The 288,358-nt window shown below is 42.6% G+C and overlaps 1 protein-coding gene across 1 annotated transcript; it reads right to left on the minus strand.

Annotated features, from left to right (window-relative positions):
- Positions 1-203: 203 nt before the first annotated feature.
- On the minus strand, positions 204-181,961 carry dlgap2a (discs, large (Drosophila) homolog-associated protein 2a). Its single transcript, XM_060933327.1, has 12 exons — positions 181,628-181,961; positions 180,858-181,576; positions 137,966-138,171; positions 117,356-117,506; positions 111,141-111,360; positions 52,565-52,717; positions 48,476-48,714; positions 14,400-14,485; positions 12,797-13,242; positions 12,591-12,682; positions 5,111-5,263; positions 204-404 (listed from the first exon to the last, which is right to left on the minus strand). Exons 1-12 carry the CDS (start codon positions 181,944-181,946, stop codon positions 204-206), a joined length of 2,985 nt encoding a protein of 994 aa, XP_060789310.1. The 5' UTR covers positions 181,947-181,961.
- Positions 181,962-288,358: the final 106,397 nt, after the last annotated feature.

Genomic DNA, 288,358 nt, shown 5'->3' on the forward strand with positions numbered 1-288,358 from the left:
TCTCTTCGCATACGGATCGAACACGACCTCAGCCTCAGACACCTTCTTAATATTCGTAAAAAGAAAAAAAAAATTATTCAGGAATCGTGTTTGGTTATGTCATGTCTGGATATCTGGTTGGGATATTCTGTATTGATAGTGGCTCGCTGGTTGATGATGATGATGATGATGATGATGATGATGATGAAGCTGTGGAGAGTCCCTCAGAGTCTCGTCTGGGCCTCGGGGATGTAAATCTCGATGCTGTCGGCTCGCTCAGTCGCTGAGTTCTGCCGGAATGACGCCGCTCTTTTGGCGGCCATGAGGCGCCTTCGCGCTTCCTGTCTCTGACGGTCGGGAAGATCCAGAGACTTCTCCCGGGTCACGCTCTTCTTCAGCATCTTCTTTGGTACAGGGGGCGGGAGCTGAGATTAAAAAAAACAAATATCAGACAATCGATATCAGAGCCAAAAGATATGATATTAAAGCCGAAAGTTATTAAAAGGGTTTTTTTTATCTTAAAAAAAAATCATATTATGAAGAAATCGTTAAAGTCAGACGGATTTGAGAGACACTTCACAACACCAGTGAAACTACTTGAAAAAACAATCTCAGAAAATCATCCAACACGTTAATTCAGGAATAAACACTGTGGTGTGTCGCGCTGTTGTAGGAAAACAATCAACAACTGGGCGTTTTGATGAAGTGGGGTTACTGATACCATAAACAGCTGATCATTTTCCTCTAACAGGACATCCTGAAGTGTTTTATTCCTCTTATACAGTGGTGCTTGAAAGTTTGAGAACCCTTTAGAATTTTCTATATTTCTGCATAAATATGACCTAAAACATCATCAGATTTTCACACAAGTCCTAAAAGTAGATAAAGAGAACCCAGTTAAACAAATGAGACAAAAATATTATACTTGCTCATTTATATATTCAGGAAAATGATCCAATATTACATATCTGTGAGTGGCAAAAGTATGTGAACCTCTAGGATTAGCAGTTAATTTGAAGGTGAAATTAGAGTCAGGTGTTTTCAATCACTGGGATGACAATCAGGTGTGAGTGGGCACCCTGTTTTATTTAAAGAACAGGGATCTATCAAAGCCTGATCTTCACAACACATGTTTGTGGAAGTGTATCATGGCACGAACAAAGGAGATTTCTGAGGACCTCAGAAAAAGTGTTGTTGATGCTCATCAGGCTGGAAAAGGTTACAAAACCATCTCTAAAGAGTTTGGACTCCACCAATCCACAGTCAGACAGACTGTGTACAAATGGAGGAAATTCAAGACCATTGTTACCCTCCTCCCCAGGAGTGGTCGACCAACAAAGATCACTCCAACAGCAAGGCGTGTAATAGTCGGCGAGGTCACAAAGGACCCCAGGGTAACTTCTAAGCAACTGAAGGCCTCTCTCACATTGGATAATGTTAATGAGTCCACCATCAGGAGAACACTGAACAACAATGGTGTGCATGGCAGGGTTGTAAGGAGAAAGCCACTGCTCTCCAAAAAGAACATTGCTGCTTGTCTGCAGTTTGCTAACGATCATGTGGACAAGCCAGAAGGCTATTGGAAAAATGTTTTGTGGACAGATGAGAGCAAAATAGAACTTTTTGGTTTAAATGAGAAGCGTTATGTTTGGAGAAAGGAAAACACTGCATTCCAGCATAAGAACCTTATCCCATCTGTGAAACATGGTGGTGGTAGTATCATGGTTTGGGCCTGTTTTGCTGCATCTGGGCCAGGACGGCTTGCCATCATTGATGGAACAATGAATTCTGAATTATACCAGCGAATTCTAAAGGAAAATGTCAGGACATCTGTCCATGAACTGAATCTCAAGAGAAGGTGGGTCATGCAGCAAGACAACGACCCTAAGCACACAAGTCGTTCTACCAAAGAATGGTTAAAGAAGAATAAAGTGAATGTTTTGGAATGGCCAAGTCAAAGTCCTGACCTTAATCCAATCGAAATGTTGTGGAAGGACCTGAAGCGAGCAGTTCATGTGAGGAAACCCACCAACATCCCAGAGTTGAAGCTGTTCTGTACGGAGGAACGGGCTAAAATTCCTCCAAGCCGGTGTGCAGGACTGATCAACAGTTACCGGAAACATTTAGTTGCAGTTATTGCTGCACAAGGGGGTCACACCAGATACTGAAAGCAAAGGTTCACATACTTTTGCCACTCACAGATATTTAATATTGGATCATTTTCCTCAATAAATAAATGAGCAAGTATAATATTTTTGTTTCATTTGTTTAACTGGGTTCTCTTTATCTACTTTTAGGACTTGTGTGAAAATCTGATGATGTTTTAGGTCATATTTATGCAGAAATATAGACAATTCTAAAGGGCTCACAAACTTTCAAGCACCACTGTACCTCAGAATTCTACCATGATCTATCATGAACTTTCATTTCTTAAAGAATGCTATCATACCGTGGCATGCAAAAGTTTGGGCACCCTTGCTGAAAATGTGTTACTGTGAATCGTTACGTGAGCAGATCACCAAAAGACATAAAGTTAAAGATGACGCGGTTCTTTTCAGCATTTTATGCAAGATGTGTGTATTATTTTTGCTTTGTACAACTGTAGAGTGAAAAAAAAGGAAAGGAAACCCATGCAAAAGTTTGGGCACCCCAATACATGAGAGTTCTTGGGTGACTTTTATCAAGGTTCCAGACCTTAATTAGCTTATTGAGCCATGGCTTGTTCACATTCATTGTTACAAAAGGTCAGGTGATGGATGCTACAAGAGGTGAAGGCTACAAGAAGATAGCAAAGGTGTTTTCAGGTAGCGGTTTCCTCACTTTGTAATGTTATTGCAGTGAAGAGGAACAGTGGAGGTTGAGGTGAGATCTGGAAAATCAAGAAAGCTTTCTGAAAGAATTGCTAGAAAGGCGAATAAAAGCCCCTGTTTGACTGCAAAAGACCTTCAGGAAGATTGAGCAGACTCTGGAGTGGTGGTGCACTGGTCTACTGTGCAGCGACACCTAAACAAATATGACCAGAAGAAAACCTTTCCTGCATCCTAGCCACAAAATTCAGCATCTGAAGTTTGCAAATGAACATCTAAACAAGCCAGAAACCAGTTCTTTGGACTGATGAAGTCAAACTAGAATGTTTGGAGATAAAAGGGTGCTGAATTCCAGGAAAAGAACCCCTCTCCACCTGTTAAAGCTAGACTGGCTTTCAGAGTTTTCAAGTGTAGGTCATAAAAAGAATTTTCCCGACATCCCAATTATTTTTGTTTCGTGGACCGAAAGCTACTGAATTCGAATCACAGACTTCCAATTTTATTCATTTTTTTAAATAGAAAAATTAATGAATTTATCTCCACGTGGCCCGAAATTCTCTGCTATTTTTTCCTGCTTCACCATGACCCAATACAAGATACTACATCATGCATCACATCCCGTGGTGGGCTTTCCCCGTTCACGCAAAGCATTGTGGGATACAAATTTGAAACAGGAGAGAAAAATGGAGGATGTGAGTGTACGAATGAAACGTGAAAGACTGACTACAGTAATGGAAAGAAAGCGAGAAGAAAAGATGTAATGTTATATTTGAAGGAAAGGAAACGCAGGACCAAACTAATAAATATCGGCGGTGAGCGAGCACCTCGGTGTGATCAGCTGTTCGTTTAGCGACAGAATGATGCAACTGTCAGTGCATGCTCAAAGGGAAATCTGCACATGCGCACACACACACACACACACACACACACACACGGACTTCCTTTGACTGCCTGACTGAGCAAAGCAAGCGATTTCATGCACATTATTTGCTTTAATCCCCTCAAATTAAATAACTTCCCAGCCATAGAGTGGCCTGATATTTTGTGAGATATTACAGAAATAAACATATATCACAATCACCACATTTCAGAGGGAACTTCCCTCGCTTTAAGCATGGGGGTGGATCCGTCATGCTTTGGGCTTGTGTTGCAGCCAGTAGCATAGGGAATATTTCACTGGTTGAGAAAAGAATGGATTTGAATAAATACTAGCAAATTCTGGAAGTAAACGTCACACCACGTGTAAAAAAGCTGACTTTAAAAAGAGGACGGGTTCGATAACAAGATAATGATCCGAAACGCACCTCAAAATCAACAATGGAATGTGTCGAGAGGCGTAAGCTGAAGGTTTTGCCGTGGCCCTCACAGTCCCCCGACTGAAACACCAGTCTGCGGATGGATCTCAAAAGAGCGGTGCATGCAAGACGGCCCAAGCCGTAATCTTGCATAATTAGAAGCCTTCTGCAAGGACGAATGGGAGAAAATCCCCCAAATAAGAACTGAAAGACTCTTAGCTGGCTATAAAAAGTGTTTACAAGCTGTGATGCTTACCAAAAGTGGTGTTACTAAGTATTGACCAAACTTGGTGGGTGCCAAAACTTTTGTTTCAGGCCATTTAAATTTTTTTGGGGTATTTTGAACCTGTAAATGATGGAAATAAAAACTGAATCTTGCCAAAAATATGAAAGAAATGTGTCATCTTTACCTTTTGGTGATCAGTTAATCTTCTGCTCACTTAACTCTTCACAGTAACAGACATTTTAAGCAAGGGTGCCCAAACTTTTGCATGCCACTGTACTATTTATTCATTTATAGTTACATTTAATGTTGTGGAACGCCCATGGAACAACGCAGTCACTCTGAGTTCATCAGAAAAAAAAGATGATGCCGAAAAACGTAAAGTTATAGCTTCTTCTTCATTTTTTAATCGTTTTTTGTAAAGTATCTTCTGTACAAGTCCCTGTTACTATAGAAACGACAACGTATTAGAATTAATACAAACCTGCGATTTGTAGCTGTGCTACTCTCAGAGCTGCTGTTCTAGAAAATTAATCAACACCTTCTGACCAATCAGAATGAAGAACTCAATAGCGGCATTAAATTATTACTTGCTACAGTTCTTGCGAATTCTCAGTAACTGCTTTCTTAACAATTCTTCAGGTATTTGATGGAAATTATGGAATTACAACACTTTTTTTGGGATAAATGTCGACCCCTAGCGGCCTGGAGCAGTTTATACATTAGCAACTGTAAATATAAACATTTCATTTTTTCCTCCTAATGCACAAATATTTGAAGCAGCCTACCGTCCAATCAGAGCTCACCTTCTTAACAGGACTTTCTATAATCCTCCAGTCGTTGCTCTTGATCTTCTGCAGCTCGTCGAACTTGGAGGTGACGTCGTCGATGGAGAGCTGCAGCAGGTCCCAGAATCCAGCCAGGTCCTGAGAGGTGGGCCGCGGCATGGCACTTGGGTCCTGCACCAATCACAAGTTTAAACATTTACGCTTTTTTCCCACGGACACACAGAACAGTACGTGGATAAAGTTATTCACGTGTGTGTTTTACATTAATCCTGTAGCATTGCTGGTGGTTAGCTGGACTTCTCCTGGAGTACTTTGTGGCTATGAACAGCATGACGCTGATATAACACTAAAAATCTCAGCTCTGTGCACGCAAAATAACTGACATTACTGTTGCTCCAATCAATGAAAGGTAAATACGGACATTCTGTACAGTAATGAGGCGAAATCCCGCAGCACTGGACCTGTTAGACTCCCGACCTCAGACCTCAGGAGATATTTCAGATCCTGTGTTGGTTTCAGAGCTCAGTGTTGATCACATGATTATTATTATTAAATTCATCTATTTATTCCATTCCATCTGTTATTTTAAAATCAGTACAATGTTTTTGTTGTAGAATGCATTACTTTAAAGCGAAACGTACATTAATCCAATAATGTGAGAAATTAATACAAAGTGACAACTGAAGTTATCTATCTATCTATCTATCTATCTATCTATCTATCTATCTATCTATCTATCTATCTATCTATCTGTCTGTCTGTCTGTCTGTCTGTCTGTCTGTCTCTATCTATCTATCTATTGGCTGGTCTGTCTGTCACTATCTATCTATCTATCTATCTATCTATCTATCTATCTATCTATCTATCTATCTATCTATCTATCTATCTATCTATCTATCTACGGTATCTATCGGTTGGTCTGTCTGTCACACTATCTATCTATCTGTCTGTCTGTCTGTCTGTCTGTCTGTCTCTATCTATCTATCTATCTATCTATCTATCTATCTATCTATCTATCTATCTATCTATCTATCTATCTATCTGTTGGTTGGTCTGTCTGTCTGTCACTATCTATCTATCTATCTATCTATCTATCTATCTATCTATTGGTTGGTTGGTCTGTCTGTCACACTATCTATCTATCTATCTATCTATCTATCTATCTATCTATCTATCTATCTATCTATCTATCTATCTATCTATCTACGGTATCTATCGGTTGGTCTGTCTGTCACACTCTATCTATCTATCTATCTATCTATCTATCTATCTATCTATCTATCTATCTATCTGTTGGTCTGTCTGTCTGTCTGTCTGTCTCTATCTATCTATCTATTGGCTGGTCTGTCTGTCACTATCTATCTATCTATCTATCTATCTATCTATCTATCTATCTATCTATCTATCTATCTATCTATCTATCTACGGTATCTATCGGTTGGTCTGTCTGTCACACTCTATCTATCTATCTATCTATCTATCTATCTATCTATCTATCTATCTATCTATCTATCTATCTATCTATCTATTGGTTGTCTGTCTGTCACTATCTATCTATCTATCTATCTATCTATCTATCTATCTATCTATCTATCTATCTATCTATCTGTTGGTCTGTCTGTCTGTCTGTCTGTCTCTATCTATCTATCTATCTATCTATCTATCTATCTATCTATCTATCTATCTATCTATCTATCTATCTATCTATCTGTTGGTTGGTCTGTCTGTCTGTCACTATCTATCTATCTATCTATCTATCTATCTATCTATTGGTTGGTTGGTCTGTCTGTCACACTATCTATCTATCTATCTATCTATCTATCTATCTATCTATCTATCTATCTATCTATCTATCTATCTGTTGGTCTGTCTGTCTGTCTGTCTGTCTCTATCTATCTATCTATTGGCTGGTCTGTCTGTCACTATCTATCTATCTATCTATCTATCTATCTATCTATCTATCTATCTATCTATCTATCTACGGTATCTATCGGTTGGTCTGTCTGTCACACTCTATCTATCTATCTATCTATCTATCTATCTATCTATCTATCTATCTATCTATCTATCTATCTATCTATTGGTTGTCTGTCTGTCACTATCTATCTATCTATCTATCTATCTATCTATCTATCTATCTATCTATCTGTCTGTCTGTCTGTCTGTCTGTCTGTCTGTCTGTCTCTATCTATCTATCTATCTATCTATCTATCTATCTATCTATCTATCTATCTATCTATCTATCTATCTATCTATCTGTTGGTTGGTCTGTCTGTCTGTCACTATCTATCTATCTATCTATCTATTGGTTGGTTGGTCTGTCTGTCACACTATCTATCTATCTATCTATCTATCTATCTATCTATCTATCTATCTATCTATCTATCTATCTATCTATCTATCGGTTGGTCTGTCTGTCACACTCTATCTATCTATCTATCTATCTATCTATCTATCTATCTATCTATCTATCTATCTATTGGTCTGTCTGTCTAATAAACCCTTGTTAATAAATATAATTTCCTAAAAGGCTGAAAATCTGAAAAACGTGAAACCTGTTTTGTTTCATTGGTTCATGTTGTAGGTGTTTATAATTGTTTATTGTTGTTTATTATTGTTGGTATACAGTAACAGAGAATAAACATTTTGTTTGTTAAACAGTTGCTGTTTGAGTATTAAAATGTGAACTCACTGTTTAATATTCAATCTTCTGACCTTAAGCAGCTCTGATGCTTTACACAATGAAGCGATTGCTGTTCTCCTGCAGTCGGAACACACTCCTCTGCTCTGCGATGAATCAGAGGATTAAAGATCTATCTGATATAATATCTCCTGCCGGCTCCCATCATCACTGAGGAGGACGTTCAGAGACATGCAGTCCAGCGCACCTCCACTAGATGTCCTCGTGTGCCATCAGCATCGTGAGTGGAAGTGAATACAAACTGATCCTTCATCAAGCTCACAGAGAAGCCAAGGTCATTTTCTCTGACCAGAGCTCGGCTTCCTCTCTCAATTCCTGCTCACCACATCGACACGTTTCGCCATGGAACCTTAATAAGTGTTGCGCTTCATCAAACCCCAATCAGGAGCTAATTTGGAGACTGGAGGACAGCTACTTAATCAACAACGAGATTACCATGCAACAACTCAATTAGTTAAGGATTAATGTGATTATGCAAAATAATTGCCTTTCACAGATCAAATAGATTCTTGTCGATACGGAGGAGTTACACAACCAGCACTGAAATCTGTGTAACCTTCTAAACGCCTCACATGTAGCTGATCGGAATAGAATTGGTTGGTGTACGAAGTGGATATATTTGGTGTAAGTTTGCTTCTTAAAATCTGCACCAGAGCTAAACTGCTAACACGCTAATTAGCATAAAGCATTAAGATTATCTGAATTAACATTATTTACTGCAATATGGTTAGATTCCGAATTCCTGAATCAAGCCCAAAAGCTAAAAGGGGAAACAGAAACTGTTCCCAAAGACAAACCACTGACAACAAGAGTTCCCAACGACTAATCACCAATAACAACGATAAGAAATGACTAACCACAGTTAACAAATGTCAGGCGACTCCAAATGACTAACCACAGATATACACTGCTCACAGTGACTAATCACTGATATCCACTGTTCCTAATGATTAATCAGCGATAATGATGGTTCCCAATGACTAATTATCAATAAACACAACCCCAATGATGAATAATCAATCACCAATGTTCCCAAAGACCAATCACGGACAACCACTGTTCCCAATGACACATCACCAATAACAACGGTTCTCCATGACTAATCACTGGTAATCAATATTCCCAACCACTCCAAATGACTAATCATCTATATCAGCAGGCTCCAACGACTAATCACATACAACGATAGCTCCCAATGACTAAATCATGGCTGAACACTGCTCCCAATGACCAATCACCGATCATCACTGTTCCCAGTGACTAATCGTTGACAACCACTGTTCCCAAATGACCAATCACCGATAATGGCAGTTCCCAATGACCAATCACTGATCACGAGTGTTTTCAATGACTAGTCATCGATAACCACTATTCACAATGGCTTATCACTGATCATCAATGTTCTCAATGACTAATCACCAATCACAAATGTTCCCAAAGACCTATTGACTATTACCAATTATTACCACTATTACCAATCCTCAGTCACTGGTCACCACTCTTCCCGCTAACCAATCACTGATTTACCAGTACTCCCAATGACCAATCACGAATCACCAGGGCTCCCAATGACTCATCACCAGTTTCCCAATGGACAAATCACTGATCACCATTATTCCCAGTGACTAACTACTGATCACACATGTTCCCAGATACTAATAACCGATCACGTGTTTTCAATAACTAACCACTTATCATCAGTGTCTAAAATGACTAATCACTGATCATAATGGTTCCCAATGACTAACCACTGACCACAAGTTTCTTCATGACTATTCACTGATCACAGCAATAATTTCTACACCATATTCATTTCAGCTAGACTACGTTTCAGATTTCTCCAATTTAGGTCATAAAAAGAATTTTCCTAACACCCAATTATTTTGTTTAGTGGACCGAAAGCTACTGAATTCGAATCATAGACTTCCGATTTTATTATTTTTTTTCCTAAAAGAACAATTGATTAATTTAAAGCCCCCTTGGCCCTAAATTCTCTGCCATTTTTTTCTTGCCTCACGTCAAGATACTACGTCATGCATCACATCCCGTGGTGGGCTTTCCCCGTTCACGCAAGGCATTGTGGGATACAAATTTGAAACAGGAGAGAAAAATGGAGGACGCGAGTGTGCGAATGAAACGTGAAAGACCGACTACAGTAATGGAAAGAAAGCGAGAAGAAAAGACGTTATGTTATATACGAAGGAAAGGAAACGCAGGACCAAACTAATAAATATGGGCGCTCAGCGAGCACCTCGGTGTGATCAGCTGTTCGTTTAGCGACAGAATGATGGAACTGTCAGTGCACGCTCAAAGCTAAACCTGTAGATGGCAGTAATGCAACACTGTGGATACCAGCTGCTGTAAAACCCAAAAGAAGAAGAAGAAGGTAAACCTGCGCATGCGCACACGGACTTCCTCTGTCTGCTCGACTGCACGAAGCGAGCGATTTCATGCACATTATTTGCTTTAATCCCCTCAAATTAAATAACTTCCCAGCCACAGAATGGCCTGATATTTTGTGAGATATTACAGAAATAAACAGATATCACAATGACCGTATTTCAGAGCAAACTAAATTTCACTGATTTTATGAAATTAAAAAGCCGTATTGCTTTAAAGAAGCCCAATATTTAAAAATTAGATTTAGCTTTCATAAAAACATAACAATATTTGAACTCACGAATCAAATTCGTATCTGTTCCTGGAATATTTGAGTTATCTAAACGGTAATCTACTTGAATTATAAATTAAGATTACTTCAACGAACATTATTTACACACCAAATGCCGCCACTTCTATTATTAACGAATGTTTATTTCATCCATAACTGAAACTTTACCACTTAAATTAGAACACATGCGTTATACATTTACAAACATCATGCTGTTAATGATCTCAGGTCAGTGGGTGGAGTAAATGTAGCCCTTAATTATACATTATACCAATTAATTCCTGCACATGTATTAATTAAAGTCATGTGTGGAGTAAATGTTGGTTAATGCAGGAGTTTGTTATTTGTTTCACATTTAAACATCAGTTGATGGCAGTGAATGTGAACTTAAAGAAGCAGTTCAGTAATGTTCAGGTTCGAAAGCGCTGAATGATGTTAATGTAGGAAATCTGAATATAAAGTGGGATTTAATCAGAGCATCGCAAACTCCAGTGAACAGCTAATGTTTATTCCCAGCACACAGCACACACTCCTGTCTCTCTCACAGTCAAACTCTTATCCGTCTCCTCTCATCCATCTCCTCTCTCCCCTCCCCTCTCTCCCCTTCACTCCTCTCACCTCCTCTCCTCCCCTCTCTTTCCTTGGCTCCTCTCATCTCCTCCCCTCTCTCTCCTTCATGCCTCTCCTCCCCTCTCTCTCCTTCACTCCTCTCATCTCCTCCCCTCTCTCTCCTTCATGCCTCTCCTCCCCTCTCTTTCCTTGGCTCCTCTCATCTCCTCCCCTCTCTCTCCTTCATGCCTCTCCTCCCCTCTCTCTCCTTCACTCCTCTCATCTCCTCCCCTCTCTCTCCTTCATGCCTCTCCTCCCCTCTCTCTCCTTCACTCCTCTCATCTCCTCCCCTCTCTCTCCTTCATGCCTCTCCTCCCCTCTCTCCTTCACTCCTCTCATCTCCTCCTCTCTCTCTCCTTCATGCCTCTCCTCCCCTCTCTCTCCTTCATGCCTCTCCTCTCCTCTCTCTCCTTCATGCCTCTCCTCCCCTCTCTCTCCATCACTCCTCTCATCTCCTCCCCTCTTCTCCTCCCCTCTCTCTCCTCCTCTCATCTCTCTTCTCCTCCCCTCCCCTCTCTTTCCTTGGCTCCTCTCATCTCCTCCCCTCTCTCTCCTTCATGCCTCTCCTCCCCTCTCTCTCCTTCACTCCTCTCATCTCCTCCCCTCTCTCTCCTTCATGCCTCTCCTCCCCTCTCTCTCCTTCATGCCTCTCCTCCCCTCTCTCTCCATCACTCCTCTCATCTCCTCCCCTCTCTCTCCTCCTCTCATCTCTCTTCTCCTCCCCTCCCCTCTCTTTCCTTGGCTCCTCTCATCTCCTCCCCTCTCTCTCCTTCATGCCTCTCCTCCCCTCTCTCTCCTTCACTCCTCTCATCTCCTCCCCTCTCTCTCCTTCATGCCTCTCCTCCCCTCTCTCTCCTTCATGCCTCTCATCTCCTCCCCTCTCCCTCCTCCTCTCATCCATCTCCTCTCTTCTCCTCCCCTCCCTCTCCTTCGCTTCTCTCATGTCCTCTCATCCATTTCCTCTCCTCCTCTCCCTTCTCTTCTCCTCCCCTCCTCTCTCTCTCCCCTTCCGTCTCCTCTCGTCTCTTCCACAGATTCTGGATCAGTACCAAGCTCTTATCGGATCATTTTGCAGATAAGGTCCTGCTCAATCTCACTGCGAGGGCTTTAAGCAAACACCCTCCATTTCTCCCACCTCACACCTTCTCAGGTTTGATCAGTGAGCAACAACGCACTCCATATTGTGCTGTTTTAGGAAAATAATCAGCGATGGGGTGGTGTGATGAAGTGGACTTCCTGTTTCCACCCTGAAGTTGATTATTTTCCTCTAACAGCACATTCTGAAGTGTTTTATTTCTCTTGTCCCACAGTGCATGTGTCAGTGATTACAAAGTGTCTTAATTAAACAAACAACATGTCAGACTTTTTGTCCATTTATAGTTACATTCAAAATTGTGCAACGTCCAAGAGTTTCAGTTACAGTCTAGCAGCCACTCTTATCCCAACACACACACACACACACACACACACACACACACACACACACACACACACACACACAATGATGTGTAACCTACCAGATTTTGCTGACACAGCCAATAAAACTGCTGGAATTTCTGGGACATGAGGAGCTGAGCGCTGCCCACTGCACTCCGGATCTTGCCTAGAACTGAACACACACACACACACACACACACACACACACACACACACACACGTTGACCTGAAGTGATCCCAGTGTCTGATCGTGTAAAAGTGATCAGGGCCAGTATTTCGGACTCACTCTCCTCAGACAGGTCGTTCTCCTCTGCCTCTCCCTCCATCTCTTTACACCATCCCTCCATCCTCTTGGTCTCAGCGTGCAGCAGCTGCATGAACCAGGTGCCGTCCCTCCTGGCTGAGGGCGACGCCCGGCCCGAGTCGGAGGCCTGGGGCGGGGTCACCGTGACAGCCACGGTGGGCACGGAGGTCTCGCGCCAGGGCTCGGCGCTGCGCTGCGGGCTGGACGGCTCATTGGCTGAGCGGTAGTCGTCACGGTAACTGAACAGGCCCTGCGTGCGCACGGTTCTGACGGCGCCGTACTGCGTGGGCGTGCTTGGCTCACTGTGCCTCTGCAGACCACCGCCCCCAAACTGCAGACTCTTATCCTCCATTGCAGGGAAACCCTCCAGCTCCAAGTCAGCCTGCACTGCCGCCGTCACGCTGTTAGAGCGCTTAAACCGGCCCACGCTGGGACGCAGACAGAGAGAGAGAGAGAGAGAGAGAGAGAGTTAGAGAGGAACAGATTGACAGATAGATAGAGACAAAAAGAGTTAGAGAGAGAGAGACAGACAAAAAGACAAACAGAGTTAGTGAGAGAGAGAGAGAGAGAGAGAGAGAGAGAGAAAGAGACAGAGCAAGAGAGAGAGAGAAAGACAAAGTTAGAGCAAAAGAGACACAGGAAAAGAGTGACAGAGAGAGAGAAAGACAGAGAGAGAGCACGAGAGAGAGAAAGTTAGAGAGAGACAGAGACAAAAAGAGTTAGAGAGAGAGTGAGAGAGAGACAGACAGACAGAGGCAAAAAGAGTTAGACAGACAGACAGAGGCAAAAAGAGAGGGACAGACAGATGGACAGAAAGACAGACAGAGGCAAAAACAGAGAGAGACACAGACAGAGAGAGAGAATGAGACAGAGAAAGACAGACAAAAAGAGTTTGAGAAAGAGCGAGAGAGGGAACGAGAGAGGGAAAGACAGACACAGACAGACAGACAGACAGAGTTGGGGGGGCAGAGGGAGATACAATTAGAGATCAGTGATTCACTTCCTGGTGTCTTGTCTGTCTGGCTGTCTGAACATTTTAATTTAAGATTCAGTAATAAATTATTTATTAAAACAGTGCTTTAGTTAATAAAATAGTTATTACACCCCTATAATTGGTTTATTACAAATTTAACTAAAATTTTTACCCACTTTTTCTTCATTTTCTCTTCTGTACCCACCCCTGACCACGCCCCCTGGTCACGCCCCTTGGTCAGCATTGTTGTGTAGCTTCTCACATGTACATCTTGTTATTTAAAGCACCAGATTTTCTTCATTGTACGTACTTTGTCTTTGGAAAGTCTAGAAACGTGACGTAGACGTTTACGTCTCACTCTGATGATGATGTTTGCTTATAATAAGTACGTCTGAACAAAATGCTTGAAAACCGATAAACTAAAAAGACAAATCCAGACATGTGATAGATGTCGAAGTAACAGAGGTTTTAATGGACAAACCCATTTACACAGACTCCGAGAGATGGAATAAAGCAACAGTAATATCAGAAGCTCTGTATCTCAGCCTGAGTCACATAAATCTCCTTCTCACCCGAGACAATAAACTCAATAATGGAAAACTGCACACTTACCGTTTGTCATCTTCCACCTGGATCCCTACAGAATGATATTCCCGTAATCCTCTGCTCTCTGACTCGGAATCCGTAGCCGCCTCCACCTGGGGTGAACAAAACACACCACCGCTGTTCTCATTAAAGCTGATCTGAGCTCAAAGTTTAAACACACAGACAAAGCTGATCTCAGATCAGAGAGAGAGAGAGAGAGAGAGAGAGAGAGAGAGAGAAAGCAGAAAACCACATGGAATGGAAACACCACTGTTCTTATTATAGCTGATCCCGGATCAGTGCGTGTCCACTTCAACACCACCGTTCTTATTAGAGCTGATCCCGGATCAGTGCGTGTCCACTTCAACACCACCGTTCTTATTACAACTGATCCCGGATCAGTGCGTGTCCACTTCAACACCACTGTTCTTATTATAGCTGATCCCGGATCAGTGCGTGTCCACTTCAACACCACCGTTCTTATTACAGCTGATCCCGGATCAGTGCGTCTCCACTTCAACACCACCGTTCTTATTACAGCTGATCCCGGATCAGTGCGTGTCCACTTCAACACCACCGTTCTTATTAGAGCTGATCCCAGATCAGTGCGTGTCCACTTCAACACCACCGTTCTTATTAGAGCTGATCCCAGATCAGTGCGTGTCCACTTCAACACCACCGTTCTTATTACAGCTGATCCCGGATCAGTGCGTGTCCACTTCAACACCACCGTTCTTATTATAGCTGATCCTGGATCAGTGTGTGTCCACTTCAACACCACTGTTCTTATTACAGCTGTTACAACATTAGCATCTTGGTCCAATGAATAGACTTCTTATGACTGATCCAAGATCATTAAATGCTTCACATTAGCAAAAACAGAAGTACAATGATCCAGATTATAACTGATCCAAGATCAGTGGTCCAAAGCTGATCCAAGACCAGGCACTGCAGTCACAGTGAGCAGAAAATAGCATCACAATATTAATTAAAACTGATCCAAGAACAGTGGCTGCTTCTCAGAAAGTAACCAGAAATCAACCATCACAATCACTATAACTGACCCAAGGTCAGTGATTTCTTTAATATTAACACAACAACATGATCACATACGTTCTCAGAACAAGCACGACTTCATTTGGACAAAAATCGCTTTCAGTCGCCCAAATTTATACTAATCTTGTACAAAATCAGATTAGAAAAGAGCTGATCTAAGATCAGTGACTCTCCTTGCAGAATATCCTTCCTCAATTCTCCAAAATTCTTGAAAAACTATTCAATAACAGATTCGATAAATTCATTGAAAAATACAAACTGCTCAGTGATAGTCAATATGGATTTAGAGCAAATAGATCAACAGAGATGGCACTAATAGAATCAATTAAAGAAATCAGTAACTCTATAGATGATAAATATGTCGCTGGGATATTTATTGATCTTCAAAAAGCTTTTGATACTCTTAATCATGATATATTAATTAATAAGATGGAACAATATGGGATAAGGGGAGTTGTATTAAATTGGATAAAAAGTTATTTGAGCAACAGGACACAATTTGTGAAGTTGGGTGACTCTGTCTCAACTCGTTTGAATATTGATTGTGGTGTCCCTCAGGGGTCAGTATTGGGTCCTAAACTGTTTATTCTTTATATAAATGATATGTGCAATGTATCAAAGATATTTAAGATGGTATTATTTGCAGATGACACAAATATGTTTTGTTCTGGAACAAATTTACATGAGTTAGAAAACAATCTCTTCAGAATTGTGCAGGTTAAAAAGTTGGCTTGATCAAAATAAATTATCATTAAATCTGTCTAAAACAAAAATCATGTTATTTAATAATTATAAAATAAATAGGGCAATAAATGTACAGGTAGATGGTGTTGATATTGAAAGAGTTTCTAATAAATTTCTTGGGATAATAATAGATGATAGAATTAATTGGAAATCACATATAAAATACATACTAATGAAACTATCAAGAAGCATATCTGTGCTGAGTAAAGCTAAGCACGTCCTGGACTATAATTCACTCCGCATTCTTTACTGTTCCCTGGTTTAACCGTATTTAAATTACTGCTCAGTGGTGTGGGGAAATACGTATAAATGTTCACTTCATGCAATAACTATACTTCAAAAAAGAGCTATAAGAATAATTCATAGTGCTGGTTACCGAGATCATACTAATTCACTATTCTTAAATTCTAAATGTTTAAAATTCAGGGACATTATAGAGTATAAAACTGCCTTAATAATGTACAAAGTAAGGAACTATAAAGTACCAAGGAATATCCAAACAATGTTCTCGGATAGAGAGGGGGGCTATAATTTTAGGGGGAAATTGAAATTTAAAATTCGCAGTGCTAGGACGACATTAAAAATGTTCAGTATCTCTGTTTGTGGAGTAAAGCTGTGGAACAGTTTGAATGTGGAGCTCATGAAATGTACAACTATAAACCAGTTCAAAAAAGGTATAAGGAACAGATCTTTATGAGGTATAGGGAGGAGGAATTACAATAACATGCTATTGATAATATAAGTGTATATATGTGGGTATGGGTACATACGGATATATTATATAAAAAGTGAGTATTTTTGTGTGTGTATATATATATATATATATATATATATATATATATATATATATATATATATATATGCATAATTGTATATAATATATAAGCATAATATGCATAATTATGATATGGGTGTCTGTGTATGTATGGATGTGTATAGTTATGTGCATATGTATGTACTGTATATATGTATTGTATGTGTGTATATATGCATAGCATAAGTATCTGTACATATGATTTGATTTGGTCGATATTATACCATGTTGGTATGTCTTGGTATGTTGGTATGTTTTTTTTTTTGTTGCTTTTGTTTTCTTTTGTATATATAGTTTATTATGGTGGAAAGTGACGTTTGATTAGCGGTGGTATAGAGGGTTAGGATTTGATAAGTTATTTACTTCTTCCTAATCCTTTCTGAACATTATTATGTTATTGCCTTGTGGCTACGCTATTCTGTTTGTTTATGATGTTTTGATGATTGCATTTTTTATTTTTATTTTTTGTTGTTTTTTTTGTTTGTTTTTATATCTTCTTTACTATTCGGAATAAAGCAATCAATCAATCAATATAGGGGAAACAACAACAACAACTCCACCACATTAATTACGACTGATCCGCGATCAGTGACTACATTCACAGGAAGTCTCGCTGTAAATATTAGCATGCACAATACCCCAAATATAAAAACAGATTTCTAAACGCTGATCTGAGATCAGTAACTGGTTGTAGGAAATCCACAAAAACACGGTGTTAAGTAATAGTAGTGGCTCATGTTTTATAAAATACTGCACTGTTTTAATTAAATTATCTTTGATGTTATCTCTTTAAACGCCTGTGGGTCTAAATCCACTTTCTTTTTTAATGAAATCAGTTTCTAATTTAGACTATTTTTATTTCCAGTGACAAACGAACTGATCCGATGTCAGTGCCTGTGTCTAAACTGCATGAGCAGTCGATCTGCCATCCTTGTAATAACTGATCTGAGATCAGTAACAGTGTTAACTAATATTGTATGAACATGTGTTCGCACTAACACTGCCATCCTTCAGTGATCATGTCGAACTGACCTGAGATCAGTGACGGTGTTCAGCCAGCATGAGTAAATGAGTAATAAATAGCATTTCCGTCTTTATAACTGATCCGAGATCAGTGAGTGTCTAACATGAACAATAAATAGCACGGTCGTCCTTGCAAAAACTGACCTGAGATCAGTGACTGTGTGTAACTAGCATGAGCATTAGTACCGCGGCCCTGCTAGAACTGATCAGAAATCAGGAATTGTGTCTAAATAAATACTGTGACTAATAAATACCATAGGTGTCCTTGTAATAACTGATCTGAGATCAGCGGCAGTGTTAACTAATACAGTAAGAGCATTAGCATTAGCACTGCCGTCCTTCAGTGATGGTATCTCAATAGCATGAGCAAAAAGATTTCTTTCTTTCTTTTTTTTTTTATAACTGACCCGAAATCAGTGACAATGTTCAGCTAGCATGAGTAATAAATAGCATTTCCATCTTTATAACTGACCCGAGATCTGTGAGTGTCTAACTAGCATAATAATTGTAATAGCTGATCCGAGCTCAGTGAGGGTCGAACAGGATCCAAGATCAGTGATTGTATCTAACTAGCAACAGCATTGCTATCTTTATAATAACTGATCTGTGATCAGTGATTCCTGTCACAACACTAGACAGCGGTCTTAGAGCAGCTGATCTCAGATCAGTAACCGCATCTAACCAGCATGCTCCCAAACCTCCTTTTACCTTACCGAACATCAGTAACTAATCACGACAGCAATCATCTTCATCGTTGTTAATCGAGGATTAAATGATCCTCATCCTCATTATAGCTGATCCAGGATCAGTCAGTACTCTCAGGGATCAGTGACTCTCTTCTCTCAGATTAGTGAAAAAAAGGCTGCAGGCTTTTATCGAGTCTGGACGGAGGAAGTTATTGGCTTAGGGACCACACACCTGAACACACACACCTTTTACAAATCGTAGTGGAATGATTAATGGGAGCAATTGAAGCAACAGAGCTCCTGAAAGCACACTTTGATTTACTATGAAAACAGAGGAGATGAGCGATACAGAGAAAGAAAGTGATGAAACAGACACACAGAAAACAAAGCAAACACACACACACACACACACACCCGACTGTGCACTCCATTCCATCCTGGAGATGTTTTCTCATGAGAAAAGATACAAATGTACAGCAGAGGCACCAACGGTGTGTATGATTTTTAATCATTCCACGATTCCGATTGGTCAGAAGGTCTTGATTACAGTCACCGGCCACTTTATTAGGAACACCCCTACATCCACCTAGTCTGGTGAATCCGCCTATTGAATTTCTCGTAGGGGAGGTGTGGTTTACGATTGTCAACGGCCGTTTATTGGACGTTGCGAATGTCTATCATTTGGCGTATACGTAGCCCATGGCCAATCATGGCAGTTGTACCCGGTGACGTAGTTAGAGCGACAAAGAGGCAACTCTTGATAGCATTTTCCTGCTCTGGACCAAGCTGTGCCGCAGAAATCCCGAGATCGCCTGCCTCCTTTACCTGGTCTTCCACCAAGGCAGTCAGTGGCGAGACTACCGCAACGACCGGGGTTTGGCTAAACCCCATCTGCTGAGCCACTAAGGGGGCTAGTTGGTAAATGAGACTTTTACCAAACCCTGTCGGGAGCAAGGCAAAGGCATCTGTCTTCGTGTCAACGAAAGACTGTAACGCCAAACGCTGTTCTTTTTTTTAAAACAAACTTTCGCTCTAAACTATTCAGAACAGTGTCTAAAGCTTGATCGAAAGTTTGGTTCGTATCGCTCGCCGCCATGTTAAATGTGATCCGTAAACAGTCCCAAATAAACTACAAGCTTCCGTTTGTCGAGTAGTACGCGTCACCGTCTTTCCACCCCTCCCCACTCTCTGATTGGCTCCCTAACTCAGGCGAGCCTTTAGACCATAGTTTCCGTGCTGTCTTTTCAGATCGGAACGATTGTGCAAAGCAGCATGGGATTTCCCAGGCTACCATCCACCTGCTGTTTGATGCGGTTCTCTAATCAGCCGATCCCTCGACAGCAGCACGACGCATCAAATCACGCAGATACAAATCAGGAGCTTCAGTTAATGTTCACACATCAGAATGGGAAAAAGTGTAATCTCAATTTTTCCATGACTTTCTTTCACTGTGGCATGGGTGCTGGTTTGAGCCAGATGGACTGCTGGTTTGAGTATTTCAGAAACTTCTGATCTTCTGAGGTTTTCACACACAACAGTCTCTAGGGTTTACACAGAATGGTGCGGAAAACAAAAAACATCATCGAGTGAGTGAGTGAGTGAGCGACAGTTCTGTGGGTGGAAACAATGCCTTGTTGATAAGAGAGGTCAGAGGAAAATGGACAGATTTGTGGTTCGAGCTTTTTTGCAAGGAAGGAAATAGTAACTCATATAATCACTCTTTACAACCGTGGTGAGCAGAAAAGCATCTCAGCATGCAACAGGAGCAGGGGCGTCAGAAGCATTTTTAATGTTGGGGGGACACACTGGTGGGGTGGTCTGGGGGTCGTCCCCCAGAAAATTTTTAATTAATTAGATGCCATTTCCTGCATTCTGGTGTATTTTTAACAGGTTGTTAAACACCTAATTTTACCGACAAAAGTCACTTCATTCAGTGACTATTTTAGAGACAGAACAATAAGTCCTCATTCAGCTCGTCCATATATTCATCAGCCTGTTTTTAAACCCACCGCTCTGCCTAAGATAATGAGATCAATGTGACACAATTTATCACCAACAATGACTTTATGGGTGCATTTTACTTTTTATTTTGTGTTTCCTTTTTTATTTAGTTTTACAACATGGTGCTCCGGTTTCTCCCACGGTCCAAAAATATGCAGATTATTTTTTTTCGTTACGTTTCTGGTTGAGATTACGTCGTGCGCATTCTCACCAGAGCTTTTTTTTCTTTCTTTCTTTTTCAATTTATTTTATTTATTTATTTTTTTTGTGTGTATGTGTAGTTTGATGGTTGTGGTGTAGCTCCGGACCCAGTTTTGGGCGTTGGTTCTCTCCAGGCCTTGGTACGCCGTGGGTGATGCCTGCGCTCCCAGCTATGGACTGCAGTGAGCTCATTGCTCATTTTACATCATGGTTGTCCAGCTTTAACGCTTGGCGTGATGTTCCGTGCGATGTTGCTCGGTGGCGTCGCGGCGGCTGTGCAGGCGGTTTAGGACACACTGCTCGCTTTGTGGATCCACAGCGTGGTGTTCGAGCGATGTGGCTGACGGCGTCACGGCGGCTGTGCTGGAGATGTGGGACTCGTTTTCATGCGCCTTTTGGTGGGACTGTGGCTGCTACACCACTCAGTCTCAGTTGGTCGGGTTCAATGCCCGAACTGATGAGCACATCATCAGTTTTTCTTTGGCTAATCAGACACAAGGTACGCCACCACTCTTGCCGGAGCGGTTGGGGGTTAGGTGCCTTGCTCAAGGGTACTTAAGTCAATCCTGCTGGGAAATCGAACCAGCAACCTTTTGATCCCAAAGTTGTTTCTCTAACCATTAGGCCATGACTTCCCCTACACCACTGGAATTACATCTTGACCCCTACGTGGTGGACTTTTTACTTTTATTTTTTTATTATTTATTTATTTATTTATTTATTTATTTATTTATTTTTTATTGTTATTTTTTTTCCTTGTCTATAATTGTAAAGCGTCCTTGGGTTTCTTGAAAGGCGCTATATAAATTTAACTTATTATTATTATTATTATTATTATTATTATTTAGATGTAACACACCATGCCACTGTGCCAAGCAATAGTGACACTCAACTGTATGTTTAAAAATAAGAATATTCATAATTTCACACAATGAACAGGCATGACATGGCATCATGCAAACTTCATAACACACAATCACACTGTGTCAAGCAACGGTGAGACATAAAAAATAACTTCGGGGGCGTCGTGGCTCAGGTGGATAAGGTGCCATACCATAAATCCGGGGACCCGGGTTCGATTCTGACCTGAGGTCATTTCCCGATCCCTCCCCGTCTCTCTCTCCCGCTCATTTCCTGTCTCTACACTGTCCTATCCAATAAAGGTGGAAAAAGCCCCCCCAAAAATCTTTAAAAAATAACTTCACGCAATGAACAGGTGCAGTTTTGTTCACCACCAACAGTGACTTTAGTGGGTGCGTTTTACTTTTTTCCGATTTAGTGATACTCGTAACAAAAATAATGTCTCTCACTCTCATCTCTTTCGGAATTCCTCTCTTGAAGATCTTCATCAGAAATGCTCTCTTTCTCTCAAAACCTCTCCCTCCCTCTTCTCCGTCTAATGTCTCTTGCTCCTAGAAATTAAAGTTAACATTAAATAGGCCTATCATTTTTATACTGACAAAGGTAAACTAAAGCTCAGTTTAAGCAGCTCTAGATCAGCCTAAATTAGGCTACAGAAGGATTATATTCTGGTGGCTGGTCACTCACTGTATGCAATTTCAAATCACAACAGGGAATCAATAAATATCATCAGAGCAGACTTGACCTCATTCTTGGCATTACAGTAAGGCAGGCCTACTGGGTTTGAATTAAATGATAGCTAACATTAAGCTAGCTGATAAATTTGTTTCTTCTTCTCCGTGCTCTCACGGAAGGCGGTCGCATTTCTCTGCTCTCCTCTCCTTTTTTTCCTGCTTGTGCTCTTTGTTTCATCTCGTCTGCCTATACTTTTTTTTTTTGAGAGACTCTCTCCGCATTTAATTTCTAAACTAAAAAAGCATGGATTTGATAAACTGGTCTCCTAACGAAATTGACACAGTTTCTGGGTTCGGGGGAACCCACCTGTCCTGCCAGAACGTCTGTGGAAGACATTGAAGATATCTACCTATTCGGAACCATGATTACCAGACTTTTGCTGATTGGATTAGGCATTGCCCTGGTATATCGAGGAAATCAGACAACGGTGACAGCTGTTCAAAGCCCCACAAAGCTGCCCGATATGATTAAAGCGGTGGGCAAAGCTGTCGGCACTCAGACTGTGGCTATAGAACTTGAACCACAATATGATTGTCATCTTGGAGACGCTTTCGGCTTTGCAAGGAATAAGTATTTCGGAGACCAAATGGAATTGAATTGAACAGAAATGGACAGATATGGACGAAATGGACAGATATGGATGAGTGGCATGGACGTGTAAAGACTGCATCTGTTCGAAAGACCAAACAATCTCTATCTTATTGACATTCGGCTCCCTGAACAGCACCGGCCTCGATCAAGGCCGTTGCTGGGGCAACATTTCCCCCAGAAGGTCACTGCTGGGAGACACTCTCGCATTCTTCGCATTCCTTCCCCAATTTTCCACGGTTGCCGTTTTTCACCCCCAGTGTGACAAGCGGGTGCGTGACCAGCGCTGTTTGCATGGCTGCAGGAGCGGACGGCTGCTTGCTTGCGCTGGGTTACCTCTACCTCCTCCCCTCCTTACCCCTTCCCCCCACCCCTGATTGCCCCCTCCTTCCCCCCTTTCCCCCCCTCAAGTCCCATGTTTTAAAGTGTACTTGTGTTATTGTGTGCTTGTGCGGAGGTTTTTAAATGCTCCCACACTGTACTCCTGACAGGAGCATAGTGGGGGGATGTTCTTTTTTTCCTCATCTTTCCTCATGTTACTACTGTGTTTCTTTTTCTTTTATCCCTGTCTTGCTGTCCTGTTCCCCCTCTGTAAGGACAGGTTGATGGTCAATTTCACTGGTAACAGTGACAATAAAGGGTTCATTCATTCATTCATTCATTCATTCATTCATTCATTCATTCATTCATTCACATCTCCTAACATTGACTAGCCAGCTAACTGCACTAGCATTTTCATTGGGACAAAAAAAAACCCCTGTCCTGTGGGGAAATTCTGACTGACTTTCCGCTTCTTTGTAAAGAATTTCCTTATGTCCATTGTGTCTGGGGAGGGAGCAAATACTGCAAACAATTCATCATCAACCAAGAATACCCCATAAGGCGAAGCTTATTTCATTGTTTAGTTGAACATTAATTTAACGTGGCCGAGGGTTAATTTTGAGGGCAGATAACAAAAGAATACGGTTTTAGCAAAAGCCAGACATTGTGAGGTGGCAATGGGACTGACGTCACCTCCTCCACTTTCAATCAGCTGCACCAACATTTCTCTGCTTGCGCTGAGATTCACTTCACTTGCACGCGGTGAGCTGTTGTAGGGAACGCCCAGAAAACCCGGAGTGGATTTTCAGTGGTACGTGTATTCTCTTATCGATCAAGTGGAATGGATTCTTTCACAAAGCAATAGAAACGGTGCTGGGTGAACTCATATTTTGTGTTAAATGCGTGTGGGGGGTCCAAATGAAGAATTATGAAATGTGAAGGGGACACGCCCCTTTCACATTCAATGGTGGCGACGCCCATGAACAGGAGAAAGAAGAGCACATTGGGTTCCACTCCTGCAGCCAAGAACAGGAATCTTAGACTACTTTCACACTGCAAGGCTTAATGCTCAATTCCGATTTTTTTGTGAAATCCGATTTTTTTGTGAGGTCGTTCACATTAACAAATATATGCGACTTGTATGTGATCCTCAGTATGAACGAAAAGCGACCTAAAAGTGTTCCGCATGCGCATTGCAGGATACGACGACGTCACACGCAGTGAGCATGGCCAGTGTTTACGGAAGTAACCTAAAGTTTCCTGTGTATGACAGTAGCCAGCATGGAGTACCTGGCGATGATGCAGTTGTTGTTGCGACGGAGCCAGAACATGCACAATAGCCTGATGTTAAGGAGGAGGTTGAGAAGGAAGAGGGCAAGGGTTTTGGCTCAGGCGTTCTGCGGGGTAGTGACTGCAACCTCCGTTCAAAGGAACATCAAAGCCATGTTGTAACTTTTTTTGAGAGACCCGCCGCCTACTTCAGCGCAGAATAGTGATGTTTGTGGCTTGTTGATGACGTGTAAGTCGGATGAATGCGACCTGGCGGTTCAGACTGAAGTCGCATATGAAAAGATCGGATAGGAATCGGAATTAGGACCACATATCCAAACGGCCTGGGTCGGATTTGAAAAAATCGGATCTGTGTCATTCATATTGTCAATAAAAGATCGGATACAGGTCACATATGGGCGAAAAGATCGGATTTGAGTCACTTCAGCCTGCAGTGTGAACGTAGTGTTAGAATCAAGAACAAGTTCCTATCAAAGTGGCCGGTGAGTGTTTTCGATAATGGCAGCTCTGACAGTCGTGCGGCTGCAAATCACAGCTTTATATTTAATGCGCTTGTTTTTCTTCTAAGTCCAGTGTTGAGTTTAAGTTTTCCGACGTCTTCAGGACAGAGGAGTTTTCAGTACGCTGCTTAGCGGTTTCTCGGGAACATGACAAGCTGTGTATTTTTGTCTCAAGAGAGACTGGTGAGGAAGCGACTGTTCATAGTGGACGTTCCACAACGTTAAATGCAGCTATAAACAGATAAAAAGTATGTTGTCATTTTTTTCATGAATAAAAATCAGAATCATTGGCAAATTATTGTAATATAAGAGGAATAAAGCACTTCGAGACGTGATGTTATCGGAAAATAAAATGTTCGAGTGGTGACAGTAACTTCGCTCCATCACGCCATCCTGATGCCGATTAGTTTCCGATAACTGCACAGCACTGCGTGAGTGTTTTATTCCTTTACTACTTTTGAATCTTCGCGGTGTATTGCAGAAGCTCACAGTGACATGTAAATGAAAATGATGTAGTACCTTTCTGTGTGTAGAATTTGCTAAAAGAAAAACGTTAATAAACTGAAAAATAATTTGATTAAAAGATGGTATAAAACATGAATCAGATTCGCTTAGTGGTAATTATTTATCGCTCTTTCGATAAAATTATTGTGAACAAGAAGTGTGGTTGTGCCTTACGAGACTTAAATTTAATTTAAAAGTCATTCGGTGGTTAGAAAGATGGATTAATAATTGTAGCAGCGGGGGCGTGGCCTGGCAGCAGACTGTGAATGGAGGGCGGGGTCAGGGAAGGTAAGTGGCTAAAGGCCTCTGCATGCTCTTGCGACAAGGCTTTCGCAGATAGCTTTTCGCAGACAGTTGTAATTTATCGTTGAGCAGGGAGTAATAGGCGTGCGCGATGTTATTCACCGCAAAAACGCGAAGTCGCAAAATCGCTAGGAGTAGTTGGTGGGTGTGGTTAGTGGAGTGTTTATCCTCCGGTTACTTATAATGACTAGAACTGGAGTCGTATAGATGTACGTACTTCCTCACTTCCTCGATCAACCGCTCTTCGTGCTGCTCCATCTTCACTCGTGTTTTTAAAAATGGCGGTTGTGAAAATAAACCAAACCGGGAAAGTAGGGAAGCGGAAGTGTGTGTACAGCGGATGTAGAGTGGACCAATCAGAGCCCTCTTGTCTGCGACGCTGTCTGCGAGGCTTCTGCGGTGGTCACAATTTTTGGGAGGTGCGCGCAGAGCGTCTGCGAAGGTGGGGGTGCTACGCAGACGCTATCTGCGACGCCATCTGCGAGGACTGGGTTGTCAGCATAAATTGGCCTTGAGTCATTCCACCTGCTGTCAATTAGTGTGTGTGTGTTTTAGTTACAGGGACGGAGCATAAAAGGAGAGAGAGAGCAGAGAAAGGGAGCTCTCTCCCCAACCACAATGCATGAGTGAGTGAGTGAGTGATGGATGATAGAAAGCAAGCTGAAAAGCCTGAATAAAAGTATTTGTATAAACATCAACTCTCGCCTGCCGTGCTTCTGTGCTCCACCCACATCAGGAAGCGTTACAGTGGCCTGATGTGGGTGGAGCGCAGAAGCACGGCAGGCAAGAGTTGATGTTTATACAAATACTTTTATTCGGGCTTTTCAGCTTGCTTTCTATCATCCATCACTCACTCACTCATGCATTGTGGTTGGGGAGAGAGCTCCCTTTCTCTGCTCTCTCCTTTCATGCTCCGTCCCTGTAACTAACACACACACAATAATTGACAGCAGGTGGAATGACTTAAGGCAGTGGTCACCAACCTTTTTATGCGCGAGATCCCTAACCTCTGCCTAGATGGCAAGCAAGATCTACCCCTTGAAGCATTGACAGAAAAAGAAATCCAGACTAGACTGTTTCAAGTTGAGGCTTTTTATTTAGCCTAATTTTAACTGAATAAGATTTAAGATCCTGGTCCAACTTTTTAATTTCTTGTGAGAGCTGACGAAATGACTTAATTTCAGTACAACATACAATGGAAATTAACTACACACAAGAAATATATAGGCCTATATCTGTAGTGAGCAGAATGAATGAACCACCAATGACTCAGATTGTTATTAATATCAACTAATAATATTGTAATGAGAAAGCTGAACTGTTAACATCAGTTGCACTGTCTTGTTTGTATTGTAACACTAAATTAATTAATTTCACAGCAACATAAAATGGAAATTGTCAACTGAAATTACAACAGTGATGATATATCAAATTGTAACTTAAAGTGCCATTCCACCATTGGATGTATTCTCATCTCATCTCATTATCTCTAGCCGCTTTATCCTGTTCTACAGGGTCGCAGGCAAGCTGGAGCCTATCCCAGCTGACTACGGGCGAAAGGCAGGGTACACCCTGGACAAGTCGCCAGGTCATCACAGGGCTGACACATAGACACAGACAACCATTCACACTCACACCTACGCTCAATTTAGAGTCACCAGTTAACCTAACCTGCATGTCTTTGGACTGTGGGGGAAACCGGAGCACCCGGAGGAAACCCACGCAGACAACATGCAAACTCCACACAGAAAGGCCCTCGCCGGCCCCGGGGCTCGAACCCAGGACCTTCTTGCTGTGAGGCGACAGCGCTAACCACTACACCACCGTGCCGCCCTGGATGTATTCTTTGGCATAAAATACAATATATTTTGACAACATATATAAATGGTATCACTAGATAGAGAAATCTTTTAGCTTCAAAATGATATATCAAACATAATTTTTTGACCACGACAAGTATATTAATTTTGCGACCAAAGTCACCTACCCTTTTAATTTCCGCGCGTGATGTCATCGGTAGGTTCCCCTTCTTGTGTACCGCGTGACGTGTGACGTGGCACATATTATCAGCAATGGCGGATAGAACGCGATAAAAATAATACCAATAAATCTAGCTAATACCAATAAATCTAGCTAACTGAAAGATTAACTCAAAATTTTTCGCAATTTTTTTGGCCCCCATATACGAGGAGAAATGACTCTCTCACTTTGGGGGTTTCCTGGTCTAAAAATAGACCGACACGTGGTACACAAGAAGGGGAACCTGCCGATGACATCACATTTCACTATAATTAAAAGGGTAGGTGACTTTGGTCGCAAAATTAATATACTTATTGTTGTCAAAAAATTATGTTTGATATATCATTTTGAAGCTAAAAGATTTCTCTGTCTAGTCATGTTGTCATAAAATATATTGTATTTTATGCCAAAGAATACATCCAATGGTGGAATGGCACTTTAAGTGACAAAATGACAACTTCAATTCAACATGAACTGATTTTCTTTAACCATACATATACAATAAAGACAAATATGAACTTGCAGTGATGCTACTACCAATGACTGCTGTCATGCTACAGAGGTTACAGTTCATCACGCAACTCAAGTCAATGTGATGGCTGTGACTGAACACGGTCAGTCAGTGCCTTATAGTTAGGTTCATATCACGTATCATATTACAGCAGGAACAAGCAGTAGTATCCATGACCTTACGCTTAAAGCTCGACAAAGGAAAAACTTGGCAGCAAGCTAATTAGCATGTTACCGGCTACAGTCGGTACTCGGCACGTTAAAAGTGGGTCAACGTTGTAACAACATAATGTTACTGTACAAGCAATGCTTATTTAACGGTAACAAACTTGAGCCCTATATGTTGAAATTCCTATCTTATTCGCTCGTTAATTTATCACACAGTCTTACCTCAGTCAACTTCTTCCCGCCTTCTGAGAAAATTCAACGTCTCAGACGCGGACACAAGTGGGCGGGGGATGCGTTTGATTATGTCTCCTGATTGGCTGGTGATAGATTGGTGGGCGGGGGATGCGTTTGATTAAGTCTCCTGATTGGCTGGTGATAGATTGGTGTCATTATAGCGCGTCGGAGCGGTTCATGCCAGGCTCGAGTCCGATCCACCACTCCGCAGAAACACTTCAAGAGCTACAGTAACACTGACAGCCAGGTTATATCCTCACGGTTTTATAGGCAATATCATGCTTCCTTTTGTAAAGGGGCGGCAGAAATTAAACGGGGGCGGGAATCACAGAAAGGGGGGCGGCCCGCACCTCTAAAACCCTTCGTGGAGAACCCTGAACTGTATTGCGAGGCTATCACCATGGTGACGACGCTCAGAGACGTAAGACGTAAGCAGCAGGAGTTAAAAAAAAGAACCCTGCGACACAGAGGGGGAAAGCTGTAGTGGGCCTTTCGGAAGACATGTAATATGAACGCCAATCAGATATACTGCAGTGTATTTCTGTATAATCTTCCAATTTCTTTCCTCATCCCCCAAGATCGACTGGGAAAGCCTCCGAGATCGACCAGTCGATCGCGATCGACGGGTTGGTGACCTCTGACTTCACACGGCACATATTTGCATCGATGCTGCACCGATGTATTTTGTTGCGATATATCTTACACCGGTGTAAATTTTGTGGAGCGTTCACACGTCACAAACCTGCTTACTAGAGAGAAGCGTGTTAGCACCGGTGCAGCCCCACTTGTGTTCACACGGCAGTTTTTGCGACCGTGCTATACAATAGTAATAATGCGGAAATGAAATATGCGCATGCGTGAAAATGTACTTCCTTTTCCCGGTTGTCATGGCATCGCCAAGCGCCGGGAAAACAACGTGGATGAAGACACCAGTGTTGCCAGATACTGCTGACGTTTTCCAGCCCAAAATATGTTCAAATCCGCCAAAATGCACTTAAAACCGCCCAATCTGGCAACACTGGAAGACACGCAGTTCTGTTGTTGTTGATATTCGCCATTTTGGAAGCGCAAAATACCAGGATGCAAATTATGCAATGCCCGTATGTAATCAACTCTCCTCACGCGTAGCGAGTCTACCCCTGTAGCGTTCAGACGCCCCATTTTATATCGGTGCTGCCCCGCAAACTAGCATTTACTCCGGAGTAAATTTCTTAAACCACCTCCCGAGCAGGGTTAGATTTGCACCGGTTTAAGCAGCTTTCAGGGGCTACACCGGTATAACTTTGCACCGTGTGAACGCTCTACCGGGGCAGCCTCGGTGCTACACCGGAGTAAAAGTTGCCGTGTGAACACCTCTTTAGCCACTTACCTTCCCTGAACCCGCCCTCCATTCACAGACTGCTGCTTAGCCACGCCCCCGGTGCCACAATAATCATTTATCGTGTTAATCCGGAGTTGTCCTGTTACCTTAAGATTATTTTAATCATTGAAGCGAGTGTGTTTATTACTTCTCTCTTGAGCATTTAGAGCGCTCTATTTCATTTTTTAATTTGTTTATTTCAGCTCATGTATTTACTTTGACAGCGTGAGCCATTCTGCAATTACTATTTCCACGTCATTCTCTCTTCGTGTGAGTAATTTTTCTGCTTATCATCTGGTGATGGCTATTTCTGTTCTTCATACAACCAGGTGGTTTATAAACCAGGAACTAACATTACGTCAATGTGGAGATGATTATTTTATACTTTGGCACCATATTAAATACAAATGAGGAGGGAATTAGAAAAAAAAAGACCCCAACAATCTTTCAGCACTGATCTTCTACTAAAACTCACACAGCCATCAGCACTTGGATGAACTTCGACATGATTTTAACCTTCCACGTTCTCCCAATCCCATCGATAATCCTGGGTATTTCTCCAGGTTCTTGTATTCCTTCCTGTGAATATTATTCACTTGAGATCATGACAACTACAGTAAATACAGCTGCTGTTTGTAACGTTTTTTCCCTTCTTATCTGCTAGAGCTGTATATGGTTGGTTTGCTGCTTGTTTATCTGTACAGATCTGGAGTCTGGGAGTCCCACAGGATCACAGCTTTGTTCTCTTCCATGTTATTGTACATCTAAGACGGGCCACCGAAGTGTTATCTCACCGCCAGATAATTTTTTTTCCCTTAGAAATCTGCCTTAAAAAATGTTAGACTCACTACCATGAGCTGCTGACACCACTGCAGTATCAAAAAAAAAAAAAAAGGCTGCATCCACATGAACAGAACCATAAAAAGGTGGCGGTGTGCAGTTATGGGGAAATAATCAACAGCAGGGTGGTGTGAGAAAGCAAAGTTACTGGAATTGATTATTTTACATTTATATTTATAGCATTTGGCAGACAACTTTTATCCAGATTAATATATACTTTTACTATTTATACTTATACTATTAAGGGACTATATATTAATAGTATAAGTATATATAGTAATTTATATAAATAGGGACTCCTGGGTATGACTTTAAACTGCAACTGGTGGTGAGTCTCAGGTCCAGGACTCAGACTTGAGTATTGGGAAAAGTGGAGTTATCCCTTAATCCCCATTGCTCCCAGGTCCACTCTGACCCGGAGTGGTAGCACCTGCCTGGGTTCTAGCTATGGGTTAAATAGTACATCACCAATAAGGTGCTGGCAGCAGGGCGCTTTTCGGTGTAGTGTGGCAGATGAACCCAACAGGGTCAATGGCGCACCGCCAGATGGCATGCAGAAGAGCCACTCAAATGGCCAACGGATGGCATCACTCAGCAAGTCAGTTGTCACTGCAACTGTATGCAACTTCCATACCTGTCAGGTCTGTGGCACTTTTGTGCACCACTTGGCATCAGGTCTGGAGGTCCAGAGAGACAACACAATGGGGGCATGACATCGTTTGTCTTACCTTACTGTGCAAGGCACTTCATTAGGAAAGGAGAATAAGTCTGGTGCGGGCCTCGCGGCCCATCTGTGTTTCTGCGCATCCTAATGAGGCAGTCATCATCGTTAGCGATGGATGGCCGCCGCCGATTAATATATACATCCTGATGCTGGTTCACTGCCAGGAGTTAGCCTAGTGGTTAGCATGTCCGCCTCTCGATCGGGAGACAGCGAGTTCTCCTCATTGCGAGTTCTCCTCAAGACCATTATAAAAACGGTATCTATTGCAGTCTGGCAAGGCATGCTGCAATACAGATGTAAGCAGGGAGTCAAAATCTCATGGTTACCAAAGCACTAGCCCCCCACTGTAACCCTAGCTGTATAGGCAAGAGGCAGAGGTCTATAGAAGTGAAGATTGGTGCTGCCCAATGCGCCTTGGGCCTGGTTAGTACTGGGACGGGAGACTGCCTGGGAAGACCAGGTCCTGGCATGGGAAGGACACTGACTTTTTTTTTGACTGGTTCACTAGGTCACAGACAAAGGATACTATCAGTTTAAACAACTCTGTTGCAGAGGTAATGTAGTAAGAAAAGCACAAAAGCAGCGCAAGATTTTTTTTAACCCTCACCATTTTTAATGAAAGTGCTTGTTTAAGTACTTCAGGAAGAGGTAGGTCTGTAGTCATCATTTGAAGACTACCAGTGAGTCAGGTATAAGAGAAGAGTCTTGATGCATGCCTTCTTTGTACCATGAAAAATGGTGGGGGCAGTCAAGGAGTGCTCAAGGATCGGAGGCAGCGTGGTGCAGTGTGTGGTGTAATAAGTGCTTTGAAGTAAGTGGGTGCTGGTCCATTTTTGGATTTGTAGACAAGAATCAGTGTTTCTTTCGCCCGTAGTCAGCTGGGATAGGCTCCAGCTTGCCTGCGACCCTGTAGAAGGATAAAGCGGCTAGAGATAATGAGATGAGATGAGAATCAGTGTTTCGAATCAGATACAGCAGCCACAAGAAGCCAGTGGAGGGAGCGTAGCAATGGGGGAGTGTGGGAGAACTTAGGAAGGTTGAAAACGAGTTGTGCTACAGCATTCTGGATCAATCGCAGAGGTCAAATGACTCTCAGAGGCAGACCTGCCAGGATTGAGTTGCAGTAGTCCAGTCTCGAATTGACAAGATACTGACCAAGCACATGAGTAGCCTGTGTGGAGAGAAATGGACAAGTCCTTCTGATGTTTTTAAAGTAGAAATTGATGTGAACATGTCAGATTAGCAATGTGAGAGGAAAAGGACTGTTGATTAGCCATGGTTAGCCCAATGTGACCGAAGGTGAGATCAGAGAGTTGTCCAGGGAGATCACAAGATCTTGACGTGGGGATGAATCACCTGGTACAGACAGCAGTTCAGTTTTGCTGGAATTAAGGTTTAGCTGATGAGTTACCGTCCATGATGAGACTGTCTGTTAGACATGCTGAGATATGCTGAGAGGAAACATGAGTGTCTGAGAGAGGGAAGGAGAAAATGAGTTGAGTTTCATCCGCATAGCAGTAGTATGAGAACCCATATGACCTCAAAAAGAGATTGAGCATAGAGTGAGAACAGAACAGGACCAAGTACAGAGCCTTGTGGGACACCAGTGGAGAGTCTGCACAGAGCAGACGTGGATCCCTTGCACGTCACCTGATATGACCGACCTTCCAGATATGAAGCAAACCAAGACTCATAAGGATGGACGAGAGTCTTGTGGTCACGATCTTGGAGGTTGTTCTATGAGAGCTGAAGAGACAGTTTATTGTAGACAGTGCATTCAACAATTTTAGAAAGAAAAGAGAGACGCAATACCGGTTGGTAGTTGTTGATGTCTGAGGGATCCAGAGTGGGTTTCTTCAGGATGGGAATAACCCTTGCTCTCTTGCTTTCCTGAATGCAGCTGGTACATGACCAGATATTAAGCTATTGATGATAGCAGTGATGAAGAGAAAGAGGTCTTGTGAGATGCTCTGGAGCATTATGGAAGGGATTGGAGCTAATGGGTCAGTGGTAGTATTGCAGGACAACATGACTTACAGGATGTCTTCTATTGCTCGATTAGAAAAATGTGCCTGGGAATGTGGTGTGAGTGTGTAGCATAGGAGCTGGGGTAGGAGTGAAAGTCTGGCAGATTTCTTTCCATATTCCCATCATAAAAAGTGGCAAAGTCATCAGCAGTCAGGGAGAATGGAGCAGGAGGAGCTGGTGGGTTAAGCAGTGAAGAAAAGATGTTGTGGAACTTGCGAGGACAATGTGCAGACGTTTCCAGCTTTTCCTTGTAGAAAGCAGCCTTAGCAGAAGTCTGTTCAGATGAGAATTTGGACAAGAGAGCATGTTAAGAGACCAGATCTGTGTCAAGTTGTGATTTCTTCCACTTTCTCTCTGCTGTTCTTCATTTTCTCCAATTGCTGTACAACACATCTAATAGCCAAGGAACAAGGCCAGAAGTCTTCCTGGGTTTAAACGACAGAGGGCAGACAAGATTCATCTTATCTCATCTCATTATCTCTAGACACTTTATCCTGTTCTGCAGGGTTGCAGGCAAGCTGGAGCCTATCCCAGCTGACTATGGGTGAAAGGCGGGGTACACCCTGGACAAGTCGCCAGGTCATCACAGGGCTGACACATAGACACAGACAACCATTCACACTCACATTCACACCTACAGTCAATTTAGAGTCACCAGTTAACCTAACCTGCATGTCTTTGGACTGTGGGGGAAACCGGAGCACCCGGAGGAAACCCACGCGGACACGGGGAGAACATGCAAACTCCGCACAGAAAGGCCCTCGCCGGCCACGGGGCTCGAACCCAGACCTTCTTGCTGTGAGGCGACAGCGCTAACCACTACACCACTATGCCGCCCGACAAGATTCATGGATGAGGAAACTGAGGAGAGAAGACTGCCTGTGGCTAACTCCAATGGTAGGGAGGAAAAGGAGTTAGGGTCTGGATGATTGGAGATGTGGTGTGGGGTAGCATTGATGTCTGTAGCTGGGGAGGGGCCGCTGTAGACCAGCTCCAGGGCATTTCCTCCCTTGTGTATGGGAGGGCAGCTGTTGAGTGTCAGGGAGAAGAAATGCAAAAATTGGAGAAAGAAAGAGGACTGGAGCTTGAAGTCTCTGAGGACAGTGAGAGGGGTGCTGTCAGTAGGGAAAAGACTGAGGAATGTGTTCATTTCTTCAAGAAAGTCTCCTAAGGGACAAGAAGGATTGTAGATGACAGCTATTCAGATGAGATGGGGCAGAGGTGTGAAACACCATCATCGAGGCAATAGCAGACCTGTCACCAGACCACCACCCCTGCCAGTTTCTCATCGAGTGTGAGAAAAAGGATAGAGCAGCCAATGTAGCCAAGTTCTATGGAGATATTCAGGTCTCAGTTAATGCCAGAAAGTCAAGAGAGTAATGGGAAGATAAAGCTAATATGAAATCAGCTTTATTGCAGCAGACTGGCAGTTCCAGAGCCCAATTACCACCGCTGTTTGAGACAGACAGCTGGAGGGCAGATGAGGTTACTGGTAGTCCGGCCTCTGGTTTCTGAATGAGAGCTTCTGGGTCTGTGAGATGTGATGACAAAGATAGTTTTGAGGCCGCAGCTTAGTCAGGAGTTGGACTGAGAGGGAACTGGTAACCTTAACATAACATAATCCTAGAGGGAACTGGCAACAACTAAACATAACACTTTCTACATAAATGTATGCTTCTACCTGTTGCAACCACTATAACTTTCAATCTGTCTATCTTAATAAGCCCTGCCCACAATTCACAATCCAGAGTTATGGGGGGAAGACATGGCCTAATGGTTAGAGTACCTTATTAGAGTACCTAAGCGGTTAGAGAAGCAGTTTTGGGACCAAAAGGTCAGAACAGCAGAACTGGCTGAAGTGCCCTTGAGCAAGGCACCGAACCCCCAACTGCTCCAGCAAGAGTGGTAGCGTACCTTGTGTCAGATAAGCCAAAGAAAGACTGATGATGTCGTTATCAGTTTGTGCGGTGCCCAGCCATAACTAACACAATTCACACCTTAAGGGAGACTGAAGCTACTCTTGATTAGCCACATCGGAGAACGATTTAGACCAAACAACACTACAGAATCAACAGTACTAATCTATCTAGATCCAACTGAGTCAAGTAGATAGCAGACAAAAGTCAGAATTCTAGTTTAGTAGTAGAGAATAAATTCAAGATAGACAACCTTAGAACACCGTAAAGCACGTTTTCCTACAACAACATGTCCTGAAGTGTTTTACTCCTCTAACACCACAGCAATTTGTCAGCAATTACAAAATTTAATTTATTGCAAAAGAAAAAAAAATCATTTATCCGTTTAATGTTGTGGAACGTCTCCAAAAACATGTTCCTTTTCTCACTTAGCTCTCACTTAGCTATAAACACTTGTCCCTTCACCAGCCTCTCTTTATTCTCTCTCTTGAAGTTAAGCAAGAACATGACTGAGAACCCATAAACTCCTGGCAGAAAACTTGCTGTCACAGCACTGACACTGGAGACTCCTCCATTCTAAATGCTAAATCTCCTTACAGAAAACTTGACACCATGACAACGATTACACATGTTTGTTAACCTAATGTTAGCTAATGTTTGACCATCTCACCAACATCAAACAAATACTGCTGGAGATAGAACATTAGCAAAGCTAAGGCCCTGTCCACACGGCAACGGATTCAGGTGAATCTGATAAAATTGTTTATTGTTTCGGCCTGGCGTCCACACGGCACCGGCGTTTTGGGTGCCCCAAAACGAAATCTTTTGAGAACGGGTTCCAGAGTGGAAAAATCTGGCAACGGCGCCGTTGCTAAGTCGTCTGGATGAGTAGAACGGATTAGTTTACGATGACGTCACAACCACGTGCTTCACGCCGGGTAGAAGTGTAACGAACTTGATGCGAGTTGTCAACAAATCCTATAACTTGGTTCATGAAACGCGCTTACAAAATATTTTCACTGTGAATATTTATTGTGTAATGGTGCAAAGTGAGAGAGAGAGAGAGAGAGAGTCAATATCGCCAGCAAAAATAGGGAAAAAAAAAGGAGCGATCTCACCTCTTCAGATGTTGGTTTAAGTCCTACAATACATTCCTCAAAAAGGGCGTAGAAGAACAAATTAATCCATCAACGTGTAGCATTCAATTTATTCCGGACCATTAAAGACGCCGCCTTCCGCATAGAATCATACGTCATCCTCGCCGCCATATTGGATGGGTCAAAGCAGAGAATAAAGATGCCTCATTCATGTGCTGCGTTTAACTGTACCAACAGGTTTGCCGTCCAAACGAGATCACATGGGATTACCTTTCACAGGTGAGACTGGAAAAATACTTTTCATTGTATTTGGTCATTATAACGTAATTTTACGAACAGATTTTTCTGACTTTGTGGCTAATATGAAGTCTCGTGCATAATAGTTTATGCGCATGCGTCCTTACTTCTTCTATTGTTGTGGTGTCTCCGATGGGACCGTCTTACAGCGCACCTAGAGGTGTGGCATGTGTATTGCATCGTTTTCAGCAAGCGTTGCGTTGCCATATGTACCTGATATTTTACTGATCCATTGCCCATGTGGACGCAATATATATATTTTTTAAATCTCGTTTCCGTTGTCGTGTGGATGTAGCCTAAGTCTACACAGCTGGCAAAATTAGCATAATGCTAGGTTTATGTAGCTGGGTAACTTAACTCATCTCATCTCATTATCTCTAGCCGCTTTATCCTTCTACAGGGTCGCAGGCAAGCTGGAGCCTATCCCAGCTGACTACGGGCGAAAGGCGGGGTACACCCTGGACAAGTCGCCAGGTCATCACAGGGCTGACACATAGACACAGACAACCATTCACACCTACGGTCAATTTAGAGTCACCAGTTAACCTAACCTGCATGTCTTTGGACTGTGGGGGAAACCGGAGCACCCGGAGGAAACCCACGCAGACACGGGGAGAACATGCAAACTCCGCACAGAAAGGCCCTCGCCGGCCCCGGGGCTCGAACCCAGGACCTTCTTGCTGTGAGGCGACAGTGCTAACCACTACACCACCGTGCCGCCCTGGTAACTTAACTAATATTGCTAAATAGGTCATTGTTTTGGTCTTGAAGGTGCAAATAGTTGTGGACAGACAGTGCTGCTCACCTTGGTGGAAACCGGGGGTAAAACAAACAGACAAACAAACAAACAAACCCAGATACAAATTATGCTCATGTAAGGAACCAAATTTACTATCACTGTTACTATAGCAACAAGAAGCACATAAGAAGTAGCTTAATGTTAGCTTAGCATGTTCCCCAAGTTGTAATGCATTGCTTGATGAATTATGACACAAATTCCAATAATAATTAAGTATACTTTATCATTTGTGCTTCTAAATATTTCTCAAACTTTGTTTTCTAAGCAGACTTTATTTTTATTTTATTTCACCGGCTATGTTCATCAGCAATCCCTAGAATGTAGAGAAAGATTCACATCAGCTTTCAGTCTGACTAATAATCTTCAGAATATTTTTATTATCAACTGATTAAAACATCTCATCTCATCTCATTATCTGTAGCCGCTTTATCCTGTTCTACAGGGTCGCAGGCAAGCTGGAGCCTATCCCAGCTGACTACGGGCGAAAGGCGGGGTACACCCTGGACAAGTCGCCAGGTCATCACAGGGCTGACACATAGACACAGACAACCATTCACACTCACATTCACACCTACGCTCAATTTAGAGTCACCAGTTAACCTAACCTGCATGTCTTTGGACTGTGGGGGAAACCGGAGCACCCGGAGGAAACCCACACGGACACGGGGAGAACATGCAAACTCCGCACAGAAAGGCCCTCGCCGGCCACGGGGCTCGAACCCGGACCTTCTTGCTGTGAGGCGATAGTGCTAACCACTACACCACCGTGCCGCCCCGATTAAAACATATTATTATTATTATTATTATTATTGGCTAGCCTTAAATGCACTCGCTTCATGCTAACACATTGTAAGGTAACCTCAGTTAGACGTGATGATGTGGTTTCTGCTTCTTCATGATACAGTGCTATCTATAAAAATGGACAGAAATACATCAGATAGCAAATTCAGATTTAGCGAAGGTCATTTCTCAAACCAGGTGCACTAGATTTGACCTTGTGATTTTACACACATGACAAAGTTGGACAGGACTAGAAACAAGAACATTAGAGGGACGGGACATGTAGGACGGCTTGGAGACGAAGTGAGAGAGGTGAGATTGAGATGGTTTGGACACGTACTGTACAGAGGAGAGATCCAGGGTATATTGGGAAAAGAACGCTGGAGATGGAGATGCCAGGTGGAAGGAAAAGAAGAACAGCAAAGATGAGATTTATGGATGTGGTGGAGGAGGACATGAGGACGGTTGGTGCGATGGAAAAAGATATGGAGGGCAGGAGAAGATGGAGGGACTTTATCAGCTGTGGTGACCCCTAACGGGAACAGCCAAAAGAAGAAGAAGAAGAAGGAGGAGGAGGAGGAGGAGGAGAAGTGAAAGCATGCTAGTTTGTAAAAGTGAAGCTGAAGGGAAAGCAAATGTGTGAGTAAAAGCAAATTAGCACATGGAAACAAAACTAGCAAACACTACAAACTAGCAGGTGAAAGCAAATGCGCACTCAAACGCAAAGCTAGCAATAACAAACTAGCTAATAAAACAAACTACTGGGAACGTTTGAGTAAACGAGTGAGTGGAAGCAAACTAACAGGTAGAAAATAAACTAGTGAGTGGGGAAAAAAAAAACCCTGCAACTAGGGCTGCGTACCTAAACGTAATATCAGGTACAGGTACCGGTACAGAGGTTTAGGTACAGGTCCAGACCTGGACCTGTACCTGAGCAATTTGACAAATTCTTCTGAACTTCTTCAATAATGACAGAAACATTAATAAACTGTTGACGACTTGTCAGTATCTTTATTCAAAGAAAACCGAACATAACTAGGTTTCCTACCTCACTTCTCAGTCACCCTCTCAGTCTCACACTTGGTTAACTTGGGACAAAAAGTCATAAGTTGTCTCACAGCGAGAAGTGACTACACTAGAGTATTACAGACTACGCGCAGTCCACGGCCTTTAACTTACGTGGCAAAATCAGGGCTTTGAACCGGTTCAAGGAACGAAAACGAAAACCGGGAACTTTTTCTATTTCACATGGAACAGAAACGAAACCAGAAACTTTATTATTTTTTATGTTCCGGAACAGAAACGCTTATTAAAAATAATGGTAACCGGTTAATACCGGTTTTTATTTCGTTCCTCAAAGTTTCCGTAGCCTACAAATAAAAAAGCCATTCTTCTCCTGCGCAAGTTTCTATGACCCGCTGGGGTTCACTTCCTGTGTGACGTTCGCTGACTGAATGGAGAGAGCGGGAGGGTGGACTACTATCACGTCTCCACATCTTAAATAAGAGGTAAATATTGCAGTCTGTCGTTATTCAAAAACGTCAATTTCAAACATGATATCAATATATTTGCCCACGTTAATGAGAGGCTCGCGAACATTAAATGACGTTAACCTCCGTTAGCCTATCAATGCATAGGGCCTGACTAGCCTTTGGTAACACACTAAACGAATTCTCTTTCATTTTTGGCACTTTTTCTGTTTGTGTAGATGGGAAGACATACTGAGAATCCAAATCGCCAACATTTGAAATAATAATTGTTTTGAATTATTTCTTGTCTTATTTAATGAAGGTTGTAATAGAATTAGCCTACATTTGGCTTAAGCTGGATGAGACAGAGACATAATTTTATAGCCATTTGTTAAACAGCTGACAGGGAACGTAATTAACCGTTCTGGGAATTAAATTTTTTTTGTTCTAACCGGTTCGGGAACGTCTATTTAATGGTGGAACCCAAAACCAGAAACGTTAAAATTCCGTTTCTGTTCGGAACGAACAAATAGGAAAAAAATTCTGGTTCAAAGCCCTGGGCAAAATTACACAAAGCAACAAAGGTCGCCAATGCCAGCAAAGGAAAAATGGCTGACCTGCTTTCGAGTCTTTTTGACCAATCAGAACGCTGGATCAGCCAAGCTCTCGCAATGTCTCGTGAGACTGTGGCGAGAGGATCTCAAATCAAAGATGGCTCTGATTTCAAGTTTCAGCACGGCATTTTATGTCTTTTCCAGTGCTAAATTTTCATCTTTGTGGTAGGATTTACGCATCTTCAGTCACAAAATAAGCATGGTGTAAATTTATATCGGTACAGTACCGGTACTTCATGATCCGGTATTTTGGACCAGTACCGAATCGATTTTCACGGTACAGTACCGGTACACAGTACCGGTACGCAGCCCTACCTGCAACTGAAATCAATCTCGCGAGTAAAAGCAAACTAACAACTAAAAGCAAGCTAGCAAGTAAAGACAAAACTAGCAAACAGAGGGCTGTCAATCAAGCACGCTCATTAGAATAGTAGGCCCCGCCCACTAGAGCAGTTCTTGGGAGTGATCAGTGAGGAGGATACAGTTAGAGTCAGTAAAATAAAAGAATGCATTAGATCTGATCGTGGTGTTATTTACAGGGTTGTGACATCACGCGAATGCCTTTCGTCCTCTGCGCTGTGTTTATTCTCGTTTATTTCCGTCTGAATTTGGATTTTGTTCCAGTGTTCGAGTGTCTGAGACGAACTGGATAATCAGATTAGTTATTGATTCCATGCTCTTTATTAATTCCTCTCTGTGAGGCGCGCACACACACACACACACACACACACACACAGATAATGGCCAATGACTGAAAGAGTGTGTGTGTGTGTGTGTGTATACACACATTTGTATGCAGACATGTCTGTTTCTTTAAAGCATCTGCCTTTAAGACAGCACAAGGTTATTCTCTAATCTTTTAGTCACGACCATCTCTCTCTCTCTCTCTCTCTCTCTCTCTCTCTGTGTGTGTCTCTCTCTGTTTATCTGTGTCTCTCTGTCTGTCTCTTTCTGTCTATCTGTCTTTATCTATCTATCTGTCTCTCTCTCTCTGTCTATTTCTCTGTCTATTTCTGTATCTCTCTCTCTCCGTCTCTGTCTCTCTCTCTGTATCTCTCTCTCCGTCTCTGTCTGTCTCTCTCTGTCGGTCGGTCGGTCTGTCTCTCACCCACACACACCTCGAGGTGGTTTGATATAAAGTAAGTGATTCTCAGCGCCTCATCCCCTCTGAAGGTTAAACACCAGAAGCATGGCGTAGACTTTAAGGAAGGAATGAAACCCTCCATGTCGTGCTGTTCTCGGAAAATAATCAGTGACAGGGTGGTGTGAGGTGAAGCAGAGTTACTGTTACAGTCCTGATGCTGATTTATGAATCGGAGAAGTCCCATGGATGTGTCTGTACCTCACCGAAGAGCAATAATGAATGGATTGTTATTTAAACATGATATTGAGTAAAGCCACAGCACTGGTAGCTAGTCAGTGAGTTAGCACTCGGGTAACTCTGGTTAATGAGCTACCTGCGTAAACCAGAAACACACGGAACTAGTATGCAAGCTAACATTAGGTTAAACATTAGGACAGGAAAACTGTAAGCTATGTTAACTGTTCATCTCATCTCATCTCATTATCTGTAGCCGCTTTATCCTGTTCTACAGGGTCGCAGGCAAGCTGGAGCCTATCCCAGCTGACTACGGGCGAAAGGCGGGGTACACCCTGGACAAGTCGCCAGGTCATCACAGGGCTGACACATAGACACAGACAACCATTCACACTCACATTCACACCTACGCTCAATTTAGAGTCACCAGTTAACCTAACCTGCATGTCTTTGGACTGTGGGGGAAACCGGAGCACCCGGAGGAAACCCACGCGGACACGGGGAGAACATGCAAACTCCGCACAGAAAGGCCCTCGCTGGCCACGGGGCTCGAACCCGGACCTTCTTGCTGTGAGGCGACAGCACTAACCACTACACCACCGTGCCGCCCCATGGCAAAAAACATCTTAACAATAATGAATAATATCGGATGATGACACTATGTTTCTTATCAAGTCATTTATTTTACTTTATTACCTCCGCCAAGGCACGGTGGTGTAGTGGTTAGCGCTGTCGCCTCACAGCAAGAAGGTCCGGGTTCGAGCCCCGTGGCCGGCGAGGGCCTTTCTGTGTGGAGTTTGCATGTTCTCCCCGTGTCCGCGTGGGTTTCCTCCGGGTGCTCCGGTTTCCCCCACAGTCCAAAGACATGCAGGTTAGGTTAACTGGTGACTCTAAATTGAGCGTAGGTGTGAATGTGAGTGTGAATGGTTGTCTGTGTCTATGTGTCAGCCCTGTGATGACCTGGCGACTTGTCCAGGGTGTACCCCGCCTTTCGCCCGTAGTCAGCTGGGATAGGCTCCAGCTTGCCTGCGACCCTGTAGAACAGGATAAAGCAGCTACAGATAATGAGATGAGACCTCCGCCAAGGAGGTTATGTTTTCGGTAGCGTTGGTTTGTTTGTTTGTTTGTCTGTTACCAACATTACGGAAAAAGTAATGAACAGATTGCTCTGAAATTTTTTCCAGAGGTGTGACTGGGCACAAGTAACAATCCATTAAATTTTGGCGGTGATCCGGATCACCTTCTGGATCCCGGATTTTTTTAAAGGATTTTTGGCGGAGGTCTGCGCTCTCCGAGTGCTTTTCTAGTCTTATTTATTTATTTTTTACATACTGCTCATGTTTTTTTTCTTCTGTAACTGTCCAAAGCAACAGGAAACTCCATCTGAGATGAATAAAATCATCTAAAAAATGAAAATGTATCTGATATTTCTCATTATGAAGCCATGTGAAAATCAATATAAGATGATTAAAGGCTAGTTCTAGACTTTTTTTTTTTGCTCTTTCAAGCTTGAACCTGTTTGATCTTTTTTTTAACAGATAAAAAATTCATTAAGATTTATTTCTACAAATTAGCTTCATTAATTGCTGATTTAAAAAAAAATGCTAAATGGCTCAATAATATGCAACTTATCTAAGCATAATCTAAAATAAGTGACTTTAAATGAAATGTGTATAAAACGTTTAGTTTAAGTCCCCTGAGGTCCGGCGCTGGGAAAAGCCTCCGGGTCACGAATCGGCTCGCCGCCGCCGTGAGATCAGTGTAACAGCAGGACGTTTAATAAGAGGAGAATAAAACTGGATGTGTTTCAGTGTTAATAACAAGAACACTTTATTCAATGTCTAGAAAGTATTTTTAATATTTAAAAAAATACATTTTTCATAAAACATAAATAGAAATAATTTATATTTATTATATTTAGCTAATCAAAATTATTTAATTAAATATCTGAAAAGGAGAAATATTTTTCAAAATGTTCTTACAGTTTTAAAGATGTAGCAAAAAAGTGTTTAATTATTAAATTAAAAATGTAAGTTTTGCAGATTTTTAAAAAAATCTTTCCTTTTCCAAGTTACATAACCTGTACTTATTTTTACAACTAAAAATGTTTTTCTTTAAAGGTCCCATGGCATGGTGGTTTGTTGGTGCTTTAAACGGGCTCGTGGAGGCTTCCGGATGTTTTATCCGCAGCCTTTCTCGAAATGAACCCTCGGCACGTAGATATAGCCTCCTGGGAGAAAGCCCCATTTCAGCGCTTTTCCCAGTGCGTCGTTTTGCTAATGAGAAGCAGGAGGCGGGGAAGGGTAGACGGTGGGGGCGTGCCATGGGGGGAGGGGCTGCTGTCTGCCTCCCAAGCCGGCCGAGAGCGCTCCTCGTCAGGCACGGCCAGGCGGGCGAATGCCCTGGTCCGTCCGCCCTGTCTAAAAAAATGGTACAACTCAAGCCCATGGTAAAACTGGGACTTTGTCGTTTTTTTTTCAGCCTGAGGTCCATGGTAAAACTGAGCAGTTTTACCATGGAGGAGTGGGGACTTTGCCGTTTCCCCCCAACTCGCCCCTGGGAGAACCGCTGCCTCCACGGGCGGCCGGTGCTGCTGGAGGGCCACCCGCGCGACCTCGCCAGACCAACCGAAGATCCGCGGCGCTGCAGTATCGTCACGTCTAGGCGGGATTCTGACTTAGAGGCGTTCAATCATAATCCCACAGATGGTAGCTTGAACACGCACTCCATAACCAAAGAGGATAGAAGCAGCTACTACAGCAACATATCGCTTATCCAACAGAAGACATGCGTTGCGGAGCAATAGTCAAACATAAGCTCATAAGTTACAGTCAATTGCCAGACTAAACTCAGTTTAACAGAGCATGCTGCATGCGCTTTAGTTTTGTAGCGCAGAGTACCTGGCTAACTGCAGGAAGCGGTTAGCTGCACAGCTAATGTAGCCATTGCTAGGCTAACGCACCGATTTTAAAACACGGCAAAACGACTTAACAGTTATACACTTACTTGTTCGCTGTTTGTGGCTGATGTGGCAGGGATGCTTGGTACGGACCCAGGCTTCAGTGACAGTTGATGTGCAAAACCTGCCCTGTACTGTCCCAAGTTGTGGAAACATTCCTCAGGAAAATGCTTCCGACAAACATACACCGTCTTAGGTAGACTCGACGGCGTATTATTGGAGTAAATAAAATTAAGCCACTGCGTTTTCAGGGGCTCTCCCGTCAGCAGTAAAAACAGACTCTTTTCTGTGTTGTCACATCCATGTACAGCGCATTTTCCATGTTGTGTCTTCTATGGGCTCCTCACTACAAAATGTAGTCATGTGTTCTGCGCATGCGCAGTAGGCTTTGCGCATGCGCAGTAGGCTTGGTAGGACAAACAGCAACTTTTGAGTTGGGAGGCAATCCATACAGTGGGTGGGAATCCAGAGGGGGGGGCGTGGGGATCATCTCCCTTGCTGACGTAGTAAAGGGAAGAGCTTATCAACGCGCCGTTTTGATGCGCCATTCTCAAATGTTGGGCATAGTTTGGTTTACACATTATGAAATTTCTAGCCACTGGGGTGACTTAAGAAGGTCAGAGGAACTCATTTTAACGTTAAAAAACCTCACAAAGTGAAAATTTCATGCCATGGGACCTTTAAATACAAAAATTAAAACCAAAACATTTATGTTATTAAATTCTCATAAAAGTAACATGATGTAATTTTGATGGAATTATAATGTTTGTGAGTTATAAACTGTACTAAAGCAGAAGTTTAGCAGAAATGTGTTCCTGCTGTTATCAGGTTCTTTCACTGTTGTATTTTTTTTTTTAAGATTTAAAAAATATTCTTTAAAAAAGTTATAAAAATATTTAACTCTGGAAAGGTCATTTAAAAAAAAGTTTAAAAAAAATATTTTTTTCTCCTTTTCAGGGTTAAATATATATATATATATATATATATATATATATATATATACACACACCAGCTGGGAGGTCCGTATGGTGAAATACCGTGACCGAGGTCTTGAAAGTACTGAGCGAGGCCCTCTGGGCCGAGGTCACGGTATTTCACCATACAGACCGACCTTAAGCTGGTAAATAATATATTTATTTTTGTCTTTACAAAATTGTATTTATTTTTATGAATTTTAAAAAATTACAAAAAATATAACAAATTATGATATTTGTGTTGATTGTCACATTTTTAGGTCGAGCGCATAAAAGCAAAAAAAAAGTAGCAGAATTTGTTTCCCATCCTTATCATCAGGGGTTTTTGTTGTTGTTTTTTTTTTAAATGTTGCCTTGGAAACACTGCTGTTGATCCAAGTTTTGATCAGACAGTAAATGGAGGCTGCTCGGGCTTTCTCCAGAACTCTGAACTTTCTCTGAAAGGAAATAAACACGTTTTATTCCTCTCTCAGTCTCCTGAAGCAGAGTGGGAGTGGGAGAAAAGTTACATCTGAAGTGAAGCACGCTGGTGTCATGGTGATGAGATGGTGAGGACACACACACACACACACACACACACACACACGGTGCTATTATTGTATGAGTCCTGCTTTCTTCCAGTACGGCTCTGACATTTCAGATGGCACTGAGAAATGACACGGCTCATGCCAGACTCGCTCGGGCCAAAACACAGAGAGAGAGAGAGAGAGAGAGAGAGAATCAGCAGGAAGCAGGACGACAGGCAGAGAGGAGTGAGGGAGCGAGGGATGTGAGGACGAGTGCACTGCACACTAAATCAAACAGAGGAGCGAGCCAAAGAGTGGGTCGGAGCTAAGAATATAAAACTGAGGAACAAAATATCAGGAGGGGAGAGATGGAGAGAAAGAAAGAAAGAAAGAAAGAAAGAAAGAAAGAAAGAAAGAAAGAAAGAAAGAAAGAAAGAAAGAAAGAAAGAGACAGAGAGCAAGAGAGAGGGGAAGGAGAGAAAGAGAGAGAGAGATGGAGATAAAGAGAGATGGAGAGATGGGGACAGAAAGACAGTGAGAGAGACAGATGGAGAGAAAAAAGACAGACAGAGAGCAAGAGAGAGGGGAGGGAGAAAAAGAGAGATGGAGAGAGAGATGGAGAGAAAGCGAGAGAGGGGGAGAGAAAGAGAGAGATGGAGAGAGAGAGACAGAGAGCAAAAAAGAGAGAGGGGAGAGAGAGAGAGAAATTAAGAGAGTGTCTGAATTGAATCTTAATTAAAACACACACACACACACACAGGCTGAGTGACATCATCCCCATTATCCTGTATGCAGTGAGCAGATACAGTGGACAGGAAGTGATCTGTATTCAGCCTCAGTGTGACGCCGCGGTAAAGATGAAATCTGACTGCATTTTATCTTCTCATAAAGAGGATGAATTCATGGAAAACTCCATCCTGAAACACATTAAAGGGCCGGATCACACCCTTCCCACAACCCAGTTCACTGTTTGTTTTACGTACAGCAAAACCTCCACAAACCCACTGCTCGCGATCGCTGTGGAACGGGTCGTACCCGGACGCTTTCAGTCCAAGTTTTTCCTTCGCAGTCGTCCTCGATACAGCCGAGGCCCGTTCTGGTCCATTACAACAAAATAACTGTACAATCAAATATACGGCTCACGATGATCCGATGTAGCGACCCCTAACAAAGATAGCATCAAAAATGGTGATGCGCTACTTAGCGCAGAGGCTTGTGGGAAGGATAACCCGGCCACGTTACGTAAATATGTTTATACTGAGATATTTGTGACATGTTTAGTGATTCTGATGCTAATTTGTTGCTTGGTGTTGGATTTTCATTGTTCTTGTAAGGTATTAGCGGCTGTGTGTCCACTGGACACAAGGGGGCGGAGACAGGACAAAAATAAATAAATAAACAAACAGCCCCAAGCACATCTTTCTTGCCGTTATGGGAACCACGAGACAAAAAGGGGAATCCATGACAGTTTATACAGCTTGCATAATATTATAGTCTTCTGTATAATGACTTCAATTCTTTTAAAAACAAACCCATATCCGGTTCAGCTATTTTATACTTTATTAGATTTTTATTCAGGAGTGTGTGTGTGTGTGTGTGTGTTTATGGATTTTTTGATGGATTTTCACACCCTGTTGGTCAATTTCAGCAGCCATTTTATGCTTTGGAATTCTTATGCTTTCTAATTTTAAGCACCAATGCCTCGTTTTGTGTCGGCAGAAACGTTTTCGATAATGTTTTGACTCTGACAGTGCATTATGGGTACTATGTACGGTGCATAAGAATGAAATATATGATCACTGGCCTTGATCATATACAGTATTGTGTGTGTGTGTGTGCGCGCGTGCATGTGTAAGAGTCCAACCTGTATGCCTATAGATGACCGGGGCGTCTTTAGATACTCCTCGGCTTTGGACACGAGTATGGCTTTATCGCAGGTCAACACCGAGCTGTGCGAGTCCGTGGACGGGTGTCTTTTTCCTGACATGGCCATGGCTGCCGCTTCCATGGCGATAGTGACGGCCTTGGCGCTGTCCAGGCTGTCCGTGGAGTTGTAGATGGTGCGACCCAAACCGAGCCCGAGTCCCTCTGAACCCCACAGACCTGAGTAAAGAAGAAGAAAGATGATGTATAGGACCGATTTACAACTTTGTTCCAACTGACCCAATGATATCTTCGTGAAATCAAGCTATCTTGGATGATGGTTGCAGGAAAATGATCCAACATCCCATAATACAACCCCGATTCCCAAAAAGTTGGGACAAAGTACAAATTGTAAATAAAAACGGAATGCAATGATGTGGAAGTTTCAAAATTCCATATTTTATTCAGAATAGAACATAGATGACATATCAAATGTTTAAACTGAGAACATGTATCATTTAAAGAGAAAAATTAGGTGATTTTAAATTTCATGACAACAACACATCTCAAAAAAGTTGGGACAAGGCCATGTTTCCCACTGTGAGACATCCCCTTTTCTCTTTACAACAGTCTGTAAACGTCTGGGGACTGAGGAGACAAGTTGCTCAAGTTTAGGGATAGGAATGTTAACCCATTCTTGTTTAATGTAGGATTCTAGTTGCTCAACTGTCTTAGGTCTTTTTTGTCGTATCTTCCGTTTTATGATGTGCCAAATGTTTTCTATGGGTGAAAGATCTGGACTGCAGGCTGGCCAGTTCAGTACCCGGACCCTTCTTCTACGCAGCCATGATGCTGTAATTGATGCAGTATGTGGTTTGGCATTGTCATGTTGGAAAATGCAAGGTCTTCCCTGAAAGAGACGTCGTCTGGATGGGAGCATATGTTGCTCTAGAACCTGGATATACCTTTCAGCATTGATGGTCTTTCCAGATGTGTAAGCTGCCCATGCCACACGCACTAATGCAACCCCATACCATCAGAGATGCAGGCTTCTGAACTGAGCGCTGATAACAACTTGGGTCGTCCTTCTCCTCTTTAGTCCGAATGACACGGCGTCCCTGATTTCCATAAAGAACTTCAAATTTTGATTCGTCTGACCACAGAACAGTTTTCCACTTTGCCACAGTCCATTTTAAACGAGCCTTGGCCCAGAGAAGACATCTGCGCTTCTGGATCATGTTTAGATACGGCTTCTTCTTTGAACTATAGAGTTTTAGCTGGCAACGGCGGATGGCACGGTGAATTGTGTTCACAGATAATGTTCTCTGGAAATATTCCTGAGCCCATTTTGTGATTTCCAATACAGAAGCATGCCTGTATGTGATGCAGTGCCATCTAAGGGCCCGAAGATCACGGGCACCCAGTATGGTTTTCCGGCCTTGACCCTTACGCACAGAGATTCTTCCAGATTCTCTGAATCTTTTGATGATATTATGCACTGTAGATGATGATATGTTCAAACTCTTTGCAATTTTACACTGTCGAACTCCTTTCTGATATTGCTCCACTATTTGTGGGCGCAGAATTAGGGGGATTGGTGATCCTCTTCCCATCTTTACTTCTGAGAGCCGCTGCCACTCCAAGATGCTCTTTTTATACCCAGTCATGTTAATGACCTATTGCCAATTGACCTAATGAGTTGCAATTTGGTCCTCCAGCTGTTCCTTTTTTGTACCTTTAACTTTTCCAGCCTCTTTTTGCCCCTGTCCCAACTTTTTTGAGATGTGTTGCTGTCATGAAATTTCAAATGAGCCAATATTTGGCATGACATTTCAAAATGTCTCACTTTCGACATTTGATATGTTGTCTATGTTCTATTGTGAATACAATATCAGTTTTTGAGATTTGTAAATTATTGCATTCCGTTTTTATTTACAATTTGTACTTTGTCCCAACTTTTTTGGAATCGGGGTTGTATCTCATTAAGACATGATTATATAACAAATATCATGAATTTCAAGCTTAAAATGTTCCAACTATTAAAAAGGCAGATAGTTTTGATAGTTTTTTTTTTTTAGAAATAAATGCCTGAATCAAGCAAATTTAGAGCCAATTTAAAGTTTGAAATGAACATAAATACAAAAAAATGGTTTAAGGAAAAATCTTTGACAGTATTTGTTTAAAAAGAATCTAATAAACAGAAATAAACTGCAATCCCGCTGTAATGATCTCCTTGGGCGACATCCAAATAGTTTGTTATCCTAAGAAGTTTGTAATACTGAACTCTCATTATATACGACATTTTAGTCACATTCTCCTTATCATGAATTTCTCCTTCCGAGTCACTACTGCAGTTCACTGACGGAGTTAAATGATCACGGTAACACAGGCAATGATTTCTTCGTCCGTTATGGAAATGATGGAGGTTCCCGGTATATCGTATTGTATCGTGTCACTGTCCACCCACTGACTCGCTCTGTTTTCTAAATCTTCACCATTCAGATCATTCATGTGTCGAAAATCACCGATGATGTCATTTATGTCGCGCCACAGGGCTGGGCGGGGCAGGCGGTATGAAATAAAACCAAGACCGGTGCTCTTTAACTAGGTAAGTTTAGCAGTATCGGCACTCATTTCGTCCTTTTATCAATCCTTTGATCAGTGTTCTCGATAATTGTTAGTGATTGTAGGAAGTTGTGAAATGGGCAATAGTCAGGCGAGGCATAAAGAGAATGGCGGAAGCAAAGACGAAAAGCAGAGTCCACATACACAAAACAAAGTCAAAACCAGAAAGGCGATACACAGTTACAAGGCTTGGTAATGTCAGACACTCAGTACAGCGTGTATACTTCAGCAAGTCTGTGTGTTTAGATAGTGTTGATGAGTGCACGCTGTGATTGCGCTCTAATCCGGAACAGATGCATGGTAATTAGTCCGAATGATGCTCCAAGCAGCAATATGTGTGGATGTGATACAGTGCTGTTTTTTTTTGAAGACTCCGGCTCATTGTCATTAAAGGTGGGGGACACGAACTTGGTTCATTATATGTGAACGTCTATAGTAAAAGAGATCATTATAGCAGGGTTGCAGTGTAATAGTTATTAGAATTTGCCTATAATCAAGCTACTCTTACTCGTTAAGATCAGCGATGATTAATTAAGACTTGCAGATCAGACACAGCTCTTTAAGTCTGTTCTTCTGCCCAAATAAGATCACTTACTGGACATAAACTAAATCTGTGATACGATTCTAAAGAATTTTGCTTGTTTTTTTTTTTTTTTGGCCTCCACTGCTATTCATCTCTAATAGTCTTGATATGTCCTATGTGTAGGATGTGTGGTTTTTTTTAAAAACCATACTCGCATGGGGCATGAAGGCTAGCCCATATGGTCCGATCCAGTAGAACAGAAGAGCTACTGTAGTACAAACTGCTGAAAACGTTAATGCTGGCTAGAACAGAAAGGTGTCAGTATTAACTTTTTCAGCAGTTTGTGCTACAGGAGCTCTTCTGTTCTTCTGGATCGGACCATATGGGCTAGCCTTCGTGCCCCATGCGAATCAATGAGCCTTGGCCGCCCATGACCCTGTCGCCGGTTCACCGGTTGTCCTTTGGATCCTTGGACCACTTTTGTTCGGTACTAACCACTGCATACCGAGAACACCCCACACACAAGATGTGCCATTTTGGAGATGCTCAGTCAGACCCAGTCATCTAACCATCACAATTTGTCAAACTTGCTCAAATCCCTTTTCCTGCTTCCAACACATCAACTTCAAAAACTGACTGTTCTCTTACTGTTGAATATATCCCACCCCTTGACAGGCACCGATGTAATGGTGAGGGGGGAAAAAAAAAAGTGATATTGTTGCATCTCTAGTTTCAGCGACATTGGTTGGAGAAACCATGACTTCGTTCCTCATATTGAATAATACTATTGAGAGGAGGAAGGCGAAGACAGAGACGAATACTAAACAGGGAAACGAACACCAACATAATAAACAAACATGAGTGTTTTAATTATTCAGACCAGCGCTAATCTTAATTAATCTCAGCTCGAATGTCAGTAATAGTGGTTGGGTAATGGTGTACCTCCCCTGGCTAGGCGTCCCTCGTGGTAGGCGTCCTGCGTGGACTCGGTGCTGCTTTGTGCTGTGATGGAGATGAGGGGTTTGGAGGCACTGCGAGGGGGCACTGGAGGGGGCGTCCGCTTGTAGGTGGGAGTACTGGGGGTGTAGGTGACCGCTGGGGGGAAAGAGAGACACAGGAAGAGAGTGAGAGACAGTGAGAGAGATGCACATTCATTATTCAATTATCCAATCAGCCAATCATGTGGCATCAGATCATGGACACACAGCTCAAGATCTTCATCTGGTCATTTTCCAGTGTCCCACTGTAGCCTCTGGTTGCTGTTCTCGGCTGACAGGAGCAGAACCCAATGTGCGGTTGTAGCTCATCCATCTCAGAAGTTGATGTGTTGCGTGTTCTGAGATGCTTTTCTGATCACCACGGTTGTAAAGAGTGGTTGCTCTGTCCTCCCAGTCAGCTTGAACTCCAATCTCTCTCTCTCTCTCTCTCTCTCTCTCTCATGAATAAGGCTTGTAGAACTGGATGTTTTTTGTTTTTCACACCATTCTGTAGAAACTCTGGAGTGTATGAATCTCCCAGGAGATCAGCAGCTTCTGAAATCCTCAACTATGCAACAGCTGAAGATACAGTGGTCAGGCTCAGGCCACAAACACTTCGCTTCATTCTTATGTTGGAACCAGGGCTTTGAACCGGTTCAAGGAACGAAAACGAAAACCGGGAACTTTTTCTATTTCACATGGAACAGAAATGAAACCAGAAACTTTATTATTTTTTATGTTCTGGAACAGAAACGCTTATTAAAAATAATGGTAACCGGTTAATACCGGTTTTTATTTCGTTCCTCAAAGTTTCCATAGCCTACAAATAGTCATTCTTCTCCTGCGCAAGTTTCTATGACCCGCTGGGGTTCACTTCCTGTGTGACGTTCGCTGATTTAATGGAGAGAGCGGGAAGGTGGACTACTAGTGAGTAAGTGCATTAGAGTGTCTCTGAGCAAAGAAGAGCCTGAACGATGCAACCTCCCTATTGGCTGTTTGTAAAAATGTATCAGTTGTTGCCCTTCCCACGGGAATCATCGCGGGCTCGAGAGCCGAGACCTGACGAGTTAGTTCGTTGGTAGCAGAACAAAATGTCTGGACACAAATCGGGTTTTCAGAAAAGGAAAGAAAATAAACGGAGGGTCGAAAATACAAAAAAGGAGGCAGAAAATGCAAAACGAGTTTTAAGGTAGGACAAATGGTTACTTTTCTGAGGCAGCCCGCCGTGGCTGCCTGCAGGCTTATTTATTATAGCCCATTTAGTTAAAATAGTTGATATAAAATGTTTATAGTTATAGTTATGTGATGGTTGTCCTGATTTAGACTGTTTTTTTTTGGGGGGGTTGCGCGATGTTGCACCCGGGTCCAGATTAGGGCAGAACCGGCCCTGGCTACATTTCAGCTGTAGTTTATGTATGTATGTACTTGCATAGACGTGTACTTCCAATATGGCGCCTAACAAAATCTCGCGGCGCGGTGACGTCATGCGGTAGCCCTCTATAGGGCCTGACTAGCCTTTGGTAACACACTAAACGAATTATCTTTCATTTTTGGCACTTTTTCTGTTTGTGTAGATGGGAAGACATACTGAGAATCCAAATCGCCAACATTTGAAATAATAATTGTTTTGAATTATTTCTTGTCTTATTTAATGAAGGTTGTAATAGAATTAGCCTACATTTGGCTTAAGCTGGATGAGACAGAGACATAATTTTATAGCCATTTGTTAAACAGCTGACAGGGAACGTAATTAACCGTTCCGGGAACGAACTTTTTTTGTTCTAACCGGTTCGGGAACGTCTATTTAATGGTGGAACCCAAAACCGGAAACGTTAAAATTCCGTTTCTGTTCGGAACGAACCAATAGGAAAAAAATTCCGGTTCAAAGCCCTGGTTTGAACTCAACTAAACACCATGACCTGCGTGATCTGAAGCACTGCACTGCTAGTCCATGATTGGCTAATTAGCTAACAGTATTAATAAGTACTCTTTGTGTCCAGGTGGATCTATTGAACACTACTTGCTTCTCTTACTCTGCTTTAAAGATTAACCAGAACGTCAAGGATGTAGGAGCTCATCTAGCCTGCCATCAAAACACCCATGACGACCAAAACATCAAACATAACTGAAATGTGACAACGCGAGAAAGGACCGACCTCCACGACAAACTGTTCACAGCAGGAACATCAACAAAGGGCTAAATTTGGTTCCCCGAGGCAAGATCGACCCAAAACATCGATCAGAACCGAATTCGGATGATAAATGAGAGACGAGATACAATTCTAGTCAGAAGAAAATGTGTTAAGTTGACCTGATTACTAATTTGTGAGCAAAAAATTGACAATACAATGAGCAAGTGTTGTCCAGAGGGTCGAGTTCTTTCAAATAAAACAATCAGAACTGAAATCCATTGAGAACTGAGGGAGGGAGGAGATATGATTTAACTGAAAATAAACAAAGTTGTAAACAAATTGTTTACAACAAGAAAACGACCAAGATTTGTTCCTCATGGGAAGCCTGACCCAAAACATCAATCAGTACTGAAATCAGGTGAGAACTGAAAGAGGAGATACAATTTTAGTGAGCGGCCTGGAAAGTTCATTAATTTGGCCTAATTACTAACTGATTAGCAAAAAAAAAAAAAAAAATTGACAAAACAATGACCAAGTTTTGTGCGGAGTGATGAGTTCTTTCAAACAAAACACTCGGAACAGAAGTCCGTGGAGAACTGACGGAGGAGATACGATTTAGCTGAATTGTGGACCACGGACTCGACGCCACGGCAACAGCTCATCGGCTTTACGGACAGATGACCTAAAGATATAACCCTGTGTGTGTGTGAGAAAGAGTGTGATGAAGATGATTGACAGTTGTATCCTCTTGTCTTGCTCTGATGCTGATTGAAGGATTAGACGCGAAACTGTTTCATGTTCAAACCAAAGAGCTCCTCTAATCCACCTGAGATGGCGGCCCAATAAATGGCTTTTCCAGATCATCTCGGTTTCAAAACAGCTTTGGAAGCCCAAGGAGGACTGAAACACGCTCGCAATCAAAATCTCTTCTGCTTCTGCTGCACGTTAAATGCTGTGGTTGTGATATTGGAGTGAATTGATAAAAATTTGAGATATACGTGTCAACAGACTGTTAATATTTGTGGCGTACATTTGATTTTTGGCTGTTTCTTCTGAATTATTTGGACGAGCTTGTGAGTGTACTGTATCTGTGTTTGCGTTTGTGCAGATTTAGTTAAAGACGTAAATATGAATCAGACGTGTTAAAGGAAAAAAAAAAGCTCCAAACTCTTGACGTAAATCTCTGCCTAATTATTCTCTGTATAAAATAATATCTAATGCTAGACCTTTAAGAGAACAACAACCATTTATCACTCCCACTAGGCCAGAAACCACAACAGTGACATTTTGAGAAGCATTTGTTTCACAGCGTGATTAGCTCGCTCGGCAATTGTCACAAGCGCCTCATCAAATCCCTGAAATTAACTACGCACGAAACTGGCACGAAAGCAAAACATGCCAAACGTTTCAACGGGATGCCGTGTAAGGATGGTACAAACTGAGCTTGTATGATTTGTTTAAAAAATAAAAAAAAACACACACATTAGATAAGAATTAAAATGGCCTCAGACACAATTCCTGCTCAGGAACTCAACGGTCTCCTCGACCCCGAGTTCAGCAAGTGACTCACGTCAAATTGACGTCGCGCCTCACAGCTTCACACAGCAGCACTTCTTTGTTTTAAATCAGTTAAACGAGTATCTGCTTCAGATCGATTAAACAAATTTATAGCAGGACTAACTTTAGATCAGTTAATATACGGGTCCGTCTCAGAAACTGCTCTGTCATTTGGGACATTATGGTCAAAAAATTAATTTTCTAATTTTACTTTTTTTTTTTTTTTGCATTTACCCAACACTCAATGTTTCTTTTGTCATGTTTAATAAGAATAAAGATAGTATCTTGCTTTATCTGGCCTCCACTGTGGAACATTTTTTTGATTACAATTCAAATGCTTTTGTAAAATTGATTTCCATATAAAATAACGACATCATGAAGAATTAAAGCCCCTCCTTCACAGATGAGTGAAAATATTGAATAAATTTCCTCTTTTTGATTGCTTGGGTTAAAAATGCCAAGTTATGATGACTGAATTGATTTTTCACTTAAATATGAATAATATGATACAGTTTGGGTGTTTGATACGGCGAAATAGGACACGATGGAAAAATCAAGAACGCACCGGAAAGATGAGAATAACGGCGGTGGTAAAAGAACAGCGACTGTACCGGCTGAAGGTCGCGCGGGTCTCTGCTGCGGCGCGCGAGCAACGGGACATCACTACCGCACCGGACGGCGCGTGAGGCAGGGGCGGGGCAAAATGACTGGCCGTAGATTCTATCAAAAGTTCGATCTAAATTGACGATGGTTGCAAAATATTGGCCAAAAATACGCAAGCACTACGAAATATGAAAGTAAGATGAAAAAGAAACATTCTGTTGCCTTATACTGCAAGACTAAAACAAAATAAAACTGTCAAAACTCACCTTTTCAGTGATAACGTCCGAACAGATCACCCGCGTAACAGAAAGACCGCAAATGGAAGCGCGATCAACTTCTAACTGCTGGAGTGGAAAATTCCATTCTACACATGCAAATTGTTAATGTGTGTCCTTCCCCGCACACAAATGTGACCCCTCACCGAATCCAGGGACACATGTCGGCCGAAACGAATCCGAGATAATCGCAAAAGAAGCATTTTTTTTTTTAATTTGTGATTTTCGTTTTTTTCCATCATGTGCAAGTTGAGATCTTGAAGAATGCAATCAGTATTTCAGATAATAGATTGTTTTGCTGGAAAAACATACATTTTTTGTTGCAAATTGTCTCGTTTTTGTCAGGACTGTAGCCTGCTGGGGGGTGTGGGTAAATTACCATATGGGCCATTCACATGACGATTTAAAGTCATTTTTTTTTTCCGCGAATCAGCTGTATGATACGAGCTGAGCGCATGGCTACTTAACCTGCATACAGGCATGTGATTTCACTATGGAATGAGTTACTAAACAGAGCGCAGAGGAGCTGAAACACCGCGAAGCAAACAGACACACGGTATTTACATCGGAGATCACCATTTCTAGCAAAAAAAAAAAACACAACCTCGTTTTCCAGATTGAATGGAATACTTGAATGATCGGATGATACACGGACCGTTCTAGGATTACATTCCATCGGAGGCATTGGTGTGTGCAAGGCGCCGTTTCTCTTTCTGATGGGGTGAGTTTATTAATCTAAGGCTGTGTGGTTATTTTTGCATGTAACGGAGAGTGTTGTGGTTTGGTTAAGCCTAGGTCACAACCGGACGTACGATTTTTTGGCCGTGTGATTTTTGGCGTTTCCCAAATCGCTGCGGGTTTTTTTTGTTCACGGAGAAAGACGCGCGTTGGCCGCAAGTTTTGGCCCTTTTCCACTACCCTTTTTCAGCTCACTTCAGCCCGACACGGCTCGCGTTTGGACTATCCAAAAACAGCACGACTCAGCTCGCTTCAGCCCTGCTTAGGCCCCAAAACTCGCACGGTTTTGGACTGGGGCTGAAGCGAGCCAAACTGAGCTGAGTGAGGCTAGGGGCGTGAGCAGACACTCCCCTGTGCACTGATTGGTGAGGAGGAGTGTCCTCACACACCCACACACGCCCCGCGAGCACGCTGGGATCTGTAAACACCGTAAACCCGGAAGAAGGAGAATTACGAATTACGAGAATTATGAAGCCTTATGCGCCTCGCCTCATCTATACGCTCTTGCCAGTATCTGTTGGCGTTGTCGGTGACAACAAGCCACAGCACCAAGACCAGCAACACTAACGACTCCATGTCCTCCATGTTTATTGTTTACTATCCGGGTTGTGAGACTACCGCTTAAAAGATCACTGATGTCACTGTTTGCACCGCCAAACGACATCACGTGACGTCCACCCACTTTCGCTAACTCCACCCAATGTGTCCACCCACTTCCAGTCAGCACGGTTCAGCGCGGTTGTAGTCGAAATGCAACTCCAACAGCCCCGCTCAGCTCGACTCAGCCCGACTCAGCACGGCACGGCTCAGCCCGACTCAGCCGCGTTGGTAGTGGAAAAGCGGCATTTGTCTTGCAACCTGAAAAAAACGTAAGCGCCCGTAGAGTTTGTTTGACATGACAAAGAACCTCTGCGGCCGGTCTGCGGCTCGAAAATCAGCACATCACACGCGCGCTGTCGTGCTTTTCACACGCGTGCTCTCATGCGTTTCATGCGTGCTCTCCGTGTGTTTCTTGCGTTTTTTGCGTGTAGACCGGCCGTAGGAGCACGTACCGTACGGCCGGTTGTGACCGAGGCTTTACATGAAACTAGCGTTGTGTTAGTTGTGTCATCATCGTGCTATCTTTCTTTCTTACGGTGTGAGTAATTTTTCAACCACAAAACGCTAAAGTATACTTTAGGACTTATTTTTGTACTTCATAATTGTGTTGGGCATACTTTGCATGGAAGGAAAATTGACGTGGTGATCTTTGTTTACATGAAAGTAGTATCGTGCTAGCTCGTAGGGGGTAGGGCTTTCCTTAATGTCATGCAAATGAGCACCATTATGTGCCCGCCCTGCACCCAGAGTAGCTGAGATGGAAAACTTTGAGGGCGATTTTCTCCCTTTCCTGTTTTAAGAAGTATACACTTTCAAAAGGCCACACATTCTTCAAATATTGTCAGATCTCCACATGGAAGGCATCATTGGAAAGCTTAGAAACTGTACTTTCTGAATCTGTCAATAACTCAAAATGCCCCCGGGCAGACATGTGTCCCTGGATTCTGTGATCTGCCACAAATAACACGCTACGGTAAAAAATAGACCACGACTCATTTTATAGCTCAGAAATTCATACAAGACCAGCTACCATCGTAACATATTCTGTAAGAAACATATTCTATACCTAACTTTCAGCTTTCGTTTTAAAAAACAAAATCGCAGATTTATAACTAAATTTTTATACGGCGTATTGATTTTAAGTTACTACTTTTGGTGAGGTCGTGACCTTGACCCTGAGGCTTTCCGTTTAGATCAAAACACACGACTGTATTGGTTTTGGGTTTGCGGAAAATGGAGTTACAACGGTGATCAAATATTTTGCATGATGTTTTATTACGGTTATGATTATTCTGTGAGCGCACCGATCCTTAGGTGTATAAAGTTACAACTTAAAATACAATTAGTGATAACTGTAGACTTTTCAGTGGACTACAACCTTTTTAAGGGAATGCGATGTAGTCGACCGTTTATCATGTCCCAGATCAAGCCGCCATTTTTCCACAAATTTGCAGAATTTTTGCCAAATTCTGAATATTCACATCAAAGATTTAGTTTTATCTGTATTATTTCTTTCATCATCTCATCTCATCTCATTATCTCTAGCCGCTTTATCCTGTTCTACAGGGTCGCAGGCAAGCTGGAGCCTATCCCAGCTGACTACGGGCGAAAGGCGGGGTACACCCTGGACAAGTCGCCAGGTCATCGCAGGGGTTTCTTTCATCATTTTATTTAAAATTAAAACCAACGTCACCATTCAAAACCATATAGTTTATTGACTGTGAGTATATTTAGTGGGGGACCCCCACAGTACACAGTTTCTGAGACAGACCCAGACAGAAACAGACACAGAACTTGGTTAAATCTGTAACAAACTAATCACTGTTTTGAGAAGGTAATATCAACATCTCTGACATTAGCCGCTTAGCTTGCTGCTAACGCTACTCTCTATTGTGTTGTATGCTAGCAAGCTTGTTTCTAAGCTACTCACTATAGTACAACAACAACCGCTAGTTGGATGTTGGATTAATGAACTTGAACTCAGAAGGTCATGAGTTCAAGCCCCAGCACTGCCAAGGTGCCACTGTTGAGCCCTTGAGCCCCACCCACTCAGCCATGCAAGAACAGACCCGAGGATCTCAACTTTGGCAAAATCCTGCGAGAGGGCTCCTTCTGTATGGTTGTCCTGGTGAAAGAACACTCAACAGGGAAGGAATATGCAATTAAGATCCTGGAGAACCACCATATCACGAAGGAGAACAAGACGCAGTACGTGAAGAAAGAGAGGGACGTGATGTCCAACCTGGATTACCCGTTCTTCGTCAAACTCTACTTCTCCTTCCAGGACGAGAAGAAGTTTTTTAATGAGCTGGACACAATCTACAATAGCAAGCAAAAGGCACTTTTCTTGAGACATCCATGTTTTTTTTTTTTTTGCTTCACACGTCCAACGTGCCAAGGTGGGAAATGGCATCATTACAGCTTCCAAATTACCATTTACAAGGCACCAGGAATGCAGCATTTGTGTATTTCCTGCAGCCCTCACACACACACACAAAAATCAACAAAAAATGCTGCGACACCAAACACGTTACGTTTTGATCCACTTCCTGCAGCTGAGTCGATTCAGAATCAAATCATTTTCTCAGAGCAATTGAGTTTTTATCCATGCTCGAATGTGACGGCGGCACCGAGGGGGAGAACACACCAGGGTTCTGTTAAAACACTTCATATGTGAAAGCAGCTGTAGAGAACTAATAACGAAGGAGAGAAATCGAGAGGAAAATCTGTGTTAATGCCAACGTGTCGACCTTAAACGAATTGCACGGCGTCTAGGACATGAGGATGGTCTCCATCGATTGTCTCTTTATTGTTCATCCTAGCATACAGAAAAGGCAGAAGGAAAGGTGAAATGAGGACACCGGTGCTGATGCAAAGTACTGATAGAGGTGTTCAGGGGAAATGCCAGGATCTAACAGACATCTGGAAAACCAGCCAAGAGGACTCATTCAACTAACGGCTCCAACAAGGCATCTTCCCCGAGACAGTCAGGCTCCTCGACATCCTGCTGCCACATAACACAACACACATCTAAATGAATTTACAAAATCCATCCATTATCTCTAGCCACTTATCCTGTGCAGGGTTGCAGGCGAGCTGGAGCCTATCCCAGCTGACTATGGGTGAAAGGCGGGGTACACCCTGGACAAGTCGCCAGATCATCACAGGGCTGACACAGAGACAAACAACCATTCACACTCACATTCACACCTATGCTCAATTTAGAGTCACCAGTTAACCTAACCTGCATGTCTTTGGACTGTGGGGGAAACCGGAGCACCCGGAGGAAACCCACGCGGACACGGGGAGAACATGCAAACTCCACACAGAAAGGCCCTTGTCGGCCACGGGGCTCGAACCCAGAACCTTTTTGCTGTGAGGCGACAGTGCTAACCACTACACCACCGTGCCGCCCCTTACAAGACCCACAACATAATAATAATAATAATACCTTACCATCACCATTGCACAGTTACCTCTCCTGAAGATAGCTTTACACCACTTTTTCAAACTTGGGTAGAATCTTTCGGGCACTGATAGCGCCAGCAATCAGAGCTCATGGATAGCCTCCAAACATGGCCGCCACGGACAACAATTCCCAAGCACAACAGCACCCTCCCTCTCCTGAGTTCTAACCATCGTTGCAGCTGTTTCCCATTTCACCTCATCAACCAACGCTACGTAAGGACCGCTCTTACAAACTACCAGTGTGAAGTATTGTTCGATGTACGTGTACCTGATCCTACCAAGCCGTTGTTCTTCGTTCCTTACTCTAGTGACTTTGACCCATGCTTCCTGTTATAACTTCAGACTCTAAACATTAGCTATTCCTCTGACATGCTGTTTGCTGTTCGACCAACCCTTTGCCTGTCCCGTATACTGCCTTTAGTTCTACAATTTGGATTTGTCTACCAGTTTGCGACACACCCGCTCTCCCCTGCAACTGCATCCATAAGTGCCTGCACCCTGACACGATCTCCATCTCATACAACATGAAATTCAATTATTGCAAAGTAAAATCTCGACCTGTTTTGAGGGAGTTTGAATCTCAGCCCCTGGTCAAACGACAGCTTGCAATGGGTTTAATTTGTGAACACTTGGCGATGAAAAATCGGTAGCATCGCCACCAATTGTGTAATGCATGGCGAATGTTCTCTAAGCTTTGTGAGTTGTTTTTTGTTGTGTCTCCACATCACAAATGGCCAAAAACGTTGCGAAATATTCCAACGCACGCACTGAAATTTGGTGGCGATGTTTTCGTCGGCAAACTAAGCAGTGGATACTCGCAGATGGGTTTGGGAATGCTTCCCGAAGCTCGGGGAACCTTTGTCAAGCCTCTTGAGATGTACAGTATTTATCTCAACTCTATATCCCACATGCTTGGGGGAGCCACATCAACATAGTGGCTCAGCATCGCCTAACCTTCGCTGAGACTTGAAATATGTATTTACATTCAGGGATCCTTCGGAATGGCGGCACGGTGGTGCAGTGGTGAGCACTGTCGCCTCACAGCAAGAAGGTCCTGGGTTCAAGCTCAGTGGCCGGCAAGGGCCTTTCTGTGTGGAGTTTGCATGTCCTCCCCGTGTCTGCGTGGGTTTCTTCCGGGTGCTCCGGTTTCCCCCACAGTCCAAAGACATGCAGGTTACGTTAATCGGTGGCTCTGTGAATGTGAGTGTGAATGGTTGTTTGTCTCTGTGTCAGCCCTGCAATAACCTGGCAACTTGTCCAGGGTGTACCCCGCCTCTTGCCCATAGTCAGCTGGGATAGGCTCCAGCTTGCCTGCGACCCTGTAGGACAGGATAAGCGGCTACAGATAATGGATGGATGGATCCTTTGGAGCATGTTGTGTGCCCGCTTGGGGCCCGGTCATTATGGGAAACACCTGATGCTGATTTGAACGCAATCAGCACATGCATATAAGGACGCTCTTTTCATAGAGAATTTGCAAAGTATCCTGTCAGGTATGCAGCGGGAGACAGATGTAAGTACAGGAAGAGTGTTTATTAGCAGGCATGGTATTTACAAATACAAAACATGAGGCAAGGTCAGAGTAACAAAACACAAATGAAACCAAAAGCAGAGTCATAAACATGGCTAGAAACAAACGTGACCATGATAATGAGAATACGTACTGTACTTCGCAAAGTCTCTAACAGTGTCCTTATATGTGTGTGCTGATTGCACTCAAATCAGCATCAGGTGTTTCCCATAATGACCGGGTCCTGTGAGCAAGTGTGGGTGTGACAGTCAAGTGTTCGCCTGCTGTGCGACCACAACTATTAGCTCAGCTGCATATCACCACCAAAACACCTCATTTTCACCGATAACCATCGTGAGCCATAGTGTGGGCGTGACAGTCAAGTGTTCACCTGCTGTGAGACCACAACTATTAGCTCAGCTGCATATCACCACCAAAATGCCTCATTTTCATCGATAACCATCGCAAGCCGTAGTGTGACCGTAACTTCAGGAATGCTACATCCACTGGAGTCTGAGAGCACGTCATCGTCCTGTTCTCTGGGTGGAAATGATGGTTTACTTCACTCCTTGTAAATCACTAATGCTAACCACTTGTGAGAAAGCTCATATTTACCGAACAGTTAGCAGTTAGGGTTTCCTCCAAGTGTGTTGAGCCATCGTATTAGATATCATATATCCCAATTACAGGCATTTACATACCCAGAGCAGCCTGGGGAGCAGTTAGGGGTTCGGTGCCTTGGTCAAGGGCACTGCAGCCATTCCTGCTGGTCCAGGGAATCGAGCCGGAGACCTTTTAGTCCAAAACTGCTTCTCTAACATTTAGGCCATGGCTTCCCCAGTGATGAACAGGTGATTGGTGGGTGGAGATTGGCTGAGGAGGAACTGAAGGTTCAAGAAGGGGATCTGACCACTTGGAATATACATTTTGTCATCCATGTCAGTGTTTCTCAGACACGGAGTACTGTAAAGAGTAATACAGAACTGGAATAACAAAAGAAGAAGAAGAGAATTCATTCCCCCCCTCCCCGAGTCTAACTGAATGTAATTAGAAATACTAATACAATTAACATGGTACAAATTATTAAACATCAGAAACGGCTTTATACTGTAATTAGCACACTTGTGCTGGAGACTAGAGCATGAAATAGCTGGGCTGTGACCAAGCAAAGTGGCTTAGTAAATAAAATATATTAAATACAGCCAGTTTTGAGACAAATATATCTCAAAAGGACTGCAATTTACTTCAACTATGTATGAAATAAATAAAACAACAGCATGGCGTGATGAAGCAGAGCTACAGTCCACGCCAAAAACTGATTGTTTTCCTATAACTGCACATCCTGATGTGTTTTATTTCTCTTTTCCCACAGCATTTTGTCGACAATTACAATTTATTTAAATTTCGTTTCACAAATGTTGTGGAAAGTCTACGAAACTGTTTACTTCCTGTTATCGCTCGTGTTATAGCAGCTATAAACAGTCGCTCCCTCACTTTCTCTGAAAAAAAAAATCATAAGAAACCGCAAAACTGTTCTTTCTCAAAGAAAAAAAGCTGTACTTCTGACACTGGAGACTCCTTCAATAAATGTTAAATAAACTTCACCATGTCAACAATTATTCGCTGTACGAGTCCCTCTGAATGAGTGGTTACTATAGAAACAATAACATATGATTAGCAAAAGTGCATTAATATGAACCTGTGATTTGCAGCTGTACTACTGTTAGACCAATCAGATTTGAGAATTCAGCAGCACTGTGGTATAATATTTAAATAATATTGGCTGGCGTTGAGTGGTATATCAGATATATTCCATTCAGTGAGCATGATACTGAACGAGTCGAAGACGAGTAGCTGAATGGAATATATCTGATAGACCATGAAAAAAAGCCATTATTATTATTATTATTATTATGCATACACCAGAGAGGAACTGTCAGGGCCTTCTAGGACTTCAAAGAAGGCCTAAACATACAACCCCGATTCCAAAAAAGTTGGGACAAAGTACAAATTGTAAATAAAAATGGAATGCAATGATGTAAATTCCATATTTTATTCAGAATTGAACATAGATGACATATCAAATGTTTAAACTGAGAAAATGTATCATTTAAAGAGAAAAATTAGGTGATTTTAAATTTCATGACAACAACACATCTCAAAAAAGTTGGGACAAGGCCATGTTTCCCACTGTGAGACATCCCCTTTTCTCTTTACAACAGTCTGTAAACGTCTGGGGACTGAGGAGACAAGTTGCTCAAGTTTAGGGATAGGAATGTTAACCCATTCTTGTCTAATGTAGGATTCTAGTTGCTCAACTGTCTTAGGTCTTTTTTGTCGTATCTTCCGTTTTATGATGCGCCAAATGTTTTCTATGGGTGAAAGATCTGGACTGCAGGCTGGCCAGTTCAGTACCCGGACCCTTCTTCTACACAGCCATGATGCTGTAATTGATGCAGTATGTGGTTTGGCATTGTCATGTTGGAAAATGCAAGGTCTTCCCTGAAAGAGACGTCGTCTGGATGGGAGTATATGTTGCTCTAGAACCTGGATATACCTTTCAGCATTGATGGTGTCTTTCCAGATGTGTAAGCTGCCCATGCCACACGCACTAATGCAACCCCATACCATCAAAGGATAACAACTTGGGTCATCCTTCTCCTCTTTAGTCCGAATGACACGGCGTCCCTGATTTCCATAAAGAACTTCAAACTTTGATTCGTCTGACCACAGAACAGTTTTCCACTTTGCCACAGTCCACTTTAAACGAGCCTTGGCCCAGAGAAGACGTCTGCGCTTCTGGATCATGTTTAGATACGGCTTCTTCTTTGAACTATAGAGTTTTAGCTGGCAACGGCGGATGGCACGGTGAATTGTGTTCACAGATAATGTTCTCTGGAAATATTCCTGAGCCCATTTTGTGATTTCCAATACAGAAGCATGCCTGTATGTGATGCAGTGCCGTCTAAGGGCCCGAAGATCACGGGCACCCAGTATGGTTTTCCGGCCTTGACCCTTACGCACAGAGATTCTTCCAGATTCTCTGAATCTTTTGATGATATTATGCACTGTAGATGATGATATGTTCAAACTCTTTGCAATTTTACACTGTCGAACTCCTTTCTGATATTGCTCCACTATTTGTCGGCGCAGAATTAGGGGGATTGGTGATCCTCTTCCCATCTTTACTTCTGAGAGCCGCTGACACTCCAAGATGCTCTTTTTATACCCAGTCATGTTAATGACCTATTGCCAATTGACCTAATGAGTTGCAATTTGGTCCTCCAGCTGTTCCTTTTTTGTACCTTTAACTTTTCCAGCCTCTTATTGCCCCTGTCCCAACTTTTTTGAGATGTGTTGCTGTCATGAAATTTCAAATGAGCCAATATTTGGCATGAAATTTCAAAATGTCTCACTTTTGACATTTGATATGTTGTCTATGTTCTACTGTGAATACAATATCAGTTTTTGAGATTTGTAAATTATTGCATTCCGTTTTTATTTACAATTTGTACTTTGTCCCAACTTTTTTGGAATCGGGGTTGTATCAGCATTTCAAATGTTATATTTATTATAATTATTCTCTTCTAATTCGGCCTCATTTTCTATCAAATGTGTTTCAGAAATGAAAGGGTTACTGTCCTGAAAACATTAAAATCGAGTTATCCAATGAGGTTGTTTTGTTTGTTGTCTCTTGGCTGAGAAGAGTTTCGAGCTGCTCACTCACTGGTTAGGACTTCATTGCCGAGACAGAAGGCCATGGCAGTGTATGTTTATGTAGGAAGTGACAGATGAATTAACCAATCAGATAGTGGGAGGGACCAAAAATTTATCACCCTATGAGCTTAACTGCGAGTCAGCGCCGTCAGTGCAGCAGTGAAGTCACCTTCCAGCCAGTGTAGCGTTCATCAGTAGTGTTAGCGAATGCTAATAAAGCGGTCAAGCCAGTGCTGTCTATCAAGAGCAAGTAGCACAGGCTAATGACTGAGAAACTAAGATTTCTGTCTCCAGACTCTTCTTCCAGTATTCATTTCCCTGTGTAATTTACTGAGTTACTTTTAAAATCAACATCGACAGCTACACACAACGGAGCGACCTGGCAGCCCGCCGCTAATCCCTTACAAAATCCTTTGCCCTGTTGCTTTTTTGGTGTCTGGCTAAGTTTTAGCTGAGCTCAAGCTATAATGGTAACGGTTCGCCGCTGCTTGTAAATATGCATGAAGAATATCTAATGAAGTTTTGGTAGCCTTTCAGGTCTTCAATGCATCTTTCTCTTTCCTGGTGAACAAAGAAATGCTTCTGCACATGCACAGCAGAAAAAAGTTCTCTCGTTGGATATTCGCATCAGCTCCGATGTGTGACGTCATGTTGTCTTCACAACCATGCAATATCATAAACCATATTCAATGCTCATTCTGCATTGAGTAGAGTGATGTAATACATTAGGATAAGCGATATGCTAGCAATATTGCATGCTATCAAACCAAATGAATGAAACCCGCTAGAAGGGAATAGAACACGTTTTTATTCCATCGAAAAAGTGTCCTGTATGGATAATAATAATAATAATAATATATTTTACAGCATTGAATATGTTGTTAAAGGCGTACTTGGTGTAAAAGTTCACTAAAAGGTTGGAGCTGGAGTCAGAATTCCAGTGTTCTTCCCAGTCTCTTCTTTTCCATTTGCTTTTGGTTAATATTTAATATTATCAATATTGATTAATAATTCAATCTTTATTTGAGAGCCACACACCGAGTTGCTTGCTTGAGTTGTTTCTGTTGTCTTTTTTCCACTTCAATATTAAACCAACAAATTACAATTTTGTATCAACGCAGCATTTCTCAAATTTTTTTTTTTTCATTTTGATTTACCGTGGGTTTTTTTTTCCCTGTGTTTGTCCTTGACATCCTTCACTGAATTATTTGCACTTCCTACAGTATAACCCTGTCCACATTAGCAGTGTATTGTCTTGTAAACTCCGCCTTGTTCTTGCTTATTTGATTTAGCGGTTAAGCCCCTGTGGGCCGATTAAACAGACAATTAAATCATTATAGGGTCAACATGGAAGGTTTTACAGCTAAATCCAATAACGTGTCTCGTGTGTACCTGATCCAATTGATCTACTCCAGTAAAATGGGACTCCTTTAAAAGACTTGTCACTCAAAGGTCAGTCCTCGGTGAAGGGCATTCCTGTTCAATCCGTGGTCTTTAGTGTAGTCATAAAGTTGTAAATGAGATTGCTTCATAAATTTGTTGCATTCAGGGATTGTGGTTCCACCTCAGAAGCCTCATATACCGTACAAGCTACATACTGTGGATAGACAGTTAGCCAATTAGCTGGTCAGTCCAGAACAGTCTAGATAGCGTCTGATGCCCCTTTTCCACCAAAGCAGTTCCAGGGCTGGTTCGGGGCCAGTGCTTAGTTTGGAACCGGGTTTTCTGTTTCCACTGACAAAGAACTGGCTCTGGGGCCAGAAAAACCGGTTCCAGGCTAGCACCAACTCTTTGCTGGGCCAGAGGAAAGAACCGCTTACGTCAGCGGGGGGGGGGGGGGGGGGGGGGGGGGGAGTTGTTAAGACCAACAACAATAACAAGACCGCAAAAGATCGCCATTTTTAAGCGACGAGAAGCAGCAGCTGTACAAACGCGAAGTCATCCATTATTATTGTTGTTGTTGTTGCTGCTTCTTCCGTGTTGTTTTTGCTTCGATATTCGCGCCAAGGTTTATGCAAATGTAGTGACGTAACTGACATATACAGCGACGTAATAACGTGGCTTCCCTTAGCACCGTGAGCTATGGAAAAGCAAACTGGTTCTCAGCTGGCTCGCAAGTTGAACGAGTTGCGAACCAGCACCAGCACTGGCCCCGAACCAGCCCTGGAACTGATTTGGTGGAAAAGGGGTACGAGTCATTGTACGTTTAATACGGCAACACAATCAGGCTGTAAGAAGCTATTATGACTAATTAGACGATATTTACCTGATTCAAAGGTACGAGGGTACTTCAAAAACTTTTCGGCCTCATCCGGAAACAAGCGGTGTAACTTACATTTTGGGGCGTGACTGTATACTATAAAGCCTTATATCACTGTTCACAAAAACTCAAATGAAAGAAGCAATCACAGAAAAAAGGAAAGGAAAGAAAGCTTCGAGTTAGCGTGCTGTTGCTCCAGGGCAATGCCAATGCACCCGTCCACACAGCACAGGTGGCGGGGGCAGAAGCAATCAAATGTTGCTTTGAACTGTTGCCCCATGCACCTTACTCATCCAACCTGGCACCATCTGACTTCTGTCTGTTTCCCAAACTGAAATCCCACTCATGCGGTTGCCATTTTCAGAGTGATGATGAAGTCGTCCATGCTGTTGAGGAGAATCTGGAGGCTCAAGATGTTAGCACTGTCGCCTCACAGCGAGAAGGTTCTGGGTCCGAGCCCAGTGGCCGACGGGGGCCTTTCCGTGTGGAGTTTGCATGTTCTCCCCATGTCTGTGTGGGGGTGCTCCAGTTTCCCCCACAATCCAAAGACATGCAGGTTAGGTTAATTGGTGGCTCTAAACTGACCGTGAATGTGAGTGTGAATGGTTGTTTGTCTCTGTGTGTCAGCCCTGTGATGACCTGGCGACTTGTCCAGGGTGTACCCCGCCTCTCGCCCGTAGCCAGCTGGGATAGGCTCCAGCTTGCCCGCGACCCTGTACAGGATAAGCGGCTACAGATAATGGATGGATGTTGAAAAATAACGCAAGAACAACCTTTCTCCTCTGATGTTTTCTGGGTGATGCTGAGAACTTTTTAAAGTACCCTCGTAGATTTTATTATTATTATTATTATTACTATTATTAACATTCTTGCTAAAATAGGATGCAGGTAACTAATACACACAGGTGATGACTAAATCTTCAGCAAATTGTTCAGTATTAGGGAGAGGTAATAACTGAAAAACAAAGCCGTGAACATTTTTACAGATAAAAATTACAAATAAGCTATTGTGAGGTGGCAAGATTATAATGCACCCAACGTACACAGTGGTTTCGAAAATGTGCCTCTAAAAGCACCGTGTTTGGGAGCTGAAAGCTACATTTTAGTCATTTGAGGGTTTTTTTTTTCAGAAGAGAGTGTGAAAGGACAGTAAAAAAAAAAAGTGCCCATATTTATGCCAGCATGGATTACTGCACGATGGCGTACTGAGTGTGAAAAGAGAAGATTTCTTTCATCGTGTGTTCTTCCAGGTGAAGTTCTTATATTACTGTACGACTATGCTTCTATAATATATTATAAAATGTGGGGTTTCATGTTTCTGGTGTCTACATACCCAGGAGCCTTTATTTCCAGGCCTTTATATTCCCGAAGCTTTATTTTCCCAGCGTGCTAAATTTCCATCCTTAATGTTCTCAGCATCTAGGATTTATGTCTCTGGGACTCTAAGCACACAAGGCCTTTATTTTCAGGGCCTTAACTGATAATAAGACTTTGTTTTCTCATCTCTCTATATTCCCAAGCTTCTAATTTTCCAGATTAAAATTATTCCCAAGCCCGAGCTTTCCAGTGAGCTGAGGTCCTCAATATTCTCAGTGCCGTAGGTTCCCAGGGATTTGTGTTTCTGGTATGCTAAGCACTCGGACCCCATATTCTTTGTCATAAGACTCCATATTCCGAGATGTTTTTCCAGTGATCCATGTTTCCAGTCCTCAGTATTCCCAGGGTTTTATGTTTCTGTTTAAGGTCCTGTATTTCCAAGACTCCATTTTCCCAGAACGTCCTCAACGTTCTCAGTGCCTTAGATTTCCATGGATTTATATGTTTCTGAGACACTAAGCCCCCAGACCCTTTATTTCCAGAGCCTTTTATCCCAAGACTGCACATTTCCAGATTTTTATATTCCCGTGGCCTGATATTAACAGATATCGATATTTCCAGTCTTCAATGTTCTCAGTGTCTTAGTTTCCCAGGGACTTATTGTATATCTCCAGGGTTCTGAGTACACATGGTCTTTATTTTCAAGACCTTAAGGCCCATACTGTAATTGCGGGTACATTTCAAGCGTCGACTCCGTTAGTCATCGTCAACTCTGTTGTCGTTAAACTGGGCAATCCAATCACAGACTTGAAGATAACAGAGTTGACATTTGCCACCATTTTGTGTCTTAACTCCACATACTAACCTCAAACTAGCTACCACATGGCATGTATAAAAACAGAACTTTATGGATTTTAATCATATTGTTTTTTTTTTAAACGAGTGAGAAATTCACTCCAGTATCACAGTAACAGAGATGACGAATAATTAATCTACTGTTGGTGTAAAATCCTCAACATTTTGTTCCAAATAATGACAGAAGAAACAGAACACACCTCACTGCCTTTCTGAAGTTTCCCACCAGAGGAAGTGACATCACTCGGTGCAAGTGTCATGCGTATTATTAAAAGTCTTTGTGGGTTTTATAACAGAGTTAACAGAGTTGACAAGACCGTTGGGACGGATATGACTGAAATTTCACGTAATACAGAAGACAGATTTTTCTATGCAGTTGATTTTATAACAGTTAATAGATAGTTTTCACTGACGTCACAGCATTCCGGGGAATGCCCCCCAGCCGCCATCTTGCGGGGCAAACAAAACGGACCATCGCCACTACCGGCTACGTTATCTCGGACGAATTTATGAAGTTATATAGTCAGTTTTCTAAAATAAAGATCAATGTCGGCAAAATCAAGCAAACAGAAGTATATAGATACATTAGACGACATCTCACGACAACGGTATGCAGCCAAACTGGCCTTGATTGGGGGAATTGACCCCTACGAAGTGGACAAAGATGCATTTTCAAGTGACTATGCAGGGCTGCCAAAGCCTGAAACTGCCAAAGCCTGAAACTGACTTCATCAAACTTTAAAGGCTGTCTGATATATACAACTTTATATATTCTACAGCGCGCCTTTTGGCGGATACTGCCTGAATCGCGCAGATCCGATTTTTTTTTAGGGGGGGCGTTGGAGTGTCTGATTATAATTTCAAAGTAAATTCTGTATTAAAATTACTAAATAAGCAAATCCGTTACAGTCCATGAAACAGGAAGTATAAGGATGAGAAAAAAACAGTTTAAATCGGGAAGCTGCGCACATATACGCAGTCCTGCACACCGCTCGGGCTGCGCAAATGTGCGCAGCTTTCCGATTTAAACTGTTTTTTTCTCATCCTTATACTTCCTGTTTCATGGACTGTAACGGATTTGCTTATTTAGTAATTTTAATACAGAATTTACTTTGAAATTATAATCAGACACTCCAACACCCCCCCTAAAAAAAAACCCCGGATCTGTGCGATTCAGGCGGCATCCGCCAAAAGGCGTGCTGTTTGCATCCCAAACACAAGTCAAATCATACAGAATAGACCTAAAATGTTTTTCAAAAATGACCCTTGCGTGACTGAAGTGACAAGTTTCAAATAGAAACGTGACAAACGAGCGATATTAAGTGTACATTACAATGTAAACGTACACTCAGCGGTTCCAGTTAGGCATTCTCCAGAGATTGTTCACATGATGTTTTGGTTTCCAAAAACAAACTTAAACACAATTGATTGTTTATTTAAACAACTTACCACTTATAAAATGATCGGAGCAGACTTTGCTGTGTTTGGAAGGCTGATAATCCTTGCGGTTGATTCGCGCAAGCCATAGATTTCTCCTTTGTATGCTGAGTTTCTTTGTTTGCTCGCCTTCGTGCTCCCGTACAGTGGAAATTCCATAAAAGCTCCGCTTGACGTCATCATCTGACCTATTACGACAGCCGTGAATACAACAGGCGTGCACCATTGCTAGCTTTAAATAGCCTGCTTGGGTTCTTTTGAAGACTTTGTACTCGCGCATTACAATGTGTGCTCAGTGACCTGTACGGTAAGCTTGACCCACAAGTTGGCCGCCACTAGGGAATCCCCGACTCTGTGATGTCATGTGAAAACTATCTATAGAATAAGCCCCAAAAACCAGATCGTCAGACTGAATCACTTCCTGTTTATTCGAGTTGAACGGATGAACCATGAATCGAAGACAGCCAACAATGTGGGGGGAGGGGCGGGAGTCATTTAGTTAATGTTTTATGGATAAATTGGGTCTAAAATGTACATCAAGCATCGCTATTGGTGAAAGTTTGTAATAATTTCCATTATTGTTCAAAACTGATTCAGTAAAGATTTCTTTTGTAGAAAATAACAAAAGGTTTATCTCGGAGACGCGAAATGTACCCCGAATTCTAGAATGACCCAAGGCTCCACATTCCCTGATCTCTATATTCACAGTGCTGTATATTTCCAGTGTTCAATATTTCCAGGTCTCAATGCTCCAAGAGGTTTATGGTTCCATGACTCTAAGTACCAAGCACTCTTTCCTCCAGGGCCGAGACTCCATAGTCCCAGATCTGGATATTCCCAAGACTCCGTTTATCTCGATCTCTATGTTCCCAGGGTCATTATTTCCAGTGATCTATGGTTCCACTGTTTAGTGTTCACAGAACTCTAAGTACCCAGGGCACTTTATTTCCAGGGCGTCCATGTTTCCAGTCTTCAGTGCTCTCAGGGCCTTAGAGTCCCAGGGATTTATGTTTCCTAGACTCTAAGCACCCAGAACGGTTATTTCCAAGGCCTTTTATCCCAAGACTCCATGTTCACAGATCTCTACATTTCCAGTGACCTACATTTATATGGGGTGCCAAGTGTCACTGGGCCCATTTCGTGGACGAAACGCATTTCGTGATGGACGAAACGCATTTCGTGATGGACGAAACGCATTTTGTGATGGACGAAACGCATTTTGTGATGGACGAAACGCATTTCGTGATGACGAAATGCATTCTGTGATGACCTGTATAAACCTTGTACAACACTGCCACCTTGTGTAGCCTACTGGTCACGCAAAATGTGCAAACAGGTCATAAAAGATAATTTTGAAAAATTATCGTGGGACAAAATGCATTTCGTGATGGATGAAATGCATTTCGTTAGCCTGGCAAGCCAGACTAAATGTGAATATTTAGTCTGGTCTCAGTCGTAGACATTTCCGAAGGGTGTGGGTAGGAACAACCCGTTGTCTTTCAAACTGTCTCTGTGCGTATAGGCCAACGCTCTGACCAATCAGCACAACAGTGACTGTGACGTAGTCAGAGCGACAGAAAGCAGTGGGGGAGCCAGCTGGTAGATCAGACTTTTGTCATAGCCGGTCGGCAAAACAGCGAAAACGTCCTTCTTGAAAAGGAATGAGCGGAGAGCCTCTTCCTGCTCATGTTTCAATGAAAACTCCAAGTCTAATTCTTCTAAAACTGATTCCAAAGCGGAGTCAAACGCGCGCTGTTCACTAGCCCAAAGCCATCTTTCCTGTTGTGCTTTCTCCAGCGTCGCGCAGCCTTGTCGTCACTCCTGCAAAAGCCCGCCCAAAGAATCCAAACAAAAACCTTGCATTGTGATTGGCGGGCACGATTTGATGCCCGGGGTGTGTTGTTGATATGGTCCGAGGCTAGACCCACTCGTAGGCAAAAATATTTTTGGCCGCTAGGCGGGTGGGTCTAGTTTACTAGGCTAGCATTTCGTCCGACGGAATGCATTTTGTGATGACGAAATGCATTCTGTGATGACATGTATAAACCTTGTACAACACTGCCACCTTGTGTAGCCTACTGGTCACGCAAAATGTGCAAACAGGTCATAAAAGATCATTTGGAAAAATTATCGTGGGACAAAATGCCTTTCGTGATGGACGAAATGCATTTTGTGATGACGAAATGCATTTCGTCCACGAAATGGGCCCGGTGACACTTGGCACCCCATACATTTACAGTCCTCAATATTCCCAAGGCGTTTTATTTCCAGGGCTTTATATTCCAACAATTCAATTTTCCTGGAACACATTCCTGAACCCTTTTATTCCTAAGCTCTTGCAGTCGCAAGTCATGAGGTGTAGTATAATCAGGGCCTAAGCTCTCAGACCTCGATATTGTTACACGGCGCTAATGTATATTTGATTCGGCAACATTTTCTGTGAGGAGGTTTTTCTGTAGCACTAATGGAAGGAGTCTCCAGTGTCAGCGCTTTACAAGATTCAAAGGTAAAGCTGTAGCTTTAGATTGCATTATCGTGCAATAACAGAACAACATGAAGGCAATGTTTCACTTGATTGATCCTTTGAATATTTCTATGAGGGAACACAGAGTCATGGGAAGAACTCTGACTGTTGTCAGGAAGCTCTGGTCTCCTCGGTAGTGCGTGGGCTCCTCACACTAACAACTGCGAGGACTTGATTGTCATGTTTTCTGACACTTTCTATTTCTGTTAGCAACATTCCATCCATACAAAGAGTGGCACTAATGAGAACACACTCGCACATGAGCCTAGATCGATCGCATATGTGCTGTTGGATGATAACGGGATGTGATTTCCTGTGGTTTCAGTCAACCGATTTTTTTTTTTCTCACATCACATAACTCCTGACTCCAGATCTGCTTCCTCATCTCCTCCATTTACGAGAGACTAGACTCTAGATCAGTCCTTAAAGCAAAATACTTTACAAGCTGCCAGTGTGAAGAGGTCCTCCGAGAGTTAGGGCTTATGGGAAATCACATACGAGCTTCAGAATGAACGAGTAGGTTTCTTCATAAACTACTTCATACATAATGAAAGGAGATTTGCACATGTTACCCTGACACGGCAATCTCTATTCATCAACAAGCACAATCTGGCGCCCAAGTTCCTGCGTTTGTGTGTATGCATTTCTTAACGAGGCGGCGTGTGTGTAGGTACGTGCATGTTGTGATGTTATGCGTAATGACGGCGCTCTGTGCAGATTGAATTGATGGTCCTCACAAAACAGCAGGCTTTTAAAGTCATGCAAATGCAGCACGGCCGGAATTAATGGAGACGCTCCATTATCATCGCTGTCACTCCTCAGTGTGAGCTTGGATCATCAGTCTTTTACCGGCGCGCACACACTCCCGTGGAACAAAACACCTCTCCGTTATGATCACACCAATATGATCAGATCAACGTGAAACACTGCAGAGGAAATAATTTTGTATGCTGTAGGGATGGAGTGGTTTGGAAAACTCACAATGAATATCATAGATTTAAATAATATTGACTGGCGTTGAGTAGAATATCAGATATATTCCATTCAGCTAGCATGATACTGAACGAGCCAAAGACGAGTAGCTGAACGGAATATACACATCTGATATACCATGAAAAAAAGCCGGCCGATATTATTACTATTATTATAATACATACAAACTCTCTTCAGATCAGCATTCTCGAAGGCCAACGCTAGCTTACCCGTGACTCGGTGCTGTTAGCGCGGCAGTGCAGTTACTTTCCAGCCAGTCTAGTATTCATCAGTAGTGTTAGTGAATGCTAATAAAGCAGTCAAAGCAGTGCTATTGAGAGCAAGTAGCACAGGCTCACGACCGAGAATCTAATGGCCCTTTTCCACTACCCTTTTTCAGCTCACTTCAGCTCGCTTCAGCCCGACACGGCTCGCGTTTCGACTACCTCAGAGCAGCACGACTCAGCTCGCTTCAGCCCTACTCAGCACCCAAAACTCGCACGGTTTTGGAGTGGGGCTGAAGCGAGCCAAACCGAGCCGAGTGGGGCTAGGGGCGTGAGGAGACACTCCCCTGTGCACTGATTGGTGAGGAGGAGTGTCCTCACACGCCCACACACGCCCCGCAAGCACGCTGGGATCTGTAAACACCGTAAACCCGGAAGAAGAAGAATTACGAATTACGAGAATTTCTGAAGCCTTATGCGGCTCGCCTCATCTATACGCTCTTGCCAGTATCTGTTGGCGTTGTCAGTGACAACAAGCCACAGCACCAAGACCAGCAACACTAACGACTCCATGTCCTCCATGTTTATTGTTTACTATCTGGGTCGTGAGACTACCGCTTAAAAGATCACTGATGTCACTGTTTGCGCCGCCTAACGACATCACGTGACGTCCACCCACTTTCGCTAACTCCACCCAATGTGTCCACCCACTTCCAGCCAGCACGGTTCAGCGCGGTTGTAGTCGAAATGCAACTCCAACAGCCCCGCTCGGCTCGACTCAGCCCAACTCAGCCGCGTTGGTAGTGGAAAAGCGGCATAAGATTTCTATCTCTAGACCCTTCTTCCACGCTGCACGCTCACTACAGTATTTTTCACTCAGACTTAAAGCTAGACTGCCTTTCAGATTTTAAGTGTAGGCCATAAAAAGAATTTTCCCCAACTCCCAATTTTTTTTTGTTTGGTGGACCGAAAGCTACTGAATTCGAATCACAGACTTCCAATTTTATTCGTTGTTTTTTTTTTAAAAATAGAACAATTAACGACTTTAGAACCACGTGGCCCTAAATTCTCCGCTATTTTTTCCTGCTTCACCATGACCCAATTCAAGATACTACGTCATGCATCACATCACGTGGTGGGCTTTCCCCGTTCACGCAAGGCATTGTGGGATACACATTTGAAACAGGAGAGAAAAATGGAGGACGCGAGTGTGCGAATGAAACGTGAAAGAGCGACTACAGTAACGGAAAGAAAGCGAGAAGAAAAGACATTATGTTATATACGAAGGAAAGGAAACGCAGGACCAAACTAATAAATATCGGCACTCAGCGAGCACCTCGGTGTGATCAGCTGTTCGTTTAGCGACAGAATGATGGAACTGTCAGTGCACGCTCAAAGGGAAACCTGTAGATGGCAGCAATGCGACACTGTGGATGTCAGCTGCTGTAAAACCCAAAAGAAGAAGAAGGTAAACCTGCGCATGCGCACACAGACTTCCTCTGTCTGCTCAACTGCGCAAAGCGAGAGATTTCATGCACATTATTTGCTTTAATCCCCTCAAATTAAATAACTTCCCAGCCACGGAATGGCCTGGTATTTGGTGAAATATTACAGAAATAAACATCACAATGACCACATTTCAGAGCGAACTAAATTTCACCGATTTTATGAAATCAAGAGGCCGTCTAGCTTTAAGTATTCATTTGTGTAATTTACTTAGTTACTTTTAAAATCAACATCAACAGCTACACACAACGGAGCGACCTGGCAGCCAAAATGTTCAGTTTTTAACGACACAAACCTGGCAGCCATGTTTGTTTACAAATTGTCAGTCACTCGCTAGTGCAGAAGTTTTACATCTCTGACATGTCGCTTTTCCAGTTTTTTGATGTCCGTTGGTATGTTTTTCTCTTGTAAATATGCTTGAAGAATATCTAATGAAACTTTGGTAGCCTTTCGGGTGTGCAGTTTATTTATTTAGTGCTGAATTATAGCATAGCTCATCCTAGCAGGAGAACTGGATTAGCTTCGTCTTTTCCCTTTCCCGGCGGACAAAGAAATAGTTTTGCGTATGCGCAGCAGAAAGGTTTTTTCACTGGATGTTCGCATGAGCTCCGACGTGTGACGTCATGTTGTCTTGACAACGATGCAATATTGTAAACCATATTCAACGCTCATTCTCCATTGGGTAGAGTGACGTAATACACGTAGGATAAGCGATATGCTAACAATATTGCATGCTATCAAACCAAATGAATGAAACCTGCTAGAAGGGAATAGAACACATGTTTTATTCCACTGAAAGAGTCCTATATGTATAATAATATTTATACCACAGAGCTGTTGGGTTCTCAAATCAGAAGGTGCTGTGCTCGGATAAAAATATCCATCAGATATCACTAAATGCAAACTCTTGTATTGATCCAATTAAAGGTCAGTCTAAAGTGCTTATATAAACCTTCTGTATATGTTCAGCACCATGAAGAGAGAGAAAGAGAGAGAGAGAGAGAGAGAGAGAGAGAGAGAAGAAAAAAAACAAGGAAGAAAAAGCACAGGAGAGGCAGACAGAAAAAGCATCCGGAAAAAGCGTCACCTCTGGCGTGACCGCGGTGCCGACAGCCCTAAAGCACGCAGTGCTGCTTTTTATGGCACCGTAACTCATGTAATAAAGGCAGGCAGTGGCAGCGTTGGCACGGTGTTGACCGTGGACGGAGCTGCCGTGAGTGACAGGGGACTGGAGAGCCAAAATACCAGGGACAAAGACAAAACAGCCGAACAGGATGGATGGCATGACCCGAGAGATAAAAATAGAGCTGCGTCAGGGTAAAGCGTGAGCCAGAGGGAAGAGCGAGAGGTGATGGAAGGGTGTGTGTGTGTGTGTGTGTATATGTGTGTGTGTGTGTGTGTGTGTGTGTGTGTGTGTGTGTGTGTGTGTGAGAGAGAGGCTGATGTTCATGAATCTGAAACTAAAGGGTGATTTATTATTTTTTTATCAGTCCCATTCCATCCATTTTTTGAGTCTTCAAATCATAAAAAAAATGTTAATAGCCTTCCGATGAGCATGTATTCTTGTTAACCAGTGTTGTAGTCGAGTCACTAAACCTCAAGTCCGAGTTCAGTCTCAAGTCCAAGTCAAAAAAAATTTCGAGTCAAGTCCACTATTGATCCAAGTCGAGTCGAGTTGAGTCCAAGACTCCAACTGCACCATTTGACGGTGTCTGTTTCAGCGCCATTAACATTAGTTTGTTCCTGAACATGACATATGAACAGGTGAATGTGCTTCTCTTTATCAGGGAGTGTGAAGTACCATATTTTGTCAGAGATGGTTGGGGGATGGATGTACAGTGGGGCAAAAAAGTATTTAGTCAGCCACCAATTGTGCAAGTTCTCCCACTTAAAAAGATAAGAGAGGCCTGTAATTTTCATCATAGGTACACTTCAACTATGAGAGACAGAATGGGGGGAAAGAATCCAGGAAATCACATTGTAGGATTTTTAATGAATTAATTGGTAAATTCCTCGGTAAAATAAGTATTTGGTCACCTACAAACAAGCAAGATTTCTGGCTCTCACAGACCTGTAACTTCTTCTTTAAGAGGCTCCTCTGTCCTCCACTCGTTACCTGTATTAATGGCACCTGTTTGAACTTGTTATCAGTATAAAAGACACCTGTCCACAACCTCAAACAGTCACACTCCAAACTCCACTATGGCCAAGACCAAAGAGCTGTCAAAGGACACCAGAAACAAAATTGTAGACCTGCACCAGGCTGGGAAGACTGAATCTGCAATAGGTAAGCAGCTTGGTGTGAAGAAATCAACTGTGGGAGCAATTATTAGAAAACGGAAGACATACAAGACCACTGATAATCTCCTTCGATCTGGGGCTCCATGCAAGATCTCACCCCGTGGGGTCAAAATGATCACAAGAACGGTGAGCAAAAATCCCAGAACCACACGGGGGGACCTAGTGAATGACCTGCAGAGAGCTGGGACCAAAGTAACAAAGGCTACCATCAGTAACACACTACGCCGCCAGGGACTCAAATCCTGCAGTGCCAGACGTGTCCCCCTGCTTAAGCCAGTACATGTCCAGGCCCGTCTGAAGTTTGCTAGAGAGCATTTGGATGATCCAGAAGAGGATTGGGAGAATGTCATATGGTCAGATGAAACCAAAATAGAACTTTTTGGTAAAAACTCAACTTGTCGTGTTTGGAGGAGAAAGAATGCCGAGTTGCCTCCAAAGAACACCATACCTACTGTGAAGCATGGGGGTGGAAACATCATGCTTTGGGGCTGTTTTTCTGCAAAGGGACCAGGACGACTGATCCGTGTAAAGGAAAGAATGAATGGCGCCATGTATCGTGAGATTTTGAGTGAAAACCTCCTTCCATCAGCAAGGGCAATGAAGATGAAACATGGCTGGGTCTTTCAGCATGACAATGATCCCAAACACACCGCCCAGGCAACAAAGGAGTGGCTTCGTAAGAAGCATTTCAAGGTCCTGGAGTGGCCTAGCCAGTCTCCAGATCTCAACCCCATAGAAAATCTTTGGAGGGAGTTGAAAGTCCGTGTTGCCCAGCGACAGCCCCAAAACATCACTGCTCTAGAGGAGATCTGCATGGAGGAATGGGCCAAAATACCAGCAACAGTGTGTGAAAACCTTGTGAAGACTTACAGAAAACGTTTGACCTCTGTCATTGCCAACAAAGGGTATATAACAAAGTATTGAGATGAACTTTTGTTATTGACCAAATACTTATTTTCCACCATAATTTACAAATAAATTCTTTAAAAATTAGACAATGTGATTTTCTGGATTTTTTTTCTCATTCTGTCTCTCATAGTTGAGGTATACCTACGATGAAAATTACAGGCCTCTCTCATCTTTTTAAGTGGGAGAACTTGCACAATTGGTGACTGACTAAATACTTTTTTGCCCCACCGTAAGTGCAGAAGATGTGTTTATTAATACAAGTGAAGACACGTAAACAATCCAGAACGGCAGGCAAAATTGTAAAACACTGAAACAGGCGAAAGGTCGAGCGAGGCACAAACAGGCTATCGTAGACTCGGCAGAATCAAAGACGAGAAACAGGAAATCAAACTAGGAAATAAGGCGAGATAATGTGTCAGCAACGTAACTCAATACTTCGCAAAGTAAGTGCGTTTTCACAGTTTTTATAAAGGTGTGCTGATTGCACCTTAATCCTGTGCAGGTGCGAGTTGTTTCCGGCACGCACACGAGAGTCCGCTTGGCGTGCGCGCTGTCCAGATTGTGCCCGAGAGTCTATCTGATGCACACGCTAAGGTGCGCAGGTGTGACACTCTTGCACGAAATTAGTATAAAAATTAATGCAGATATAAATATCTTGTGCCAAATACCTTGTCTCCAATTTACGAGTCCGAATGCAGTTAATGCATGAGTCCGAGTCATCAGTGCTCAAGTCCAAGTCAAGTCATGAGTCCTTAAAATTAGGGCATGAGTCGGACTTGAGTACTACAAGCCTGTTGCTAACACAAGCAAACATGACAAGATTTCAACAAGGATCTTTAAATCTTACTTATGAATTTTTGTAGCTCGAACTGGCAAGCTAAGATAAGCTAAGTTAACAGAACTTTTTTTTTTATATGAAGGTTTCTTGAAAAAACAAACAAACATAAATCTCATTTCCTTATACCAGTTGCCTGGCTAACACAAGCTAACGTGACAGGATTTTTCACAAATATTCATAACATACACTAGCCATCTACACTGCCCGGCCAGTCGCCCTTTGGATTTAAATAAGCAAATACTTTAGAGCAGGGGTTTTCAAAGTGTGGGAGAGTCAGCCCCCCCTCGGAGAGCAAATAAACAACAGCGCCCCCCCTTACAATTTTTGTTGTTGCTATACTTAATGTTCCATTCGTATTTAAAAAAAAATGGTTGTTGTACACATTATTTTTTTCTTTTTCACATTTTAAACATCTGTGCTTTTTAAAACATCTTTTTAAACATCTCACAGCATCGTTAGCTAGCACCTCTTGGCAGACAACACACTGTGGCAGTGGAGCATCTTCAGATCCAGTCCATGAAAATCCAAACTTTAAATAATCGTGGTCATACTTCCTTCTTTTTCCAGTCCCCCAGGATTCCGCGGGCCTTTTTTGTGATTGTTGCAGGCTAAAATGTCTGATATTGCGGGGGTTTTCAAAAAAATTGCGATGAAAGTTGCGGTGTTTAGGTTTTTGTTGCGATTACATTGTGGGAAGAAGTGAAAGTTGCGAGAAATTGTTGCGATTTTCTCTTTTTGTGATCCAAATTGAGTGATATGTTAAATATTAAGTTATTACTGAAAAACTATTGATTAAAAAAACAAAGACACTGAGAAATGGTCCTATAAACAACTTTACCAATATAAAAGATTACCAGGACTACAAAAATGCAGAAAAATAGGCGTTTACTTATCCAAATGCACCTGTTGGTTCAAAAGTTAAAGTGCAGAGAACCTCACAGCACAACATGAAGTTACCTTAAAATATAATATAAATGCCTCAGCTTTCATGTAAGAAAAAAAAACTATTAATACTAGTACTGTGTGCAGGCAGTCTCTCCTGAAGACTAAATTAAGCAATAATTATAAACTAATAAAATAAATGGCTCAGGCTTCATAGAAGAAAGAAAACAATTTGAACAGAATCTCACAGTATGATGCTGAAGCTGCCTAAACAATGGAAAATAAAATACCATTTTGGCAAAAATGTTGGCATCCATTAATTTCTTGTATTAAGTTAAAAAAAAATAAAGTGCACACAGTCCTTCACTGTAAACATAACACACTTTCAGTAACAGAATTTAAGCCTACAGAAACACTGACTCGCACATCATGCAATGTTGCCAGATACTGCTGACGTTTTCCAGTCCAAAATATATTCAAAACCCGCCAAAATGCACTTGAAACCGCCAATCTGGCAACACTGCGCACATGCTGCTTCTCTTGAACATAGACATCCAGAAGTAAGGCGGAAGGTAGTTTGTCGACGTCACCTCAAGACGACGCCAACGATTGGTCAAATTTGCGGGAAAGTTGCGGTGATTGGATATAACTGCAACACCGCCCTGAATTCGCGGGGATTGGTTGAATTTGCGCTGAAGTTGCAAATCGCAACATCCTGGAGGCTCTGGTTTTTTGCTTGGCCGTCTCCTCACTCCCTGTAGCTTTAGGTACTAAAAATCGATCCATTTTGTCTTTCACGTTGCGCCCCCTCTGAAGAACTCTGGCGCCCCCCAGGGGGGGGCGTGCCCCACACTTTGAAAAGCCCTGCTTTAGAGCCTTTGACTAGATAATTACTGCCGTGATTAATATGTTTCAGCTGGCAGCAATTCTTTTAATTCGAACTGATGCAGTGAGTAGCTTCTCATTTCTTTTAAATATATTTTTTGGGCTTTTTTCACCTTTATTGGATAGGACAGTGTAGAGATGGGAAATGAGCAGGAGAGAGAGGGATCGGGAAATGACCTCAGGTCAAAATTGAACCCAGGTCCCTGGATTTATGGTATAGCACCTTATCCACCTGAGCCACGACGCCCCAGCTTCTCATCTCTTAAACAAACATGTCAGAAGTTGTATCTCATGATCATGGAAAAGATGTTACCGTGTTTCAGAAGGTCAAATTATTGGCCTGGATCAAGCAAAGAAAACAGCGAAGAAGATCTGAGCTGAAATGACTGGAATTGGGTTACGAACTGACCAATGCATTATTAAAACCTGGAAGGACAGTGATGAACCGTCAACTTCATGGGAGAAACGTGGCTGGAAAAAGATCCTGACTGACCATGATCAGAGATCACTACACTTGATGAAGTTGAATTGTAAAAAAAAGAAATAATAATAATAATAATTCGACAGTAGAACTCACGGCTATGCTTAACAGTGAATGTAAGCTCATATCCACACTTACAGTGTGACAAGAACTTACAGGATTGGAACTAAACCGCTGTGTGTCCATAAGAAAACCACTTGTTCGTGAAGATAATCAGGAGAAAAAACTTCAGTTTGCGAGGAAGCATAAAGATTGGACTCTGGAGCAATGGAAAACAGTCAAGTGGTCTGATGAGTCCAGATTGACCCTATTCCTGAGTGTCAGGGTAAGAAGGAAAGCTGATGAAGCGATGAACCCATCATGCATAGTGTCCACTGTACAAGCCTCTGGAGGCAGGGTTATGATCTGCGGTTGATTCAGATGGTCAGGTCGAGGCTCGGCAACGTTATGGGGCAATAAACTGAAGTCAGCTGACGACCTGAATGTACTGAATGACCGGATTATCACCACATCAATGGATTTTTTTCTTCCCTAATGGCACCGTAATAAAATTAGGGCTCAGATTATGAAAGTGTGTTTCAGGAAGCATAAGGAATCATTTTCACACGTGAATTAACCACCACCGAGTCCCGGCCTTAACCCCACTGAGAATCTTTGGGATGATGGAGAAGATTTTATGCAGTGGTTCGACTCTCTAGGCATCAAGACAAGATCTCGGTGAAATAAATGTTGCGACATTGCCTAAGTTTATCGAAACAATGCCACGGTGAATGTGTGCTGTAATCAAAGCTAAAGGCGGAGCAATGAAATATTAAAGTGCACGACTTTTTTTTGGCAGGGCAGCGTAGCTAAGATGATCTAAACTGATTTCATTACCGAGAGGACTTTTAAGTTATTATCATCATGGATGTTCATAATTAATTTGAGTCCAATAGCTAATATAGGCTAACCTGACAGGATTATTCCTATTCATAAATGTTTATGATCTTCACTGACATCACTAGCCCACTAGCTAATATAAGCTAATCCAACAGGATTTTCTGAGTGGATTTTCCAAGTCACATGTCTTCGCTGCTAGTCTGCTGGCTAACCTGAGCTAACATGACAGAATTTCTGAGAGGATGTTTAATATCATAATAAATGATTACTGCTAATCAGCTGGCTAATCTACACTGCTAATGCTGGCTAGCTACACTGACAAAACTGACCAGAAAAAGACAGCTTTAGGCTCAATGCTAAGTATTTAAAATGCCCCCAACTTGGTATTTACAAAAATGTTGCCCATCACTAAAAAGATTTTTAACCTGAAAGAATTTTTAGAGTTATATTCATTAATGTCCTCAATTTTTTTTTTTTTTTTGCTAATCCCAGCTATCCAGCTAGCTAGCATTAACTTCACTGCTAATGCTAGCCAGTTGTCTATATTGAGATAACAATATAATAATAGCCAAGGTAACCTATGCTAACCTGACAGAAATTTTGAGATTTTATTTATTTATTTATTTATTTATTTATTTATACTGCTAATGACAGGTAACCAGGGTAGCTACCAAGCTTCGGATAATTACCTAGCTAAGCTAACCTGACAGGAATTCTGAGGATTTTTAATCAAATTCTGAAATATTTACAATCCTAGCAACATGAGATAGGATTTCTAACAGGAATCTCTGCATTTTATATATATATATACACACACACACACTACCATTCAAAAGTTTGGGGTCACTTTGAAATGTCCTTATTTTTGAAAGAAAAGCACTGTTCTTTTCAATGAAGATCACTTTAAACTAATCAGAAATCCACTCTATGCATTGCTAATGTGGTAAATGACTATTCTAGCTGCAAATGTCTGGTTTTTGGTGCAATATCTCCATAGGTGTATAGAGGCCCATTTCCAGCAACTCTCACTCCAGTGTTCTAATGGTACAATGTGTTTGCTCATTGCCTCAGAAGGCTAATGGATGATTAGAAAACCCTTGTACAATCATGTTAGCACAGCTGAAAACAGTTTAGCTCTTTAGAGAAGCTATAAAACTGACCTTCCTTTGAGCAGATTGAGTTTCTGGAGCATCACATTTGTGGGGTCGATTAAATGCTCAAAATGGCCAGAAAAATGTCTTGACTATATTTTCTATTCATTTTACAACTTATGGTGGGAAATAAAAGTGTGACTTTTCATGGAAAACACAAAATTGTCTGGGTGACCCCAAACTTTTGAACGGTAGTGTATATATATCTATCTCATCTCATTATCTGTAGCCGCTTTATCCTGTTCTACAGGGTCGCAGGCGAGCTGGATCCTATCCCAGCTGACTACGGGTGAAAGGCGGGGTACACCCTGGACAAGTCGCCAGGTCATCACAGGGCTGACACATAGACACAGACAACCATTCACACTCACGGTCAATTTAGAGTCACCAGTTAACCTAACCTGCATGTCTTTGGACTGTGGGGGAAACCGGAGCACCCGGAGGAAACCCACGCGGACACGGGGAGAACATGCAAACTCCGCACAGAAAGGCCCTCGCCGGCCACGGGGCTCGAACCCGAACCCTCTTGCTGTGAGGCGACAGCGCTAACCACTACACCACCGTGCCGCCCCATATATATATTTATATATTTATATTAATTAACACTACTTAGCTGGCCAAGACAACGTAACCTGAAAAGATTTCCAAGATGATCTTTGTTATTTATAAAAAGTCATAATTCTTCTCCTGTTAACCCTAACTAGCTGGCTAAGCTAAGCTAAATTGAAGGGATTTCAGAAAGGATTTTATTCACATTCACAAACGTTTACAATCCTCACTAATGACACCAACCATCTAGCTAACCTGACAGGATTTTTAATCATATTCATGAATATTCGCAATCCTAACATTAGCTAACGTGAGCTAATCAGTCAGGATTTCTGAGACCTTTGTAATTTCTAATTTCTGTCTTTAGTGCTAACACTAATTAACTGGCTAAGATAAGCTAACCTGTCAGGATTTCTGAGGAAGATCTTTGGTATTTCTAAATGTCTATATATACACATTTGTACTGCTAACACTAGCTAGCTGGCTAAGGCAAGCAAGCCTGATAGGATTTCCGAGCCATATCCATAAATGTTTAAAAATCTCTGATGCTAACATTAGCCAGGCAGGTCCCTTGTGGACAGATAGGGGGATGTTAAGACAAAAGTAGTGTGTGTATACCACTCTGAAAATGATCCTGAACTCCAGTTATGATGATCAGAGAACACACAAAAGCACAATGTTCAGAATGCTGAGGAGGACGAGGAGGAAGAGGTGGTGGTGGTGGTGCTTGGTGGTGTTGGTGTTGTGAAATCTCCCCTTCTCCACAAGTTAATAATGCTAACCCGTCAGGTCTCCATTGTCTGGAATATTCATTAAAATGGAAGCAACGCTGTTTTTATCACAACGAACTCGGTTTATAGAGGGCGGCGCTAGTAATACCATTAATCACAAATTACTTCTGAGATGGCTCGGTGATGCGGCTGGCTTTTGTCAGCGTGACAGAGGTGACAGTGAGTAAATTGGCTGAAGCGTTTGTCCTTCTCAGAAATAATGAAGTCGTCCTGCATAGTTGCAAAATGAGAACCTGCTGAAGGCTTCAGGTTTTTTTTATTTATTTATTTTTTTTACGGTGCTTAAAAATGCTGGGGGTAAAAGTTCTGATGTGCAAAGTTTTTTTCCTCAGGAAGGAAAAAAACAAAACAAAACAAATGCTTCAGCAGTCAGCATTATAAGCTCTTGGGAAATTTGCCGTACTGTGGTAGGATTCTTCTCTCTTTGCTGCACAGGACGTAATTGCAGTGTACTTTAAATAGTAAGTGAAGATAGAGTAGTGATGAAGGAGCGTAGGACGTTTATTATCTATGCAAGCAAAATGCTCCTGTTCCTACAGGAGAGAGCAATGATACAGCGGATTTATTTATTTATTTATTTTTGTACTGGCAGCCATTGATAACCCATAACTTTGTGCTTTAACCTTCATAACACTGCTAAACTCACATCTCGTCTTCTATATTCTCATGTTCTGAATTCTGTCCATATCTATGCCTTGGTGTGTAAAATGAGACCGTCAATGACGGCGTAGCTCACTCCGGCCCCGTCTAGTCCAGAAGGAACGATCTAAAGTGGGCCACCTTGCGCAATAAATGTTGCAAGCTATAGAGATCTTGCAGTCACGTGACCGGAAAGTACACAACCGCCATCTTGTCGGTCAAAAACACCGCTGAATACTGCTGCACTCCTGTACAGAATGAATCAATTTCAACCGACGGACTACACGGCTCATTTTTCTAATGAACAGATAACTAGATATATGTCTAAAATAAACGATCTACAGATTTGTGACCCTTATGACTTACCGGACGGAGTTTTCACGACCGGATTTTGAACTGCCAGCGGAATACCCGGACGTGTATAATTACCTCATCAACTTTCCCTCGCTGTTCCGTGGTGAAGCACTGCGTGCTTATAAATCTCTGGACAGTTTTCTTTACAGAAATTCAGGATTTGTCAGCGACTCAGATGTGGCATCTTGTAAACAAGAAAATGATCCTCATTGGACGGGTAAGTCACTTAAGTATTGAGTATAGCACTGACCAGCCGATTATAGAATAGAATAAGGTAATTCCAAATCGTCCGTCTTGTTTACATGGATCTGGCGTTGGAGAGGTAGAGGCTTGGCAGTGGAGGTTTGAGTGGCTGTTTTCTGAGCTTAGTCAACAGGCCGGCTCTGCCTGCAGCCTCGCTTTTGCTCCCGGCGCCGCCTCCTTCACTTTGCTTCCGATAACAATCCACGGAGACCCCGCTGGTCTCACTATCTTGTCCGGAATGTATTTTTTTTTCCTCTCGTCCGGAATGTTGTGCATGCGATGGAAATCGCTACAAACCGTCATTTTCTGCTGGAAACCAATGTCCAGTAAATCCATACGGTTGTAGTGGATATTGAAGTCCGGTACAGACGAACAACACGCAAAAATACACACAAAAACCATAAAAAACGTGCACAGGTAGGGAGAGCTTGTAGCCGCAGCCGTTGTAGTAGAATTGTATATAGTAGGGTTTTCCAGAAGAAAAGGTAGAAGTAAAAGCAGAAGTAGAAGTAGAAGGTGGAATATGGCGTTTGACCGACAAGATGGCGTCTGTCACAATCTGGATCGGCTGTGACGTCACATGCAAGTGCTCCATATACACAATATACAAGCTATATATAGAAGCAATATCCACCCTAGCAATACCGACCTATTGGCCAGAAAGAATCCAAAACGGTGAGGAATTGACCGAGAAGAAGCGATTTTTGTTGAACTGCTCATTAAGGCTTAATTAGTCCATAACTTCATTAATAATTGTAATGAAGCAAATCTGGGTAGAAGTTCTATGCATCCTAGGTACCCCTACCTTCACGGCAGAAAGAATCAAAATCGGTGAAGAATTGAGGGAGAAGAAGCGATTTGTGTAGAAACTGCTCATTAGGGACTGATTAACTACTCCATATTTTCATTATTAATTGCAATTATGCAAATTTGGGTAGAAGCTATATGCACCCCAGACAGACCTACCTTCCTGCCAAAAAGAATAAAAGTCGGTGAAGAACTGAGAGAGAAAAAGCAATTTTCGTGACATGTGGATGATGCCAGACGAATGCCGAACGGACAACATATGATGGCATGAGCTCATCGCCTGTTGGCCAGATGAGCAAATAAACTCTTCTCAAGTTTGAAATCAGTAGATTAAATTGCACGCCATGCATATGTACAGGCGGCACGGTGGTAGCGCTGTCGCCTCACAGCAAGAAGGTCCTGGGTTCGAGCCCCGGGGCCGGCGAGGGCCTTTCTGTGAGGAGTTTGCATGTTCTCCCCGTGTCCGTGTGGGTTTCCTCTGGGTGCTCCGGTTTCCCCCACAGTCCAAAGACATGCAGGTTAGGTTAACTGGTGACTCTAAATTGACCGTAGGTGTGAGTGTGAATGGTTGTCTGTGTCTATGTGTCAGCCCTGTGATGACCTGGCGACTTGTCCAGGGTGTACCCCGCCTTTCGCCCGTAGTCAGCTGGGATAGGCTCCAGCTTGCCTGCGACCCTGTAGAAGGATAAAGCGGCTAGAGATAATGAGATGAGATGATGTATATGTACCACAGTTGAAATGATACTAGTTGAACGTACTATTTTATTACTGGGGGAATCCATGGCCTCAAGAAGCAGCTTTGAGACCAAAAGGTCACCAGGTCGAGTCCCTGGACCAGCAGGAATGGCCGAAGTGCTCTTGAGCAAGGCAACTAACCCCTAACTGCTCCCAGGATGCTCTGGGTATGTTCTACATTGCTCTGGATAAGAGCATCTGCTAAATTACTGTAATGTAATATTTTGAGCTCAGCTATGATGATGATAATGATTATGGGGTGTGGCTTTACCTGGCGGTTGCTGGGAGGGTCTGTCCACACTGCCCGATGATGGAAGGCGGAACTGGATTCCTGCAAGCAAAGGACACACCTCATGCTTACACAGTGTTTCCAGATTCTACAGAGCAATTCTAGCATCAAATCTATTCACAAGTGGAAACAAATCTAAACAGGAAACTGCTGAAAAGTCACCATCCAACCAATACTGGCTTCAATTACCATCATTAAACACTTAAACTCATACCCATACCTCTACACATAATAACCATGGATGTAATAAACAACAACAACAACAGAAAAAAAAAAAGATTTTTTCATAAAATGAACAGCTTTTGATAATAATTGCTTGGAGACGTTACAATTTCAGGACCTCAGTTTCATATTTTGTGGCTTGTTTACATGCAGAATAACAGGATGTGCTGGATCAAGTGCTCTTTTATAAGTCGCTGTAAAAAGCCATGTGTGAAAGCCATTTTGGGAAAATAAGCCAAATTTGCAGTGATTAATGTGAATCATTTCAGGTACAATTATTCATACAGCAGCATAATGGCAATATACAAGACTCTTTCAGATTTACTTCAAGGCAAGCAATTTTCGTATTAGTCTTGCCTTTATGATATATTGTATTACATCTGACAGTGAAAATCACATGGAATGTTCTCGCCCTGTTTATTTTTCAGGTTTAAAAGCAAGTGGTGATCTCAATACTATTGAAAAGCCCCATCTCAGGCTACATCCACACGACAACGGCAATGAGATTTTTTTTTTTAAATATCGCGTCCACATGGGCAACGGATCAGTAAAATATCAGGTACATATTGCAACGCAACGCTTGCTGAAAACGATGCAATACACATGCCACACCACTACGTGCGCTGTAAGACGGTCCCATCGGAGACACCAGAACAATAGAGAAGTAGACGCATGCGCATAAACCCCTTCTTCTGTAGCATCAGCCACATAAAGTTTTGATTATTAATCAGTAGCGTAAAACGAAAGACGCGGAAAGAGGAATGAATGGGGTAGATGGAAGCCGGTACGCCAACATTCTGATAACCTCCAGAATTCTTTAATGGTCCGGAATAAATTGAATGCTACACGTTGATGGATTACTTTGTTCTTCTACGCCCTTTTTGAGGAATGTATTGTCGGGCTTAAACCAACATCTGAAGAGGTGAGATCGCTCCTTTTTTTTTCCTATTTTTGCTGGCAGGATTGTTTTTGTTTTTGGAAAGCGCACGGGCGGTGCACGGTTTGGTTATACTCAGTACTTCCGCAGTGTTTGGACTAAAGACTCTGCCCTAAGGGCTATTCTCTCTCTCTCTCTCTCTCTCTCTCACTTTGCACCATTACACAAATATTCACAGTGAAAATATTTTGTAAGCGCGTTTCATGAACCAAGTTATAGGATTTGTTGACAACTCGCATCGAGTTCGTTACACTTCTACCCGGCGTGAAGCACTGACAGTCATGTGGTTGTGACATCATCGTAAACAAATCTGTTCTACTCATCCAGACGACTTCGCAACGGCGCCGTTGCCAGATTTTTCCACTCTGGAACCCGTTCTCAAAAGATTTCGTTTTGGGGCACCCAAAACGCCGGTGCCGTGTGGACGCCAGGCCAAAACGATAAACAATTTTATCAGATTCACCTGAATCCGCTGCCGTGTGGACAGGGCCTCAGAAGCCTGAACATGTGCATAATGTGGATGGGGAGGTCATTGGGAGGTCATAAAATCAACTTGAAGAGATGCTTAAGTAAATGTAAGTTTCCCCATATAAATATTGACTTAAGTCTCAGATTTTGAATTAAGATTTGGCCCATAATGCACCTCCTGGTCTTTGGGGAACTGAAGGTTGAGCTGAACTCAACAGGAAAGTCATCTTGGCTGTAAAATTTCAACAATTCGTTGAAAAGAAAGCACAGAAAGGAACCTGAAGCTAGTAACTGAAGGATAGATAAGGCCCTTTTGGGTTTGGGGCTTTGAATAATGTTTTAATTCCACTATGGGGGGGGGGGGGAAACCATGGCCAAGAGATTAAAGAAGCAGCTTTGGGACCTAAAGGTTGCTGGTTCGATTCTGTGGTCCAGCAGGAATGGCTGAAGTTTGAAATCAGTACATTAAATTGCATGCCATGTTTATGTACTACAGTTGAAATGATACTGGTTGAACATAATGTTTTATTACTGGGGGAATCCATGGCCTAAAGAAGCAGCTTTGAGACCAAAATGTCACCAGTTCGATTCCCTGGACCAGTAGGAATGGCTGAAGTGCCCTTGAACAAGGCACCTAACCCCTAACTGCTCCCCAGGCTGCTCTGGGTATGTTGTCTGTCGCTCTGGATAAGAGTGTTTGCTAAATGCCTGTAATGTAATTCCTTCAATAACTTCTTTAGAAAGCAAAATTGATTCTTGGGTTTGCTTTTTAAACTTGCTTTCTTGGTAGCCATCAAGTTCAGCCATGTTCTCTCCAACAATAAGTTGAACTGTTTACCTTTGATGTCAGTCCAAGCCTTCAAATCACATTGCAGTTTGCTAGACCATGGGGGAAACCATGGTCTAATGGTTAGAGAAGCAGCTTTGGGACCAAAAGGTTGCTGGTTTGACTCACTGGACCAGTAAGAATGGCTGAAGTGCCCTTGAGCAAAGCACCTCACCCCAGGCTGCTCTAGGCATGCTGTATGTCACTCTGGATAAGAATGTCTGCTAAATGCCTGTAACGTAATGGATGTATGCCTAAATCTTTGACATCATCAACTTGGGGAAGCCATGGCCTAATGGTTAGAGAAGCAGCTTTGGGACCAAAAGATCACCAGTTTGAGTCCCTGGACCAATGGGTATGGCTAATGTTAGTAAGTCTATGAGTTTTAAGGTCAAAACATTTTGCCTCTTTGTGGTATAAAAGTTGAGGACTCCCAGCTTTGCTTTCGAAAGTAGCAGGAACTTTAAGACACCCTGAGGGTTCATCAAGTTGGAAAGTCAAATAATAATCCATCCATCCTTCCATTATCCGTAACCGCTTATTCTGTGCCGGGTCGCAGGCAAGCTGGAGCCTATCCCAGCTGACTATGGGCGAGAGGCGGGGTACACCCTGGACAAGTCGCCAGGTCATCACAGGGCTGACACATAGAGACAAACAACCATTCACACTCACATTCACACCTACGCTCAATTTAGAGTCACCAGTTAACCTAACCTGCATGTCTTTGGACTGTGGGGGAAACCGGAGCACCCGGAGGAAACCCACGCGGACACGGGGAGAACATGCAAACTCCGCACAGAAAGACCCCCGTCAGCTACTGGGCTCGAACCCAGAACCTTCTTGCTGTGAGGTGACAGTGCGAACCACTACACCACTGTGCCGCCCCTCAAATAATAATGAGTACATTACAAATCAAAAGTAATAATCTTGTCTCGTTATCTCTAGCCGCTTTATCCTGTTCTCCAGGGTCGCAGGGAAGCTGGAGCCTATCCCAGCTGACTACGGGAGAAAGGCGGGGTACACCCTGGACAAGTCGCCAGGTCATCACAGGGCTGACACATAGACACAGACAACCATTCACACTCACAGTCACACCTACGGTCAATTTAGAGTCACCAGTTAACCTAACCTGCATGTCTTTGGACTGTGGGGGAAACCGGAGCACCCGGAGGAAACCCACGCGGACACGGGGAGAACATGCAAACTCCGCACAGAAAGGCCCTCGCCAGCCACGGGGCTCGAACCCGGACCTTCTTGCTGTGAGGCGACAGCGCTAACCACTACACCACCGTGCCGCAAAAGTAATAATACTGTATCATTTTTTTTAAGTCTTAGATTTTCTTGGAAGTCGACCAACAGCCCATGAGAGAACGCTGATCCATGGGGTGCCATAACAAATCAATTACAGAAAATGCGACTGCTCACTGCAAGACTTCACTTACCACTTCAGCTCACTGTACAGATCTCAGCTTTATGTATAAATTTATGTAGAAACAGGGCATTCCCATATCACACAAAACCACAAGTACTCTCCAGCACAGCGGAAGTGCTTTTTATTATGCATTAGATTCGTAGCATTCAGATAATTTAGAATACATTTAGAATGGTCTCTAAGAATCTAAGAAAGGAATGGGAAGTGCGAGCAATGACTGATGATACAAATAAATATATGAAATTAATCAGAGCGCTCGACCTGTTAGCCATTGTGCTTCGGTCAAGCGTATACAGAAAAGAATTTAAGAGAGTTAAATTTTTGTGAAAACACACACACAGAAATGTTAAGATAATTTGTTATTTGTTAAGACAAAACTCAACTCTGGTGCTGATGCTGAAATCATTCCAAAGCTCACAGTGATTGGAAAGCATTGACGATGATTTAAAAAAAAAAAGTCAATAAATATAATAAAAAGACACCATTCACGAGTATTAGCATCAGAGAAATGTCTAATGGCAAGCCTAGCGTAGACCTTACTTTCCAGACGATAAGACACTTTTTTTGGGAGCTCTAGCAGGTTTTTCAAAATAGCGTGTATCTGTAATTTTCATAATAACCCAGTAGTATTCCTTTTTTTTTTTTTTTTTAGTTTTTACGGTCAGCATGCTACTCCAGAAGGAATGGTTTTTACGGTAGGCTGCTACATTCATACGGGATCGTGTGTTCACTGAGAAGGTTCCACAAACGCACTAGTCTTGTAGTATAAACAACTTTTCCAAAGGTAAAATTTTCTGAAATTGACACGTTGCGATGCAATATTAACAGTTATTCGTTGATGCTAAGCAGAATTCCATTGTTATTTTCATTGCAGATTTTTATTTTCACAATTGAATCACACAAATCGAATGAAAATGATACTTCTGGCAATTTTGCATCAACGTCGTCCTCATAAAGCAATTAACGGCTACATACGAGCTGGCTAAATCGTTTGGCTTATTTCAAGTAAAATAATCGCAAGGAGTCTGTCAGTGTTCACGTTTCCCAGTTACCTAGCAACAGTGTCCTCATGCCTTTGACTACTTACGTTCTCAGGTCAAAAGCACAAATTCACACTTGATATATAAATACTTCACTCGTCGTCATTTAACATGGCGACCAAACCGTAGAATCGGCCTCGGTTGTTGACCTGAAAAAAGAAACAAAGCCAAATTCTTTTCACAACTGAGAAATCTGCAGCTTTGAAAAAAATCTTGCCGATGTACGGTACGGTACGAGACCTCGGATTTTGCATTTAATGCAATGCAATGCAGGAAGTTATCTGTTTCATGGCGTACTTTATTAATTCATGTTCAGTAAGCGCTTTAGTCGGTCTGGGTAGCAGTAGATCTGGAGAACATCTGGATGATAATGAACGTTTCGTTGTGAATCTGTAACATTCTGGGCTCCCAAGTGCTGCAACAAATTTGTGTTTGCCCTCTCATTAGGAGATCACAAGCAATCAATGGCTGGGAAACGATACGATTGGCTGGCAGGCTTCAGCCATTTGGCAGGCGGAAGCACGTTAGCCTTCACCCTCCTCTGGTGGCTGCTGTATGATAGGGAAGAGCTGGCAGCTGGGTGGAAACTGGCAGATGACCAAATTGGAGAGAGAATATGATATATTGAGCCTTGTGTATGTCTGTAGTATCTTAAGCTGGAACTACTGTAGATACTAAACCAGTGTGGGAAGCTAGGATGGCTATAACATTGAAAATTCCATGAATGGTTTCCAAGTGGCGCAACTGTTAAAGTATTTACTCTGTCTTTGGGATATTGCAACTTTGAACTATCTGTGGTCAGAAATCGTGTAGCGTCCAGGCGAATGTTGTGCCTACTAAGGGGTAGGTGTAGGTTTTAAGCTCAAACCAAAGGCTACATTGAAACTATGTCACCTGGTGCAACCCTTTTTTTTTTTAGTTTGTAAACTTGAATGTAGTGGCCAATTTTTTCAAACTAGGCTACAATGGAGCTTATGTCCTGCTGGTGCAACTGGCTACAGGAGTCCAGAAGAATTGACCTTGCACTCTGGTACCGTTTTTTGAAAACCAGGGAACGGGTTCCTTTCTTGTTCTCGCACGAAATTTTGAACCGTTCAGAGCATTTCAACTAAAAATAAACTGGTTCGGAAGCTGAAAGTTGGTTCCCTCCCAGCTGGAACCAAAATATAACTGTTTTTTCCATCATGAACCGTGACATCAGTGAGTGTGTCATGAGTTTGGAGAGGAAGCGGAGCACAGTGATGGAGAACGCAACAGAAAAGGAGACGTCTTCAGAAAAAAGTGGACCGAAAACAAATATCTGCAATAACAACAAAAACTCGGAGGTAATCAATGTACACCGCCCAGGCTTGTAGTACTCGAGTCCGACTCGTGCCCTAATTTTAAGGACTCGCGACTTGACTTGGACTCGAGCACTGATGACTCGGACTCGTGCATTAACTGCATTCGAACTTGTAAACTGGAGATGCGGACTCAGATTTTTTCTGTATTTTTTGTAACATGCCGTAATAATTTGGCATAAGATATTTATATCTACATTACATTTTTATACTAATTTCGTGCAAGAGAGAGAATGCACATTCACCTGCTCATACATCATGTTCAGGAACAAACTAAGGTTAACGGCGCTAAAATGCCTGGAGAGAACGCCGCTAGGATTGTCCGCTTTGCTTCTACAGACTTCTCGTGCAGTGGGGAAAAAAATGCACTGTTGTGTGTTCCGTATGTAGAAGAACTATTGAGGAGACGACGGGGACAACCTCGAACTTCAATCGTCGTTTGGTAGACTCCACCCAGAGAAGGAAGTGACACGCTATGTTCATTGCTCTGTTGATAGTGGGCGGGGCTTGCTGAGCGACGAACAAGCTTTTTATCTGTAGCCTGTTAACTAAAATGGGGCAGGCGAGCAATAGTGGACTCGACTTGAAATTTTCTTTGACTTGGACTTGAACACTGGGGACTCGAGACTGGACTCGGACTCAAGGTTTAGTGACTCAACTACAACACTGGCGCCGCCACCTTGCTCCTACTGTTTACTCCTGTTGTAAATTGTGCCATACCCTCTGTCCATGACACATTCTTGATGACAATGGTTTCGTTAAAAACTGGTGAAAACGTGGGCCGGTTCACTAGCTGGCAACAAGGTTCTAAAGAATCCTGAACGGAACCGGTTCAAGAACCCGTTCCCTGTTGGTCGAAAACGGGTATTGGTGGGAAGGATGTCCTTCCTCTTTTCTTTGTGGATCAGCTCAGTTATCAGTCAGTGCGTTTACATGCACATAGAGAAAATCGAATTTCTGCCGTAGCTCGACTGAAATCGAAGTTCTAAATGCCATGGAAACACCTTAGCTCGGCTGAAATTGAACCGAACTGGATTTCTCGTAATCGAGCGACACGACCTAGATTATGCGATTGTAGCCGAGCTACTTAGTGCATGTAAACCCTATCGAGCTACGTAGTCGAGCTACTTACTTCAGCACTGCCCCTTCCGGAAGTGACGAGTGACGAGACCACAAGCGGGAAGCACAACAGCCTCGGTCGGCATGACAACAGTAGTAGTAGCGAGCAGCAGAAGAGGTCAGGAGGAACAAGGAGAACTTTGTTTATACTCTTGAATAGCTCTTCTTCATGACGACAACCGGAAGTGTACCAACACGATGGGGCGTGTAGCGCCACCTGTGGCTCGGGTGCACAATGTACCTCACACAATAGCTCGATTTCCTTGTGTGCATGTAGGATTGGATTTCTCTGGCACCCCTGCTGGGACCCTTAGCTCAATTACCGACAGTAGCTCGATTTGGATGTGCATGTAAACGCACTGATTCAGTGCTAAGTGCTGATTGGCGTTTTAGTCATTAAGACTCCAAGTGACTGATTGGTAAGGTACTTTGAAGCTGCTGCTTGAGTAAGACCCAGTCTTCAACCAAACCCTCAAACACTGAATTCAACTGTACATCCGGTACTGCATATTTCTGTCATGTGATGTAATGTAATGTAATGTAAACTGGTGAATCAGCTAACACCCAAAACAATTAGTGCTACTTAATTCATATGAAAAATTAGGAAACTTTGGATTAAGAACTTCTTCCAGCTTTAACTGCATGAAACCGAATGAAACCCAACCACGACAATGTATCGTAATATCAGGTTCTTATACTTTGAAGTGTCTTATGGTCTGGAAAATATGGCATGACATCTACTATGCATGGATATGCAACTACAACAAAATAGTCTCTCAGTTTTTTTTAAAAATATACACTTTCTAAATTCCCATGCGATAAATTACCCGTACGGCTCAGTCCGATACCTCCTGCCTTATGAAACATGTTAAGATTCATTATGGTGTTATGGCGCAATGAGCAAGCAAGAATATATTTTTCTCTTTTTGTTCTTTTTTTTTCTTTTTTAACGCTACTGTACAGTGTTTTACTGTACTTCACAGCACCGGTGGGTTCAGTCTAAATGTGTGCGTTTAACCCACTTTTTATTACTTGCCAGAAAACCCAAGAGTTGCAGCAAAGGGGAAATATTAAGTGGCGTCAAATGAGGGCATGAACTACCAGGACTGGGCTTGAGTCCACATCCAATTCTGGATATTTTTGGCCATTTACTTTGTTCCAATTTGGGCAAATTAACTCATTTATGAATACACTTTAACCACATATTAATCTGTACCATTCTTGGAATTTTAACAGAATTAATTATTTATTTTAATAGTCCATAAACCGATTAAACCAGACACATTTGAAGACACCAATGGACTGTAGATCTGTTGGACAAAAACTTTTTTCCTCAAATCTTTATGAATTAATTTGAGTTATTTTAATGTCGGGAAAAAAAGAAACTTAAATATGTTCCTTTTTTTTTTACCACCTTCTCTAGGTACTTCACATTCAGCGCAGGAGCAGGCAGAAGTGAGTGACGCGTTGTGCCATATGCATCGTGTGCAGCGAGCACGCACCAAGAATTTTGTTAGGGTTAACCTCCGAAACTAAACTGCTCATAAAACTACAACCTTTTCTGGTTCTAATAGTACCAATTAGGACCATGTAGATCCTTTCTGTTTTGTGCTACAACGTTAGGTAGAGGTGGGGGTGGTGGGGGTCACTCGCGATTTATTTTGAGAAAAATCACTGTGGGGCGGCACGGTGGTGTAGTGGTTAGCGCTGTCGCCTCACAGCAAGAAGGTCCTGGGTTCGAGCCCCGGGGCCGGCGAGGGCCTTTCTGTGTGGAGTTTGCATGTTCTCCCCGTGTCCGTGTGGGTTTCCTCCGGGTGCTCCGGTTTCCCCCACAGTCCAAAGACATGCAGGTTAGGTTAACTGGTGACTCTAAATTGAGCGTAGGTGTGAATGTGAGTGTGAATGGTTGTCTGTGTCTATGTGTCAGCCCTGTGATGACCTGGCGACTTGTCCAGGGTGTACCCCGCCTTTCGCCCGTAGTCAGCTGGGATAGGCTCCAGCTTGCCTGCGACCCTGTAGAAGGATAAAGCGGCTACAGATAATGAGATGAGATGAGAAAAATCACTGTATCTCTGCAACCGTAAAATATCTCATCTCATTATCTGTAGCCACTTTATCCTGTTCTACAGGGTCGCAGGCAAGCTGGAGCCTATCCCAGCTGACTACGGGCGAAAGGCGGGGTACACCCTGGACAAGTCGCCAGGTCATCACAGGGCTTAGACACAGACAACCATTCACACCTACGGTCAATTTAGAGTCACCAGTTAACCTAACCTGCATGTCTTTGGACTGTGGGGGAAACCGGAGCACCCGGAGGAAACCCACGCGGACACGGGGAGAACATGCAAACTCCGCACAGAAAGGCCCTCGCCGGCCACAGGGCTCGAACCTGGACCTTCTTGCTGTGAGGTGACAGCGCTAACCACTACACCACCGTGCCGCCCACCGTAAAATATATATTTTTTAAATTCCAAAAGCTATATTCTACTTATTTTATAAATTTTGACTGACTACTTATTATTGTATATATCTTGTACATTATATAGATTATTGCATTGTATATTTCCCACTATTTCTAGAATAATATATTCCATATATTCCAAATAATTATTTATTTGTACATATATCTGTTTATTTACTTATTTAGTTTCATCTCTTTGTATAGTTTTGATACTGTTTTAAGAGTAATTCATTAAAGATAAAGGGTGTCCTTTAACAGAGAGCAGATTTAAGGTGAACTGAACCTGTTTGAAATTTTACGCTAAAGTACCGACTTTCTCACTGCAAGACATGTTTTCATTGTTAATTAGGTGGCTGGCTAACTTACAATAAGTGTAAACACATCCTTTCTGTCCGACAAATAACTCAAACCAAAGAATTTATCCAAGGTCATTTCAGAATTATCAAAGTACCGAACAAGTAGGGATGTAGGAAACCTCAGCTTTCCACAAAATACGATGCAATTTAGATTCTTCAGGCAAGGATTCGATACGATACGATACGATATTGTTTCGTATCCTCCAGCTGGAATCTGGGGTAGATCTACTGTTAATTCACAAATGATTATGATGTAGAGAAAGACTATTTGAAATATCAGCGCTATGAGCAAATTACGGTAGCTTGCTAGTCTGTTCATTTGGACATCAGTTAAAAAAAAAAAGATTTTTGTTGTCTATTGTCTGTCCTTTTTAAAAAGCGCTTTAAAATAGCTTCATAAACAATGCTAATCAGTAATAATAAATTTCTGACTGTTGCCGAGGTTTATTTTAATCTTTGCCTTTTAGATCAACCAAATCATTTGATTGTTACACCAATACTTACTAGTTTGGAGTTTGAACAGAAAACCAGAACGTCAAGGGCGTAGTAGATCGTCTGGTCTGCCATCAAAACAACCAAAACGTCAAACAGAACTGAAATGTGACAATGTCAGAGAGGACTAACCTCCACGACAAATTGTTTACAACAGGAAAATCGACAAACAAACGACCAAGTTTTGTTCCTCAAGGGAAGATCGAAGCAAAACATCAATCAGAACTGGAATCGGATGATAACCGAGCGAGGAAATACGGTACAATTCTAGCGAGAGGCCTGGAAAATGTGTTAATTTACTTACAAATTCATTAGCAAAAAAAAAAAAAATGACAAGACAACAACCAAGTTTTGTGCGGAGTGATGAGTTCTTTCAAACAAAACAATCGGAACGGAAATCCTGACGGAGGAGATACGATTTGACTGAATTGTGGACGACGGATACCACGCCATGGCAACACCTCATCGGCCTTACCGACAGATGAGCTAAATGCATATTGATTAAATTCTACCACAAGCAACATTACCAACTTCTCATATTACTTATAGTTATCAACTTTTTATCCTTCGACGGTTAGTAGAGTTTAAACACTTTGCCCATTGTTTGTTTGTTTTTGTGCCCTATTTTACATTCCAGCATGAATAAGACAAATTGGTGGCCCTTATTTTGATGTAAAACTTAATATTTCCTCTTTGCATACATACTGACAGTCATATATTACTTCGGTCATTACAGGAAAAGAAAAAAACCCCACAGTATACATTCAACTATACCGTATATTCACAATAAATCAAGGAATATCTATATTTATATAAAAATGATAATCTATGGAGCAGGATTCAACCACCATTTCAGTATTATTCATCCCATGTATGTACAGTATATACGTCTGATTGTATATATGTATATATGTGTGTGTATATATATATATATATATATATATATATATATATATATATATATATATATATATATATATGTATGTGTGTATGGAACAATAAAATACAGAATGCATTCAGAAGGTTACATTTAACTGTGCAAACTGCAGCTGTTCAACCCAACACGTCTTCAAAAGTTTCACAGTACTAAACCCGCTTGCTCGTTTCACAGCAAGGCTTTGGCTTTGAAGACTTGTATTTGAATTACCTGGAACATCATTTCATACATTTCTTAATACTTTTTTTAATCACTCTGACTTCTGTTGAATCTGAACGTAACCAGCATTAGTCCACATTCAGAGAAGAGGATGATCAAAACCCACAAAATATATCAAAGAGATCCCTTGAGCAGTCTTTGGTCAATGTTCAGTTCTCATCCTTTTTTAAAACCCATTTGGATGAGAGGCATTATTATTATTATTCTTTTTTCTTTTTTTTACTTTTACATTCCATTTCTGCAGCATGAGTCAATGTTTCAACACCAAAAAAACAGCTCTAAAAGTCTTAGATTATCAAAGAAAGAAGCTCTCAAAGAAACTCTTGAGAATTTCTCACCAAGAAATTGTCCTGTCCACAGCCAATGCAATCACAGCATCTACCGAAATGTATTTTCCAGAAGGAATGGCCAAACCAAGCAGACTGTAAAGTAATGTCGAGAAGCAGTTTTTCGTGGAATTGAGACTTTGGTTCATGGATGAGTCATTGCTGCTCAGTGTTAAATAAGCGCTGAGTATCCCAGGGACGCTAATGCGATATGGGTGCGAGCATCAAGCTGCTTTTAGCTACGACCTCTCATTGGGGCTCATCAGCTCTGAATAAAGGATCACTTATAGCCTAAAACCTCCCTAATGGCTTCTTGGCCAACTCTCTCTCTCTCTCTCTCTCTCTCTCTCTCTCTCCTCTTTCATTCTGTTTTCCATTCACCCATTTGCGCTCTTACAAAGAACAGACAAACCTTGTAAACATTTTGATTTGTTACTACACACTTTTTCTTTGTCCTTTGATTTTTAGAAATCCTGTGATGGATGCACCACGTGTGGCTTCAAGTTACTCAAATAGACAGAGACATATAAGACATCTCTGAGTTATTGGAGTATGTCTTATGGTAGATCTCCATACTGGCACTCCTGGATATGGGCATCCGTCCCCGTAACCTTCGTTGCCATCTAATCCAAAGGAAATCTCTGCAAGACGGAGACGGGCTGCTGGCCATGGTTCCTCTTGGTGACCCGTTATCGGTTGTTTCTCTCTTCGATACATCTAAGGCAGCCTGAAGTTCTAAAAGGGACAAGTTAAATGGGTGCACAGTCGCTGGGTCTATAGTTGCAGGAGAACTGTTACCTTGATCCACTATTTCCAGTGTCTCTTCCATAGTAAGAGTCTCAAATTCAGGATCATCTGGCTCCACTGAACACAGGATGGCTGAAAATATTGCCTCTGACTCTAGGAGGTCAATTGTAGCAGAGTCAAGGGCATCTGGTTTGAGTGGGTACTCTGTAACTTGGTCGTCTGATTCTTCAGGGTACTGGTCATCTAGTTGTTGAGAAAAAGGTCCAGGAAGTGTCACTGAAGCACTCTCAAGAGGGGGCAGTTGAGTCAAGTAGGCAACACTTGATTCCATGTAGGTTGGTTCTGACGGGCTAATAATTTCAGGATCCATTTCTGACCAGCTCGGAGTTCTTATATTTAGAGGTTCTTTTCGTGGGGAGTCTGATTGATGAAGATCCATAGTTTCTCTCTTTGACCACAAAACAACAGGATGAGCCTCTGGCTCAAATGTTGCTGAACTCTGAAGTGCTGGAGACATAGGTTCTGGACTCTGAGGATTTGACACATCTACATATGCTGGTTCTGGAGTTGCTGGCTGTAAGAAAATGGTGTCCAGTAGTTCTGGGAAAGGTGGATCTTCAGTTGTGTGGTCAGCAGGTTCATCAAAATCAGCTGCTTCTGGGGTTGGAGGGTCTGGGAGATCTGCAAACCCTGGACTAGGCAACTCGGGGTCCAAGGATTCTAAACTTGGCCATTTCAAATCATTAAGATCCATTGATTCTGGTGTCAATGGACTCAGCACAAGACAGTCACCTGGTTCCAGAACAGTATAGTCTTCTATGTTGTGATCTGAGTTTTCTTCAGTTGGCTCTAGCAGCACAATTGGGCTGACAGAAGTTTGAGTTGAATGCTGCTGCTGCTCTGTTGCTACATGAAGAACTGAAGATAGTAGATATGGTTCAGCTTCTTCTAAAGGGTCTTGAATGAAAGGATGTTGTATGGATGTATCAAAAGACTCTTGAGGTGATGATGAATCTGGTGGACTAATATTGTCTGGATCCAATTTTGGCCAGTGCAAGTTTGCCAGGTTTACAGATTCTAGCTTTGTAAAATCTAGCACAATCGAGTCTACCCTTTCAGAAGTCAAAACTTTTGAAAAATACCTAGTGTCTAAAGGTAGTTCTAGTTCTGGAGGATCAGGAGGAGTCATTGGATCGGGATCCAGTTCAGGCCAGCTTAGCAATGACAGGTCCACAGGTTCTGGAGGAGTCAAGTTGGCATAAGTTGGATCATCAAGTTCTGCCAACTGTGAATTTGGATCTGTCTGGAATAAAGGTCTGGATGTTGAGACATGCAGGACATTTTTATCTAAAGCCTTTGGATCTGGGGGATGCATGGATAAAACATTTGGATCAATGGGTGAAGGGCAGTTCACTGCTGCATCTGCTGTGTTCTGTCGCACCAAAGTCTTGCTCCCAGCCTGGGTACTGACAGATACATGACCAGAAGGAGTTTGGGTTTTCTTTGCCCAGTTTGGAGACCAGGTGTTGTAGCGTTGTGCAAAAGTAGAAAAGTTGCTGTTAAAGGCTCGAAGCTCTGTGCACAGGTCCCGTCTGAGCTCGGCTAGTTCCTTTCGCATGGCTGACACATCCTCCCTCCACTGCTGGCTGATTGCAAGGGCAAGGTCTGCTGTCTCCTGTACGCTTGATGGAACAGGTCGTGGCCTAACAGGGACACTGGTCTTGTGTGGGGACAGTGAGGGAAATGTTGTAGAAGAACGATTACTGTACAGGCTTCGTGATTCACTTTCTCTGCTTGGATGGCTCAGATCCCTCTGGGTCATGGAAGTCATGTCTGTCTCCTTGTTGAAAAAATTATCCTCATTAAGTAAACCAGTGCCCTCGAGCACTTCATTCCCCTCTGGAAGACAAACATAAACAAGCGGGAGAGTATATAACGTTCCTACAGGTCGGGACAGCTAGAGACACTGTGATGCTCACTATTGGCTTTACTCCAAAGCCTGAAACAAACACATGTGAGCCAAATTACATGAGATTAACTATTCCCTCTTGCTACCTTTGTGTGAAAACAAAGGTTTCTTACCATTGTTTGTCTGTATACAAATTGTTCAAAATTATAGCATTGCATTTATCCAAAACATCCACCGTTGGAATAATAGTACATTTGATACCTTAGTCAGTTCTAGGAACTGCCAAATAATGCAAATTGAGTCTACTTCTTTTGATGTGCAACAAAATGGCATTATGGTTGCTATTGCTTCCGCATGTGATGGTTGATGCTAATGTTGAGTTATTACAGGCTTATTTTGACTCACATTATTGTGGGTTTGTTTCATGCTGTTACTCTGCCTTCTCACTCAAACATTTATTTGCATGTACTTTTCCCATGTCTCAAAGCACAAAACAGAGAGTTCTACCTCAGGGGAAACCTGGCGAGAATAATAACAACCACATCTCTGTGAGCATAATCAAATCAGTCCCTCATCCCTCATCCGACTAGCAGAAGCCCTATGTTTTGTGCATTGAAAAGAGGCAAATGCGAGCAAAGCTTTCAACCTAATCTCTCTGTGTGTCTCAGAAGAGCAGGTATGAACCCTATTGAATATGAAAGGCCCACACAGACCCTTTAAAAAAAAAATCTGACCAGGAATAACCAAGTAAGTGGAACCATGGAGGGTTCTCTTGACACACAGACACCCCTTTTCCACCAAATCAGTTCCAGGGCTGGTTCGTGGCCAGTGCTGGTGCTGGTTCACAACTCGTTCAACTTGCGAGCCAGCTGAGAACCAGTTTGCTTTTCCATAGCTCGCGGTGCTAAGGGAAGCCACGTCATTACGTCGCTGTATACGTCAGTTACGTCGTTGTATACGTCATTACGTCGCTGTATACGTCAGTTACGTCGCTACGTTTGCATAAACCTTTGCGCGAATATCGAAGCAAAAACAAGAAGAAGCAGCAACAACAATAATAATAATAATGGATGACTTCGCGTTTGTACAGCTGCTGCTTCTCGTCGCTTAAAAATGGCGATCTTTCGCGGTCTTGTTATTGTTGTTGGTCTTAACAACTCCGCCCCCCCGCTGACGTAAGCGGTTCTTTCCTCTGGCCCAGCAGAGAGTTGGTGCTAGCCTGGAACCGGTTTTTCTGGCCCCAGAGCCAGTTCTTTGTCAGTGGAAACAGAAAACCCGGTTCCAAACTAAGCACTGGCCCCGAACCAGCCCTGGAACTGCTTTGGTGGAAAAGGGGCATCAAAGTCAAGTTTTGGTGGGAGAGCTGCTATAGTTCATTTACCAAAAGTATTAAGCAAATATATTTCAGTGAGAAGGCAGTGTAAACATACTGAAAGTCTCTCCAGCTGTCCCTAGCCCTGTTTCCTAAACGGCCAAAAAACTGGAAGCCACCTGTATCTGAGTGTCTCGTAACGATGCTCATATTTTTTTCCTCCAAGATTGTTTGCCACTCGATTGTTTTTTTTTTTTTTACACCATTCATTATTAACAGTCTCTGAAAACTCAAGACATTCAAGATCTGTACCAGTCACAGGCCCTGTGGGAGAGAGAACTCAACACTGACATGGTTTTGAAAACAGCTGCACATCACAGGAAGAAAAATAGTGAGAGAAAAGTAGATAAAGTAGATAAAGGGAATGGAAACAAACTACAGAATCCGGGGGAATGAGAGAATACGAAGCCCACTGAGTGAGAAGCATTGAACCAGCCAGCATTTCCAGATCGCATCGTATTCCAGCTCATCGCTTTTCAACCCCTCCGTGAGTTCGCCAGAAAATAGGGCAAAGTGGAGATCTAAAATTTGATATCTTTAGAACAATGTACACAGTGTAATAATGCAAGGACACTGATTGGGAAAGGAAATTATCATTGGATTGGATGTTTCACTTTTCAGCTTTACTTGTTTTCCCCTGAGAGTCTGAATTCAATAGGGTTCATTGCCTAACTCTCTAAGGCACACCAGAACTTACCTGGTTTGTGGGATTTCTTTTTCTGCTTGGTTTTATTTATTTATTATTTATTTTTTGGTAGACAGAACAGTCACTTTGCTCATAAGCAGATTACATGCATCCATGCCATGCCAAACACAGTACATAATACACACATGCACCCCTACGTCAATAAGATACCAATACCAATAGGAGACAAATAAGCACACTTGTGTCGTATCCACTATAATAACTCTAAACATGATGGCTAACTGAAGAATGTGCCCTAAACGGGGTGGACAAATCATAAATCCACGAGCAAGTGAAATTTCCCAGGCCAATGCATTGGTTGCCTTGAAACTGACGAGGCTAAGAAGTCGTAGCTAACAGCGTCCATAAAGTTTCGAGAAGAATGCCCTCAACAAGACCTCAGCAAGTCATTGTCCAACCTTTTTCGCATTGTTTTCTCCTTACATCGCAAGTTTCTGGCTATACGATGGATTTCTTTTGGCTTGGTTTCTACACGCATGGCTGTTCCTTATTCTGAAATCATCACTGCCATTCGTACATGCTAATTGACCCACCGAGAAGAAAACGTTCAACCAGATCGTCTTGCTTGATGTGTGTAGTGCGGCGGGTGGTGAAACTGGGAAGCACTTGCTAAAGTTACAGCATTGTGGAAGACTTTTATGTTTAAACATTTGTACTTTTTTTGTTGTTGTCGAGAAAGTCAATTAGGAGTCGGGAACTTGTTTGGAGACATACTTGTCCACCAGGCAACTACAAAACAAATGAAATCTGTTTGTCCTGGGTTCCCTGGATACAGATTTGTCCACCCTTGACTAAAACTGTTACTATGTCTGATGCTCTAGACTAGTTCTCATATTTGCTCTGAATGCACAATGAAGCAGATATACATCTTTTTTTTTTCACAGATTCTGACTAATATGGCATTCTAAGCCACATAAATCTACTATTTGTTTCAAATCATGACCGAACCAAGTCACAGCAGCAAGAACATGCAGAAAATTTCCAAAATGGCTGGACTAGCACAAATTTAGCCCTGAGATTAAGGATAGGGTTCAGGACATACATATGTACCTACACCGATCAACCATAAAATAAAAAATAAAAAAAAAACACTGACACTGGTAAAGTGAATTACATTGAGTATGTTGTTACAGTGGCACCTGTCAAGGGGTGGGATATATCAGGCAGCAAAAAAACAGTCAGTTCTTGAAGTTGATGTGTTGGAATCAGGAAAAATGGGCAAGCGTAAGGTGACAAATTGTGATGGCTAGATGACTGGGTTTGAGCATCTCCAAAATGGCACATCTTATTTGTGGGGTGCTCCCGGTATGCAGTGGTTAGCGCCTACTAAAAGTGGCCCAAGGATCCAAAGGACAACCGGTGAACTGGCGACAGGGTCATGGGCGTCGAAGGCTCATGGCACCTTTCTGTTTTAGCCAACATGAACTTTTTCAGCAATTTGTGCTACAGGAGCTCTTCTGTTCTTCTGGATCAGACCATATGGGCTAGCCTTTGTGCTCCATGCAAATCAATGAGCCTTGGCCGCCCATGACTCTGTCGCCGGTTCACCGGTTGTCCTTTGGATCCTTGGACCACTTTTGTTCGGTACCAACCACTGCATACCAAGAACACCCCCCACACAAGATGTGCCATTTTGGAGATGCTCAGTCAGACCCAGTCATCTCGCCATGACAATTTGCAAAAGTCACTCAGATCCTTACACTTGCCCGAATTTTCCTGCTTCCAACACGTCAACTTCAAGACCTGACTGCTCTCTTGCTCTCTGATGTATCCCACCCCTTAACAGATGCCACTGTAATGAGATAATCAGTGTTATTCACTTCAGCTGTCATTTGTTTTGATTTTATGGCTGATTGGTGTATATACCTATTATGTAAGGAATAAAACACTCTGTGTTGTGCTATTATGGAAAAATAATCAGCGACTCGGTGGCGTGCTGAAGCAGAGTTATGCTCATCATCCTGAAGTGGATTAATTTCCTATAACAGCACGTCATGAAATGCTTTATTCCTCTTATACCACAGCAGTGATGATTACTTTTTTATTCATTTGTAGTTAAAGGTTGCAGAACGTCCATGAAACAAGAGTTCCTCGCAAGTTATCACTTCCTTTACAGCAGCTATAAACAGTCGTTGCATTCCATAAATGTGAAATAAATGTCTTTATTTTTTTCGCGGTCCAGTTTCCATCAAATCCTGCGCTCTGACTGGCTGGCGAGCGGGTCCGTATCCTACGATACGGACCCCGGTTACGGACCCCGGTTATGTACCGCTGGCGACTCGCTCGTTCACAGCAACAACAAACATAGTAGCAATTTTTGTCAACATTTATTTTCACATTTCTCGGGAGAAAAGCATTAATTTTACAGCATGGATAGCGATAACGACAGTGTTCACAGCGAAAGCGAGTTTTACTCCCCTGAGGAAGAAGAAATAAAAGAAAACATTTCAGGAGAAAGCTAAAAACCTGTAACTGTTGCTAACGCCGAGCAAAAACATGGCTGAATCCTGAATGACTCAATTTTGTATAAATAGGGCACTACATAGGCGGCAAAATGTAGTTTTTTTCTGCCATGGAAGTGCACTTGTATACCGAGGAGGAAGCCATTTGCATTACAGCCGTGAATGAGGATTCAAAATGGCGGCTCGCCTTGGCTCGGTTTTCCCTTTCGGGCGCTCTCATTTTCTGTTAGAATTTGGTAAAAAAATAAATAAATATATTATTTACCAGCTTAAGGTCGGTCCGTATGGTGAAATACCGTGACCTCGGCCTGGAATACTGACCTCGGCCCAGAGGGCCTCGCTCAGTACTTTCAAGACCTCGGTCACGGTATTTCACGATACGGACCTCCCAGCTGCTAAATAACATATATATATATATATCAATGATTATACATTGTTCTTTATTAAATAACTTTATTATTAAATATAGAGGACACTGAGCATATGCCATTCAAGTCGTTACTATAGAAACGGAAACTATTAGAACGATCGCATTAGTATATAAATATCTGATTTGAAGCTGCGCGACCGTCAGTGCTGCTGCTGTAGAAAATGAATCGACACCTTTTGACCAATCAGAATTGAGAACTCAACAGTGCTGTGGTATAAATATTCTACCGCTCATGTAGTTTGAGTGTTTTTATTTCACACTGAATTAGAGGCTTGAAGGCTTTTTGGAATGAATCTCTGCCAGGCGACTCACCAGCCGTGGACCTGATGGTGGAGGTGACCGTGGACGTGCTCATGGAAGGCACACACTCGTCATCCTGTGAGTAGCCAGCCTGGATGGCACGCAGGTAGCTGTGGCTGCGTGTGCGGAAGCAGCCAGGCAAATCCAGCGCCTCCATGGCCTGCGACTCCACCTCGCTGAACACCGACTCGCACACTGACTCGAACTGGCCGTTCATCTCAGCCTCGCTCACCTGAAATAACCAGAACGTAATGAGAGGAATCGTTGTGTCCGTTCCCCCCCCCCCCCCCCGAAGTCATCTGACTTCTGTTTTCATCTTTCCCACTTTTATAATCTTCTCTTTTTTCAGAAAGCAGGGATTTCCCAACTACCTTTCCTTCATTCTTTCTCTTTCTTCCCAACAGTTTTCAACCAACATATGGTATAAAACCCCAATTCCAAAAAAGTTGGGACAGTGTGTAAAACAAATAAAACAGAATGCGATAATTTGCAAATCATGGAAACCCTATATTTCATTGAAAATAGTACAAAGACAACATATCAAATGTCGAAACTGAGAAATTGTATTGTTTTTTGAAAAATATATGCTCATTTTGAATTTGATGTCAGCAACACATTTCAGAAAAGTTGGGACAGGGGCGTGTTTACCACTGTGTTGCATCACCTCTACTTTTAACAACACTCCGTAAATGTTTGGGAACTGAGGAGACCTATTGCTGTAGTTTTGAAAGAGAAATGTCCCATTCTGGTCTGATATACAATTTCAGTTGCTCAACAGTTTGGGGTCTCCTTTGTTGTATTTTGCGCTTCATAATGTGCCAGATGTTTTAAATGGGAGACAGGTCTGGACTGCAGGCAGGCCAGTTTAGCACCCGGACTCTTTTACTACAGAGCCATGCAGTTTTAATATATGTGTAGAAAGTGGTTTGGTATTGTCTTGCTGAAAGAAGGAAGGCCTTCCCTGAAAAAGATTTAGTCTGGATGGCAGCATATTGCTCTGAAACATGTTTATATCATTCAGCATTAATGATGCCTTCCCAGATGTACAAGCTCCCCATGTCATGTGCACTAATGCCCCCTCATACCATCACAGATGCTGCTTTTGAACTGCGCGCTGATAACAAGCCGGATGGTTCCTCTCCTCTTTAGCCTGGAGGACGTGGGGTCCATTATTTCTAAAAAGAATTTCTACTTTCGATTCGTCAGACCTCGGGACAGTTTTCCACTTCACCTCAGTCCATCGTAAAAGAGCTCGGGCCCAGAGAAGGTGGCAGTGTTTCTGGATATTGTTTATATCTGGTTTTAACTTGCATTTGTGGATGCAGTAATGAAGTGTTTTCACAGACGATGGTTTTCTGAAGTGTTCCTGAGCCCATACAGTGATTTCCACTACAGACACGTGTCTGCTTTTAATGCAGTGTCTCCTGAGGGCCTGAAGATCACAGGCATCCGATGTCAGTTTTCAGCCTTGTCTCTTGCATACAGAGATTTCTCCAGATTCTCTGAATCTTTTCATGATATTATGGACCATAGATGATGTGATCCCAGAATTCTTTGCAATTTAATATTGAGGAATGTTATTCTTAAATTGTTGCACTGTTTGCCCACGCGATCTTTCACAGAGCGGTGAACCCCTCCCCGTCTTTACTTCTGAGAGACTCCGCCTCTCCGGGATGCTCTTTTTGTACCCAATTATGTTACTGACCTGTTGACAATTAACCAAATTATTATTATTATTATTATTTTTGCATTACATAAATTTTCCAGTCTTTCGTTGGCCCTGTCCCAACTTTTCTGAAACGTGTTACTGACATCAAATTCAAAATGAGCATATATTTTTCAAAAAAACAATAAAATTTCTCAGTTTCAACATTTGATATGTTGTCTTTGTACTATTTTCAAAGAAATATAGGGCTTCCATGATTTGCAAATTATCACAGTCTGTTTTCGTTTACAGTTTACACAGCGTCCCAACTTTTTTGGAATTGGGGTTGTAAAATATTGCTCTCGTTCTTACAGAGAATATCAGAGATTTATCCTTTAACTAATGTGTATTATGTTTTCCTCTTTCTCTCCTCCTTTTTGGACACTTTAGAAAATAAATCGCTCCGTTTTCTCAATATTTTTTCAGTCAATTAACCAAGGTGTGTTTGTTGCTTCCCCGGAGCTCCAAGGCTCCATCCATCTTCCTTAAGAGCTTTATGCCGGTCAGGGTTGCAGTGGATCTGGAGCTTATCCCGGGAACACTGGGTGTGAGGCAAGAGGAATACAGCCCACAACCAAGCATGGTGCATGCCAATTCACACACTGTCCTGGTTTTGGGAGGTGTAATGGGAGCGCTGATAAAAGTTGCACACTGTATTGTTTTGGAAGGACAGATGCACACTAATGACAAGGAAGATGCCGCTCAAGATATACTTATTTTCCCTTAATGCACATCCCTGCTGAATTTCTGGACGAGATACAAATCTGTAAAGTCTACTTGTTTTCAGTAAAATCAATTATGACATTGCTCTTCCATTCATGACCGTTACCTGCTGAGCTAATCGCAAAACGCTCTCTGATGAGCATCTCCAAAGTCCTGAAAGATCTGCCTATCTCAAAGATCTCAGATTTCCATCGTGTTTGAGCATAGAACGTGTTGTCCTTTAACAACCTGCAGATGCGGCGAGTGCAGAATCGTAGACAGGGAGAAAAACCTTATCTTGAAGACGCATTGACCACAATCAATATGATCGATTTGGAAGGTGGGCTTTAGATTATAAAGAGAGATAAATCAGACAAACTTATGAATAAGAACCAGCAGTGAGGTTCATCTTATATCAGACTTTTAATGAGTCTTATCCTTGCTCTTTAAAGTCTTGAAAACACTCCAGCGCATCATAAACACATCATCAGTGCTTCTTCACTATGATACCTGATTAAACCTGAGGATAAAACCAACAGGCAGCACTAATGGTGAGTTTTAAATACACAACTATAACAGATTTTTATGTGAATGCTGGAGGGTGCTATGGGTGAATTTGTTTAAATACGTCCTGTAGTGAAGGAAGGCTTGTATAATTAATCATTGAAATAGACAAGAGAAGAACATTCTTCTCAAGGTATATTCCTTGGTCAGAATCATCTTAATCTCATAACCTTAGTCTCACTTCTCTATTAAAAAAAAAAAATCTCCATGTACTACATGTTAAAAATGCATTACGGTTAGTGAAATATGTTCAAATCCAATTTTTTGTTTGTAATCACGTGACGTTTTGCCTCCTGGTTCACTTGCGGTTTCCAAGCGACGGGCAACAATCAAAGATGGCGTCCAAGCCATCGTCATCTTGTGGAAAACATTCTACATCTGACGAGAACCAAAAGCAAAATTAAGATATCAAGAAAAACTAGATAGAGACTGTGATTAAAGTCACAGTAATTTGTGCTAGCTGTTACAAAGTGGGACGTCTGCTCACCGCACCTGTCAGGGATGTGCGGAGACGAATGTAGGCGCAGAAGATATTTATTAAGAAAAGTGCAATCAGGCAAACAGTCCAAATCAGAAATGGTAAACAATCAGTAGGTCGGGCAAGGCACAAACAGAATATCGTGGGCAAAGACAAAAGCGGAATCAAAGGACTAGGAATTCAGAAATCAGGAAATCAAAACAACGCACGGCTCGGTAACGTGTCTAAACAACTCAATACTTCGCAACCTGAGTTAGTCTTTGGTGTCCTTATATGTGTGCGCTGATTGCACCTTAATCCAATGCCAGTGTGAGTCATTAGCAGCGCGCGCACATGAATCAGTTCGCAGCGCGTGCTGTCCAGAGTGTGCACAAGAGTCAGCCAACTTTTAAAAAAAATCAAGAAAATTGACAGGTATAAGCGATTGAAAAAAATCCCGTTTTTCACGGATCGTTCCGGATCAGTGATCCAGATCAGCACCAAAAGTCATAGCAATGTAATTCAGCCCAGAGGTATTCTTCATGTGAAATTTGGTGATGATTAGTTGAAAACTGAGGGAGAAATAGCGTCCTAGGAAAAACACTCGGAGAATAATAATAATAATAATAAGACCTAGATAGATACTGTGACTAAAGTCACAGTGATTTGTGCTAGCTCTTACAAACTGGGACGTCTGGTCACCATACCTTATAGATCTGGAATGGGAAGAGATAGAGAATGATGCTTAGTGAGGAAAAAAATCATGAAAATTGACAGAGTTATAAGCGATTGGAAAAAATCCCATTTTTCACGGATCGTTCCGGATCAGTGATCCAGATCAGCACCAAAAGTCATAGCAATGTAATTCAGCCCAGAGGTATTCTTCATGTGAAATTTGGTGATGATTAGTTGAAAACTGAGGGAGAAATAGCGTCCTAGGAAAAACACTCGGAGAATAATAATAATAATAATAATAATAATAATAATAAGACCTAGATAGATACTGTGACTAAAGTCACAGTGATTTGCGCTAGCTCTTACAAACTGGGACGTCTGGTCACCATACCTTATAGATCCGGAATGGGAAGAGATAGAGAATGATGCTTAGTGAGGAAAAAATCATGAAAATTGACAGAGTTATAAGTGATTGAAAAAATCCCGTTATTCATGGATAATTCCGGATCAATGATCCAGATCAGCACCAAAAGTCATGGCAACGTAATTCAGCCCAGAGCTATTCTTCCTGTGAAATTTAGTGATGATTGGTTGAAAACTGAGGGAGAAATAGCGTCCTAAAAAAACATTAGGAGAATAATAAATCAGAATAATAAGAATAATAAAGTAGAGAGAGCCTGAGTGAGAGTAACGATTTGGGCCAGTGCTGCTAGGGCAAATCAAATATATTGAGGTGATGGATTGGACCCCTACAGCTTGAAAAAGACGGACTTTTCAAGTGATTTCAACAACCTTCCAAACATACAGTTTCCAGACATTTCCAGTTATCTGGTTGTCCAAATATCGTTTTACACCAAGAATCAAATGAAAGCTTTCAAAAGTCTTGAAGCCGATAACTTTTTGTTTGTGGCTGGGTTCATGACACTGGAATAAGGACAATAATCATCTTAATAATCATGAGGGTGAGTAATGTAAGCCGAAGTGTAGGACGTGATTCAAGTCGGAGCTGCTGTAGGCATTTCTACAATGATGACTTACATTTTATTTCATGACATTTCAAACCGGGGCGGCACGGTGGTGTAGTGGTTAGCGCTGTCGCCTCACAGCAAGAAGGTCCGGGTTCGAGCCCCGTGGCCGGCGAGGGCCTTTCTGTGTGGAGTTTGCATGTTCTCCCCGTGTCCGCGTGGGTTTCCTCCGGGTGCTCCGGTTTCCCCCACAGTCCAAAGACACGCAGGTTAGGTTAACTGGTGACTCTAAATTGACCGTAGGTGTGAATGTGAGTGTGAATAGTTGTTTGTCTATGTATCAGCCCTGTGATGACCTGGCGACTTGTCCAGGGTGTACCCCGCCTTTCGCCCATAGTCAGCTGGGATAGGCTCCAGCTTGCCTGCGACCCTGTAGAACAGGATAAAGCGGCTAGAGATAATGAGATGAGATGAGACATTTCAAACGTAGCTCAGACTTATGAACTGACATCATTGGATAAGCTGAAAAAATACGTAAACAATCGAGGCCGACCTACAAACCAGTTTCATCGATGGTTTGTTTTACAACATCCAAAACGTAAGAAAACTCGTTTAACGTTAGAAGTTTTGATTTTAGATCCATAATGTTGATGCCGTGCCTTTAACAAAATGATCGCTGCAAACACGAGCATGTGGACTCTCGATTCCTTTCGAACACAGTGAAAAGTGAGTGAGCCGTTTTTCACAGCATCTTTTTGAGATATTTTTGTTCTTTCACCCTTGTGCACGACTTCTTTTGGTATCCTAAAATACCTTTCATGTTTTTCTCGATTTGATCGGTTTGAACATCCAAATACAGAGCAACAATCTGGCATATTTTGAGGCGAAACACAAGAAACTACTGTGAAGCGACTGTAAACAAATACGATGCCTGTTCTTCAGCTGGAAATCTGAATACATACTGAGGCAGATCACTACCAGAAGTGACATCTATTGCAAACGAGAAATAGTGGTCTCCATGCTGGAATCCAGGAGATGGCAACAATGGCATGCGCTGGTAAAATGGTAAGGACTTTTCTCAAATTTTGGTGGGTCCTTCCTCCAATCTGATTAATTTCCAGGTGGCATGGCTGGAGAAATTGACACTCACCTGGCTCACCTGGCTGACACAGCTGGCTTGGCTCAGCGTGCTAACTGCCCTCATGTAGCTCTGGTTCCTTGAGCGAAATTTGGGTGAGTTGTAATTGGGCGATGGGTCCAGTGTGATGCTGGGGTGGACGTCCCTTGACGCTTGCAGATGGTAGCTCTGACTGAACAGGAACAGAGAAAAAGAGAAAGAGAGAGAGACAGAGAGAGAGAGATATTGTGGGAAGAGTTGAGTTTTTACCAATTACCAAAAAAAATTTACAGTCAAGCCCCAACACTGTTTAAAAGGACATGCTGTATAGAGTATTTGTCAAATTATATTTCTTAAGCCACATTTGTAAGCAGGATACAAAGTCCTTCCCGTGCCATCAAGGCACATTGGGAGGCGCCAATCTCCATTTCAGTAGCCGTTGGCCTTTCAACTATTACATACAGTAGCTAGGGTTACAGTGGGGGTCTGGTCCTCTGGTAACCACGAGAGTTTGATTCCCTACTTGCATCTGTATTGCGGCGTGCCTAGCCAGATGGCAGTAGGTACCGTTTTTATGACGGTCTTTGGTATGACCCAACCGCCTAGTGGTTAGTCTTAGGATACAAGGCAATTGGGATATTCAACTAGAGTTCCATTTCATTCTAAGCTAAAAGTGGATTCATATCAACAATTCTTGAGAAATAAGTCTCAACTTTGTAGAACATATGCATTAGTTTTTGATCAATTAAGAAACAAAGATAATTTTTCATGACCTTGAAAACCCGACTGACTCCTCCAGCTGTAAACATTTTTAAATCAAGGTTGATAGACTGTAAAACCATCTGGGCCTGAAGCTAAAAGCCAAAACACGTCGCATTGTCCTGCGTCAGTATGACTTGGAGAAGAAGTCACATCAGGACACTGACAGTTTGATGAGAACAAGTCCTGTCTCATGGAGCCTGCCAAATGACTGATGTGTTTAACACCTGAAAATGGCTTCTTCGATTGGTCATTGTGCTGAAGCATCTGATCAATAGTGGGCAATGAAGGAAAATGCAAATTAGTGGCTTGTTAGTGAGCCAATCACACTACAACAGAGAAGAAGATGAGTTTGGAGGCCAAAAGGGGTAAAAGAGATAAGTGCTAGCTTAGCAAAACTGTCCACAGTAAGGATCTTCTTTACCCTCTGGAAATATCTTGTCTTCCACCCAATCAGGATGACTTTGTATTCAAAGATGCAATACATGAAAAGTTTTGAGAATTTTTTCAAAGCAGACTGCTACTCTTGGAGGAATCGACATTTTGATTAGTTTGTTCTGCTCCCCACATTGTTGCTCATTATTATTCTTGGTTTCTCCTTGATAGTCCAGATTTATTTACTGGTTCAGGTTCACAGATAGGGGCGGCAGGGTGGTGTAGTGGTTAGCGCTGTCGCCTCATAGCAGTAAGGTCCGGATTCGAGCCCCGTGGCTGGTGAGGGCCTTTCTGTGCGGAGTTTGCATGTTCTCCCCGTGTCCGCGTGGGTTTCTTCCGGGTGGTCCGGTTTCCCCCACAGTCCAAAGACATGCAGGTTAGGTTAACTGGTGACTCTAAATTGAGCGTAGGTGTGAATGTGAGTGTGAATGGTTGTCTGTGTCTATGTGTCAGCCCTGTGATGACCTGGCGACTTGTCCAGGGTGTACCCCGCCTTTCACCCGTAGTCAGCTGGGATAGGCTCCAGCTTGCCTGTGACCCTGTAGAAGGATAAAGCGGCTAGAGATAATGAGATGAGGTTCACAGATAGGTTTTTGGTCGTTCTGATCACTGACTGTTTTAGAAGTTCAGGTTTGTTGACTTTTTTTTTCTGGTAGTCCAGATTTGTTAACAGGTTCTTGTTAGTCTAGGCTTATTTACTGGTTCCTGGTAGTCCAGGTTCATTGCCAGGCCCTTGATAGTCCAGGTACATTGACAGGTTCTAGGAAGAACAGATTCATTTCATTGATTTTTGGTAGTCCAGATTCATTGACTGTTTTTTTTTTCCATAGTCCATGTTCATTGACAAATGCTTGGAAGTCCTGGATCATTGACATTTTTGGTAGTCCAGGCTCACTGATTTTGGTAGTCAAGGTTCACTGGCTGTTTGTTGGTAGTCCAATTTCATTAACGATCATTAGTAGTCTAGATTCACTGACAGGTTCTTGATAGTCCAGCTTCTCTGACTGGTTTTTGGTAGTTCATTGTCTGGTTCTTCATAGTGCACTTTCACTGACTGGTTCTTGGTAGTCCAGGTTCAATGACAAGGTTTTTGTAGTCCATGTTCAATGGCCGGTTTCTGGTAGTTCAGGTTCACTGACAGGTTTTTGGTAGCTTGGACTTACTCCATAGTACTTGTTAGTTCATGTTCATTAATGCTTGTTAGGCCACAGTGATTGGTTCTCAGTAAGTCAAGTTCATTGATGGGCACTTGGTAGGCCAAATTTATTGAGTAATTTTTGTAATTAACGGACCCTTGGTAGGCAGGGTTCATTAATGGTTTTTCAGTAGGGCAGGTTTATGTGATCTGTTCTCTGCAGGGCAAGTTTGGTGATGACTTCATGGTAGGCCAGATTTATTTAAAAGTTCTTGGTTGGCCAGGTTTATTTCTCAGTTCCTTTTAGGCCAGGTACATTAATAGATACATGTTAAACCAAGTTCACCGATGTTTTTTGGTAGGCCAGGTTTATTTATAACTTCTCATTAGGCCAAGTTAATTGATGGGCTCTTGGTAGGCCTGGGGCATTAATGGTTTGTTGTTAAGCCAGTGGTTTGCTGGTAGTCTAGGTTTATTTATAGGTTCAGGTAAGCCAGGCTTATTTATCAGAATTTTACTGGCCAAGTAACATTTCATTTACAAGGAATTTGACTTTGCAGGTTCTGCTTTAACATAACCTAACTGGTCCACTGTAGACCAGGTTCATTAATCAAATTTGGTAGGTCAATTTGACTGATGGCTTCTTGGTAAGCAAGGTTCATTGATGGGATTTAACAACCCCAAATCAGAAAAAGTTGGACTGGTATAGAAAATGCAGATAATAAAAAAAAAAGAAAGCAGTGATTTCTAAATTTACTTTGACTTGTATTTCATTGCAGACAGAATGAACCCAATATATTTCATGTTTTGTTGGTCAATTTCATTTCATTTGTTAACATACATCCATTCCTGCATTTCAGGCCTCAAACACATTCCAAAAAAAGTTGGGACAGGGGAAATTTAGACCTAGTAATGAGGTAAACCAATTAAATAATGATGTGGTTTGAAACAGGTGATGTCAACAGGTGATTGTAATCATGATTTGGTACAAAGGCCTAGTGAAATCACAAAAGGCCTAATCTTTGAGGAGCAAAGATGGGCTGAGGATCTCCAGTTTGTCGACAGATATGTGAGAAAATTATTGAAATGTTTAAAAATTCGTGTTAAATGTTCGTGAAAGAAAGATAGGAAGGGATTTGGATATTTCACCCTCTACGATGTATAATATCATTAAACAATTAAATGTATCTGGAGGAATTTCGGTGCGTAAAGGGCAAAGGGCTCAAGCCCAATCTGAACAACCGTGATCTCCGATCCCTCAGACAGCACTGCATCAAGAATTGCCATTCATCTATAGCTGATAGAACCACATTGGCTTGGGGTTACTTTGGTAAACCTTTGTCAAGCTACAATACAGAGTTACATCTACAAACACCAGTTAAAACTTTACTGTGCAAAAAGGAAGCCTGATGTTAACTGTGTCCAGAAGCGCCGTCGACTTCTCTGGTCTCGGAGGTATCTGGGATGGACCATCACACAGTGGAAACATGTATTGTGGTCAGATGAATCAGTATTCCAGGTCTTTTTTGGAAGAAATGGACGCCGTGTGCTCCAGACCACAGAGGAAATGGACCTTTGCTTTCAGTATCTGGTGTGCCCCCCTTGAACAGCAATAACTGCAACTAAATGTTTCCAGTAACTGTTGATCAGTCCTGCACACCGGCTTGGAGGAATTTTAGCCCATTCCTCCATAAAGAACAGCTTCAACTCTGGGATGTTGGTGGGTTTCCTCACATGAACTGCTCGCTTCAGGTCCTTCCACAACATTTCCATTGGATTAAGGTCAGGACTTTGACTTGGCCATTCCAAAACATTCACTTTATTCTTCTTTAACCATTCTTTGGTAGAATGATTTGTGTGCTTAGGGTCGTTGTCTGGCTGCATGACCCACCTTCTCTTGAGATTCAGTTCCTGGAGAGATGTCCTGACATTTTCCTTTAGAATTCACTGGTATAATTCACAATTCATTGTTCCATCAAAGATGGCAAGCCGTCCTGGCCCAGATGCAGCAAAACAGGCCCAAACCATGATACTACCACCACCATGTTTCACAGATGGGATAAGGTTCATATGCTGGAATGCAGTGTTTTCCTTTCTCCAAACATAACGCTTCTCATTTAAACCAAAAAGTTCTATTTTGGTCTCATCTGTCCACAAAACATTTTTCCAGTAGCCTTCTGGCTTGTCCATGTGATCTTTAGCAAACTGCAGATGAGCAGCAATGTTCTTTTTGGAGAGCAGTGACTTTCTCCTTGCAACCCTGCCATGCGCACCATTGTTGTTCAGTGTTCTCCTCATGGTGGACTCATGAACATTAACATTAGCCAATGTGAGAGAGGCCTTCAGTTGCTTAGAAGTTACCCTGGGGTCCTTTGTGACCTCGCCGACTATTACACGCCTTGCTCTTAGAGTGATCTTTGTTAGTCAACCACTCCTGGGGAGGGTAACAATGGTCTTGAATTTCCTCCATTTGTACACAATCTGTCTGACTGTGGATTGGTGGAGTCCAAACTCTTTAGAGATGGTTTTGTAACCTTTTCCAGCCTGATGAGCATCAACAACGCTTTTTCTGAGGTCCTCAGAAATCTCCTTTGTTCGTGCCATGATACACTTCCACAAACATGTGTTGTGAAGATCAGACTTTGATAGATCCCTGTTCTTTAAATAAAACAGGGTGCCCACTCACACCTGATTGTCATCCCATTGATTGAAAACACCTGACTCAAATTTCACCTTCAAATTAACTGCTAATCCTAGAGGGTCACATACTTTTGCCACTCACCGATATGTAATATTGGATCATTTTCCTCAATAAATAAATGACCAAGGATAATATTTTTGTCTCATTTGTTTAACTGGGTTCTCTTTATCTACTTTTAGGACTTGTGTGAAAATCTGATGATGTTTTAGATCATATTTATGCAGAAATACAGAAAATTCTAAAGGGTTCACAAACTTTCAAGCACCACTGTAACAGTAAAAATATGTTGAATTGATCATATTTTTTTTGTAGAATTTACAAATTGTTGTAGTTTAAACACAGACAAACTGTAATACTAAAACAGAATGTGATAGTTAAAATTACATCATTGCCCTGTTAAAAAAATTAAAAAATGTCAGTAGAGGCTCTCCGGCACATTTCGTAAAACTCTAAATCAAATAAAATATCTGTCTAGTAGATCATTGCTTGTAACCATCGTTTTACATTGAATCCCGGTGAAATGTTCATGCAATCATTGTTTATTGTACAATGAATATCCGTAAAATGAACAGTTATGTATTGATTATTGTACATTGAATACCTGTAAAATTTACATTTAGTTATCATTAATTGTACATGGAATCCCAGTGAAATGTACAAGTTATTCTGTAATGTTGTTTACATTTCACTGTATTTTTAACAGGATTATTCTGGCAACCACAGCTGCCAGTATTTTTCCGTAAAAACAACGGATTTTTTTTTTGCAGTGTAGAAGATGTTGAGGTCACATGAGACTGAACCATCGGGCCCTGGGAAAACTGGCGTGACACTGTAGAATTTTAATGATATTTTTAAATGTATCAACAATAATCTGATAAAGAAATTGAAATGTGTATTACCTTTAACCGTGATGTAGTTCAGGATTGAGGTATGAAGTTTGCTCAGTCCTGATCTGCTCACTATAAGCTTATAAATAACGTGAACCACATCAAGGGGGTCATTGTTCAAATTTGATTTTTGGCCAAAGCACTCAATAAGGATGCTGTGTGTGTGTGTGTGTGTGTTCACCTTAAATCTGCAGCGAAATTGGTGAGATACTTCACCATGTCACTGCTCGATTTATCCAAACGGTACGAGCTGCAGGTGGAGAAAAGAAACAAATCAGGTTTAGAAAGGAAAAGAAAAAGAAGGCAAAAACTTAAACACAAATGTCGAGAGTGTGTATGAATGTCCCAGATGATTTGATTCAATCATAAATGTTGATGTTATTGCTCTTATAACAGATATATTACTCTGTCTTATAGATATCGGTTTTCCTTCATATCCAACATCATCCATCTCACAGTGCGCTGAAACAGCCGCAATGATGATAAAGCACAGGTTAAACAGGTTTGCTGATGACCCTGTATGACCTCCTGACCTTTAATTTACCCTCTCTCTCCCTCTCTCTCCCTCTCTCTAAACCTCAGAGCACTCGCCTTTCCCGTGTCCCATCATGACAGGGACAGAGTGTGCTCGACTTCTCAAAGGACAAGAAGGAAAAATAAATGAGAGAGTGAGAGAGAGAGAGAGAGAGAGAGAGAGAGAGAGACTGACAGAGAGATAGAAAGAGAGAAACAGATTGAGAGAGTGAGAAACACACAGAGACAGACTGAAAGACAGACAGAGAGACAGATACAGAGAGACACAGGCTGATAAAGAGAGAGACAGCTTGACAGAGAGAGAGAGACAGAGACAGACAGACAAACAGACAGAGAGAGAGAGAGAGAGAGAGAGAGACAGACAGACAGACAGACAGAGGCAGAGAAAGAGAGAGAGAAACAGAGACATGGAGCGAGAGAGTGAGAGAGAGACAGAAACACAGACAGACAGAGAGAGATTCAGAGACACAGAGAAAGAGACAGAGAGACAGTGAGAGACAGTGAGAGACAGACAGACAGACAGACAGACAGAGACTCAGTGTTAACCTTGAGCTGAGTCTGTCCTCATTCTGAGAGTGTAATCAGTGTGAAGAATCAGAACATCACTACAACAATCAGTGTCCTTTACTCACTAACATCATTAATGCTGCATGCAGTCTGGTCAGAGAGACACAGAGAGAGAGGGAGAGAGAGAGAGAGAGAGAGAAGGATACAGAGAGATACAGAGAGAGAGAGAAGGATACAGGGAGAGAGAGAGACACACAGAGAGAGAAGGATACAGAGAGAGATACAGAGAGAGAGAGAAGGATACAGAGAGATACAGAGAGAGAGAAGGATACAGAGAGAGAAGGATACAGAGAGATACAGAGAGAGAGAGAAGGATACAGAGAGATACAGAGAGAGAGAGAAGGATACAGAGAGAGAAGGATACAGAGAGAGAGAGTGAAGGATACAGAGAGAGAGAGTGAAGGATACAGAGAGAGAGAGTGAAGGATACAGAGAGAGAAGGATACAGAGAGAGAGAGTGAAGGATACAGAGAGAGAGTGAAGGATACAGAGAGAGAGAGTGAAGGATACAGAGAGAGAGAGAGTGAAGGATACAGAGAGAGAGAGAGAGAGTGAAGGATACAGAGAGAGAGAGAGAGAGAGAGAGAGAGAGAGAGTGAAGGATACAGAGAGAGAGAGAGTGAAGGATACAGAGAGAGAGAGAGAGAGAGTGTGAAGGATACAGAGAGAGAGAGTGAAGGATACAGAGAGAGAGAGAGTGAAGGATACAGAGAGAGAGAGAGAGTGAAGGATACAGAGAGAGAGAGTGAAGGATACAGAGAGAGAGAGAGAGAGAGAGAGAGAGTGAAGGATACAGAGAGAGAGAGAGAGAGAGTGAAGGATACAGAGAGACAGAGAGTGAAGGATACAGAGAGAGAGAGAGAGAGTGAAGGATACAGAGAGACAGAGAGTGAAGGATACAGAGAGAGAGAGAGAGAGTGAAGGATACAGAGAGAGAGAGAGAGAGAGAGAGAGAGAGAGAGAGAGTGAAGGATACAGAGAGAGAGAGAGTGAAGGATACAGAGAGAGAGAGAGAGAGAGAGAGTGTGAAGGATACAGAGAGAGAGAGTGAAGGATACAGAGAGAGAGAGAGAGAGAGAGAGTGAAGGATACAGAGAGAGAGAGAGAGAGAGTGAAGGATACAGAGAGAGAGAGTGAAGGATACAGAGAGAGAGAGAGAGAGTGAAGGATACAGAGAGAGAGAGTGAAGGATACAGAGAGAGAGAGAGTGAAGGATACAGAGAGAGAGAGAGAGAGAGAGTGAAGGATACAGAGAGAGAGAGTGAAGGATACAGAGAGAGAGAGTGAAGGATACAGAGAGAGAGTGAAGGATACAGAGAGAGAGAGAGAGAGAGAGAGAGACAGAGAGAGAGTGAAGGATACAGAGAGAGTGAAGGATAGAGAGAGAGAGAGAGAGTGAAGGATAGAGAGAGAGAGAGTGAGACAGAGAGAGAGTGAAGGATACAGAGAGAATGAAGGATAGAGAGAGAGAGAGAGTGAAGGATAGAGATAGAGAGAGAGTGAGAGATAGAGGTGGATAAAAGGTATCTGGTGTGATCATTAATGCTGGTGTTGAAGGGATTTGCTCTCCGGAGTTCAGCATCACTGCGTTACTGAGAAACCGTGAACAGCGTGCGGTCGTGTCTGTGACAGGTTCCCGCTTCACCTCCGACTGTTCCACAGCACTCACCCCGAGACTCCGCCCATCAGCGCCAAATAAACAGAAAACTTCAGCGCATTAACAATCACACATCTATCTAAATACATGCACAAGTACCTGTGAATGAACGGTTACTATGGAAACAGTATGAAACGACATTAACACGAGTGCATTAACACAGAGGTATAAAAACATGAATCAGCACCTTCTGACCAATCAGAATGGAGAATTCGACAGTGAAAGAGCAAAAAGAGATTATTCTCTGAAAATGTATTCTGAAGTTATAATAGTGTGTGTGTGTGTGTGTGTGTGTGTGTGTGTGTGCGTGCGCGAGACCTCATCATGTTGGTTTGGAACAGCTTTGACACTGAAGGTTATTCTCAGCTTAAAGTATGTGGATCACGGCTGTCAGAATATCACACACACACACACACAAATATTTATGCCCTACAGCCTGAACAACCAGCCATTAAAACAGTCTATCACTGTCTGTCTTTCTTTTCCCCTTCTATTCACCTCTGACATTTCTCAGGAATGGAATAGCTACTACTACGACTATAATAATAATAACAACAACAACAACAACAATGCCTCTTTCTTATTATAGAAATAAAAATCTTTATCGAGCTTCCTGCTGAGATGCAGTGCGTATTTAAATTCACTCTATTTTCCACTGTATTGGGATATAAATCTGAACAGATGACCTGGCTTAATGACACACAGCGCTGCTCAGAGCAGCCGTTACAATCAGCCCATATTTATCCGAAAGAAAAAAAAAGAAACTGAGAAAAGCAGCTTTGGGGAACCCGGAGGTGGATATCGACTGTTCACGGCTTTCAGAACCTGTGGAGATTCCACGTGGCACGATCGATCCTGCTAAAGCTCTTTTCCAAGTGTGTGTGTGTGTGTACGGTAGGTTGCTAACCTTTTCCACCTAACCACACAATCCTTCATGTGACACACCTGAACTTTCCATGTGTGACAGGTTCTCGGTAAAGAGCTTCGTCTGAAAGCAATGCTGAGGTTTTCTGTTACGTGTTTAGCTAACATTTATCTGATGGAAGGAGTCTCCAGTGTCAGGATCAGAATTAAAGCACTAACTTTAAGTTTTCCGTCATCTTCAGCACAGAGGAGCCACTGTAACGTTCCATGGATGTTGAACAACATCGACTAACTATAAACGGATAAAAATTACGATGCATAAAGAAAAAAAGTTGCAATCGTTAGCAGATTGCTGTGCTGCAAGAAGAATAAAGCACAAAAAGGTGCACAGTTATTGGGAGATCGTCAATTTGGGGGTGGTAATAACAATAACACACCACACTGTCGTTGATTATTTTCCTCTGACAGCACAACACAACACAGATTGCTTTACTCCTTCTATGGGTAGCAATAAAATGTCAAAATTGACTCCCTGAAGCTTGCTAGCTACACTTCATCCAGGGTTCTCTTGAACCTTCAATTGAAAGGTTCCACATAGAACCTTCAAGGGTTCCCCCAGGGAGCCAAACCCAAGAGCCCTTTCAGCTGGAATTATGCAGGAAGAGTATGCAAGCCATATTGTTCACATTCTCATGTATAAGATTAAAAGCTCCGTCCACTAGGGGGCGAACGAGAGCCGAAAATACATCCGCATCTTCTTTGACCACCGTCTCTAACTTTCCATAACATGGTGCGCAATAAAGCTGGCAGGAGTTATGGAGATTAAGATGGCAGAAACAGGAGTGATGATGCTAACGTAGCTGGTCTATAAAGCTATGAAAACAATCTCGTCATGTATGGCTGTTATGCGTGCGCCGTTTGTTACGTTGCTTCACATACTGTCATCTACAACCCCGATTCCAAAAAAGTTGGGACAAAGTATAAATTGTAAATAAAAACGGAATGCAATAATTTACAAATCTCAAAAACTGATATTGTATTCACAATAGAACATAGACAACATATCAAATGTCGAAAGTGAGACATTTTGAAATTTCATGCCAAATATTGGCTCATTTGAAATTTCATGACAGCAACACATCTCAAAAAAGTTGGGACAGGGGCAATAAGAGGCTGGAAAAGTTAAAGGTACAAAAAAGGAACAGCTGGAGGACCAAATTGCAACTCATTAGGTCAATTGGCAATAGGTCATTAACATGACTGGGTATAAAAAGAGCATCTTGGAGTGGCAGCGGCTCTCAGAAGTAAAGATGGGAAGAGGATCACCAATCCCCCTAATTCTGCGCCGACAAATAGTGGAGCAATATCAGAAAGGAGTTCGACAGTGTAAAATTGCAAAGAGTTTGAACAGATCATCATCTACAGTGCATAATATCATCAAAAGATTCAGAGAATCTGGAAGAATCTCTGTGCGTAAGGGTCAAGGCCGGAAAACCATACTGGGTGCCCGTGATCTTTGGGCCCTTAGACGGCACTGCATCACATACAGGCATGCTTCTGTATTGGAAATCACAAAATGGGCTCAGGAATATTTCCAGAGAACATTATCTGTGAACACAATTCACCGTGCCATCCGCCGTTGCCAGCTAAAACTCTATAGTTCAAAGAAGAAGCCGTATCTAAACATGATCCAGAAGCGCAGACGTCTTCTCTGGGCCAAGGCTCATTTAAAATGGACTGTGGCAAAGTGGAAAACTGTTCTGTGGTCAGACGAATCAAAATTTGAAGTTCTTTATGGAAATCAGGGACGCCGTGTCATTCGGACTAAAGAGGAGAAGGATGACCCAAGTTGTTATCAGCGCTCAGTTCAGAAGCCTGCATCTCTGATGGTATGGGGTTGCATTAGTGCGTGTGGCATGGGCAGCTTACACATCTGGAAAGACACCATCAATGCTGAAAGGTATATCCAGGTTCTAGAGCAACATATGCTCCCATCCAGACGACGTCTCTTTCAGGGAAGACCTTGCATTTTCCAACATGACAATGCCAAACCACATACTGCATCAATTACTAGCCTGGCTAACGCGACTTCAAAGCTCTACGAGCTATTGGTCTGGCCAAGATATTAAGCCCAACCGTTTCCCAGAGCCCGTGGTTGACCCGCCTCCCTGAAATGCCTCAGTTTGCTACTGGTTGAAGCCAGAAAAGGCTGTGACGAAGCTTAAACCAATCACATCACTCTTTCCTCTGACATATGCGACGCGACGGGGCTAACTGGTAGATTAAACTCTTACCGAAGCCGGTCGGGAGCAAGGCGAAAACGTCCTTCCTTTCAATAAATACCTCCAGGGCTGCTCTTTGCTCCGTTTTCAATGAGAACTTCCCGTTGAATGCTTTCAATACAGCATCTATGCGTAATAGATGCGGAAGCGTGAATGAAGCACTTCCGGCATAGATTCTGTAAACAATCTATGGCTTCCGGTCGCAGTTCTACTACGTCAGTGCCTTGAACACGCCTCTACCCAGGGCTGTTGGAGATGCTCAAAGTTGATTGGTTCCCGATTTTTCGGGAGCTTGGAAGAGCTGGAGATAGCTTGCCTGGCCAGACTAAGCTCACAACAGGCCCTCGTGTTGCGTCACGCTTAGGATGGGCGGGCCCAGGCTATCAATTACAGCATCATGGCTGCGTAGAAGAAGGGTCCGGGTACTGAACTGGCCAGCCTGCAGTCCAGATCTTTCACCCATAGAAAACATTTGGCGCATCATAAAACGGAAGATACGACAAAAAAGACCTAAGACAGTTGAGCAACTAGAATCCTACATTAGACAAGAATGGGTTAACATTCCTACCCCTAAACTTGAGCAACTTGTCTCCTCAGTCCCCAGACGTTTACAGACTGTTGTAAAGAGAAAAGGGGATGTCTCACAGTGGGAAACATGGCCTTGTCCCAACTTTTTTGAGATGTGTTGTTGTCATGAAATTTAAAATCACCTAATTTTTCTCTTTAAATGATACATTATCTCAGTTTAAACATTTGATATGTCATCTATGTTCTATTCTGAATAAAATATGGAATTTTGAAACTTCCACATCATTGCATTCCATTTTTATTTACAATTTGTACTTTGTCCCAACTTTTTTGGAATCGGGGTTGTACATTGATTGCAAGAATCTGAAGAATTTCACTTTCAAAACTTCAACAGTTAGTGTCCTCAGTTCCCAAATGCCTACTGAGTATTGTTAAATGAAAAGGTGATGCAACACAGTGTAACACACGCCGCTGTCCCAAATTCAGAATGACTGTATATTTACAAATAACAATGAAGTTTATCAGTTTGACAGCGACATTAAATATCTGGTCTCTGGATCGTATTCATTACATTACAGACATTTAGCAGACACTCTTATCCAGAGCGACTTGATGGAACAGACTGGAGACAGAAATAAAACAAAGTGCAAATATAAATCTGTTTAAAAAAAGGTACAAAAAAATATTTTTAAACAAGTACATGGAAGAGGAAGTATGTTAACAGAGGATGATGAGGGATAAATCTATAAATAGAATAGGGTTGATTGTTATATTAGAACTAACCTAGTATATGGTATATATGGTATATATTTATTTATGGGGATAGTTTATATATTTATATTTACAGGGATAGGCATGTAGTATATATTTATTTTTGTAATTATATATTTATATAGATATTTATAAAGTGTATATATGGTATGTAGTATATATTTATTTTTGTAATTATATATTTATATAAATATTCATGAAGTGTATATATGGTATGTAGTATATATTTATTTTTGTAATTATGTATTTATATAAATATTCATGAAGTGTATAGATGGTATGTAGTATATATTTATTTTTGTAATTATGTATTTATATAAATATTCATGAAGTGTATATATGGTATGTAGTATCTATTTATTTTTGTAATTATATATTTATATACTGTAGATATTCATGAAGTGTATATATGGTATGTAGTATATATTTATTTTTGTAATTATGTATTTATATAAATATTCATGAAGTGTATACCGTAAAATACCAAATAATAGCCGAGTTCCAATTAACCGCCGAGTTCCCTTTAACGGCCGGGTGTATGCGTGTGTTGTGACAAATAAAGGCCGGTTCCGAATACTCGCCGGGGTCTAAAAAAAAAAAAAAAAAAGCGTCCGAACGTTCTATCTAGAATCTTGAGGCCCAGCACTTTTCTGGTTTTCTGGTGTTTAAACGATTTTGCATTGCATAGTTTTCTACTGAAACAATATGAATGAATGAATGAAATTATTTCTATAATACTGTTTACAACATTTTGTTACGTGATAATAAACATGCCATTTCAATGTTATAATCTTGGTCTACCGTAATATTTCTTGAGGAATGCAACTCCGTAACTTTTGACAGATGTCTTAGCCACCCCTTTGGGTATACCCAACGAAAGCCAGCGTGTGTGGTGACATTGAGGACTGCGGGTTTCCAAGGTTGGACTGCTGCTTCTGTTAAACGACCTAAATTGCCGAATGCATGCGTCAAAGCACACACTGAGTTTTATTAAAGACCTTATCCCATTTCACTTGCCCTTACCCATTCGGATCTGGAAGACGCTTTACAAAAACGGTGAGAGCGTTCTAACATGCATTTCAGTCTGCTCGCGGCCAATCTAATCCAAGGGGCCTTTTCAACAAGTAATCTGTCGTGCAAGTTGGGCAGAAGCACGCGTCAGGCAGGCAACATGTAGGCCTACAAGTCAGTAACCTATTCAACTAACTTTCATCCGAACTTTAAGTTTTCTACGGGGTCGAGCCACCGTACCAACTCACTCGGGGAATAGGCTCATATCGGCCAAATAGGGAGACGTCTTGGAGAGAAACGTGAGAATGCAAGATGACAGTATGTAGCCACTGCAGGTCACTTATTTTTCAGCATAAGAAAAAAACCCTTTGGTTTGACACTTCGCACCCTAATTATGTTGCTTCAACGTCGCGCCCTCCATGCAATTTCAGATTGACAGACATCGCGAAGCGCAAAGGGTGGAGGGAGGCTGCATGGGTGAGGGTGATAGCAAATGACCATAACTTTGCAGAGTAATTAAATCACAGTGCTGCGCACAGACAATGGTGTGGTTTCTTGATTATTTTGTAAAGCATGCGCTTAACTAGTCATTAACAGGAAAAGGTGTGTGATTTATCCTTTATCCACCCCGACTGTGCCATGCGAAGATGCATTCTGCGTCTTCAAAATTCCCCGAAGTCGGCACCGTGCTATCTGTAATCTAACTCTAAACAAACTGTAAGTTATACTGGTTAAAAGTAGGCCTATCTGAGAATGATTTTTTCCCCCGTTTTGAGGTAGATTTTGGGGAAGGTGTTTGTGAAGAAGGAATTAATCGCCTGTTCCAAATAGCCGCCTAGTCTCTAATACGCGCCGGGTCTCTTACGTGATTGAGACAAATAATCGCCCGGGCTATTATTTGGTATTTTACGGTATATGGTATGTAGTATCTATTTTTGTAATTATATATTTATATACTGTAGATATTCATGAAGTGTATATATGGTATGTAGTATATATTTATTTTTGTAATTATGTATTTATATAGATATTTATGAAGTGTATATATGGTATGTAGTATATATTTATTTTTGTAATTATATATTTATATAAATATTTATGAAGTGTATATATGGTATATATTTTTATAGGTGTATTAATGTAGTTTGGATTTTGGGGGTAGTTAAAAAGGGGTGGGAAATTAAAAAAGTATTGTACTTCTTCCCACTCCTTTTTCGAACAATGTGCGGTGTATTGTAATGTCTTAGCTCTTTATGTTATTTTATTATTTATTTATTTTTTTAATTCCTCGTTTTCTTTCTTTTGTAAGCACAAATAGTTACATACATTTTTTATACATGTTCGAAGTAAATAAACGTACAAGATACCCAGAGCAGCCTGGGGAGCAGTTCAGGGTTAGGTGCCTTGCTCGAGAGCACTTCAGCCATCACTGCTGGTATGAACTGAACCGGCAACCTTTTGGTCCCAAAGCCACTTCTCTAACCATTAGGCCACGGCGTCCATTGAATATAATGCAAATCACTGCATTGTGTTTTTATTTACGTCTTCCACAGCGTCCCAACTTTTTTGGAATCAGGGTTGGATTGTCAAAAAGCCAAAGCATGGGTTGCTCTCAATGCCTTAAACAAAATCTGAGTCGCACCTCTGACCAGGGAAACAAAGATCAGGGTTTTAAAGCATCAGTCGAATCCATACTGTTATATGGCTCAGAAAACTCGGGAAAAGTCCCTGGATGGTACCGATACTCGTATGCAGCGAAGAGTTTTAAACATATCTCTGGTGGCAACTTAACCCCGCCTCTTTTGTTTGTATCATCAGGAAACAACGCCCCGGTCTTTGCGGTCATGTTCAACCAACCTGCGGCGCAAGTGTTGCTCTGGGAGCCTGACGCAAAGTGCAAGGTTGGCTGGCGGCGTACCAGTCTGAAGACGGTACTTGAAAGGGACACAGGTCTACCGAGTGACCACCTTAAGGTGGCTACGGCCAACAAGCAGGCCTGGGTAGAGATATCTCTCTACGTCATCAGCCTGCTGGATGCCAGATGATGATAGTGATTCCTGTTCTTGGCTGGATCAGGTAACTGCAGATCGGGTAATGGGTTTTAACACCACACGCACCATAACGGGGCTTTGGATAGTTTCTGTTTATTGTGACAGTTAAAGTTTGAGTTTTACCGAAAAATTATAGATCATTAAAGCATAATGATGATCGTTGTGGGCGGCACGGTGGTGTAGTGGTTAGCGCTGTCGCCTCACAGCAAGAAGGTCCGGGTTCGAGCCCCGTGGCCGGCGAGGGCCTTTCTGTGTGGAGTTTGCATGTTCTCCCCGTGTCCGCGTGGGTTTCCTCCGGGTGCTCCGGTTTCCCCCACAGTCCAAAGACATGCAGGTTAGGTTAACTGGTGACTCTAAATTGAGCGTAGGTGTGAATGTGAGTGTGAATGGTTGTCTGTGTCTATGTGTCAGCCCTGTGATGACCTGGCGACTTGTCCAGGGTGTACCCCGCCTTTCGCCCGTAGTCAGCTGGGATAGGATCCAGCTCGCCAGCGACCCTGTAGAACAGGATAAAGCGGCTAGAGATGATGAGATGAGATGAGATGATCGTTGTGGAATGAGAGGAATCAAAGACTTATAAAAGACTAGATTTACAGATGTACCACAACATGAAATGTAACTATAAATGGATAAAAAGTGGTGGTGCCTTTTTTTTTTAAGCAAATACAATGAAATATGATAATTGTTAAAGGTCCCATGGCATGAAATTTTCACTTTCTGAGGTTTTTTAATGTTTAAATGAGTTCCTCTGACCTTCTTAAGTCACCCCAGTGGCTAGAAATTTCATAATGTGTAAACCAAACTATGCCCAACATTTGAGAATGGCGCGTCAAAACGGCGCGTTGATAAACTCTTCCCTTTACTACGTCAGCAAGGGAGATGATCCCCACGCCCCCCCTCTGGATTCCCACCCACTGTATGGATTGCCCGCCCAGTTGTAGTGAGGAGACCATAGAGGGAGGACACAACAACATGGCATCACCTAAGTGAGCGAAACATGGAAATTGCGCTGTACATGGATGTGACAACACAGAAAAGAGTCTGTTTTTCCTGCCGACGGGAGAGCCCCTGAAGACGCAGTGGCTTAATTTTATTTACTCCAATAATACGCCGTCGAGTCTACCTAAGACGGTGTATGTTTGTCGGAAGCATTTTCCTGAGGAATGTTTCCACAACTTGGGACAGTACAGGGCAGGTTTTGCACATCAGCTGTCACTGAAGCCTGGGTCCGTACCAAGCATCCCTGCCGCATCAGCAACAAACACCGAACAAGTAAGTGTATAACTGTTAAGTCGTTTTGCCGTGTTTTAAAATCGGTGCGTTAGCCTAGCAATGGCTACATTAGCTGTGCAGCTAACCGCTTCCTGCAGTTAGCCAGGTACTCTGCGCTACAAAACCAAAAAGCATGCAGCATGCTCTGTTATAATAGCCAATCAAAACAGTTTTTACAAAGACACCCACATTCTTTTTTTAAGTCACTCGTACATTTTATTTGTTTGTTTGTTCAGTAAAAACCCAAACATTTGTTGAATTTATTTTATTTCCTCGCGTCGCACCTTAATGACGTCAGCGCGCGGTATTTTTCCCTTCGCGGTTTGTTCCTTCTCTCTCGCCATAGTAAGACACCCACATCCGCTTGTTCTGACCCACTGGAGGTAGCGTCACAGTGCTGTTAGCCAATCAGAGGTAACACGTTTACATGTCATGAATATTAATGATAAGACCCGCCCCCACCCTCTACCCTTCCCCGCCTCCTGCTTCTCATTAGCAAAACGACGCACTGGGAAAAGCGCTGAAATGGAGCTTTCTCCCAGGAGGCTATATCTACGTGCCGAGGGTTCATTTCGAGAAAGGCTGTGGATATAACATCCGGAAACCTCCACGAGCCCGTTTAAAGCATCAACAAACCACCATGCCATGGGCCCTTTAAACTGCTGAGAAAGCACGTTGGAACTAAAGTCATAAACTTCTGGTGGGAACAGTAACTCTGCTTCGTTGATTATTTTCCTAAAACAGCATGACACCGAGTGTTTGATTCCTTACGTACTGTAAGATGCAGGATAAGATACACACTCTGTGTTCGCACCGTTAAACACAGTACACGAGGAAATATTCTGCAGCGACTTGTGCTCCATCATAACCAATTTGCATAAAACGTCAAATAGTCACATCACTGTTTTTGTTTTTAAATAAGAGCACAGGCTTTCCTTCTACGCGTGTTCTACGGTTATCATTATTGCCTGCGCTGTGACTCCGGTTATAAATTCTGAGTACGGTCGGAAAATAAAAAAGCTTCAGCACTTCCTGAGGGTCACGCCATCGCTGAGCATGGAACAAAGCCAATAATAATAATAATAATAATAATAATAATAATAATATCTGAAATGGAAGTGTAGTGTCTCTGTGGTCCTTCTTTCCCCTTTATGTTTATGTAAAGATCACAGGCCTGAACGCAGGTTAGGAAACAGGAAAATTATTCCCTCTAAGCGAACCAACCAGCTGGAATGTGACACGGTGCTTCCTTTGGCATCGGAACAGCCCGTGCAATATTTGGAAAGCTTTTTTTTTACGCTACAAATTAATTCTGTTGAATGCGTGGCGCAGTGTGCTGACTCGGCAAAAACAGGGCTGCAGTGGAAATATTTATATCGATGAGTGGAATTCCTCCTGGATATACGTCAGCTCATACTGCAGAACCAAAGCCGTACATTCTTTTCTGAAGGCGTCACTGATGTATCCTCGATGCTGCCTGTGCGGCAGCTCCCTCAAGCAAAAGGAAAAAACAAATTAAAAAAAGACGATGGACTAAACCTGACCCTGTGATTCGAACCGGATAAAAATGTTTGATATGATTTGTAGGGCGGCACGGTGGTGTAGTGGTTAGCGCTGTCGCCTCACGGCAAGAAGGTCCGGGTTCAAGCCCCGTGGCCGGCGAGGGCCTTTCTGTGCGGAGTTTGCATGTTCTCCCCGTGTCCGCGTGGGTTTCCTCCGGGTGCTCCGGTTTCCCCCACAGTCCAAAGACATGCAGGTTAGGTTAACTGGTGACTCTAAATTGAGCGTAGGTGTGAATGTGAGTGTGAATGGTTGTCTGTGTCTATGTGTCAGCCCTGTGATGACCTGGTGACTTGTCCAGGGTGTACCCCGCCTTTCGCCCGTAGTCAGCTGGGATAGGCTCCAGCTTGCCTGCGACCCTGTAGAACAGGATAAAGCGGCTAGAGATAATGAGATGAGATGAGATATGATTTGTGCGGTAACTGTTAGCTAAACCTAATGTTAGCTAGCTTTAGTTACGTGGCATGCTGATGTCACACGTTACCGTAAATGCTATCCTAAAAGGTCCTTCAAAACGAATGATCTTAGACGACGCCTTCTGTGGAAAGTTATGTCTTCGGAGACACCTGTCTGTTACAAGGCAGCAACCTTTTGTTTCAAACAGCCCAGAGAATAGAGTCTGAAATGACCGATAGGAAGTGCATCCAAACGCAAACAAGCATTCCGGACCAGAAGTCAGTTTTCCAAACTGGTTTTCTCAGCGACTTAATACACTTTCGCTAAGGTCATGACTTAATGGATTTTTTAAAAATCATGTTCTACACTTGTTCTTGCTTCTAAGATCCCTGTTCTTGGCTGCAGGAGTGGAACCCAATGTGTTGTTCTAGCTCCTGTTGCATGCCGAGATGCTTTTCTGCTCACCACGGTTGTACAGAGTGATTATATGAGTTTCTATATCCTTCCTGGCAAAAAAGCTCGAACCACGAATCTGTCCATTTTCCTCTGACCTCTCTTATTAACGAAGCGTTTGGTTCCACCGACAGAACTGTCGCTCACTTGATGTTTTTTGTTTTTACACCATTCTGTATAATCTCTGGAGACTGTTGTGGGTGAAAACCCCAGGAAGGAGATCAGCAGTTTCTGAAATACTCAAACCTCATACTCATCTGGCTCAAACCAGCACCCATACCACAGTGAAAGAAAGTCACACTTCACTGTGAGATCACAATTTTTCCCATTCTGATGTTTGAACATTGTGAACATTAATTAGCTGAAGCTCTTGATTTGTATCTGCGTGATTTGATGTGTCATGGTGCTGTCGAGAGATTGGCTGATTAGAGAACTGCGTCAAACAGAACAAAGTGGCCAGTGAGCGTATCTTCCAGATTATTTGTACGAGTAAGGAATTTAAAAAAACAAACACACAAACACTTTTGGACCTGTCTCTATGAAAAGATCCAGTCATTTCTCATTCCATCATATTAAATTTGCTCCAGCCTTGCATGATTAGGAGGCAGACTAACTTTAAAATGCTCCGTGATGCAGAAAATAAGTGTTTTTGTGACCTTGGGCCAAAAACTGGAGCCGTAATGGGTGAAAAAAAAGCCTAAATGACTATTGTGACCATCGTGCAGTCTGTGATGTATTTGCAGACCTCCAGGGGGCGCTGTAGTGAGCAAAACAGTGTTTGAATCTCACCTCTGGTCTGACAGCTGCCTCTGCAGCACGTTCTTGATGAGGCCGCTGGGCCGAGAGCTCTTCTGCGGCGAGTTTTTGGGGCTGCCGTCCGAGTCGCCGCTCTCTTCGTCTCCCATCGCCTTTACGTAGCTGCTGCTCCTCATCCGCCGACACGGGATCTCATCATCCTTTACTCCGGGGTATCCGCCCCACTCGTCCTGAGGGACCTACACATATACACACACACACGAATGATGCTTTATTATGGTGTTGTAAATGCTTTGCGCACCTATTACCAGGAAAACTTCACTCGTAAACGTAAAGATCCGAATGAAGTAATTCCGATTACGGATTCCAAATAAACTGTTTATATTGTATGTATCCTAAACTGGAAAAACTGGAGACCGTTTGTACAGTATATACCATTGACTCCAAAGCACTGAGAATTGTATGGGTCTAGTTAGCGCTTTCGAGTTTTTAATCGCACTGCTTGTTTGGCGAATCCACACACACCGACCCGCTCTCCTCTACCGTACGACAGCTACCAACCAGGAACTGTAAAGGCTATCGAGACAGACGTCTTCCTTCAGACACATGAACCAGACAATCTTTTCAAACTGTTGCTCGTGCTGCATCACAGGGTGGAGAAACGCACTTGGAAGAAAGTGCTGTCCACCTTCTTCCACATACATGACCTCGGAGATGCCCATGATTGCCTAGTATCTCTATGATTGACAGGGGAGACAGAGTACACCCCTCCCACCTAGAAATCACCACCAATTTTGCTCTCTTGGTCTCCCGGCCATGGATGGCTGTTGCATTATCGGGATTCGAATTTGCGATCTCTTGGGCGGTAGGTTTTCTTTGGATCTCTTGGATGATCTCAGGCTCAGATACATTCACGAATGGGTCTTTCAGGTCTGAGTCTTCTGTTCACTTGTCACATGGCCCCTGCATAAAATATTCTTATGTTAACAATCACACAAAGCTGGTTGATCCATAAGAACCGTGGCTGGAGCTACTGGGGCTATTCCGGCAGATTTTGAAGGTTGCATAACTTTGGGCGGAGTAAAAATGCAAATGAAGCCATGGTAGCTGCGATGGGAGTGACGGAAGACACCGGTAAATCCAAGATAGAGTGGGTGAAAGCAGTGACAAATAGCCATGTATGGTCTTACGGCAACGAAAGCAGTGTGTACGGTTTTCACAGCTGCAGTACAGCATAGCCACGGTAAGACGAAATAAGCCACGCTCCCTTGACAAACTTTTCACTTCCTGCAGAATGTCATTCTGTGAACATTTCAAGCTTAATCTTCCATCAAGTTGTGATGGAATTCGACGGTAACCCCAGATTAGCCCACGTAAGCCTCACCTATGTCTCAAGGATGCTCATGGATGCCTTCACAGTTGTGATGGATGAATTCATCTGGCGCTTGACCCACAGCAATTTTCAACATGATGAAACTTTCCGGGGAAAGTTGGAAGCCACGCCCTCCTGGTTGTCAAGGTAGCTCCCCGGCTCTCACGTATTCCAATGGAAGGGCCCAGAACACGTGCTGGTTGACCCCCGGATGGCTCAAAATCATCTACCATGAAGTGATTCCAGCTATGTGAGACCTTAACTTTAGAGTAGGAACAACTGATTCATTCAAGAATCATAACTATGGGTCTTTTGGGTCCGAGTCTCTCGGTTATTATTTACATGATTCCAGCAGTCACACAATAGCAATGCTATTGCTGGAGATGAGACGCAAGCTTGGTGACCCTAGCTGGTCAACCAAAGCATTTCTGTAGCTAGCTAGCTATGTGTAATGTAGCTACTGAATGGATGTTTAACCCTCTGGGGTCGAGAGCTTCGCCAGTGAAGCTCAGCAGGTTTAGAATGAACAGGTCATGTATTTAGATTAATATTTTCACAAGTTTTTATCATACAAGCATGATAAGCATATTCACAGAAACTTTATACTTTATAGTTTCCTATGTGCCCACTGCCAAATAATATTTTTTAATTACCTAAATTAGAAGAAACGTAAAACTTGTCATCTGACTCAGTCACACCGGAGTCGGCGCGCTGAGCGCTTACTTACGCATTCATAAAAGACTGTTCACATGGTAATGGCATGATAACCACTTTCCCTCTTTTGGTTTCGATTGGTTTTTCTTTTGCAGTGGGAACGCCCACCGTAAACAGGATAAAATCTGTCAGCCATAGTTTAGGCTACCTGTTTGGAGGTAAAACTTGTTGCGAGATGGAACGGCCATTTGATGCTCAGGAGGTGCTTCAGATGATTCAGGAGAGTGATTCAATTTCAGGACAGCGATTCAATTCATGGTTTGATTCATGATTCAGGACAGTGATTCAGTTCAATCTTGAGAACTGCAGCACTGATGATGATGAGCAGTGTCATTTTGATATTCGACTTGATCCAGCCAAATATCAACTCGAGTAAGTGTAAATATTTCTTCTATTTCTTATGAACATATCGGTTGATACACGTGCGCTGTAGTGCATAATCTCTGCGTGCTTCTTGAGTAAATAAAATATGCACCAGTGCTTGTTTGCTCTCTTTTCTTCTTCATCTTTTTCTGGCACTCTAATGATTTTGGTATGCTCTGATGATGTTGTCAATTTCAAGAAATCTAAGCAGCATTTTCAGTCATATGACTTTTTTGTATTCAGAAGTTCAGCTACAATAATATTTATATAGTATGTATGTCATGGTTGTACTTAAAAAATACCAGATAAATGAAGATGTTGTAAAAAGCAGTTTTAGAACTGTGTTGGAATGTGTGAAAAAACATGACCTTACCCATTGTGATGAACCGTTTTGATCACTTGACCTGATGGGATTAAGAGTCGGCAGTGGGAGAGGTTTTCACTCTTCTCATTGAATGGAATGGAATTTTTTACTCTTCTCATTGAATATGTCATGGTCCTACCTGTGGTTTCCTCTCATCAGTTTCCATTCCACTCCTCTCCACTCAGTATTACCTGCCACGCCCGCATGCTCCTTCCCCATCAGGCTCACCTGCTGTCAATTACCATCATTAACTCTCATTTGACTTTCAGTGGCTGTCATTGGCTGTTGCCTATCACCTGCTCCCTTCCCTGTGTGTATTTAAACTGCAGTCCTCCCAAGCTTCAGTGTCAGATCGTCTTTCAAGGCATCGACTCCATCAACTCTTCAGCCCTGGTAACCTGACCCTGCATTTCTGTCTCCATTCACACTACCTGACCTGTGACTCTCTGTTTCAGCCTGTTCCCAAACTCCTGTCTGTCGTGCTGTCCTGTCTGCCTGCTGAAAGCCTGCTTGCTGGGAGACCGCCTGAACACCAAGGGCTGTCAGCTTGCAGCCAAACTACTCTGACAATGCCTGATCCCATCTGATCTCAGAAGCTAAACAGGGTCGGGCCTGGTTAGTACTTGGATGGGAGACGTCACCACCATGCTCCCACCTGCCTCTCAGTCTTCCTGCCACTGAACTTCACACACACATCCTCCCAACTCCCTTTCCCCTGCTATCAATAAATTCAACATTTAACTTGGGTCCTTGTCTGTTTGTCCTGACAGAATACCCATCCCACTGCCAACCTTTTATCCCAAAACAATAGGACATTTTTTTGATGGCCAGTTAATTATCCAAATCAATGGAGCAGATTTAAGTTTTTCTGCTTGATCCATTCCTAAGACTGAAAAGAATCGCCTCAACTGATCAAACCGGTTCGACACAATGAGTAAGGGCATGTTTTTTCATGTTGTAGCTGAACTTGTGCTGAATATGAAAAAGTCATATGGCTTTGAAAATACTGCTTAGATTTGTTGAAATTGACAACATTAGAGCATGCTAAAAATCATTAGTGCCAGAAATTACCCTCAGACCCCAGAGGGTTAACTTGCCTTTTCGTTGGAATGAGTTCAGACTCTACGGATCTTCAGTGACCAAGTAGGCTCAAGCGAATAGCTACAACCCCGATTCCAAAAAAGTTGGGACAAAGTACAAATTGTAAATAAAAACGGAATGCAATGATGTGGAAGTTTCAAAATTCCATATTTTATTCAGAATAGAACATAGATGACATATCAAATGTTTAAACTGAGAAAATGTATCATTTAAAGAGAAAAATTAGGTGATTTTAAATTTCATGACAACAACACATCTCAAAAAAGTTGGGACAAGGCCATGTTTCCCACTGTGAGACATCCCCTTTTCTCTTTACAACAGTCTGTAAACGTCTGGGGACTGAGGAGACAAGTTGCTCAAGTTTAGGGATAGGAATGTTAACCCATTCTTGTCGAATGTAGGATTCTAGTTGCTCAACTGTCTTAGGTCTTTTTTGTCGTATCTTCCGTTTTATGATGCGCCAAATGTTTTCTATGGGTGAAAGATCTGGACTGCAGGCTGGCCAGTTCAGTACCCGGACCCTTCTTCTACACAGCCATGATGCTGTAATTGATGCAGTATGTGGTTTGGCATTGTCATGTTGGAAAATGCAAGGTCTTCCCTGAAAGAGACGTCGTCTGGATGGGAGCATATGTTGCTTCTTTGAACTATAGAGTTTTAGCTGGCAACGGCGGATGGCACGGTGAATTGTGTTCACAGATAATGTTCTCTGGAAATATTCCTGAGCCCATTGTGATTTCCAATACAGAAGCATGCCTGTATGTGATGCAGTGCCGTCTAAGGGCCCGAAGATCACGGGCACCCAGTATGGTTTTCTGGCCTTGACCCTTACGCACAGAGATTCTTCCAGATTCTCTGAATCTTTTGATGATATTATGCACTGTAGATGATGATATGTTCAAACTCTTTGCAATTTTACACTGTCGAACTCCTTTCTGATATTGCTCCACTATTTGTCGGTGCAGAATTAGGGGGATTGGTGATCCTCTTCCCATCTTTACTTCTGAGAGCCGCTGCCACTCCAAGATGCTCTTTTTATACCCAGTCATGTTAATGACCTATTGCCAATTGACCTAATGAGTTGCAATTCGGTCCTCCAGCTGTTCCTTTTTTGTACCTTTAACTTTTCCAGCCTCTTATTGCCCCTGTCCCAACTTTTTTGAGATGTGTTGCTGTCATGAAATTTCAAATGAGCCAATATTTGGCATGAAATTTCAAAATGTCTCACTTTCGACATTTGATATGTTGTCTATGTTCTATTGTGAATACAATATCAGTTTTTGAGATTTGTAAATTATTGCATTCCGTTTTTATTTATAATTTGTACTTTGTCCCAACTTTTTTGGAATCGGGGTTGTAGAATACAATGACTAGAATGATATCTGTATTGATAGACACAGCTCTTATACAGGCAACTGAACATGAAGTAAATGAGTCATTTCAACTGAATAACTCAACAGGTTATCGTCCAAAAGGCTGCTTAAGAACTTAACAAGAGTGAACTTGTGTTTTATACTTTACCAAGTGAAGCTTGATGCTCTTAGGCTACATTCAGACTGTCTGTACAAATCTGATTTATCTGCATATCTGATTGGAATCCGATCATGTGTCGCAAGTTTAAACAGCCGAAAACCAAGAGATCCGATTTTTACAAATCCGTTTCACCATGTGGCTTGAAATACGATTCAAATCGCATTTTTGCAAATCCATTTAAGTCTGACTGGATTTCAGGTGGGTTTTTTTTTTCTTCTTCTTTTAATTTTTTTTTTTTTTTACATCTGTGAATTTTGATGACACAAAGTTCACGGTTAGATCACACGTACAGGAAACATGCTAATTTTGTGGTGCAGGAAATAAAGCAGAATAGGCAAGCCTCGTCCGTCTCTGATGCTGTCTGACTATTGTTACAAAACCTGCGCTATGGCTCCACATCACCATGGGGTAAATAAGCAAAGCTCATTTATTTATCTTCCATTTTGATTTGTTTGTGTCAGCTACACTCCCCGGCCACTTTAATAGGAACCTGTTCTTGATTCTAAGGTGGTGTTTGCATTAGACCGTATCAGCGGATCATCAGATTAATGTTTTTAAAACGATTCGCGTGCACACAGCAACGCCAATACACGATTCGCGTGCACACAGCAACGCCAATACACGATTCGCGTGCACACAGCAACGCCAATACACGGATACGCTAATCACATGACTAATTAGACGGCACGTCACATGATCCCGGTGCATATCGGGCATGCGCAAGTCACTCACCACTTGCAAGTGGAAGGATGTCAAGCGAACACCTTCTCCAGCAGATAAACACACCTGGCTGTGATGTTCATGTTCTCACTGAGTTTAAGCGCCTGAAGGAGGTAAATAAGTTGAAATGTGTAAATAAACCTCAGTGCGGCTCAGCGCTTCCTCCTGCGCTCCAAATCACTCCGCCCTGAACAGCGAGTGCCGTCTGGAGGGTGCGCACTCCGGCCATGCGCAGCTCACAGAGCGTGCGAGTGAAGCGCACGAGCAGTGATTCGGGACTGAGACGCTGTGTGTGTGATCCCAACGCCAGCAAATCAGGAAGGTGGATGTCACAGTGACGTTGTCCAATGACGACGTCAGCTAGAGCTCAGCACTGCATTTCCTCGTTCCTCAATGTTTACACAGCACCAGATCAGATACGAACTGGGTTGAATACGTGGGCCCTGGCGGATTCAAGTTGTTCCGCCTGTGGAGTCGTTTCCCGGCGTTTTAATGTGCACGGACAGTGCATCCGCGACGAAAACGAGACGGATACGGTCTAATGTAAACACCACCTAAGATCCTTGTTCTTGGCTGCCGGACTGGAACCTAATGTGTTGTTCTTTCTCCTGTTGCATGCTGAGATGCTTTTCTGCTCACCACGGTTGTAAAGAGTGATTATATGAGTTACTATATCCTTCCTGGCAAAAAAAAAAAGCTCGAACCAATCTGTCCATTTTCTGATCTCTGACCTCTCTTATCAACAAAGCGTTTGTATCCACCCACAGAACTGTTGCTCACTTGATGTTTTTTGTTTTTCGCACCATTCTGTGTAAACTCGAGAGACCGTTGTGTGTGAAAACCCCGGGAGATCAGCGGGTTCTGAAATACTCAAACCAGCAGTCCATCTGGCTCAAACCAGTGAAAGAAAGTCGCACAAAAATTGAGATCACAATTTTTCCCATTCTGATGCTTGAACATTGTGAACATTAATTAACTGAAGCTCTTGATTTGTACCTGCATGACTGTTGCTGTCAAGGGATCGGCTGATTACAGAACTGCATCAAACAGCAGGTGGATGGATGGGGGTTCCTAATAAAGTGGCCAGTGAGTGTACTTCTACTATCAGGCGCAATGCTATTACTATAGCAACCCATGTGAATCAAACTGAAAATAAGGATTGGACACAAACATGGACGCACGGACTGGATCGGATCACCTGCGGTATATAATATGGACAGTTAATCAGGAAGATCGGATTCAGATCGGATGTGTGTTTGGTCTGACAGTCTGAACATAGCCTTAGAGCTTGAGATTGAGTACCAGATGCAGAGTCTCCAGTGAAACACTAGTTCTACTGAAGGAATCATTTGAAAAAAGCTTCGTTCATTTGACTGAATGAGATTCAAAGATCCGAGTCAGTAAAAAGATCCGAACGTCCCATCACTATACTGAGGACAATTTCATTTCTTTTCTAATAGCTGTGTATAAAACTGTTTGTTTTTCTATTAAAAAGATTTTCCACCAAAATAAATTTCCTTCGCACTTACCTTGAAATGCATACACAAATTTTTTTATTTGTTCCAATTGATTATTAACGTATTATTAAATTAAATAGCACTGGAAAAATAGTCTGTTTGTCACCTGATCAGGAAACGTGTCAAGTTCAAAATCTCCAAATCTTTCTTATTTTAGAAGATAAGGTCGCCCAGTACCCAAACCGTCAACGTCAGACATCCTGGAGAGAAACACGATCCAAGACGAGCCCCTCACACATTCCTAAATCAGGAGGAGATGCCTGCAACTGTCTGACTATTTCAGACTGAAGGAAAAAAAAAAGTCCTTTCATTATGATGGAAAGTCTTACTCCGTCTTGGCCGGAAGGACAGAGAGGGAATTTTCTCTTTCATGATCTCCCAGAGAAGCTTCCTGTCTGCCTCCGGTCACGTCTCCTGATTAAATCACACAGGATGTCTTTCTTTTCATCATTTCATCATTATTCAATCATTATTATCTTAACATTATCTGTAGAATATACTTTAAATGCACAATATCTTCTTTTCAGGTAACTCAGGTTATTAGCTGTATAAACTAGACGGGCACTCGGTAGAGCGCATATCTCCACCAAGGTATATAGTACGTCATGATGGATCCCCATACATATCCGGAGTTGCATCCAAATCTAATCAATGGTTCCGTGACCCATTTCTCACCTTTCCTCCAAAGTTCATTAAAATGGGTTCAGTACTTTTTGAGTTAGGCAGCACGGTGGTGTAGTGGTTAGCGCTGTCGCCTCACAGCAAGAAGGTCCGGGTTCGAGCCCCGTGGCCGGCGAGGGCCTTTCTGTGCGGAGTTTGCATGTTCTCCCCGTGTCTGCGTGGGTTTCCTCCGGGTGCTCCGGTTTCCCCCACAGTCCAAAGACATGCAGGTTAGGTTAACTGGTGACTCTAAATTGAGCGTAGGTGTGAATGTGAGTGTGAATGGTTGTGTGTCTATGTGTCAGCCCTGTGATGACCTGGTGACTTGTCCAGGGTGTACCCCGCCTTTCGCCCGTAGTCAGCTGGGATAGGCTCCAGCTTGCCTGCGACCCTGTAGAACAGGATAAAGCGGCTAGAGATGATGAGATGAGATGAGATGAGAAAAACATCACCTCCTCTCACAAAGTTAATAATATTGACGGAAATGGAGCATGAAAACCGTCCATGTGTTTGGGGATCGTCTCTGATCTCTTAGTGCAGCTGCAAATCACAGGTTTACATGAACACACTCGTTCCCTCCATCGACTTTGTTGGCGGAGAAGGTTATGTTTTCACCTCTGTTTGTTTGTTTGTTCCCAACGTAACTCAAAAAGTACTGAATTGATTTGGATGAAATTTTGTGGATAGCTTTAGTATTATCCTCCGTTCAAGTGACTTGATTTTGATGTTCATACCGGTAACATGTGGCTTGGCGGAGGTATGGACTCTACCGACTGCCCTTCGAGTTCTAAAACATTATTTACAGGCAATTTCACAGATATAAAATGTGTATAATCATTGATTTGGTGACATTTCTTGAAGGAGACATTTATTTCACATTTATGGAAGGAGTCCCCAATGTCAGTGCTTTGTAACTTTAAGGACAAAGGAGTTTACGCGTCACCGTTTCTCTGTAACACTTGGTACACACTCGAGGATTTTCAACTCTTAACCGATTTTAAGAACATCAATCAATCAAATTTTATTTATATAGCCCTTTACAACAACCAAAAGGTACCCAAAGTGCTTTACATCAAAGCCATAAAACAGAACACCAAAACACATAAAAACACAGGTTTTGACTGCAGAAGGTGCCACCGTGCTGCAGATTACCAAAAGCCTTTCAGAAGTACATGAAATAAAACAGACGAAACGAAGCACCCCTCAAAAACAAGACTCCCCTAGTCAGGATTGTACGCCAATCTAAAAAAGTAGGTCTTCAACTTTGATTTAAAAAGGCCGGGATCAATAGTGGTGCGAATGTCGGGGGGAAGATTGTTCCACAGTCTGGGAGCAGCGACAGCAAAAGAACGATCACCCCACTGTTTATATCTCGACCTTGGAACTTCTAACAGAAGCTGACCCGAAGAACGCAGGACCCTAACATGATCACGAACAGTTAAAATCTCAGACAAGTAAGGCCCACTTTACATGGGGACGGTCTGAAACAAAAACGCAAAAGTCCGTTTTCGTTCTCACTTTTTTCCGCGTCTACACGACCGTTTTCAAGGAGGAAATCTGCGTCTATACGGTGACGCATAAATGTGTGGAATTCAATTGGATGTGCATGCCAGGCGGCTAGGTGGTGCTGTGAAAGACCTCCGCTATGTCTGCACGCATGCGCAACGTCTTCCGTCTTGTCTGATCTGCACATCTGCGCCGCGAAAACTTTGACTACTCTGGCTATGGTAAGTAAGAAAGTAAGTAAAAAAGTAAGAGCATACTATACCCGCCTCTGTTCATTAACGGTATATGTGCAGATTCGGTATAGATGTTCGAAGGACTCCTGGATGTTTATTAAAGCTGCCAGAGCAGCTTGAAGGTCCGTTGGATGGATGTAATCAGACATGCTTTTACTTTTTTACTTACTTTCTTACTTCCCGGGCTGGCATGTACAGTATATGACATATGTATGCCGTAAACGCGTACCCGACGTGAGCAGATCCGAGCACAGTTTCGCGTATTGGGTAGTTTAGACGGATATGCAACGGGGGCTGTTTTTAACTTATCCACTCTGGAAGGCGTTTTCAATTTTTTCCGTTTTTCAGCCTCGGAAACGCTGTCCCTGTGTAGACGAAAGGCACTTCCGATAAAATATTTAGTCGTTTTTACCCGACAGCGTCCTCGTGTAAACGGGCCCTAAGAGGGAGCCAGGCCATTGATGGCATTAGAAACAAACAGAAGTTTAAAATCAATTCTAAAATGGACTGGAAGCCAATGGAGTGACGACAACACAGGAGTAATGTGTTCACGTCTAGACGTGCTTGTTAAAAATCGGGCCGCAGCGTTCTGTACAAGTTGAAGATGTAAAATTGAAGACTGGCTCAGGCCAACACACAGGGCATTACAATAGTCCAGTCTCGAACTGATAAATGCATGGATTGCCTTCTCGAGGTCCTGCCGACTGAGAAACGGCTTCGCTTTGGCCAAGAGACGAAGTTGAAAAAAAGCTCGTTCTAACAACAGAATTAATCTGTTTATCAAATTTAAGCCCACTGTCAAACGTTACCCCAAGATTTTGTACAAATGGTTTAAAAAAGGGGGCCAGAGTACCAAAATTTGTTGTAAAAACATTTGACGTGGGTGACGTGCCAAATACATTCTGTTCAAATGCAAAAAGTTCCGTGCCAGCCACTGATTTACATCAGTAATACAATCCAGTAATTTAGTAAGCGCCGTGAACATGGGAGACCACGGACATAACAGATTGAAACCATTTTTAATATTTTAATGGCAAGAACCCATACACCAGACAATTCAACTGAGACGCAGGACCACACACTTGGTGATTATAATAAATGATTTCAGAGTGCAATTCCAGGGACTTGGGATCTCACAGAAACTCGCTCTCAAAAGCTCAGAGTTTGAAGTGCTTGGAGTGGCCGAACAAAAAAAGGCGACTCAGTGCTCAATATTCCATCACAATTCCTTTCACACCACACGATTTCTAGTCAGAAATATCACACGTTTGATATTTATGATTCTAAATCAGGGAAGCTCCAATCCAGTCAGTGACCTTAAGATAATGTCTCCAAACCCCTCACACTCCAGGATTGTTTGGGCAGATATACGCTTCCGACCTGCCTCAAATCAGGAACGCTCTGATTATCCTCTAGTGTGAGCCAGCATGACATGGCAAGAGAGCACTTTGTGTCTTATTAACTTCAAGAGAGAGAAAAAAGACATGCTGTTGAGGAACACCTGTTTATCACTGCTATAAGGTAAACGAGAACAGGGACTGTGGTGGAAAGCAGGGCATGAGTGCATAAAATTAGTGCGATGTGCATTTTGGGAAAATAAATAATTTTCAGAGTCTGTAGCATGGGCCAAAGCACAGACAGGAAGCATCAAAAACAGGAAATCTATAATCAGTAATCACAGAAACAGAAAGAGATAAAAAAAAACCCCAACCAAACAACAAAATTGAAACAAACAAACAAACAAACAAACAAACAAACAAACAAAAACAAGTCTAGAAACACAGGAAACACAGAACAAGGAAATAACAGAGAACACAGGAAGTAGGGAATGACAGAGCACAGGAAGTAGGGAATGACAGAGCACAGGAAATGGGGAATGACTGAGAACATAGGAAGTAAGGAATAACAGAAAACACAGGAAGTAAGGAATGACTGAGAACACAGGAAGTAGGGAATGACAGAAAACACAGGAATCAGGGAATGACAGACAGCACAGGAAGTAAGGAATGACAAAGAGCACAGGAAGTAGGGAATGACAGAAAACACAGGAATCAGGGAATGACAGACAGCACAGGAAGTAGGGAATGACAGACAGCACAGGAAGTAGGGAATGACAGAACACAGGAAGTAAGGAATAACAAAACAGGAAGTAGGGAATGACTGAGAACACAGGAAGTAGGGAATAACAGAAAACACAGGAAGTAGGGAATGACAGAGAGCACAGGAAGTAGGGAATAACAGAGAGCACAGGAAGTAGGGAATGACAGAGAGCACAGGAAGTAAGGAATAACAGAAAACACAGGAAGTAAGGAATGACTGAGAACACAGGAAGTAGGGAATGACAGAAAACAGGAATCAGGGAATGACAGACAGCACAGGAAGTAGGGAATGACAAAGAGCACAGGAAGTAGGGAATGACAGAGAGCACAGGAAGTAGGAAATGACAGAGCACAGGAAATAGGGAATGACAGAACATAGGAAGTAAGGAATAACAGAAAACACAGGAAGTAAGGAATGACTGAGAACACAGGAAGTAGGGAATGACAGAAAACAGGAATCAGGGAATGACAGACAGCACAGGAAGTAGGGAATGACAGAGAGCACAGGAAGTAAGGAATAACAGAAAACACAGGAAGTAAGGAATGACTGAGAACACAGGAAGTAGGGAATGACAGAAAACAGGAATCAGGGAATGACAGACAGCACAGGAAGTAGGGAATGACAAAGAGCACAGGAAGTAGGGAATGACAGAGAGCACAGGAAGTAGGAAATGACAGAGCACAGGAAATAGGGAATGACAGAACATAGGAAGTAAGGAATAACAGAAAACACAGGAAGTAAGGAATGACTGAGAACACAGGAAGTAGGGAATAACAGAAAACACAGGAAGTAGGGAATAACAGAAAACACAGGAATCAGGGAATGACAGAGAGCACAGGAAGTAGGGAATGACAGAACACAGGAAGTAAGGAATACCAGAAAACACAGGAAGTAAGGAATGACTGAGAACACAGGAAGTAGGGAATAACAGAAAACACAGGAAGTAGGGAATAACAGAAAACACAGGAATCAGGGAATGACAGAGAGCACAGGAAGTAGGAAATGACAGAGCACAGGAAATAGGGAATGACAGAACACAGGAAGTAAGGAATAACAGAAAACACAGGAAGTAGGGAATGACAAAGAGCACAGGAAGTAGGGAATGACAGAAAACACAGGAAGTAAGGAATACCAGAAAACACAGAAAGTAAGGAATGACAAAGAGCACAGGAAGTAGGGAATGACAGAAAACACAGGAAGTAAGGAATACCAGAAAACACAGAAAGTAAGGAATGACTGAGAACACAGGAAGTAGGGAATAACAGAAAACACAGGAAGTAGGGAATGACAGAGAGCACAGGAAGTAGGGAATGACAGAGAGCACAGGAAGTAGGGAATGACAGAGAGCACAGGAAGTAGGGAATGACAGAGAGCACAGGAAGTAGGGAATGACAGAGAACTGCCAAGAGTAAAACTAAGATATCACATAGCTGGAATCACTTCATGGCAGATGCTGTTAGGTAATTTTGAGTCTTCCAGGGGTTAACCGGCACACGTTCCATGCCCCTCTGTCAGAATATGTGACAGCTGGAGAGCTACCTTGACAACCAGGAGGGTGTGGCTTCTATCCCTGGAAATTTTCATCGTGTTGAAAATTGCTGTGGGTCAAGCACTGGATGAATTCATCCATCGCAAACGTGAAGGCATCCATGACCATCCTTGAGGCATACGTGAGGTTTACGTGGGCTACCAGGTGTTACTGTAGAATTCCGTCGCATCCATTGAGCTCAAAATGTTCACGGAACAATATTCTGCAGAAAGTGAAAAGTTTGCCTAAGGGGCGTGGCTTATTTCATCTTGCCGTGGCTATGCCGTACTGCAGCCGTGAAAACCGTACCCACTGCTGTCATTGCTGTAAGCTCATACATCGCTATATTTCGCTGCCGCCATTAGTTTTACCAGCGTCTTCCGTTGCGGCTACCGTGGCTTCATTTGTGTATTTACTCCGCCCAAATTTATGTGACGGATCACCTCAAGAATCTGACAGAATGTTCATGGTAGCCCCAGCCACGGTTCTCACAGAACAACCATCTATGTAGCATTATGCCTTGTTATCAACTGGTATTGCTAACTATGGCTAAAAGTGGCTAGAACTGGTATTGCTAATTGCTAGTATTGGTTTTCCGACTTGTACTGGAACGCGGTCGACTCAGGTGTGACCTCATCCCCACCTTCAACTTCCGAGGTAAATGGAACGTAGCATAAGAACACGAACTCATCAAAGGTAAACAGAAACCAGGTGAAAACATTCAGGATCTAAACCAATCCCAGGATGGGGGCGGAGACAAAACATAACACATATGTTCAGATGCAATCACATGACATCACAAAATCTCATGACTATATAAACATACAACCCCGATTCCAAAAAAGTTGGGACAAAGTACAAATTGTAAATAAAAACGGAATGCAATAATTTACAAATCTCAAAAACTGATATTGTATTCACAATAGAACATAGACAACATATCAAATGTCGAAAGTGAGACATTTTGAAATTTCATGCCAAATATTGGCTCATTTGAAATTTCATGACAGCAACACATCTCAAAAAAGTTGGGACAGGGGCAATAAGAGGCTGGAAAAGTTAAAGGTACAAAAAAGGAACAGCTGGAGGACCAAATCGCAACTCATTAGGTCAATTGGCAATAGGTCATTAACATGACTGGGTATAAAAAGAGCATCTTGGAGTGGCAGCGGCTCTCAGAAGTAAAGATGGGAAGAGGATCACCAATCCCCCTAATTCTGCGCCGACAAATAGTGGAGCAATATCAGAAAGGAGTTCGACAGTGTAAAATTGCAAAGAGTTTGAACATATCATCATCTACAGTGCATAATATCATCAAAAGATTCAGAGAATCTGGAAGAATCTCTGTGCGTAAGGGTCAAGGCCGGAAAACCATACTGGGTGCCCGTGGTCTTCGGGCCCTTAGACGGCACTGCATCACATACAGGCATGCTTCTGTATTGGAAATCACAAAATGGGCTCAGGAATATTTCCAGAGAACATTATCTGTGGACACAATTCACCGTGCCATCCGCCGTTGCCAGCTAAAACTCTATAGTTCAAAGAAGAAGCCGTATCTAAACATGATCCAGAAGCGCAGACGTCTTCTCTGGGCCAAGGCTCGTTTAAAATGGACTGTGGCAAAGTGGAAAACTGTTCTGTGGTCAGACGAATCAAAATTTGAAGTTCTTTATGGAAATCAGGGACGCCGTGTCATTCGGACTAAAGTGGAGAAGGACGACCCGAGTTGTTATCAGCGCTCAGTTCAGAAGCCTGCATCTCTGATGGTATGGGGTTGCATTAGTGCGTGTGGCATGGGCAGCTTACACATCTGGAAAGACACCATCAATGCTGAAAGGTATATCCAGGTTCTAGAGCAACATATGCTCCCATCCAGACGACGTCTCTTTCAGGGAAGACCTTGCATTTTCCAACATGACAATGCCAAACCACATACTGCATCAATTACAGCATCATGGCTGCGTAGAAGAAGGGTCCGGGTACTGAACTGGCCAGCCTGCAGCCCAGATCTTTCACCCATAGAAAACATTTGGCGCATCATAAAACGGAAGATACGACAAAAAAGACCTAAGACAGTTGAGCAACTTGAATCCTACATTAGACAAGAATGGGTTAACATTCCTATCCCTAAACTTGAGCAACTTGTCTCCTCAGTCCCCAGACGTTTACAGACTGTTGTAAAGAGAAAAGGGGATGTCTCACAGTGGGAAACATGGCCTTGTCCCAACTTTTTTGAGATGTGTTGTTGTCATGAAATTTAAAATCACCTAATTTTTCTCTTTAAATGATACATTTTCTCAGTTTAAACATTTGATATGTCATCTATGTTCTATTCTGAATAAAATATGGAATTTTGAAACTTCCACATCATTGCATTCCGTTTTTATTTACAATTTGTACTTTGTCCCAACTTTTTTGGAATCGGGGTTGTAACTTCAAATACATACACAAGCAGCACCGAGAGAGCGAATTCATGACCCTGACTTGTTCACGGATTTTACACAACGTTGAATGTAGCTAAAAACTCTGACATGTCGATCCAGGAGAGGAATAACGTGTAAAGCCAGCTGAGTGTTCTCCTCCTTCCTCCGGGTCGAGTCGACTTGATCATCACCTCTGGAATAGCAATATCAGGTTTGAAAATGAGCGTTCATGTTTATTCTGGAAAGATGTTCAATGCTGAGGAAGTCGTTTTTCAGACGATTGGTTCATTTTGACCCAGACAGAACGTTATAATTAAAACATTTAGCTGCGACAAGAATTTTTTTTCGATTCTATTTCGAGAATGCAGACTGAAGAGCCACAACCAGAGAGAGAGAGAGCCATATGGAACTGGAGAGCTTTCAGGATTCATTAAGATCTGAGATAAAGACTATTTTACGACAATAATACAGTGGCACAGAGCAATTTGTACAGCCCAATCTATCAATACTAAAACCCTGCTCGGTGCACACTGCGCTCCGATCCTTCAGCAGACGGAAATCAATTCTGGGTCTAACACGCCACAAACAATAACAGTAAAAACACTCCTGAAGCTGACATGCACCTGATATGATCAGATCCACGAGCAGCTGATGAAGACGCTTACTCACTTTTCATATCAGAGATGGATTTTTAAAATTGTCTTCCATACCTCAGTCACTAGGCGGTGGAGGCGTTACGTTTCCGGGTTTTATCCGTGCGTCTATCCGAAATTCTCTTTAGCACGATATATCAAGAACGAGTGGCCGAATGTTTGTAGGATTTATACGGAAATATCATTGTAACCATCAGATGAATGGCTTCGACCCAAACAGGGACAAAGTCACAGCAAGGTCAAATGTCTGGAATTTTTTTTTCAATCATGTGTGAAGGATATTTTAAGAATACTTCAGTTCAGGTGTACAAATTAGTAACAATGAGGACATGTACTGTATACGGGGTGTGGCTATTAAATACCAAGACTGGGGCAAGTCTTCTTCTTCTTCTTCTTCTTCTTCCCATAACCAGCGAGGTCCATAAGGGCACCAGTGATGACATTTTAACAGTCCATCATTGGTGTGTCTGGGGCATTTTAAACTTGCTGGAGCCCATCCCTCTCCAAGCTTGATCAATGGACAATTTAGATCAATGCAGCCCGTTAGCCTTTGGACTGTGGAGGAAACTGAAGCACCCAGAGGAAACCCGTGCAGATCTGGGGAGAACATGCAAACTCTACACAGAAAGGCCCCCGTCAGCAACTGGGCTCCAGCCCAGAACCTTCTTGCTGTGAGGCGACAGTGCTAACCACTACACCACCGTGCCACAAATTAAACTGACCTATGAGCAAGCGTAAACAACCCCTGAAAGTGATTGTGTTTTTTGGTCAGTTTAAAAAAAAATAAAAAATCAAGCAACACGTCAATTTGAAAATTTTGGTGAAATTGAAGGAACACTGGGAAGCAGATTTTGGCTGAGAAATGCACCGCAGTACTTGACCAACCTGTCTATTCACCTGATCTAGGACCACATGACTTTTTTACGTTCCCAAAAATCAAGTCTGCAGTCAATAGATCCCGTTTCAAGTCTGTATCAGAAGTGAAAAAGAAAATGACGGATCTTCTGGGACAACTAAAGGAACACGACCCCCTGCGATGGAAGACCAGAACGCAGCAGTGTGTAGGGGGATATATCAAATGGGAAAGGAACGGAAATGAAAGTTTTCTTTGTTAAAATTGAATTACAGAAATAGTCTCGCTATTTAATAGCCACACCATATATACTAATATGATGGTATACTTAGGTACTGAAATTGAAATAGTTCTATTCAGAAATGCATTGATACTACTACCGGGTATTGGTCCGATACCGTTCTCACCGGGTGAGACTACCATGTAAACCTAGTGTATGTTGTCTTGCGGGCGGCACGGTGGTGTAGTGGTTAGCGCTGTCGCCTCACAGCAAGAAGGTCCGGGTTCGAGCCCCGTGGCCGGCGAGGGCCTTTCTGTGCGAAGTTTGCATGTTCTCCCCGTGTCCGCATGGGTTTCCTCCGGGTGCTCCGGTTTCCCCCACAGTCCAAAGACATGCAGGTTAGGTTAACTGGTGACTCTAAATTGGCCGTAGGTGTGAATGTGAGTGTGAATGGTTGTCTGTGTCTATGTGTCAGCCCTGTGATGACCTGGCGACTTGTCCAGGGTGAACCCCGCCTTTCGCCCGTAGTCAGCTGGGATAGGCTCTAGCTTGCCTGCGACCCTGTAGAACAGGATAAAGCGGCTAGAGATGATGAGATGAGATGAGATGTTGTCTTGCTAATGAACTGACGAGATGAAATGATCTTGCCGTATTTCATGATTAATGGTGGCAATGAAAGCGAATCTTACTGCAAACTGTGCTGTAGGAGGAGCTACAGGTTCTTATTACAATACAAGGAACCTGATGAAACCTCTTTACAGCGTTTAAACAGTGTGTTTAACAGAGAGGAAATGAAGACGGCCGACCTGAGGAACAGCATGATGGAGTATTAGGGCTATTATAGGCAAAAACAAAGCAAAACAAAATCGGGGGAGCTGAGAAAAAAACCTCAGAAATTCCAAGAAAAATAAACTCAGAAATCCTGAAATTTGTCACTTTTTAATCTTGGAATTTCTTAGTTTTTCTTTGAAATTTCTGAGTATTTAACCTCGGAATTTCTGAATTTTTTTTTCATAAATTTGCGACTTTTGATCTTGGAATTTCTGAGTTTTTTTCTTGTAACTTTGTGAATTTTAATCTTGGAATTTCTGATTTTTTCTTGTAAATTTGTCACTTTTTATCTTGGAATTTCTGATTTTTTTCTTGCAAATTTGTGACTTTTTATCTTGGAATTTCTGAGTCATTTTCTCGTAAATTTCTGACTTTTTAATCTTGGAATTTCTCAGTTTTTCTTTGAAATTTCTGATTCTTTTTAATCTTGGAATTTCTCAGTTTTTCTTTGAAATTTCTGACTATTTAACCTCGGAATTTCTGATTTTTTTTCATAAATTTGCGACTTTTTATCTTGGAATTTCTGATTTTTTTTTCTTGCAAATTTGTGACTTTGTATCTTGGAATTTCTGAGTCGTTTTCTCGTAAATTTCTGACTTTTTAATCTTGGAATTTATCAGTTTTTCTTTGAAATTTCTGATTCTTTTTAATCTCGGAATTTCTCAGTTTTTTTCTTGTACATTTCTGATTTTTTAATCTTGGAATTTATGAGGGATTTTTTTTCCCATAAAATTTTGACTTTTTATCTTGGAATTTCTGAGGTTTTTTCTTGTAAATTTCTGACTTTTTAAATCTTGAAATGTCTGAGATTTTCCTGGAATTTCTGAGTTTTTGTCTCACAGATTTATGACTATAATGTTGGAGAATATCTAAGTTTTTTTCTTGTAAATGTACAACTTTAATCTCGGAAATTCTGAGGTTTATTTTCTCAGAATATCGCCCCTGTCTCATCCATCCATCCATCCATCCATCCATCTACTTACATACCTACAATGGCCCTAATATGCCATCGTAGTCACAGCAAGAGTGGTCAAGAAAATAGTTTTTACTTTAAGACGCACACACACACAAATGAGCAGTGACTGGAATGTGACTGAAACAGTCGCTCGTGAGAGAGCACTTCAGTTCAGCGAGCACTGAGTCTCTAGGGCCGACACTTTGCTTCACTTGGCTTCGAGTGCACAGTAAAAGCACGAGGCGGCCCCTGGCAGTAGCACACAGCACAGTAGCATCAACAGAACTAAATAAAACATCCCATGATGCTCCTCATTGATTAACCACTGTCACGTTCTGGACTGCGCTTCCCAGAGCACACTGACCGGCATGGCCATAGGGGACGACGTTTCCCATCAGCCCTTGCATGTGACGTATCCTGTCACAGGGCTTCGCCACAAACTCTCCTGCTTTAAATTTGTCCCTCAGTAGCACTGTTACTGAAGCTCTAGTCTTTGTTCAGTTCTTTGTCTTTTGTTTTTGCGATACGTCCATAACGACATCACAAACAACGATTTTCAGTTATAGCTACGACCGAAATGTCAGAATATACAGCGGCCTCCACAATTATTGGCACCCCTTGTTAAGATATGTTCTTAGGCTTCTAATAAATTTATTTTTTTTAAATAATATAGGACAGCAATGCAAAAATAGAGAAAAATCCAACCTTTAATTCAAGTGCATTTATTCAGTGGGAAAAAAAAATCCCACATTAAGAAATAATTCTTTTACATGAAATCATGTGTGCCACAATTATTGGCACCCCTGATGTTAATACTTTGCACAACTCCCTTTTGCCAACAAGACAGCGCTTAATCTTCTCCTATAACATTTCACAAGATGGGAGAATACTGAGAGACGGATCTTCGACCATTCCTCTTTGCATAATCTCTTTAAATCGTCCAGAGTCCTGGGTCCTCTCCTATGCACTCTCCTCTTCAGCTCACCCCACAGGTTTTCAATTGGGTTGAGGTCTGGGGACTGAGATGGCCATGGGAGGAGCTGGATTTTGTGTCTGGTGAACCATTTTTGTGTAGATTTGGCCACATGTTTAGAGTCATTATCTTGCTGAAAGACCCAGTGACGACCCGTCTTCAGCTTTCGGGCAGAGGCCACCAGATTTTGATTTAAAATGTTCTGGTATTTCAAAGTTTTCATGATGCCATGCACCCTAACAAGGTTCCCGGGGCCTTTGGAAGAGAAACAGACCCACAGCATCACCGATCCTCCCCCATACTTCACAGTGGGCATGAGGTGCTTTTCCGCATACTCATCTGACCAAAGCACTCGGTCCCAGTCGAAGTCCCAGTACCGCTTAGCGAACTCCAGACGTTTACTGTACGTTTATGCTTGTAAGTGAGAAAAGGCTTTTTCCGTGCATGCCTCCCAAACAGCTTGTTGGCATGTAGATAGCGCCTGATGGTTGTTATGGAGACTTTGTGACCCCGAGATGCTCCTCTTTGATGCAATTCTCTAACAGTGAGCTTTGGAGAACTTTTTCCTTCTCTTACCATCCTCCTCACTGTGCGTTTGCCACTGTTCCAGTTGTTTTAAACTTCTTGATGATTCCTCTGACTGTAGATACGGGCCGGTGTAGGCGAGTGGCTGTTTTCTTGTAGCCGTTGCCTGAGTTATGAAGGTCGACACACATCTGCCTTACTTGAATGGTGTGTTCTCTTGTCTTTCCCATGTTGAAGAGTGGATAAGAAAAATAGGCCTCTGTGTCACATCATCATACATGTCAACCTATACGGAATGTCCGTATTTTATACGGATTTGATTCAATAAACGTAGTATACGGGCGTATAAATAAAGTGATACGGATTCTTTAAAAAAACTTCAATATTTATTTAGAGCTATAATCAATTCCCACGATGATAAAAGAGCGCATAACATTTACAAACGTACTGTACACCACAGACAGCCAGTAAAGAGTCTTATGAAATCGCGCGTTATCTTGTGGTAACGAGACTTCGTTCCACTTTTGATCATGCGCACATCGCATTGCGAGAATCCCGCCAACCGTGAAGTCATAGACATATAAACATAGACGCTGCCTTCTGTGTAGAATCATACGTCATCCTCGCCGCCATATTGGATGTGCCAAAGTGGAGATTCTTCAGCCGTCTCTGGTATAGCGTCTAGACAGTAGCCGAGAATAAAGATGCCTCATTCATGTGCTGCGTTTAACCGTACCAACAGGTTTACCGTCCAAACGAGATCACATGGGATTACCTTTCACAGGTGAGACTGGAAAAATACTTTTCATTGTATTTGGTCATTATAACGTCATTTTACGAACAGATTTTCCTGACTTTGTGGCTAATATGAAGTCTCGCGCATAATAATAATAATAATAATAATAATAATAATAATAAGTTCAACTTATATTGAGGCATTTCACCTGACGTCACAGGGTCACGTGACGCCCCGGTGTCCGCCATTTTGGACGGCAAGCTAGCTAATGTCAACAACAGTAGCTAGTATATTACTGTAGCAATGTTTACGTTCAGTCATTTGGATGACTGTTAAAACCTTTCAGTCTCAAGTTTTTCCTTTACTGTATTTACTAGTTTACTGAGCCAGCCAGCCCCGGAGCGCTAGCTAGCCGGCCAGCCAGCCAGCCCCGGAGTGCTAGCTAGCCGGCCAGCAAGCCCCGGAGTGCTAGCTAGCCGGCCAGCGAGCCCCGGAGCGCTAGCTAGCTAGCGCCAGCCAGCCCCGGAGCGCGCTCAGTAAACTAGTAAATACAGTAAAGGAAAAACTTATAACGGGCCATGTCTCAACAGACTAAGAAGTTATTTCAATGACATTTAATAACATTTTGTTTATCCTGAGGACCGAAAGTAAATGAAAATGTGAACAAATCTTAGCTGTCAGTGAACAATCCTGGTGGAAGCAGGTAAACGTCGTTCTCTAAGCCTGCTAACCTCAATTTTTGCAAATACCTCTCCCTCTGCTCGCCCTGTAAATGCCCTACGTCGCTGGATAGTGAAGGTGTTTTCTGCATCTCGCTCCTTTTTCTTTTATGTTTTTCGTTTGTCGCCTTCCTCGCATTCAAACTGATTCGAGCCGTGCCGTCCAAAATGGCAGCATCACATGACTTGGTCACGTGAGTGAAATACCTCAATAGCGCCTTTCAAGAAACCCAAGGACGCTTTACAATTATAGACAAAGAAAAAAATAATAACAATAAAATAAATAAATAAATAAATGAATAAATAATAAAAAATAAAAAGTCCACCAAGTAGGGGTCAGGATGTAATTCCCGTGGTGTAGCAGCCAGTCCCACCAAAAGGCGCATGAAAACGAGTCCCACATCTCCAGCACAGCCGCCGTGACGCCATCAGCCACTTCGCTCAAACACCACGCCGTGGATCCACAAAGCGAGCACAGAAGCTCCACCACGCAGAGCGCTGGTGTGTCCCAAACCGCCTGCACAGTTGCCGCGACACCACCGAGCAACATCGCTCGGAACATCACGCCAAGCATTAAAGTGCAGAGCGCTGGACAACCATGAATGTTAAATGAGCAGCGAGCTCACTGCAGTCCACAGCTGGGAGCACAGGCATCACCCACAGCGAACCAAGGCCTGGAGGGAACCAACGCCCAAAACTGGGTCCGGAGCTACACCACAACCGGCGGACAAAACACTCAAACAAACATCAAACTACACACACACACAGAAAAAAATAAAAAATAAATAAAATGAAAATTGAAATAAATAAATAAATAAAATTAAAAAAAAAGCTCTGGTGAGAAGCGGCAGCCAGAATGCGCACGACGTACTCTCAACCGGAAACGGAAACCAAAAAAAAAAAAAGCCGCTCGGTGAAACCTGTCTCCAAACAACGAAGTATTTCCTTCGTAACTACGCTGATAACACTTTGTGTTTTTGTCAAACATTGGAGCTTTGTATTCATTCTGAAGGTTTATTGTTATTAATATTGAATAAAAAGTAACTGGGATATATCATTGTTAATTATCATTCAAATTTTAGGTAAATTATTTTCATTTGCATCTTATACGGATTTTATAAGGGAAATACGGATTTTGGAGGTTGGTTATACAGGTTTGCTTGACCAAAGGTTGACATATATGTATCATATTTATGATATATGACGTGTCCACTTTTTATTCTTAAACTTAGAAATGTGTACGATATTTCTGCTTTGTTTTACTCAATGTTGTCACAGAGTTTATTGTCTTCAGCGTGTCTGGAATAATAACGACCCATAAGCAACATCCGTGACCTTCCACTCTACAGCTTGATTAGATAGAAATATCTGCATAAATGAATACAATTAAAAGAAGAAATAAGTTCACTGGGTAAATGTTATTGTATAAAGAGGCGCATTAAAGCACTCCGTGTCATTCCGTTATCGGAAAATAATCAACAGCAGGGTGCTGTGATGAAGCACTGTTACCGTTACCACCCAGAAGTTGATTAGTTTTCGATAACAGGACGTCCTGAAGTGTGGTGTTTTACTCCTCTTACTCTTAATAAAAAATATTTAGGTTTTTTTTTTTTAATTAAATAATTTCAGAGCACAGTTTGTATCCATTTATAGCTACATTTTACCTGTTATCTTTGATCCACCTCCAGCCTCTGTTTTTTCTCTCTTAACGTTAATAAGATTAAAAAAATGTCAAGTAAGAGAAAGAAATCACAACGCTACCTTACTTTGTGAACTCCTCTGTCCTGATAATCGGATAGAAATCAGGGGAAAGATGAATCCTCAGTTCTACCGCAGTCTTTTGTTCTGTTATATCCACACTGCTGAGTGGGAACGAGTGTATAAACTCAGGAGAAACAGAATCCGTCAGAGACAGATTTTGTAAAAACAAGAATTCTTTCAATCTTTTAATCGGTGAAATGCTAGCATCAATTGTTTTAACATCCAGTCAGAAATATTTAACAGTTGTTCCACGAAATCGAGCTGTACAGCTGACGAGTCACGTAGCACCGAGTTGTCTATAAGCCATGTACGACCGGATTGAGTGGAATAACTGTTTTATTCTCTCTATCCACCTTCACTGGATTTTGAGAAACTCATCTCATCTCATCTCATTATCTCTAGCTGCTTTATCCTGTTCTACAGGGTCGCAGGCGAGCTGGAGCCTATCCCAGCTGACTACGGGCGAAAGGCGGGGTACACCCTGGACAAGTTGCCAGGTCATCACAGGGCTGACACATAGACACAGACAACCATTCACACTCACATTCACATCTACGGTCAATTTAGGCCGAATCCCATTTCACCCCTTGGACCAACCCCTTGGCCCTTCCCCTCCATTTTGCGCGTTCACGTGAAGGGGTAGGGGTATCCCAATCCCAGTTAACGCGGAGGGGTAGGGGAAGGGGTAGGGCTTCTGTACCCCTCCAAACGGAGATTTTCCTGGAGCTGACTCCGAACGAAGGGGTTTGAGTGATTTCCCACAATGCCATGCGGATTTCAGAAAGATGGCGGTTCCCGCGGCGAAAGATTGTCATAAATGTATTTTCTCCATTATTTACGTGTTTTAAGTTGTTATCCAGAGGAAACACGCCGCTTGATTCGCTTTCGAGCTGAGAATGAGCAGCGATTTCTGAAATCCAAGCTGCTGCTAAAAAGCTTTGGGAGTGAGTATTGTTTTCGGTTGCTTGACTGCGTACGTTTTGTTCTGTTATTCTCGCTTTTATTGTTTACATGAGTGTTCTGACACCTCATTCTGTCGGATGTGGTGCACGAAGCGCCAAAGATATCCCATTCAGTGGTGTTAGTTAACAAATCACACCCTGCCAGCAGAGATTTCTGGCTCTGACTGTAGTGGCTGGTCGCAGCCAATGACGCATTTGGTCGCGTTTTGCTAACGTAAACGCTGACGGAGGTACGCGATGACGTATGCGATCGTTGAAGGGCTATCCCAATACGTAGGGGTTGAATTTCAAGCCCTATCCCTTGTAGCTCAGTTTCAAGGGGAAGGGCCAAGGGGGAGGGGGAGGGGAAGGGGTAGAAATTAGAATTGGGATTGGGCCTTAGAGTCACCAGTTAACCTAACCTGCATGTCTTTGGACTGTGGGGGAAACCGGAGCACCCGGAGGAAACCCACACGTACACGGGGAGAGCATGCAAACTCCGCACAGAAAGGCCCTCGCCGGCCACGGGGCTCGAACCCGGACCTTCTTGCTGTGAGGCGACAGCGCTAACCACTACACCACCGTGCCGCCCGCAAGACAACATACACTAGGTTTACATCGTAGTATCACCCGGTGAGAACGGTATCGGACCAATACCCGGTAGTAGTATCAATGCATTTCTGAATAGAACTATTTCAATTTCAGTACCTAAGTATACCATCATATTAGTATATATGATGTGGCTATTAAATAGCGAGACTATTTCTGTAATTCAATTTTAACAAAGAAAACTTTCATTTCCGTTCCTTTCCCATTTGATATATCCCCTTACACACTGCTGCGTTCTGGTCTTCCATCGCAGGGGGTCGTGTTCCTTTAGTTGTCCCAGAAGATCCGTCATTTTCTTTTTCACTTCTGATACAGACTTGAAACGGGATCTATTGACTGCAGACTTGATTTTTGGGAACGTAAAAAAGTCATGTGGTCCTAGATCAGGTGAATAGACAGGTTGGTCAAGTACTGCGGTGCATTTCTCAGCCAAAATCTGCTTCCCAGTGTTCCTTCAATTTCACCAAAATTTTCAAATTGACGTGTTGCTTGATTTTTTTTTTTAAACTGACCAAAAAACACAATCACTTTCAGGGGTTGTTTACGCTTGCTCATTGGTCAGTTTAATTTGTGGCACGGTGGTGTAGTGGTTAGCACTGTCGCCTCACAGCAAGAAGGTTCTGGGCTGGAGCCCAGTTGCTGACGGGGGCCTTTCTGTGTAGAGTTTGCATGTTCTCCCCAGATCTGCACGGGTTTCCTCTGGGTGCTTCAGTTTCCTCCACAGTCCAAAGGCTAACGGGCTGCATTGATCTAAATTGTCCATTGATCAAGCTTGGAGAGGGATGGGCTCCAGCAAGTTTAAAATGCCCCAGACACACCAATGATGGACTGTTAAAATGTCATCACTGGTGCCCTTATGGACCTCGCTGGTTATGGGAAGAAGAAGAAGACTTGCCCCAGTCTTGGTATTTAATAGCCACACCCCGTATACAGTACATGTCCTCCTTGTTACTAATTTGTACACCTGAACTGAAGTATTCTTAAAATATCCTTCACACATGATTGAAAAAAAAAATTCCAGACATTTGACCTTGCTGTGACTTTGTCCCTGTTTGGGTCCAAGCCATTCATCTGATGGTTACAATGATATTTCCGTATAAATCCTACAAACATTCGGCCACTCGTTCTTGATATATCGAGGCGACAGCGTTAACCACTACACCACCGTACCATCCTTTTTGCAAAGTCGATCAATAAAAACTTTATTCAAAACGTCCGACAAAATAATTTCTGCTTAGAATGTAAACAAACCGGCGGAATGACAGGAGCAATTTGTGAAAAATGCGATAATAATTCTTGAAAAAAAAAACAATCAAACATTCTTACCATCAAATACTTTCATTCCATATTTTGTTGCTTCTTTTTTTTGTATTTTTTGGGGTTTTGTTTTCAAGTCGAGTTTTTATTTCGTCCTCGGTTGGTTCAGAAACACACTCCGCCATTTTGTTTTTCTCTACTCACGGTATATGAGCTGATACTACTCCTAGTAGTAGAGTAGCCAATCAGAACACGTGATTGCTCATATCCAGTGAATGTGGAAAGAATAATATAAAATAGACCAGAAGTTAGAAGAAGCAGCCTTTATTTGTCGCATGTACACTCAAGCACAGTGAAATTCCTCCTCTGCGTTTAACCCACCTGAAGCAGTGAACACATGCAGGTGAGCAATGAGCGCACGTACGCACACCCAGAGCAGTGGGCAGCGATGCTACAGCACCCTGGGGACCACTTGGGGGTTCGGTGCCTTGCTCAAGGGCACTTCAGCCATGATTCAGTTGGAGGAGAAAGTGCTGTTCATTCACTCAACTCCCCTCACATTTTCCCTGCCGGTCCCGGGAACTGCACTGGTGGATCTTTGGGCCCAAGGCTGCTTCTCTAACCTTCAGTCCATGGCTGCCCCCAGACTCTTCACCGCCTTTTCACACCATGGTACAGTTATTAAAATCACTTATTTTAATTTGGTGATATTTTTCCCAACAGGAACGGTGTTAATGTTAGTCAAATAGACTTCGCCAAGTAATATTATAACGTGAAACCACGAGCAATTAACGGAATTACACACAGATTTGTTTCAGTTGAGGATATAAATTTGCGAGTGATTCATTTAGACATTTGAGAGAGAGAGAGAGAGAGAGAGAGAGAGAGAGAGAGAGAGTGTGTGTGATTTATATGAGATGAGACTTGGTGCTAAGAATATGACAGGTTTAGCACTATAGATTTATCACACACACTCAGAGCCCTCCAGGCGTCTCTCTGAACATCAGTGCGAGTTGTGTGTGTGTGTGTGTGTGTGTGTGAGAGGGAGATCATCTACCCATCTATCCACTTTCCAGAGCTTTCCTTTTCTCAATCATTGTCTCTACGTTTGTTTGCGTTTATTTCAGCGAACACGGTTATAAATGTTTTACATTCAGATCCGCCATACGGTGGTGTGCACTTACAGGAAAACAATCACCGATGCAGTGGACTCACTGTTAGTCCAGAAGGCTAGTTTTATTCCTCTTATAACAGTAACGACTATATTTTTATGCGGATTTATATACAATAAAGAAGGTCAAGTCATAGTTGTACTTTTTATCCGTTTAGAGTTACGTTTAATGTCCCCAGTACGAGTTCGCTCCTGCTCTCAGTGACATTACGGCAGCTATAAACAGTCATTCCATCACCAGCGTCTCTTTATTCTCTCATTTATTAAGAACACAAAACACTGAAGAGTCCATATATAAAAGTTAAATAAATGTCTCCTTCCAGAAAAACTTCCACATATTACCAATTAAACACGTAAAAAAAATAATCCATGAATTAGTGGCGCGTCTGCTGTACAAGTCCCTGTGAACGGCCTGTTCCTATAGAAAACGATAACGTATTAATAAGAACCAGTGCATTAAAATTGTATAAACCTGTGATTTGCAGCTGCACTACTGTCAGAACTGCTGTTATAGAAAATTAATCAACACCTTCTGACCAATCAGAACGCAGAATTCAGCAGCGCTGTGGTTTACGAGTCAACAGTCCAGTTCAACTTAATGTTCTATAATGCTATTAATAATAACACACACACACATTTCATGTGCTTCAGTCGTTGTGGGGACTCTCATTAACATAATGCATTCCCTAGCCCACCCTTTAATCTTAACATCACAAATAAATTCTTAACCGCAACCCTTACCCAAACCCCACCCCTTACCCTAACCTAAACCTCGCTGGAATACATTTTAACTGAATGTAACTGGAATACATTTTTTTTTTTTTACCAACAGAGTGAGGACATTTTTGGGAAGTGAGGAAATTTTGTCTGGTCCTCACGTTTTCAAAGAACAGTTTGAGGATTAAGACTTAGTTTCAGGTTCAGTGAGGATATTTTGGCTGGTCCTCACGTTTTCAAAGAACGGTTTGAGGGTTAAGACTTAGTTTCAGGGTTCGGGTTTTGGGAAGTGAGGACATTTTGGCTGGTCCTCACTTTTTTGAGGGTTAAGAGGGTTTAAGGATTTTTAAAAAATGAAACTTGAACCCTAAAACTAAGTCTTAACCCTCAAACCGCACTTTAAAAACGTGAGGACCAGCCAAAATGTCCTCACTTCCCAAAAATGTCCCCAGTTTTTGGTAAAAAAAAATGTATTCCAATCCTCAATATATAGCAAGTACACACACACACACACACACACACACACACACACACACACACACTTGTCTCATTGTCCTTCTGAGGACCTTCCACTGACAGTTATTAATGCAGTTAATTAATGCTTCGCCTGCACCTAAACTGAAACCTTATCTGAGTAATGAAAAGGATTTTTATTTATGTTTGTTTGTTTGTTTGTTTGTTTGTTTGCTTTTAAAAATACAACAACAGAAACACCACTTTGCTTATGGGAACCATAATGTCCCCACAATGTCAAAAGTTTGGTTTAACTGTCCTTCTGGGGACATCTGGTCCTCAATAGTATATAAGCACGCGCACGCACGCACACACACACACACACACACACACACAGTTTGCTCTCATGGTCAGGTCTGTCTGTTTTTTTCCTTTTTTTTCGTTAATCACTAATTTCACATTAGGCTAATCTGCACACAGCTTGGCCCCGTCCCCCGGCTTTTGGGCGTAATTAAGGATCTAAAAATATCTAATTCCTTTCAGAGCTAATTAGCCCACATGCTTCTCTGTGTGTGTGCGTGTGTGTGTGTGTAGGAGTGTATGGATGACTCTAATGTTTAAGTTCCATTCACTCCTGGACTTCAATCTTTTTCTTCTTCATCTTATTATTATGGGTGGCACGGTGGTGTAGTGGTTAGCGCTGTCGCCTCACAGCAAGACGGTCTGGGTTCGAGCCCCGTGGCCGGCGAGGGCCTTTCTGTGCGGAGTTTGCATGTTCTCCCCGTGTCCGCGTGGGTTTCCTCCGGGTGCTCCGGTTTCCCCCACAGTCCAAAGACATGCAGGTTAGGTTAACTGGTGACCCTAAATTGAGCGTAGGTGTGAATGTGAGTGTGAATGGTTGTCTGTGTCTATGTGTCAGCCCTGTGATGACCTGGCGACTTGTCCAGGGTGTACCCCGCCTTTCGCCCGTAGTCAGCTGGGATAGGCTCCAGCTTGCCTGCGACCCTGTAGAACAGGATAAAGCGGCTAGAGATAATGAGATGAGATGAGATGAGATTACACACGTGTTTTTTTTTTTAAATCTGGTTGTGTGGAGCTTGTGGATGCTGTACAAGTCTGAGATGGTCCTCACAATGTTTTATAGATAGCAGGACGTTTGGCTGTGTCCTAAACCTCATCAACACTTCACTGAGGAACAGGATGTGGTTTAAGGCTCATATTTACAACAAAGGTTTTAGTGAGAGAGACTTCCATTACTCTCTCTCTCTCTTTCTGTCTCTCTCTCTCTCTCTCTCTCTCTCTCTCTCTCTCTTTCCCTTTGCTTCTCTGGAGTTCTCTTTCTCCTTAAGGAAGAGAGACAGAGAGAAAGAGAGAGAGAACAAGAGACAGAGCAAGATGGGAAATTAGAGAGTAAAAGTGAGTTACAGAGAGAGAGAGAGAAACAAAGGGACAAAGTGAGAGAGGCAGTAGCAAAGAAAAAGAAAGGGGACACAGAGTGGCAGATAGACAGGGATGCAGCAAGACAGAGCGAGACAGGCGGTAGAGAGCAAGGATGAGTTAAACACAGAGAGAGTTAGACAGGAAAGGGGAAGAAAGAAAAAAGAAATGAGTGTGACATAAAAAGGGGATGAGAGAGGAAGAAAAAGAAAAAAAAAACAGAATAAGAGAAAAATAAAAATAACATGAGAGTCCTGAGAGAGACAGAGAGATCAAATGAGAGACATCTAAAGATGAAGCGGACATGGAGGAAGTTAAACTGAATTAAAGGGAAGTGGAGAAAAACGAGTGTTAGAAGACAGAGATGAGAAGAGCTCGAGAAAGATGACAGTGAAAGAGTGAAAATGAGAAAAACGAAAGATAGATAAAGAAAAAGCAACACAAGTGGAGTCATTAAAGCTCAGAATAAGAAGAAAGAAGAAACCTTTATTCGTCACATGCACACTTCAAGCACAGTGAAACTCATCCTCTGCGTTTAACCCATCTGAAGCAGTGAACACACGCCACACTCAGAGCAGTGGGCAGCCATACCAGAGCGCCCGGGGAGCAGTCAGGGGTTCGGTACCTTGCTCAAGGGCACCTCAGCCCAAGGCCGCCCCACGTCAACCTAACTGCATGTCTTTGGATTGTGGGGGAAACCGAAGCACCCGGAGGAAACCCACGCAGACACGGGGAGAACATGCAAACTCCACACAGAAAGGCCTTCACCGGCCGCTGGGTTCGAACCCAGACCTTCTTGCTGTGAGGCGACAGCGCTAACCACTACACCACCGTGCCGCTGTGTCGAATGTTAGTGTGAGTTCATGAAGCCCTCGTCAATAACAATGATGTGTAAAATGGGTGATCATCCCCTAATCACACACACACTGGCCTAGTGTGTAACACAGGAGTGTATAAAACACACACACACACACACACACACACACACACCTGCAGAGAGAAATGCTGATTGCAGCAGTGAAATTCCCTGATCAGAGTGAGAGAGCTTCAGGATTCATCACACTGACAAACTCAAATCACTGAATCATCAAATTTATTCACAACCTCACACATCAGAATGTTATTACACCACAGTTCCACTCCAGACCCCATGGATTACACCCTGTTTCCAGAATCCTATACTTCCAGGACCTTATATTTCTTGGGCCATACAGTATGTTTCCAGACTTTCTATAATTATCATTTCCATCATCCTATATTCCCAGACATCTATAGTTTTCTATTCCCAGACTTCTCTATTCCCAGATGTCTATACTTCTACATTCCAAGACATCAATATTCCCAGACTTCTCTATTCCCAGACATCTATACTTCTATATTCCCAGATGTCTACTGTATATTCCCAGACTTCTATACTCCCATATGTCTATACTTCTAGATTCCGATACGTCCATATTTCCAGACGTCTATATTTCCAGACATCTATACTTCTATATTTCCAGATGTCTATATTCCCAGACGTCTATACTTCTATATTCCCAGACATCTATATTCCCAGATGTCTATACTTCTATATTCCCAGATGTCTATATTCCCAGATATCTATATTTCCAGACATCTATACTTCTATATTCCCAGACGTCTACTGTATATTCCCAGACTTCTATACTCCCATATGTCTATACTTCTAGATTCCGATACGTCCATATTTCCAGACGTCTATATTTCCAGACATCTATACTTCTATATTTCCAGATGTCTATATTCCCAGACGTCTATACTTCTATATTCCCAGACATCTATATTCCCAGATGTCTATACTTCTATATTCCCAGATGTCTATATTCCCAGATATCTATATTTCCAGACGTCTATACTTCTATATTCCCAGACGTCTACTGTATATTCCCAGACTTCTATACTCCCATATGTCTATACTTCTATATTCCCATACGTCTATATTTCCAGACATCTATACTTCTATATTCCCAGATGTCTATATTTCCAGACGTCTATATTTCTATATTCCCAGACGTCTATACTTCTATATTCCCAGACATCTATATTCCCAGATGTCTATACTTCTATATTCCCAGATGTCTATATTCCCAGATATCTATATTTCCAGACGTCTATACTTCTATATTCCCAGATGTCTATAATTCTATATTCCCAGACTTCTATATTTCCATAGTCCTACATTCCCAGATGTTTATATTCCCAGACTTCTATATTTCCAGAGTCTTATCTCCAAGATCCTGAGACTTATTTTTTCAAATCCCTATATTTCCAGACTCCTATATTTCCATACTTCCAAATCTCCATAGTCCTAAATTCCCAAATATCTATATTCCCAGACTCCTACATTCCCAGATGTCTATACTTCTATACTCTCAGACATCTATACTTCTATGTTCCCACCTTTCCAGATGTTTATATTCCCATACTCCTATATTTCCAAACTCTCATATTCCCAGACTTCTATATTACCAGAGTCTTATCTCCAAGGTCCTATAATGAGAGTTATTTTTTCAGATCCCTATTTTTCAGGTCCCTATATTTTTAGCCCTCAGTTAACCCTCAGGGATCAGTAAAGTACTCTATATCTTTATATATAGTGCTATATTTCCAGGGTATTATGTTTCTAGAACTCTGTATTTCCAGAGTACTATGTTTCCAGGACCCCCCCCCCCCCCCCCCCCCCCAGGACCTTATGTTCTGAGGTCCCCATATTTACAGACACCTATGTTTTTAGGGACTTATGATTCCAGAACCCTATTTACTGTATTTCCACATTACTGTTTCCAGGGCTCAATGCTGTCAGAGCCGTATGTTGTCAGGGTTCTACGTTTCCTAAACCCAGTGTTCCCCGGGTCCTGTACCCCCTAAAATAAGACCCAGCTGGTCTGTTGTCATTGCTGTATTTTTCTTCACCTGTGTAATGTATTACACTGAGGGCCCGCTGTTCCTAGGCTCCTTTATTCTCCTATATTTCAGCCCAATGTTTCCTCAGTCCCTTATTCCCTCGATGGAAAAATAAGTCTATTTCCTTTACCTGACTTGTTAACAAATATATTTTACCATGTTTGGGAAACACAAAGAAGCCCATGAAACGTAGGTCTCTGGCAACGCATATATAAAATGGGTGCAAGTTTACTAATAACAGGATCGATGGAGACTTTCCAGTTTTAATCCTTGTCTTAATGAATATGTAAATTGGAGTGGAAACATTTCTACCAAAAAAGGCAAAATACAGGGTGGAGTCAATGCAAATAGCTTAATTTCCCACCTACAATTTTATATGTACTTTAGAAATAATCGCACGTCCTTTACAAAACATTCTGTATAAAATATTTTTTATTATAACAAATTTTGCAAATGGCTAAAACCCGTCCTGTATTTAAATTACTTCCTGGAAAGCATCCTCCCAATCACTCACTTGGAATGAGATGTTTATTGTAAATGCAATCTAACGAGCATTCGGTTTTCTTCTGCTCATTATAATCCAAAATAAAAATTACCTGCTGCAAGTGATTGTTGGCCTTTTTTTTTTTTTTCACTAAAGCTCTGATCTGTCTCTGGACTCGTATCAAACTGGACTCGGATCAATAGCCGCTCAGCAGGAGACAGAGAAACAGGGAGTGAAGAAAAAAGAGAAACAAAGGTAAGAGGGAGGTTAAACAAATATAGACATCAGTGCTGTAACGACAGAGAGCTGGAGGGTGGGAGAGATTACACACAAAAGCAGAGAGAGAATGAGAGAGACAGAGAGAGATGTCAAAGACGCTGAGAGAAGGCACGTGAGAAAGATGAAGTCATACAAAAGCAAGGAGGGAGGGCAGTGTGTGTGTGTGTGTGTGTGCGCGTGCACCCACCCAGAGGGGAACTTAATCTCAAGTGTGAATGAGGCGCCAGTTAGCAGGGTGACTCAACGAGCGCAGAATAGCTTTTCCGGCCAGTTTAACACCTGCACTCTTTAACTTCATCAAAACACCACACTCCGTGTCTATAGCACTATTTTCTTAACACCACACACACACACACACACACACAACAAAAAGTTGTAGAGTTACTATTATAACCCCTAAATTCTCCTACCACCACAGCAAGTTCCCATCATTTTTTATCCGCTTATGGTTACATTTAAAACAAGCTATTTCCTGTTATCGCTTACATTGTACAGGAACCAGCTTACACGGCTATAAACGATCATTCATTTTATTTTTTAAAGATATTTTTTGGGGACTTTTTGCACCTTTATTGGATAGGACAGTGTAGAGACAGGAAATGAGCGGGAGAGAGAGACGGGGAGGGATCGGGAAATGACCTCAGGTCGGAATCGAACCCGGGTCCCCGGATTTATGGTATGGCGCCTTATCCACCTGAGCCACGACGCCCCCAATCGTTCATTTTATTCGCAAAACACCGTCAAACTTACAAAGCACTGGCACAATATGAACAAATCTGAGTGTTAGAAATGTACCATCGTTGCTATGGTGACATTTTAAGTGATAAGGAGATGTTTATTTAACCTTCACGGAAGGAGTCTCCATCTGCAAACTGGCCTGGTGTTTAGCATGCCCGCCTCTTGACTGAGAGATCGTGAGTTCTACTCATGGTTGGGTCATACCAAAGATCATCGTAAAAATGGTACTTACTGCCATCTGGTGAGGCGCCACAATGCAGATGTGAGTAGGGATTCAAACTCTAGTGGTCACCTGAGGACCAGCCCCCATTGTAACACTAGTTATATACCGGTAAGAGGCAAGTGGCCGAGGGCTATAGAAACAGAGATCAGAGCCACCCAATGCACCTTAAGGGCCTGGTTAGTACTGGGATGGGAGACTGCCTGGGAAGACCAGGTCCTGTCACGGGAGGGACTTTTCCTTTGAAGGAGTCTCCAGTGTCAGTGCTTTTCAACAGGTAGAGGTAAACCTGTACGTTTCTTGGTTACAACATGGCACGGTGGTGTAGTGGTTAGCACGGTCGCCTCACAGCAAGAAGGTTCCTTCCTTTCTAGGGTCTTTCTGTGTGGAGTTTGCATGTTCTCCCCGTGTCTGCGTGGGTTTCCTCCGGGTGCTCCGGTTTCCCCCACAATCCAAAGACATGCAGTTAGGTTGACGTGGGGCGGCCTTGGGCTGAGGTGCCCTTGAGCAAGGTACCGAACCCCTGACTGCTCCCTGGGCGCTCTGGGCTGCCCACTGCTCTGGGTGTGTGCGCACGTGTTCACTGCTTCAGATGGGTTAAATGCAGAGGATAAATTTCACTGTGCTTGAAGTGTGCATGTGATGAATAAAGGTGTCTTCTTCTTAACATCATGTAACTATAAATGATTAAAAAGTATGACCGTTCTTGATTTATAGAATGTTTAATAATTGGAAAACCACTGGCTGTGGTTTAAGAACAGTGCCCTTGCTTTGGGTCTGTCATTGGCGAATCCATCATTGATCATTCTCCCATAACAGCATGTCCTGAAGTGTTTTATTCCTAATTTAATTGAAGTTAAACATCTTTGAGAATGCTGTAAGCTACTTTATTGTCACGTCATGTCCATGTCCGTTGTGCCCCGTTCACACACAAACACAGACAGAGCTTTAAGGCCCTGTCCACATGGCAACGGATTCAGGTGAATCTGATAAAATTGTTTATCGTTTCGGCCTGGCGTCCACACGGCACCGGCGTTTTGGGTGCCCCAAAACGAAATCTTTTGAGAACGGGTTCCAGAGTGGAAAAATCTGGCAACGGCACCGTTGCGAAGTCGCCTGGATGAGTAGAACGGATTTGTTTACGATGATGTCACAACCACATGACTGTCAATGCTTCACGCCGGGTAGAAGTGTAACGAACTCGATGCGAGTTGTCAACAAATCCTATAACTTGGTTCATGAAACGCGCTTACAAAATATTTTCACTGTGAATATTTATTGTGTAATGGTGCAAAGTGAGAGAGAGAGAGAGAGAGAATAGCCCTTAGGGCAGAGTCTTTAGTCCAAACACTGCGGAAGCAGTACCAAACCGCGCACCGCCCGTGCGCTTTCCAAAAACAAAAACAATCCCGCCAGCAAAAATAGGAAAAAAAAAAAGGAGCGATCTCACCTCTTCAGATGTTGGTTTAAGTCCGACAGTACATTCCTCAAAAAGGGCATAGAAGAACAAAGTAATCCATCAACGTGTAGCATTCAATTTATTCCGGACCATTAAAGAATTCTGGAGGATATCAGAATGTTGGCGTACCAGCTTCCATCTACCCCCGTTCATTCCTCTTTCCGCGTCTTTCGTTTTGCGCTACTGATTAATAATCAAAACTTTATGTAGCTAATGCTACAGAAGAAGGGGTTTATGCGCATGCGTCTACTTCTTCTATTGTTTTGGTGTCTCCGATGGGACCGTCTTACAGCGCACGTAGTGGTATGGCATGTGTATTGCATCGTTTTCAGCAAGCGTTGCGTTGCCACATGAACCTGAAATTTTACTGATCCGTTGCCCATGTGGACGCGATATTTAAAAAAAAAATCTCGTTGCAGTTGTCGTGTGGATGTAGCCTAAGTCTGTCAAGGTTCCCTTTCAAATAACGACACACCATTTACATGCATCCTTCGTGCATCACGCGAAGTCTTGCCAAGCAAGAAATGAATCAAATGATTTCCAGCAATATGTGACATTTGACATCAGTTGCTGTTTCATAAAAGTGTTATTGCTATCCAACTGAGGATACTAAAAGAAGAACAACTTGCACACAAAATCAAATCGGCCATCTGGCCTGAGTAGCTCAACAACCCACATGGTCCGAGACAAACAGTCAAAGCCATACCAATAAGGCAAACACGGAAAAAACTTTTTAGCATCAATTCTGCTCCGAGCCACATTCCTGACCAACGGTTCTGTCTCCCTTGCTTTACTGACCTTTCTGATAAAGATACCCCAAAAATAGCTTCTTTATTTCCTTCCCTCCCTTCCCCAACACACATGGCTCAGTGTTGATGTTGCAACCTTTTAGTCAGTTTGCTTCAGAGCGAAGGGACATAAATCTCCCCGAGCGTGTGCGTCACCGAGGTCCGCATTGATAACAGCTGCCAAAAACAGCAGCCGGATGGATGGGTCGCGCTATTCTTGGCGCTGTGTGTTTATTACAGCCGAAGGAGCCCATTAAGTGCCGCGAAACACAGATGCATCAGAATCATCGGCTCTTGCACGGTCCAGGTCATGGCGGCACATGCTGGCAGTTAATCCTATCTGACATGCTCGATGAACGCAAACCTAAACTAATTGGTGCTATAATGATGACAGACTGACGCAGGCGTCTGACACAAGGTGCTAGCGATCTTTTCATTCTATCCCTGCACAGCTCCAAAGGAGTAAATAAATTAGTGTGAAAAAAAAAAATCAACAGTAATGTGGCTCTGGCTATGTCCAGTGGAATTAGCCTGCAATTAAAGTCAATTAAGTCATCAATTTATAAAACCTCCTACTTAACTTGAGATGTTTATCTGCAATGATAGTTGTGCAATTATGAACTGGTGCCTCTCAACCTTGAGTGAACTGTCAACACCTTTTTACGAACCCGTAATTAGCATAAGTGGGTTGATCGTGATCACTCATTTGCATAGTGAGCATATGGGCTGTGGGGTCATAGTGATCGCAAAGACTTTTTATGAGTACAAATAACATTGAGAATGATATAACCTGCCATATTTTTCTGACTAATTAGGCATTGCACCTAACTTTTGCTTAGGGGTCCAAGCAGATTCCGTTTCGGCTTCCGTCTAAAAAGCTTCCGTTCCAGACTCTGAACCAAAAAAAAAAAAATGTTCTGATCGCTCCTTGTGAACAACACACATTTGACCTCAAAGTCGCCATTGTAGTGACTCTTCAAGCCCTTACGATGAACCCTGATAATTAACAGTTCCCTCAGGTGGCCGTATCTATCTTGCTGATGCACTTAAGATTGATCGAGCATATCTAATCCCTTACTACTACCCAAGCTGGACATTAAATAAATGCAGGTCATGAACAGCAGAGCTTTCTTCTGAGTCAGCAGGAGTGAGCAATTTTACAACATTAATCCTGGCTCGTTCTGCTTTCCCTGATGTTTCACCCTGATCCCGCCAATTATACCCCCAGAGAGTGGTCATCTTTCCTCAATGCCACCCAAGCCTCAGAACTATTTATGAGTAGACCAAGAAGACCACAGAGCACCAAGGTGGCTAGTCTATAAGAAAATCAATAGTTTTCAAGATGGCGTGTTTTGTCATCAATATCGATGGTGTCATTGTTAAGCCTTTGCTAGTGATTTGCAATGCTGGTGTATGTGTACCCATTCTGTACTGTACCTTCGAGCTGTACATAAATTCTCAGACTAAAATTTAGATTTCTCACCTCTGCAGCTTCTCCCTCTGCTAAACACTGAAAAGATGCTGAATCATCCTGTATTCTAGATCATACCTTATATTGTTACTGTCCAACTTGATTTAATATTCACTGGTTTCTCAAACAAAACTATCAAGTCTTTGGTGCATGTAAACCTTAGGGTGATTTAAGACTTCTCATCTCATCTCATCTCATCTCATTATCTGTAGCCGCTTTATCCTTCTACAGGGTCGCAGGCAAGCTGGAGCCTATCCCAGCTGACTACGGGCGAAAGGCGGGGTACACCCTGGACAAGTCGCCAGGTCTTCACAGGGCTGACACATATGGCTCTTTTCCACTACCCTTTTTCAGCTCACTTCAGCTCACTTCAGCCCGACACGGCTCGCATTTCGACGACCTCAGAGCAGCACGACTGAGCTCGCTTCAGCCCTACTCAGCACCCAAAACTCGCACGGTTTTGGAGTGGGGCTGAAGTGAGCCCAACCAAACCGAGTGGGGCTAGGGGCGTGAGGAGACACTCCCCTGTGCACTGATTGGTGAGGAGGAGTGTCCTCACACGCCCACACACGCCCCGTGAGCACGCTGGGATCTGTAAACACCGTAAACCCGGAAGAAGAAGAATTATGAGAATTTCTGAAGCCTTATGCGCCTCGCCTCATCTATACGCTCTTGCCAGTATCTGTTGGCGTTGTCGGTGACAACAAGCCACAGCACCAAGACCAGCAACACTAACGACTCCATGTCCTCCATGTTTCTTGTTTACTATCCGAGTCGTGAGACTACCACTTAAAAGATCACTGATGTAACTGTTTGCGCCGCCTAATGACATCACGTGACGTCCACCCACTTTCGCTAACTCCACCCAATGTGTCCACCCACTTCCAGCCAGCACGATTCAGCGCGGTTGTAGTCGAAATGCAACTCCAACAGCCCTACTCAGCTCGACTCAGCCCAACTCAGCACGGCACGGCTCAGCCCAACTCAGCCACGTTGGTAGTGGAAAAGCGGCAATAGACACAGACAACCATTCACACTCACATTCACACCTACGGTCAATTTAGAGTCACCAGTTAACCTAACCTGCATGTCTTTGGACTGTGGGGGAAACCGGAGCACCCGGAGGAAACCCACGCGGACACGGGGAGAACATGCAAACTCTGCACAGAAAGGCCCTCGCCAGCCACGGGGCTCAAACCCGGACCTTCTTGCTGTGAGGCGACGGCGCTAACCACTACACCACCGTGCCGCCCCGATTTAAGACTTTTCAGGAAAAAAAAATCACTGACTGGAGCACCTTCTATAACAACACTCTCACCAGTCCTAGCCATCCATCCATCGATCCATCCATCCATGAATCCACTGTCTATACCTTATTCTTGATTTATCTGTCAGGGTTGCGGGAGAAGTTGGAGCCAATTCCAGCTGATTTCAGGCAAGAGGCGGGGTACACCCTGGGCAGGTCACCAATATATCACAGGGCTAACACAGAGACAAACCACCATTCATTCACATTCAAACCAATGGGCAATTTAGAGTAGGCAATTGATCTAATTCGCATGTGCTTGGACTGTGGGAAGAAACCAGGGCACCCGGAGGAAACCCATGCAGACACGGGGAGAACATGCAAACTCCATGAAGAAAGGCACCAGTCAGCCATGAGGTTTGAACCCAGAACCTTCTTACTGTCACCACTGCACCACCACAGCCCTAGCTAGTAAGAGCTAATTAATTAGTCTAGTTTGCTAGCTAGATTAGAGATTGGTTTAACTCTGGTGATGCATCATCATCTTCTTCTTTCGGCTGCTCCCGTGAGGGGTCGCCGCAGCTGATCGTCCAGCTCCACGTATTTGATTTGGCATATGTTTTTTACACCGGATGCCCTTCCTGACACAATGCTTCCCGATCTGTCCGGGCTTGGGACTGGCACCAAGTATGCCCTGGCTTGTGCAACCCCAGTGGCTGGGTATTTTACCAAATCTGCATGTCTTATGAACAGGGGGAGGAAACCCATGCAGACACGGAGAGAACATGCAAAACTCCACACAGAAAAGCACCAGTCGGCCATTAGGTTTGAACACAGAACCTTCTTGCTGTAAACACTGCGCCACCACAGTCCTAGCTAGTAATTAGTCTAGCTTGCTAGCTAGATTAGTTTAACTCTTGTTTAAATCTGCATGTCTTTGTACTATGGGAGGAAGCCAGAACACCCAGAGGAAGCCCACACAGACATGGGGAGAGCATGCAAACTCCAAACAGAAAGGCCCCCGTCGGCCATGAGGTTCAAACCCGGAACCTTCTTACTGTGAGGCAACAGTGCTAACTACTGCACCACCATGCTGCCAACTCTGATGATGTATACAGCCACAAATTAAGAGGGCTGTCACATCACATGCCGGTGAATGTGAGATTTGGTAAAAATATCCAGCCACTGGGGTTACACATAGACTGTAATTTTTTTTTAGTTATTTTTTAATTAGTTAAGTTGAAAAATTAGCAATGGGATATTTTGGGATATTTTTGATTCAACATATTTTAAATTGCTTCATATTCACTCACGTATTTGAGGTTTTTTTTTTTTTCATTGGCGCTTTATCCACCATTTTTTTTTTTTACTTGCCCTCCAACCTGAGACCAAATTGGTTGGAAGGTAAGAAAGAGCAAAAGAAATATTGCTGGCGGGAGTGCTTTTTAAACGTATCTGCATTCCGCCCACCTTGCAGCTGTTGGATTAAATGTAAAAACGTGCGCTGGTGGTTGCACGAGTTCATAAAGTGTAATCTCCTCTTCTCGCTCCCTGAGAAGCTTTCCATGGTCTTGTCCTTCCTCTTATACAACTCCTCCACCAGTACAGCCCCTCATGCCATGCTCAGGTCACAGTGGAACATCTTTGAAAGGGCAATGGTAGTTGGAAGTGCTCTTTCAGATTTTCATCAAAACCTTTTATCCAGTACATTCTTCCAGAACAATCTTGTGCTATCTACCATGTTTCAGTCTTGTGCTAGCTACCATGTTAAAGCTTCTTATTGAATTGTGGTAGCTTTTTAGCCACTATTTAAACAATTTATTATGTAAAACAGTTGCTGCTGAGCTAAAAACATAAATCCAGGTATGTGAACAACACTCGTAGGGTGTCAAAAAATAACAGACAGCAATTTCAGCAGTCAGTCTCAAGTTGTTTATCTCAAGCACTAAAAATAAAGCAGTACTTGGGTAATGAAAGGTGGTCACAGTGATATATTAGTGCATGTACCATGCAATCAATGCTAATCAATATGGCCCACAGTTTGCAATATTTCTAAATCCTAGCAAAGCTCCCCAGGGTATCGAATCCGACTGGTACAGCTAATAAATCTGTCCCCAAATATATGGCAGTTCATTACCACTCTTCACACTCCATCATCAGAAACACAAACACAATCAGAAAGCACTTCAGCATCAGCAGGACTGTTAAATTGCTACATTATAGGCTTGAATATAATTTTGTTCTCCAAAAACAATTGTAAGCGCACTGCTATGGTTCTATGCCAAAGCAGTAAATGCAGACTGCTGATATACCGCTCATATATTATAAATAAAATGATCAACTATTATAAAACCTTACAGCTTCACTGACCTGGAGATAATGACAAGGCCTCATGGGGGACTTGAGGTCTTGAGGCATCATAGGTTTCTCGAGGTTGAGCGAGGACTTGCGGTAGGCCTCTTTGGCCTGGCTAACAGTCAAAGTGGACCAAGAGCTCCGCTTCATAAACTTGCCCTCAGGAGCCAGGGCCATGCCCTCGCATGCTGAGCACTTCACATCATTGTTGCTCTTGGAGGTCTTAAGTGAAAGATCTCCAAAATGGCCTGGGACCGATTCTGGGTAGCAGTGACTTATGTGGTCCACATGGTGCCGACTCATGACACTGGGAGTCCGGTAGGTGCTGTCACTGTCTAGGTTATCATCAGAGCTCCACCACCCGGCGATCCCTGAGCGGTGCTTGGAGTCAGCTTTGCGCTCTTTGCTTTTGCTCCTCTTGCTGTGTTTGTGGTGGCCATGGTGGTGTCCATGATGGTGGTGGCCGCTTTCTGAGCGTGAGTCTCCTTTGGTGCCATTCATCTTGGAGGAACCTTCCAGCGAGTGGGACTTGGTGAAGAGCTTCTGCACAGAGTGCACCAGGTGGCGGATCCGACCTGGACTCTCATTCCGCTGCTCACTGCTGGTGGTAGCCGTAGACGTACGCTGGTATTGCAGCGTGTGGAATCCGTCTCGGTGGATGGGCAACTGCTTCTCAAATTGGTCCAGGAGGTTGGCAGGTATTCGGTTCATTTTCCCAGAACCGGAACCACTACCTGTACCACCTCCTCCTACTCCACCCCCTCCGACAACACCACCACCACCACTGCTGCCATGCCCAGTAGTGCCATCCTCCCGTGAACTCTCATGATGTGAACTGTAATGCATCCTGGGAAATGTGCTGCTGGAAACGTGGTCAGAGGCCATGGAGACAGGCATCACCATGCAATCCGAATGGATAGAGCTCCGAGGCGAGCAGCGGTGGTGGTCCATGGGGCAACTCTCTGTGGGGCTAAGCAGGTAAGTCGAGCGGGAATCGGGAGCACCATGCTGCAGGTGGTCAAGGGAGTGGTCGCAGTCTGTCAGGCCACAGGAGTGTCCAGGTGTGATATTTAGCTGGGGACGACCGCCTGATAGACCTTTCATATTCCTGGGAGGGGAGGGGTAGCTGTCTTCATCGAAGTACTGGATGGGGGACCATGAATATGGCTGGTCTGCAAATGACAAGGAGAGACAAAGAGACTATAGGTCAAAATTGTCCTGTACCTTTTATTACTCAGCTGTCGACTAGACATCTGCTTCAGGAAAAAGTCCTGATTTGACAAATTAAGAATCATTCTTGGTTCAGCCACAGTTTAGCATGTATCAGGGCAAAAAGATGCTCTCAAGGACATGGCTTCGTAACCTTGCCACACAAATTGAAGCACAAGGCATGATGTTCAATGGAAACTCCTCTGAAAGGAAGATACATTATGAACATCACTTATTTGTTTGCATACACATTCATAGAAGTAGAAAATTTAAGTTGGTGAAATTCCTATGAAAGTACAAGATTTTTTGAAAACTAAAACTTGACAAGAATGGGAGCTAAGCCCTCCTGAAGCTCTTCCATGTACATCAGATGGGGAACATGGTTAGCATTTGCATTTATCCAATGCAAAGTAAAATAATAGCCTATCATTTTAACATAGTGGTGCCATCCATCAAAGCCAGCTTTGGTTGGAGAGTACTTTGAGGAGTGTCAGGAGTCGTCCTTGGACGGGAACACTCTGAGATTAAAGCTACATTTGCTGGAATCTTTCATCAAGGACAGTCACAGGGACTCTTTATTGAAAGGAACCAGAATCGCGTATCAAGATTTAATCATTTTGATCACTTGCTTTCAGTGCCACTGCCATTTCATGCCTGTTTTTGTGGACCGGGGATAGAATTAGAGATGTTTGGGTCAAGTGTTGGGGATTTTAAAAAGGTGTTACAGTTTTGGTAAATGTTTAAAAAAAAAAAAGCAATAATGATGCTACCTTGAGTATCATGTTTCAGCATCATTTAAGCTCAGTGAAGATGACTGAGAATTGTAAGTCCATTCATTTTCACCCATACTTGGCCACATCTGTGTCCCTTAATTAATTTTACTTTTTAATCTTTCGTTAACTTCCTTCATGCTTCGTCACTTCCTGAACATCTTGTCTCAGTGGAGGTGTATGTTAAGACTAGGGATGGCGAAAACTAAAAAAAATCTTGACCGAACACCGAGCCTCATTAGCCAGTTAAAGTCGGTTAACCTATGAGTTTAAAGTTCTAGAATTGGAATTATTAGAATCTATTCTAAATCTAACCGCGAGCATCTGCACATTCAGTCCCAGTCGCTGCCCTCCACTCACATTACCTTTTCTACAGCGCGAAACATTTAGTCAAACGCGGTACTGATGTCGAGGGGTTTGTATTGGAGCGGAGGACAAATGGCTCCAGCTTCGGGACAGTTTCAGTTGGCCGTGATGGCGTTGAAAATAAAGTCAAGTGCTAGAAGAAGTACATACGGTAACATTCAGTGATGGGAATAATGGCGTTAAAATAAAGGCTGTTATAACGCCGGGTAATCTAATTAATTAGCTACAATCGTTATAACGCCGTTACCGATATCAACACGCCATTACTGCATGGTATTGAAGTTGCTCTGAAGCCGTCACCGACTTGGCTCACAGACATAAAAGCTGCGTTTGTCACTCCCCGTCCAGACACCGCTGTCATTTCATTCTCTCCCCTTCCCTCCAAAAGTCGGCATCTGCGCCTTTAGTTTGTGTGGAGAGAGATGATCTGCAATAACATGCATTGTTGGCTACAGACCGAAACGTACTTTCAGAATGCACTGGCCAAGGCAGGACTAAACTCCATGTGCCTTCTAATAATAATTAAAAAAAAACCAGAATAGTAATTTGTAAGCTAAAAAGCCTGTGTCTACACTTTTCTTTCGCCGAGTGGCAGCTGTCTTCAACTGGGGCGGGAGGGCGGGACATGACTGAATGGGTGTTTCTGATTTGTCAGCTGTCTTCAACTGGGGCGGGAGGGCGGGACATGACTGAATGGGTGTTTCTGATTTGTCAGCTGTCGTCCTTACACCGCATGGCATGCCCCAAGCGTTTACAACACAGAATTCCAGGTTCTCCACTCCAAAATCGGCAGCTTCAAAACGATTGATTTTTTTTTTTTAACCGACAACCAAAAAAAAAAATTAACCGGTTGACGTTGATTCGGTCAACCATCGGTCAAACGGTCATCGGTTAACATCCCTAGTTAAGACACTATTTATTTAACGGACAGTATTTTCAAAGGAGTCAGAAGACAATTTTCATACTTATTGCAGCATGGCATCTTGGGTTTTATGCAAATCACCAAATGTCTGACCTTCATAAGTCAATGTAAGCATATATGAACCAAGAATGATGAAAATCTATAAAAGGCAGAGGTCACACCTAGGCTACATCCACACGACAACGGCAACGAGATGTTATTTAAAAAAATATCGCGTCCACATGGGCAACGATCAGTAAGATATCAGGTCCATATGGCAACGCAACGCTTGCTGAAAACGATGCAATACACATGCCACACCTCTAGGGGTGCTGTAAGACGGTCCCTTCGGAGACACCAGAACAATAGAAGAAGTAAGGACGCATGCGCATAAACTATTATGCGCGAGACTTCATATTAGCCACAAAGTCAGGAAAATCTGTTCGTAAAATTACATTATAATGACCAAATACAATGAAAAGTATTTTTCCAGTCTCACCTGTGAAAGGTAATCCCATGTGATCTCGTTTGGACAGTAAACCTGTTGGTACAGTTAAACGCAGCACATGAATGAGGCATCTTTATTCTCCGCTTTGACCCATCCAATATGGCGGCGAGGATGACGTATGATTCTACGCGGAAGGCGGCGTCTTTAATGGTCCGGAATAAATTGAATGCTACACGTTGATGGATTAATTTGTTCTTCTACACCCTTTTTGAGGAATGTATTGTAGGATTTAAACCAACATCTGAAGAGGTGAGATCGCTCCTTTTTTTCCCTATTTTTGCCGGCGGGATTGACTCTGCCCTAAGGGCTATTTTCTCTCTCTCTCACTTTGCACCATTACACAATAAATATTCACAGTGAAAATATTTTGTAAGCGCGTTTCATGAACCAAGTTATAGGATTTGTTGACAACTCGCATCGAGTTCGTTACACTTCTACCCGGCGTGAAGCACTGACAGTCATGTGGTTGTGACGTCATCGTAAACAAATCCGTTCTACTCATCCAGACGACTTCGCAACGGCAACGTTGCCAGATCTTTCCACTCTGGGACCCGTTCTCAAAAGATTGCGTTTTGGGCACCCAAAACGCCGGTGCTGTGTGGACGCCAGGCCTAAACGATAAACAATTGTATCGGATTCACCTGAATCCGTTGCCATGTGGACAGGGCCCTAGTGTTAGCTAATTAAAGTTGTCTTTTGTCATCTCTATGCTAACCTGTCTAGATTGCAAACACAACGTGGCGCTCGGACAAGGGTCAAGGAGTGCATCGTCAAGTCCATAAGCAGTCACGTCACGGTAATCCTAAAGCTCTGACCACAACGTCCACTTTAAGACTAACAGTCAAAGCCTTACGGATATAATTGCTCTTTTGTTGTTTCCGCTCTCCAAACACAGACTAAGTATAAAGGACATTTTGCCCTCTTTATCGTATTAGCATTTAAATGGCAACACATCCACCGCAAACGAGTCCGACAGATAAAAAAAAAAACCCTGTCCTCATTTGGCTCTGGTAACAGGACTTGAAAAACAAAATTAATGGATAATCAAAGCAGGAGCTGCTTTCAAAGCGAAATAACATAACCTTCAGTGTTGGCACTGAATTCAAGAGAGGAATATAATATCACAAGATTTCTGTGAATCTGATGTTCGGCACTGATAAGACGCTGTAAATGGAGCAGTGGGAAGTCACAAAAGACACAGCGCTCTGTTAATAATCACAGATTTAAATCATGCCGACACATGAGACACTTCCTTATCTGCACATGTCCTGTTATCCACAACATCGACCACAATTGATTACTTCTTACAAGTGGTTGGGCCCAATTCATTACAGTTAATTGTGATAATTATTTTGACTGGCTTTCAAAAAAAGTTCCACTTGAATCTTAGTTACTTGAAAGAGTATTTTAAAGCACCCTTCATCCTGGTCAGGATCATGTTGGATCTGGAATATGGTGGGAATACACCCTGGTTGGGATGCCAGTCCATTTCAGAGCACCATACATACATTATATGGCCAAAAGTATGTGGACACCTAACCATCATACCCATAGTGCTTGATGAACATCCTATTCCAAAGTTGGAACTCCATTTGCTGTTATAATACCCTCAACTCTTCTGCTTTTCTGGGAAGGCCTTCTACTAGATTTTGGGGCGTGGCTGTAGGGATTTGTGTTCATTCAGGCACAAGAGCATTACTGAGATCAGGCACTGATGTTGGGTGAGGAGGCCTGGGGTGCAGTTCATCCCAGTGGGGTAGAGTTCAGTCAGGGCTCTGTCCAGGACACTCGAGTTCTTCCACTCCAACCTTGGTAAACCATGTCTTCATGCCGTTTGCTTTGTGTACAGGAGCACGGTCATGCTGGAACAGGTTTGGGCTTGTTAGTTCCATGGAAATTGTAATGCTACAGCACATAAAGACATTCTATACAACTGTGTCTTTCCAACCTTTTGCAACAAGTTGTGGAAGAACCACCCACATATGGGTGTGATGGTCAGGTGTCCAAATACTTTTGGCCATAATGTGTGTTATAAATGCATTTTATGGGCACCTTGCAAGACACTCGAGGTCAGTTTACAAATAAATAAGTAGTGGAAGAATGCAAAAGGTTGAAGGGAAGGAACTAACAGACAGAATAGGCTATCTTTAACAGCTCGGAAGTAGGGATTTGAAATTACATTATTTTTGAAGCTTTGTCAATTTGAGCTACAAAGTGGGGAAAAAAAAACACTTTACTTTCTCAAAACTATGATCTGTTGGTCAGTTGTACAGATTTAACCTGCTAATGTTTCTACGTTGATTGATCTAAAGTAAATATTGTCATATCCCATTTCTGCGAGTAGAGCCCCCTAAATCCTATATAGTGGACTTTGATATTTTATTTATTGTTGGCAGTGTCAGCGGCCATGTTGACATGACATCATGTGTGAAACTCTGAGACCTTCCTGACTATCCAAATAAAGATTCCTAAATGACAGGACATTTTCTGTCATTTTTCCTTGTCAGAGGTTGGAAATTCTGAGTCACACGCATTCGTTCAGATGCGTAGAGAAAGAAAATTCCAGAGTCTGGAAGCAGTTCAGTTGAAAGCTGGTCAGAAGGTCAAGAACAGTCAGTAGGCCAGCTAAGGAGGATCACAGTGAGCAGGAAGGGGTAAGGTGGTGGAGGTATTTTATAAGTGAACAGCAGGATTTTGAAATCAATCCGGTATAGGGTGGGCAAGCAATGAAGCTGAATGAGTCTGGAGGTGCGAGGCAGAAAGGATAGCAAGGCTATCCAGGATGTTAAGAAAGCGTGGATAAGCTTCCATGTTGAGAAAGAGCTGGGTGAAGTCTGGCAATGGAAGAAAGCATTCACACACAGGGGATATTTAGTGTTTTTGGGAGGTAGGAGGAACTGGGAGAGAAGTCCCTCCTGCATCAGGATCTGGTCTTTCCAGGCAGTCTTTTGTCCCAGTACTAACCAGCTCTTGAGGTGCATGGGTGCGGCGCCGATCTCCATTTCTACAGCCCTCGGCCTCTTGCCTATTATATTGTTAGGGTTACAGAGGGGGGCTGGTCCTCTGGTAACCATGACAGTTTGACTCCCTATACACAACTGTATGATTTCAAGTATGCCTTGCCAGATGGCAGTAGATACCATTTTTATGATGGTCTTTGGTATGACCCGACCACAAGTCGAACTCACGATCTCACGATTTTCCCCACTTTGTAGCTCAAATTGGCAAAGCTTTAAAATTGACAAAATTCCAAGTTCCAAGATCTCCCAGTCAAGAGGCGGACACGCTAACCACTAGGCTAGCTTGCGGTCGACTGGGAGAGCCTGGATCAAATCCACATAGGCATGGGGGAGAACATACGAGATCTAAGAGTCTACAAACTGAAGAATACTTTAAGGTGCTAACTGGTATGCACATTTATGATCAATAACTTTATTTGAGTGGTTTTCCTTGACCATGAAAGATTTCAGCAAAACCAGAATCCAGGTCTAGATCACTAATTGTCCAATTGGTGATGATGTTTGTTGTGGGTGAGGTGACAGTGCTAACCACTGCACCACCATGCCATCCTGTCACCTCACAGCAAGAAGGTTCTGGGTTTGAGCCCAGTGCTCAACAGGGGCCTTTCTGTGTGGAGTTTGCGTGTTCTCCCCATGTCTGCATGAGTTTCCTCTGGATGCTCCGGTTTCCCCCACAGTCCAAAGACATGCAGTTAGGTTAACTGGCTACTCTAAATTGCCCATAGGTGTGAACGTGTATGTGTGAATGGTTGTTTCCCAAGCCCAGAAATGGGAGAGTTGAGTCAGAAAGGGCATCCGGAGTAAAACTATGCTCCAATTAATATGACATGTGGATCAATAGGGTCCACATGGCAGCGACCCCACACACTTAAGTGGGATAAGCTGGAAGAAGTGAGTGAGAAGTGGTGATCTCACCTCATCTCATTATCTCTAGCCACTTTATCCTGTTCTACAGGGTCACAGGCAAGCTGGAGCCTATCCCAGCTGACTACGGGCGAAAGGCGGGGTACACCCTGGACAAGTCGCCAGGTCATCACAGGGCCGACACATAGACACAGACAACCATTCACACTCACATTCACACCTACGCTCAATTTAGAGTCACCAGTTAACCTAACCTGCATGTCTTTGGACTGTGGGGGAAACCGGAGCACTCGGAGGAAACCCACGCGGACACGGGGAGAACATGCAAACTCCGCACAGAAAGGCCCTCGCCGGCCACAGGGCTCGAACCCGGACCTTCTTGCTGTGAGGCGACAGCGCTAACCACTACACCACCGTGCCGCCCAGAAGTGGTGATGTTTGTTAAAATTGTTTATAAATATTAATAATACCCTTAATAGTTCAACTTCTTGTCCTCATTTGATAACCTTAATATTGAGCAAGAAAGCTAAAATCCTGAAAGCCTTTTGGAAAGGCAGTGGAATCTCTGGTCTCAGCAAACATGAACTCCCTGGTGGTTAAATCAGCTTTTTAAGGAATGACCGACCTGTAACAAACTCTTTAGATCAGGTCTGCATCCACCTTAATGATGCTTGAGCGATCCGGGACCTTGAATGATGTGCCAAACAAGGCATCAAACAAGGTATCAATATCTAATATAGATGTCTCATCAGTGTAGCAATAAAACATGGACCAACTCAGAGGGAAAAAATCTTCAAACTATTTCAACAATATGTGGCACTTTATCCAATTTTGTGTACTGTGTGATCAGGGTCATGAAAAAAAGAGATGGATAAGAATGCTTGATCATCCATTTTCCCAAAGGTTAAGTGATGTCTCCTAGAGAAGCAGAGCTCAAAAATGGGGGAAATCATGTCCTTAACCATTGGATAAGCAGTAATAGTGAGACGGACAGTTTGATTTGAGTCCAAGCCAGTACATAAAGTGGATGTGCCCAGCAGTGCTTTCGTGGTAATGGATTTTCTAATCGTGTATTTTCTTTTTGGATGGAAAGAAACAGAAGAGAGATATGATAGTTAGCTATTAGGTGATCTCTTCTCCATTGATGACTGCTAAGTTTGCCAGCAAATATCCATAAAATTTCTGCAAGAATGATGAGGAAGAATACGAGCTGAAAGTCTTCAGTTTAAAAAAGAAAAGAGCTGATGAGACATAGGCTTTAAATGTGTAGCCCAGAGTCAGTGAGAAGAATGCTTCACGGAGGAGAGGTACATCTTTTATAGTGGAGAGCTTGTTCTCACATCAATATGACCTTTAAGATGTAGGCTGAGAGGATGACGAGGAAAAGAACTGACCAGAATCAAGGGCAAATCACTGTGTTATATACTTCAACTAGGTGTGTTTTTATAGTCCTGGGTATGACTTTAAACTGCAACTGGTGGTGAGTCTCAGGTCCAGGAGGACTTGCGTATTGGGAAAAGTGGAGTTACCCCTGAATCACCATTGCTCCCAGGTCCGCTCTGACCTGGAGTGGTAGCACCTGACTGGGTTCTAGCTATGGGTTAAATAGTACATCACCAATAAGGTGCTGGCAGCAGGGTGCTTTTCGGTGCGATGTGGCAGATGAACCCAACAGGGTCAATGGTGCACCACCAGATGGCATGCACAAGAGACACTCAAATGGCCAATGGATGGCATCACTCGGCAAGTCAGTTGTCACTGCAGGGCAACTTCCATACCTGTCAGGTCTGTGGCACTTTTGTGCACCACTTGGCATCAGGTCTGGAGGTCCACAACACCGTTTGTCATACCTTACTGTGCAAAGCGCTTCGCAAGGAGAGGAGAGAGGGCTCATGAGGCCAGGCATTCCATGGCAGCTTGCCTGGGCCTTTTGTGCTGCCGTTGCAGACGGCTCTGTCGCTCTAGTGTGGGCCTTGCGGCCCATCTGCATTTCTGTGCTTGGACAGCCGACGAGGTGTGTTTTCTGTCTTTGAGCAGTGATATGATATTGAGCAGGACGAAACATCTGCTGTAAGCGCTCCATGTGAGAGAATCTGTATAGCAAGAGCATGGTGGTTATCACTTTCTGGTACTACCTGGTAGCCTACTATCTGCTCAGACAGGCCTTCGATCTCTTTTTGGACCACACCCTGTTCCAGTGGCTCCTGGAGCACCTGTTGGAGGCAGAGAATGACTGCTGAGAAGTTGGTCCATGCCTTTGTTCAATCAAGGCTGGATTACTGTAACAGACTGCTTTTCATTCTGCCGGAGTATGAGCTCAAGAAACTTCAATGCATCCTAAATTCAGCTGTCAGAGTTGTAGCACGACCTCAACATGGTGAAGACTTCACCAATGTCTTGAAGAGGCTACACTGGCTATAGTATAAGTCACTTATGCTGGTCTACAAATCATTCCATGGACTCGCTCCGACATACTTAGAAGACCTGTTGTGCGTATATTCCAACGCTCACGTTCAGAGGTCGAGTGAGAAGAAGCTCTTGGCTGCACCAAGGACCAACACCAAAAGTTACGGTGATGGAGCATTTTCATCAGCTGGACCAAGATTGTGGAATAAGCTCCTGTTGTCCCTTCGTAAAGCTGACTCATATGAAACCTTCAAGACTGTTATAACTTTCTTACGATTTGAATACTAATCTTTGTTTTGATTAATTTGTTTTCATAATTTTTTATACATGTAAACACCAATATATAATAATGTGTTCATTTTTGTAATATACACCTTGCAGTGCAACCCAGACACATCATCAGTGATGTAACCTGGGGTTATTGGGTGTTTCGGGTCTTTCAACATCATACACCCTCACCCAGGCGACCCAGCCAGGGATGATCAGTTCCCGACTTGTGTCTGGGTAGCTTGTGTGATCCACGAATCGCCCCGTTTAATCCACAGCTACCTGGATGCATTCTCCGCAGCATCTGTGATGTTCTTGACGGCTTTCTTGTTCTGCAGTCCTCTGATCGCTAACAGCTTTAAGGCTCTGGAGAGTGACTGGCTGATGAATCAATGGCAGCAGACCTCAAATGGGGTAGCAGTAGGTTCTCCATCCCTTGCTCCAGCATGCGGCTACAAGCTCCTGGGATCTGGCCTTCTTTCTCTCGAAGACCTCTACCATCTGGTTTTCCCAGGGCACAGTCAGTTGATGCTTCGGACATAAGAACAATGTCCAGCCTGAGTGTGGTCACAGCAATGGTGTCGGGAAACTTGAGCTGGCTCCCCAGGTTGACCTTGAGTTGCCAGTCATGGGCTGTTGCCAGGAGCCCTCCTGCTAGATTCTTGTGCTCTTGGGGCTTCTCTCCGGCCTTGACAAAGGCAATAGCGTGCTTGGCTGGTTCATTAATTAACAAATTAATTATCTGGTCATATCATTATTATTTTTATTGCTAGAGCATTGAGACTATGAAATGCTTTGAAAGAAATTATTATTATTAGTAGTATTAGTATTAGTAGTAGGTAACGAGTTAGTCATACGTATTATCCGTAACTCTCAGCTGCCGGATTTTGCACCAAGAGATCAAGTTCTCAAGTTCTTGTTTTACGATCCATGTCAATCTCTATATTAATCGCTAAGTGGCAGGAGATGTTTGAGGTCACATGATGACACTTTTGGAAACTCAACTATGAGATAAGGCAAACAGGTAGATGCGATGCACTGCAGATTTACCACCTCAACCTTTTAAAACCATGGAAAGAGACACTTCCTTGTTGGTCTAGCAATGGTGGTTCCTAAGAGCTGGGAACCAAAAACAGTTCATGCCCCTCTGGTTACTTGTGGAAGCCATGTGTCCTGGAGAGCGCTGGAATAATTTTCCGATGTCCATGTGTTGGGAGAAATGTTCCTTTAGAGAGTCTGAGAAAAGAAAAAAAACCCCAAAAAGGATGGATAACTTTCCCAGACACTGTCCCAACACCTGCAGAGTGACTATTTTCTGCTTCGATAATAAATAATTAACAGCAAGACATCTTCACTGCCGCTTTGAAAACACTGCACACTGCTCTTCATAAATGACTTCATACAAGTTCTGTGAGGCAAAATCAGAGTCCCTGAGGTCATTCTGGCTCAAATGTGTGCTGAGATTCATGTAGTTGCATCAGCAGTTGTGGAAAAAATCTCTGCAGTGCTGCTAGCTGGATACCTGATAGCCTTTAGCACTTTGTGTTGTCATTCCCTCGTCCTGTGGCGTCTTTATCCGCACACAGCTGAATGCTAACAGCCGGAGATGATGCAATCAGATAGCCACAGTGGAGAAACTACGATACACCTGTGCCTTTTTAGTGTCCGACATCGATGAAAATGAATTCATGTCTTTAAACAGGAAGCAGTTGAAGTAAATACTGATATTCATCACGTCATACTGTATATGCAGCTCAGAATGGTAATTAATAAAACTTTTCTGAATCCAAAACCAGTTTATTTGAAGGGAAATGGTTAATCTGCATAACTAGCTATTACATGGGATCCTTTCACTCTTACTTTGCTGTTGAATCATAGAGGTGGTTAAAAAGGAAAAATGCAATGACGCAACTATTGATTAATCTCTGCAATACTATACACGTTCAAATCTCATCTCATCTCATTATCTCTAGCCGCTTTATCCTGTTCTACAGGGTCGCAGGCAAGCTGGTGCCTATCCCAGCTGACTACGGGCGAAAGGCGGGGTACACCCTGGACAAGTCGCCAGGTCATCACAGGGCTGACACATAGACATAGACAACCATTCACACCCACATTCACACCTACGCTCAATTTATGGCCCTTTTCCACTACCCTTTTTCAGCTCGCTTCAGCTCGCTTCAGCCCGACACGGCTCGCGTTTCGACTATCTAAAAACAGCACGACTCAGCTCGCTTCAGCCCTGCTTAGCCCCCAAAACTCGCACCGTTTTGGAGTAGGGCTGAAGTGAGCCAAACCGAGCTGAGTGAGGCTAGGGGCGTGAGGAGACACTCCCCTGTGCACTGATTGGTGAGGAGGAGTGTCCTCACACGCCCCGCGAGCACGCTAGGATCTGTAAACACCGTAAACCCGGAAGAAGGAGAATTACGAATTATGAAGCCTTATGCGCCTCGCCTCATCTATACGCTCTTGCCAGTATCTGTTGGCGTTGTCGGTGACAACAAGCCACAGCACCAAGACCAGCAACACTAACGACTCCATGTTTATTGTTTACTCTCCGGGCTGTGAGACTACCGCTTAAAAGCTCACTGATGTCACTGTTTGCGCCGCCTACCGACATCACCTGACGTCCACCCACTTTCGCTAACTCCACCCAATGTGTCCACCCACTTCCAGCCAGCACGGTTCAGCGCGGTTGTAGTCGAAATGCAACTCCAACAGCCCCGCTCGGCTCGACTCAGCCCGACTCAGCACGGCACGGCTCAGCCGCGTTGGTAGTGGAAAAGTGGCATTAGAGTCACCAGTTAACCTAACCTGCATGTCTTTGGACTGTGGGGGAAACCGGAGCACCCGGAGGAAACCCATGCAGACACAGGGAGAACATCCAAACTCCGCACAGAAAGGCCCTCGCCAGCTGTGAGGTGACAGCGCTAACCACTACACCACCGTGCCGCCCCATCATCAATGATAATTACTACAAATTATCTTTTTATCATTTTCATCAACGATCTCCCTGTGCATGTAAACCAAGGTAATCTCTGCATTTATGCTGACGATACGACTCAAGTGGCATCAGGAGACGGTATTGCAGAGGTGAGATCTACATTACAGGAGGGGTTCAACCACATCAACAAATGGGCAAGGGATAATATGATGGCACTTAACTCGGACAAGACTAAAACAATGCTGGTCTGTAGCAAACAGAAGATGTTGGAACTAGAAAGGGAGCATCAAAGTCTGGAAATAACCATCGAGGACAAGCCTATAGAAACTGTTAAATGTACAAAGCTTCTAGGACTGTACATTGACGGTAACCTCTCCTGGGAAACACACATCGATGAAACATGCAAAAAAGTTTCAAAGAGACTGGGTTTGTTAAAACGGACAAAAAAATTCCTGACTCGATCAGCGAGACTGGAATTTTTTAACGCGTTAGTCTTGCCCGTCATGGACTATGGATGTTCCATCTGGGGAAATGTCACCGCATCACATCCAACCAAGATGGTAAAACTTCAAAAGCGTGCGGCCAGAATAATTATGGACGCTAAGTGGGACGCCCATTCACAACCACTTCTAAAAGAACTCAACATTATGGAATTCCAAGACAGAGTTGCACATTCTAAACTACAATTAGTCTTCAAAGCACTTAATGGGCTGGCTCCGCAATATATTAGAAATAAGTTTCAATTTTTTTAGTGAAATTCATGAAAGAGACGCTAGAAATAGTCATCATAATTCAATTTTACCTAAAGTTAAGCATAGTTTTGGGCTGCGCACTTTTGCGTTTAGTGCAGCAAAATTATGGAATAGCCTTTCACTGGATCTGAAAACCTGCAGGTCACTTTCTAGTTTTAGTATTAGGTTAAACGGACTCAGTAGTTTGTAAGTTTTAGCCCTCAAAAGTATTTTATGTTATCTGTAGGTTTCATATACATATTATGTTTGCTTTGTTAAAGGGGTACCAAATATAATATATACAGTTGCTGATGTGACAAAGTAATGTATTCTTAAGTATTCTATCAAATTTATATACTAGAAAACAACGAAATATCTTGGTAATTGTAAATATAATAGTCGGTACGCTAAACGGCACAAGAGTCACCATTTTTAAAAGACCGTGACGTCAGCACTACCCACTGCACTAGGAGAGAAGCGTGTAATCATGGCGTCGGGCGCATCAAGTGAAAGCGACAGCTCTGTCGAATCATACGAAGAGATCCCGCAAAAGACACGTCTGGAGGATCGTTATGCTTTCCATCGGTCCTGTTATTACACCCGAAAGCAACACACTGTGGCATTGTGTAGTCGATCACTTACAATTCATCCTACTTTCCGATTCACACGTGCTATTCCCAACCTCAATGAGCCAACACAACTGGGCACATACATACGTCATGAGTGTTACGCAGAGAAAATGAACGTGCATTCTGATTGGATAAAATTAATATCATGGTGGGCTGTTCAAACTGCGGAAATAGTTTGCTCGAGCTACTTTCAAAACACTATAACTTTCCAACCTTAGAACAAAAAACTTTTGTAAGTCTTGAATAAGGTTCGTTAATGTGTGTTTTATTGTTATATTTACTCTATATATTGCCCTCTGTTCCCCTTTAAGTTTGAGGGCCACATGTATATTATCACTATGATATTTAAGTGCAATCCTCAATAAAAAAATGTTTTAAAAAAATTTGTGAAAATTCTGTTTAATAATAAATAAAAAATAGTCCGGAAAACTAAACAAGACCGCTATTTCAGTGCCGAAGGGGCGAGATATACCGTACTAGCGGCCATGTTTGTTTACAAATTGTCACAATCGCTCACTAGGACGGAAGTTTTATGTCTTCCACGTGTGACATCATGTCGTCTTGACAGCCAATGCAATATCGTAAACCATATTCAACGCTCATTCTCCATTGGGTAGAGTGATGTAATATGCTAACAATATTGCATGCTATCAAACCAAATGAATGAAACCCGCTAGAAGGGAATAGAACACGTGGTTTTATTTCATCGAAAAAGTGTCCGGTATGGATAATATTTCCTGATATTTCACACCGATGGCGTCAATCCTGTTCGCTGATTGGACGTGCGTTGTCAAAATGGCGAACCGGTTCAAAATTAAAATTCTTTTCATGACCTTGCATTTTTTGTTGTTGATGTGTCCGTATCATATAAAGAACATTACACGGTGGTGCGAAGATATAAAGTTTATATTCTCGTGTTGAAAACATCGAAGATAAGAACCGCCTGCTTTCATATCTTTGCGCAATTGTGTAATATCCTCTACATACCGTATTTCGTGAAATATACTCTACATTATAACGAGTCAGTAATGAGTTTAGATAAAAAGATGGAAATATGAAAGAATCAATTTTAAAGGAAGAAATCAGGACACTGAGGGTTTTTTTTTTTGTTATAAGTATTACAGCTGAGTTTGTAAGAAAAGATCAGATAAAATCACAAACTGAATAAAGAAAGCATGGCACCTTTCCAATGGTGTCTACGTTTTTTTTTTTTTGAAATGATGATCCTTTTGTTATTTTTTTCAATCTTTGTTATCTCTTATTAGGAGGATGAAAATACCGCATGTGCTGTGACAGTAAAAAAAAAAAAAGAAATAAAGTCATTTCCAACTGATGACTTATAATACAATGAGGGAAAAAAACAATTATGGAAAATTTTTTGTATTGCAGAGGAACGTGAATATATTCGGTGTTATCTATTATACACCTTTGTAAGCCTTCTTCAGCTTCTCTCTCTCCATGTGAGGAGTTCGCTGGCTGAACTTCTGTTACTCTAACGAAGGCACTACAGTGACAGTGACAGCTCGAGGAAGTGAAGACAGATGAATCTCGCTAAAAAAAGAGGAGGAAAACAAACACCAGCAGCAGCCAGGTAATTACATGAATAATTATACGGAATGCTGCGGAAGTAAAGAGTGTGATATCAGAATCTTCATCAGAGATACAGTTACTCCTTTTACACTCCATGGTACCGGCTCAACTCTACTCGCTTTTGGTATCTGGTATTTCATTTCCCACTGCTGATGTAGAACCTCATCAATGTAGCTAGTCGTCATAGCAACAATGAATGAACCTGCCTTGATGCCATCTTGGATGCAACACATGCAAGAACATCGATATTCCAAAATGGCGGGTTTGTTCAGGGTGTCCTGATGATGACGATTTTCTCTGACCATCCGGGAAGCCATGACCTAATGGTTAGAGAAGCAGCTTTGCGGCCAAAAGGTTGCTGGGCTGATTCCCTGGACCAGCAGGAATGGCTAAAGTACCCTTGAGCAAGGCATCTAACCCCCAACTGCTCCCCAGGCTGCTCTGAGTATGGTGTACAGTGGTGCTTGAAAGTTTGTGAACCCTTTAGAATTTTCTATATTTCTGCATAAATATGACCAAAAACATCATCAGATTTTCACACAAGTCCTAAAAGTAGATAAAAAGAACCCAGTTAAACAAATGAGACAAAAATATTATACTTGGTCATTTATTTATTGAGGAAAATGATCCAATATTACATATCTGTGAGTGGCAAAAGTATGTGAACCTCTAGGTTAATTTGAAGGTGAAATTAGAGTCAGGTGTTTTCAATCAATGGGATGACAATCAGGTGTGAGTGGGCACCCTGTTTTATTTAAAGAACAGGGATCTATCAAAGTCTGATCTTCACAACACATGTTTGTGGAAGTGTATCATGGCATGAACAAAGGAGATTTCTGAGGACCTCATCAAAAGTGTTGTTGATGCTCATCAGGCTGGAAAAGGTTACAAAACCATCTCTAAAGAGTTTGGACTCCACCAATCCACAGTCAGACATATCGTGTACAAATGGAGGAAATCCAAGACCATTGTTACCCTCCCCAGGAGTGGTCGACCAACAAAGATCACTCCAAGAGCAAGGCATGTAATAGTTGGTGAGGTCACAAAGGACCCCAGGGTAACTTCTAAGCAACTGAAGGCCTCTCTCACATTGGCTAATGTTAATGTTCATGAGTCCACCATCAGGAGAACACTGAACAACAATGGTGCGCATGGCAGGGTTGCAAGGAGAAAGCCACTGCTCTCCAAAAAGAACATTGGTGCTCGTCTGCAGTTTGCTAAAGATCACGTGGACAAGCCAGAAGGCTATTGGAAAAATTTTTTGTGGATGGATGAGACCAAAATAGAACTTTTTGGTTTAAATGAGAAGCGTTATGTTTGGAGAAAGAAAAACACTGCATTCCAGCATAAGAACCTTATCCCATCTGTGAAACATGATGGTGGTAGTATCATGGTTTGGACCTGTTTTGCTGCATCTGGGCCAGGACGGCTTGCCATCATTGATGGAACAATGAATTCTGAACTATACCAGTGAATTCAAAAGGAAAATGTCAGGACATCTGTCCATGAACTGAATCTCAAGAGAAGGGGGGTCATGCAGCAAGACAACGACCCTAAGCACACAAGTCATTCTACTAAAGAATGGTTAAAGAAGAATAAAGTTAATGTTCTGGAATGGCCAAGTCAAAGTCCTGACCTTAATCCAATGGAAATGTTGTGGAAGGACCTGAAGCGAGCAGTTCATGTGAGGAAACCCACCAACATCCCAGAGTCGAAGCTGTTCTGTACGGAGGAACGGGCTAAAATTCCTCCAAGCCGGTGTGCAGGACTGATCAACAGTTACCGGAAATGTTTAGTCGCAGTTATTGCGGCACAAGGGGGTCACACCAGATACTGAAAGCAAAGGTTCACATACTTTTGCCCCTCACAGATATGTAATATTGGATCATTTTCCTCAATAAATAAATGACCAAGTATAATATTTTTATCTCATTTGTTTAACTGGGTTCTCTTTATCTACTTTTAGGACTTGTGTGAAAATCTGATGATGTTTTAGGTCATATTTATGCAGAAAAATAGAAAATTCTAAAGGGCTCACAAACTTTCAAGCACCACTGTATGTAGCTCTGGACAAGCGTGTCTGCTACAGTAAATGCCTGTAAGGTATGACCAAATCAACATTTTCACGACGCATTTTCCTATCTTCTCAGCTCACTTGGAATCTTGACTGACGTGATATCAAAAAAAGTATCAGGTACCAGGTTCAATCCACAACTTTAATCTGATGGAAAAGCAAAACAGGTGAGTCAAAGCGAGCCAGTATCACGCAGCAGAAAAAGTCTTAGGCTGATGATACACGGGGCGTTTCAGGCACTTCGACACTTTCCTATTGAGATTGGGAAACGATTTTGATCATTTTGGGCAACTTTTTCATTAAGGTCATCCAATCAGAGTGCTAGCAGTGAATCACATGACCACCCGAGTGTTCTGAAATTTTCAACAAAGATGGCGGCGTCTCTGGAAGTGGAGTGAAGAAACAAAGAGGCAACTTATCTCTTTTTATGGTGGTAAGTTGTGTTCTGTGTAAACCCAAAGTGGTGAATTTACCTCATCAAACGCTTAGAAAACCAACAGACGTCTATTTTTATTCTCAGGTTGGAATTCAGCTGCCGTTAGCGCAGTAACCACCGCTCCATAGAGATCGAATGGGATTTAGCTAACTACTGTAGCAGTGGGTTTTGCTAACAGTTAGCTGAAAGTTATCGCTAGCTATGTCGGGATAACGTTAGCTCTCTTGCGTCGAGTTAAAAGTGATGAGCAGCTCATGGGGTGTTAATATTATTTTTTTTTGAGAGCTGTAATAGAGATTGTCAAACTTCTTGTCTGATCTAATTCACATACAGAGCACGACTACTTGTGGAACCCGAGGGCCAAACAGTACAAACTTCGTTATCTAAAAAAGAAAGAAAGCCTTTCAGGAGCTCTACCACGCCCTTTTCTTCTTCAGCAGCATCTCCTGCTCCATCTCTTTTTGTTCATTTTTGCTGAGATGAGAATTAAACGGCCATGTTTTTGTGATGTACAACGCCGATTCCAAAAAAGTTGGGACAAAGTACAAATTGTAAATAAAAACGGAATGCAATGATGTGGAAGTTTCAAAATTCCATATTTTATTCAGAATAGAACATAGATGACATATCAAATGGTTAAACTGAGAAAATGTATCATTTAAAGAGAAAAATTAGGTGATTTTTAAATTTCATGACAACAACACATCTCAAAAAAGTTGGGACAAGGCCATGTTTCCCACTGTGAGACATCCCCTTTTCTCTTTACAACAGTCTGTAAACGTCTGGGGACTGAGGAGACAAGTTGCTCAAGTTTAGGGATAGGAATGTTAACCCATTCTTGTCTAATGTAGGATTCTAGTTGCTCAACTGTCTTAGGTCTTTTTTGTCGTATCTTCCGTTTTATGATGCGCCAAATGTTTTCTATGGGTGAAAGATCTGGACTGCAGGCTGGCCAGTTCAGTACCCGGACCCTTCTTCTACGCAGCCATGATGCTGTAGTTGATGCAGTATGTGGTTTGGCATTGTCATGTTGGAAAATGCAAGGTCTTCCCTGAAAGAGACGTCATCTGGATGGGAGCATATGTTGCTCTAGAACCTGGATATACCTTTCAGCATTGATGGTGTCTTTCCAGATGTGTAAGCTGCCCATGCCACACGCACTAACGCAACCCCATACCATCAGAGATGCAGGCTTCTGAACTGAGCGCCAATAACAACTTGGGTCATCCTTCTCCTCTTTAGTCCGAATGACACGGCGTCCCTGATTTCCATAAAGAACTTCAAATTTTGATTCGTCTGACCACAGAACAGTTTTCCACTTTGCCACAGTCCATTTTAAATGAGCCTTGGCCCAGAGAAGACGTCTGCGCTTCTGGATCATGTTTAGATACGGCTTCTTCTTTGAACTATAGAGTTTTAGCTGGCAACGGCGGATGGCACGGTGAATTGTGTTCACAGATAATGTTCTCTGGAAATATTCCTGAGCCCATTTTGTGATTTCCAATACAGAAGCATGCCTGTATGTGACGCAGTGCCGTCTAAGGGCCCGAAGATCACGGGCACCCAGTATGGTTTTCTGGCCTTGACCCTTACGCGCAGAGATTCTTCCAGATTCTCTGAATCTTTTGATGATATTATGCACTGTAGATGATGATATGTTCAAACTCTTTGCAATTTTACACTGTCGAACTCCTTTCTGATATTGCTCCACTATTTGTCGGTGCAGAATTAGGGGGATTGGTGATCCTCTTCCCATCTTTACTTCTGAGAGCCGCTGCCACTCCAAGATGCTCTTTTTATACCCAGTCATGTTAATGACCTATTGCCAATTGACTGAATGAGTTGCAATTTGGTCCTCCTGCTGTTCCTTTTTTGTACCTTTAACTTTTCCAGCCTCTTATTGCCCCTGTCCCAACTTTTTTGAGATGTGTTGCTGTCATGAAATTTCAAAATGTCTCACTTTCGACATTTGATATGTTGTCTATGTTCTATTGTGAATACAATATCAGTTTTTGAGATTTATAAATTATTGCATTCCGTTTTTATTTACAATTTGTACTTTGCCCCAACTTTTTTGGAATCGGGGTTGTATGTGTCAGTTATTGGTTATAGCAGATGTGATTGAGGCGAGTAGCATTTTTCACGAGATTTAAAAAAAAAAAAGTGTTTAATAGAATAATGCGGTTATTTTGACTCATAAATGTGAAAATAATGGTGAATTATCTTTTGACCAGAGGATCTATTCAGCTTTGTTCCAGAAGTGAGACTGGCTTGACCGAAATAAATAAAGGCTGAAGCCAAGAGAAAAGTGACAAATGTTTCAGTGTCCATCTTTGCGGTGTCTGGCAATAGATTTGCTCTTATCTGATTGGTTGTTGCCAATTGTCTGTTGCCCTGTGTCTCACCCGGTTGCCCGCTGCTGGTAACGTTGCCCAAAAAGTAGCCCTGTTTATCATCAGCCTAAAAGATGGAGGAATCACTCTCACCAAATCAGTTCAAAAAACAAGTGTCGCAGCATTTCTATTCATTCTTCATCTCAAAATAAACCTCGCTCGCGCTGTTGAAGCGTCACAGCGGCGGGTTGATAAAATGTTGATCATTAAATGAATTAATTACCAATATGACAATGAAGTGATTCATCTGTGTGTCTGCAGAGCAGCAGAACGCAGCAGAGCTCTCCTCGTAACCAGAGAAGAAGAGGAAAATAAAAGTGATCGAGGAAGTCTAGGGAGCTGATGGACGTCAGAGATAAGACACCACGTTTCAGACCTCCGTGCCATCATTTGAAACGTGTTTTCTCAATCCTGAAGAAAGTTCAGAGAAAAACAAACACTGCATGTTTATCTGGATATAAAGCAGTAATCAGCGGCAGATGAGCACTCGTACGCTAATTAAACACTAATTCAGACGTCATCTTGTGCTTGTTGTTGCTCTCCCGAGGAGACAAACGAAACAGTGAAGCGGCGTGTCCGCTCCGTGAGCGATGCTGCGGATTACATTCCCGCCCAGGCAGTGCAGATGGGGGATCCGCATAATACCTTCACATGTTAGCAACCCTGAAAACTCCTGGATGTCAAAACAGGGCACTGCCTGGCCACAGGAAAGCCTTTATGAGTAACACGTTTACGCAACGTGCAAGGACACACTCTCACAGGGCTTTAAAACAGATTCACGGTTGCCATAGTAACCGCTGCTTCAAACTGCTCTTTATCAGGCTTTCAGAAAAGAGGTCAGAGTTTCACATCTTCATGGATAAACATACCTGTACAGCTACGCGCTTAAACATAAAGGACAGGGCTTTAGCTTGACTTCAGGAAACACTCGGCCTTTCACTCACACGCAGGCCTTCCAGCAAAACGGACAGAGAAGAATAGCCGCATCACGCAAGACGCCATGGGGTCGTTTTTAACAATCAAATCAATCAAACTTCAGCGCCTGATCTGGAATGCTCTGAAACTTCTTTCCATATAGGGACAAAGTAAAACAATAAAATAACATTTATTCTATCCACATTCACTGGATATGAGCAATCACGCGCTCTGATTGGCTACTACTAGGCTATCAGCTCATATACCATGAACAGAGAAAAACAAAATGGTGTTGCTAAACCAACCGAGGATGAAATAAAAACTCTACTCGAAAAAAAAGGAACAATATATGGAATGAAAGTATTTGATGGTAAGAATGTATGGTTTGTTTTTGTTTAATTTTTCAAGAATTATTATCACATTTTTCACAAATCGCTCCTGTCTTTCTGCTGGTTTGTTTACACTACCGTTCAAAAGTTTGGGGTCACCCAGACAATTTTGTGTTTTGTGTTTATGGTTTCTCGGTAACATGACAAGCTGCTTTTTTTTTTTTTTACACGATTATTAACTTCAAAAGAGGAAATAACGAGAGGCTGGTGATGGAACATGTTTCGTGGCTGTTCCACAACACTGCTATAACTTATAGGTTTTATATATATATATATATATACACTCACTGGCCGTTTTACTATGAACACCCATCCATCCACCTGTTGTTCTGTGTTATGCGGTTCTCGAATCAGCCGATCCCTTGATGCATCAAATCACGCAGATACAAACCAAGAGCTTCAGGTAGTTAATGTTCACAATGCTCAAACAACAGAATGGGAAAAATTGTGATCTCAAATGGCCCTTTTCCACTACCCTTTTTCAGCTCGCTTCAGCTCACTTCAGCCCGACACGGCTCGCGTTTCGACTACCTCAAAACAGCACGACTCAGCTCGCTTCAGCCCTACTCAGCCCCCAAAACTCGCACGGTTTTGGAGTGGGGCTGAAGCGAGCCAAACCGAGCCGAGTGAGGCTAGGGGCGTGAGCAGACACTCCCCTGTGCACTGATTGGTGAGGAGGAGTGTCCTCACATGCCCACACATGCCCTGCGAGCACGTTGGGATCTGTAAACACCGTAAACCCGGAAGAAGAAGAATTACGAATTACGAGAATTTCTGAAGCCTTATGCGCCTCGCCTCATCTATACGCTCTTGCCAGTATCTGTTGGCGTTGTCGGTGACAACAAGCCACAGCACCAAGACCAGCAACACTAACGACTCCATGTCGTGAGACTACCGCTTAAAAGGTCACTGATGTCACTGTTTGCGCCGCCTAACGACATCACGTGACGTCCACCCACTTTCGCTAACTCCACCCAATGTGTCCACCCACTTCCAGCCAGCACGGTTCAGCGCGGTTGTAGTCGAAATGCAACTCCAACAGCCCCGCTCAGCTCGACTCAGCCCAACTCAGCACGGCACGGCTCAGCCCAACTCAGCCGCGTTGGTAGTGGAAAAGCGGCAAAAGTGTGACTTTCTTTCTTTCACTGTGGCGTGGGTGTTGGTTTGAGTATTTCAGAAACTGCTGATCTCCTTCCTGGGGTTTTCACACACAACAGTCTTTAGGAGTTTACGCAGACAGAATGGTGCGAAAAACAAACATCATCAAGTCAGTTGAGTGAGTGACGGTTCTGTGGGTGGAAACAAACGCCTTGCTGATGAGACAGGTCAGAGGAAAATGGATGGATTTGAGGTGGTTCAAGCTTTTTTTATTTTTTGCCAGGAAGGATCTCCTATAGTAACTCATATAATCACTCTTTACAACCGTGGTGAGCAGAAAAGCATCTCAGCATTCAACAGGAGAAAGAAGAGCCCATTGGGTTCCACTCCTGCAGCCAAGAACAGGGGTCTTAGGCTACGTTCACACTGCAGGCTGAAGTGACTCAAATCCGATCTTTTCGCCCATATGTGACCTGTATCCGATCTTTTATTGACAATATGAACGACACAGATCCGATTTTTTCAAATCCGACCCAGGCCGTTTGGATATCACATCACATTATCTCTAGCCGCTTTATCCTTCTACAGGGTAGCAGGCAAGCTGGAGCCTATCCCAGCTGACTACGGGCGAAAGGCGGGGTACACCCTGGACAAGTCGCCAGGTCATCACAGGGCTGACACATAGACACAGACAACCATTCACACTCACATTCACACCTACGCTCAATTTAGAGTCACCAGTTAACCTAACCTGCATGTCTTTGGACTGTGGGGGAAACCGGAGCACCCGGAGGAAACCCACGCGGACACGGGGAGAACATGCAAACTCCGCACAGAAAGGCCCTCGCCGGCCCCGGGGCTCGAACCCAGGACCTTCTTGCTGTGAGGCGACAGCGCTAACCACTACACCACCATGCTGCCCCCGTTTGGATATGTGGTCCTAATTCCGATTCCTATCCGCTCTTTTCATATGCGACTTCAGTCTGAACCGCCAGGTCGCATTCATCCGACTTACACGTCATCAACAAGCCACAAACGTCACTATTCTGCGCTGAAGTAGGCGGCGGGTCTCTCAAAAAAAGTTACAACAACATGGCGCATAATCACGGGCGCAGATAGAGGGGGGGACTCGTCCCACCCAGATTTAAATTCACCTCGCTCGGTCCCCCCCCACTTATAGGGAGGAAAAAACGTCTATGCTGTCTTTCTTTGCATAAGGCAAACCTCACGGAAAAATCAAGACTAATTACCATTCGGTTTATTGAGGTGCACAGCAGTGTATAGCTACATAGTTGCAACAACTCACATAAAACAAAGACTGATATTCGGTTGGTTGAGCTGCGCAGACTGCACAGGTTGTGAGCTCGAGCTTGGTTGCTATGGTAACCCACAACAAGTTTGACAGGCATATCGGGGTTGGGGTTGGTTTGCTGGCAGCTTTGTCCCCCCCCCCAGTTTTTTGTCCCCCCCAGTTCAAAAAACGTATCTGCGCCCCTGCGCATGACATCAATGCGAGGGACGCTTCGGGCTGTGAAGGTTCAGAATCTTCTCAATGGAAGGACGCAGAGGTTAGGGAGCTGATTTCCATTTGGGGGGATGCAGCTATTCAAGCTAGATTGGATGGGTCATACCGCAACCGGGCGGTTTTACTTCCGTAAACACTGGCCATGCTCACTGCGTGTGACGTCGTCGTATCCTGCAATGCGCATGCGGAACACTTTTAGGTCGCTTTTCGTTCATACTGAGGATCACATACAAGTCGCATATATTTGTTAATGTGAACGACCTCACAAAAAAATCGGATTTCACAAAAAAATCGGAATTGAGCATTAAGCCTTGCAGTGTGAACGTAGCGTTATACACTACCGTTCAAAAGTTTGGGGTCACTTTGAAATGTCCTTATTTTTGAAAGAAAAGCACTGTTCTTTTCAATGAAGATCACTTTAAACTAATCAGAAATCCACTCTATGCATTGCTAATGTGGTAAATGACTATTCTAGCTGCAAATGTCTGGTTTTTGGTGCAATATCTCCATAGGTGTATAGAGGCCCATTTCCAGCAACTCTCACTCCAGTGTTCTAATGGTACAATGTGTTTGCTCATTGCCTCAGAAGGCTAATGGAGGATTAGAAAACCCTTGTACAATCATGTTAGCACAGCTGAAAACAGTTGAGCTCTTTAGAGAAGCTATAAAACTGACCTTCCTTTGAGCAGATTGAGTTTCTGGAGCATCACATTTGTGGGGTCGATTAAATGCTCAAAATGGCCAGAAAAACGTCTCAACTATATTTTCTATTCATTTTACAACTTATGGTGGGAAATAAAAGTGTGACTTTTCATGGAAAACACAAAATTGTCTGGGTGACCCCAAACTTTTGAACGGTAGTGTAGAAGTACCTCCGCTTTATCACACCACTCTGTCTTTGAATATATTCTTCTAAAAGCACAGCGCTGATTGTTTTAATTCCTTATATATCTAAGACGTCCATCCATCTCGACTCTGTCCTGGAGATCAGCAGGCATCACTAATAACCTGCATGAAGATAGAGCTGATACATATTCTGCCCGAATAAATCTATTGCTCGAGTGCAATATCCGCTTCGCTAATATCTGATCTCGCAGATGGTCGTGACTTTAAGGATCTTTTTTTTTTTTTTTCTCGAAGTTGGTATTTTCATCATGGCATTTCAGTCACCTCAAAGGCTCCGGAGCACTTGATGATTACTGATGATTAAAAGACTGCGTTTTGAGACCTTTCTTAAGGTTCCAAAGAAATCCCACACAACATCAAGCAGCAAGGTATTGAAGGTCCTCTCATAACCGAATAGAGTTGTGTGTTGTCGTTTCAAAGCTCTAATTTGATCACGAAGAGGGAAAGAACAAGATACTGGAGAGTAACAGAGCTCAAAACGTGTGACACGCCGCTACAGATGGCAGTGTGCCGTCTCAAAACGTCCCATCCTCATCTGCAAAATCTTCGTCCTTGCCTTCTTCGTATAGCTTATTAAAAAGGAGATAAAGTTCCCTGAAACTTGGACTGGCTGACAGGAAGCTGACAGGATGACAGGAAGTTGATACTGCTGCTGAGCTAATTAGAAGATTTTACTTGGCCTGAAATAAAATGTACTGTAGAACCAGGAACTCTCTGTAGAATGCCCAAAACATCAAAAACATCGTAAGTGGTAGAGAGAGAGAGAAAGAATGAGTTCAGTGTGATCCTCGCTCAACCACTGAACAACTTGCTGGAATATATTTATAGGCCAAAAATCAAGTGTATTCCTGGTTTATGTCAAATGTAGTCGAGTGAAAAGGTTTTCAGTTTTACGTCAAAGCAACAAAAATTGCATGCAAATGAAATGTTTATAATATTGAGCCATGCTCATGTTATAAATATTCTAAGGGGCGGAGCCTAGTGTATGAAGGGGTGGAGCTAGAAAAATTAGGAGGTTAGAATTTTTCAGATAAACTAAAACTGAATCTCTGTGTGTGTGTGTGTGTGTGTGTGTGTGTGTGTGTGTGTGTGTGTGTGTGTGTGTGTTCAGATTCAGTTACACTTTAGATTGTATTTCCCAGCTGCATGCCAGGCTCTCAAACTTTGTTATGGGTCAGTGGGCTTATGCAACACACACACACACACACACACACACACACCACAACCTACGGTATGCTGAAGCAACAAAGGATGATGTATTAAACAAAGCGAGCCAAAATACAGAAAAAATAATGACATTCAGCAGGAAGGTACACACACACACACACACAGGCTATGGCCTTCAGAGCTGAGTCTTTTTATTAGTCACTCTGTAAATGGTGAGTCAGTGTATGATGATACACTCCTACCTTCTGTCTGTTCACTCCAGCTATTTTAGGCCTTCTGTTGTCTCAACCAATCACGCACCCAAACACACACACACACACACACACAATAATAAAAAACATTGGGACGGTATGGAGAAGGCAAATTCATCTCATCTCATTATCTCTAGCCGCTTTATCCTGTTCTACAGGGTCGCAGGCGAGCCGGAGCCTATCCCAGCTGACTACGGGCGAAAGGCGGGGTACACCCTGGACAAGTCGCCAGGTCATCACAGGGCTGACACATAGACACAGACAACCATTCACACTCACATTCACACCTACGCTCAATTTAGAGTCACCAGTTAACCTAACCTGCATGTCTTTGGACTGTGGGGGAAACCGGAGCACCCGGAGGAAACCCACGCGGACAACATGCAAACTCCGCACAGAAAGGCCCTCGCCGGCCACGGGGTTCGAACCCGGACCTTCTTGCTGTGAGGCGACAGCGCTAACCACTACACCACCATGCCGCCTGAACCCAAGATATTTCATGTTTTGTTTTCTGGTCAACTTCATTTCATTTCTTAATATACATCCATTCCTGTGTTTCAGACCTCCAACACATTCCAAAAACAGTTTCGACATGGGCGATTTAGACCTATGGTAGTAATGAGCTAAAACAGTTAAATAATGGATGTGATTTGAGACAGGTGATGTCAACAGGTGACCGTAATCATGATTTGGGACAAAATCAGTCTCCGGGAAAGGCCGAGTCTTTGAGGAGTAAAGATGGGCTGCGGATCTCCAGCTTGTCAACAAGTGCATGAGGAAATTATTGAAATGTTTAAAAACAATGTTCTGCAAAGAAAGATAGGAAGGGATTTGGATATTTCACCCTCTACGGTGCATAATATCATTAAACGATTCAAGGAATCTGGAGGAATTTCGGTGCGTAAAAGGCAAAGGGCTCAAGTCTAATCTGAACCCCTGTGATCTTCAATCCTTCACTGCATCAAGAACCGTCATTCATCTACAGCTGATAGAACCATATGGGCTCGGGATTACTTTAGCAAACCTTTATCAAGCTACAGTACGGAGTTACATCCACAAACACCAGTTAAAACTTTCCTGTGCAAAAAGGAAGCCTGATGTTAACGGTGTCCAGAAGCGCCGTTGACTTCTCTGGTCTCAGAGGCGTCTGGGATGGACCATCACACAGTGGAAACGTGTATTGTGGTCAGATGAATCAGTATTCCAGGCCTCTTTTGTAAGAAATGGACACCATGTGCTTCAGACCAAAGAGGAAAAGGACCATCCAGACTGTTATCAGAAACAGTGGGGTTGGGTCAGTATTTTGGTAAATGCCTTACTGTCCCAACTTTTTTTTAAATATGTTGCAAGAATCAAAATTGAAATAAGTGAAGAGTTTGGTTTCAGAATATTAAAAAAAATCTAATTCCTGCCAAAAGAAGTTTGGTATTTGATTGCTATTGAAAGTTCCATCTTCAATTTGATGTAAAACGCGACATCTGCCACATTTCTCTGTATTGTATTTCCCCTTTCTTTCCAAAAAATGACAAATGCCATTACTGATTTTTCCATAAAATGTGATTTCCCCACTTGACCAATTACAGTGTACCATTCAAATACGGAAACAGTAACAGCAGCTCCCACTGACTGCCAAAATCACAGAATCCCTGACTTTTAGTGAGATGTTGAATGAAATAAATCAATAACTTTGAGCCTGTTCATATATTCTCAGTGTTCTATATTCCAAAAGAACTGGGTTTCCAGTGTTCTATATTCGGAGGGCACTGGTTGCCCAGTGTTCTATGTTCCCAGTGTTCGATATTCCCAGATTTTTATATTCCCAGTGTTCTATGGTCCCAGTGTTTTATATTCCCAGAGTACTGGGTTCCCAGTGTTCTATATTCCCAGTGTTCTATGTTCCCAGGTATTTATATTCCCAGAGTTTTATATTCTCAGAGTACTGGGTTCCCAGTGTTCTATATTCCCAGAGTACTGGGTTCCCAGTGTTCTAAATTCCCAGTGTTCTATGTTCCTAGGTGTTTATATTCCCAGAGTTTTATATTCTCAGAGTACTGGGTTCCCAATGTTCTATATTCCCAGTGTTCTATGTTCCTAGGTGTTTATATTCCCAGAGTTTTATATTCCCAGAGTACTGGGTGCCCAGTGTTCTATATACCCAGTGTTCTATGTTCCTAGGTGTTTATATTCCCAGAGTACTGGGTTCCCAGTGTTCTATACTCTCAGAGTACTGGGTTCCCAGTGTTCTATATTCCCAGAGTACTGGGTGCCCAGTGTTCTATATACCCAGTGTTCTATGTTCCCAGGTATTTATATTCCCAGATTTTTATATTCCCAGAGTACTGGGTTTCCAGTGTTCTATATTCCCAGTGTTCTATGTTCCCAGGTATTTATATTCCCAGAGTTTTATATTCCCAGAGTACTGGGTTCCCAGTGTTCTATATTCCCAGAGTACTGGGTGCCCAGTGGTCTATATACCCAGTGTTCTATGTTCCTAGGTGTTTATATTCCTAGAGTTTTATATTCCCAGAGTACTGGGTTCCCAGTGTTCTATATTCCCAGAGTACTGGGTGCCCAGTGTTCTATATACCCAGTGTTCTATGTTCCTAGGTGTTTATATTCCCAGTGTTCTATATTCCCAGAGTACTGGGTGCCCAGTGTTCTATGTTCCCAGGTATTTATATTCCCAGAGTTTTATATTCCCAGAGTACTGGGTTCCCAATGTTCTATATTCTCAGAGTACTGGGTGCCCAGTGTTCTTCATTCCCAGAGTACTGGGTGCCCAGTGTTCTATGTTCCCAGGTATTTATATTTCCAGTATTCTACATACCCAGAGTACTGGGGTCCCAGTGTTCTATATTCTCAGAGTACTGGGTCCCCAGTGTTCTATATTCCCAGAGTACTGGGTGCCCAGTGTTCTATATACCCAGTGTTCTATGTTCCCAGGTATTTATATTACCAGGTCTTTATATTCCTAGAAAACTGGGCTCCCAGTGTTCTATGTTCCCAGTGTTCTATGCTCCCAGTGTTTTATATTCCCAGAGTACTGGGTTCCCAGTGTTCTATATTCCCAGGTATTTATATTCCCAGAGTTTTATATTCCCAGAGTACTGGGTTCCCAGTGTTCTATATACCCAGAGTACTGGGTGCCCAATGTTCTATATACCCAGAGTACTGGGTGCCCAATGTTCTATACCCAGAGTACTGGGTTCCCAGTGTTCTATATTCCCAGTGTTCTATGTTCCCAGGTATTTATATGCCCAGAGTTTTATATTCCCAGAGTTCTATATTCCCAGGGTCCTGTGTTCCCAGTGCCCTATATTATATATAAATCATATTCCCAAGGCTCAGTATATGCAGAGTCCCATATTTTCTGAGCCCTAAGAGTCCTAAGTTGTTGTTGTTGTTATTTTTTCAGGGCCATTGGCTGATCTCCATGTTCCCTTAACATTAAAATATGTCTCGACCGAAACTTCTAATAATAACTAATTAAATCATTTGCAGTACAGAGTTAACATCATGCCTTTTAAACAGCTTTCTAAAACGAGTGTCATCTCCATGTCTTTTGAGGTATGACCTTCGGTGAACCCAACTCTGGCCCTGAGGAACTCTCTGATTCTCTTCATAAAATGTATTAAAATGAACACTGAGCTGAAGTCACTGAGGCTATAGAAACAGAAAGAAAAATAAAAACGGTAGCTATGTTACTGACATACATTTTTTTCGAGGCAGATAGAATCTGAAGGTTCTGTAAAATCTACTGTAAAATAGAGGAGTAAATGTTATTGATTCTGACACTGTCCCATCTGTTACAGAAGAGCTGATTAAATTTAGCTCATCATTAATTTGGGAATGGATAATAAATCACAAGTTTATTTCCTGTTAGTTAATGATGAACATAACGAATGTTAGTATATTTAAATAACTCCGCATAGGATGTGAATGAATGTTGAGCCCAGCTCAGCAGGTGACAACAGCACGAGTCAGTAAAGAGACAGAGAGAGAGAGAGAGAGAGAGAGAGGGAGGGCAAAGAACGAAAGAAACAGAAAACGAGGTTTGAGAAAGACAAAGAATGCAAGTGGAGAGGCTGAGAAAGAAAGAATGAGGAAATGGATGGTGTGAGAGACTTCCTGGCCTTGAAAACTTTTATTTACACCACATTTATGATGTGAGAGAGAGAATAATTAAGCACAACTGGATTAACAAATTATTTTTCTTTCTTATTAAATTTAGTGTCTATATTCCTGTTTTTCCACTTCAAGAGACATTGAAGGAGGTGTGGCCTCTGTATTTGTCAGTTCTAGTGGAGGAGGTGTGGCTTCTGTATCGCTCAGGTCTCGTGAGGGAGGTGTGGTCTTTGTGTTTGTCAGGGCTAATGAAGGAGGTGTGGCCTCTGTGTCTGTCAGGTCTCGTGAGGGAGGTGTGGTCTCTGTGTTTGTCAGCGCTAATGAAGGAGGTGTGGCCTCTGTATTTGTCAGTTCTAGTGGAGGAGGTGTGGCCTCTGTGTCTGTCAGGTCTCATGAGGGAGGTGTGGTCTCTGTGTTTGTCAGGTCTCATGAGGGAGGTGTGGTCTCGGTGTTTGTCAGGTCTCATGAGGGAGGTGTGGTCTATGTGTTTGTCAGGTCGCATGAGGGAGGTGTGGTCTCTGTGTTTGTCAGGTCTCGTGAGGGAGGTGTGGCCTCTGTATCTCTCAGGTCTCATAAGGGAGGTGTGGTCTCTGTGTTTGTCAGGTCTCGTGAGGGAGGTGTGGCCTCTGTATCTCTCAGGTCTCATAAGGGAGGTGTGGTCTCTGTGTTTGTCAGGTCTCGTGAGGGAGGTGTGGCCTCTGTATCTCTCAGGTCTCATAAGGGAGGTGTGGTCTCTGTGTTTGTCAGGTCTCGTGAAGGAGGTGTGGCCTCTGTATCTCTCAGGTCTCATAAGGGAGGTGTGGTCTCTGTGTTTGTCAGGGCTAATGAAGGAGGTGTGGCCTCTGTGTCTGTCAGGTCTCATAAGGGAGGTGTGGTCTCTGTGTTTGTCAGGTCTCGTGAAGGAGGTGTGGCCTCTGTATCTCTCAGGTCTCATAAGGGAGGTGTGGTCTCTGTGTTTGTCAGGGCTAATGAAGGAGGTGTGGCCTCTGTGTCTGTCAGGTCTCATGAGGGAGTTGTGGTCTCTGTGTTTGTCAGGGCTAGTGAAGGAGGTGTGACCTCTGTGTCTTTCAGGTCTCATGAAGTAGGTGTGGCCTCTGTCAGTTCTAGTGAAGGAGGTGTGGCCTCTGTGTCTTTCAGGTCTCATGAAGTAGGTGTGGCCTCTGTCAGTTCTCGTGAAGGAGGTGCGGCCTCTCTGTCAGTTCTAGTGAAGGAGGTGTGGTCTCTGTGTCCCTCAGGTCTCATAAGGGAGGTGTGGTCTCTGTGTTTGTCAGGTCTCGTGAGGGAGGTGTGGCCTCTGTATCTCTCAGGTCTCATAAGGGAGGTGTGGTCTCTGTGTTTGTCAGGGCTAATGAAGGAGGTGTGGCCTCTGTGTCTGTCAGGTCTCATGAGGGAGTTGTGGTCTCTGTGTTTGTCAGGGCTAGTGAAGGAGGTGTGACCTCTGTGTCTTTCAGGTCTCATGAAGTAGGTGTGGCCTCTGTCAGTTCTAGTGAAGGAGGTGTGGCCTCTGTGTCTTTCAGGTCTCATGAAGTAGGTGTGGCCTCTGTCAGTTCTCGTGAAGGAGGTGCGGCCTCTCTGTCAGTTCTAGTGAAGGAGGTGTGGTCTCTGTGTCCCTCAGGTTAGAGGTCTGCGCGGGACAGAATTTTCAGTCCCGCTCCCGCATTGTGCAGTCCCGCTCCCGTCCGCTCCCGCAAAGAATTATGAGTTTCAGTCCCACTCCCGCCTGCCATATTTTGTCCCGCTCCCGCCTGCAAATCCCGCATGATGCAGACGTTCGCGTTATTTCTCACAAAAGTTCTTGTCATTGGCTTGGGGAATTAAACATGCTGAGCTTAGCTGAGTTCTCCACTGACCGATCCTTCACCTAGCGCACGTAGCGAGGGTGCGCGTTGCCAGGCGGCATGCGCAGCTGAGGCTTTACAGAGATACCCATTGTGAGCTTCACTAGAGGAGCTCTGCTCTTCTGCCATGATCGGAGATCTCAAACACGGAAGAGCGGAAAGGAATCGGAAACGTACGCGAGATTAGACCACTGTGGCAGCTGGGGCGTGGCCAAGCAGCAGTCTGTGAATGGAGGGCGTGGTCGGGGAAGGTAAGTGGCTAGGTCATTACACCTGATGTCAATTTGTGTGTGTTTGTTTGTTGCAGGGATGGAGTATAAAGGGAGGGGGAGAGGAGAGAAGAGGCATTCGCTCCCCGACCACAACACGTGTGTGAGTGAGTGAACGAGTGAAAGAAAGAAAGAAAGCTGAAAAGCTCAATAAAGTGAGTGGGTGTGAACATGAACTCTCGCCTGCCGTGCTTCTGTGCTCCACCCACATCGGGGATTACTACAGTGGTGCTGAAACCCGGGACGCACAGTGCGGGTTTCAGCACCACTGTAGTAATCCCCGATAAACACAGTTCACTTTATTGAGCTTTTCAGCTTTCTTTCTTTCACTCGTTCACTCACTCACTCACTCACTCGTTCACTCACTCACTCACTCACTCACTCACTCACTCACACACGTGTTGTGGTCGGGGAGCGAATCCCTCTTCTCTCCTCTCCCCCTCCCTTTATACTCCATCCCTGCAACAAACACACACACACACACAAATTGACATCAAGTGTAATGACCTAGCCACTTACCTTCCCCGACCCCGCCCTCCATTCACAGACTGCTGCTTGGCCACGCCCCCGCTGCCACAACCACATCCGCAAATTTAGGCATCTTAAAATGTTTTTATTAATGCCAAATAAAATATCCAGCACAAATTATATATGATAGACATAAATTAATAATTTATAAATTTTATTTTAAACAGGTTTTTAGTTAGTGGGACTGCAGCTTATCACCTCTCCCGCCCGCTCCCGCATTGTGCACTCCCCCTCCCGCCCGCCCGCTCCCGCATTGTGCACTCCCCCTCCCGCCCGCCCGCTCCCGCATTGTGCACTCCCCCTCCCGCCCACCCGCTCCCGCATTGTGCACTCCCCCTCCCGCCCGCGCCCGCAATGAGCTTTCAAAATTTGTCCCGCGCCGCACTGCTTTGCGTCGGGTCCCGCGGGAGTGCAGGGCTCTACCTCAGGTCTTGTGAAGGAGGTGTGGCCTCTGTCAGGTCTAGTGAAGGAGGTGTGGCCTGTCTGTCAGTTCTAGTGAAGGAGGTGCGGCCTCTCTGTCAGTTCTAGTGAAGGAGGTGCGGCCTCTCTGTCATTTCTAGTGAAGGAGGTGCGGCCTCTCTGTCAGTTCTAGTGAAGGAGGTGTGGTCTCTGTGTCCCTCAGGTCTTGTGAAGGAGGTGTGGCCTCTGTCAGATCTAGTGAAGGAGGTGTGGCCTCTGTCAGTTCTAGTGAAGGAGGTGCGGCCTCTCTGTCATTTCTAGTGAAGGAGGTGTGGTCTCTGTGTCCCTCAGGTCTTGTGAAGGAGGTGTGGCCTCTGTCAGGTCTGGTGAAGGAGGTGCGGCCTCTCTGTCATTTCTAGTGAAGGAGGTGTGGTCTCTGTGTCCCTCAGGTCTAGTGAAGGAGGTGTGGCCTCTGTCAGGTCTAGTGAAGGAGGTGCGGCCTCTCTGTCATTTCTAGTGAAGGAGGTGTGGCCTCTCTGTCATTTCTAGTGAAGGAGGTGCGGCCTCTCTGTCAGTTCTAATGAAGGAGGTGCGGCCTCTCTGTCAGTTCTAGTGGCCTCTCTGTCAGTTCTAGTGAAGGAGGTGTGGCCTCTGTCAGTTCTAGTGAAGGAGGTGTGGCCTCTGTCAGGTCTAGTGAAGGAGGTGCGGCCTCTCTGTCAGTTCTAGTGAAGGAGGTGCAGCCTCTCTGTCATTTCTAGTGAAGGAGGTGTGGTCTCTGTGTCCCTCAGGTCTAGTGAAGGAGGTGTGGTCTCTGTCAGGTCTAGTGAAGGAGGTGCGGCCTCTCTGTCATTTCTAGTGAAGGAGGTGCGGCCTCTCTGTCATTCCTAGTGAAGGAGGTGCGGCCTCTCTGTCAGTTCTAGTGAAGGAGGTGTGACCTCTCTGTCAGTTCTAGTGAAGGAGGTGTGACCTCTGTCAGTTCTAGTGAAGGAGGTGTGGCCAGGTCTTGTGAAGGAAGTGTGGCTTTTGTTAGGTCTAGTGAAGGAGGTGTGGCCTCTGTCAGGTTTACTGAAGGAGGTGTGGCCTCTCTGTCAGTTCTAGTGAAAGGGGTGTGACCTCCTTCATGAATTGGACCACAAATCCTCTAAAATAATTGAAAAAGCAGAAAGAGGTCATCATGGTCTGAAATTCTGTTGTCTTGTGTGTGTGTGTGTGTGTGTGTGTGTGTGTGTGTGTGTGTGTGTGAGACTGCATTCACACTACAGCTGTCCCTCATCGCCACCCACACACTAACAGCCTGTTGCATAGAAACAGGTGGGTAAGTGAAAGCACTGATTTCCTCATCAAGCCTCGTGTGTGTGTGTGTGTGTGTGTGTGTGTGTGTGTGTGTGTGTGTGTGTGCACGCGCAAGTGTGTGATATGTAACTGTTCATTCATTAAGGCCCTCTAGATGAGAACGTGAGTTTCAGTAATTGTGTGCAGCCCTATGAGGCAGTTTCTAGTGTCTATAAACTGAACTCTACAGCAGAATTCCCTCAGGAACACACTAGCAAAAATAATAATAATAATAATAATAACCCTCAGACACTCAGTTACTGTTCAGATGAAGATCAGCCTTCAAAAAAAAAAGAAGTCAAACAGCTAGCACAAAACACAATCGATGAGTTTTAAGGATGGGGAAATATTTCAGACAGAAACAGAAATGACTCGAGTTAACTCGTCCATCTAACAAACAAACGAGTGCAAAAACAAAAAGTGAAAGTGATGCATTGGCTCATTTTTTATTTCTGAATATTGAGTTATCTGTTTTGCTATCTATCTATCTTTGACCCTTTAAAGTTTGTCTGTTGTTGGAGATGCCTCAGGACAGTGAGAGATGTTTTCATCAGGGACGTAGCTACAGTGCAGTCGAGGCATTTCACAAGCGCTGATGAGCGAATTGCAAGGAAAAAAAATGCAACATTAGCATTTTTAAGCAAGCGACTAGCGAAATTAGCATTCAGTTACGAGTGTATTAACTGTAGAAATTGTTTAATTAGCAGAAACCTAAATCATTTTAGAGTATACAGAAACACTTTAGCATTCGCAAATGTGCTGTTTATAACCTTAACACCTTTTCTTTTTTTTTTTTCTCCAGTCACCCAAACTGGACTGTCTGCTTCACTTCACAGTAGATGCCGGTAGATGATCTTCCGGAGGTCAATCAGCACACATTCCGGGCCCTTCCATTGGAATACGTGAGAGCCAGGGAGCTACCTTGACTACCATGAGGGCGTGGCTTTCATTCCCGGAACATTTCACCGTGTTAAAAATCGCCGTGGGCCAAGCACTAGATGAATTCATCCAGCACAACCATGAAGGCATCCTTGAGGCATACATGAGGCTTACGTGAGCTACCGGAGCGTTCCATCACAACCATCGAGCTCAAAATGTTCACGGAACAGCATTCTGCAATAAGTGAAAAGTTTGCCTCGGGGGTGTGGCTTATTTCATCTTCCCATGGCTATGCCGTACTGCAGCCGTGAAATCCGCCATCATTCCCGTAAGGCCATACGTTCCTGTCATCATTTGTTTACGCGGCTATACGTCATTGCCGCCGTTGGTTTTACCGGCATCTTCCGTCACTGCTATCGTGGCTTTATTTGCATATTTAATCATCTCATCTCATCTCATCTCATTATCTCTAGCCGCTTTATCCTGTTCTACAGGGTCGCAGGCAAGCTGGAGCCTATCCCAGCTGACTACGGGCGAAAGGCGGGGTACACCCTGGACAAGTCGCCAGGTCATCACAGGGCTGACACATAGACACAGACAACCATTCACACTCACATTCACACCTACGGTCAATTTAGAGTCACCAGTTAACCTAACCTGCATGTCTTTGGACTGCGGGGGAAACCGGAGCACCCGGAGGAAACCCACGCGGACATGGGGAGAACATGCAAACTCCGCACAGAAAGGCCCTCGCCGGCCACGGGGCTCGAACCCAGACCTTCTTGCTGTGAGGCGACAGCGCTAACCACTACACCACCGTGCCGCCCCAGTGATATTGTATTTAAATGTTTTTCATTCAACCTATTCCACTTCTCTCATACCCTGTCCACACTAGGGATTTTGTACCGATACGAAACTACTTTCATACCGCAACACTTGTCCACACTAGCAACTATACCGGTACTGTAGCGGTATAACTGTATCGGTATGAAACCCACAAATGTATGGGTTTCGTACCGGTACAGTATCGGTACTGTAGCGCTTCGCGTAGTGTGGACAGATGAAGCGGTTCTGTATCGATACAAATATAATGCGCAAAGTCACACATCTCAATCGATGTCTTCGCTGAATAAAATAGTGAAGAACAGAGATTCGTTTGTTTCTTTCTCAACTGCCTCGCGCGTTTTATACGATTCGACTGAATAAACGACCACCAGAAATACAGACTGTACACTGACAACAAAAAGCACACACAAGGTGTTTCATCCGTACGGAAGCCGAGAGAGACCCTTCATATAATCCTTTTTTTTTTAAATTCTCCTTGTTATCCCGAGATAACGACATAATTAATTCAGGATCTCGAGAACACAACTAATTTGAGATCTCGAGAAAACAAAACCGTTATTTCATGATCTCGAGTAAACAGCTGAGAAATGGTTCATTCAGGTGCGCCAAGAGACTTGTGATACGCTGACTTTGGGGCTATTTCTCATTCTGTACAGACGCAACTTTGGTCATTAGAATGTCTGGAATAATCGATCACCTAATAAGGCAATATTTTGATCAGGGGTTGACACAGGGAGAGATTGCATTAAGCCTTTTAATAAGGGAGAATTTCAAAATTAGTCCGCGGTACCTCCGCAGAAGACTGGCCCGGCTTCGTCTCTACCGACGGAGATACAGTGATCCAGCTGAGATCATGAAATAATTGTTTTGTTTTCTCGAGATCTCGAAATAACGGATGCTCGGAAGGAAGTTACGCGGTAACCACGGAAACATTTCGCGCACGCGCATTTCAACTACCGTGAAAGAAAACCGCAAACATTTCTCGCTAGTGTGGACAGATGCACTAAACTGTACCGGTATACTTTGTATCGATACAGTTATACCACTTTCGTACCGGTATAAGTGTGAACACAGCATCAGTTTGTCGAGTCAGGTATTGCGTTGTCTGTTGAAGTGCTTATACGAAAAAGGTTTAACTCGTTATTCCAGCTTCTTTATTTCAAAAAGATTTCCAGGTCACATGATGGGATTGATTGATGGTCAGGGAAGAAAGGAACTTCAAATCAATTCAAACATGAAGAAAAAAATAGAATTTTGAATTTTCAGTCTGTTGACTTAGAAATAGCATTTTTTTAATATAAAGACTGTGCAAAAGTCTTAGCACCCTATTATTTTTTTTTCATACGAACTTTGTTATACTATGTGTTTACCACAGTATCATCGAACCAGTTCTAGCTACACTGACAGGGCGCGGGGCTGTTCATCTCTTAGATGTTGCACGAACTTACAGACGCAATAAAATCGAGCTGCTTGCATTATCACCAGACGAGACTCCTCTAAAGACGCTATAGAAGTTTTAAACTGGATTGATTTCGAGACAAACAGAAAAATGCACAAGTGTTTGCTCGTATTTTAATGCCTTCATCATTTAGTTCCTTAATATTTGAGCGATTATTTCACTAGGAACTCGAGTATTAATAATTACGCTTGGTGGTAAATGAACTTTGAGATATTCAGGTTCAATCCTTTTTAATTCACTGTCAGCAAATATTAAATCAACTACGTCTCTAAATCAATTTAAAAGGCTCATTAGGTCATATTTTCCATAGAGTCTTATTTATATTATATAATTATGATATTTTTGTTAGTTTCATATATCTTTTTTCATTGTGTTTTTTTTTTCTTCTTAAAGTGCCATTCCACCATTGGATGTATTCTTTGGCATAAAATACAATATATTTTGACAACATATATAAATGGTATCACTAGACAGAGAAATCTTTTAGCTTCAAAATGATATATCAAACATAATTTTTTGACAACGACAAGTATATTAATTTTGCGACCAAAGTCACCTACCCTTTTAATTTCCGTGCGTGATGTCATCGGCAGGTTCCCCTTCTTGTGTACCACGTGACGTGGCACATATTATCAGCAATGGTGGATAGAACGCGATAAAAAATAATACCAATAAATCTAGCTAACTGAAAGATTAACTCAAAATTTTTTGCAATTTTTTTGGCCCCCATATACGAGGAGAAATGACTCTCTCACTTTGGGGGTTTCCTGGTCTAAAAATAGACCGACACGTGGTACACAAGAAGGGGACCCTGCCGATGACATCACGTTTCACTACCGCGCGGAAATTAAAAGGGTAGGTGACTTTGGTCGCAAAATTAATATACTTGTCGTTGTCAAAAAATTATGTTTGATATATCATTTTGAAGCTAAAAGATTTCTCTGTCTAGTCATGTTGTCATAAAATATATTGTATTTTATGCCAAAGAATACATCCAATGGTGGAATGGCACTTTAAGACCATAATGGTAGTTGAAATAAAATTTTTAGATTAATCATATTAATGAGATTTTTAAAGATTATTGTGACGTATTTTTAAAAGTGCAAATCAGTATAGTTTTTGCAGGGCCCCTATGGATACCAGCTGTACTGAAGGGCCCACTCTGTTGAAATAAAGTTGATCGATCTATCTACCTATCTTATAGAGTTCTATTTTATGGCTTCTGAGTCAAAACATTCCAAAAACATTTTAGAGTTCCAAACGTTTGGGGGTTTTTTCCAGCACAAAATTAAATGTTACAGAAAAACAAAAAAGATTTGTATCTGAGCAGCATGTTCCATAAGAGAGCGCTTTTCAGATTAAGAAAGAAAACATAATGAAGGCTGCTGGGTTTTGGTGTAAAATGAAGAAGCGAGTGTGACGGGCAAAGTGTCCAGAAGAACCGTGGCTGGTTCTGTAAGACGTTCAGTAAAACCTACAGATCATTTCCACATAAAACTGCACTCACTGGACCTCAGACTAAAGCAAAGGGTCGTCTCACTCCAAATACTGACTCTGTTATCTTCATTTATTATGGCTCACTGATTACTGTTTATAGTATTGTTTTTTAATGTTGAAACATTTAATTTCATTATTTTTTAAGCCATTTTTGGTCTTTACATGTGTCTAAGACTTTTTCACGGTACTGTATTTTTTGTATTTAATAAAAATCTTTTTGTGGTGAAAACAAAGCACTGAAATAACTGTATGGAAGTTTTTTTTTCACAAATGACAAATCAGGAGAGAGAGAGAGAGAGAGAGAGAGAAGGAGGAAAAGAGAGTGAGGGAAGGAGAGAGCAGAGAGAGAGAGCAAAAGATAAAGACAAAGAGAGAAGGGGAGAGAGAGAAAAAAGAGAGAGAAGGACGAAGAGAGTGAGGGAGGAAGAGAGGAAGGGGAGAGAGAGAGAAGAGAGAGGGAAGAAGAGAGAGAGAGCAAGAGAGAAAGACAAAACGAGAGAGAGGAGGAAACGAGAGAGGAGAGAGAGCAAGAGAGAAAGGGACAGAGAGAGAGAGAGCGCACAAGGGAAGAAGAGAGATCATCATCATCACAAAAAGATATGATGATGATTTATTTAATTTAATTATCATTTAATTTTTAATTTAATTTAAACATTTAATTTTGTGCTGGACCCCCCGAACGTTTGGAACTCAAATGTTTTTGGAATGTTTTGACTCAATTCTGTAGAAGTCATAAAATAGAAATCTATAAGATAGGTAGATCGATAAACTTTATTTGAACAGAGTGAAATAAAGAGAGAAAGAGAGAGGAGGAAGAAAAGAGAGGAGAGAGAGAGTGAGCAAGAGAGAAGAAGGGAAGGAGAGAAAGAGAGGAGGAAAAGAGAGAAAAAGAGAGAAGGCATGAGAGAGAGAGAGCGCAAGAGAGAAGAAGGGAAGGAGAGAAAGAGAGGAGGAAGAAAAGCGAGGAGAGAGAGCGAGCAAGAGAGAAGAAGGGAAGGAGAGAAAGAGAGGAGGAAGAAAAGAGAGGAGAGAGAGAGAAGGCATGAGAGAGAGCAAGACAGAAAAAGGGAAGGAGAGAAAGAGAGGAGGAAAAGAGAGAAAAAGAGAGAAGGCATGAGAGAGAGAGAGAGAGAGAGAGGAGGAAGAAAAGAGAGGAGAGAGAGCGCGAGCAAGAGAGAAGAAGGGAAGGAGAGAAAGAGAGGAGGAAAAGAGAGAAAAAGAGAGAAGGCATGAGAGAGAGCAAGAGAGAAGAAGGGAAAGAGAGAAAGAGAGGAGGAAGAAAAGAGAGGAGAGAGAGCAAGAGAGAAGGGAAGGAGAGAAAGAGAGGAGGAAAAGAGAAAAAGAGAGAAGGCATGAGAGAGAGAGAGAGGAGGAAGAAAAGAGAGGAGAGTGAGCAAGAGAGAAGAAGAGAAGGAGAGAGAGGAGGAAAAGAGAGAAAAAGAGAGAAGGCATGAGAGAGAGAGAGAGAGAGAGAGAGAGCAAGAGAGAAGAAGGGAAGGAGAGAAAGAAAAGAGAAAAAAAGAGAGAAGGCATGAGAGAGAGAGAGCGAGCAAGAGAGAAGAAGGGAAGGAGAGAAAGAAAAGAGAGAAAAAGAGAGAAGGCATGAGAGAGAGAGAGCGAGCGAGCAAGAGAGAAGAAGGGAAGGAGAGAAAGAAAAGAGAGAAAAAGAGAGAAGGCATGAGAGAGAGAGAGAGCGAGCAAGAGAGAAGAAGGGAAGGAGAGAAAGAAAAGAAAGAAAAAGAGAGAAGGCATGAGAGAGAGAGAGAGAGCAAGAGAGAAGAAGGGAAGGAGAGAAAGAGAGGAGGAAAAGAGAGAAGGCATGAGAGAGAGAGAGAGAGAGAGAGAGAGATGGGGAAACAGATGGTGTTCAGAGAAAGTCCTCTCCACACTTCAGTTTCTCTAATCTGGTCTTCAGGGGACGTTAAATTATCTGCCAACTATCTTAACATCCATGCGTTTATACATTTCCCTTTTAGATTTTGTGCAAGCTTGTTGTTTGGCTCGTGTCCTCTGGGTGCATTTACTGACTACTTAAAAGCAAGAAGTTCCTTACTCGACAAAAGCGACGCCTCCTGGGTTTCCGCATTAATGACGCCACGCTCTGAGACGAGACGCTAAAGCTAATCAATTTTTTTCCCCCAAAGGCACCGCTGCATTGTAAACACCATAAAATCGTTTGGAAGAGGCATTGGGGTGTTTCCGAAAGGAAAAAAAAAACCTCAGCTGCTCTTGTCATTCTCATAAATTAGCACAGATTCTTTTGGGAAAATGAGGCCTGAGTGGCCTCCGAGATAAGTGTTTCAAAAATAAATAAGAAGAAACCTGACGTGTAGAAGAGAAACAGCTGCTATCAGTAAGACAGTACGACAAGACCATATGGTTTGTTTGTGTTAAAATCTCTCACGCCTGATCGCTTTCCTTCCACAGCTTTAATGGTCAGAATATGATCCATCTCTCAGCGCCGGGGTTTGATCTTCATCCTGTTCCATTAAACTGTGATACACGACTCGACAGATACATATTGATCCGCGTCACGTTTAATTGCGGTGGTGAAATCTCCTCCTGAGGTTTGTTACGGAGCATCCAGTGCCCTTGACGTTCAACGTTCAAAAGCGTTAGAGTTTACAGGAATCTGGATTTCAATTCAATTTTACGTGTATAACGCTTTTAACAATAAACATTGTCACAAAGCTGCTTCAGAGAAATATTTACATTCAGGATACACATAGGGGCGGCACGGTGGTGTAGCGGTTAGCGCTGTCACCTCACAGCAAGAAGGTCCGGGTTCGAGCCCCGTGGCCGGCGAGGGCCTTTCTGTGCGGAGTTTGCATGTTCTCCCCGTGTCCGCGTGGGTTTCCTCCGGGTGCTCCGGTTTCCCCCACAGTCCAAAGACATGCAGGTTAGGTTAACTGGTGGCTCTAAATTGAGCGTAGGTGTGAATGTGAGTGTGAATGGTTGTCTGTGTCTATGTGTCAGCCCTGTGATGACCTGGCGACTTGTCCAGGGTGAACCCCGCCTTTCGCCCGTAGTCAGCTGGGATAGGATCCAGCTTGCCTGCGACCCTGTAGAACAGGATAAAGCGGCTAGAGATAATGAGATGAGATGAGAAATTCATCCCTAATTTCAGTAGCTCATCCAGATAAACTGGTCTCCAGGAACCGTTGGATATTAAGGCTCGGAGAGTTCAGTAATGGTGATAATCTTTCACCAAAATGTCCTCGAGAAGTCTCACATTTGGTTCTTTCGTTCTACGCTACACAAGTAACAGAAACGTTTATTAGCTTTATTTAGCTTTTATTCAAGAATTGTACAAACTGTGCTGCAAACATGTAACCGAACACGAATATATTATTCACAATGAACACGATAACGTGTTCTAAACAAATTCATACACAGATACGACTCTCTGAACCTTTTCCTTAGCCACTCTTCACACTGTTGTTTTTTTCCCCCCTTTAAATTTGTGCTGCCGCAGATTGTTACTCGATTATTTTTATTCTCCTAACGTTTTTTAGGATGCTATTTCTCCCTCAGTTTTCAACCAGTCATCACTGAGTTTCACATGAAGAATATGTCTGGGCTGAATTAAGTTGCTATGGCTTTTGGTGCTGATCTGGATCACTGATCCGGAACGATCCATGAAAAACAGGATTTTTTTCAATCACTTATAATTCTGTTAATTTTAATGATTTTTCAATCATTTTTTTTTTTTACTTTGTTCAAGGCAGCAGGGCGCAACTTTTCCTCACCAAGCGTCATTCTCTATCTCTTACCATTCCGGATATACAGGGTACTGTCACACCTGTGCACGTTGGTTGGCTATCATGCATGCTCTGGACGGTGCGTGTTGCGAACTGATTCATGTGCGCACGCCGGTGTTCTGTAAAGTTAGCCTACCTCTTGGATTTGTCCTACCAAGCCTACTGCGCATGCGCAGAACACATGACGTCATATCTTGGAATTTGGACCGAGTTTTGTCCTACCGATCAGCTGGGCTGATAGAAAATCGGTGAGTATTTCACGCATTTGCCGATTTTTATGTTTTGTGCGTATTAGTCGAGTCTTTGGCCGAGTCAAATAATTTGTAATGACTTGTTTTGAATAATAAAACGGTCTGTATGAGAACTTGCTAATTCTGTCACGCAGTGGGCTCTGTGCAGTCAAAGTTATGACGGGGCATCGTTTTGTTTGTTTATAAATACTGTATTTTATACGTTTCTGAATTGCAAATATGCCTACATTACGCATTACAAATGCATGAAATACTCACCGATTTTCTATCAGCCCAGCTGATCGGTAGGACAAAACTCGGTCCAAATTCCAAGTTATGACGTCATGTGTTCTGCGCAAGCGCAGTAGGCTTGGTAGGACAAATCCAAGAGGTAGGATAACTTTACAGAACACCGGCACTGGATTAAGGCGCAATCAGCGCACACATATAAGGACGCCAAAGACTAACTCAGGTTGCGAAGTATTGAGTTGTTTAGACACATTACTTGTTTTGATTTCCGAATTCCTAGTCCTTTGATTCCGCCTTTGTCTGTGCCTACGATATTCAAGTTTGTGCCTCGCTCGACCTACTGATTGTTTACCGTTTCTGATTTGGACTGTTTGCCTGATTGCACTTTTCTTAATAAATATCTTCTGCACCTACATTCGTCTCCACACATCCCTGACAGGTACGGTAAGCAGACATTCCGCTTCGTGACAGCTAGCACAAATTACTGTGACTTTAATCAGTCGCAGTCTCTATCTAGTTTTGTTTGTTTTTGCATCTGCTTAAGACTCAAGGGTGAATATTAGCACAGAGATCCTGTGGCATGTGAATGGAAAGTGTTTACTGTCATGCAGTCATGAGCGAGAGGTCAGAAACGAAGCTCTCAGGATAAAAAAAAAAAAAAAAATCACGAAGTGACGTAATTACAGCATTCATTCATCCTTAGTAACGGCCTGGTCAGGGTCGTGCTATTTACAGTATATGAAGCTCAATCATTTATATGTTCAGGAATAGAATTGATTAAATTTGTTTGAACAGATCTCAATCAAAAATAATAGCTACAGGATTATAAGCCAGTCCCACACATGTCTCCAAACATTTAGAGTCCTTCAGAGACAAATTCCTCCTATCCACTTCACGCCTCGTGGTACATAGAGCTGAAACAGAGCATCTCCATCTTTCCTGGTTGGCCGTTACCACCTGCACTTCCTCCCATGAGCCCCAGCCTGCCTCTTTCCTTTCTTTCTCTCTAGACTGTGCATCTTCACGTGGTCAAGTCTCTCCTATGAGGTATGAGTTACAGCCACAGCTTCCACTTGAAATAATGAATTCACTCTGCTTCTGGTTTCTGTAATAGCTCCTTTTTTTTTTACAGGAGAGGGTTATTAGTGGCGGCACGGTGGTGTAGTGGTTAGCGCTGTCGCCTCACAGCAAGAAGGTCCTGGGTTCGAGCCCCGTGGCCGGCGAGGGCCTTTCTGTGTGGAGTTTGCATGTTCTCCCCGTGTCCACGTGGGTTTCCTCCGGGTGCTCCGGTTTCCCCCACAGTCCAAAGACATGCAGGTTAGGTTAACTGGTGACTCTAAATTGAGCGTAGGTGTGAATGTGAGTGTGAATGGTTGTCTGTGTCTATGTGTCAGCCCTGTGATGACCTGGCGACTTGTCCAGGGTGTACCCCGCCTTTCGCCCGTAGTCAGCTGGGATAGGCTCCAGCTCGCCTGCGACCCTGTAGAACAGGATAAAGCGGCTAGAGATGATGAGATGAGGGTTATCAGCCTTCAGCCCAACCCCCAACCTGACGGGCTAATGGATGGGATCACTCTTCAACCTGTTTGGCATGGGTGGCCCTACCAGGATTACTACACACTAGGGGGTCACTGGGGCACGCAAGCCGCCTCAGCGCAAACAAGGCAGTGGATCCCGATCGAGACGGGAAAAATTACTCAGCTACATCAATCACGATAATTTCTATAGAAGAATGAATAGAATTAATACTTTATTATTTGTTGCTGTAGCTAGCAGTAACAAGTTAGCTACTTAGCCTTAAGGTTCCTACTCGAGATGCTAGCTAGCTAGCTAGCTGGTTAGCTGCTAATATCTACCGTTTCCTTTTACGCTTCAGACAGATATCAATATAAACATTTAATGATTTTCGCTTCTTTTTGATCGTTTATTAATATTAGGTCCTGAAAACCGCAGTTTCCGAACACGTCTGTGTAAATGTAATTTCTAGCTAAACTGTTTCTTTAAGATCAAGTCAACTTTCTCTCTCGCATGCCGATATGATACACTGACATACCTACAGTACTGTGCAAAAGTCTTAGCACCCTATTGTTTTTTCATACAAACTTTGTTTTAGATTTCTATTTTATGACTTCTACATTATCAAGTCAAAACAAGGCTACTTTTTTTTTTTTTGCTGCAAAATGAAGACGCGAGTGTGACAGTCAAAGTGTCCAGAAGAACTGTGGCTGGTTCTGTAAGACGCTCAGTAAAACCTACAGCTCATTTCCTTATCAAACTGCACTCACTGGACCCGAGACTAAAGCAAAAGGTCGTCTCACACCAAATATTGACTTTGTTATGTTAATTTATTACGGCTTACTGAGTACTGTTTATTGCATTTTTTTTTTAAAGCTGAAACATTTCATTATTTTTTTGCTCTCCAGCATTTCTTTACATGTGCCTAAACATTTTGGACAGAAATGTTTATACAGTCTTCAATCTGACTAAAAATTAAAAGAGGAAACTTAAAAACCAAAGAGAGGTTGCACAAGTACCTAAATGCAAGGGTGCCAATATTTATCACCTTTTTTTTTTGCACAGAATAAATTTGCTCCAATTAAAGGTTTACATCACATATTTGGTGTGAGATTAAGCACATTAACCATAAAGGTTTTTTCCCCCATAACCATTATGTGTATTAAACTTATCTTTACCAAGGGTGCCAACAGGTATTATTACTCGTCCACTATGAGGATGAATGATAATGTAAACGAGGATAAAAACGAGTGTTGTTTCTGTTGGAAATGTGCGTTTGATGTGTGTTGAGTAGTAAAGTGGACTCTTCTACTATTACAAACTGATTAATACAACCCCGATTCCAAAAAAGTTGGGACAAAGTCCAAATTGTAAATAAAAACGGAATGCAATAATTTACAAATCTCAAAAACTGATATTGTATTCACAATAGAACATAGACAACATATCAAATGTCGAAAGTGAGACATTTTGAAATTTCATGCCAAATATTGGCTCATTTGAAATTTCATGACAGCAACACATCTCAAAAAAGTTGGGACGGGGGCAATAAGAGGCTGGAAAAGTTAAAGGTACAAAAAAGGAACAGCTGGAGGACCAAATTGCAACTCATTAGGTCAACTGGCAATAGGTCATTAACATGACTGGGTATAAAAAGAGCATCTTGGAGTGGCAGCGGCTCTCAGAAGTAAAGATGGGAAGAGGATCACCAATCCCCCTAATTCTGCGCCGACAAATAGTGGAGCAATATCAGAAAGGAGTTCGACAGGGTAAAATTGCAAAGAGTTTGAACATATCATCATCTACAGTGCATAATATCATCAAAAGATTCAGAGAATCTGGAAGAATCTCTGTGCGTAAGGGTCAAGGCCGGAAAACCATACTGGGTACCCGTGATCTTCGGGCCCTTAGACGGCACTGCATCACATACAGGCATGCTTCTGTATTGGAAATCACAAAATGGGCTCAGGAATATTTCCAGAGAACATTATCTGTGAACACAATTCACCGTGCCATCCGCCACTGCCAGCTAAAACTCTATAGTTCAAAGAAGAAGCCGTATCTAAACATGATCCAGAAGCGCAGACGTCTTCTCTGGGCCAAGGCTCATTTAAAATGGACTGTGGCAAAGTGGAAAACTGTTCTGTGGTCAGACGAATCAAAATTTGAAGTTCTTTATGGAAATCAGGGACGCCGTGTCATTCGGACTAAAGAGGAGAAGGACGACCCGAGTTGTTATCAGCGCTCAGTTCAGAAGCCTGCATCTCTGATGGTATGGGGTTGCATTAGTGCGTGTGGCATGGGCAGCTTACACATCTGGAAAGACACCATCAATGCTGAAAGGTATATCCAGGTTCTAGAGCAACATATGCTCCCATCCAGACGACGTCTCTTTCAGGGAAGACCTTGCATTTTCCAACATGACAATGCCAAACCACATACTGCATCAATTACAGCATCATGGCTGCGTAGAAGAAGGGTCCGGGTACTGAACTGGCCAGCCTGCAGTCCAGATCTTTCACCCATAGAAAACATTTGGCGCATCATAAAACGGAAGATACGACAAAAAAGACCTAAGACAGTTGAGCAACTAGAATCCTACATTAGACAAGAACGGGTTAACATTCCTATCCCTAAACTTGAGCAACTTGTCTCCTCAGTCCCCAGACGTTTACAGACTGTTGTAAAGAGAAAAGGGGATGTCTCACAGTGGGAAACATGGCCTTGTCCCAACTTTTTTGAGATGTGTTGTTGTCATGAAATTTAAAATCACCTAATTTTTCTCTTTAAATGATACATTTTCTCAGTTTAAACATTTGATATGTCATCTATGTTCTATTCTGAATAAAATATGGAATTTTGAAACTTCCACATCATTGCATTCCGTTTTTATTTACAATTTGTACTTTGTCCCAACTTTTTTGGAATCGGGGTTGTATTCGAATAAAGCGTATGGATTGTGATGAAAGTGATGAACGCTGTGTTGCATCAGCGTCCTTTTCTTGACCACAGTGACTCTGTGACTTTGGTGATGGTGCAGTGTGTTTAACTGTCTCTGGTAATTACACCCAGCATCTGCTTGTCCTCTCGAAAGGTTGATTAAAGCCTCTGTGATGTCATTTCCTCCTTCATTTGCATCTCTGAAAGCACAGTATGCGCGAAATACGACGGCGTGACGTCCCGTCATCTTTTTCTGAAGCACCGCTTTCATCTACGACTTAATGAATGTTAGATTTCTGTCATCATCAGCCGTTCGATTAAACACAGCGACCAAATATTTAATATCATAACACACACACACACACAATGTTAAGTAAAGGACATTGAGCAGAGTGTGTTTTTGACTTTTTCCTCACTGGAATGATTGAATTAGTCAAGTGCACTTCCTCCAAAGTGCCCTAATCTCTGAGGAGATGTGCACAAGCCGATGACGCGAAACAGAAGGGACCTGAGACAAAGCGCCGTGACGCTCTCGTTACGCCAAATTAATGTTGTTTTTGCTCGAATTAACAGCGAATACATAAAACATGCCGCGGCGCTGCCTCCCTCTACGCTCAATTTATTACACTTTAATCACTAATCATGTTTTGTTTGTCTGATTTTCTGCGTGCTACATTTGAACAACAGCCGCTCAGGGCTTTAACTGACGTGTGAGGGGATCAGAATGATGATGGCTTTTCATAAACGCTCATTCAAGAATGAGGTTATTATTCTGGTTTAGCTTGGGAAAATTGGTTATGGTTAAGGCGAGGGGCGGGGTTAGAGTCAGACGTCTGGGGGAAAAAAAAATCAATGAACCGCATCCTTTTTTAATGTATATATTCAGTACTGTATCCTGATTTACATCCATCCTTTGTTTTATAGTATCAAAACTACGCACCTGCGACATTAATACAATTATAAAAACGCTAGCTAGCATACTGACATTACCTAGCTACTTTTGTAAATCGTTATCACTTAATGTTCACAAACTTCAAAAACACACACACACAAAAAAAAACTTGTGCTTGATGTGCTCGCATCATACAACAATTTTTAAGCATTCTAGTGTGCGTAGTCACTTTTCTGGAAAGAGAAAAGCGATGCTCGTTGTTCACTAAGAACTCATTGCTCTCACTTCGCCAGAGTTATTAATGCACCTAGTGGCCAAACATGGGAACTACAACAAGTTGTAATATATGCCCAGTGGGGCAGGAAACTCACTGCCTCATGCTCACTTTTCAGTGGAGAAGCAGACAGGACACATGAGGGGTGTTCACACGGCAACTTTTACTCCGGTGTAGCACCGGGGCTGCCCCGGTAGAGCGTTCACACGGTACAAAGTTATACCGGTGTAGCCCCTGAAAGCTGCTTAAACCGGTGCAAATCTAACCCTGCTCGGGAGGTGGTTTAAGAAATTTACTCCGGAGTAAATGCTAGTTTGCGGGGCAGCACCGATATAAAATGGGACGTCTGAACGCTACAGGGGTAGACTCGCTACGCGTGACGAGAGCTGATTACATACGGGCATTGCATAATTTGCATCCTGGTATTTTGCGCTTCCAAAATGGCGAATATCAACAACAAGAGAACTGCGTGTCTTCCAGTGTTGCCAGATTGGGCGGTTTTAAGTGCATTTTGGCGGATTTGAACATATTTTGGGCTGGAAAACGTCAGCAGTATCTGGCAACACTGGTGTCTTCATCCACGTTGTTTTCCCGGCGCTTGGTGATGCCATGACAACCGAGAAAAGGAAGTACATTTTCACGCATGTGCATATTTCATTTCCGCATTATTACTATCGTATAGCACGGTCGCAAAAACTGCCGTGTGAACGCAAGTGGGGCTGCACCGGTGCTAACACGCTTCTCTCTAGTAAGCAGGTTTGTGACGTGTGAACGCTCCACAAAATTTACACCGGTGTAAGATATATCGCAACAAAATACATCGGTGCAGCATCGATGCAAATATGTGCCGTGTGAACACCCCTTTAATGACAGTGTTGCCAGATTGGATTAGTTAAAAAAAAAAACTCCAAGGTTTCCAAAATCTAAAAAGTGTAAGTGTAAACGATGGGTGGCATTTATCAAACTGGATCCGAACTGATTTATTCATAAATCATTCTTACGTGTGTTTACACAAGAAATTTGGTATTCATGAAAATCCTCTCATGCGGTTCTCTGATCAGCCGATCCCTTGATGCATCAAATCACGCAGATACAAATCAAGAGCTTCAGTTAATGTTCACAATGTTCAACCATCAGAATGGGAAAAAATTTCGATCTCAAAGTGTGACTTGGCTTGGCATGGGTGTGGCATGGGTGTTAGTTTGAGTATTTCAGAAACTGCTGATCTCTTTCCTTGGCTTTTCACACGCAGCAGTCTCTAGAATTTACACAGAATGGTGCCAAAAACAAAAAACATCACTGAGTGAGTGAGAGTTCTGTGGGTGGAAACAAACGCCTTGTTGATAAGAGAGATCAGAGGGAAATGGACAGATTTGGTTTGAGCTTTTTTGCCAGGAAGGCACGGTGGTGTAGCGGTCGTCACTGTTGCCTCACAGCAAGGTGGTTCTGGGTTCGAGCCCAGCGCTCGGCGAGGGCCTTTCTGTGCGGAGTTTGCATGTTCTCCCCGTGTCTACATGGGTTTCATCCAGGTGCTCCAGTTTCCCCCACAGTCCAAAGACATGCAGTTAGGTTAACTTGCTGAAGTGCCCTTCAGCAAGGTACCTGCTCCCTGGGCGCTGTAGTGTGGCTGCCTACTGCTCTGGGGGTGTGTTCACTGCTTCAGATGGGTTAAATGCAGAGTATGAATTTCACTGTGCTTGAGTGTGCATGTGACAAAGGCTTCTTCTTCTAATCACTCTTTACAACCGTGGTGAGCAGAAAAGCATCTCAGCATACAACAGCAGAAAGAAGAGCACACTGGGTTCCACTCTGGCAACCAAGAACAGGGATCTTAGAATCAAGAACAAGTTCCTATTAAAGTGGCCGGTGAGTGTATATTCCCATCCCCATCTCATTATCTGTAGCCGCTTTATCCTGTTCTACAGGGTCGCAGACGAGCTGGAGCCTATCCCAGCTGACTACGGGCGAAAGGCGGGGTACACCCTGGACAAGTCGCCAGGTCATCACAGGGCTGACACATAGACACACAATCATTCACACTCACATTCACACCTACGCTCAATTTAGAGCCACCAGTTAACCTAACCTGCATGTCTTTGGACTGCGGGGGAAACCGGAGCACCACAGGGCTCGAACCCGGACCTTCTTGCTGTGAGGCGACAGCGCTAACCACTACACCACCGTGCCACCCTGAGTGTATATTATTAATAAAAAAATCTTACTGGCATAGAAGGGAGTCAAAATACTGTAACTTCCACGTCTGCCTTTCAGACTTCACCCTGATTGTTCATTTCATGGTCCCAGCTATCTGAGGCCCACTTTACATGGGGACGGTCTGAAACAAAAACGCAAAAGTCCGTTTTCGTTCTCACTTTTTTCCGCGTCTACGCGACCGTTTTCAAGGAGGAAATCTGCGTCTATACGGTGACGCATAAATGTGTGGAATTCAATCGGATGTGCATGCCAGGCGGCTAGGTGGTGCTGTGAAAGACCTCCGCTATGTCTGCACGCATGCGCAACGTCTTCCGTCTTGTCTGATCTGCACATCTGCGCCGCGAAAACTTTGACTACTCTGGCTATGGTAAGTAAGAAAGTAAGTAAAAAAGTAAGCGCATACTATACCCGCCTCTGTTCATTAACGGTATATGTGCAGATTCGGTACAGATGTTCGAAGGACTCCTGGACGTTTATTAAAGCTGCCAGAGCAGCTTGAAGGTCCGTTGGATCGATGTAATCAGACATGCTCTTACTTTTTTACTTACTTTCTTACTTCCCGGCCTGGCATGTACAGTATATGACATATGTATGACGTAAACGCGTACCCGACGTGAGCAGAGTTTCGTGTATTGGGTAGTTTAGACGGATATGCAACGGGGGCTGTTTTTAACTTATCCACTCTGGAAGGCGTTTTCAATTTTTTCCGTTTTTCAGCCTCGGAAACGCCGTCCCCGTGTAGACGAAAGGCACTTCCGATAAAATATTTAGTCGTTTTTACCCGACAGCGTCCTCGTGTAAACAGGCCCTGAGCACTTCACCTTTTATGGAGTTTAGTGGGCGTTACTACATGCAAATGAGCTGTGTCAGGAAAATGCTTCGCACTTTGCAGTTGATCGACATACGAACATGAGTACGAGGAAAATCTGCATTTCTGAAACTCTGTAAATCTAGAAGACTTTGTAATGTCCATACACGCTGTTTGTCCCCTAGTCTCTTGTTGCACCTCTCTAACCTTAATAAGATGCCAGGAAAAAAAAAAAAAAACCCTCTGTTCAATGGACTTATATTTGATAACATCCTGAATCTACTTACTTTTCTACAATTTCGCATTCCAAATAATCCACCTCATTTATGTTACAGAGGGAACAGCTGAAAGAAATGAACCCCCTCCGGGGCGCGTCACTCCACTTGACATGACTGTCACTGACAGACTGGACATCAAATCTACAGTCTGTGCTCGACAGAAATCAGCTCCAGCCTCACGTCTCACTTCCTTCTGTGTGTTTGTACACGACTGCTGGTGGTGCTGTTGACTTGGGTTCCAACAAAGTATAAAAATAATCCAGTTTAGGCCATTTGTTCACAGAAAGTAAGATGGAATTTTTTTTTAAATGATTCTTTTTTAAGGAGAGGGAGGAGTTTGTCATGTTAGCCAGCTGTGTGATTAAGTACAGTGACAGAATGGTGGTATATAAAATATAAATCCATGTTTGGTGCGAAGTCTGCTTGTGTTTCACTGCGAAGAAAGATAACGACATAGGAAAGGTTATGCACGCGCCTCCTTCAATGAGAATAACACACACAGAAGCCACGCCTCTTTCACTCAGACTGATACACAAAGGTCATGCCTCCTTCACTCAGACTGACACAGAGGACACGCCTCCTTCAGTGAGACTGACACACAGAGGCCACGCCTCCTTCACTGAAGCACAAAAATAATAGCGTTTAAAAATCTGCAAAAATCTGTTCATGATGTCACTTACTTCATGATGTACAGTGTGTGTGTGTGTGTGTGTGTGTGAGAGAGACAGAGAGAGAGAGAGAGAAAGGCTCTGTACGCTCCCACGCTTTATAATCCCAGTACATGCATTTGTGTGTGTGTGTGTGTGTGTGTGTGTGTATTTGAGTGATGCAACTATGTCCTCCCACACTGGATGATGTGTGTGTGTGTGTGTGTGTGTGTGTGTGTCCGTCCTCCTACGCCGAATGATCACTGCATGCATGCTTTCAGCACTTTGGTATCAGGCGATTAGCAAACAACAGGCATGCTGGTTTAACAGTCCACCAGGGTGTGTGTGTGTGTGTGTGTGTGTGTGTGTGTGTGTGTGTGTGATGATGTACACATAGGGAGTACATGCGCTAGTCAGTACGGCTCAGTGTGTACTGCCTGAGGGCCACTAAATCCGTTATGTCAGGCTATCATGAAGCACAGAGTGCTCAGACACTCAGGAGTAATAATAATAATAATGATAATAATAATGGCGGCACGGTGGTGTAGTGGTTAGCGCTGTCGCCTCACAGCAAGAAGGTCCTGGGTTCGAGCCCCGGGGCCGGCGAGGGCCTTTCTGTGTGGAGTTTGCATGTTCTCCCCGTGTCCGCGTGGGTTTCCTCCGGGTGCTCCGGTTTCCCCCACAGTCCAAAGACATGCAGGTTAGGTTAACTGGTGACTCTAAATTGACCGTAGGTGTGAATGTGAGTGTGAATGGTTGTCTGTGTCTATGTGTCAGCCCTGTGATGACCTGGCGACTTGTCCAGGGTGTACCCCGCCTTTCGCCCGTAGTCAGCTGGGATAGGCTCCAGCTTGCCTGCGACCCTGTAGAAGGATAAAGCGGCTAGAGATAATGTGATGTGTGTGTGATGTGATAATAATAATAATAAACATTTTATCTTTTCCTGTGATGGAAATTAAAGCGCTTTATCGTGGAATGATTAAAAACGGCACATGACAGGAAGCCAAACTGAAAGGAAGTCATGAAGGAACAGAAAGAGATCGCAGTAAAATGGAAGAAGCCAAAAAACCTTTGAATGGGTGTCAGTCTGAGTGAAGGAGGCGTGGCCTCTGTGTGTGTTAGTCTCATTGAAGGAGGCGTGGCCTCTGTGTATGTCAGTCTGAGTGAAGGAGGCGTGGCTTCTGCGTGTGTAGCTCTCAGTGAAGGATGCGTGGCCTTTATGCCCATCAGTTCCGTAAACAGAAATTTATATAACTTTTAACACACACACACACACACACACACACACACACACACACACACTCCTGCACATGTGCCAAGAAGAAGTGCAAATGATTCTGAAAGTCAGTGAGTCAACATGGTGTTGCTATGGCAACCACTAATAAGTCTAAGCCTGGTCTCCGATCTGTAGCAAAGCACAAGTACACTACCAACACACACACACACACACACACAAAAAAAAAAATGAAACAAACCTTAAGAGACCACTGCAAAATTATCATTTTCTCTGGTTTTACTATTTATAGGTTTGTGTTTAAGGAACGTGAACATCTCATCTCATCTCATCTCATTATCTGTAGCCGCTTTATCCTGTCCTACAGGGTCGCAGGCGAGCTGGAGCCTATCCCAGCTGACTACGGGCGAAAGGCGGGGTACACCCTGGACAAGTCGCCAGGTCATCACAGGGCTGACACATAGACACAGACAACCATTCACACTCACATTCACACCTACGCTCAATTTAGAGTCACCAGTTAACCTAACCTGCATGTCTTTGGACTGTGGGGGAAACCGGAGCACCCGGAGGAAACCCACGCGGACACGGGGAGAACATGCAAACTCCGCACAGAAAGGCCCTCGCTGGCCACGGGGCTCGAACCCGGACCTTCTTGCTGTGAGGCGACAGCGCTAACCACTACACCGCCGTGCCACCCGAACGTGAACATTTTTGTTTTTGTTTTTTTTACCATAAACTACTGACAACATTTCCCCCAAATTCCACATCAAAATATTGTCATCCAGAGCATTTAATTACAGAAAATGACGCCTGGTCAAAATAGAAAAAAAGATGAAGTGTTTTCAGACCTTGAATGATGCATAGAAATCAAGATCATATTCAATTCTAAACACAATACTAATGCTTGAACTTGGCATGAGTTCAGAAATCAATATTTGGTGGAATAACCCTAATCACAGCTTTCATGTGTCCTGGCATGATGGACTCTCCACCAGTCCTTCACGTCGCTCTTGGGTGACTTTATGCCACTCCTGGAGCAAAAATTCAATCAGCTCAGCTCGGTTTGATGACCTGTGACCACCCATCTTCCTCTTGATCACATTCCAGAGGTTTTCAATGGGGTTCAGGTCTGGAGATTAGGCTGGCCATGACAGGGTCTTGATCTTGCGGTCCTCCATCCATACCTTGACTGACCTGGCTGTGCGGCATTGTCCTGCTGGAAACCCCAATCCTCAGATTTAGGGAACATTGTCTGAGCAGAAGGAAACAGGATTTCTTCCAGGATAATAACCGTGTACATGTCTTGATTCATGTTTCCTTCACAAACAAAAATCTGCCCCGTTCCAGCCTTGCTGAAGCACCTCAGATCACCACCGATCCTCCACCAAATTTCCCAATAGGTGCAGGAAACTGTGGCTTGTTGGCCTCTCCAGGTTCAGATGATGGGAAAAGCTGAAAATTGGACTCATCCGAGAAGATGACCTTACTCCAGTCCTCTACGGTCCAATCCTGATGGTCTTTAGCAAACCTCAGCCTGGCTCTTCTTTGCTTCTCACTGATGAAGTGCTTATTTCTAGCTTTGCATGACTTCAATCCGCCCAGAGGAGCCTCTTTCAGACGGTCTTTGCCTTGCACTTAACCCCAGCTGCCATTCTTTTTGTAGGTCACCTGACATCATCCTACAGTTGTTGAGTGACATTCAAAGGAGTTGACGATCATCCCAGTCAGTGGAGACTCGTTTTCAGTCTCTGCCAGTCTGTAACTTTGTTGTCCACAGTGTCTGCTGCTTGACCTTGTTCTTATGAACTGCCTTCTTTGAAATGTTGAGGATGGAAGCAACCTGACGCTCACTGTGTCCCTCTGCCAGTAAAATCAGAACCGAACCCTTCTTTTTCTCACTCAAAACTTCTTTTTGGCATGATGGATAGATATTTTTGTATTCCAATTAAATTTAAGATACTACTAGTACTGTTTTTGCCTTCCAAACTGGTCCTACTGCAAGAGGATAGTGATGACCACAGCAGCGGTTTTTATACTTTTCCTCGTTAAAGAAAATCTGGTTCAGGTGATTACCTCATCAGTACCTCATTAAATAAAATGAGGTGGGCTTGTGTTGGAATTCCAACACAGACACTGGAATGAAATAGCTGCCACATAGATAGAGATGCTGATTTAAGAAAAAAAAATTTAAGTCGTCTCTTAATTTTTTCCAGAGCTGTATTGAGGGCATGTAAGAATGTAAGGTCTCAGAGTGTGAGCGCTGCCACGACGGTCATCTAAAATCCACCAATCGGAGGACGGCGTAGGATGCAGTGATGATGAAATATAAATGAAGTGTTCCAATCAATCAATCAATCAATCAATCAATCAATCAATCAATCAATCAATCAAATTTTATTTATATAGCCCTTTACAATAACCAAAAGGTACCCAAAGTGCTTTACATCAAAGCCATAAAACAGAACACTAAAACACATAAAAACACAGGTTTTGACTGCGGAAGGTGCCACCGTGCTGCAGATTACCAAAAGCCTTTCAGAAGTACATGAAATAAAACAGACGAAACGAAGCACCCCTCAAAAACAAGACTCCCCTAGTCAGGATTGTACGCCAATCTAAAAAAGTAGGTCTTCAACTTTGATTTAAAAAGGCCGGGATCAATAGTGGTGCGAATGTCGGGGGGCAGATTGTTCCACAGTCTGGGAGCAGCGACAGGAAAAGAACGATCACCCCGCTGTTTATATCTCGACCTTGGAACTTCTAACAGAAGCTGACCCGAAGAACGCAGGGCCCTACCATGATCACGAATAGTTAAAATCTCAGACAAGTAAGAGGGAGCCAGGCCATTGATGGCATTAAAAACAAACAAACAGAAGTTTAAAATCAATTCTAAAATGGACTGGAAGCCAATGGAGTGCCGACAACACAGGAGTAATGTGTTGACGTCTAGACGTGCTTGTTAAAAATCGGGCCGCAGCGTTCTGTACAAGTTGAAGACGTAAAATTGAAGACTGGCTGAGGCCAACACACAGGGCATTACAATAGTCCGGTCTCGAACTGATAAATGCATGAATTGCCTTCTCGAGATCCTGCCGACTGAGAAACGGCTTCGCTTTGGCCAAGAGACGAAGTTGAAAAAAAGCTCGTTCTAACAACAGAACTAATCTGTTTATCAAATTTAAGCCCACTGTCAAACGTTACCCCAAGATTTTGTACAAATGGTTTAAAAAAGGGGGCCGGAGTACCAAAATTTGTTGTAAAAACGTTTGACGTGGGTGACGTGCCAAATAAAATACATTCTGTTTTGCTGTCGTTCAAATGCAAAAAGTTCCAATGAATGGAAAATCTGCTACAGGTGATTGCCGACGAAAGCAGAACGTAGTCATTTCCTGTATTCTATCGTGAGAGAATCTTCATCGTATAATCTGATGTACAGCATGAGTGCTTGTACAATAAAAATCTTAAAACAACGTGCGCTGTGCTGTGCGAGCCCGGTTTCAGTTGATTATCTGTCCAATCTAAAGACTCGATTCGTTCCATCTCATCGCTCCTGTATACGAAAACTTTCCTCATATCTCGGTGTTCATCCTTCTTTCCCCTTTTGTATTCACTGAAAGTGCTCTCCAGTCCACAACTACGCCGTTATTAACAAACTCCTCCAGCTTCCCTCTGCTGCACTTTCACTTTCTGCTGAGCAAACAAATGCTTTTCTTAGTTTCTTCAAAGATAATCAGCAAAACATCCCAGCGTTTCCCCCCACTGTGTGTCCTTCACTTGATTACGGCGACGCCCTCCTCACATCTTTCAACAGAGGTGATATTGATGTCTACTTTTTTCTGATCTGTTCCTCCCTCAACACTGCCACTGCTTCCATTGCTCTCCAGAAAGGTGTCTTTGACCCTGCCTGAGGGAAGAATTATAGACCCATTCCTACTCCACCCTTCTTTGCTCAAATCTTGAAAAGGGTCATGACCTCACAATTTTAGCGCTTCCTAGTTAACTGTGATCTTTTTGAATCTTTTCCAGCTTCTGAGAGCATCTCCTGAGCGTTTCCCTCATTATTCTCTTCTTGGTCCTACTTGATCTCGGGGTTGCCATGGATACTGTAAAGCATCACATCCTCGTTTCTCGTCTCGTGGAGCTGGACACTGAGGTACAAATGGTACTCGTGGTTTGGCGATAAATGTACAAACCTTTTAAAAGGCTTCCCAAGAGCTATGAGAACATCAATAAAATAAAATAAAGAATAATTCCTGAAAGTCCTGGTCAAGCACTTGACCACCCACAATCCCAAAGTGAGAACGGTGTAACCATGGAGATGGAGCTAAACCTTCATGACCACCCACTTTTACGGTATACTGGCTTGTTGTAGAAGAAAATCTGGATTGCTGGACTTGTTCATGATTTCAGCTTAAACTTCGACGCTCTTGATTCTGATGTGCTTGTACTTATATGTTACCATTTCTATAGTACCAGCTCATTCACAGGGACTCGTACAGCGGACGCAAACTTTATATCACATCTACAGTGGTGCTTGAAAGTTTGTGAACCCTTTAGAATTGTCTATATTTCTGCATAAATATGACCTAAAACATCATCAGATTTTCACACAAGTCCTAAAAGTAGATAAAGAGAACCCAGTTAAACAAATGAGACAAAAATATTATACTTGGTCATTTATTTATTGAGGAAAATGATCCAAGATTACATATTTGTGAGTGGCAAAAGTATGTGAACCTTTGCTTTCAGTATCTGGTGTGACCCCCTTGTGCAGCAATAACTGCAACTAAACGTTTGCGGTAACTGTTGATCAGTCCTGCACACCGGCATGGAGGAATTTTAGCCCGTTCCTCCGTACAGAACAGCTTCAACTCTGGGATGTTGGTGGGTTTCCTCACATGAACTGCTCGCTTCAGGTCCTTCGACAACATTTCAATTGGATTAAGGTCAGGACTTTGACTTGGCCATTCCAGAACATTAACTTTATTCTTCTTTAACCATTCTTTGGTAGAATGACTTGTGTGCTTAGGGTCGTTGTCTTGCTGCATGACCCACCTTCTCTTGAGATTTAGTTCATGGACAGATGTCCTGACATTTTCCTTTAGAATTCACTGGTATAATTCAGAATTCATTGTTCCATCAATGATGGCAAGCCGTCCTGGCCCAGATGCAGCAAAACAGGCCCAAACCATGACACTACCACCACCATGTTTCACAGATGGGATAAGGTTCTTACGCTGGAATGCAGTGTTTTCCTTTCTCCAAACATAACGCTTCTCATTGAAACCAAAAAGTTCTATTTTGCTCTCATCCATCCACAAAATATTTTTTCCAATAGCCTTCTGGCTTGTCCATATGATATTTAACAAACTGCAGACGAGCAGCATTGTTCTTTTTGGAGAGCAGTGGCTTTCTCCTTGCAACCCTGCCATGCACACCATTGTTGTTCAGTGTTCTCCTGATGGTGGACTCATGAACATTAACATTAGCCAATGTGAGAGAGGCCTTCAGTTGCTTAGAAGTTACCCTGGGGTCCTTTGTGACCTCGCCGACTATTACACGCCTTGCTCTTGGAGTGATCTTTGTTGGTCGACCACTCCTGGGGAGGGTAACAATGGTCTTGAATTTCCTCCATTTGTACACAATCTGTCTGACTGTGGATTGGTGGAGTCCAAACTCTTTAGAGATGGTTTTGTAACCTTTTCCAGCCTGATGAGCATCAACAACGCTTTTTCTGAGGTCCTCAGAAATCTCCTTTGTTCGTGCCATGATACACTTCCACAAACATGTGTTGTGAAGATCAGACTTTGATAGATCCCTGTTCTTTAAATAAAACAGGGTGCCCACTCACACCTGATTGTCATCCCATTGATTGAAAACACCTGACTCTAATTTCACCTTCAAATTAACTGCTAATCCTAGAGGCAGGGCTTTGAACCGGTTCAAGGAACGAAAACGAAAACCGGGAACTTTTTCTATTTCACATGGAACAGAAACGAAACCAGAAACTTTATTATTTTTTATGTTCCGGAACAGAAACGCTTATTAAAAATAATGGTAACCGGTTAATACCGGTTTTTATTTCGTTCCTCAAAGTTTCCGTAGCCTACAAATAAAAAAGCCATTCTTCTCCTGCACAAGTTTCTATGACCCGCTGGGGTTCACTTCCTGTGTGACGTTCGCTGACTGAATGGAGAGCGCGGGAAGGTGGACTGCTATCACGTCTCCATTACTGAGTGTCTGAGCAAAGAAGAGCCTGAACGATGCAACCTCCCTATTGGCTGTTTGTAAAAATGTATCAGTTGTTGCCCTTCCCACGGGAATCATCGCGGGCTCGAGAGACGAGACCTGACGAGTTAGTTCGTTGGTAGCAGAACAAAATGTCTGGACACAAATCGGGTTTTCAGAAAAGGAAAGAAAATAAACGGAGGGTTGAAAATACAAAAAAGGAGGCAGAAAATGCAAAACGAGTTTTAAGGTAGGACAAATGGTTACTTTTCTGAGGCAGCCCGCCGTGGCTGCCTGCAGGCTTATTTATTATAGCCCATTTAGTTAAAATAGTTGATATAAAATGTTTATAGTTATAGTTATGTGATGGTTGTCCTGATTTAGACTGGTGTTTTTTTGGGAGGGGTTGCGCGATGTTGCACCCGGGTCCAGATTAGGGCAGAACCAGCCCTGGCTACATTTCAGGTGTAGTTTGTTTTATGTATGTATGTACTTGCATAGATGTGTACTTGGTCTTCCAATATGGCGCCTAACAAAATCTCACGGCGCGGTGACGTCATGCGGTAGCCCTCTATAGGGCCTGACTAGCCTTTGGTAGCACACTAAACGAATTATCTTTCATTTTTGGCACTTTTTCTGTTTGTGTAGATGGGAAGACATACTGAGAATCCAAATCGCCAACATTTGAAATAATAATTGTTTTGAATTATTTCTTGTCTTATTTAATGAAGGTTGTAATAGAATTAGCTTACATTTGGCTTAAGCTGGATGAGACAGAGACATAATTTTATAGCCATTTGTTAAACAGCTGACAGGGAACGTAATTAACCATTCCGGGAACGAAATTTTTTTGTTCTAACCGGTTCGGGAACGTCTATTTAATGGTGGAACCCAAAACCGGAAACGTTAAAATTCCGTTTCTGTTCGGAACGAACCAATAGGAAAAAAATTCTGGTTCAAAGCCCTGCCTAGAGGGTCACATACTTTTGCCACTCACAGATATGTAATATTGGATCATTTTCCTCAATAAATAAATGACCAAGTATTATAATTGTATCTTTGTTTAACTGGGTTCTCTTTATCTACTTTTAGGACTTATTTATGCAGGAATATAGGGTTCACAAACTTTCTAGCACCAGTGTAAGGAAGGAGTCTCCAGTGTCAGGACAGATGAGGTTAGGCTTTACGACTGTTTATAGCTGTTATAACATAAGCGAGAACAGGAACTAACTTGTTCCACAGACATTAAACATAAACCGGATATAAACAGATAAAAAGTATGAATGAAATTATAACACGCAGATTGCTGTGGTATAAGGTCAATAAAACACTACAGGACGTGCTGTACTTAGGACAAAGGTTATCAATTTGGGTGTGGAAACTGTAACTTCATGCCACCACTCCATCAGTGATATAACAGCACCACAATGCTTGTGAAAAGAGGCTGATAGTGAACAGAAAATGATCTGGAGTTCATTTCCTCGTACATGGTCTTGAACGTTTGTCTCTTGCCTGTTTTTAAGGCAAACTTTTACTTCATGAAAAGTTCGTTCTGACATTACTATCTATAAAAGACTTTTCTGAAATGCTGTGAAACTTCCTGAACTTTCCTGAACAGCTCTATCGATATTACACACTTGCCTTTTGCCTCTTTCGGATCTTATCAAACTAACACACATCATTCCATTGCCTTTGGCAAGCACAAGTCTGCCACGGCTCATGTTCCTCAGAGATCAATCCTCGGTTCTCTGCTTTTCATTAGTTACACACTACCCCTGGGTCATATCATTCCTGTCACCATCTTATATTAGTGCAGCATCGACCATATCAGCTTCCAGAGTGGAGCAAAAAAATAAAAAAAATTAAAAATATGTGTTTGCATCCGTGGCTGCAGCTACTATGCTTCCGGCTATGCTTCTGAAATACGATGGTTTCTTGCTTATGCTTCTAGTTTGTCTTGGGTGTTCTACAACTTTGCTTCTGGACTATGCTTTCAGACTATTCTTACAGACTATGCTTCTGGACTATGCTTCTTTTATGATAGATTTACAATAGTTTACGATTGGTTCCTTTCTCTAGCTGCTGTTGTATGTTATCATGTTTACCCATGCCACGGTTTGTGTTCTTTGTCTATGGATTCTCGCTCATGCTCATAGTTTGTCTTTGTTCATTTTGTGTGTTCTACAGCTTTGCTTCCGGACTACACTTCTGGATGATGCTACTGGACTATGCTTCTGGACTATGCGTCCGGACTACACGTTCAGTCTATACTTCGAGACAACACTTCTGGACTATGCTTCCAGACTACACTTTCAGACTACGCTTCCAGATTATGCTTCTGGACTATGTTCTCGGATTATGCTTCTGGACAACACTTTCAGACTATGCTTTCAGACTGCGCTCCTGGACTACACTTCAGGACTATGCCTTTAGTCGATGCTTAGAGACAACACTTCTGGACTATGCTTTCAGATTTTGCTTCCAGCCTATGCTCTTGGCCGATGCTTCTGGGCTACACTTCCGGACTACGATCTCAGACTATGCTTCTGGACTATGCTTTCAGACTACGCTTCTGGACTACGATCTCAGACTATGCTTCTAGACTATGCTTTCAGACTACACTTCTGGACTACGATCTCAGACTATGCTTCTGGACTATGCTTTCAGACTACACTTCCGGACTATGATCTCAGACTATGCTTCTAGACTATGCTTTCAGACTACACTTCTGGACTACGATCTCAGACTATGCTTCTAGACTACGCTTCTGGACTATGCTTTCAGACTACACTTCCGGACTACGATCTCAGACTATGCTTCTAGACTACACTTCTGGACTATGCTTCTGGACTATGCTCTCAGACTACACTTCCAGACTACGATCTCAGACTATGCTTCTGGACTATGCTTTCAGACTACACTTCTGAACTACGATCTCAGACTATGCTTCTAGACTACACTTCCAGACTACGCTTCTGGACTATGCTTTCAGACTACACTTCCGGACTACGATCTCAGACTATGCTTCTAGACTACACTTCTGGACTATGCTTTCAGACTACATTTCCAGACTATGATCTCAGACTATGCTTCTGGACTATGCTTTCAGACTACGATCTCAGACTATGCTTCTAGACGACACTTCCGGACTACGCTTCCGGACTAGGCTTTTGGACTACGCTTTTGGACTACAATCTCAGACTATGCTTCTGGACTATGCTTTTGGACTATGGTCTCAGACTACGCTTCTGGACTATGCTTTCAGACTACGCTTCCGGACTACGCTCTCAGACTATGTTTCTGGACTACGCTTTTGGACTACGATCTCAGACTACACTTCCGGACTATGCTTTTGGACTACGATCTCAGACTATGCTTCTGGACTACACTTTCAGACTATGCTTTGAGACAACACTTCTGGAAAATGCTTCCAGACTACACTTTCAGACTATGCTTCTGTACTACGATTCTGGGCTATCTTTTCTGGACTACACTTCCCAGAATGTACCACAGCTCTACAAACATGGCCCCCATGAGCTACTGCCCTTGCACGCCACTTTTCTCACATCACCAGCACCTGGGTCTTGTCATATAAGGCCAGGGAGCAGACGAACAGGCTAAACCGACTGTCTGCTAGCTGCACAGAGTCATCACTCAGGGTCCACTACATCGAGACTGTGTCTGTTCCCCGAGCTCAACAAAAAGGTAGAAATTTTCAGAGAGTTTGTTCCAGTAACCTAATCAATATAAAATTAGATCATACTGACTGTACAGCTGCTGCCAGCACCTTTGATCTAAAGGCGGGGCTATTAAATATTAGATCTCTTACATCTAAAGCGCTAATGGTTAATTAACTCATTACTGATCAGGAGTTTAATGTACTGTGTTTAACAGAAACATGGATTACGCCAAATGAATATATAGCATTAAATGAAGCGAGTCCTCCTGGATACAGTTATATACACCAGCCTCGTCTAACTGGCAGAGGAGGAGGCGTCGCGGTTATTTATAACGATTATCTCGGTGTAACACAAAAACCTGGTTATAAATTTAATACATTTGAAGTTCTTCATACTCATATAATGTATGTAGCCTCGAAAAATAAGTCTACCCAGTTAATTCCATTACTTATTATCTACAGGCCCCCGGGGCCATATTCTGAGTTTCTTTCTGAATTTGCAGATTTTATCTCAGACCTGGTTATTTCCTTAGACAAAGCTTTAGCTGTCAGAGATTTTAATATTCACTTCGATAACCCAGAAGACCCTTTAAAAACAGCGTTTGTGTCCATCTTAGACTCAGTCGGGATTAAGCAGAATGTCATAGGACCGACCCATAATGGTGGTCACACCCTTGATCTAATACTAACATTCAGATTAAACGTAGACAATATAGTCATACTTCCACAGTCTGAAGTTATCTCAGATCATTGTCTCATCTCATTCAAAATATGTCTGAGTAATAATATATGCACCTCACCACGCTACTGTATTAAACGTACTTTCACGTCAACTACTGCACAGAGCTTTATAAATGATCTCCCAGAGCTGTCAACTTTGATTGGGTCACTGTCAGCCCCTGCAGAACTCGATCAGGCAACTGAATGCTTAGAGTCAACATTCAGCCATACTTTAGATAATGTAGCTCCTCTAAAAAGGAAAATGGTCAGAGACAAAAAATTAGCACCCTGGTATAATGATGACACTCGCACATTAAAACAGCCCACTTGAAAATTGGAACGTAAATGGCGTCAAACAAAATTGGTAGTGTTCAAATTAGCTTGGAAGGAGAGCTTCCTGAAGTATAGAAAAGCTCTTAGTGCTGCGAGATCAACATATTTCTCCTCCCTAATAGAAGATAACAAAAATAATCCTAGATTCCTATTTAATACTGTAGCAAAATTAACCAGGAATAAGTCCACTATAGACACATGCACACCTGCAGTATGTAGTAGCAACGACTTCATGAATTTTTTTAATGACAAAATTGAGAATATCCGACAAAAAATTCAAACTACTAATTTAAGGTCAGACAATGAAAGTGACCTTATAGTTAACTATATAACTGTAGTTTTACTCCCCTAAAAGAAACTGAATTACTTTCATTAATCTCTACATCAAAAGCCTCAACTTGTGTACTAGATCCCTTACCGACACATCTATTCAAACAGATAATACCTGGAGTAATTGAACCGCTTCTAAAAATAATAAATTATTCTCTTATGATTGGCTATGTACCCAAATCCTTTAAACTAGCAGTTATCAAACCCCTGATTAAAAAAACTGACCTTGATCCCTGTCAGCTGTCCAATTATCGGCCAATATCAAACCTCCCCTTTATCTCCAAGATCCTTGAAAAAGCTGTGGCACAGCAGTTATGCTCATATTTACATAGGAATAACATCCATGAAATGTGTCAGTCAGGATTTAGACCTCATCATAGCACAGAGACAGCTCTGGTTAAAGTAGTAAATGACCTACTGTTGGCGTCTGATCAGGGCTGTGTCTCGCTACTTGTGTTGCTTGACCTTAGTGCAACATTTGATACCATTGATCATTCCATTCTTCTGGATAGACTAGAAAATGTTGTGGGAGTTAAGGGAATGGCCCTCTCCTGGCTCAGGTCTTATCTAACTGATCGTTATCAGTATGTTGATATAAATGGTGATATTTCTAGACATACCGAGGTAAAGTTTGGTGTTCCACAAGGTTCTGTCTTGGGTCCACTGCTTTTTTCTCTATATATGTTACCTCTGGGTGATATTATTCGTAAACATTGTATTAGTTTCCACTGTTATGCTGATGACACACAGTTGTATGTTTCTGCAAAACCTGATGAGAGACACCAGCTTAATAGAATTGAGGAATGTGTTAAGGACATTAGACACTGGATGCTTATTAATTTCCTTCTGCTTAACTCTGACAAGACTGAAGTACTTGTACTCAGACCACATACAGCTAGAAGTAAGTTTTCTGATTACACAGTAACTCTGGATGGCCTTTCTGTTTCTTCACGTGCAGCAGTAAAAGACCTCGGAGTGATTATTGACCCCAGTCTTTCATTCGAAACTCACATTGATAACATCACCCGGATAGCTTTCTTTCATCTCAGAAATATTGCAAAGATAAGAAATTTAATGTCATTGCATGATGCAGAAAAACTAGTCCATGCTTTCGTTACCTCCAGGTTGGATTATTGTAATGCCTTACTGTCTGGATGTTCCAATAAGTGCATAAACAAGCTCCAGTTAGTTCAAAATGCAGCAGCAAGAGTCCTTACTAGCACTAGAAAATATGACCACATCATGCCTGTCTTATCCACACTGCATTGGCTCCCAATCAAATTTCGGATTGATTATAAAATACTACTATTGACCTTTAAAGCACTAAATGGTCTCGCACCACAATACCTGAGTGAACTTCTGCTCCTCTATGACCCGCCACGCCTACTTAGATCAAAAGGTGCAGGCTATCTGCTGGTACCTCGTATAGTGAAGGCTACATCAGGGGGCAGAGCCTTTTCTTACAAAGCCCCACAGTTATGGAACAGCCTTCCAAGTAATGTTCGGGAATCAGACACAGTCTCAGCATTTAAGTCTCGGCTGAAAACATATCTGTTTAGTCAAGCCTTTTGTTAATGGTGTTTATGAGGTAAAGGTGTAGATCTGGAGGGTCCTCAGACATAGTGTTTTGGTAAACTGGGATGTATGGATGCTGTCAGTCCCCACTCGCTTGCTCACTTGAGTTTGTTGACGGTGTAGTGGCTGGCTGCTTTATGTCCCGGGGCTCCCTCATGCCTGTGTTACCTTCTGGCTCTCTCCTTTTAGTTATGCTGTCATAGTTAGTTGCCGGGGTCCCTGCTTGTACTTGGTGCAATATGTATACTGTTCCTACTTATTCAGGTGACATTGGGCATACCTAACCACCTGTGTTTTCTTTCCCTCCCCCCACCCCAAATCTGTCCCTCTGAGTTACATGGAGTCAACAGGAAATCTTTTGGTGGAGAGGGTGGAGACCTCGACTGGCTATCGTAGCCTACAGGGAATCGGCCGTCAGACATTCTGTCGCATGTCCCAGACCCGGTGAAATGTAACTGAATTGTCTTGGCCAGCCCTAAGGGTCCCATCTGCATCTCATCATTGCTGAGGAGTGTGCTCCCATCACCATCACCCAATCAAGCATCCAGCCAGAGCAGGTCATGATATTTTTTACCATATTAACATGCCATTGTTGTGTGTTATGCCTGATGTAAAGACTCTCGTCTCTGCGAGCCTACCACACAGATTTAATACTTGTCATTTTTAGGGCATACCTAACAACGTGTTTTCTGTCTCTCTCCCCCCCCCCTCCCCCCCCATTCTGTCCCTCTGAGTTACATGTTGATCCTGGGATTGAGATGCTGGCCTCTTCTGCCCCTCGGACCTGCTTGATCCATCCTGGTGCCCTGTGTCTGGTCGGAGTTTTATCGCACCGCTCCTGTGAAGGACGGCCCCATGAGGACAGTTGAGGGTTATACCTGTTAAAACTGTTAATGTTATAGTCAGGCTGTCTGTTGTTGCCCAAATGAGGATGGGTTCCCTTTTGAGTCTGGTTCCTCTCGAGGTTTCTTCCTCATGTCGTCTGAGGGAGTTTTTCCTTGCCACCGTCGCCACAGGCTTGCTCATTGGGGATAGATTAGGGATAAAATTAGCTCATGTTTTAAGTCGTTCAAATTCTGTAAAGCTGCTTTGCAACAATGTTTATTGTTAAAAGCGCTATACAAATAAACTTGATTTGATTTGATATCTAATTTAGCACGCTGTTTTTAAGTTCAGTTTACGATCGGTTCCTTTCTCTAGCTGCTGTTGTATGTTATCGTGTTTACCCACGCCACGTTTTGTGTTCTTTATCTATAGATTCTCACTTGGGCTCATAGTTTGTCTTTGTTTGTTTTGTGTGTTCCAGAACTTCACATTGAACTATTCTGCATTATTCTGGATCCGTCTCTGCTAGAATCCCTGACAGCTTCAACATATAACATGTTAGCTTTATTTACAGTGCAGTTTTACAACCCCGATTCCAAAAAAGTCGGGACAAAGTACAAATTGTAAATAAAAATGGAATGCAATGATGTGGAAGTTTCAAAGTTCCATATTTTATTCAGAATAGAACATAGATGACATATCAAATGTTTAAACTGAGAAAATGTATCATTTAAAGAGAAAAATTAGGTGATTTTAAATTTCATGACAGCAACACATCTCAAAAAAGTTGGGACAAGGCCATGTTTCCCACTGTGAGACATCCCCTTTTCTCTTTACAACAGTCTGTAAACGTCTGGGGACTGAGGAGACAAGTTGCTCAAGTTTAGGGATAGGAATGTTAACCCATTCTTGTCTAATGTAGGATTCTAGTTGCTCAACTGTCTTAGGTCTTTTTTGTCGTATCTTCCGTTTTATGATGTGCCAAATGTTTTCTATGGGTGAAAGATCTGGACTGCAGGCTGGCCAGTTCAGTACCCGGACCCTTCTTCTACGCAGCCATGATGCTGTAATTGATGCAATATGTGGTTTGGCATTGTCATGTTGGAAAATGCAAGGTCTTCCCTGAAAGAGACGTCGTCTGGATGGGAGCATATGTTGCTCTAGAACCTGGATATACTTTTCAGCATTGATGGTGTCTTTCCAGATGTGTAAGCTGCCCATGCCACACGCACTAATGCAACTCCATACCATCAGAGATGCAGGCTTCTGAACTGAGCGCTGATAACAACTCGGGTCGTCCTTCTCCTCTTTAGTCCGAATGACACGGCGTCCCTGATTTCCATAAAGAACTTCACATTTTGATTCGTCTGACCACAGAACAGTTTTCCACTTTGCCACAGTCTATTTTAAATGAGCCTTGGCCCAGAGAAGACGTCTGCGCTTCTGGATCATGTTTAGATACGGCTTCTTCTTTGAACTATAGAGTTTTAGCTGGCAACGGCAGATGGCACGGTGAATTGTGTTCACAGATAATGTTCTCTGGAAATATTCCTGAGCCCATTTTGTGATTTCCAATACAGAAGCATGCCTGTATGTGATGCAGTGCCGTCTAAGGGCCCGAAGATCGCGGGCACCCAGTATAGTTTTCCGGCCTTGACCCTTACGCACAGAGATTCTTCCAGATTCTCTGAATCTTTTGATGATATTATGCACTGTAGATGATGATATGTTCAAACTCTTTGCAATTTTACACTGTCGAACTCCTTTCTGATATTGCTCCACTATTTGTTGGCACAGAATTAGGGGGATTGGTGATCCTCTTCCCATCTTTACTTCTGAGAGCCGCTGCCACTCCAAGATGCTCTTTTTATACCCAGTCATGTTAATGACCTATTGCCAGTTGACCTAATGAGTTGCAATTTGGTCCTCCAGCTGTTCCTTTTTTGTACCTTTAACTTTTCCAGCCTCTTATTGCCCCTGTCCCAACTTTTTTGAGATGTGTTGCTGTCATGAAATTTCAAATGAGCCAATATTTGGCACGAAATTTCAAAATGTCTCACTTTTGACATTTGATATGTTGTCTATGTTCTATTGTGAATACAATATCAGTTTTTGAGATTTGTAAATTATTGCATTCCGTTTTTATTTACAATTTGTACTTTGTCCCAACTTTTTTGGAATCGGGGTTGTACAAGCATCCCTGACTTTGTTAACTCAACGGATGACACGGTAACGCAAGCGATTAGCAGTTACTGCCAACATGTAGCCAGGAGCATTCATTACGGATTTCTGGCCACGCCTCTTCTTTTTCCTGGAGTCATCGTCACTGTAGCCTAAATCCCTCCAAAGCCATGATGGATGTTATCATCAATAAGTGACAGAAGAACATCAGGACGATGCACATGAAATGAAAGGAAATGATGTGGAGTGCTTTGGCTTTCTTCAGATTTACAGGAAAAGCTGCGACGATGTAAACACAGTGTGGATTTTCACATTTTTACGCTACAGGATTAACAGCTCGTATGCATCATAGCTGTGTGAGGAGCAGTTAATGACACGGAGTGTGAGATGAGAGTGGATCTCTGCGAGGCTCCGAGTCAGATCAATACTTCCTCCTCATGTCCGTTTCTTAATGAATGAGTGTTTGGTTAATGGAGATAACATTGGCGAGAGACGCCTGCTCTGTTCACAGCCCAGCGGCTTCACTACTGTTCATTAATGCTGAAAAGAAGGCAGATGTGGACCTGTGTGTGTGTGTGTGTGTGTGTGTGTGTGTGTGTGTGTGTGGTGTGTGTGTGTGTGTGTGTGTGCAGGGGGAGTTACATAAGAGATGCAAACAAATAGGACAATGAGGGGAATTCTGGCTGAAACAAAGTGAAGAATTGAGAGTGAAGGAACGATGGAGTGCAGCATTTAGATAAGTATAACAAATCTGGGGATCATCAAATGATAGAGAGGTAAAGAAAAGAGGAGAGGGAGAGAGGGAGAGACAGGGTATGTAGAGAGGGAAAGTGATAAATGGATAAAAGAGGAAGACTAGAAGAAAGTCAGGCATACACGGAGAAATAAGAATAAAAATGAGAAAGAAAGAAAGAAAGAAAGAAAGAAGAAGAAAGAAAGAAAGAAAGAAAGAAAGAAAGAAAGAAACGATAGAAGAGGCAAGAAGAACAGAGGCACAGAGAGTGGGGAACTGGTGTTGGTGGTGTAGGTGGTAAAAACTATTTATAGCAGAACTCTGTGTGTGTGTGTGTGTGTGTGTGTGTGTGTGTGTGTGTGTGTGTTTGGGCTGCAGATGATGGCCTCTGTAGAGCCATAACGATAAACTGCAACCACTAACAGAGAGAGAGAGAGGAAGGGAGAGAGACAGAAGGAGCGAGAGAGAAAGGGAGAGAGAGAGAAGGAGGAAAAGAGAGGGAGGGAAGAAGAGACAGAGGGGGAGAAGAGAGAGAGACAGAGAAGGAGAGAAAGAGAGAAGGAGGAAAAGACAGAGTGAGGGAAGAAGAGATGGGGAGAAGAGAGAGAGAAAAAGTGAGAGGAGGAAAAGAGAGAGAACGAGGGAAGAAGAAAGAGAGAGTGAGGTGGAAAAGAGAGAGACAGTGAGAAAGAGAAGAGAGGAAGAGATAGAGAGAAAGAGAAAGGGGGTGAGAGGAGAGGAGAGAAAGAGAAAGGAAAACAGAGAAAGAGAGCAAGTGAGTGAGAGAGAGAGGAGGAAAAGAGAGAGGGAGAGAAAGGAGAGAGAAAGAGAATAAATGACAGAGAAAAAGAGGGAGAGGAGGAAAAGAGAGACAGAGAGAGAAAGAGAAGAGAGATAGGAAAAGATAGAGAGGAGAGGAGGGAGAGAGAAAGGAAGAAAAGAGAGAGAGTGAGTGTATAGTGGAATTAATAATATATGATGATCATTACTGCATAAACCCCCTGCGACTCCCAAATCACTCCTGAACATCTTCCAGCTCTAGAAGATAAACAACTTCACACACACACACACACACACACACACACACACACACACACACACACACACACACACACAGAGAGAAAAAGAAACACAAACTAATAAAAACTCTAAAGTTTTCTTCTCATCCTGCTCGTAGCCGCTCAGGAAACACGGTCTCACTGCCATCACACTGAAACTGAAGAAGCCAAGGAACAGAAATCTAACGTACTTTCCCCTCGAGTTTAATTTCTCCACAAGCTCCTCCTCCTCCTGATATCGCTCGACCAACAAGCTCCTCCCATTGATATTCAGGAACCCACAAGCTCCTCCTCCTCTTCAGTGATTGACAGAAGCCATTTCCAGTAAAATCTGGCTAAATAAATCTCCAGTTAAACAAATCAAACCATTTTGTTGAAATCTTAACCATGTTGTATTTGTGACAGCAGTGCATTCTGGGTAAACGTGTAGCGATCCCCAGGCAGTCCGTGTGCTCATTAAAAAAAAAAAAAAAGAAAAGAAAAAACCCTCCACTAAAAGGGATAAAGTAATATAACGGCTCTTAAGATGGGGGGCAAATTTAATCAAGGATAAAAGGATGTAATAAACTCAGTACAGGAAGTCAAGGCTACACACAATCCAGCGTCGGCTCGTCCAGGCATAACTAATCGCTCCCTGACAACACAATGGCGTAACGCAAAGGACGACGCAAAGGTCGCAGTGATGGCCTCCTCGTCTCTGAGCATAATAAATCACATCAAGATAAAGAAATTCTGTTCTGCGCTACCGAATTCAATCACTCGGAGCGGCGGCTGTGGAGAAGAAGAGGATTATGGCTAATAATTGTAGTTTCAGAGCGCATTTCCGATGATTGCCTTTGGCGTGATGGCGGTGCGATGCTGAAATCAGCTGCAGGAGCTGCGCAATTTATCATCATACACATTGTCACGTGTGATCGCAGCCCCATGTGTTGTATTAATCCCTATTGCATCATGGTTAATGGCCTGGGATTGTCAGGAACCACACACACACACACACACACACACACACACACACACACACACACACACACACAGATGCACTAACCACGTGTGACGTGCCTTGAAAGCTGAATAAAAATGAATAGCTCCATTTCAGCAACTTTTAAAATTGGGGTTTGAGAATGAGAGAGAGAGAAAGTCACAAAGAGAGACAGATTGATACAGAAAAAAGAAAGAAAGAGAAGGAGAGAGAGAGAAACAGACAAAGAGAGAGAGAAACAGAGAAAGAGAAAGAAACAGAGAGAGAGCGCAGGATAAAGTCACAGAGAGACAGATTGAAACAGGAGAGAGAGAGAGGTAAAGTCACAAAGAGAGACAGATTGAAAAAGAAATAAAGATAGATTGAAACAGAAAAAGAGAGAGAGAGGTAAAGTCACAAAGAGAGACAGATTGAAACAGAAAAAAGAGAGAGGTGAGAGAGAGAGAGAGAGAGAGAGAGAGAGAAAGAGAGGTAAAGTCACAGAGACAGATTGAAACAGAAAGAAAGAAAGAAAGAAAGAAAGAAAGAAAGAAAGAAAGAAAGAAAGAAAGAAAGAAAGGTAAAGTCACAGAGAGACAGATTGAAACAGAAAAAAGAGAGGTGAGAGAGAGAGAGAGAGAGAAAGAGAGGTAAAGTCACAGAGACAGATTGAAACAGAAAGAAAGAAAGAAAGAAAGAAAGAAAGAAAGAAAGAAAGGTAAAGTCACAGAGAGACAGACTGAAACAGAAAAAAGAGAGAGAGAGAGGAGAGAGAGAGAGGTAAAGTCACAGAGAGACAGACTGAAACAGAAAAAAGAGAGAGAGGTGAGAGAGAGAGAGAGAGAGAGAGAGGTAAAGTCACAGAGACAGATTGAAATAGAAAAAGAAAGAAAGAAAGAGAGAGGTAAAGTCACAAAGAGAGACAGATTGAAACAGAAAAAAGAGAGAGGTGAGAGAGAGAGAGAGAGAGAGAGAGAGAGAGAGAGAGAGAGAAAGAGAGGTAAAGTCACAGAGACAGATTGAAACAGAAAGAAAGAAAGAAAGAAAGAAAGAAAGAAAGAAAGAAAGAAAGAAAGAAAGGTAAAGTCACAGAGAGACAGATTGAAACAGAAAAAAGAGAGGTGAGAGAGAGAGAGAGAGAGAAAGAGAGGTAAAGTCACAGAGACAGATTGAAACAGAAAGAAAGAAAGAAAGAAAGAAAGAAAGAAAGAAAGAAAGAAAGGTAAAGTCACAGAGAGACAGACTGAAACAGAAAAAAGAGAGAGAGAGAGGAGAGAGAGAGAGAGAGGTAAAGTCACAGAGAGACAGACTGAAACAGAAAAAAGAGAGAGAGGTGAGAGAGAGAGAGAGAGAGAGAGAGAGAGAGGTAAAGTCACAGAGACAGATTGAAATAGAAAAAGAAAGAAAGAAAGAGAGAGGTAAAGTCACAAAGAGAGACAGATTGAAACAGAAAAAAGAGAGAGGTGAGAGAGAGAGAGAGAGAGAGAGAGAGAGAGAGAGAGAAAGAGAGGTAAAGTCACAGAGACAGATTGAAACAGAAAGAAAGAAAGAAAGAAAGAAAGAAAGAAAGAAAGAAAGAAAGGTAAAGTCACAGAGAGAGACTGAAACAGAAAAAAGAGAGAGAGAGAGGAGAGAGAGAGAGGGGTAAAGTCACAGAGAGACAGATTGAAACAGAAAAAAGAGAGAGAGAGAGAGAGAGAGAGAGAGAGAGAGAAAGAGGTAAAGTCACAGAGACAGATTGAAACAGAAAAAGAAAGAAAGAAAGAAAGAAAGAAAGAAAGAAAGAAAGAAAGAAAGAAAGTCACAAAGAGAGAGATTGAAACAGAAAAAAGAGAGAGAGGTGAGAGAGAGAGAGAGAGGTAAAGTCACAGAGACAGATTGAAACAGAAAAAGAAAGAGAGAGAGATAGAGAGAGAGGTAAAGTCACAAAGAGAGACAGATTGAAACAGAAAAAGAAAGAAAGAAAGAAAGAAAGAAAGAAAGAAAGAAAGAAAGAAAGAAAGAAAGAAAGAAAGAAAGAAAGAAAGAAAGAAAGAAGGGGGGATTCACCAGTGCAGTCAGGGCTGTTTTTCTGTGGAAACTGGGCATCAGTGTAAATAATTTTTGGTCAATTTTACGCCAGATCTGTTCTTCCTATTACTTTTATCATTTATTTCTTTTTCGTTCTCTGAAAGCTGCATGTATTATCTACAGGATATCAAGTGCTGTCTCTCAATAAAAATCTATCTATCTATCTATCTATCTATCTATCTATCTATCTATCTATCTATCTATCTATACCTAGTGCTTTAAAAAAAAAAGGTACATAACTTACATATTTGGATAATTTATCTACAACTAATGATTGTATTTTTGTCCCGGAACCCTCGGCATGCTGAAGAGTCGAGACTGCAGTTAATGAAAATATACTCCGGGTTTGTATGATCAACTCACACAATGTTACAAATAAAGAAATGTAAAGAAGTTCATCAGATGTTGCCAAGCTTCACAACTCTACACGGTTAATAATTCTCTTTCCAACGCTCTGCTGATGGTGAACGGAGCAGGAAGGGAACGGAACAACGAAATACAGACAAACCGCTGGATTCTTCCGGCCACTTCCTGCTCCGAACACGCACCAGATAGACCAGTAAACATCACACACCGCCTGATCGTGCACACGTACGTGACGCAGGTTCTGAAAAACAACACGGTGCGTATAACGTGAACTATTCACGCTATCCACTACGCCTTGCGTATAAAATAGCAGAATTCCAAAATAGTGCCCTATGAAGTGAATAAGGGGAGTCAGCATGTCCCAGTGAGGGCACTGAGGACCCCGGACCTGCGGCAGTCCGATCCAACCACTCGCTTTTCACACTCCAGTCTCGTCATGGTGTCAAATCCGGTCATCGAGAACAGTGTATGCACGCACTGTTTCACAATCATGGTTGTCTTTTTGAATAACACCAACGAAATCCTGCACCTACAGTACTTTGCAAAAGTTTTAGCCCCCTTTTTTTTCCGACAAACTTTGTTATAGAGATCAATTTAATGATTTCTACACTGAATCAAAACATTACAAAAACATTTTAGAGTTCCAAACGTTCATTTTCCAGCAAATTACAGAAAAAAAGATTTGTATCTGAGCAGCATGTTCCATAAGAGAGCGCTTTTCAGATTAAGAAAGAAAACATAATGAAGGCTGCTGGGTTTTGGTGTAAAATGAAGAAGCGAGTGTGACAGGCAAAGTGTCCAGAAGAACCGTGGCTGGTTCTGTAAGACGCTCAGTAAAACCTACAGATCATTTCCGCATAAAACTGCACTCACTGGACCTCAGACTAAAGCAAAGGGTCGTCTCACTCCAAATACTGACTCTGTTTCTTTTATTATGGCTCACTGATTACTGTTTATAGTATTTTTTAATAGTGAAACATTTTATTTCATTATTTTTTAAGCCATTTTTGGTCTTTACATGTGTCTAAGACTTTTTCACGGTACTGTATTTTTTGTATTTAATAAAAATGATGTTTTTGTGGTGAAAACAAAGCACTGAAATAACTGTATGGAAGGTTTTTTTTTCACAAATGACAAATCATGAGAGAGAGAAAGGGGGGAGAGAGAAAAAAGAGAGCGAGGGAAGGAGAGAGCAAGAGATAAAGACAAAAAGAGAGAGAAAGGGGAGAGAGAGAAAAAAGAAAGAGGAGGAAAAGAGAGGAGAGAAAGCAAGACAGAAAGACAAAAAGAGACAGAAAGGGAAGAGAGACAAAAAAGAGGAGGAAAAGAGAGCGTGAGGGAGGAAGAGAGAGAGAGGAGGAGGAAAGAGAGAGGAGAGAGAGCAAAAGAGAGAGACAAAGAGAGCAAAAAGAGAGAAGAAGCAAAAGAGCGAGCAAGGGAGGAAGAGAGAGAGAGAGGAGGAAGAGGGAGAAGAGGAAAAGAGAGAGGAGAGAGTGCAAGAGAGAAAGACAAAAAGAAAAAGGAGAGAGAGAGAAGGAGGAAAAGAGAGTGAGGGAGGAAGAGAGAGAGCAAGAAAGAAAGACAAAAAGAGAGAGGAAGGGGAGAGAGAGAAGGAGGAAAAGAGAGCGAAGGAGGAAGAGTAAGAGAGGAGGAAGAGAGAGAGCAAGAGAAAAAGACACAAAGAGGGAGAGGAAGAAAAGAGAGAGGAGAGAGAGCAAGACAGAAAGACAAAGAGAGAAAAAAGAGAGAAGGAGCAAAAGAGCGAGTGAGGGAGGAAGAGAGAGAGGAGGAAGAGGGAGAAGAGGAAAAGAGAGGAGAGAGTGCAAGAGAGAAAGACAAAAAGAAAGAGAAAGGGGAGAGAGAGAAGGAGGAAAAGAGAGTGAGGGAGGAAGAGAGAGAGAGGAGGAACAGAGAGAGCAAGAGAGAAAGACACAAAGAGGTAGAGGAGGAAAAGAGAGAGGAGAGAGAGCAAGACAGAAAGACAAAGAGAGAAAAAAGAGAGAAGGAGCAAAAGAGCGAGTGAGGGAGGAAGAGAGAGAGGAGGAAGAGGGAGAAGAGGAAAAGAGAGGAGAGTGCAAGAGAGAAAGACAAAAAGAAAGAGAAAGGGGAGAGAGAGAGAGAAGGAGGAAAAGAAAGAGCAAGGGAGGAAGAGAGAGAGCAAGCAAGAAAGAAAGACAAAAATAGAGAGAGGAAGGGGGAGAGAGAGAAGGAGGAAAAGAGAGCGAAGGAGGAAGAGAGAGAGAGGAGGAAGAGAGAGAGAGCAAGAGAGAAAGACACAAAGAGGGAGAGGAGGAAAAGAGAGAGGAGAGAGAGCAAGACAAAGACAAAGAGAGAAAAAAGAGAGAAGGAGCAAAAGAGTGAGTGAGGGAGGAAGAGAGAGAGGAGGAAGAGGGAGAAGAGGAAAAGAGAGGAGAGAGTGCAAGAGAGAAAGACAAAAAGAAAGAGAAAGGGGAGAGAGAGAGAAGGAGGAAAAGAAAGAGCAAGGGAGGAAGAGAGAGAGCAAGCAAGAAAGAAAGACAAAAAGAGAGAAGAAGGGGAGAGAGAGAAAAAAGAGAGAAGGAGGAAAACAGAGAGCGAGAGAGGAAGAGAGAGAGGAGGAAGAGTGAGAGCAAGAGAGAAAGACAAAAAGAGAGAAAGGGGGGAGAGAGAGAAAAAAGAAAGAGGAGAGAGAGAGCAAGACAAAGACAGAGAGAAAAAGAGAGAAGACCGAGTGAGGGAGGAAGAGAGAGAGAGAGAGGAGGAAGAGGGAGAAGAGGAAAAGAGAGAGAGTACAAGAGAGAAAGAAAGAGAAAGGGGAGAGAGAGAGAAGGAGGAAGAGAGTGAGCAAGAAAGAAAGACAAAAAGAGAGAGGAAGGGGGAGAGAGAGTGAGGGAGGGAGAGAGAGAGAGAGAGAGAGAGAGGAGGAAGAGCGAGAGCAAGAGAGAGACAAAAAGCCATTTTTGGTCTTTATATGCGCCGAAGACTTTTGCACAGGACAGTGTTTATACGCTGGAGTTTCTTCTCCTGTAGTTTACACCCCTCCGGCCCGAACGACAGCACTAACGCCGCTTACAGACGCTTCAGAGTCAAACGCAGGCTCAGTTTGACTTTGTGATGTATACTTCTACAGTCCTTTCATTCACGACAGGAAGACGTTTCAGTGGAAGTTACATTTTTTTTTTGTAAAAAAAAAAAAATCTAAGCGCCTCTAACAGGATCCTTCATCTGTCAAAAATGTCCTCTCTGGAAATCACTCACCGTACGATGAGGTTGTAAATGATTTTTGAAGAAAGCATGTCTCTTTTGAAGCAGAATACTCCGTTCTTGCACAGTAAAAGACAGGACGTGAAACAGACGTGAGACACTTTTGATTTGCAGCGGAGCTTCACATGTGGTTGAAATGCGAGTCCGTCAAAAAGCGTCCTCTCAGGAAAACCGCAAGGATCGTCCCCACTTCAGTTGTTATTACAGTTAGCACCGTGTACAAACATCGCTGCGCAGGATGTGAACATTTGTCCTCAACATACGTCACATCCATTTCAACAGTTTTTCACTTTGTATATCTTACTTTTGTGTCAGTTTTAGAAATACACTATACGCCGGCTTCTCAGCACAAGTACGACCTGTAGCTCTGAAATTCTGCACTTCAATTCCATCTCAAAAGGTCATTTTTGGCAGCAGAGAAACAGAAAAATCTGAGGTTTGATTTCTAGACTATTGTGGACCTGAAAGTAAACCCTGACTGTGAAACAGCCCGTATATGTAAATTCTCAGTCACGTAAGAAACTCCAGGATACAGCTGCTGATTGGGATTGTGCACGTGTTGAGTGGGATCGGCCATGTTCTGAACAGCTCAGTTTCAGATAAGCATGATCACGCGCCGGACTACCCATAGGCCACTTTCAGAATTGCGTATAATATATTTATTAATATGGGAAGCTGAAAAGATTTTGTCATACACGTTGGGTGCCATGGAAATTCAAACATTCACAAAATGTTTTTTTTTTTTTGACAACACACGAGGAATTAACATTGAAATTTCTAATCACTTTTTATATTGAAATTTTAAGTTGATTATTATGAATGCACGACAAATAACTACAGTTTACTGTTATTTTTCAATGTGATGTTTCCATAAGGTCCTACACGTTCAGTTCTGAGTTACTCTTGATGTGCTTCTGAACTTGGAAATTGACCTACGTGTCAATTCCAGACGGAAGCCATGGCCTAATGGTTAGAGAAGCAGCTTTTGGACCAAAAGGTCACTGGTTTGATTCCCTGGACCAGCAGGAATGGCTGAAGTGCCCTTGAGCAAAGCACCTAACCCCCAACTGTTCCCCAGGATGCTCTGGGTATGTTGTACGTCGCTCTGGATCAGAGCGTCTGCTAAACAGGGCTTTGAACCGGTTCAAGGAACGAAAACAAAAACCGGGAACTTTTTCTATTTCACATGGAACAGAAACGAAACCAGAAACTTTATTATTTTTTATGTTCCGGAACAGAAACGCTTATTAAAAATAATGGTAACCGGTTAATACCGGTTTTTATTTTGTTCCTCAAAGTTTCTGTAGCCTACAAATAGTCATTCTTCTCCTGCGCAAGTTTCTGTGACCCGCTGGGGTTCACTTCCTGTGTGACATTCGGTGATTGAATGGAGAGAGCGGGAAGGTGGACTACTAGTGAGTAAGTGCATTACTGAGTGTCTGAGCAAAGAAGAGCCTGAACGATGCAACCTCCCTATTGGCTGTTTGTAAAAATGTATCAGTTGTTGCCCTTCCCATGGGAATCATCGCGGGCTCGAGAGACGAGACCTGACGAGTTAGTTCATTGGTAGCAGAACAAAATGTCTGGACACAAATTGGGTTTTCAGAAAAGGAAAGAAAATAAACGGAGGGTCGAAAATACAAAAAAGGAGGCAGAAAATGCAAAATGAGTTTTAAGGTAGGACAAATGGTTACTTTTCTGAGGCAGCCCGCCGTGGCTGCCTGCAGGCTTATTTATTATAGCCCATTTAGTTAAAATAGTTGATATAAAATGTTTATAGTTATAGTTATGTGATGGTTGTCCTGATTTAGACTGTTTTTTTGGGGGGGGGGGTTGCGCGATGTTGCACCCGGGTCCAGATTAGGGCAGAACCGGCCCTGGCTACATTTCAGGTGTAGTTTGTTATGTATGTATGTACTTGCATAGATGTGTACTTCCAATATGGCGCCTAACAAAATCTCGCGGCGCGGGCCTGACTAGCCTTTGGTAACACACTAAACGAATTATCTTTCATTTTTGGCACTTTTTCTGTTTGTGTAGATGGGAAGACGTACTGAGAATCCAAATCGCCAACATTTGAAATAAGAATTGTTTTGAATTATTTATTGTCTTATTTATTGAAGGTTGTAATAGAATTAGCCTACATTTGGCTTAAGCTGGATGAGACAGAGACATAATTTTATAGCCATTTGTTAAACAGCTGACAGGGAACGTAATTAACCGTTCCGGGAACAAAATTTTTTTGTTCTAACCGGTTCGGGAACGTCTATTTAATGGTGGAACCCAAAACCAGAAACGTTAAAATTCCGTTTCTGTTCGGAACGAACCAATAGGAAAACAATTCCGGTTCAAAGCCCTGCTGCTAAATGCCATTAATGTAATGTAATGCAAGGCTTTTCAAAGTGTGGGGCGCGCCTCCCCTGGGGGGTACCAGAGTTCTTCAGGGGGGGCGCAACGTGAGGAAAAATAAACCAGAATAAGTTACTATTGCGGACATTTAGCGAACTTCAGCTAGCCTTTGCCAGAGACAAAATGGATCGATTTTTAGTACCTAAAGCTACAGTGAGTGAGGAGACAGAGTCTGGGCCAAGCAAAAAACCAGACCCTCCAGGATTTCGCGATGTTGCGATTTGCAAATTCAACCAATCCCCACGAATTCAGGGCGGTGTTGCAATTATATCCAATCACCGCAACCTTCCCACAAATTTGACCAATTGTTGGCGTCATCTTGAGGTGACGTCGACAAACTACCTTCCACCTTACTTCCGTGTATGCATTCAAGAGAAGCAGCATGCGCGCAGTGTTGCCAGATTGGGTGGTTTCAAGTGCATTTTGGCGGGTTTTGAACATATTTTGGGCTGGAAAACGTCAGCAATATCTAGCAACACTGCATGTGCGAGTCAGTGTTTATGTAGGCTTAAATTCTGTTACTGAAAGTGTGTTATGTTTACAGTGAAGGACTGTGTGCACTTTACATTATTTTATTACTTAATACAAGAAATTAATGGATGCCAACATTTTTGCCAAAATGGTATTTTATTTTCCATTGTTTAGGCAGCTTCAGCATCATACTGTGAGATTCTGTTTAAATTGTTTTTTTTCCTTCTATGAAGCCTGAGCCATTTATTTTATTAGTTTATAATTATTGTTTAATTTAGTCTTCAGGAGAGACTGCCTGCACACAGTACTAGTATTAATAGTGTTTTTTCTTACATGAAAGCTCATCTCATCTCATTATCTGTAGCCGCTTTATCCTTCTACAGGGTCGCAGGCAAGCTGGAGCCTATCCCAGCTGACTACGGGCGAAAGGCGGGGTACACCCTGGACAAGTCGCCAGGTCATCACAGGGCTGACACATAGACACAGACAACCATTCACACTCACATTCACACCTACGCTCAATTTAGAGTCACCAGTTAACCTAACCTGCATGTCTTTGGACTGTGGGGGAAACCGGAGCACCCGGAGGAAACCCACGCGGACACGGGGAGAACATGCAAACTCCACACAGAAAGGCCCTCGCCGGCCCCGGGGCTCGAACCCAGGACCTTCTTGCTGTGAGGCGACAGCGCTAACCACTACACCACCGTGCCACCTACATGAAAGCTGAGGCATTTATATTATATTTTAAGGTAACTTCATGTTGTGCTGTGAGGTTCTCTGCACTTTAACTTTTGAACCAACAGGTGCATTTGGATAAGTAAAGCCTATTTTTCTGCATTTTTGTAGTCCTGGTAATCTTTTATATTGGTAAAGTTGTTTATAGGACCATTTCTCAGTGTCTTTGTTTTTTTTTTAATCAATAGTTTTTCAGTAATAACTTAATATTTAACATATCACTCAATTTTAATCACAAAAAGAGAAAATCGCAACAATTTCTCGCAACTTTCACTTCCTCCCGCAATGTAATCGCAAACAAAAACCTAAAAAACACCGCAACTTTCATCGCAATTTTTTGGAAACCCCCCCCCGCAACATCAGACATTTTAGCCCGCAACAATCACAAAAAAGGCCCGCGGAATCCTGGGGGGACTGAAAAAAGAAGGAAGTATGACCACAATTATTTAAAGTTTGGATTTTCATGGACTGGATCTGAAGATGCTCCACTGCCACAGTGTGCTGTCTGCCAAGAGGTGCTAGCTAACGATGCTATGAGATGTTTAAAATCTGTAAAACAAGATGTTTTACAAAGCACAGATGTTTAAAATGTGTAAAAGAAAAAAATAAAAATGTGTACAACAACCATTTTTTTTTAAAAATACGAATGGAACATTAAGTATAGCAACAACAAAAATTGTGAGGGGGCCGCTGTTGTTTATTTGCTCTCTGAGGGGGGGCTCACTCTCCCACACTTTGAAAACCCCTGATGTAATGTAATGCGTGTGGTACTCCATCATCTTTCGAGATGCAGGATGCCAGAGAGAGGTTGAAGATTATTAGTTATGTTTTTAAATAATTTCATCCCAAGTTGTATCGGGTGCACACTTTTTTAAATTACACCAACCGCATCGTTAACTTTAGTGAATCTTGGACAGGGCTTTGAACCGGTTCAAGGAACGAAAACAAAAACCGGGAACTTTTTCTATTTCACATGGAACAGAAACGAAACCAGAAACTTTATTATTTTTTATGTTCCGGAACAGAAACGCTTATTAAAAATAATGGTAACCGGTTAATACCGGTTTTTATTTCGTTCCTCAAAGTTTCCGTAGCCTACAAATAAAAAAGTCATTCTTCTCCTGCGCAAGTTTCTATGACCCGCTGGGGTTCACTTCCTGTGTGACGTTCGCTGACTGAATGGAGAGAGCGGGAGGGTGGACTACTATCACGTCTCCACATCTTAAATAAGAGGTAAATATTGCAGTCTATAGTTATTCAAAAACGTCAATTTCAAACACGATATCAATATATTTGTCCACGTTAATGAGAGGCTCGCGAACATTAAATGACGTTAACCTCTGTTAGCCTATCAATGCATAGGGCCTGACTAGCCTTTGGTAACACACTAAACGAATTATCTTTCATTTTTGGCACTTTTTCTGTTTGTGTAGATGGGAAGACATACTGAGAATCCAAATCGCCAACATTTGAAATAATAATTGTTTTGAATTATTTCTTGTCTTAGGCGGCACGGTGGTGTAGTGGTTAGCGCTGTCGCCTCACAGCAAGAAGGTCCTGGGTTCGAGCCCCGGGGCCGGCGAGGGCCTTTCTGTGCGGAGTTTGCATGTTCTCCCCGTGTCCGCGTGGGTTTCCTCCGGGTGCTCCGGTTTCCCCCACAGTCCAAAGACATGCAGGTTAGGTTAACTGGTGGCTCTAAATTGACCGTAGGTGTGAATGTGAGTGTGAATGGTTGTCTGTGTCTATGTGTCAGCCCTGTGATGACCTGGCGACTTGTCCAGGGTGTACCCCGCCTTTCGCCCGTAGTCAGCTGGGATAGGCTCCAGCTTGCCTGCGACCCTGTAGAACAGGATAAAGCGGCATGAGATGAGATGAGATTATTTCTTGTCTTATTTAATGAAGGTTGTAATAGAATTAGCCTACATTTGGCTTAAGCTGGATGAGACAGAGACATAATTTTATAGCCATTTGTTAAACAGCTGACAGGGAACGTAATTAACCGTTCCGGGAACGAAATTTTTTTTGTTCTAACCGGGTCGGGAACGTCTATTTAATGGTGGAACCCAAAACTGGAAACGTTAAAATTCCGTTTCTGTTCGGAACGAACCAATAGGAAAAAAATTCTGGTTCAAAGCCCTGATCTTGGATCCCAAGTGTATATCAGTCCTCAGGAAAAGATTCATTTCAGCACCACGGACAGCTGCCTTCCAATAATAAGGAGAAAAATGAGCAAAAAAAAAAAATTCTATATTAGGTGAAATAAAATTCTGTGACATGTACAAAGTGACCTATATGGAGGATGGACCTGATACAATACCCACCTAAGCCTAGACAAAAACGAGTATATCAGAATCAATGTGGGAAAAAACAACAAAAACGGTGGTGCTGGTGTTCATTCCATTTCCTTCAGCTCTTATTTCAGACTTCCACTGAAGCTGTGTGAACATGGGAAGAGCTTTTGGAGATCATTTCCATCAGGATTGTTTATATGGCTAATAACAGAGATGAGTATAATGAGGAAAATATGACAGGTTGTGGCTATGGAGTGAACAGCACTGGGCGGTTAATTACAGTATAATATCAAGCTCATCATATCAAGCTTCGACAACTGTTAGCCTACTGGATATTAAGTTATTCTGTGATGTGAGTCATTGCTTTACAGTAAGAATATGTGTGTGTGTACACAACACACGCTGTACGTAGTATTCACTTTAATCGTCCCTACAACCTCCTGTCAACATGAACGCACTGTTTTAGATTCATACAAGTTAGAAATTATCCTCTTTGAGAGATATAATTAAAAAATAAATCTACAAGTGTTGGAACACAAACGGTACTTGCAGATGTTTTGACCTTTAAGTGCTTATTATTCCTCACAAAAACACACTAATTACAGCACGGTGATTCTTAATCCAGCGACAGCCACCACAAACGTTTATTTTTACGTCAAGAGAGTTTTCTACATTGTACTTCAAAAAGAGCCTCTTTTTCAAAGCAGCATAAAGGCAATAACAGCTTGATGGTGCAGTATCTCTTAACCGATGCACGCTCTCGTTCTGATATAAGAGGATATTAAAATACTAAATATAAGATATAAAAAGACATAAGACGAAGCTATTTTTAAAAAGATTCCCTTGGTCTAGAATAACGCGGGATGTAAGCCCATTGCTGAAAAAACAAACAGTGAATACTTCTTAGTTCTTCCTGAACCATCAGTATCTCTGGATCAGCATGGGCGGAGCTTAGAGTAAACTGACCTATCTTAATCAGAAACCTGATTCGCGAGCATCAGCACTAATGTTTACTTTAACCCGGTGTACACTACCGTTCAAAAGTTTGGGGTCACTTTGAAATGTCCTTATTTTTGAAAGAAAAGCACTGTTCTTTTCAATGAAGATCACTTTAAACTAATCAGAAATCCACTCTATACATTGCTAATGTGGTAAATGACTATTCTAGCTGCAAATGTCTGGTTTTTGGTGCAATATCTCCATAGGTGTATAGAGGCCCATTTCCAGCAACTCTCACTCCAGTGTTCTAATGGTACAATGTGTTTGCTCATTGCCTCAGAAGGCTAATGGATGATTAGAAAACCCTTGTACAATCATGTTAGCACAGCTGAAAACAGTTGAGCTCTTTTGAGAAGCTATAAAACTGACCTTCCTTTGAGCAGATTGAGTTTCTGGAGCATCACATTTGTGGGGTCGATTAAATGCTCAAAATGGCCAGAAAAATGTCTTGAATATATTTTCTATTCATTTTACAACTTATGGTGGTAAATAAAAGTGTGACTTTTCATGGAAAACACTAAATTGTCTGGGTGACCCCAAACTTTTGAATGGTAGTGTACCTCTTAACATAAAACGCTAGTTCTATTTACATCATCGGCTAGTTTGCTAAGCAGCGTCACTATATCCACTTTACAATAATAGAAAATGCTCACGCTAACATTTCAGATTTGAGTAGACCTGTGTGGAACCATCCAGGGTTTTCTTGTAGTTAATTTATTTAGCTAGTTTACTACATATACTAAATGATGTTATTCTATCCACATTCACTGGATATGAGCAATCGCATGCTCTGATTGGCTACTCTACTACTAGGCTATCAGCTCATATATTGTGAGTAGAGAAAACAAAATGGCGGAGCACATCAAGTCAGATACATCACTTTGTTATCAAGTATTTAAAAGAAACAGAAGTAGCTAAAATAATATAGTTTGTTTGTTTTCCCTCCAGTATCTCCTGTTCCACATTGCAGCCCAGTCGGTGGCGATAATGCACCTTTAAGTTGGTTTGCCAACCGCCAAAAAACCCTAAAGAAGAAGAAAATGGCGGCGCCTGTTGCTGAACCAACCGAGAACAAAATAAAAACTCTACTCGAAAACAAAACCCCAAAAAATACCCAAAAAAGCAAGAAAATATGGAATAAAAGTATTTAATGGTAAGAATATATATTTTTTTAGTTTTCAAGAATTATTATTATTATTGCATTTTTCACAAATTGCTCCTGTCATTTCACCGGTTCGTTTACATTCTAAGCGGAAATGATTTTGTCGGACGTTTTGTATAAAGTTTTTATTTATCGAATTTGCAAAAAAATAAAAATGCTCCGTTTCTCAAAATCCAGTGAATGTGGATAGAATAAAACAGTTATTCCACTCAATCTCGTCGTACACGGCTTATAGACAACTCCGTGCTACGCGCCTTGTCAGCCATCAGCTCATGTACGACTCAATTTCATGGAATAACTGTTAAATAGCCAGCTTGCTAAAAATGTAACGTAATATCAGCTAGCCTCCTGGTGAACCTGGCTGCTGGTTATAGTTACTTATTGCTGTATAAGAGGAATAAAACACTTGAGGACTTGCGAAAAAATAATCAACGCCTTTATTATTACCGCCACCATCTTTGTTGGAGGAGGTTATGTTTTTGCCTCCATTTGTTTGTTTGTTTGTTTGTTTGTTTGTTCCCAACGTAACTCAAAAACTAGTGAACAGATTTGGACGAAATGTGGTGGAAAGTTGAGCCATGGGCCAAGAAACAATTGCTTAGATTTTGATGCAAATCCAGATGCGCATCCAGGTTCCAGATATGTATGCGGATCTGGGATTTTTTTTTTTTTGTCTGTTCCCAACGTAACTCAAAAAGCAGTGAACGGATTTGGATGAAATTTGGTGGACAACTTTAGCATTATCCTAGGCTCAAGTCAGTTGATTCTGATGTTGATAATATGTGGCTTGGTGGAGATATGAACTCTACTCTACCGAGTGCCCTTCTAGTTGGTTGTGCATTATTCCTTAGATAATAGAGGTTATTTAATGTTGTATACAGTAGCTAGTAGTTTGCTAGCAATTGCTGTCCTAGTTACTGTGTAAAATGATGATATTGTGTAAATACAGAAACAAAAAGTTAGTACTGATATCATAATATCAAGCTTGAGATTGGGATTGGTTGATTCAACTGTGACAAAATCAGGAAGTGCATTTTGGAAGTGCGTGCTTTTTTCATGATGCTAATCTGGTGGCTATAAGTTTCTTTGCTTGTTGATGTCAATGCAATTAGTAAGTAACAAAAACAACTTACAGGCTTGTTGTTTGGTTTTTACTTTTGAGTTTCTGTAACTTGTATTTGACATCCCGGCTCTAATGCATCCATCTCGTCTCCGTCTGCAATGTTGGCCAGATTTGTCCCTGTGTGTCTGTCATACACAGACAGAGATTCAATTACTGCAGCAATGTAGAGTATAAACAGCTGCCTGAGCACGCCGGCCCAAATCCACTTAAATACCATCAGCCTCCTCCGATCCAAAGGTCAGAAATAATATTAGTGAAAATGGTTCTGCTCTAATGGACGAAAGACAGGCTGATAATCAGCAGACATGAAACACACCAGAAATAACTGAACCCAAAATCATTCCCATTCGATTTGTCACTACTCTCGCTCGCTGCCTGTCAAAAGTTTTTGAACATCAAGGAGTTTCGTATAATTATGTTTTATTAATTATGTTTTTTTTTTGTCTTATTAAATTCAAGAGAGAGAATAAATCAGAACATCATGATATGTAACGAGAAAGACACTTTTCAAAAAGCAGGATGATGTTGAACAAATTAAAATTTTTAATTGTTGGTAAAATACCGTAGTGTAAGAGGAATAAAACACTTCAGGAAACTGTCGGCTCGTTCTTGTGACTTTTTTCTGCATGTCTGATAACTTACTGCTGTAACATAATTTCCCAACTTGGGATAAATAAAGTAAATCTATCTATCTATCTATCTATCTATCTATCTATCTATCTATCTATCTATCTATCTATCGAATGTTTTGCTTTGTAATCTCTAATACTAGTGTCTATCTATCTATCTATCTATCTATCTATCTATCTATCTATCTATCTATCTATCTATCTATCTATCTAATTGTTTTGCTTTGTAATCTCTAATACTACAGTGTCTACAGTGTCTACAGTATCTATCTATCTATCTATCTATCTATCTATCTATCTATCTATCTATCTATCTATCTATCTATCGTTTTGCTAGTGTCTACAGTATCTATCTATCTATCTATCTATCTATCTATCTATCTATCTATCTATCTATCTATCTATCTATCTATCTATCTATCTATCTATCATTTTGCTAGTGTCTACAGTATCTATCTATCTATCTATCTATCTATCTATCTATCTATCTATCTATCTATCTATCGTTTTGCTAGTGTCTACAGTATCTATCTATCTATCTATCTATCTATCTATCTATCTATCTATCTATCTATCTATCTATCATTTTGCTAGTGTCTACAGTATCTATCTATCTATCTATCTATCTATCTATCTATCTATCTATCTATCTAATGTTTTGCTTTGTAATCTCTAATACCTCTAATACTAGTATCTATCTATCTATCTATCTATCTATCTATCTATCTATCTATCTATCTATCTATCTATCTATCTATCTATCTATCTATCTATCTATCTATCGTTTTGCTAGTGTCTACAGTATCTATCTATCTATCTATCTATCTATCTATCTATCTATCTATCTATCTATCTATCTATCTATCTATCTATCTATCGTTTTGCTAGTGTCTACAGTATCTATCTATCTATCTATCTATCTATCTATCTATCTATCTATCTATCTATCTATCTATCATTTAGTACTACAGTGTCCATCCATCCATCCATCCATCCATCCATCCATCTATCCATCCTCTCGCTAGCCAGCTATAGGAAAATAATCCTTTTTTGTCATTTTTGCTCCCTGTTGTTTTTATTCTTCATTTCATCAAAATGAATATGACATACAATACACAAATGTGAAGAGCGACAATTAAACAAATAAAATGTTTTAATTAGTGTGTAATAGGATTTTAACTGAGCACTTTACTGAGATAAGTTAAAGATAAACGACACTTAACTAATAATAACCTGATCTCAGGAGAAATTCATCAATGTTCAATATAATTTCATACAGTTGTGGCGATTTTGTACAAAGGTACACTCAGAAAATAAAGTACATTATTGTACCTTTATGGGTACACCGGCTTGTCACTGGGGCAGGACCCTCCTTTGTACCCTTTATATACTGCTTGGGAACATACAGTATATGTACTGTACCTTTTTGGCCCTAAAAAGGAACACAGTTACCCTGAGGTCTAATAATGAACCCTAGGGGTACATTAGTGTAGACTGTACCTTGGGGGACAGAAATGGACTCCTACTGTACCCCCATTTCTAACAGTATATGGTGACTAATCCAACCTCAAACTGGACAGTTTAACCTTTTATACAAATGACACCGTGTGAATTTTCATGATTTAGTTTTTTTATGAATATACTGTAAGTTAGATTAATAAATACATGCTGTGGCTACAGTACATTTGTGTATTTACGTGATCTCGCTCTAGATCTCTTATAATTGATATATTTTAATATTGTTATGGGATTCGAAATCTTTACTTAGAAAAGCAACACGCATGTATAAATAAGCACATAAACAAAAATAAAACTATACACATTTATGAATGGAGTACTGATCTGTATCATGGTTAAAATGATACGATAATGATAAAATAACTACCAGTAATCCGGGATAAAGAACATGAATCTATTTTGAACTTGGATTTCAAAAGCCACGTTTCAAGCTTTGGCTTGTTCCCTTTTGCTCCCTGAATGCTGGGATTTTTGCGAGTAGGTGTAAATACTATGTTGTGGAGGATTTAAAAGTTTAACCCAACACAATCCTCTCTTCAAATGGATTAAATAATTTTCGATATTCAGAAATGAAAAATGAACTTGATGGACTGTTGAATAGGAACACAAGTGTATGAGTGGTGGTGTAACGCGTGGCTCTTTAAGAGGCTCTTCAGAGAGTTTCCTGCAGTTAAACTGATGCTTTTTTGGCCAAGCTCTGAGTGGAGATAAGCTACAGGAGTGCACCAGTGCCGGAGAGAGAGTGTGTGTGTGTGTGTGTGTGTGTTCACATGTTTAATAGTGTGCTTGTCTAAGCCACTTCACTGGGCTGCGAGCCATCGGACAATAAGAGATGTTCCATTTTATAAGATGGCTGTCAAGTGGCACAAAGCTTCCCCAACGCTCTCTCTCTAGTCTATCTCTACTGAGAATGCTAAGCCTCCTGCAGCTGCCTTTCCTGCGTGTGGGGAGCTACCAATGTGCTGATAAGACACAACACCAAAAAGTCAAAAAACGAAAGAAAAATTCTCTTCACAATTCTGAGGAAGTTGACTCAGTTTTTTTTAAATGATGCAAACAAAATACTTTACATCCTTAATGGCACAGAGGCCACGGCTTCTTTACTAAGACTAACACATGCAAAGGCCACACCTCTTTCACTGAGACTGACAGGAATACAGACCACACCCCCTGCACTAGGACTGAGAGGGACAGTAGCCACACCTTTTCTGAAACTGACAGACACAAAAACCACGCCTACTTCACGTAGACCGATAACCAAAGTGATAACTCCTTCACTAAGACTGACAGAAACGGAGACCACGCCTCCTTCACTCGGCCTGACAGGCACAGAGACCACACCTCCTTCACTAAGACTGACAGAAATGGAGACCACGCCTCCTTCACTAGGACTGATAAAAACAGAGACCACGCCTCCTTCAATAGGACTGATAAACACAGACCACACCTTCACTAAAACAGATAGATCCAATGACCACGCCTCTTTCACTAAGACTGACAGGTCCAGAGCCCACACTTCCTCAACTAGAACAGACAGGCCCAGAGCCCACGCCTCCTCCACTAGAACAGACAGGTCCAGTGACCACGCCTCCTACTCTAGAACAGACAGGCCCAGTGACCACGCCTCCTACACTAGGACAGGCCCAGTGGCCACGCCTCCTACACTAGAACAGACAGGCCCAGTCAGTGACCACGCCTCCTCCACTAGAACAGACAGGCCCAGTGACCACGCCTCCTACACTAGAACAGACAGGCCCAGTGACCACGCCTCCTGCACTAGAACAGACAGGCCTAGTGACCACGCCTCCTGCACTAGAACAGACAGGCCCAGTGACCACGCCTCCTACACTAGAACAGACAGGCCCAGTGACCACGCCTCTTTCACTAGAACAGACAGGCCCAGTGACCACGCCTCCTACACTAGAACAGACAGGCCCAGTGACCACGCCTCCTCCACTAGAACAGACAGGCCAAGTGACCATGCCTCCTACACTAGAACAGACAGGCCCAGTGACCACGCCTCTTTCACTAGAACAGACAGGCCCAGTGACCACGCCTCCTACACTAGAACAGACAGGCCCAGTGACCACGCCTCCTCCACTAGAACAGACAGGCCCAGTGACCACGCCTCCTACTCTAGAACAGACAGGCTCAGTGACCACGCCTCCTACACTAGGACAGGCCCAGTGACTACGCCTCCTACACTAGAACAGACAGGCCCAGTGACCACGCCTCCTACACTAGAACAGACAGGCCCAGTGACCACGCCTCCTGCACTAGTACAGACAGGCCCAGTGACCACGCCTCCTACACTAGAACAGACAGGCCCAGTGACCACGCCTCCTCCACTAGAACAGACAGGCCCAGTGACCACGACTCCTACACTAGAACAGACAGGCCCAGTGACCACGCCTCCTACACTAGAACAGACAGGCCCAGTGACCACGCCTCCTACACTAGAACAGACGGGCCCAGTGACCACGCCTCTTCCATTAGAACAGACGGGCCCAGTGACCACGCCTCCTCCACTAGAACAGACAGGCCCAGTGACCACGCCTCCTACACTAGAACAGACAGGCCCAGTGACCACGCCTCCTCCACTAGAACAGACAGGCCCAGTGACCACGCCTCCTCCACTAGAACAGACAGGCCCAGTGACCACGCCTCCTCCACTAGAACAGACAGGCCCAGTGACCACGCCTCCTACACTAGAACAGACAGGCCCAGTGACCACGCCTCCTCCATTAGAACAGACAGGCCCAGTGACCACGCCTCCTCCACTAGAACAGACAGGCCCAGTGACCACGCCTCCTCCACTAGAACAGACAGGCCCAGTGACCACGCCTCCTCCACGAGAACAGACAGGCCCAGTGACCATGCCTCCTCCATTAGAACAGACAGGCCCAGTGACCACGCCTCCTCCATTAGAACAGACAGGCCCAGTGACCACGCCTCCTACACTAGAACAGACAGGCCCAGTGACCACGCCTCCTACACTAGAACAGACAGGCCCAGTGACCATGCCTCCTACACTAGAACAGACAGGCCCAGTGACCACGCCTCCTACACTAGAACAGACAGGCCCAGTGACCACGCCTCCTCCACTAGAACAGACAGGCCCAGTGACCACGCCTCCTCCACTAGAACAGACAGGCCCAGTGACCACGCCTCCTACACTAGAACAGACAGGCCCAGTGACCACGCCTCCTACACTAGAACAGACAGGCCCAGTGACCACGCCTCCTCCATTAGAACAGACAGGCCCAGTGACCACGCCTCCTCCACTAGAACAGACAGGCCCAGTGACCACGCCTCCTCCACTAGAACAGACAGGCCCAGTGACCACGCCTCCTCCACGAGAACAGACAGGCCCAGTGACCACGCCTCCTACACTAGAACAGACAGGCCCAGTGACCATGCCTCCTCCATTAGAACAGACAGGCCCAGTGACCACGCCTCCTACACTAGAACAGACAGGCCCAGTGACCACGCCTCCTACACTACAACAGACAGGCCCAGTGACCACGCCTCCTACACTAGAACAGACAGGCCCAGTGACCATGCTTCCTACACTAGAACAGACAGGCCCAGTGACCACGCCTCCTACACTAGAACAGACAGGCCCAGTGACCACGCCTCCTACACTAGAACAGACAGGCCCAGTGACCATGCCTCCTCCATTAGAACAGACAGGCCCAGTGACCACGCCTCCTACATTAGAACAGACAGGCCCAGTGACCACGCCTCCTCCACTAGAACAGACAGGCCCAGTGACCACGCCTCCTACGCTAGCAATGACAGGCCCATAGACCACGCCTCTTTCACCAAGACTGACAGGTCCAGAGGCCACGCCTCCTTCACTAGGACTCAGGTTGTTGCATTGATTCAGTGAATCTTTCTGAATGAATTCTGGAGCTTTTTTCAATATTTTATCTGTTAATAGTAATAAATAAATATTATTAAACGTTGTGTATGAACCTTATGAACTTAATAAGCCAATGAGCTGGCCTGGGTATTAACTGGCCTGGGTATTAACTGGCTAAGGTTTTTACTGGGAAAGGTAGTGAAGAAAATATCAGGTTTAAACTTAACCCAAAGATCCTGCACCGCTTTCACAACAGTATAAGCACCGCAGCTTGTAAATAGATTTCTAAAATTAAAGATCTGGCTGAGTCGATACGAGCCCGGCGCACAGGGACCCTGCATTCGACCCGAATGTTATTACGGTGAGATCTGGAGAGTCCGAAAGCCCCCGGGGCCGCGCCTGATGGCACAGGAAGAGCCTGTGAACAGAGATCAGAGCTTCACTGCTTCCTCATTACTCCTTCAATGATGAGAAATGGGAGGACGAATCGCAGCCATCTGTGATGTCTGTTGATGCGGCCGGAGGGACGCGACTAATGTCTCTTACTCTGGCCTGTCCAAGTGTCTGGGTCCAATTCTTTTATTACGTCCATGATAGAGAATGATCAAACATTATGCCAGGCTTCATAATGATTCCAGTACGATCTTCTGAAAAACAAACCGTGGAGATGTTCAGTCGTCTTGAGTGACAGGTATTCCTAGGCCAATAAGGGCGTAGCTTACGTTTAATGTGATCGAACAACTGAAAATTTGATCATGTGACCTCTTATTCGGTTATTAATAAATTCGTAAAGCTGTAACGTTAAGTTTTACGACATCTATCTTCAGAAAGCTTTATGGTTTCATTATGGTTTCTCAGGCCACGTCATATCATCAGCTACTCATCCCTTTCTCACAGTTATAGAAATCCTCCGGATATTAGGTGGAGCACCAGGGTCCAAGTCTGTATCGTTTTGTTTTTACAAATCCAAATGCGGCTAATATAATTAACACTTCCACCACGGTAAATAATCTGCTTGTCACCGAACAGAATGAACTTCACAATGGGACGCCAATTGGCTGTTTGTTGCAACTAAGAGATCTAAACAGTCCATGCTAGGAAACAATCAAGTGGTCTATGAAACCAAAATAAATCTCTCGCTAACAGCACAGACGCTCGTCTCCCCGGGAAAGTTGTCAGGATGAATGCATCACTTATCGGAAAACAAGTATGGATTGATAGTGGGAGGATAAACGAGGAACGCTATGCTATGCTATGCTATGCTTAAAGACATAAATGATCAATGTTCTGAGTCGCATCAGGAACGCCGCTTCATCACACCACCGTGTCATTGATTAGTTTAAAGTTGTAGGTTTTCATATTTGAACGTTAACACTGCAGTGTCAGCCAATAGAAAACAAATGGGCGGGGCTGCAGTCAGTGTCAGCTACTTACAGTTGGAAAATCATGGTTAAAAAAAACAAAAAACAGTAACTAGCTATCATGACTTCTAGTGAAGAAGTGGAGTGAAAGATTGATGTGATCACTACATAAGACTCATTATAACTGGATTTACTCCATCATTCACTGGATATAAGCAATCATATGCTCTGATTGGCTACTCTACTACTAGGATATCAGCTCATATACCATGAGTAGAGAAAAATAAAATAGCGGAGCGTGTTGCTGAACCAACCGAGGACGAAATAAAAACTCTACTTGAAAGCAACCCCCCAAAAAAAGCAACAAAATCTAGAAAGAAAGTATTTGAGGGTAAGGGCGCATCTTTTGTTATATTTCAAGAATTATTATTATTATCGCATTTTTCACAAATTGCTCCGGTCATTTCGCCGGTTTGTTTACATTCTAAAGCCTAGGTCACAACCGGACGTACGATTTTTTGGCCGTGCGATTTTTGGCGTTTCCCAAATCGCTGCGTTTTTTTGTTCGTGGAGAAAGACGCACGTTGGCCGTAAGTTTGTCTTGCAACCTGAAAAAAAACGTAAGCGCCTGTAGAGTTTGTTTGACATAACAAAGAACCTCTGCGGCCGGTCTATGGCTCGAAAATCAGCACGTCACACACTCCGTGCGTTTCTTGCGTTTTTTGCACATAGACCGGCCGTAGGAGCACGTACGGCCGGTTGTGACCGAGACTTAAGCAGAAATTATTTATTTGTTGCTTGTTTTGTATAAAATTTTTATTTATTGAATTTGCAAAAAGTAAAAATGCTCCATTTCTCAAAATCCAGTGAATGTGGATAGAATAAAACAATTATTCCACTCAAACGTCGTTGTACATGGCTTATAGACAACTCCGTGCTACGCGACTCGTCGGCTATAAGCTCACGTACGACTCGTTTCGTGGAATAATTGTTTTATATCACAGCACTATTAATATTCTGGATTCTGATTGGTCAGATGTTGGTTAATTTTCAATAACTGACAGTAGTTCTGGCTTCAAGGCAAGTCACAGGTTGATACGGTATTAATGCGATTGTTTCGAACCCGTTGCTGTTTCTATAGTAACAGCTCATTCACAGAAAACTCATTCCTAGATGAAAACGGTGTCATGGTTGCGAGGTTTTGTGGAAAGAGATCCTTATTTAACATTCAGGGCAGGAGTCTCCAGTGTCAGTAGCTGGGTTTCCATCGCCAAGTCAACAAAACAAATTTGCGAATGGTTTGCGTTTCCGCTGAAATGTGATTAAAGCTGTTTTCTCCTCTCATGATCGCTCTTACAGATCGCCCGTTTCGTCTTTTTCAGAAAAGCAGCATTTCCGTTAGCTCTTCATGTCATGTCATGAGACTTAAATGTGAAAAATGTGCTTCCTTCTCAATTTTATGAAACATCACTTTATCAAATTGTCTGAAAAACCACCTCATTTGTCAAATTGTCAAATGTCTGGGTTATAAGAGAAATAAAACACTTTGGGATGTGTTTTAATCGTTATGATATGCATGATGCGTCTTTATTTTGATAAAGTGTCGCCTCTTGAGTGAGAAATTAAACTCAGGCAGATGTACCAAACAGCGGTGAATAAATCCGGAGGAGGTTTGCACTCAAGGCAAAGATCCATGACTTTGTTTTGTTCTGTTATTTTAATGCTATTCATAGCAAAGCTGTGGAAACACTGACTAATAACAAGAGGGTCAAGGACGCGTGGTGTGGGTTCACATATTCTACGATGCCACATACATCAGCATCGTTACTCAACCAGCTCGATTTCTAGTCCCGTTGCATGGTCATAATCCTAACAGAAACACACTCGCCCCTGGTGGCTTCATAAATCACCATTAAGGGAAATGGTCGATGCTACAGTTCGATGGATCTGCCACAACACGCTGTCCTGGTCAAGCAAACCACTGACTGAGCATTTACAGAAAAACACATGGAGTTGAATTCAGGTAAAATATGCAAATGCAGTGTGTGTGTGAATCTGTATGTGGTTACTGGGATCACTACCTCCACCAAGGAAGTTATATTTCCAGTACGGTTTGTCTGTCTGTCTGGAATCAGGATTGTGCGAAACCTACCAACCCGATTTCCATGAAACTTGGTGGAAGGATGGAGCATGGGCTGAGGAAGAACCCACTGCATTCAGGACCAGATCTGAGACATGGAGCAACTCCATGAATTTATTTTCACTTTCGCTAATGTTGCGAGATTGCCATACATCTTATAATCCAGTAAATGGCAGTAAAGCTCATCTCATTCATTCTCATTATCTCTAGCCACTTTATCCTGTTCTACAGGGTCGCAGGCAAGCTGGAGCCTATCCCAGCTGAGTACGGGCGAAAGGCGGGGTACACCCTGGACAAGTCGCCAGGTCATCACAGGGCTGACACATAGACACAGACAACCATTCACACTCACATTCACACCTACGCTCAATTTAGAGTCACCAGTTAACCTAACCTGCATGTCTTTGGACTGTGGGGGAAACCGGAGCACCCGGAGGAAACCCACGCGGACACGGGGAGAACATGCAAACTCTGCATAGAAAGGCCCTCGCCGGCCACGGGGCTCGAACCCGGACCTTCTTGCTGTGAGGCGACAGCACTAACCACTACACCACCGTGCCGCCCCCAGTAAAGTTCAATTGTGACAAAACATAACCAGTGATGACTTCATATAACTAATCATTCTGGAAATGGTGAATATCCCAGACATAAAGTGGTTATGGTTGCAGATTTGCATATGATAGACGTCTCTCTCATGCCAGGATTTGGTCTTCCCAGGCAGTTTCCTGTCCCAGTACTAACCAGCTCTTGAAGTGAATGGGTGCAGCACCGATCTCCATTTCAGTAGCCCTCAGCCTCTCACCTATTATATAGCTAGAATCTGTATTAGGACATACCGTCCTTGACCATCATGTAATGGAGTAGAAAGGCATCTTGAGCCTTGAGCAAGCACTAGCAACCCCTCACTCCCCCTGGTCAGGGTTACGGCCAAAAAACGGACTCGGCAGACTGCGTAGAGGAGACCACCACCTGGTGGTTCAACGGGCAGGAAGGCAGACCCGGTAAAGCATTTGTGGAGCACGATCAGTGCACAGTGCAACATGTAGAACACTGCTGGCCATCCACTGTATCCCAACCTAGCTCCAGCCGTCTTGATTCTGTCTTGCCCCTGGAACCAGTTAGGCCGGGACAAGAGAGTGAGGCTGACGGCTGGGCAACTCTCCCTCACTCTAATCCAAGTCACGTGCAAGTCGTGACTTCAGCTAGGGTTACAGTATGGGGCTGGTCCTCTGGTAACCACGAAAGCTTGACTCCCTACTCGTGGTGTCTCACCAGATGGCAGTAGGTACCATTTTTATGATGGTCTTTGGTATGACTTGACCGTGAGTAGAACTCATGACCTCCCGATCAAAGGCGGACACGCTAACTACTAGCCCAGCTCGCGGCCCTATCATAGAAGTAACCATATAATAAATATAGGTAAATTGCTGTGGTATAAAAGGAATAAAATGTTCATTATTTTCCAGCACAACATGGAGTTTTTAGTTTTCTTTCTTTCTACGAATCCGTTTCCTCTTTTTGGGGAAAAGCATTACGGACTGGGATGTGTGGGAGACGGACTGAACCATTTGCACCATGAGAGGAGAAATGAGGCTCAAGATTCAGCCTTTTTATTATGACACTTACTTTTGTGATTATATTCGGGGATTAAAACGAATTTTAAGATCCCAAGCATTTTAAAACACTGTCCCAGTTTATGCTCCGTGTTTTCAGCTTTTTACGAGTTTGGCTCTAATTTGGTTCCATCCAACACGGCTATTTAAAGCCACACAGGGTGCAATCGAAGAGCGATGAGCGCAGTCTGGCAAAACACAAACCATGAATTCTCTGTGAATTTAACACTGAAGTGAAGAGCTCACATCCGGTCAATCTGGAGATAAGGTCCTGAATGAGTGCCTATCTTCACTGCTTGCTAATAAGCGTAAAAGACAAAAGATCGAACACGTCATACACGTTTTGTTTTTTTCTGCGTTCTGTTCGGCGTAGTGGGAATGTTTATGACCTCCAAACACCTCAAACGTGAGAAAAGCTGAGCTGGTGAGAAAAACATGAGATAAAAGCACACAAAGCCGTAGCGACAATGAGCACAGCAACGCGGTACAGCAGAGTGTCGCTAGCATGCTGTCATCGCGATTAGCATTTCTTTGTTGGTTTATGCTAATTGCACCCAGCCTAAGTGGTGTGTGTATCATAAAACCTCCAACGCTGTGAATTCCTCCGGGTCAAATTAGCGGCTTCGGCTTCGTTTTTAGCTCCGCAAGCGCCAATTTAAAACTAGCGACTTGACAGGGAATATGTTAGCAGCTTTCAGGAGAGCCAAACACCTTTTTTAGTGCAACGTACCAAGTTTTACATGACTCCTCCACACTCTTCTTGCTCATGCTCTTCATTTCTCACTCCACTCATCCCTTTATGGCTGAGTCACTCGTTCCACCTGTCTCTGCATCTCTCTCTGTCACTGGGCCTCATTTATCGAGCAGGATACGAACAGATTAATGCACAAATCCTTCGTACGAGCGTTTACACACACACACACACACACAAAAAGTGATCTTTATGAACATATCATGGATTCCTCAAAAGGTTCGTATCCAAATCGTGTGTGTACATTTACGCACAAGAAAGCTAATTAATCAGTCCCCCCAGGATTCCGCGGGCCTTTTTTGTGATTGTTGCGGGCTAAAATGTCTGATGTTGCGGGGGTTTTTTCCAAAAAATTGCGATGAAAGTTGCGGTGTTTTTTAGGTTTTTGTTGCGATTACATTGCGGGAGGAAGTGAAAGTTGCGAGAAATTGTTGCGATTTTCTCTTTTTGTGATTAAAATTGAGTGATATGTTAAATATTAAGTTATTACTGAAAAACTATTGATTAAAAAAACAAAGACACTGAGAAATGGTCCTATAAACAACTTTACCAATATAAAAGATTACCAGGACTACAAAAATGCAGAAAAATAGGCTTTACTTATCCAAATGCACCTGTTGGTTCAAAAGTTAAAGTGCAGAGAACCTCACAGCACAACATGAAGTTACCTTAAAATATAATATAAATGCCTCAGCTTTCATGTAAGAAAAAACACTATTAATACTAGTACTGTGTGCAGGCAGTCTCTCCTGAAGACTAAATTAAACAATCATTATAAACTAATAAAATAAATGGCTCAGGCTTCATAGAAGAAAAAAAACAATTTGAACAGAATCTCACAGTATGATGCTGAAGCTGCCTAAACAATGGAAAATAAAATACCATTTTGGCAAAAATGTTATGGAATCAATTTTGTGCCAAAATGTTCATACAATACTTTTGAAATATCAAACAAAAATGATAAATCAAAATAAAAAAAAAATAAGTAAATTTTTTTAGACTGACAAATTATTCGTGTAATCGTGCAAAATATCAGGTCTATTACTCTTCAGAAACCTTTTATTTTTGTTCCGCGTCTTTCTCAGTTTTGTTTGACGTAATTTATTTTGGTTGCGATTCCAGCTTTCTCGTTTGCGCTTCCTGACTTTTTGCTTGCAGTTTTGGCACAAACTTCACGTGTGGGTGGGCTGTCCAGGAATGCATTCCCATTGGCTAACTTGTGTTTGATTGACAGCTACGCTCAGCCATTCCCTACTCAGATTCTGGCGGACTGTTTGACGAGTGACCGATCCATTGACGGTAAACAAGGATCGAGTGGACTTCAGTGGCGACTATGATATTGAATTAATTCAACAAAGTGTAAGTGCGGGACAAATGTGTTGTATGTGTTGCAGTAGTGCACATTATGCAGGTGTTTCGTGGCAAGTCAAATGTTAGCCTTAGCTCCACTACCCAATATAATAGCTGTCTTGCTAACGTTAAACACGCCTGCATAATGTGCACTACTGTAACACATACAGCACATTTGTCCCGCACTTACACTTTGTTGAATTAATTCAATATCATAGTCGCCACTGAAGTCCACTCGATCCTTGTTTACCGTCAATGGATCGGTCACTCGTCAAACAGTCCGCCAGAATCCGAGTAGGGAATGGCTGAGCGTAGCTGTCAGTCAAACACAAGTTACCCAATGGGAATGCATTCCTGGACAGCCCACCCACACGTGAAGTTTGTGCCAAAACTGCAAGCAAAAAGTCAGGGAGCGCAAACGAGAAAGCTGGAATCGCAACCAAAATAAATTACGTCAAACAAAACTGAGAAAGACGCGGAACAAAAATAAAAGTTTTCTGAAGAGTAATAGACTGATATTTTGCACGATTACACGAATAATTTGTTTGCCAGTCTAAAAAAAATTGACTTTTTTTAAATTTTTTTTTTAATTTTGATTTATCGTTATTGTTTGATATTTCAAAAGTATTGTATGAACATTTTGGCACAAAATTGATTCCATAAAATGTTGGCATCCATTAATTTCTTGTATTAAGTAAAAAAAAATAATGTAAAGTGCACACAGTCCTTCACTGTAAACACAACACACTTTCAGTAACAGAATTTAAGCCTACATAAACACTGACTCGCACATGCTGCTTCTCTTGAACGTATACATGGAAGTAAGCAGTGTTGCCAGATACTGCTGACGTTTTCCAGCCCAAAATATGTTCAAAACCCGCCAAAATGCACTTGAAACCCCCCAACTGGGCGGGAAACCACCCAATCTGGCAACACTGGAAGTAAGGCGAAAGGTAGTTTGTCGACGTCACCTCAAGACGACGCCAACGATTGGTCAAATTTGCGGGAAAGTTGCGGTGATTGGATATAATTGCAAGACCGCCCTGAATTTGCGGGGATTGGTTGAATTTGAGTTGAAGTTGCAAATCGCAACATCGCGAAATCCTGGAGGGTCTGATTAGTAGAAATATCAATTGATCAGCTAAGAATTTGATCATTTGCGATAAATTACGATGTTTTATATCCTGATTACGCTGCTGTTTCATATTGGCCTAAATGGCATTAAGAAAAAAAAAGAAAGAAAAAAAAGCCACCACAGGAAGTCAACCCAAACCCACTTTCAGACAAATAAGGCAAGTTGTTCAATTAAGATGAAATGGCACTGTGTAAAAGGAGGGCGGGGCCAGGGCAGGGTCTGTGCAGACGGGAGCTGTACGCTGAGCAAATCGTAGAACTGATATTACTGGAAGAGTTTGCACATGATCTCTTTAAGATGCCCTTAAGAGACTGGCATGATTTTTTTTTTTTCAGAGAATGAAAGCTGGTTGATAAATTGTTTCCGTTTGCCGCGGCATCTGGTCAAATTTAAAAAGCTTTGTCACGGGAGCAAAGAAACTCTGTTGATTAAGCAGTAATACTTTTTTTGTTGTTGTTTTTTTGACTCAGCTTTTGTATCACTTGTATTGCATTGGATGACGGCGAATTAACTCTCTGGTCTTTTCAGGTTCTGTGACTTGGCTGGATTCTGCCTCAGAGAAATTCCTCTGTTTTCACCCGGGTTAGTCACCTGGGTGTGCACTTTCCGCTCTGTGACCTTAGTGGAAATTTAGACAAGAAATTTAAATTTAGTTTTAGTCACTTGCTGAAAATTGTCGCTGGTTTTAGTCACATTTTAGTCTTTTTGCTTTATTTTAGTCAAGGTTTAGTCCGTGGAACTCGGTTTTAATTTTAGTCTCATATTCTCAGACAGTGTTTCTTGATACTATAATGGGTTTTACTGAAGGATAATTCTCCTTCTCCCTGAACCATGTGTTGAGTCAGAATGTTTTACTGTCTTACTGCACTGTAGGATCCATTTGAAGAGACTGATGGTGTTCAGTATAGGTTTATTTACATCAGGGGTTCCCGAACTTTTCCATGCCAAGGCCCCCCAAACAGCATTAGCTTCTGGCCAGGGACCCCCTTTGCAAACCCACAGACAATTCTACAAAATATGCAAAGAAACATCAACTTTTAGAATGTTTTCTCTTACTTTTATTCAATAGTCAATAATTGTTACATTTGTTTAGCATAAGAATATTATTAACTAACATGTTTTCAACACAAATATTTTCGCACTGAACAATAAACTGTATAACGTCCTGTAGTAGCTCGTTATCCATCCTGTTTGCGACCAGTGCCTCGCGATGGAGCATGCAGTGTGTGGCCGCTACATGCGGGGCCTTCTGCTTAATGAGAGCGGTCACTCCACTGATCTTCCCGGTCATTGCCGCGGCTCCGTCCGAACACCCCCCCCACACACACAACGGGTCCAGTCCAATCCGTTAGACTCGATGTAATCGTCCAAAACTTGAAAAATGTCTTTCCCTGTAGTTCTTCTTTCAAGTGCTTTACAAAATAGTATTTCCTCCACAAATCTTTCCTGTGAAATAAATCTGATGTACACAAGCAGTTGGGCCTCATTGGATAAATCTGTGCTCTCGTCCAGCTGAAGTGCGAAGTATTCGCTGGCTCTCACCTGCTCCAACAGCTGAGCAGATACGTCTTGAGCCATGTCACCAATCCGTCGGCTCACGGTGTTATCAGAGAGTGGGACAGCATCGATTTTTTTGGCAGCGTCCTCACCAAGCAATTCTCGGACAATGTCTTTGGTGGCTGGTAAAATAAAGTCTTCTCCAATTGAGTGAGGTTTTTAAGCATGAGCAATGTGGTACGAGGCTAAAAATGATGCCTTCAGGGCCCGCTCGGGGACAGTAGCTTGCTGGGTGAATGCAGCAGATTGCCTGACCAAATGCTCTTCTTTGCGTCTGAAGAAATCTACTGTTTTTTCGGCGTCTGTCGGATGTTTTTGTACCAAGTGACGCTGAAGTTTCGAAGGTTTTAAGCACTCGTTTGACAGGGTCTCCAGACAGAGGGCGCATTTCAGGCAATCATGGCCATTTTTCTGTATGCTGCCTCATATTTTCGGATTTTAGTTGACCAGGACTTCTTAGTTTTTTTTCGCAGCAGTGTCCTCCACAGCAGGGCTGTTGGTTTGTTCCTTCGGTCTCTTCTTCAAAAACCTGTCCATTTTGCGCTAGCAATACGCTAGCTTGAGGAGCAAAGCAGCTTGATAAATGGCGCAAACCGCAACGTCACAGGCAATCGGAGAGATGAGCATGGCAAACAACGTTTCGATATGATGTATTATTACTAATAATTATATTTTATAATAATGATTAAAAACTAATTACAATATATTTTATAATAATTATTTTTAAAAAAGTATATTTTTTTCCGCAATTTTTTTGTTATCGTCCCTCCAACTTTCTGACGCCCCCCTAGCGCCCCCTGGTGGCCCCCCAGGGGGCCGCAGCCCCCACTTTGAAAACCACTGATTTACATCATCATCTTTTACATTATAAAAATATATGTATAATATAGTTTAGGCCAAGCTACCGGCCAAAATGATAAATCACGTCATCAGTTTTCCTTTGGCTAATTAGACACAAGGTACCGGTACGCCACCACTCTTGCCAGAGCAGTTGGGGGTTTGGTGCTTTGCTCAAGGGCACTTCAGCCAGTCCTGCTGGTCCAGGGAATCGAACCAGTGACCTTTTTGTCCCAAACATGCTTCACTAACCATTAGGCCATGGCTTCCCCAAGTATAGTACTGTATATATAGAGAGTCTATTATACAGCTGCATGAAGATATGAAGTTTATCTTCGAATGGTGAACATGTTCACGAGTAAGCTAAGCGAAATATTTTTCATCAAAAGATCTACTTCGTATCTTTGTGCCACCGTGTAACGTTCTTTATATGATATGGACACATCCACAAAAAAAATATGCAAGCTAATCAAAAGAATTTTAATATCGATCCGGTCCGCCATTTTGACAACGCACATCTAGTCAGCGGGAAAACACTGCGAGTGACGTCATTGGCGTGAAATATCAGGGATTATTATACATACAGGACACTTTTTCGATGGAATAAAAATGTGTTCTATTCCCTTCTAGCGGGTTTCATTCATTTGATTTGATTGCATGCAATACTGTTAGCATATCATGAATCCTGTGTGTATTACGTCACTCTGCCCAATGGAGAATGAGCATTGAATATGGTTTACGATATTGCACGGTTGTCAAGACTCGTCTTCGACTCATTCAGTATCATGCTAGTTGAATGGAATATATCTGATATACCATGAAAAAAAGTCAGCTAATATTATTTAAATATGTCACTCAGATCCGCGACGTATTTCATATGAAAAATGCGAGTTTTTCAACACGAGAAGATAAACTTCATATCTTCAAGTCAACGTGTGGTTTTCTTTTTATTTTATCGACACATTCACAAACAAAAAGTCCCCAAATTTATCAAAACAATTAATCGATTTCCTCACGAGTGACATGTAGAGATTTATGTCCCAGTTTTGGTTCTCCATGTCCCGGATGGAGCGCGTCGAGATATATATAACAGTTATAAGACAGACAGTCAGGTTAGAAGTAACAGTTTTCTGACTTAAATTCTAAAGCGCTAACCGTAAGTTGTATCGGTCATGACTGGATTAGTGAAGGATTTTTTTCTTGAAGCTTTTTGCTCCCTGAGAAGTTTTTCGCGTCACGTGTCTTGGCCCTGTAAGAGAAACAGAAGAAAAACCACTGCATGTACTTCTGCCAGGCATCATATACTGTCCAAATGAAAGCCTAACTCGGCTTTCTGTCCAAACAAAGCCAGCGATTTCGTCTCGTCTTTACTCGCCAGAACAGAATGAACTGTGATTTCACCATAATTTTTGTTGTCATATTTTTGTCATTTACATTGTTGGTACAATTTAGTCATGAAATAAAAGGTCTCTGGCGAATACTTATCGTCTGAACTGTCAATAACAAAACTGACACTGCTTGACCTTTTATGGAGTTTTGTGGGCGTCAGCAAATGCAAATCAGCTGTGGTGCATACACTCGGTAATTTACTGCCGATTCTTATTTATCAACACACACACACACACACACACACACACACACACACACACACAACAATACGAAGAAAATCTGTGTACAAAACTTTTGTTTTAT

Source organism: Neoarius graeffei, chromosome 11, assembly GCF_027579695.1.
Source record: "Neoarius graeffei isolate fNeoGra1 chromosome 11, fNeoGra1.pri, whole genome shotgun sequence".
NCBI lineage: Eukaryota > Metazoa > Chordata > Actinopteri > Siluriformes > Ariidae > Neoarius > Neoarius graeffei.

Coding starts and splice junctions, on each gene's coding strand:
- dlgap2a (XM_060933327.1), bottom strand. CDS start 181,946: ATGAAAGGTCTATCAGGCGGTCGTCCCCAGCTAAATATCACACCTGGA. Junction 138,172..180,857: donor GGCCTTGTCATTATCTCCAG/GTCAGTGAAGCT, acceptor GTATATGTGTAG/GTCCCTCAGGACGAGTGGGG. Junction 13,243..14,399: donor CAGGTGGAAGATGACAAACG/GTAAGTGTGCAG, acceptor TCTGCGTCCCAG/CGTGGGCCGGTTTAAGCGCT.